General features: G+C 41.8%; 3 protein-coding genes, 2 long non-coding RNA genes and 1 other non-coding gene across 19 annotated transcripts; 3 read left to right on the top strand and 3 right to left on the bottom strand.

Moving 5' to 3' along the window:
* Positions 1 to 45,795: 45,795 nt before the first annotated feature.
* Positions 45,796 to 68,429, bottom strand: LOC133273406 (uncharacterized). 2 transcript variants are annotated; one of them, XR_009744774.1, is made up of 4 exons: positions 68,205 to 68,429; positions 57,838 to 57,994; positions 48,887 to 49,060; positions 45,796 to 46,685 (listed from the first exon to the last, which is right to left on the bottom strand). It is a non-coding gene; the product is annotated as an uncharacterized LOC133273406 (long non-coding RNA). The 2 variants fall into 2 exon arrangements; XR_009744773.1 differs by lacking the exon at positions 45,796 to 46,685 and having other exon boundaries at positions 48,271 to 49,060.
* Positions 68,430 to 79,063: 10,634 nt separating this feature from the next.
* LOC133273405 (uncharacterized) lies at positions 79,064 to 84,796 on the bottom strand. 2 transcript variants are annotated; one of them, XR_009744771.1, is made up of 4 exons: positions 84,686 to 84,796; positions 83,680 to 83,795; positions 81,129 to 81,297; positions 79,064 to 79,268 (listed from the first exon to the last, which is right to left on the bottom strand). It is a non-coding gene; the product is annotated as an uncharacterized LOC133273405 (long non-coding RNA). The 2 variants fall into 2 exon arrangements; XR_009744772.1 differs by having other exon boundaries at positions 79,064 to 79,264.
* Positions 84,797 to 93,214: 8,418 nt separating this feature from the next.
* On the top strand, positions 93,215 to 103,181 carry HEY2 (hes related family bHLH transcription factor with YRPW motif 2). Of its 2 annotated transcripts, none has more exons than XM_061459990.1 (5): positions 93,215 to 93,360; positions 94,463 to 94,541; positions 94,651 to 94,734; positions 97,367 to 97,448; positions 102,359 to 103,181. In XM_061459990.1, exons 1-5 carry the CDS (start codon positions 93,278 to 93,280, stop codon positions 103,036 to 103,038), a joined length of 1,008 nt encoding a protein of 335 aa, XP_061315974.1. In that variant the 5' UTR covers positions 93,215 to 93,277; the 3' UTR covers positions 103,039 to 103,181. The 2 variants fall into 2 exon arrangements, with proteins under 2 accessions (XP_061315974.1, XP_061315975.1); XM_061459991.1 differs by lacking the exon at positions 93,215 to 93,360 and adding an exon at positions 93,510 to 93,754.
* Positions 103,182 to 115,596: 12,415 nt separating this feature from the next.
* On the bottom strand, positions 115,597 to 115,668 carry TRNAE-CUC (transfer RNA glutamic acid (anticodon CUC)). Its single transcript has one exon. It is a non-coding gene; the product is annotated as a tRNA-Glu (tRNA).
* A 7,094-nt stretch (positions 115,669 to 122,762) lies between these two features.
* On the top strand, positions 122,763 to 206,966 carry NCOA7 (nuclear receptor coactivator 7). 8 transcript variants are annotated; one of them, XM_061459983.1, is made up of 17 exons: positions 122,776 to 122,890; positions 123,406 to 123,499; positions 142,077 to 142,207; positions 159,487 to 159,737; positions 180,116 to 180,195; positions 181,038 to 181,145; positions 182,560 to 182,658; positions 183,688 to 183,813; positions 186,127 to 186,311; positions 187,683 to 188,746; positions 190,183 to 190,351; positions 197,357 to 197,504; positions 201,676 to 201,801; positions 202,277 to 202,429; positions 202,976 to 203,071; positions 203,962 to 204,035; positions 204,732 to 206,966. In XM_061459983.1, exons 3-17 carry the CDS (start codon positions 142,158 to 142,160, stop codon positions 204,865 to 204,867), a joined length of 2,865 nt encoding a protein of 954 aa, XP_061315967.1. In that variant the 5' UTR covers positions 122,776 to 122,890; positions 123,406 to 123,499; positions 142,077 to 142,157; the 3' UTR covers positions 204,868 to 206,966. The 8 variants fall into 8 exon arrangements, with proteins under 8 accessions (XP_061315966.1, XP_061315967.1, XP_061315968.1 ...); XM_061459982.1 differs by lacking the exon at positions 123,406 to 123,499 and having other exon boundaries at positions 122,763 to 122,890; XM_061459984.1 differs by lacking the exon at positions 123,406 to 123,499 and having other exon boundaries at positions 122,854 to 122,890; positions 142,024 to 142,207.
* Positions 206,967 to 208,532: 1,566 nt separating this feature from the next.
* On the top strand, positions 208,533 to 250,635 carry LOC133272632 (tRNA (guanine(10)-N2)-methyltransferase homolog). 4 transcript variants are annotated; one of them, XM_061459980.1, is made up of 16 exons: positions 208,533 to 208,745; positions 209,460 to 209,577; positions 210,917 to 210,986; positions 211,760 to 211,886; positions 226,768 to 226,833; positions 227,561 to 227,634; positions 229,841 to 229,922; positions 231,207 to 231,299; positions 232,288 to 232,422; positions 232,519 to 232,675; positions 236,706 to 236,786; positions 237,447 to 237,611; positions 238,960 to 239,032; positions 239,763 to 239,894; positions 242,537 to 242,657; positions 250,054 to 250,635. In XM_061459980.1, the coding sequence occupies exons 1-16, from the start codon at positions 208,596 to 208,598 to the stop codon at positions 250,183 to 250,185; spliced, it is 1,776 nt and encodes a 591-aa protein (XP_061315964.1). In that variant the 5' UTR covers positions 208,533 to 208,595; the 3' UTR covers positions 250,186 to 250,635. The 4 variants fall into 4 exon arrangements, with proteins under 4 accessions (XP_061315964.1, XP_061315960.1, XP_061315962.1 ...); XM_061459976.1 differs by lacking the exons at positions 208,533 to 208,745; positions 209,460 to 209,577; positions 210,917 to 210,986; positions 211,760 to 211,886 and adding an exon at positions 223,584 to 223,718; XM_061459978.1 differs by lacking the exons at positions 208,533 to 208,745; positions 209,460 to 209,577; positions 210,917 to 210,986; positions 211,760 to 211,886 and adding an exon at positions 225,443 to 225,746.
* Positions 250,636 to 288,358: the final 37,723 nt, after the last annotated feature.

Raw genomic sequence — 288,358 nt, 5'->3', positions numbered from 1 at the left:
TGCCTCAGATTCTCCATCTGAATATACAGGTCACACAAGTTCCTTGCACAACCAAGGTTCTCAGGCGCTGGGGCTCTGTGTGTACAGGTGCACCATCCGCTTTCCTCAGTTCAGGCAGGCATGAGGGTGGGTACTCTATGCTTAGATAAGACTGGCTCCTCATCCCCTCAAGCACTTTAGTTCCTGAGCTGAGGACACATGGGCCAGGAGCTGCAGCATGCTTTAACCACTGATTTTCAGTCTGACATGGTTTCTGAATGATGGATTGGCTAGGACTTTGTAGTATGTCATGATGAGCAGGTATGTGAAGCTTACGTTAATGAAAACCGGAAATAGATGATCTCGCATTTCAGTGACTCCATGCTTTTAAACATGACATCTTTATTTTAAAACACAATGTACACAAGCTGAATTCAGAACTATGCAAAGAAAGAAGACCCCCCTCATGCCTCTGCAATAAAATGAAGCAGCAATGTGCTTTTGAATAACTTATGCTACAGGTTTCTGTGAGAGAAACCTATTTTTACACCAACAGATATATTGTTCCACTCATGGTGAAATATATTCACTATTCTGCAAGTGTCCTGATTATAAGATGAAAAAATGGAGAAAAAAAGAGGAAATTCATGAGAATATTGCTAATGACAGGGTTCCTGCAAGAGATACCTTCTGTCTGTGGTCACAGAATTGTACAGAAGAGATGGAATGCATCTATGTTGAAAATAAAAGTATATGCTTGGTGTGTGTGCTCATGGCATGTGTTTGGGAATACACTGCATTTCCGATGTGGGGAAACTGAAAGCAGAAAAAGCAGATACCTGCTGATACTTGAGCCAGCGCTTCCTAAACACGAAGCCAAAGCATGCTTTCAGTTTTTTACTACATCTATCTTTTTGAAGTCTCGTAACCATGTGGGGGAGGATGTTGCTCTAGATTTCAGGGAGGAGGGGATTTGCTTTCCTTTTGCATATAAATCTGTTTTTCGCAGGCTTTCTTCTTTGGCCATGCATTCCAGCATTACAGATGAGTGCTGAAATTACAGGGGTGAGAATGCAGCCAGGAATGAGTAACATGCAGCCATATGCACAGAACAGAAAACATCCTCTTTGACTAGGTGATAATTAGAAAGGCTGCTGCATTGCCGTGTACACAAACAAAGCACGTCCCTTAGAGAATGTATTTTCTTTCCTCTGATGTGAAAACATTAATGTTTTTTTTGCAGAGGACAGATTATTAACTGCTCACTGACTTATTTTTAAACAAAGCCTCTGCCTGCTCCAGCAGCTGCTTCCAGCTACAGGCCCCAAATGACCACTGCCCAAATGGGTCTAGGTGGGATGTTGGAGAACTGAACTAGTGTCTGATTAGAAATGGTTGATAACTTATCAGCTCTCTGTGTTACTTGACTAAAGCCAGTTAAAGGCCTCTTGTAAATAAGCTACTATCCTCTCTTCAGCAGAAACATACAGACTGACAACCCTGTAGCCACAGCTGGCGACTGAGAGGTTTGAGTCAACTATGGTCTGCTGACCTTTTCTTGCATTACAAGGAGCATCTTTTCCTAATACACTTCCCTTGTGCTCAATCCAGAATGCATGGGATTTCCTCTGTATCTGACTTGTTCTCTGCATTTCTTCACCACAGTCTGAGGGGAGGGGAGGGGAGGGAAGGGGAGGGAAGGGAAGGGAAGGGAAGAAGTGCAGAATGGAGGAAAGAGGTAAAAGAAAGAAAGGGAAGAGGAAATAAAGGAGAAATTATTTATTTTATATATACTTCTTGTATGCATTGGCTTCTTGAAGAGCTATAATCACATTCAGAACCAACCCCTCTTGCCAGGCTGCAGCACAGGGAGGCTGATGGAGTTGACCCTCTCCAGCTGACCCTGGTTAATGTTCAGGTGTAAAGGAAGGCAAAATATCACAGTAACACTTAATGTGCCAGGGAAATCATATGAAAATCAGGCTAAGAGGCATGTTAAATAGTTGCAGTTCTTTCTGGTGGATAATTGTTTTAAATTCTGTGTGATCTCCAGGAAAAAGGAACTGTGTGAATTCAAAGCATTACTCATTAATTGGCACACAAAGGTTAATATAACAAGGAGGATGTTAAGGTCAAAGCTGAACGTCGATTTAGGTTTTGTGTCTTTTATTTAGACTTACTAAACATTCTACCTGGCATTCTACAGAGAAAAGAACAGAGTTGAATAAAAATTAACATCTGTATAAGGTTACTATTACTGGCAAAGGAAGAAGAGGCAAGATAGCATTTGCTTCCAAAACTCATCACTTGCAGTATTTGGATTTGATTTTGTGATTTTGTATTCAACCAAAGCAAAAAGAAGAAGAAGAAGGGGGGGGGGGAAGGAGATTATTTGATGAAAAGGTTCAACAGAATTTAAATGCAGATTGTGTAAGCGAACAGTATGTTTTCTACATTTCATATACAATTGTAGCAGCAAGTTAACACTGATGCATTTAGATGTATTCAAAATGTATAATTTGCATTTCCCCTGAAAAAAATGAGATTTAAACTGAGATTTATATAGGATTCACAGAACATGCTTCTAAATGAGCACAGTTGAAGAACTAAAAAATTTTGTGCACAAATTCCCAAATAACCAAAGTTGTGTTCTGTAAGGCACTAAATGCCATTACATTCTAATGCCATTGTATGTAAAATACTCAGGTAGGAAGCAGTTAGCGTCTTGTAAGGTATAACAAGATGCAATAGTGATCAGGTTTGCAACAGGGTCTGTATTTTTTAATGCAGGTATATGCAACAGAATTTAGTGTTTCTGCAGTGGGTTACATCAGGTCCTGATTCAACAAAATGTGTAATATATGGTACCCAAGGTACAATCATAACCAGCACAATCAGGTACCAGCACAATCAGGTCCTGATTCAACAAAATGTATAATATATGGTACCCAAGTGTTATTATAAAATCATAGAATCATAGAACAGTTACGGTTGGAAAAGACCTTAAGATCATCTAGTTCCAACCCCCGTGCTGTGGGCAGGGACACCTCACACTAAACCATCTCACCCAAGACTCCATCCAGCCTGGCCTTCAACACTTCCAGGGATGGAGATTCACAACTTCCTTGGGCAACCCATGCCAGTGCCTCACCACCCTCACAGTAAAGAACTTCCTCCTTATATCTAACCTATACTTTCCCTGTTTAAGTTTTAACCCATTACCCCTTGTCCTGTCACTACAGTCCCCCAGTGGAGAGTCCCTCTCTGGCATCCTTGCAGCCTCCCCTCAGATACTGGAAGGCTGCTATGAGGTCTCCACGCAGCCTTCTCTTCTCCAGGCTGAACAGCCCCAACTTCCTCAGCCTGTCTTCATACAGGAGGTGCTCCAGTCCCCTGATCATCCTTGTGGCCCTCCTCTGGACTTGTTCCAACAGTTCCATGTCCTTTTTATGTTGAGGACACCAGAACTGCACACAATACTCCAGGCGAGGTCTCACAAGAGCAGAGTAGAGGGGCAGGATCACCTTCTTCGACCTGCTGGTCACGCTCCTTTTGATGCAGCCCAGGATACAGTTGGCTTTCTGGGCTGTGAGCAGAACAAGTCAATGCAAGACAGCCTTCAGTCGTATCAAACTCAGTAGGTCTCCACCATCTTTACAGTCAAGCTCAGGCTGAGGTGGTGCATTCAGGATCCAAGCCAACCTTCCTCACCTGATATAGCTAGGATTAGGACTAGCTCCCTTCCTGACTCAGCTCTCCTGGCTGATGTTGGTCCCACAGCAAAAGGCTGGAAGCCCTTTGACCGATTCTCAGTCAGAAGCGCAGAACAGCCCATGCCTTCTGCAGAGCTCCTGTGGCAGCCTGGGGAGTGACTGAGGCCCACATGGACAAGGGCAGGGTGGTTTGGGGGCCAGGGAGACAGCAAGGTGACAGGAAGCTGCCCAGCTACTGTCACAGCTACATTAGCTCAGAGCCAGATCTGATCAGCTTTCCTAGATATACAAAAGTGTGGGGTTTTCCATACATCAAGGAAACAAAGCACATGGTTTAATCTTAATTACAATGTAACGATGTAATAAACAGCTTTTTCATTTTAAGTGTGTAAATAATTCTTGGCTAAATCTTTGTGTGTCCCACAGCAGTAGTTTTAAGCCATAAAAAATCCAAGGGCTTGTTAAAGCTTATTTTTCTAAAAAAGCAGGGGCAAGGTGGTGTCACTGGGCTGAAATTCCTTTGACAGATGTAAAGGTCTCGATGACAGTTATTTTCCAGGTCTGCAGCTCAGCAGTCATGCCTCTGAATGGTTTCCCACGTGAAGTGTTTGAAGAAGTGGTCGATGTGTGACTGATCTCTAAGGCCCGCTGCCTGGTCTTTAAGGATGAGGCAGAGGCAGAAGGAAAGGTGATGCTGATAAGGGAGTCTGAACCAAATGTTGTCACATTCTAGAGATGATTAGATGTCCTTGCTGTGACTTATTACAAAACCTGAGAGTGGAAAAGGAAAACCTGGGATGAAAAGTAACTGCAAGAGGAGCTGCTTTTTGAGCAAAGAGCAAAATCCAAGACAGAAATCGTTGTTGATGCTAAGATCAGGTCGGGCATAAGAGCATTCTCTGTGCTATGGGATAGAGGTGATGCTGCAGTAAATCTCCACTCAGACCAGAACTACTGTGATCCTCATTTATATCTTCACGAGCTGCTGCTTATATGAAGATGCTTGTCTTTATTAAAAAACAGGACCCTGCATTTAAAAGACATTTTTGATCGATCTGGGTAATTTCAGATTTTACCTGTTTTCTTGCATACATTAATGAATGGAAGCTTTGAAGACTAATGTATGTGAGAAAATTACTAGACTTGAATTTTAAACCCCCTCTAAAGTTCAAGAAAATGTTTTTATATTTGCTTATAAGAAAAATGTTATTTCACATATACAATACACAGCTTAAAGAAAGTGCAACCTTGCTCCTAGATTTGCATTTTCATTTTAAAGAAGAAGTAGCCATACTTCTAGTCCTGGCATTACATTTTCTGTGTATCACCCTGCAGTTTTACTGTGATGATGGGGGTATTTAGCTCAACAGAAAAGAGAAGGGAGCTTGGGATTCTGAAGGAGTTCTTTGGCCAAAACACTCCAGTTCACTCAAGAGTTCTTTCTTATCCATAAAACACTCTTGTTAAAAGTAGTAGCAAAAAAAACCCAAATTCTGCTTCTATGTAAAGCACTGATTTATCACATGAAATACAGACATCAATGAACAGCTTATACATGATCTGTCATGAACTGCTGCTGCATGCCTTAATGAAAAAGCGCCTTCTGGACTGTTTTGTTACCACAGAAACTAGTACAAGTTTTTCCACTGATTTCAGGACAGTCAGTGTCACCCCCCACATCCACTTTCCTGCAGATCCAAGGAGAAGCAAGAACAATGCTCCCTACTGCTGTTACTAGCTCTGTAGCTTAGGAAAGGTATGAGTCAGTGCTGTTTGGGGAAAGTAGTGTCATTCTTAATATTAGTCATGGCTTATGAAATAACTAAAATATCCTCAAGTTTTTCAAAAACTTTTTGATCAGGTATGAAGACCCTGAAGCAAGGATTTCAGTATTTAACCATAATCATTATGCGTTTGTAGGCATGTCTTATTTGTAAATATGCATTTTTGTATATGTTGCAAGTACAAGGGAGAGTGCAAATTTTCCTAGTGCAAGAGAAAAACTGACAGTCTCCTTCTTTACCAGGTGCCACACTTCTACCCAGCCTCAATGTCTATCACATACAGCTTGGACTTGTTCCCCCTCTGGATGCCAAGGTAGCTAGCAATTATTCCCCAGCTTACTATCTAATTGTTGAAATCCTGGCTGAGGATGGCAGCTACGATTCCATGCAAAAATACTGGTTACTAACACATACCCCACATGTGCAAGGTATCCTAAGAAGCCTTTCCAAGTATAAAGGAGGATTTGGTCTAAACCAGATTTCAAGCTCTGTTCGATAGCTATCTATCTGCTGTAGTTTCCCATGTTCAGAATGGGTCTGATGCAACATGATCTGACACAAATGGTGAGGCACCTGGCACTCTGCTGCTGCTGAAATGCAATTAACCTGAAGAGCAGCCTGGGGCCAGGCTGACCTGGCTGGGGACAACAACCAAGCAGAGGCAGCAGCTCCACCATGATAGCCTCAGCATCCTGTTGTCCTTTTCTGAGGTGGCTGAATAGCCATTTTGTCAAGTCTGGCCTTTATCTGGCCTGTAATAGCCTAAATAAATCCCTGGGTAATTATAACGAGCACAAGAAGATCCATAGACTGGGAAAGATCAAAGTGTGGCCTCTACCTGTTACCTCACTTTTATAGCTCAAGAGGAACCATGATGAGACTGAGGTTTTACCACAACGTAAATTGTTGGGTTGGGAGTCCTAGAAATGCATGTCTGGAGGCAGTCAGGTGGTTACCACTGCTTTGCAAGCAGCTGAGGTGAGTGCTGTGTGGAGCTGAGATGACTGAGAACAGCAGGAATTTGGGTCAGGAATGTGGCTGTGACAGAGCGATCTATGGCTCAAAATTTCCCATCCCTCTGACACAAGATCATGACTCATTGTGTCAAGGGCAAAAAAGGGACAAAGAGAAAAAGCAAGCCTTCCTTCTTCCCTCCTATCTCCCCTGGTGTTTTTATCTTCTTCTTCAAGCCTGGAGAATTTCAAAGGCTATTCATGTGCTACCTTATTTTACTCTATTATTTCCCTTCATCACAACCACTTGCCTTCACCTAACTCTGGGCATGCTTGTGTTGCAGGCACTGGCAAATGAGGACACCTGCCTCTAGCACATCCTTATTCCACCCTCAGGCTGCCCTTCACCAGCACCTCATCCCCTGCATGACCCCCTTTGCTGGCAGCCTCACAGGGGTCTGAGCAGCTCGTCCTTGATGTTGAGGCCAAAATACATAGAGGCATAGTGAAGGGTGATGCCTTTTGTTTAAATCCTGTTCCATAAGTAAGCAGGAAGCTTTACAACATAGTGCTGCAGTACTTAGTTTGTGAATTCCTGACCCACGTTCATACAATATGTGTCCATCAGGAGGTCCAGTCCATAATAATAACCGTACTGGAACCTGTATGGAGTTGTAACATAAGTATGCTTATAGAATGAGGATACTGAGCTGTAGAAAATGTTATACTGCTTCAAGAGATGAGTTAGGCAGCTTGCATAGCTTCTTGTGTGACGAGTAGAGTACAATCTTTGCCCAGGTATCAGGAGTTTGGATTCAGCAAGGAGAGGCTAAGGATACAGCAACATACGGCAGCAGGGCACTCCAAAAGCACTGCTCATAAATGCATACCAAGTGGGTTTTACCCTCTTTCTCACAGCTGCCAGCTCATGTAGGTGTATGGCTTTATCCTGCTCTATTAAATTAAGGCTTCTTCACTTTTCCTTCTGCCAGGAAAACAAGCCCAGCATTGTTTTTTTCCTCAAGCATGCTATCCAGCTGTCTTTCTGGCTATTTTGCATAGTCTCCTTTCCACAGTCGCTGAATTTAGCAAGGAAGTATCACCCCATTTTACAGAGTTTAGAATTTTACACATTTACACATTGAGAATGTGAGGCACAGAATATGCTGAGAGACATCACCATGAAAAGAGCTTTCTTCTCTTTCACCAGCTCTCTTCAATCTGTTAGACTGCTCTTCCTAAAAGAAGAGTGGATGCTAAACTTCAGAGGCAGTGGGCACAGGAGTGAGAAAAGAGGAGAAGAAAGGAAGCTGTAGCATTGATTGAATGCTGATTGCTTGCCATACTTTGCTGTGTGTTAGCTTTTATTTAGAGGAAGCTGCAGAGGCTGTCAGTCCAGAAAGTGATGGAAAGAAGAGCATGATAATCTACAGGGGAAACCTCAGTCAAAGGTCACTGATAGAATCACTCCAAGCAAACGCACATGGTTCACTCCTCGTCCCACACAATTTATACCATAGACAAGTGGAAGACTCATTTACCCATGCACATCCCTTCCGCAGAGACTGTGGGCAGTGAAAGGAGAGACTTACTCTCCTCTCCCTGACTCTTGCAGCACTTCCTTTTGCATTCCTTCCTTTCCTAGTTTATGCAACGAGGTCCTCCTGTGTCCTCACCTTGCTAAAGGGTTAAAGCCTGTTCTGCCCTTTTGGGTTCTGGTTCAACCTCCACTTTGGAGGGGGGGGGCACATTGTGGTCTTCTCTACAGTCATAGCTAGCCATAGATTTGCCTCCAGTGGAGGAGAGCATTTGAGCTGTTGGGCTTGTGAAAGGCATGAACAGCGAGCATGCCAGCAGCTCCTCTGGTTGCTGCTGAAAGATGAGCTAGCTGGCCTCAGTACATCAGATGCCAAGACTGTGGGGAGGAGCCAGGAGAGATGAAAGAAAGAGATGAAAAAGAGCGAGGGAAGACTTGATGTTTCTGTGGAAACCAAGACTTTAACTCAGATTTTTGTATCCCTGACCCCAAGGTGACCGGCTGACCTCTCCTCCCAGCCTGACTCCAGCCCAGCTGTTTCTCCTGAAGGAAAGAGGACAGACTCACCCCCTGCTCTCTGCTTGACAGCACGTCCACGCAGACTCCTTCCTGCCACAGTAAGTACAATTAAAAGAGCATCATGCACAGGTTTTGGGACACCTAATACCACGGAGGTCAACAGGATAGGTGCCCTAGAAATCCCCAATGCAGCAGTGATTTCTTAACAAGTAAATAACTGCACATGTGCTACTCTTTCAAGTTTGCTGACTGCATAGGTAAGAATTGCTGGATGTTGCTTGTTCTCCACCTATATGTAAAAAACTGCAAAAGAAAGATCTGAAACAAGCCATGAGGTTACAAATCCAGCTTCCAAAAGATGTTTGCTGATCACTTTCCTAGTCAAAAGGCCCTAATAAAAAGGTTGTGGCAGCAGCATGCAGCCTGAAGGCTAAACCAATATGGACTAGCAAAGAAGTGAGAGATGTACAGCAAGTTCCTGACGGGGAAAAATTATTTGAAAGGAAGAAGCAATATATTAAAAACTGTAGAGAAATAATCTAGTCTGCAGCCAGGACAAAGCAACTACAATTATGTGAGCTTGTATTAGGAAGGAACAGTGATTCCATTGCTAAACTCCTTCCTCAGGCAAGAGATCAAAGCAAATTACACCCATAAGAAGAATTTCTACAATGCCTCACTAATTAAATAGCAGTTGGTTCATGTAATATTGAAATCAAAAAACATGTAAACAAGCCTTGAGACAGGGTTGAATATTTTCCGTGCAGACATAAGCCTAAGCAAACTTTGTCTTGCGCTATGCAAAAATTTTGGTGAAGTTTGAATCCAGAGATGGATCCAGTCTGTGCTCCACTTAATATTAACAAAAGTCAAATCCTTAGAGAGGAAAATACAGTAGCTTGAAGGGAAATGCAGAATGCAACTAATGACTGATAAGAAAATGTAAAATGAGTCCAACTTCAGTGACATTTCAGAACTAAAAAAGAGACATACTTAGGTGCAAGTAAGTGAAAGATATTCAGTAATTTTTAGGGTCCTCTAGTTAAGAAAAGGAATCAGCATTGTGATAACAAACCCAATCGCAGTGCTTTCCAGTATGACTGAGAAGGTTCCCAGGCTGATGGCAAGGCAGCAGCAAAGACCAGCAGCACCTTTCTTGCACAGTCACCTCCAAGAAAGTGGGGAAGTGCTGCAATATGTGTGGTGCTGGGCTGGTCAGAAAGGGACAAAAGAATAACTAGACCTTACCACAGCTTTTTAGAGCAGCACTGCTGAAAGTCTATGAGTTTTGACTCTGTGACACCCACAAATCTCTTCCATCTGACAGAAGCAGAGCCTGGGTTTTGAAGAGACTATCCCTGCAGCTGCATGTGTTCACCTAAATAAAAAAATATACATATTAAAACCAGGCAGCTGGGGATTTCTTGGCTCTTTTCCATCAGAAGTCTGTACTGGGAACTTACAGCCTCTCTGCTTTCCATTATCAGTCTCTTCTCACTGATTTAAGGATCACCTGCAATGCCTCTGTCTGTCAGACCCTGCTGGGAAGGGAACACTGGGACTATTTCCCCTCCTTCACAGAAGAGATCTCTTTTCTCCCAAACCAGCTTCTGCTTTGTGCATGGTGGTGTTGCTCTAGCTGTGTCTGCTCCAGTAAATGCAGCAAGGCTAGGGAAAAGGCTTAAGCACTGTCCTACAGCTGCCTCTGCCATTTGACTGTTGGCAGACTGGGAGCAGCGCCAATGGCTGCCTCCTAGCCTGCTTGCATTGCTTGGGCGTGGCTTGCAAATGCCAAGGACCATTTTCTCACAGCAAAAGTAGCCCTGTAACCTCCCATCCTTCCTAGTCACTGCCCCTTCCCCATATTCTAGGACCATCCCACCTCATTCCCAATTCCCTTCCTGCTAACCCTGTACCGCACATATGCACACAGAATATTACCATTGCTATTCTTGTTTTTTCTCTTTGACTCATAATGCTGGAGCCCTGCATCTCCAGAGAGCCAAGTGTCTCTCAGAAAGAAGATTTACAAAATAAGAATTTCATTCTCAAGAACTCATCTGCTAAATCCCCACCTGCACTCCTAATCCTACCAATGACATCAGGGGGAATGGGCAGACATTAGCAATTTTCAGTAAAAGGCAGAAGTCATTTCTCATGTTCATTTCCTACCTACACAGCCATCTGATCCCAAAAGAGCAAAAGAGAACGTTTTGGGTTTTTTTTTTAAGACAAAGAATAAGCAGAAATAATAGCCCAAAACTCTGCACACCCAGAAGTATGTCAGAATCACACTATTTCTGAAGTGACCACTTCTGAGTTTCCTGTAACAGCAAACTGGATACGCAGTTCGAGTACTCTTTGTATGTGGTAACCAGGAACTGGAACATCAGCCATATGTTCAGCATGGACATGGCCTCTCACCAAGGGCAGGGTAAGGGATTCACAGAGGCCATTTTTTTCTCCCTCCAAAGGCAGAGCAGCAGGAAAGCTCATCTCCCAGGGAGCCAGGGCAGCCGCAGAACTGGACCAGCTTCACAGGCAGCCCAAAAAAATTCTTCCATCCTTCAGGTTTCCCCCTTAAAGGACATTCCTTTCACAGCTCACCTGTGCCAAGCGCTTCCCTCTCGGGGCAGCTCAGAGCTCTGCTACCTACCAGAGACTTTTGCAGATGGCTCTACTCCAAACAGCCACTTCAACCAGCTTAACCTGCACAGAATTTTGCTTCACTGCAGAAGGACATCACTCTTAATCACACGTTGGAAAAGCCCTTGCACACACACACACATTCACATGTAGACACAGGCATTCACACGTTCACACACGCAAAGGCCCCCCAGCCATAGCCTGAGGACAAGCATATTCAGCGCTGGCATAAAACATAACTCCAGTGCATCCTCTCATTTTATGAATAAAAACTTAGCAGAAAAATGTCTTGTGAGGAGAAGTCACAGGGCTGTTATAGCTTTAACAGACCCGAGTGCTTATCTCAAGCTGAGAGAGTGATTTCATGGCAATAATTTGTTTAAAGTGTTGCTGATTGCTTCCTATTTCTTCCAGCAAGTGACTTTTACACCTTTCTACTGTTGCTTTTATATGAGCTGCTATGGCAATTACTCTGCAGGAGGCTGTGTAAACATCACACAGACCCTTTTATCTGACTACTAAGGGCCATAGAAGACACTCCTGAGACCTGATAAAAAGTATTTTCATACGTTTTCCCCTTCCTTGAAAAAAATATTGTTACTAAATTGCTACCAGAGTTTTCTCTATTCTTACAGTGCGCATTCAAGTGTACTTCAAACAGAGACTTGTCTGGTCCCTATAAGAAGTCTCTTTGAAGGGAACTCCAATAAAGTAATAAATAAAATTACTGAGAGTTCCTGGGGATGGGGAATCACCCCTTCTCTGGTAAAAGAAGAATTTCTGTGATAAAATTGTTTCAATTCATGTTGACTCCTTCAGAACAAATGGGGCTAATCGGATGAATTTTCTTCTGGTTTACCCTTTTATTCTCAAGTGCCAGCGCTAGGTGTCAGCTATCTCTCTCCTATCCCTGCTAGGAACAGGTTGATGCAATGATGTTCGGTATCTCACCAAGGCAATGTTTGACTGGGGTTCCAGCCCGAGGGTTTGGCTTGGCCAGTGAAAGTTTTCTGCTTTATCCCAATTTCAAAGTGTCAGCATTCTCCATTCTGCATCTCTCAGGGATTTGAGTGCATCATCACACAACCACATCTTGGTCACATTATCCAGAGTCTATGCGAGTTTTAGGCTTTTTTCTTCCAGTTTTATTCCAACTTTAGGAGGACTTAAAATAGCTGAACCAGCACAAAGTTAGAGGAGCACAGGAAGGTAATGCAAGATCTAGTGTAAATCCAGCTGCTATGGTTGTGTTGTCAATGTTTTTAGCACATTTATGCTGGTGGCTGATGATATGAGCTCATTTTTGATCAGTATTTTGTGTTGTGTGACCACAGTGGGCTTTTTTTCTCATCAAGAAAATCATTACATTATGCAATGAAGAGTGAAAAAGGTACTCTGATAGCAATTAGTAGAAAGAGAATGACAGAGCATTAAACCTTACAAGATGATTAACTCAGTGTTTCACTATTGTAGTTAAGATTGTGATGCAGGTTCCATTTTAATCCTTGATCTTCAGTTGTTTGGGGGATTTGATAGTTTAGCTGTAACATATAAAAAAATAATTAAAGTCCTACAGGCTTTACCAGCAGATTATATTCCTTTTTATGAGATAATACAACATTGTCCAATATAAGTAATATATTTATTTCCCCAGTATTCAATATGAATGAGATGTTTCAAATGTCTTATGGATGAAAGTACCAAAACTCAAAAGGAAAAATTGTAAGACTTTTACCTGTAGGCAAAATGGGGAATACATACCTCAGTGGTGTTATCATAGAGTCTTTATCATAGTTCTCTATTTTGTATATAGTCTGTATTATTATCCCATTTCACAATCTCTGAATTCATATTTACTTTGGGATAAGGTAAATTCGAAAGTAAGCACATTGGTTTACTTCTGAAAACTGTAATTTCCAGTCACCCTGTCCCAGGGACAAAAACCATACACACAGTATTGTATGTATGTGGATTCATCCAGTTGTGTTCTTTACCTTTGGTGTAGTCAAGGAAAGTTTCCTGAATTGCAGGCTGTATTAGTCTTCCAGATCATGCCAGTCTCTCTGCTGCCCATCCACCCCTACTGTTACACCTCTAATCATACACAATGACAGCTTCCTATATTAACCCCCTCCCAACAAGTTACGGGTTGGTTTTTTTCAGTCTTTAAAATGTGTTGTCAATACTAGCAGGACTCCGTTAGATACTGGATCAAAGTCATGTTCAATAAAGTGAATAAAGGACATTATGTGTATCCTTACCTACACATACATTTCTCTGATCATTACCTCTTGCATTTCTGGGCAGTGAAATAACTCCCTAGCTGTAAGAAAAGAGCAGGTACTCATCAATGGGCTCTACAACATCTGTTGAAAGACGTGCTGTGTGCAGCATGATGTCAAACAGAGGGAGTGTGAGCTCCTTAAGAAGTTATGAAAGGAGCTTCCTTGTTCCTTGGACTGAAAGCCCATTTCTGGCTCCAGGTGGTAAAAACGTTAAAATAAAACTGATTATGCATTATACTCACTGCTTATTTCACACGAGCACGAACTGGTCTAGTACAAGAACTGTCTGTCAAGTAAGTGAAATGAGATAAGCAGGACTAACAGTATTATGCACTTAGTATAACAGTAACTCCTGTAACATTATCTAGATGGCTACATAAATTGCTCTTAAGTACTCCAAGTGTTGTTACGTGCATTTTTCTTTACTAATAGGCTTGGTAACATTGTTCTTCCCAGCCTTTGCACTGCCACCTACATGCTCCTTCAGCCCTCAGAAAACTAGAACTGTAACTGTACAAAACAAAAGCTGAAATGATTATTCACAGCAGTATTATGTAATCAAAGAAAAAGTCTTCTGAGATCTATTTGCTATGTATGTCCATAGGTATAAGAATATACAATGCAATACTGCCCCCTATTAAATGAACATTTATTTGCCCAATGTAAGACAGATAGTGGAAAATCCTGATTTGATCCCCAAGATCTGTGTAAGAAAACCACTTAGACTAAACAAAGATAAAACTGTTGTACAGTATCTGATGCTCCTTTGCAACCCAGCACAGAGCTAATTCATCACCATGCCTTAATGTTATCAAATTCAATCCTAAAGCCTCACTTGGTGTGAATAGTGGCAATAGTCCACCACAAAAACTTGTTTCAGATTAAAAAAGAATACACAGTGTCTAGTAAAAAGAATACACAGTGTCTAGTCAAAACTGATCCCCAAATACAACCCCCTTCAAAACATTTCATAAAAACAAGACTATTTCTGACCTGTTTAGGTGGAAGAGGAGAAGTACTTAGAAAACTTCTCATCTCCCCAGCTAGCTTTAGCAATTTAACTGTCATCTGGTGTGGTTTTATAGCTCCTAGAGAGAGGTGCAGGGCCCCTAACCTGCCTTTCCCAACCTGGGTTCCCTTCTGTCTTGCCTTCTTTCCAAGGGACCTTAGAAGAAGATCCTCACAAGGGATTCCCCTCAGGTGCCTGCCCATGGACATGGAGAAATGCTGGAGCCCCCCAGGACTTAAGACAGAGTAGAAAGCTGACAGGTAGGACCTGTGCTCTCTGGCACAACAGTGGGGGCACCCTGAGTGGCACTGAACATGGAGGTGGTCATCTGCTAGTCCTGCGGCAGCCTGGGGATAGCACAGGCAGAGACAAGAGGAAACTGCCTCAAGTTGTGCCAGGAGAGGTTTAGATTGGGTATTAGGAAATATTTCTAACCAAAAGAGTTGTCAAGCACTGGAACAGGCTGCCCAGGAAAGTGGTGGAGTCACCATCCCTGGAGGTGTTTCAGGCTTGTACATGTGGTATGTAGGGTTGTTGTTTAGTGGTGGACTAGGCAGTGTTAGGTTAATGGTTGCACTCAATGATCTTAAAGGCCTTTTCCAACCGAAACCATTCTGTGATTCTATGACTCTTCACACACAGCAGTAAGGAAGACTCTGGCTGTACAGACACAAGCTATACCATGCTGCTTAGCTCCCCGGGGTAGAAAACAGACCCTGGTTAATTTTATTTACTGGTATAAGTGTAACCCTCAACTTCAGCTGTGACATTTCTTGAAGAACTGTATGGTCTACTCAAAGGGAGTAAAATAATAGATAACAAACTGTATCTTACTCTAAAACATTCATATTGTCACAGCTTACTATGAAATAAATATCTAAATGTAAATTCTCCAGCCTTCTTCAATCACACCTGAGTAATCACAAACCTATTCTTAAAAAAAAAAAAAACAAAAAAAACAAAAAACAAAACAGTACGCACAGAATTAAGATTTGTCTAACATTTCTGTCTGAACTACTTCTCTCACTTCTTTAAGGTGTTCAGGATTTTCTGTTGCTTGCTTATGCATCTCTCGCTGTCCTGCAGAAGCTCTGGGAATGTATGGGATGATAACCCCTGACAAGTTATTTTCCCTAGGCATCTTCCCACCTCTGCACACAGTCTGCCTCAGCTGCCATTTGCCTCATAGTCTAAACCAATACAAGTTAACAGAGTTGGCTGGGAGTAGCTGAATAGTGGCCGTATCATCTGTCCTGCCATCCCTGAAGGAAGAGAAGCCACTTCTAACCAAAGAGTGGCCACAGGGAATGCTCATTGGACTTGGGCTCCTAAATCACTGCTGTGAAAACTTGACCCCAAATCTGGAGCATGCTGTGTAGCCACTTGCTGCAATGTGACAAGACTTGAATTTCTCTGTTCCTAGTGGTTTGACTTTGGTTCCTTGTTAAAACAAACATTTTAACAAGTTTGTTTCTGAAAAGCTTTGAATTTATTATCTTTACATTTTTTTCTTAAAATGGCCTATTGCAGGAAACAATATTTCACATTCTTTTTGTATCTGTTAACATATAAACTTCATCCCTATAATCCTGTTCTTTGGAGTGATTTTAAATAATTACATCTTCTTTCACTTCCATTTCTCTAGTACTGCTCAGATAGAATGGTTATAACCCACAATTTAGAAGTTATATTGTAAAGTATAGATGACAACCAGCAGAGCCAGCCACATTGCTCCCCAAGTATCCTTCTAGCTCATGCTCCTCTTCCATTTGAAAATAAGGGGATGTTGTTGTTTTGTTTGGTTGTTTTTTTTAATGTGTAGATTATTTTGTCAGGTCTGCTCGGATGACGTAGTGATTGCATACAGTCTCTTCACGAACAATTTCCACTGGGAGTCAGGGATGATACTCTTTCCAAATTAGATACTCTAGGAAATATTTGTGTTATTTTCTACCTCTAAAGAAAAACTATGAACCTTAGAATATAAGGAAATAAAAAATTCTTTCGTTGTTTCCTGTTACATTCAGCGTAACAAAATCTCCAGTCTAAAAGCAGCTGCTGCAACATTTTAAACCAGTTTCTACCAGTGTACTTTTCAATATACTAACTTCGATGTAAGACTTTGTTTTCAGTTTGCTAATAGAAATTTGGCATGTGTTACATTTCCCATTGTGTAAGAATTTTTGTAACTAAAAATTATTGTCATAGAATCATACTCATTTAGGTTGGAAAAGACCTTTAAGTTCATCAAGTCCAACTGTAAACCTAGCACTGCCAAGTCCACCACTGAACAATGATGTCCCTAAGCACCACATGTACATGTCTTTTAAATACCTCCAGGGATGGTGACTCAACCACTTTTCCAGTGCTTGACAACCCTTTCAGTGAAGAATTTTTTCCTAATATGCAACCTAAACCTCCCCTGGCACAACTTGAGGCAGTTTCTTTTTGTCCTTGTTACTTGGGAAAAGAGACTGACAGCTTTAGTGTAGCTATCTTCCTCCTGGAGAGATTTGCGAGGCTACGTTATTTGTGGTCCTGGTAAGCAAAATTATTAGTTCTCTGTCATACTTTTCATCTGATTTCTCACCATATATATGTTTAGTACAAATGTCAAAATAGGAGTATTTTCCATATTTCTATGTTTACTTATATTCTCTTGTCCAGTTTTCTCAGGAATGTAAAATCATTCTATGAAGCTTTATCTACTGAGTATTTCAAAGTCGTTACATGATTTTAGACCAGACCACAGGCAAATGAGAGGTACTTTTTTGCACAAAATGACCAAGTTAGTGGCATACCTTAGAGAAAAGACATTTCATTTTGGTTTAGGAAGTGAAAATATAGCAAATATTCAATCTTCGTATCGAACAAAATGACAATATGATCCTTACCTTTACATAAATGAAGCAGCTCCCTGATTTTATATTCAGGGCTGTTCCTTTTGTGTATCAGAAGTGCTTATCAGTTGAGAAAAATGTTTTCTTTCAAAGGCACAAGCTGTAGAGGACTCAGACAATTTGGCAGTATGTCTGGCATCAGACAACATAATACCTATTCTTCTTAAACCTCTTTGAAATATGAATGAAATCCAGCAGAAAATTATAAACCTGGCTGACTTCACTCGTCATCACTGGTTTCGTATAACCCAGCAACAGTCAAAGTCTAAATGCTGCTCCTGTAAGGAAATAACAGTTATCAGTATATTACCTTGAGGCAATTCCACTCCTAGCAAAATACAAAGCTCCTCCAGTTGCAATGATGCAAGCTCACAGTGAGTGAAGTTATGGGGAACGGACAAACCTCTTAACTAAAAGAAATTAAGTGGGAATAAAGAAATAAAGAGCAAATGAAGATTCCTCTGTTATAAGTTTTGCTTAGTGTTTAGACAGCTTTGGGCAACACTCAACCAACACAATGAGCTTTATGTTATCATTCTAGTAAGCTCAGATTGACTCTTGGGCTGCTCTAAATTACATCGGAAGCTGGAGCCTCTAGGCTTAGGGAAGCACTAAGTTTCTGTAAAGTACCTTGCCTCCATGTTTGTTCTTTACCTCTTCTTCCAGCTCAGTCTATACAAGCCTTTTTGTCTGCTCCTACAGCGCCTCTGACATGCTCAAGCAAGAGGTGACAGCCATCACAGCACCATGTGACATTCTGTGATGGAATCTGTGTTCATAGACCTTGACAATTATATTATAGGCCCTCATCTGTTCAGTGTTCAATTTGCAATACATTGTTCAAATGCAGAGACATATTACATTACTCATACCAAGTGATATAGCAACTCTAGCATCCTACAGTAAGAGGTCCTCTGAGATAGTCCACAACATATTGCTGAGAACATTTACTATGCTGTTTTTCAACACTATCCTGATTTCTGTTGCAGCTTTTTTCTTGTGTCTTATATTTTTGGTAACCCAGGCCAGTAACATACTAATGAACTTTACATTTAGAGAAGCGCTCAGTATCCCATCCCTAAATCTGCATAGGAGCAGAACACAGGATAGGCAATACAGTCTCAGTTACCATGCCTTCCTGTTGTGCAGCTGGGGAAGAACAGGAAAGTTAATCTGTCAGGACAACTCTGAGCCCTCTTTGCTAGAGTTTTCCAGAGATGTCAGTCTTTGAAGTAGACTCTCATAGAAATAGATGCTTTCCAAATTATTTATATGCTAGTATGGCATTTTCAAATAGGTAATAACAAGTTTCTTCTTGCAGGACCTTCACCATAAGCTTTCTCTATGTTTCTGATTACACAGCTCTGTTAATCAATTTTGTGCAACTAATATTCCCAATCTACTACCCGAGTGTGCCCTAGAGAGTTCATATAATCTGTTATAAGCCTGATAGTATAGTTCTTAAATTAGTTTGCCTCACAGGGGAAAAGATTAGGGCCCTGTAGACCCTTGAGTATGCGCTTTTAGGTCTTTGCCAGAAGATGTATCTTTTTTATCTCTCTTGCAGTGGAAATTTCTCTCATTTTGTAACACTGGAGGTAATACTTCAAAGCCATCCACTATAAATTGAAGGACAGAAATTTGAATAGTATTAGTTCATGACAGCCCTGTTATTGGCTCCAGGGTGGAGAACAAATTCTGATATGATCATAGTGCAGCTTTTCGTTGCGCTAAATTGGATCCGCCTCAGAGGATGTACTGATTTAGTTACTTCCACTGTTGGCATAATGTGCAACAGGTTTTATATCCCAGAATGCTTACTGCTTTATCTCTGTGTTGAATTTTAAGTTTGCATGGAGATCCAAATACGAACGGTCACAGATATTTTCTATGGTCAATAAGTTAGAGAGAGCTAGCCACATAACGTGGTGCTTTCTGGAACCGATTTTCTCCTGCAGAATATCTCCAGGTTTTAAAGAAACATTTCACTAAACTTACCTTAGCATAAACAGATGAAAAAGAAAAACAAGTATTTGACTGCATAAAGGTTCTCATTGTCTGGTTCACTTGCAGCCTTATTCCTAAGTCCTCTGCAGAATAGCAAATATTTGTAATGCAATTTATATATTATTCTACTTATTTTTTTTCCAGGGTTTCTCTAAAAATCTCTGTTGCAGTCCTGTTCATGTGAACTTCTATGCAGGCACTTTGAAGAAAACAATGCTCCCCAAACACAACACAACAAAACAAAGCAAAACAAAACAAAACAAAACAAAAGAACTCAGAAGCAGAACTGTCTTCTCTGCCTCCATGAGTCTAAAAGCAAAATTTATCCCAAATACAAAGCAGTCCAAACCACATCTATAGTCTTAATTAAGTAGCTATGCTGTGTTTTTTACAAATTTACCAACTGTAGAAGCTGCAAACATCCACCACGGAAATAAAATGCATGTTAAGCCATATTTATAACTACCATAGAGTAAGCAAACAAATTGCTTTGTGAAGATTGATAACTACTCCTATTAATTTTATCTTCCTGTATATTTAAAATTTTTAAAATGGGAACTTACTGTTTGTGATTGGCATAAAAATTTCATCTCTTTTATCAGAATATCCCTCTAACCCCCATAATTTAACCAACTCAAGTGACAAACTAAAAGTCTGTCATGGCAATGAACAGCCTACTAGGTACACTCATTACATGCCCTCAGATTGTCAAGTGATTAATAATGTGAAAGTGCTTGGCAGTCCTTGCTTCTGGGCTGTCCACAGGGCTAGTTGGGAGGATACAGAAACATTGGTTGTGCATGTAGGGATGGAAAGACAAAACTCAGCCGGAGGTGAAGCTAGCAAGGGGGGATGGAGGACAACAGGAAAGGCTTCCTCTGTAAGTATACTGGCAGCCAGAGGAAGGCTGAGGAGACTGTTGGCCTGTTGCTCTGTGGGGTCAGGAACATAGTAGGGAAAGGTGACCGAAAGGCGCACCTCTATGCCATTGTTGCTCCAGTTTTCACTTGTCACCAGGCCTCACAGATCCCTAAGCCTGCTGGCAGTCTGTGGGAGTGAGGCCGTACTCACTGACAAGAGACAAGTACTTGAATATGCACAGGAAATTGGGACCAGCTGGGATGCATCCAAGGGTGCCAGAGGAGCTGGCTGATGTAATTGTGAGGGAAGTCTACATAATTTTCAAAAGGTCATGGCACCTGGGGAGGCTCCTCAGGGCAGGGAAAAGACAATGTCACACCCATCCACAAGAAAGGCAAGAAGGAGGATGCAAAGAATAGCAGGCTGGTCAGCCTCACCACAGCCCCTGGGAAGGTGATGGAGCAGATCGTTTTAGAAACCATTTCCAAACACAAGAAGGACAAGAAAGAGGTTGGGAGCTGCAAACATGGGTTTGCCAAGGGCAAATGATGCCAGACAAATATCAATGATTTCTGTGATGACACCCTGTGAATAAGAGGAGGGCAGTGAATGTCCTATACCTTGACTTTTAGATAGGTCTTTGACACACATTCTAAGTCCCAGCCACACTTAACAGTTGTTTCTGTGTTATCTAGAGTGTTCCCATGATCTACCAGGTTTCAAGGTGCTGATGCTGCAGCAGGATAGCAGTGTGTTAAAGACTCCTGCTGAGCAAAGAGAAGCTCTTTCTCATTGCTGTCCTCTGTGTCTACAAAGGCAGGTTCAGAGCAGCCTATCTCATTCCTTTGCAAAAGTTGTGCACTGTGGATAGAAACAGGTAAAGGAGGGAAGGTGGAGTGGAAAGGGGGGGAGAAGAGAGGTAAATGGCAAGAGTTAAAACATGGTGAGAGAAGAGCTTTGCAAAACATTTGGATTTGTTGCAGCCAAGTCACACTTTTTTACAGTTCCAAGTTTCCACATCTTGCTGGGCCATTCAGAAAATGCTCCCACAAGAAAGGGATTTTAACTTCTAAAAAATTCATTATTACTATTTATTGTTACATCCTGATAATTACCAGGATGACAGAAATAATTAATTTCTAAAGAAATTAATAAAACAAGAAGTACACATAAGAAATTTAGAAAAGACTTGCTGTTTTGTCTTTTGTTTCCTTTGCTAGGAAACTTTCCAGAGGGACCTTGACACACTTGTGAGGTGGGCTGATGCCAACCTCAGGAGGTTTAACCATGACAAGTGCAAGGTCCTACACCTGGGTCAGAGCAATCCCAGACACAGCTACAGGTTGGGCAAAGAAGAGATTCAGAGCAGCCCTGCGGAGAAGGACTTGGGGGTGCTGGTCGATGAGAAAATGAACATGAGCCGGCTTCAGTGTGCGCTCACAGCCCAGAAAGCCAACCGTATCCTGGGCTGCATCAAAAGGAGCGTGACCAGCAGCTCAAAGGAGGTGATCCTGCCCCTCTACTCTGCTCTTGTGAGACCTCACCTGGAGTATTGTGTGCAGTTCCGGTGTCCTCAACATAAAAAGGACATGGAACTGTTGGAACAAGTCCAGAAGAGGGCCACAAGGATGATCAGGGGACTGGAGCACCTCCTGTATGAAGACAGGCTGAGGAAGCTGGAGCTGTTCAGCCTGGAGAAGAGAAGGCTGCGTGGAGACCTCATAGCAGCCTTCCAGTATCTGAAGGGGGCCTATAGGGATGCTGGAGAGGGACTCTTCATTAGGGACTGTAGTGACAGGACAAGGGATAATGGGTTAAAACTTAAACAGGGAAAGTTTAGATTGGATATAAGAAGGAAATTCTTTCCTGTTAGGGTGGTGAGGCACTGGAATGGGTTGCCCAGGGAGGTTGTGAATGCTCCATCCCTGGCAGTGTTCAAGGTCAGGTTGGACGAGGCCTTGGGTGATATGATTTAGCGTAAGGTGTCCCTGCCCACAGCAGGGGGGTTGGAACTAGATGATCTTAAGGTCCTTTCCAACCCTAACGATTCTATGATTCTATGCTAGAAGAGGTCATAAGCATCTTTCAGCTAAACAGCTTCCACCCAGTTCCTGAGTACAAAAGCACACAGCAGCAGCACCTCCAATGTGAGACTGATGTAATCATCAAAACCCTCAAAGCAGGCACAATGCACAATGGGCTGATACTGCAGATCCCCAAGCCTGCTTAGTGAAAGTTATTTTTCACATCTTGAATGGTAAGCACACATTACAGTGCTGTGCCTATCCTATTTCAATTGGTGAAACACTACGTTAAGACAGACAAGAGTTACAGGTTAAAAATGGCACCTTTAAAACAGCTCTTCAGTGCTTACAATCTGAGGACCTACAGCCTCCAGAAAGCCACTACCATGCAGAAAAAATGCTTTTACCTCAGCACTTCTGTGACACAGCCTTTCAAAATCAACCTCTTGCCCACTCCTTTAGTCCTGTCCTTCCTCTATAACTTTTTTTTGGTTTTGTATAGAAATAAAAACAAAGTCATATTGGATTTTCTTACCTCCCCTCCCTTTTTCTTTTTGATTATGGACTAAAAGACTGAGAAAGTCTGATATTTCTTGATCTCAAGCTTTAAGCTCAAGAAAGTGCAGCTGAAGGGAACAGGAAGCCTCGGTGAGTACAGATCACGTTATGTAGTATGTGTGAAGAAAAAAGCAAAGCTGAAGCACAAGCACAGCATGGCGTGCTCTCCCTGTTTGGTCTATAATATCCCAGAATTACTAACAGCACAAAGACAAAGCAGTACCGTATTATTTATAATGTCATTTCTCAAGAATGTGATGTCCCACCCTCTCCCACTCTCAGCTTTAAACTCATTTGATGAACACCAGTTTTCCAGTAAAGACAACATGGTATTTGGCCAGAGTGGCGGAATAAGAAACATGATTCTTTTCATGTTGGACACTTGCATATTTCTCAACATCCAAAGTTGGGTTTATGCAGTATTACAGCAATTCTCATATGTTTATAGAAGACGACAGCATGTCGTGTGATAATGTTTAGGTTAGTCATCATGCAACCTACAATAGCCTACGTGGAGGGTAATATGAAATTTTAGTTAGCAAAGTGAAACATTTAATTAATTTCATCTGTCCAACAGTTGCTTTTTTTTTTTAATCAAGCAGTAAACATCTCCCAACAGATTCACAGAGCAGAGACTTGTTTTACAGTGACAGCTAAGAAAAAATGCTTATTAATGCTCTGAGCCTGCTATGTATGTCTGACACAGCCAGGTTTGTCACGCTGTTGACCTCAGAGCTGCGTGAGAAAAACAGATTGCACATAAGCCTTCACAGCTTCTCCAGGCCTGTGAAGGCTTGCGTGGTCTAAACTGGAGAACAGTGTGCCCTTCTGGAAGAGGAAAGGAGAAAACTGTGTTCCCTTCTGAAAGAGGAAATGAGACAACCTTCAGCCCATCACCATCATCTCCTCACGTATTGCTGCTACTTTCACTAGGGTGGGAGAGACATCCTTCCAGGGAGAGGCAAGGAAAGAGCAGGGAAAATCACACATGAAGTTTGTTGAGATAAACATTTCCAAAAAGTCTCCAGCTGACCCTCTGGGTGCTATAAATAATGTTAATTGTAGATGATCTTCTAAAGGCAGTGATATGAGGCATAGATGGTTTTTATTGCAGTGCAACCATAAATAAATTACAGTATAATAAATGAGCCTGTCAAAACCAGCTGGCAAAAAGTTAGACCAACTAATCTGATCTGACTGCCAAAATCAGCACTCAAGAAAATCTCCATCTGTGAGCCGACTGCCCAAGGTGCTTGAGGGTGTGTTGTGCATGCCTGTGTCAGCTACCCAGAGCAAAGATGCTGCTTGGAGGTGCCCTGTGATGGCAGATGGATATCCCATAGGACAAAGGAGTGTATAAAGGGCAGTACTTAATTGCTACTGCAAGTGGGTATGTGCCATAAGCACCAGTAAAAGCTCTTTCTTGTAAGCAGATACAGCACTTTTTACCTATGTGAACTGTAGTAATAAAACATCTTTGATAGTGTGAAAATTTACTAAGAGCCAGGAAGTTAAAACTATGCCCATCATTTATAAGATGCGACTTTTATCCTCCTTTCATTAATTTGCAGCTGACCAAAACATGCAAAAAAATTTCATTAAAAAAATGGCATTTTTAAATGATGACTATTGGTGATGCTATTGGATTTTTTCCTTTAAGCCCAGACATTTAATCTAAGTATTATTAACACTTCAATAATTTGCCAATTTTTCCCCTTACTAAGCCTTCTTTTCAAGATGGTTATTGGTTTGTTTCCTTTGAAATTGTGTTTCAAATGTGATTTTTAATGACGTTTTAATAACAATATCTCTTTTAAAATTCAAATACTTTTGGGGGGTAAATGAAAAATGGCTCTGAACAGAGACTTTGTAAACTCAAATTAGCCTCAATATTTCTTATGCCATGTTCTTCTATTTTTGACTGACTCTTCATTTCATTGAAACTAAAAAACCCAAACAATAAAATATGTTTGCAGTGTATGCACACAGACATGTGTAAAACCACACACAGATACATGCAAACATACACATACATACAGTTTGGCTGAGGCCAATTTGGAAAAACAAAAGCATTGCTAATACCTGAAAATGAGGATCTATCTATACTGGGAATAGACGTGCAGCATCAGTGCTACCAGGAGTTTTCTCTCTCCACCTACTTGTGCTAAACTTTCTGGAGGGGTTTAGAGATGTTGTCATTGTAATCTGTTAGACTGAGAAGATTTCTCAATAATCTCTTCCTGCTGTAACAGAAAACACTCACTTTTACAGTATTTATTTGAAGTTGGATGTGTTTTTGACAGAATCCTCAACCCTGCAAGAAGACCAGAGCTGAAACAGTTGACAAGCATTTCAATGTTAAAATTTTTGCTGGCGCTTACACACCTTTGTCTGCCTCTATCTCTTTTACATGAGGACAATAAAGAGAAGGGGATATTATTCTTGCACGTACTAATACAACATAAATATTTTGAACTTTATAATGTAGATAAGGAGAAACAATTCTGTTTCTGCCTCCCTTTTTGCTCCAAATTTTGCCAGCAACAGCTTCACTTAGCTATTCTCAGGCATGCTGTATGAAAAACTGTATACTCTGAGCGTAGTTTATGTCTGAGTGACTTTAAAGTCAGACCAGAAGAGCAACAGAATGGGTGTGGGTACAACTAAGAAAGATGTGGAACCATCTGTCATCTTACGCATTTCAAGGATGTTTTCACTTGCGATTTAATCTTGGTTGCAGGACCTGTGACTCCAGAAAGTCCTCCAGCCTTGACTTTAAAGACATTGGGAAACAGGCCTGAGCACTGCATCTCTTGCTTTTCTCCCCTCTCCACTGGCTGTGGGTGCCTGTGAGCACTGGGCTGTGGTGCGTGCCATGGACAGCATGCCTCCGCACACTTGCCAAGTCTCCCCACATCCCAGGGCTAATAAATACACCAATAAATCTGCTGCCTGCTCACACAGGGCTGCAGGCTGGCACCCACCTCCTCCCCACCCGCGTTACGAGCTCCTAATCAGCCTTCCTGCAGGAGCAACAATACCGGATCAGACGGCGGCACATTTTTGTGCTGGGTACCTGACTTAGCGGAGGCCTTTTCTTTTGAATTACAGCCCCCAGCCAGCTGGACAGTGGCAAAGGGGCTGTCGGCACTCGGTAGGCAAGTCTGGGAGGAAGGCAGCCCCGTGCGGAGAATGGCAGGAAAGCCGCTCCGCTTCCCGGCGGCTCTATCTGCTGGGAGGCAGCACGGCGCCTGGAGCCTGCCTGCCCTTCAGGCGCTTCCCGGGATTTCCGAGTCGCAGCCACGGCTCCTGCTAACAGCCAAATACTTCACTCTTGAGACATACTACACTTCCTGATATAGGATGCACTTGCATGTCTCGCGGTGACCTTAAACACCAATAAAGGAGTCATAATATGACCTAGACAGGCCTTGAGGGCCAGCCGTCGTGTGAGTGATTGAAGGGGAGGTTGAATGGGTGGGTGCACTTGTCTGCTCTTTGTTCGTCAGCTTTTGGGTCATATTCCTTTCCTTTTGTTTATGCAGAGGAAGAGATACTGAAATACATTCCTGTTGCCCTTTTGCCAACAGCAGAAGTTAATCCACTATGCTGGGAGAGAAAAATCTGACAGTCGGGGCTGACCAGCAGCTTCTGCTGCCTTGCTCTTGCTCCCCCAGCAGCATCCTATTAAGGAAAACAGTGACACAGTGCAAACACCAATCTTCCTACACAGTCACTAATTCCCACTCCTTGTACAGGCCAGAAACTATTGTGCATGTGTGTCATGGATGTGTTGAGGCCAGTTTACAGTTGTGAACTCACACAGAAGTATCCAGCTCCTCTCCAAATCACAGACTGAAGAAATCATAGTATTATAGAATCAGCTAGGTTGGAAAAGACCTTTAAGATCATCAAGTCCAATAGTTACCTCAGCACTGCCAAGACCACCACTAAACCATGTCACTGAGGGCCTCATCTACACGTTTTTTGAACACTTACAGTGATAATGGTTCCATCACTTCTCTGGGAAACCTGTTCCAATGCCTGATGGTGGGGTTCTTGATGTTGTTGAACCAGCTTTTCATTTGCTGACAATGGACTTATCTGCATTCAAAAAAAAGCAGAGGACTTAGCCCCTTTGGTGTGAGGAAACAGCAGCTATCGTTTGCTCCTTCCTGCCACACATGGAGTTTTGTACTGCCTTTAAGCAAAAATAAGCAGAAAAAGGCTAATTTTGGATCATGTTGGCAATCCAGCTATCAACCATAAAATGTGCTCAGACTTGCTAAGTAATGAGTGAATGATGACTTTGTTACCAGTAAAACAGTCAGTGCTAGACAGATCAAATGCAAGTGGAGGAGAAACAAGAGACCACCATGAAAAGAGGCAAACTTTCTCATCAGCAGAGAGCTGTTTAAACTGCTTTAATAGCTCTAAAAATAGTTAATTTGACCATGAAGCTATGTTATTTAGATTTGTTTATTTGTAAAAGAAAGGATAACAGTCTGTCTTCAACTCTATGTTACGTAAGATCAGCTGACATTTGCTATGATATCATAGACCAACAAAATGAAATAACTTGCAGAGAAAATATTGACTTTCTTTGTCTGAAATGAAGCCAGCAGCCAGAAGGGAGATGAATATGAAATAAGAGAAAATATTAGAGCAGTCATACCCAGACTAAATTTAGATACAAGTGATACATGACCTAATTCAGGAAAGCTCAAGAAAAAAAGAAAATCTTAGGCATTATTATCATTAATATAAAGGCTTGAAGTTGCAGAAACCAGTCCTTAGCAAATGAACAATGCAGTGAGACAGTTCTCACAAGTGATGAAAACTAAAGTGCACCATGACTTCATCATCCTCCAATACCTTCACATAATTCCCCCTGATTTTGACAGCAGCATGCACACATTTAGGAGGGAGGCCTTTGGTCGTAAAGAGAAACAGAAGGCAGAACCTGTACACATGGCAGTTCTTAACACTCGCTGTCACTGCACAGCCCAGCAACTCAAAACATTATGGATCTGCTCTCAGCTAAGACACTAATCAAATAACTTCACATCTGACATGCCCTTGGAGTATCAGTCTGCCTTCAAGACTCTTTCCCATGAGCTGACTGACAAGGGCAATTAATCAAGGCTGGGTCCACTGTAGCAAACAATGTGACACCAGTGCAAAGCTGGTGAGAAGTCCACACCAGACCTTGTTTTCTGCATCAGCTTTATTCTCGACATAGTGCTGTTGCTCGCCTACTACTTCATTTTTTTAAAATCAATGCACATTTTTTAAACTGTTGGTAGGATACATTTCTCAGTTTGAGTCAACACAGTAGGCTTTAACTGCAATTTCTACAAAATCCTATTCACTCATTCTGCGTCTTTACCAGGAGAACAAAGCCTTGACGACTGTCTTTAAATATTCCTGTCTGTCATGAAAACCTTATAAAAATTTCCTCTGTATATTCAGAACAGTCTCCTGATAACCCTTCTAGGGTCTGATGTGCCCACTTTGTTATTTTCATTCAACAGGAAATGCTTCTCTTGACATGTTCCCAAATTCTTAATTTTTAATCCAGTACCTCTAAATAACTAACAACAAATTATCTGTCCCCAGTCCTAGATTTAGAGGGATGAAATGCTATCATCTCCCACATGCTCTAGGGTTTTAGGATAGCAGAATTTTGAACATTAATCTTTCTTTAATATTGATTCAGTACACTACACTCTCACTACTGAGGTTACACTTGCATTCTGATATCACGCCAGATCAAGAATTGTGGTGAGAACCTGATCCACACAGTGTCTGACCTGTATGTTGTAAAATCAGATTTTGAGGACTTTGGAAGCCTTGCCACTCCTTAGAGAACCCTGGGTATTTGTCCTATTTCTGGGGTTTATGGCATCTTATTAAGTAATACTTCTGCCTCCTGTTACCCCCTTATCAGATCTTTGCAAGAGGGATTGTCCAATGCTCCAGGACTCTCCATCTCTTTCTTTCTCCCCACTGGCCTTTTGTCTGCTGTTCCTGTTGTGTATTTCTGCACAGCATTTCAGTTTCTTTAAATGCACCACTACTGGAGCCTCAGATGATCTCAATTTGTATGTCAGACAGAAAAGAAAGGAAAAAAGCCAGTCTACAATTCTGTTTGCTTTTTACTGTCTAAAATGCTCCATAAGTTTACTTCATGTCAATGAGTGTTTCCATTCTCCTCCACATCAATTTTTCCATGGAAACCTGCAACAGCGTCATATAGGATAGTAACAACCTGTGTCTGGGCTGCCCATGCATGAGCAGTGAAGGGAGTTGATGGGAAGATAAGTGTGACAGACAGACAAACGGCCTGTGGCTCTTTTTGCACGTGTTTCTCAAGCCCCAGTTGTGAGTTGACATGTTTACATTTCAAACCACTCACAGATTGCAGTGGGTGCAAACAGACATCTTCAATTATTCGTGTGGCTTCCTCACAAATAAAATATTAAGAAAGAAAGAAAACTGCCTTCTAGCCTGTTTACTCCTAGGATTTATCCCATCTTGTTGTAGTCAAGCAGAGTAACTGCAAGAAACTCCTTGGCTGTCATGGAAAGGAGAAATTACGACAAATAAGCCCAGACAGTGGTCAGGTAGATGCATTCCCTCTGGGGCCAGAAAAGAGAGCACTGATGAAAGGATGGCTTTGCAGCAAGGGGGAGGGTAAGGGCCCTGGCTGCCATGCAGGGACACATCATTGCAGGCTTGCTGTCACCTCAAAACAGGGAGCTGGTGGCCACATCAGCCCCACTTGCCCTGAGGTGGGGTGGGAACCAGGACAACAGCCCTTTCAGTTTCCACATCAGCTGCCAGCACTCCCACCAGATTTATGTGGCAGTTTCGCCCAAGTGACATCTATGTCACAACCAGTTCCTATGTACCCCACTGAAACTCCAAGCTGTTTCCAAGGGAGCTTCTTTCAGTCCATAACGCACATCTGTTTGTTCAGTCAGATATTTGCTCCTAATGGTAACTTAGCACAAACAAAACCACGTGCAAAGGTTATGTAAAATGATATAGACTTAGAAATAGTTACATCTAGGAAAATTTAAAGTGGGATTTTTTAAAGCATCTACTTGACTTGTCATCTAAACACCTTTTTCCAAAGCAACTGTAGGGCCTACTTCCCTCCAGCTTTCAGTCAGACTTGTCCAAGATGGTAACTACAGCACTTCACATGAGATTGGCCTTCACAAGAGATTGGCCTTCACACTTCTTGATTCACAGATATCGTCCTGTAATGAGCATTCCCATTTGGCATATGGCTATGTAGACAGGAACATGCGGTCACAATCCCCGTGCAGGGCACAACACAACTGCTACATCTTTGCCCATTGTACAGGTGAAAACAAGCATTCAGTTCATGCTGGGCATATTAACAAAGAGTGCAGGGATAGGTTTTGCCCATTCCCTTGAATTTTGAACTTTAATAAACTCATGAAAGAAATATATAGGCAAATCAACTAATGAGAGTAGAGGAAAACCATACATCAGGGAAGACTAGTCTGCAATAAACTGAGTGTGTTTCAGCGGCATTTAATTTTCTTTTTTACTATTCCCTAGGAGATGTATTCATCCTGCCTTTGAGAACTGGTGCCCCTGCTTAATCAGATTTATAGTAAGCCTAATATTTAAGTTCTCAAGAACAATTTGAGATTTCCTTCCAGTGAACATTAGAAAATGATACTGTGATTAGCCATGATATCTCTCTGACTGAGACTGCTAAACCAAACAAGCAGCTGGCACAACTGCTTGATTTTGGAAGAAAGAGAAGCAAGAGTAATGACAGCCAGTTTCCAGGTTTTTATTGGAGGAAATGTTTTTGCTACAGAAGTCCCATCCGAGCTGTATTTAAGTTTACATGCTAAATAACGCAAGATGTTTTTAGAACATGGAAAAGTTCAGAAAAGCTGATTTAAATGATTCCTTATAGCCCTCTGTTCACTTTTCTCTTTATGCAGCCCCCAAGAGTTGCAAGAATTGTAACACAGGGGAAAAACAAAGGATCAATCCTGCCCAAAGATATAGCAGTCAGTTAAGAGCAGAAATTTGCCCAGCTTTGCCTTTGGACCATAAGGACTTCGTTAGCATAAAAAGAGACAACCTTATTTTTCTGAGGAATGTGATGTCAGTAGAGATTTTGAAGAATAAACAGAATCTTTTACTGCATTGTGCCATGGAGTCTTAAAAACACATCAACTGACTTCTCACATTTTTACCACAAGTGATGCACAAGGCAGAAAAAAATTGCTGAGTAGATTCTGAAATTTCAAGCTGCCCTGTCAGAAGTTAGAAAAATCTTGCCTATTTAAGCACTGTGACACTGAAACAAGTGACAACAGAACTATGCAACTCCATGTTTTTGTTTTCCATGGTTAAGTTCAATCTAGCTGAAGAGCAGAAGAATAGACTAGCATTGACTAGATGGGTGTTTCTCTTTTCTTCATTTCACAGAAATTCAGATTTCAAAGTGCTTTTTACTCTGGCCTGAAAGTGGTTTAAAAGTAAACATCTGTCTTTCATCTGCTGGATAGCAATTAAAGAAAATCCATCATTAACCCCCCAGGTACCTCTGCAGATGCTGGGTCCCTGGGAACGAGCAACTGTTGGGGCTCTTGGAGGTCCTTGGGTTTGAAGGAACCCAGTGCTTCTACACTTCAGTGAAAAAGGGAATACAGCATCAAGGGTCCCTTTCTGAAATACAGCTGGAAGATAGGAGAAAAGTCAGAAAAAAGCCCTAAATCATTTTAGTCCCATTCCTACATGTGTTCCCCATAGTGTCCTGAAGACAGACAGTGTATTTAGTCTTAAAAAAATGAAAAGAGCAACATCTATTACAACTGAACAAAACCTGCACTTTATGGTAGCTGTATGTATAAAACCACATTTAGTCCTTCCTGTCACTTGCCTTGTCTCAAGTTTGGCACCCAGGGCTATCTACTGCTCTCTTATGAAACAGCCTTATGAGTTCACCTTTTAGCAAATATTTGAGCACGTTCAAGATGCAGGTACTTGGCACTCTGGGACATGATCCAACCTGTTAAGAAGGAAGAAAATGCATTTCCTCCTTTCTTTGACATGCCACCTAATGTATTTCAGGGAATTTTAAATGTAGGGGAGAGGAGTCAGCCTGAAATCCCATGCCTCACCCAGTGCCTCTGAAGAGGCATTTCCCTGTGCTTGGCATGTGCACTGGATACCTTTTCTTCAGAGAAGAAACTGCGTTTTATCCCATGCCAAACAGGCTACCCCAGGGCACGGAACATACAGACTTGACAGCCTCAGGAAATTTATTACCTGCCAAACGACTGCATAGCCACTAGGGCAGAGCAGTGGTGGTCCATTCTGGCACTTTTCATCCGGGTCAGCAACATCCCTTTGACCAGCAATTAAGCCAAAAAGTGATGGTGTTAGGCTTGGGGGCACCCAGATGCTGCGACCCACTGCTAGGTCACTGTGTGTGTGTTGCATCCAACATTTAACACAACGCATAAGCATTCAAGAGACAAATGCCTAAATATCTTTCAGCCTATTCTGTTTCGTTTTACAGGGATTATTTTGCCATGCACATTGCAAGACATCTGAGAAGTGCATTTCCAGTGATAAACAAAGCAGCCTACACTCAGACCTATCAACAAAAAAAAAAAGGATTTCAGTTCACAAGTCAACTAGATGCTTTTGAAAATGTCAGACTGAGCTCCTCTGGCTTCCCCAGAGAAGCAGCTGGGATGCCTGGGACCTACCAGTACAGAAGCAGTTAATTTCTATGAAGTCTTTGAGAAAGAAAAACAGTCTAAGAACAGCCTTGTGTTGGGAGGAGGGCTAGAAAACGAGGCTGTTGCTGTTGTTTTCATTGTGTGCACTCTAATCAGAGAGAGTAAGAACAATAATGCATGTAATGCTGATTTTGGACCGTTTCCATGCAGCTTTTCCCAGGCTAGGGAGCCTTGGGAACCACTGATAGTGTGGCACACCAGGGGCACAGCCTCAATCACCAAGCACAGGGCAGGGCAGCCTTTTCTGCGGATAAAATATGTGAGGGATGACAAGAATCTTCCCAGCATGGGAAGTGGCAATAACAAAAAAAAATATACAAGGGGCTGAAGCTGAGTGCAACATCCACTGCAGAGCGTGCCTGCAGGCAACGCTCAGATTTGAAAGGTAGACTGCTATTTTTCATTTCCTCCCCCATTTGGGGTTTGTTTGTTTGTTTGTTTGTTTTCCCTTCTTTCATTAAATGCCCCCCTCCCCCTCTCAACACCACTTTGAAGCCAAGATGAAAGAAATGCTGTGGGTGCTGGCAGGGAGCACACACAGGGAGACCGACTGAAGTGTGCTTTAGTTTAAGATGCCACGGCTTTTTTTTTTTTTTTCCCTAAGTAGGGGGGGGACGGGGGGATGGGAGAGGAGGAGAAGAAAGTTATTCAGCTAAAACAATATATTACACTTCATTGAAAAGCATATTGTACAGCTTGGATTGAAACATGGTCCTAATTTTTGAAAGCTTTGCTCTTCAAGGACAGAGGGTTTGGGGTAGCTAAGATGTGGCAGCCTCCCAGACAGCAACTGTCCACATTTTACTCATAAAACCTGTCACATCAGTATATGATGAGAATTGACACAAGAAGCCGTAGCTTTGTGACCTGTTTTGAATAAGTCAGTCAAATCAATGATGTTTGTCCCTTGGTAGCAAAAGTTTATACAGCCACTGTAGGGTGGAAAAAAGTCACTTGCCACCATTTTTGTTCCTAAACCAAAGAGATGCTTTTGAACAGTAACAATAAAAGGATCAACCTCTTTTCTTTCTTTTCTTTTCTTTTCTTTTCTTTTCTTTTCTTTTCTTTTCTTTTCTTTTCTTTTCTTTTCTTTTCTTTTCTTTTTTCTTTTCTTTTCTTTTTTCTTCTCTTTTCTTTCTTTTCTCTTTTCTTTTCTTTTCTTTTTTCTTCTCTTTTCTTTCTTTTCTCTTTTCTTTTTTCTTTTCTTTTCTTTTCTTTTCTTTTCTTTTCTTTTCTTTTCTTTTCTTTTCTTTTCTTTTCTTTTCTTTTCTTTTTTCTTCTCTTTTCTTTCTTTTCTCTTTTCTTTTCTTTTCTTTTCTTTTCTTTTCTTTTCTGTTCTTTTCTTTTCTTTTCTTTTTTCTTCTCTTTTCTTTCTTTTCTCTTTTCTTTTCTTTTCTTTTCTTTTCTTTTCTTTTCTTTTTTCTTTTCTCTTCTTTTCTTTTCGTTTTTCTTTTCTTTTTTCTTTTCTTTTCTTCTTTTCTTTCCTTTTTTTCTTTTTTCCTTTTTCTTTTTTTCTTTTTTCCTTTTTTTCTTTTTCTCTTTCTTTTCCCTAGGCAATTGATTTCTTTTGACATCCACCTTAAAAAATAAAAATCTGTCAGGAGAATGGGTAGAATTCACACACCTCTGCCTTGACACTGTAAATACTGGAAGATGCAATTAACTTTGAGTGGTTGAAGAATTCAGATCTTTGGGGAAATCCTGGTGCCAGTGACATCAGCAAGGGATGTGTCAATGACTTCAATGTATCAAGAAGTTCAAATCCCACCAAATTCATTATGTGCCACCCAAGCCTGCAAGAACAAGGCCCTGCCATCAACCCAGACTTGCCCCGATGCTGGGAAAGTTGTGCAAAGACTCTAAAATCCGGAGGAAAAGGAAGGTCATCATGGATGGTTGCAGTATTTTCTCCTTGCGCAGCTTCCAGCCCTTGCCCCTATAAAAGTGTCATTCACCACTAGAATTTCATGCTTATTTAATATCTGTTAGTCACTGTTAAACTGCCAACAGCTAGCTAAATTCACACTAATGTTCTTTTAAATATGCAGCAGTCCTACCATTTACAATCATTATGGAATTAAACTGTAGAATTAAACTCTCAGGTCAAATACCTTAACATATATCTAAAACAGCATTAATTAGCATGTCCAAGGATTTTTTGGAAGCCCTTGAAGAGAGCAATTACAGCAATTGGTGAATATCCTTTGAAGGGTGGATTGCATGCAGCTTAGCAAGTTAGAACTTCTGACTATTAATTTATTTTGAACTAATTCTGACCCTGCTTCTGTCTGCAAACTGCAAGACAGTTTTCAAAAGCCAAGTACACTGGTGTACAAAGTAAGCCAAGTTTTCTGGAGAATAGAGAGCAGTAAGCCAGCTCTCAAAGGGATGGGACTGGTTCAGTATCAGAGGTTAATGGAGAAACAAAAGAATCACAAAATAGGTGTTATCGTGACCTGTTACACAGAAAAATAATTTTATAGCAATATGTTTTGTGTATGGAACAATCCAGGCTCCATGTTAGGAAACAGCACAGCCTTTGTAAGAGTTTCTTGTCGCACCAGAAACAGAGGATTTGTTACAAACTAAGCAGTTTCTAAGCAAGTAGCAAGCAGGGGAGCAGACCCATTTGCAATTGCGGCATCGCAAGAGTATCATGAGCAGACCTTTAAACGACAGACAGATTATAGGGCTCAAAGAGACTTTCTGGCCTGACTCCAAGGAAAGACCTATACCTAAACTATTCCAGACATGTTCATGAAATCCCCTCTTTAAGGTCTCAAATGATGGACATTCCTCAGTTTCCCCAGGTAACACAATTCAGCCTGTAGCTGGCTGCACATCAAAAATAGGTCTCAAGATTTTCTGCAGTCTTCTTTATTACTGTTTGGTATGCATGCATCGCATTCTTCTGGAAGGCAAAATGCATCATACATTAGCGTTTTCATTTTGTTTGGCTTTATCCTTATCATTAATAGGTCTGGCCAGTCCCATTTTTCCTAATAATGGCTCTGGGATTGTGTGATTTAAGCTTTAATATGCTCCAACTCTTTTATTTGCTGCATTTTGTCTAGCCAAATTCTAATTGTAGGAGTCCCTTTTGTGAGTACCGTGATACGCTTCCTATCGCCATTGTTTTAAAAACACAGGCCCTTTCAGAGCCATAAGTAGGAGGGGATGAGAAGAGGAAATGTCCAACATTTGAATTAATTGCAGTAACTGGGTGCCAAGACACTGAGCAATGAACTTTGCATATCAGACAACCACATGGACCTCACTCAGTCTAAATTGACAGGTGAATAATATTCCAGAACTGAAGTAATTTTAAATGAAAGATAGAAAGAATCAAACAGAACAATTCTGCATAGGGTTAATCTCCTGTCACTGCACAAAATTTGGCTACAAATCAAAAATAGCAGAGTGAGGAGAAAGCTAGAATCTGTGAAGAGTTAGCTTTCTAAGTGACGAGATCAACAGAGTTCTCCAAAATTCTCTCTTCTTAAATCAGTTGGTTCGATGTTTCTTTGGGATAACTGTAAAGAAGTGACAAACGAAAGGCATAGCAAGTTCTAATTCTTGCCTATCATCCAAGAAATACTCCAGTTATTTTAACCCCCAGAAAAAGTCAAGTACCTTCTGGAGGGCCTCAGTAAAAATATCTGTTCAATGTGCCTCTGAGACAGAAAGTTCAAATTGTTAGTGCTTCTGGGACAGTTAACATTTGAAAAAGAAATTGGACAACTACGTGAACAATAACAATACAATGAACTATAAAATATAATGCTGAAAAAATCCACAGGAGGCATTAAACCTGTTGCTTCAGGATTTAGACGGTTCTAAATATTGCTGGTAGGGAGGAAACCTGCTGGGGAGAATCAGGTATTTAGCGCTGACTGGTTCTTATGGTAGTGTATTGAACAGGATGAGCCACATACTGGTCCAATATGAGAATTTTCATGTTCCTAGAAAAAAAGAGATATCTTAGTAATTCTATAATCAACCTCAAGGCAACATCTTTTCCATTTTCATCAATATATCTGGCATAAAAGCATTTATGAGCCCTGATCACTGTTTAGCCTCATTCACTAACATTTTACCTGCTGAGCTCTAAGTGTCAGCACCTGTGTGCTCCCTAAACACAGGAAGTTTTTCCTGGCTGTGTGCCTGACCCCATGAGGCTCTGTGTGTGAAGCCCCATAGAAAATAGCAGTACCCCTGCCTGCAGCATCTTTAGTCTAAGTCCCTGTACCGTCCTACAGATACCACAACCATGATTTGTGTGAATCCTTAAGCTTTGCCTAGTTTATATTGGCCTAAAATGTGTCAGATAATTGAATTCTGTTGATTAACCTTCTTAGTCTTGTCAGTGAACTTTGAGTTTTGTTTAGTATCCAGCCAATTATTATCTCTGTTCAATAACAAAGTCAGGGGACCGATGCAGCCTGGATGCTTGTTCAGCAGCCTCCCCAAGCTCTTTGAGAATCACTGTTATTAATGAATTCATGGTAGAGTGTCAAACAGGAAAGTATCAATTGGAGGGATTTTTTTGTATTAAATTATTAAATATTCCTCATTAAATGCCATTAAGATACTAAAATACTAAGTTGATTTTTCATGCCTTATGAATGCCTTTCACAGGCAGCAAGTCCACATGAGTTACTGACTGTCTGCGGTACAGGGCAGAGGGTTTTTAAAAGGTTAAAGGAGAGTCCTGGTATTGGTTAACAAATCTGTCCTCTCCTATGTGTGACTGGGGAAATCATATTGGCAATATCAATCTTGGCATACCACTTGGCTGCCTTTGACTCCAGTTCATACTGAAGTTCTAGCATGTCCGGTACGGCAGCACTCAATGGTGGTGTGACTTCATTCAGACCACAATAGTCTACTGTTAGTCTCCATTCTCCATTAGACTTTCGCACTGGCCATACGGGGCTGTTAAAGGGTGAGTGGGTCCTGCTGATTACTCCTTGGCTCTCCAGTCTATGGATCAGATGATGGATGGGAATCAGGGAGTCCCAGCTGGTGTGATATTGCCGCTGGTGCGCTGTTGTGTTTGCGATTGGCACTTGTTGCTCCTCAACCTCCAGCAACCCCACAACAGAAAGATCCTCTGAGAGACCAGGCAAGGTGAGCAGCTGCTCAATTTCCTCTGTCTCCAAAGCAGCGATACCAAAAGCCCATCAGTACCCTTTTGGGTCTTTGAAGTACCCTCTCCTGAGGAAGTCTAAGCCAACAATGGGGCCTCTGGACCAGTCACAACGGGGTGCTTTTGCCACTTCCTCCCAGTCAGGCTGATTTCAGCCTCCAGTCTTTTACTCTGGGGTAAATCATGGGGAAATCATGGGGAAATATGTCATGGACTACTTGTAAGAAAGAGAGTAGGTGTGTTTTAAAGCTCAAATAAGTATCCACTTTTGCAGTCTCTCAGCAGATCACAGCAGGCACATAAAAGTTTTCTGTCACTGCTTGTGAGCTGCTCATGACGGGCTCACAAACTTTCCCTCAAAACATTAGTGCAAGCTAAGGCTTATTAGCCAGAGCAAAAACAATTGTGTTGCCATGACCCACAGCTTTTAAGGGAATAAAAAAAAGTAGTTATAAATAACTACTTCTGAAGAGCAGCAAGTCATACATTTCAGTTTTTCCTTTGTGTTCTTCTTTATAAACAAAATATCCCTTAAAATAATTGTGTTAAGAGTAAAGTCATATGAGATATATGACTGCAACAAATAATGGCCTCTTGTAATAATATGGGAGTTTGGGGGGTTTTACATTCTTAGTATAATAAAGAAGATCGTGGGCTTTTTAATAAGTGGAATGACATCTGAGAAGAGAGCATGAATTGCCATTAATATTTGAATCGCTCAGTCAATTATGTGCAGACATAATTCATAGTAACACCTACACTGTCTTCTTCTGACCCTGTCATGAGCAAAGAGGAGCTCACAGAACAGGAAAGTGCAGCCCTCGGCCCCTAAAGTCAGGGATTGTGCCTTCGGCACAGCAGGAACAGCAGCAACCAGGGACAGGGAGCAGCATGGAACCAATAGGATGGGAAATAGGTGGTGACACCAATTTTGTCGAGAGGTCAGATCCTTGCAGTTTTTCCCAACGGAAATCACTCACTGAAAGTTTTTTCTGTTCTTGTACTTTTCTGGTTTTCTAGTTAGACCTTCTACACCAGCTGCAGTGCTCATCTAAATGAAGGCTATTATGCTTTCTGTCATGCTGCTCTCTTTTATCTGAAGCTCCCACCAAAATCACCGTGTTACAGTCTAATACAGAAAATAAATCTCTGAAGGCAATAATGTCATATTGGAATGGATGCTTTCAGCAAAGGAATGCAGATTCAAAACTTAATTAAACTAGCCAGCAGGACCGTGACTGGCTCTCTTGCTGCCTGTCACAACAGGGGTGTCACAGAGGTAGAAGGACAGTACAAGAGATTGGAGCAAGCTCTTTCCTACCAGCAATAAAAGTAAGGATACGGAAAGGATTTCTGAAACTGGAACCAGAGAGCTGCTGACATGCACCACAGCATTACTGAGAAGGGTAGTGAGTAACACCAGGTCACTGGCTGATGGAAAACCCTTTTGGCTCTTTGGACTTGCTGGCTGAGGGAATGTGAGACTCCTAAGCAGGTACCAAATGACTGCCAGGGTACTTTCCACGTGCCCTTGTAAAAAAAACTTTGGGTCTACCTTGGCTGTAGGTGAAACTGCTGCTATGGAAGAGCCCCAACCACAATCCAGATGGGGAATTTCACTTTTTTCACTCTTCACTGACATGCTACAGATGTCAGCATGATGTGAACCAGGGATGCTTTTGTGGGTCCCAAAAGATGATGGGTCCTAAACGCAAGACAAAATGTGTAACATTTCTGGTGTTTGGGAGCCACCAGGACAGAAATTTTAATTTTAAAATCTGTCATAGATGTTACATATTGCTAAACTAAGGATTTGGCTATGAATTCTGTTTTTCAGCTCATAGAAATAATTTAACTATGTAGTCTAGCACTAACCAGCCTACCTCTCCTCCCTTCTGGGTAATGGCATAAAGGGAGTGTAGCCTTGAACATGTCAGCTCTTTAGCTCTGTCAGAGTCTTCTGGTCTGAATTTGAACATGTATCAGAATGACAGGATAGTAAATGTCTGCCCTCCAACCCAAGGCTGATCATGAGTTCAGAGATGAAAATATTTGGCCTCAATGCACTTTGCACAAGTGAGGATCAGGCACCATCAGCACATTCCCCTTGCAAGGCAGGTGCTGAACCCCTTAAAACACAGCTGGCATCCCTGAGAGGATTCATCCAGGCTGGAGCCCTCTCTGTGAGGCTGGAGATGCATGCTGCTTCTGGAGGGGCTATTGGGTTGTCCTTGGGCTGCCGTCAAGCTGGTCACCCCAACATGGATGGCCATGGGGAATAAACCAGTTTGATGGCAGCCCAAGGACACCCTAGCAACATCACAATGCGCTGCTCTGCTTAGACCATGTCTGCTATCCCTCCTATGCTCTCCCTCCACCTCTCACACAGAAGCAGCAAGGGCAGTAAGGACAGTGACAGATCCTGCTCAGCTCACTGTCAGTCTAGGAGCAGACAATGCTTCTCTGCTTTTATTACACTCCTTGCCATAGTGTGTCTTGGACTACAGATGTGGAGTAATTGCTGGAAACATTCATCCTGAATCTATAATGGCTAGTGCCTTGCATAAGAGAGCTGTTATTGCCTTCACACTCAGTATAGATAGTCTCAACAGCAGGGGAGCATCCTCCCATGCTGGTTCATTGGTGTGTGTTTAACTGCCTCTCTGGCATTCTTTTGGCTGTGCTGAGAGCAAGAGAGATGGCACAGAAAAGAGACTGTGGTTCAAAGGAGAAGAGGTTTTCTGATACAGTGCCTCTGTCTTTGCTTTTGTCTTTTGCTATCACACAGTGATCGAGTTACAGCAGTGCAAAGGAGGCTGTGGGAACATCTCTGTCTGTTGGCAACAGACATGGAGAGGCTCCCCCAGCCAGAGCTACAGCAGTGACACAGGGCAGCAAAGGAGCCCTACACCTTTACAAGTCCAGGTAGGCTCTGCAGCAGCTTTTCTACATGAAACACCATTACACACAGACTTCCTGCCTTCATGATGCTACTGCACAACATCAAAGTTTTGTCTTTTCATCCTAAATCTGATCTCATAGATTACATGGCTTGCTAGTGCCTAGGTTAAAATATATAAAAGCATCCTGATTTTCAAGGAGAAGGTTCTTGAAACTCTTGCAATTAGTAATGTTCCATTTGTCCTCAATACAACTGAGGCACTAAAGATCCTAAGATACTATGAAGATCCCACCTCACTCACAGTGCTTCTATGAAGTCAGTGATGTTTTGAACTTTAAAAGCACGAGCTATCTTCAACATGGAAAGAAAAGCAATTCTGTGAGCTGTTCTTTAATTTTTCAGGTATAACTGGCAAGCTAGCAGCAAGCTACAGTTGATGCTAAAAGCTACTGCAGATAGAGGCTACCATACGATTTATTTAGGGCTTACCAGTTGTAGGGTAATGATCTGGAGGAAATCTGATTACCTGTTTTTCCAACACAGCAAAAGGAAGTAGCTGAATTCTGTAATGCTTATTTCAATAAGTTCTTTTTTTCCCATATTTATTCTCACCTCCAGCCAAAATGAAGTCCTGATTTCAATAGATCTTTTGAAAACAGCAGTATAAATGTCAGATAATAAGAACAGGAAGTCGGCTACATATAGTTTTCTCCTGATCATCATTGCTTTAATAGCTGAATATATTACCCTATCAATATATTTATCCTTCAATTATCTGACAGGTATACACTACAAATTAAAGGAGGAATGTTATATCAGCTTAATATGGCTCCTTCAAGCCTTACCTGGCATCTTAATCACAAAACCAAACCTTTCTCTGCAAACTAAATACATGTGTTCTGAGCAAATGTGTTGTAGAGATGATTGCTTCAGTGACTGAGAAGTGATATGTTTCAGTGACACTCCTTTGTGATTCTGCATATATGCCAGTGTGTGCACAGAAATCTGTGTGTGAAAACAGAAAAAAAAACAAGATTCACTTTTTCTATTCTAATCCACCTCTGAATGATTTCACACTTCCTCCCACCTGCTTTCTCTCTGATTTGCTGTGACTCTCCAAGCTGGTGGGAACTTCTGACAATTTCTGAGATGTTGAGCTACATCCTGAGGCAGCAGGATGGAAAAGTGCCATGAAGATTTTCAAAGAGCTGGCTGATGAGAACAGAATGGTGACAGAGCAATTTTAAACACAAAGATGTGAAATTTTTACAGCAGAAAGATCCCAAAATCTTCTCAAAAATCTTTTACCATGTATTTACCGTGAGGGTGGTGAGGCACTGGAATGGGTTGCCCAAGGAAGTTGTGAATGCTCCATCCCTGGCAGTGTTGAAGGCCAGGTTGGATGAAGTCTTGGGTGACATGGTTTAGTGTGAGGTGTCCCTGCCCATGGCATGGGGGTTGGAACTAGATGGTCTTAAGGTACTTTCCAACCCTAGCTATTCTATGATTTGCAGACTAAATACATTAATTGTTTTGACATTTTTACTTGTTATGTCAGGATTGAGTAAAGCCTGGTGACATGGTCTAGTGTGAGGCATCCCTGCCCATTGCAGGGATGTTGAAACTGGAAGATCTTAAGGTTCTTTCCAACACTGACCATTCTATGATTCTATGAAAAAAGCATACTGCAGACTCATAGAACCACTTCAGCAGAGTGTAACCATCCCAGATTCAAATATAATCACAATACGAGAGGCACATCTTCTGTATTTATAATGGCCATGCAGCCAAAACAGAATAGGCGAGCCTAAGGGCTGTCAGTTCAGTGGCGCAATGTCCACCAATGATGAAAGAAGAGAAAGCCTTCTATCTGATCGTTGTGCTTGGTAAACAGTGCATGGTCAATTAATTCTGGGAGGCTGCAAGAATCCTAAAGTTTTGGTATCTGATATTGCTAGGATTAAAACACTATTCACTTGTTTTATGCGACAGTCGTATTACAAAAAACGAACAAACCACTGTGGGTTTTTCTTTTTCTCCAGTTTTCCTGTGATGTAAGGTCTGTTCATCCGCACCCAGGCTGTCATAATTTTCTTGGCAGTACTTATCCCTCTCTCTTAGCTGCTCTGAATTTGTCCTACTCCAATGTATGTGCTCTCCATCAGCTTTCTCATAGCTTCTTCACCATCTGTGTAATGAGAAGGCAAGGGAAGGGAGGGGAGGGGAGGGGAAGGGAGGGGAGGGAAGGGGTCCTTTAAGTACACCCCACAAAACATTTCCTGGGATCTGTTTAGCAGTATCCATATACATTACCAAGGGAAATTTCTCACAATGAATTTCGATATATTGAAAAGGGGGAAAAAGAAAACAAGAAAAAAAGAAAAGAAAAAACCTGTGGCACAGTCACCATGGGAAGACCATGTCCAAGAGTGACATTCTTGAGGCTAATCTTCCCATATGTCCTCTCTAATAAGCACGGTAAGAAATAATTGCAACCATTCCTGCTCAAGTCACATCATATGCTGGCAAAAATTATTTCACCAAAAGAGCATTCTTCTGTGCGAGTCCCCAGACGCCTTTGTGAGGCTGCAAGGCAGCGCTAATGCTTGCTCTCCAACATTCTTGCTCTCAAGAGTGTGGCATTCAAGTACGAAGCGGGCTGTGTTTTCTGGTATAGAGAGTAAAGGTGACTCTCACTGTTACTGTAAATTAACCTGTCAACACTAGCCAGAGAGCCACAGCCAATAAAAATAATGGCCCTGCTAGTGAAGAGCTGTTGACATAGCATTTCAAAAAGACAAGTTTGGCACTTAGGGCTGCAAGGGCACCAAACGTTTTTGTTCTGGGTTTTTTCCAAGTTTGCTTGGAAAATGCAGGAAAGTGGGGAATGTTCAGCATCATTTCCAGCCTCCTAGTGTGTTAGGGAGGGCATGGGTAGCCTGAGGATTTTCAGCCCCAGAGGCCACCTGAGATTGTGGTTTAGCTTGCATATCTATATTGCATGAGAAAATCAGTAGCCAGGGCATTATGTGCATTGCTAAATTATTTTCAGCCATGATGCTCATTAAAATGATCTTTAGAGCTGATGATCAAAAATTGAGCCCCAGTGTTCTCAACCATTACAAAATTATAACATAAATTCATGCTCTCTCTTTTTGTTTCAGGACTCATGTATCTCCATACAGAAAGCACTGTCATCTTCCCTTCCTCTTGAAACTCCCCTTTGCTATAGGATTAGAAATACAGGTAGACTGCAAAGAGGAAAAGCATAAGCTTTGTTCAGAGTGATTTCTGAGTAGACATTGGTCTTTAAAGCTGTTTGTATTCCCACAAGTTGTATTACAAATACTATGAAGTGATTTTATAAGTATTGTTTCCAGTACTCAGGAACAATTCCTGCTGCGCTCCCCACCATCTTCAATTAAGCCAGTACACGCAGAGCTTCTCCCGCCGGCTGGATCAGGGCAGTCCCTTAACCAAAGGGAGCAAATACAAAGGACAAAGGAGCCTGTAAGCAAGCTGTGTGGTGGAGTGGGGGAGGGAAAAAAAGTAATCCCCTCTGCCCTGGTGGCTGGGACAGAAATTGACGATGGAGTGACTGGGACTCAATTCAGTCAGTCTTGCTGCACCGATGTTCCTGTGAGTCTTCCTGACACATGGCCATATGGTCAGAGCGCTGATGTTCAGGTGGTTTAGGCTCAGTCCCTGCATAGATAGAGACTATCTGAAATGCTGGATGAGAGAAGAAATCTTACATTAATAGGATGATTTCTTCTGTTTCCCCACCTGGTATCTGTGGGTTTGAAGGCCCAGGAGTGCCTCTCTCCCTATGTTTATGCAGTGCCTGCCACAGGGACCACCATTGCCACCAATGTCACTGACAGCCTGTATGGTAGTCCCAAAAAATAAGCAGATAGATCGATGTCCACATATGACTTTCCCTTTTTATCTTTTACCAACAGCTGCTAGCAAGCTCAGCTTTATCACTCTACACTGCCATCTTGTCTGGATAACTACCTGCTATGAGGTAGTACTCTCCTGCATATTTCTGATGCCTTAGGTTTCCTTCATCAGAGTTTGTCAGACTCTTCACTACAGACAGAAATACTGATTGGTCCATAGGCCAGAAATCTATTTCACAACTCATTAAATTTTTACAACTATTTGACTGCAAAAGAGTTGCCTGATACTCACACAAAGTTCTACACCAGTGATGTGTCATCTGTCACAGACATAAATGCAGTAACATGATTCCCATCTCAGAGATCCCGCTGTCTAATTAGCTAACTCTTCATAAAAGTGCTAGCCCTTGTCTCTGCTAATTTGCACTACAGTTTCCTAAAATATTATTCAAATTCAGTGTTTTACTCAGAACTATTTTAATTTTTTTTTTTTTCTGAATCATGATCTGATTTTGGAAAACTTTAATTGAAGAAATTTGGAAATTAAAGGCTGAATTTACCAAGAGGTGACTGGAAAAACCTTGAGAATATTGTACCCTCAGCCTGCATTCTTAAAGAAGGTTCATTTGTTGCAGTATTTTCAAAGGGGACACAAATTCAACATTCCTCCTTGTGTCACTACAGCAGAGAACAACACACTTAAATTTGGGTCTTTTGCTTTCCAAGAGCTTGTCTCAACACTCAGAAAGGGTGGTCTGGAATGGGGCTCTCCCAATATTTCTAACTGAAGCTTCATCACAATTTATAGAAAGTAATTAAAGTAATTAATTACCCATTCAGGCAAGTGCTGTAGACGCCAGAATACAAGAATGAGTTGCAGGGAAGGGATGTGCAACCATCTCCTTCTTCTCTGCATTGTGAAAGCCACTAAATCACCTCATGAATCAAGCTTTCCAAAATTCAATGTTTCCTTCTGAAAATGTCGAAATGAAACAGTCAGGAATTTCCAGAACTTTATTTGTTTGTTAGTTTTTGCATCAGCCAATATTAGCTGTCCTGCTTGACCCAGTGTCAAAAGTCTGAACTTCTTTGGGTGAACAATTGATTTATTGGAGAAAACAGAACAATCGCAAAGTCCTGGTCTGTGCCACTTCCTTCTAAGCCAGGTCCAACAGCTAGGGAGCACAGCAGAGCCCATAGTCCATCCCACCTGGACATAACAAGCAGCCTCTGACCGGCAGCAGGAGGTCAGCTACTTGTGTGGCAGCATGTGGCATTTCTTCTTAATAAGAAAAGAAGTCACCAAAGCAAAAACAGATGATAGAGAGTAGCCGTTGCTGAGATACTACGAATACGAAAACAATCCTTGGGCTTTGTGCTGTTGTTATTTTTCTTTAATGAGTACTGTGGGTGGGATGCCCTGGCGCCTCTTCAGTGCATCCAGCCTAGAAAAAGAGCTCTTTTGTACCCTGATCAGCTTGACAAAGGGACAGGAGTGGTACCTCCTGAGCAACCCAGCTCACAGCTGGGGAGTATTCCTCTGCTTTGAAGGTTTCTGTTGCTGACATCAGAATAAAATATGAAAACCCTCTCTTCTCCTGGATCAAATCCTGCAGTTCTGCTCAGACGAGAAGAAGCTTCTGCCAAGGACTTGGCAGGCTTTCCAAAGCTCAGCAGTTGAGTGACAAGGAATAGAGAAGGGCACTGCACTAGGGCTAGCAATGATTTTTTAGTTTATTATAAGGTATTAAAAACTATAGAGAAGATGTCCTCACAGGCACAAATCATCTCAATTGTAAGCTGATGGTAGAGTGCATAAAATCTCATTTTGAGGACAAGCCAAACCATACCACATCAGTCACAGGCTTTTTGGGAACACTTGCAGAATATTTTCCTGCATTCTTCAAACCTCATGTTTGTCCACTATGAGAGATGTTCAACAAAATGTAATGATACCAGTGGGAAGGAGGTACAAAGTTGTCCCTGGAAACATCTTCAGGCTACAACTTCTGTATTCAAGTATTCCCCTACTTCAAGCAGATTCATTCTAATTTTTTGCCAGCTGCAACTGAACTTAGACATGAGTTTAACAGTTCTGCCACCTCTAGACCTCCATGCCTACTTCTTTGCACAAAACTGGCCCTGTTACTGGAAAAGAAAAATGAGATGGTTATTTGAGATTCCAGCTGGACACCGAATGGATTGTTCTTCTCCACGATACAAACCCAGCCTCATGGGAGTCCACAGAAAAGAGAGCAGCATTGTTTTGTCACTCCTCCTGTACGCTGGGGCACTGCTACTTCTTGTGTGTCTTTCTCATATACAGCCCTGATGCCTTATGGATTTTATTTCTTTTTTTAATATGTGATGAAAGGATAGAGTATTTTTGTGCCTAGCTCGGGAGAGGAACTGCACTGCGTAAAGGCTGCTTTCATTGCCAAATATCAGTTTGAATGTGAAGGTCTGTATCTGTTCCTTTGGAGTCCCGCAGCACCTGTGTAGATTGCTTGCTCTTCCTTATAGCTTAGTAAAATCTCTTGCTATTGCTGCCACTTACTCCTTTCCTTACAAGTAAATGTACTAAAAGTACTAACTGCAAACACTAATGAATGTACCTTTATGTCTGAGGGAAAAGCTAGAACAATGCTGCTGACCAGACTAGCCGGCTGCTCACAGTCAGATGCTGCCAAACAAGGTGCAGGGGGGGAAAAATGAAGTGCCCGCCAAATGCGTCACTCTGGGTGCCAGCTCAAAGGGCACGTGGTTTCCCACAGACTTGTGTTTCAAAGCTGGTGTCCAGAAAGGAGTAAAGTTTCTTCCTTGGAAAGCTCTGTCTCCAGTGGATTCTCAGGTGTCTACTAGGACTGTGCTCCCTCAACATTTCTCTCAGCTGGGGTGATACAATAGGCGTTTCTGATTTCATGAAACTTGCAGGAATATCATTACTACCTTGGTGATCCCTACCAACTCTGTTTGACTTTCCAGCCAGTTTGAAAGATACTGAGAGATGCAAATACGAACAAACACATGCATAACATAGAGCAGTATGTTGGGAAACTTATTTCCTAGAAAACCCCACTAGTAAGTAAAACAAAATCACAGGTAATGTCATTGGCAGTAGCGTCAGCAATCCCCTTACCTGTCATGGTGCTGAGGGCACCCACAGGTCTTACTGTCTCCAGAGAGCCTCCTCTGGGGCTACCCCTACCCTGCCCACAGCTCAGGACCCTAGCTCAGTTCAGTCAGTCCCTGCCCTAGAGGCACTGTAGCAATGCTGGTTTCCAGCCCTATCTCTTGGATGGACTGGACCTATGCTATAGATAGACTGTGTCTTGGATGTACACTGCAGCTTGTCTCCAGTGCCACCTCAAACCCTGGATAGACTTCGGACCCATGCTGTTTGCTTGCCTCATCTCCTCTTGCTTCTGACAGAAGCACCTGGGATGGTCTCTGGCCCTGGTTTGACACTTGCCATGTCAGGGTCTGTTGATGGATGCTGTTACTGCTCTCACATCTGCCCACCATGATCAGACGTGTGGGACAGCACCCGTTTCTGAGGGCATGACCTACACTAGGATCCCTCTTGGCTCTGATGTTACCTCCTGAGCAACAAAACACATGATGGGGCTATGAAATTTATTGTAAGAGTTACATTAAAATAGAAGGGTAAAACCATATGAAGTACATTTATGCAACTTTTCAGTAGATAATTTGGGACTCACAGACTTGTGACTAATGTCACAAGCTTGTAAGGGAGTAGGGAGAGGGCAAAAATGAGCAATGCTATCTCTGCTTGTCAAGGATCAAGAAAATGAGAGATTAAAATGACAGAAACAGTCTCTAGGGAGTTAAGAATGGAAGTTGAAGGGTGCTAAAGGGTGGCACGAGGAAGTGTCAAGTGCCACTAAAGGAGTGTTTGTTATCTCAGCCCTGTTCTGGGTAAACATGAAGAGGGACAAGTCAGAGCTCCAGCAGCAGTCTGTCTGGAACTAGAGTAGATACATAAGCTAAGGCTGCTACCACCCCAAGAAGCACAAGGGGTGGTTACACGTGAGGATAGCGTGGTATTCTTTAGATGATCAGAAGCCAAACTGTGTTGGGATCCTGCAGTGCACTCATACGCCAGTACTGAAAGTGATGAACATCATATTTGATTTTGTTGTACTGAAATCACTGAACTATTGTTTGATTTTTCTCAATCATTGTGCAAACATTTAGCTGAATGTCCTCTTTAGTGCATTATCACATTTTGCAGTCTGTTCTTTGATGCTTTATAGGCACATCCTTCAACAGAAGTTGAAGATTTTGTCCTCTGTGTCAAAATCCTCTGTAAGACCTATCAAAGTTACCTGTGGGCCAAGCCTAAAGGGCAATGGCTTCCTGTGACAGGTTCATTCCTGGGGACAATGGAGCTGTCAAGATCCACGAGTCAAAGCCTGGTTCCCTGCCTCAGCAGCCAGCCTTCAGCTGCAGAACATGCTCATCAAAGACAGCAGGAAGACTCAGATATCAACATCCACAGCCTTTGAAATGAAAAGTAGAAACACAGGGTACCATTAATCCTCCATCCACTTAGAGCTCAGAATTAAAAACACACAAGAAAATTTCTTTCAAAAAAGGGAGCTGGAGGAACATGCAGAAATCTTCTGTTCTTGGTCTTTTACAAGTTGATGAGCTATTCAAAAAGTGAAATGATGAGCACGGTAAAAGAAGCCAGAAAATGACTGTCAGGTTATTTTCACAAAATCACAACCAGACCCTGCCTTTCTCTTTGAAAAAGAATTGCTGCTGTCATTACCTATAGATGATGAAGTAAATCTGTTCATTTGTGTTTCTAACTGCAAATGTAGGAAGAAGGGCTAAAAATGTGTCATATTCCTTACTTGACATAATACAGAAAATAATAAAAAGTAATTAATTTTTATCATAAAGGCATTCAGCTTGCACTTACAGACATTTGTATCCTACCAGCCAGGTACTTTTTAGTATACATCTTGATGGATTGAGTCCTTTTCCTTTTGGTAATCTCAAGCTGCAAAAGTTCAAATATCTCCTTCATGCAGCAGGACTATTATAGAGTCCCAATGCTCCAGTGAACGGACAACTGAAACATGTGAGCACCTGTTTGTGCAGAACAGTCAGCTTAAAGCAACTGTGTTTTATGCTAAAAAAGCATGATTACCATTGCTCACCCCAAATCAGTGTTTTACTGTGTAATTTTATTCTCTTTTTCCAGCCAGAGGAAACTAGGAATGGCTTATAGCAGGCTCTCTATCTCTGTTGTGTGTCCTTTCAAACCAGCATGTCAGGAGGATTAATTTTTTTGTGTGTGATCTTCAGTTTCAGTGCTTCTTTAGTTATACGCTTTATGTATGTGTTTGTTTTCTGTGTAACGCATAAGCACCATACCTTGCAGTACTACTTTAAGCAAACCATAGCCTTGAGGCTGGGACTCTGTAAGTACAACTGCAGTTCCCAGTTCAGCACCCAGAGCAGCCAAAAATGAATACTTCAGCTTCTGTGCTTTCACAGGCTTGAAGACCTCTGATCAGGAAAGCATTTATGGATGCATTTAATTAGAAACACATGCTAAAAATATGGACTTCAATTACACTAACTTCAATGCAACTTAATTGAAAATGTGCTTAAATATTTCCTGTTTGAGGCCTAAAAGAACAAGAAGACAATTATTCAAAATATAGGACGTTTCATTGTGTGGAATCTTGAAGGATTTTATGTGCTGCATATGCTGGTATTATTTATCCCTGAAAGGCGGCTGCTTCTAAGGTGGAACATTTTGTGAGCCATGAGAACAAACAGGGACACTGCAACAGCTACAGACAATGAGTATATCATGCCCAAATAAAACCACTGTAGGAAAACAGACGAGAACATAATTCCACAGCTTGAAATTTAGAGGAGACACTAACTGTTACAAAAAGCCCTATTGGAGCTCTGACAATGAGCATGGAGGTCTGAAACCCTTAGCTTCATGCCGGGACATTGATTCATTCCTTACTCCTGGGGAAGATTGACCTCTTTCCTTAACAAACTACGGGGAAAGTGTTATCCTTTGTACAGCACTTAGTCTTCCTGCAAGGTGTCCTGTCGCAAAGCCACGCTTAGCTTACAAGAGTGTCACAGTCTGGCTGTCGTGGACCTAGGGAAAAGGCTGCCTAGCAATTTGGGAACTGTCATACAAAGTTTTGTCACTGCTTTCTTGCTGTTGCTGTTACCTCCCACTTAGGATGCTTAATCCTTTCCATTTATTTCTAAAAACCACTTTGAGCCATCACTTCTTCAATGGTGTTTAAAAATTGATAGCATGATATGCGCTTTGCCTTACACATAGTATCTGTCTCATCTGCTTTCAGCAACATGTGTAGCAGCTGTACAGAAACACAGCCCAATGCATGTGAGAGGTTCATGGGAATGCAAGGGGCACTGAAAGGGCTAAGGGTATATGCCACCCTTCTCACACACACAGGCTGCAATGCTTCAACTGTTGTATAGTAAAGCCTCCAGATACAGATGCATTCACTAGAAAAGTAGTTTTGGCAGTATACCTCTTTCCTCCATGGCCAGGATATAATGATGTCAACCACCTTTATACTGCTTACTTATATTTACAGTAGATCCTGTGCTAGAACATTCATGCTGTTTCTTTAAATTCACTTTTATGACTACCACCATATTACAGTTAAAAAAACCCTATGTCTTAGATCTTCAGCTGAAAACAACCCGATTGCATGATCACCACACAAATTTGTTCTGGAACATATGTGCAAACAGTGTCAGTCTAGAAATATGAAAAAAAAATAAAAATAATTAACACCATTTAGAGTTAAGAAGAACCTCATTTCTTCTCAATATTCTCTGTTTGGTTTTCTTCTATTGCTTGATGCCCTCTTTGAGGAGTGATACAAAAGACTTTTTAAAAGGACATTTGCAGTAGATTAGTCTATGATCTGAATTAATCCCAGTCTGTGTTCTTTAAACATTCAACATGTTAGAATTTACAAGGCAGCTATGAAGTAATCATTCAAAATAGATCTCTACATGGCTGAAATTATAATTCTACAGCATATACATACCAGTAGACATAAAAGGCAACAAAGAAACATATTTTGATTACATTAGTAGTAAGAGGATGGGGAAAGAGCTTGACCACCATGCAGTGTAGAAGGAATGGCACCACCTGAACACACAGGCAAAAGCAAAATATTAAATCTTTGCATACACCATTCTTCAAGACAAAGTTTGCATGCAGTCACACAACACAGCCTACACCACAACTCAGCTCTCAGGCTAAGAGGAAGATAGATAGAGAATATTTAGGACAGTTGTTTGTCAAGTTGTTTTCCAGATCAGCTTCCTGATTAATTCTATCTTAGGGTGTTTAAGAACAAGCTGAAACTACCTTGGAGGTTCACAGGACTCAGGCAGACAAGTGCGGAATGGACATTCATTCCACCCAGTACAGATCATCTGAAAGTCATTCATTATTAATAACCCCCATTGCAGAGTCATTGGAGACAAGTGTCTTCTTTAGAAAGCAATTTTCTCATCCTAAAATGGTTCCTAAAATGACTCTCTTGTGGCACCCATCTCTCACATAATTACAGAGGGAACCTTGATAACTATTTTAAATTGGACATCTAGTGCTCACATCATGTAACCTGAATTGCGCTTGTATCTTCAGGAAAAGGAGAAGTTACGGGATTGTAGGGCAGTCATGTTATCTTTAATGTGGGAAAAATACTAGATTGAAGAATTAAATAAACTCTTCATAAGTCACTGAAAGATAATGAGGAAAGGAGTACATTCAACATGGATTTGTCAAAGCCTCTGTGTCTCAAACACTGTGGCTACTGGCTGCTGTGGGGCAGGTTTTCCTAATCTATCCCAGTATTTCATATCGCACCTATAATAAGACTAAAACCTGTATTACCAAGGAGCGATTTGTGAATGATTCGCAACAGCAGCTGGATGTTCAGGGAGCCGTTTTGGCAGTAGGGGACTCCCTGGTGCCCACTTGGGCAGTCTCCTCTGTCACCGCAGTGCCACAGACGGAGGAGGTTAGGAGCAGAGAGCTGTGCTCAGCTAGGGGGAGGACAGTGTTAATCCTGCTGCTGCAATGCCTCCGCTCAGATAGCCACAGAGATCAGACAGCCAGCTCTATTTCACCCCCACCGTGGGCTTTGGCTACAGAAACTAAACTCACTGTTTGGCTGCCATGAGAAGCAGCTCAGGCACAGCAGTGGATGGGGTGAGGCCGCTGAGAGCTGATACAAAGGGAGAGAAAAGAGTGATACTTCTGCCAGGGAAGGGTGTGAGAGTGGTGTCACAGGAAAAGCTTTTTTATGCAGCAAGCATACTGTCTCTTATTCAGACTTCCCCTGAGTAACAGCTGCCCATAATTGTTTTCTTCTTCTTAGTCCTTTGATATAGTATCTTTTGAAGCCACCTCTGAGCAACTGTTCCCCTGCTCCTGACCCATCACCACATTTTCAGGAAGGCTGGGTGTGTGAGGTGCAGACCACTGTGTGTGTCTGCTGTGGGAATCGCCCACCAGGACCAGCCCTGCAGGGTGTACCAGGTAGCAAGGTCTCACACACTCTCCACACCCAGAGACATAAAGAACTGCAGGCACTCAGAGAATTTTGCTAGTGGGAATGCAGAATTCAGGTTCTTTTGGCTTCCATCAGCCTCTGCATCAGAGTCCTATGCAGCTACCTTACAAGCAGATGTCTTTATTTTTGCGGACACAATAAAAAGCAGGTAACAGGGCCAATGCTTCAAAGCCAAGTATAAAACTACCTATAAGGAGATGTGGATGAAATAAAATATGTATGAACAAATACCTATATTTTAACCTACCATCACATTGCTACTGATCTTACTTAGAATATGTATTACCAAAATAGATTTAAATACAGAGTCACATCCTCCGCTGGTTGCGATCAGCTGGCTGCATGATCCCTGAGGTATTTTCAGCAAAATTGCTGTAACTGACGTTTTGTCAGGCTGCCTGACTTTGATTTCTGTTCCTTTGTGTTCCTGTGCCACCAGCCTCCTTGTGAGGTCTGAGGAACATCTCTGCCGGGTGGCAGAGACACAACACACAAAACCCAGTGCAGTGGCGCACCCACCATGGTGTGCTCTCAAAACAGTAGTGCAATCCCATGCAACCTTCTCTGGATAGATGTGGAAGCAGTAGCTTAAAGAATTGCATGGAACTGAAAATAACTGTTTTCAAATGTGTCTTACTGGTGCTGTATGACCATACAGGCACTGGTTATGGACCTGTCAACTTCCACAGGTCAAGGTCTCTGCACTCAGGGTCTCTGTAACTATAACATTTCACACCTGGCTCTGGCTCAGCTAACCCATCTTTGATGTTCCCATTCCCACAAGATGGATGTTCTCTGAGCCTCTGTATTTGGTAGTGTCGTGGTTTAAACCCAGTCAGGTAACTCGTTCACTCACTCCCCCCCACCCCGTTCTTTCTCTCCCCCTACTCCCGGAGGGACGGAGAGGAGAATCGAAAAGAATGCAACTCCCATGGGTTGAGATAAGAACAGTCCAGTAACTAAGGTATAACACAAATCACTACTGCTACCACCAACAATAATAATGATAAAGGAAATAACAAGGGAAGAGAATACAACATCTCACCACCCGCCGACCGATAACTTGTTCCCCCCAAACCCAACTAAGCACCGACCAATACCTCCTCCAGCCCTGCAGTCCCAGCCCTTCTGGGTAACTCCCAGTTACATCCTGGGCATGACGTGCTGTGGTATGGAATACCTCTTTGGTCAGTTTGGGTCAGGTGTCCTGTCTCTGCTTCCTCCTGGCTTCCCCTCCTCCCTGACAGATCATGAGGCTCAGAAAGTCCTTGGTCAGACTAAAACATCATTGTTACCAGCTCTGTTCCCAGGCCAAAAGTCAAAAGACAACACTGCACCAGCTACTAAGAAGGAGAAAAATGACTGCTACTGCTGAACTCAGGACAGGTAGTGATGAGTGAGAAATTGGGAGCAGAAGAATATGCTGCCTAACATAAATGCAGCATTAGCACAAATAATTCTAGTTCAAATAAGGCAACATCCCTTAGACTCAGCTGTTCTGCAGGCTCACTGCATGGCAGCCTTCAAACACCGGAAGGCAGTTCAAAACTTAGCATGTTCTGAAAATGTTATTGTGCCATACAGCATGGTGGGGTGTTCACAGGCACAGGTGAAGAAAAAAGTAGATCAGTTATCTGAGATGCAGGGTAATGCTGCTGTTTACTGAAGCAAGTAGTGTCATCCTCACTGACCCTGCCTGTCTTCCAGCTCTGCCTGTTTTCCAGAGAGGCAAAATAAAGCTGTTCAGCTGCTCTTTAGGTTGTGCAGGGGTTTGCAACTGCACCCTCCTATACATCTTTTTTTCCTCTTCTAGCTGTCTCAGTAGTAACCATGAAAGCAAAGCTACACCAATAGCAGGAATTATAATGATGGCAACATGCAACATGCAGAACTGTAATTTGTTCTTTAGCCAAGCAATTAAGTTGGATTGGGCTGGACGTTGGACTTGCCCATAGACAAGGTGTGACGGACCAGGTTACTAGGTCTTGCAGTGTACCATCCACAGAGAACAGAACAAGCTTTTCTTGTCTTCATAGCCCTCAGATGGGGCAGAATGCATGAGGGTTATATTTTGGCCAGTCATGGTGCAGTGCAGTTTGCAACCTGTTAAGATTGTAGTTTGAAGTTTGTTAAGATAACACTCAAAGTACAGCAGACGTAACCTGCTTCCAGGATGCTGTGTGTTTTAATTTCATTTTTTAGATTTTTGTAGACCACATAATTTTCCCTCAAGGTAAAACAGATGTAATAAATTTTCAGCACTTGCCTTTGTGAAGGGATTTCACTCTCATAAATTCAGTGCAGTGTCAGGTCAAACATTCCCTGGAGAAAACAGGGCATAGATTACAGTTAATGCCATGAATGGCACATGCAGACCTATGGCTATACCTCCAGCATTTATTTTGAATGTATGACACCTTGAACTTCAAAGAATAGATCATTACAGTAGATACAAGAACGCACAAGGAAGAGGACAGTGAAATACCACATTCACTTCTGTAGTTATTAGATACAGAGCCAGCAGTGTTTTCCCACATGATTATAGAAAAAAGGAAGTTTTTGTAAGCTTAAAGGTGGTGAAGAAACATAGTTACATCTCATTATACACTGAAGAATGGGAAGGATAATTTTTCTACTAGCTGTCAGTTTTTCCTAGCAGAAAATGAGGTTTTCCTTTTCTTTATCAGAAAATAGTTAAGTTAAAAAATTAAAAAATAAATATATGAGAAAATATAGATGTGTGTGTATAATCTTCTATATATCTTCCATGTAGGTTTAAAGAAATTCCACTTTAGCACCTTGCCATCACTGGGGAAGTATTTTTACATTCCAGACAAACCCTCCCAACATCTTCTCCTATACTTTGATGGAAAAAATCCAGTGCTTATAGAAATAATGCATGTTTGTATCCCATGAGCTTCCTGCCCATTTGACTAGTTTCTCCCATTCTTGAAAGTACTACAAAAACTCATCAGTTCAAACAGGGATTAATATTAGCTTTTAAATCTATTTTCTCAGTTCTGATAGGGAGGCAACAGTGCCAGAGGACTTCAGAAAAATGCTGTAAAGATAGCTGAAAAGTGGCAAGTAAAATCAACAGAATGTGATCAGCACCAGGGATACAGGACATTGCACCAGTGAGGCAATAGGGGCTTTAGAAGTGTATTTTAAGCCTCCAGGGTTGATTTAACAGAGAAAAAGTTTACTGTGGCACAGAGAGCACTCTCACTCCACGGAGGCAGCAGAAAGCAGTCAGCAGGTCCTGTATGAGTTGCTGAGGGGGCAGGAAGGGAGAGGAAGTAAGAGAATCAGTGTCTTTTCTGTAATGCTGCCTCTTTCCACTTCTGATCTTTGGTTATTTTGTGAAGTTTCACCCCAACAGAAGACAATGATGTAGAAGGGCAGAAGGCTGTCCTGAGGCCAGCATCACCAGTCCCTGAGATAAGCCCTGGGAATCTGCACTGGGAACACACTGCACTGAGCAGCCTCAGAACAACAAAGACTTCCTAAGCACACCCCAGCTGCACTGCCACCACTCTGCGGCTGGCCACCCTCTGAGTCCCATGTGTCTTTTAGGTGTTAGCATCTCTGGGGTTGTCTTGTGATAAATACCAGGATTGGTTCAAGATGAATACAGAAACATGCAGAAGATCAGTGTTCCTCTCCTAGGACTGTTCCCCACATTATTTCTCTCATTCAAGTACACCAAGACTGTAGAAACAAAGTCTTTAGAACAGGATGGAGAATGCAATCATGAACTTAGGCCAGAAAAAAAAAAGGCTTAGTGAAATACAGTGGATAAGGTAAACAGAGACCCACTCCTCTGACATCTTTCTAATGTCCTTGGTAGAGATCTCTCTTTAGCTCCCTCTTTCTTAGAAGTGGAGACTATCCCATAGACGTACCAGGTCCACCACGTTTCACAGACCACATCAATGCAGGGCAGTAGCCCAGATTTCTCCTGGCAGGTCTGCCTGTTGTTGTTGGGGATCCAGCTTGCTTAGACTACTGTGGGAGCATCACTACTTAACTCAGTGTCCCTGTCTCCTTGAGGACTAGAAGAGGGAATGAAGGTACTGCTGTGCCACCTCTCACTGCAAGCTCCTCCCTATCATCACCCACACTGGCATTCAATCCATTGCAAGACCCCAGAGATGGGGCCTCCTGCAGCAACCTTGCACAGAAAGTCTTGAACTATGGACATCAAGTCTTTGCTACAATATAACACTCATTAAACTCCCAAAGTGCAAATACAACTCTGCTAAGCTACCTCTTAAATTTCTCTTTTGCAGATGAAGTTTTGCCTGACAGTGCTTTACTCTTTTCAATAGAGAGTCAATAGCTTTTCGTCCCTAAAGCTTCTGGCCGCGGGGTTGCAGGTACTTTACTGACAGCAATATTATAGCAATCCCTATCACCACAATATAAGGATAGATGTTACAGTCTCAATCAAACCTGAAAATATTATCTTATATTGTGCATCTTGGCAGTCTTTTCATTCCTGGTTTGGGTGTAAGCCATACCTTTACAATGATCACAAGGATCACAAAGCCAGAACTAAAACCTGTGGAGGGAACTCAGTCTTCATAAAATCAGGTTTGCTCAACCCCTTTACAGCATAGCTTATGGAGCATGACCAAATTCCTCCATTATAGCAGTAGTGATACTTGAAAGCACCTGGTAGCTGTGTTGTCAGCCTGTAGAAAGAAGTACTGCTTTCAATTCCAACAGCTCCTTATGCTTTCAGAGAAAAGAACCTCATCCTTACCTTTTTCCATTAGAAATGTGAGGCATCCTGTATTCAGGCATACTTAAGATGGAGCACTGGAAAACAAGAATGGGAGAAAGAATGAGCCACATGTTGCGACTGTATAGCCACACTTAAGGCATCAGAAGGCACTTGGGTGTTTCTCACCATAAGTGATATGTAAAAATCGATGTCAAACCAATGATGCTGAATCCAGGCAGCCACCAAACACTGCCAGCCGGCAGACCATCAGGAGCCCTTGTCATCAAGTTCTTAATTCAAAACATCGTACTGGTGAAATAGTTTCATAAGCCAGCTCCAGATGACAAGTAGTCCACACTTGGTTTGTAAATCAGTGAGTGGCGTAAGAAAAATGTTAGCTTCCTATTCATAGCTTTTCACATTCTTTATTTCTTAATCACAGAATTTTAAAGACAGACACTCTGTGGGGCTATCCTCATTAAACAAAACTACCAGCAGGTCTCCCTGTGCAGCCAGAAGAGTGGAATTCAAAAGAGATTCCGTCCTTAATTATGGCTGAGTGTTCTGCACACACTTATCTGTGAGACGGAGAAAGAGGTCTGCACTCCTAAAAAACCAAAAAGGGTATTTCAGTACCTTGCTGCTCACATACAAATGCAACTGTAACCTTATGCTTTTATACTTCTTACCTATCATATTTTTTTGAGATTCCTAAACATTGAAAATACAATCCTTAGGTCAAAACCCATTGTCTTTGTTGCAGCTACATACTGTTTGAAATACGAGAGAACTGAAGCTCATCCAGACTTCTACTGACATTGTTTTTCTGAGCATGGACCAAACCTTGTCGTGACTCAAGTGAAGTTTAAGGCATAGTGGTGCTGAACAAAAATAGTTTCATCCAATAGTTTGCACAATGTGACTATACATGAGACAGAGATCAAATCAGACAGTAAAGGGATTGGTAAGGAAGATACCACCATAGCCAAATTTTCAAGCAACTGACAAAGACCATCAGGGTTTTGCAATAGAGAATAACCATGTGTTTTTCAGTGATGTCAAAGATGAAAGAGATTATTATAATTTTCAGCTGTTACTAGTGCAGGACATTTCACAAACTCATTTCAGCCAAGAAAAGAACCTAAATATGTGCCAAACAATTCCATACAGAGCTTCCCATGAACATCTATACACAACTATCAGAAGCACAACATCAGATTATCAAATACAGATGATAACTGCATTTACTGCTGGATATAAGACTCTGTAAATATTCTATGTGTTTGGAACAGCCAATCAAAGATAAGGCTTTATTCTGAAGATTTTTCCATCATAGACAGTAAGAAAATCTGATGACCTGCAGCTTGGAGATGGGTAAAGTCCAACCAAAAGAAAAGTATATATTAAATTTCAGACAGTAAAAAGTAAATCTTTAACTATAGGGAGGGAAATACTAAAGTTACAACATGTCAACTCTTTGCATGCTGATATTGCTGAATCTTATTAATGTGTGTTGTTAATGCTTTCTTTATCTTCGTTAAATATATCTTTGTTTTCACCCATAAAGTCTCAGTAGCACTATTACATATCGGTGGCTGTTATGAAGTTCTCTTTTTTTTGATATTCCCAAGAAGACCCCATCTCTGAAGCAAGCCTCCTTCACTCCACATTATCCACTGTTAACAGCTATCCAAACAGCTCCTAGACTTCAAATATTTCTGAAAAATTGGAAGAGCACCCATGGCTCCATTCTGCAGTGGGAAGAACCGCGGCACACAGAGATAAAATCGTCTGTCCTTGGCAGGAAGCCACTTACAGAATACTTGCTTTTTGTTTGGTTGGGTTTTTTTAATCCTGCTTTTAAATGCCAGATACTTCTTATATATTTTTTCATTCTCTTTCTTGCTGGTATTCTGCTTGATTTTTTTTTTTTAATCTTCGCCTTGTTTATTGAGGTGCCTGTACTTTTAATTACTTCTCCCTACAGGCTATTTCATAGGAGAAAACTTCCCCCAGTTGCATAAAGTCCCTTGTGAGACATCCAGCAGGACCAGGACTAAGCATATCTTGCTCTACTTTTGTCCCACTTTTCTCTGTCCTTCAGATCCGCTTATCCCTAGGTCTATCCATTTTGCACTAAACTTCTAACTTCCCCTACCCCCCTCTTCCCTGCTGCCGCCTTCCTATTTTGTTTCTGTCTCTCTCCTCTTTTCCCACCAGCTGGACATAAAGGGACCAGGATTTGAAATACCAAACAATAGCTTTTCAGATCTTGGTATGTTTCCTTAAGGACTTCACAGGACTGGAGCGTATGGGAGGGGGAGTAGCCTTTAAAAAAATAAGTAGATGCTCCTAATCATTGCCAGGAGATGCACTAAGGGGAGCCTGAAAGGACTCAGTCACAAAAAGGGAGTGGTATTTTACTTGCCATGAGCCGAGTATTGCACTAGCCAGCACTCTGAGTCACTGAGGGGGAGCTTTGCTGGGAGAAGTCATGCAGGATATTCAGTTTGAGAAACCAATCTCAGAACAGCCATTGCCCTGTTTTGGAGAATATTGAGTATCAACAGAGAGTTTCAAGAAAGTTGTTCAAGCTAATCTCACCATGAAAAGCGCCAGTTATGCTTAAGCAGAACAGTCCTCCTTAACAGTTCCTCCCTAATATTCCTTATTACTCTGATGTTAACATGTCACTGTGACCCAGGGTCATCTGCTGAGCACACATTGGTGGCGTATGTTCAAAATGTCCCTATGTTCCTTTAAATAGTTCCATAAATAATCCCCTGATCTCTATGCATTTTGGAGATACCAAGTGGTAGCTTAAGTCAGTCCCTACCCACATATTCCTTTCCCAGCTCCCTGCAGTTGCTCTTACTTGTAACATCCACATTGTTTATCAATTTCCACAAAAATTGCCTAGCAAAGATCAGCAAAACTGAAACACCCCAACACGTCCCTCTGCATCCTACCTGTGATGTAGTTGGAAGCTCAAGGAAAAAAAATAGTGTTCTCAGAATGCTCCTTTCAATTGAGAAAGAAAATAAAGATAACATTATAGAAAATGTTGGGAGGGCTTTTAGCAAACTGGTACAAAAAGTAAAAAAATAAATGAGGGATATGCTCTTGTCTCAGATGTCCATGATGGATTTCAAACCACGCATTAACCATGGTGTGTTTGTATTGGAATTGGTGTCCCACAGATACTTGAGACAGGTCTTTTGTTGCAAGAAAAGCAGAAAACTAGAGTTTTCTAGAGAGCAGAAAACTAGAGACCACTTTGATTTATATTTGTGTGTCTTGCATTGAAAATTGAATAATTTGGTACAGATTCACCATTTGTCATTTTGTCATTTAAAGAGGAATGTGCAAAGAAAGTTAGACAAGAGTGATGTAACCATGAGATGGACCAGCTTGTCATCCATTGCTTTTCATACATAACCTTCATCACTTGCACTGCTGAACATCCCATTAGCTAATCTACATGATGTAATGAGAAACAGCACTGCAACTCAGGGCATCTCATCATATGCCTCTCTGATCCTAGTAGGCCCTTCTGTTTCTGAAATGCATGAGTAGGTTTTTATCTTGTCGTATGCAATGCATATAAATGAAAAGCGAGGAAACAAAATGCTTGGTCATATAAAGGGAAAAATATGCGAAAAATCTCAATATCAAAAATTATGTTGATGAGCTCATTGCTGACCTGACTTTATGTCTGGGTCTGGGGATAAGATTTTCTAAAGTCAGTCACGAGACCCACTACAGCTTTGGGCAAAACAGATGTTTTCTCCATGCTTAAGATGCTCCTCCCTTAAAATGAACTTTACAAACTACCATAAGATGAATTGATACTACTCACAGGTGAGAGCCTAAATAGCACCAGGCTGTGCTGTGGGACCAGCTCCCCAGTCCAGGTCTATGTCTGAGGCATGTTCAAACTTCTCACTCTGTGGGGAAAGTCAGAAAAGACCCAGACATACAGCCTCACTCCCTCCTTCCCTCATGCCCTTGGTCCCAAGGGAAGGAAAGCCAGGTGCATTTGCTGGAGGCAGCTCCAGCATTTTTTCACCAAATCCCAGATCTGATGAGCTAGAGACCAGGATAGTGAGGGGAGGGAGAGGACTCTGTACGCAGGCTTCCCTCTCTTCAATGGTAATGTAAAAGAAACCACAAAACCAGCCCTACAGTCACACGTTAAAAAGGCTCTGTGAAATCTTGAAATTTAGTCTTGAATGTTAGGAGCAATACTTTCCAAGCAATTCATACACATCTGCCCAGGTATGTCTTACACTACAGGTATATAAGATTAGCGCAGCTTTCTCAGAATCTTAATAGGAGAACCAGAAAACAACCACGCTGATTTGACAAAGTGTAGGTGCATCAGCTAGTATGGCCATGGACAGAAAAGATGAAGGCATTTGAAAACCTTCTGTTTAGAGAGTGTTATGTCCCTTTGAAATATCTCAAAGACAGCCTTGTGCAGGCTTTACAATTACCGAGGGAAAGAGAGGACTGTGGGGAAAAAAAAAAAAGAAATGAAGGAAATGGAAGGAGGACACGAAAAGCATTTTAAGAGGTTGGAGGCAAACCCCTCACCATGGAAAGTGGGCAAAAAGGGAGTTAAGAATGGGCAGCATGAGACAGGGCTCTCCGAAAGAGAGTGGGAAGGACACTGTGTTCTGGAAACTGGTGCGACCAACCACAGACAAATGTGCCAAGGCTCTTGTACATTTTGTTGGCAGTTGCTCAAGGCTGGCACATAATTCATACCAGGAAAGGTACCACCAAGTAGGCAGGGCCCTTCACTGGGGCATGCATTGCCAGTACAAACTCCTGAGGGAGAGAGCAAATGGTTCATCAGTCAGTGACAGAAAATGATAAAATGAAGATCTTCCTGGACTCCACCTTATCACCAGAGGAACTGATAGAAGTTTTATGTACTTACCTAATGCCATCAAAAAATGATATATTTTTTTTTTCTACCAGCTTACAGTCAGTTCATAGCCATTTGTTCTTGTGCTTACATTGGCATTTAGTTTCTTTCTAAATTAGCTTTAGTTAGCTTATCTTCTCCCCCCATATGTTCATAAAGAGTAATCACATACCCCCCACCACCACTAAGCTAACACATCAACCTCTGCTATTTTCTTATTGCAAATTAAATCTTTGATTCTGTGATCACTCTCCTTTTCCACTTCTGCATCTGCTCTGGTCCAAACTAGTTTCTCTTGCAGTGCGGTAAACAGAGTGAAAATGAAACTTCAAATATAAGCTTACAAGCACCTTGCAAAATAATACGTCCCTATCTCCACCTAGGATACCAGACCTGACAAAACATCTAAGGATAAGTAACATTTTCACTCTTAAATCACACTGATGTTTCTAAGTCCCTATTACCTCTCACAGAGACCAAGATTATAACAGATGTTTTTAACGCTTTCCAAATGCAATAATTTGCTATTAGTATTAAATTCCATCCTATTTTTGCTGAAGTCATCTTCAAAGTAATCTTTATGCAATGATCTATCTTGACTTGCTTCTCTTATTTCACACTGTCAGTTTTCATAATTTATTCCTGTTTTCTATGCCAAGCTCATGAAGCAAACATTAAGCGGTACCAGTGCCAAGACATGGTATCAGGGCACTTCCTTGCAGCCTGACAGGCTTCTTCTCAGCACAACATGCTGTCGCTTCCCTTCATGTGCAACTCAGGTATCTCATATTAATCTCCATCTTCTCAAATCTGTCAGTTTTTCAGGTGGTACAATATCAGATACTTCAGTAGCAACCAAGAATATTGGACATGCTATGTTTCCTTAAGGTAGAAAATCACTTAGTTTTCTAAAAAAAAAAAAAAAAAAGGTCAATATGGAATGCTTTAAGCAATCAAGGCAATGTTTTGTCCTGTTTTCTATTTACCTCCATTTCCTTAATTATTCTGTGTGTCAGCAGTACGCCGTGCTGAAAATCCTTGCTGCTAGAACTACACTTCTCTGACTGGTCTTACAGGTGAAGATTATCTAGTGCCCTGATTTGAGTACATGGAGAGGACTTGGAGACTACATGTTCCTCACTGTCTCTTCCAATCCAAGAAGAAAATGCATTCAAAGCAAACACAAGGAGGTTGTATCTCAATCAAGCTGCAAGTAACCTCTGGAATTTCTTGTCCTGAAACATTGTGGACAGCTGAAGTTGAAAACAGATGAGGGGCACATGAATGAGTCAACGAAAAAGGAAGAAACTGAAGGTTAATAGCTACAACCTTCCCCACACTTACTGTGGGTATGTAGGTCCCTGGGCCACAAACTGCTGGAGGTTTGAAGACTACTCCTGAACTGGGAAGCATGGCTTGAAGATTTTCAGTCAAGCCCACTGAACTGACTCTTATGTATTTATGTAATCTACCATGTCTTATTTGAGCAGCTTATCTGAGTCTTATTTCCACCACACTCATTCTAATTTACCTATTCCCATTCACCTTCCCACTCTTTACTTCATGGCCAACATCATTATTGAAAGCTGAGACAAAGTGTTTGTTTAGCTTTTACACAATACTTATAATATCTTTAAACCCTGTAATATCCTCATACAACAGATGCAATAATTCTTCCATTTTCTTTTACACATCTTGCTTTACCTGCTGTTACTTGCAGTTATTTCTTTTTTTAAGTGAGGATCATGACATCTGCAAATTGTCCCTACATTTTCTAATATCTAGGAAAAGGTTTATTTCTTGATAAGTCCTTCTTCTATTTGTTGTAGCCTTCAATTTTCACTCATAAGTTCTTGCTTGACACAACAATTCATTAGGCTAAAACTGGACACATTTCTGCAAGTTCTTACTTGCCAAAGATGAAATAGATTTTACACCTTTTACACCAAGAGGTAGGTTTTACAACTTTGATTTGAGGAATTCCAGCCCTCTACTGTCTCTTAGTTCTCATGATCTCTAAGTAATGAAAGTAAGTACAAGAGCTTAGGAAAGAATAAAAAGTAGATTTGAAAGTAGATTCAGATGACTGAAGCCCCTTCCAAGCGTCTAAGGTACTTACCTTCAACAATTGCAGCCATCTAGTGGGCAAATACCAGAAATAGTCACTAGTCAGTAAAAATGTGGTCTGTTACTTGCAATCGTTCACTTTCTGAGTGGACTTATATTTCATGGCTAAACCAGGCAGTATGAAAAAACATGTCCCGAACTATCCTTATCATAAGCTTGTATTACAGCACAGCTGCCCTGGCCACCCCCATAACACCTCAGGAATGGGCATGCTTCACTCCTGTTGAACATGATACCACAAGGAGTCACTTGGGCATACAGATTTATTCCCTTGTCTTTCCAATACCACAAAAAGTTATAACTTTACTAATGCTTCACTGAGAGTAATAATAAACACACAGCCAGAATGGTTTCTACGCTGAGCAACACAACTGACTCACTTGGATGCTTGACAAGTGAGTGTGGAGTCAGATATATGTTCATCAAGGCCATACACTACAGCTGCGATTCCCAGCCTGTGCTACACCTACTTGATTGATGCACTGATCACTCTATCAAGGGGAAAGTCAGCAGCTGCTGATTATACCTGGTGTAAATGCTTGCCATCACAGTAGGTAACTACATAGACAATTTCTACTTTTGCATGCCTAATTAACTCAGACTGCTAGGTAATGGCAATCCAACAGCGACTGTCTTTTGGGTACAGGAAGTAAGGAAGGAAAATAGATCAGCTGGTATGCATTTGGTGGAGGAGAGGTGCAAAGTTGTAAGGAAAAGGAAGAAAGGAATGGCAATATCTCTTGACCTGTCAAGAACCAACTGTGGAGCCAGAAGTTGTTCCTATTGCTGCTGTCAGTGTGGTAATTACCTCTTTTGGCATCAGCTGTGGTGGTATCCATGCACTCTATGACCTCAAACTGTTTTGCTAAAAGTGTTTTTATGCCAATATATCAATCACAATTTCTACATCATATAAAATAAGGTACTTCCTTAAGAATGGCCTTCATTATTTTTTCAAATGAACACATTATCATAGAGTGCATGACACCCAAAATTTATTTCTGTCAAAAAAACATGCACTTAGCAACATCACTATGATGATGTCCTTCTTTCCCTGCCAAAAGTCATCTTTTAAAATGCTGCTACTTGAGAGCAACGCATGGTTATTCTGTTTTCGAAGCTAAGAACCAAAAACAGTTTTGATGCTGTACCACTGATAAATGTTTCTGAATACACTGAAGGAATGGTTTGTTGGAAATACAGTCATTTCAGTTTTGTTTAAGTATTACCACAAAACAAGTGGTTGTTAGCAAGATAAAAGATGTATGCTCATAAAAAGCTCATAAAAAGACATCAATTTGACAGAAAGTGAACCCTGAGAACCTAACTGATATAGAAAGCAGTCACAATGCAAAAACTTAGCTTTTCCACACCCTACCCTCATATTATGGGTGCTTTCAGGTGCATTACCATTGTCTGCATTATTGTGTATGCCTGCATTATTTCTGGCTATTTGGAATGAAAAAAAAATAAATAGCAATTTTCTAGTGAAACTCAGATATTGTGCTTCCTTGAGATCACTTATGAAGCTGGGTATGAAGAGAACAGACACGATAGAAGAGGATCAGGTCAACACAGATGATACAGTAAGTCAGAAACCTTCAGTCACTGAAGCTCTCCCTTCTGTGCCTATAGAATTTTCCCTCCCTTTCCCTTCATTCAGCTTTGATTTTCCCTTGTCCAAGGGTCAGAACTGATGCATAGAATTTTGTCCATTTTCTGCTCCTCCATCTTCCAGCAAAGTATCACTGCCAGATACTCACAAATGCCTCTGCTTTTCCTGGAGCAGCAGGTATTTAACTCCAAAGCATGAAGCATGACTGCTCACAGGGTTATCTCCAGTGTTTCATGAGCAGGGCAATTTCTATCATTTTGGAGCAGCTCTGAACCCCTAGTCCCAAGGGCAAAGCTATGAACATGCAGTAGCGCCCAAAAGTGCCCGGGAGGCAGGGGAGATATGTGCCAGAGGGGATATTATACTTTATGCATACCCCCATTGTGTTCAGCACCGCTTCTGCCGCTCCTGGAGCTGGACACCATTTGGACACTAGTGTAACTACCTGGCTGGTTCAGCATCAGAGCTAAGTAAACTGGTTATAGCCAACAACATAACAAATCCAGCCCTTTTCCCCCCATTCATAAACTATTTTTAAGCTCTCTGCATTTTATCAAATTGTTTTACTTGCAAGAAATCCACTGTAACTCTTTATCAAATTATATGCTCTTTATGTTATACCTAACTCACTATTATTTCTATAGCCAGATCAACTCTCTGAAACCTTTCATAGATAGACAGTGGAACTTCAACAGTCATTTCCAGTTGGATTTTTGAGCAAAGACAGACTTACATACACATGCAAAAAACAGCAGCCAATGTTTACTTGTGTGCATGGCCTGGGGCAGCAGTTTTCAGTGCTAAAACCCAATGGTACACAAGAGGTAGGAAAACATATGTGCTGTGAAGTTCCCAGCATTGGCAGAGCATCCTCAGCTACATATTCTAGTGATCAGTCCACCCCAGGGCAGCTGACATCAAACTGATGCTGGATTTATTTCACATTCCAGAATAGCAGCAATAACCCTAAATTACGTAGATCTGCACTGGACTTTAGTGCCTGGCAGTCGTTTGTCAGCTGCAGTCTTCTTCCACATGTACTCAGTCCCTGCAATATTTTAACATGTTGCCTTTTGGCAGGATTAGTGTACTGGACGTCCCCTGAGAAAGCCATAGGAAATGCATACTGGTCTTGTGGTTAATTTAACAAAGCTCTTGATGTCATTATTATTTAGTGGAAACATAGTCAAACACTTACTGGGCAGCCAAAATTTAAATAAATTCCCATGTTCTTAAGTGGTCATTTTGAATGTTTGACATAAAATGCACATCTCTGTTTAAGACACATGGCATATCCAGACGAACTTACACACCACTGTGGGTTTTAGCATGCTGAAACGATTTGCAACTCTGCTTTAAAGTTGCTGGCTTCCAAAACCAATGGTGATAAGTGAGATCTGGAACAAATTAATATATTTCCCAATAACCTGCGGGTTTCTTGGGAACTGCTCATAATGCTTAATGGGCAGCCAGAGCTTCTCGTAACAGCAACAAAATGCAAAGGAAGAAACCCCCCTATGAATATTGATAAGGTGCAAAGTCAGGCACTTAAAATTTAGGAAGTATAAAAATAAGGTTCCCTGCATGATGTTAATTTAAGACCATCATATACATTTATTCTGATGCAAACCTGATATTCAACTTTTTTCCACAGGATTCTTCTGAAGCTGGGACAGACTGGGAAGCTGGAAGCAGAAGCAAAGTGCTGTTTTCCAAGTAGGACACAGCTGGCCGCAGCAAATGCCATGCCAATGCGAGCTTCTCTGTTACAGAATTAGAAAGGAGCCCGGAGGAGTTATCAGAGGCACGACTGACCAAGGCATGCATGTTTGTTCAGAGATGCTGGGCGTGCAGGAACCAAATTAATTCCTCCATTTCCCACCTTTCCCAGGAGGCCCTTAAGAGCAGATGTAACCCAGCTGGGTTGCCCAGGAGGGGTAGGTTGCTCCTTCCGTTTTTCCTTTTCCCTTTTCCTTTTTACCTTTTCCTTTTTCCCTTTTCCCTTCCCCTTTCCCTTCCCCTTCCCTTCCCTTTCCCCCTCCCCTTCCCTTTTCCCCTCCCCTTCCCTTCACCTTCCTTTCCCCTTCCCCTTCCTTTGCCCTTCCCTTTCCCCTTCCCCTTTCCCTTCCCTTTCCCTTTCCCCTTCCCCTTCCTTTGTCCTTCCCTTCCCCTTCCCCTTCCTTTCCCCTTTCCCTTCCCTTTCCCTTTCCCCTTCCCCTTTCCCTTCCCTTCCCCTTTCCCTTCCCTTTCCCTTCCCTTTCCCCTTCCCTTTCCCTTTCCCCTTCCCTTTCCCCTTCCCCTTCCCTTTCCCCTTCCCCTTCCCTTTCCCCTTCCCCTTCCTTTCCCCTTCCCTTTCCCCTTCCCCTTCCCCTTCCCTTTCCTTCACAACAGCTGGGTTTCTTATCCAAGCTGGTGGACAGACAGACCCACACCTGCCACCAGCAGTCCCTTGCAAAAAGAGGGCAATGAGGAACAGGCAGCCAGAGCTTTTCCATGAGTGCATCCTTGGCCATCACCCGTCTACCACAGGGATCTGTGGGGAAGCACCCTGATCAGCTGGTCTGGCTGTGGTCCCCGCTGCAGAGGTGGGAGAGAAGCTGGGCACCTCCCAGGAGCAGATGTACATCCACAGGAAACACGTATCCCCAGGGCACAGTCCAGGTAACTCCCCACAGAGACCCTCAAACCACTTCTAAATGAGGTACTGCACAAAGGGGAATTAATCCTGTGTTGATGCAGCACTGCAATCACCCTAATGAGCTCTGTTTCTTAAGCTGTAAGGCCACCTTACTATTCCTTTCCCCCTCTGTGTTACTCTCTGTGTGGCTGTTATATATTAGCCGCTTTTATTACATCAATTTAAAATGGAGAGAAAAGACTTTACAATTTGCACCCATTTTATTCTGCTTCTTTTTTATTTCTTCCCAGAGAAAAACAAAACAACAACCAGAAGACCAGCTCTGCCATTCAGCTTGTCTGGTTTTGTACTTGGGCACTACAATGGGTCACATTAACAGCTGTAATATTTTTTATAGGAGGTAACTGGAAGTTCACAGACACTGAGTGACCTCTCCACGCAGGAAGAAACAAAAGCCTTTCTTTCCAGCTTCCTCTTCTAACAGCAAAGCTGCTCTCCCACCCTCCCTACAGTTCACTGAAAATTGTTCCTTCTCTTTAAAATGTTTACTCCAAAATACCACAATTGTGTCTTGGATTCCCACAGAGCTCAGAGTAGCAATACAACAGACCCCAAATCTGTCGACATAGCTTCACCTCAGTGTTGCTGTCACAGCCAAGGTTTGGATCAATGCATCTCAGACTGCTGCGCTGCCTATACTAGTGCCTAGCCACTTGTAAAGCAGGCAACAGTGAGATATGAGTGACAAACCAGCATATAGGTTTACAGAGATACAGGGACTAAGCTTTGAAATTGCAACCTAGGGAGTGAAAAATAAATTAAAAAAAAAAAATTAAAAGAAGCTTTTCAAATCACCCCATAACTAAGATGTCAGAGTATTTCTTTCAAAGTCAGGCAAAGAGCCTCACTCAAATAATACGGTTGCTTATGACTCAAATTTTCCTCAGCCTCCACATTCCTAACTATTCAGCTGACTTCAATATTTTGTAATGTAAAGGCAGCTCAAGGCTTCTCAGCAGTGTACGTGAAATGCAGTTTTGGAAATGGTGGTAGAATGGCTCCAGGATAGGGAGGACAAATAGTATGGGGCTTTGGTATATGGTGAAAAACCAGAACTGCCTTGCTTGTACTAGAAGAAGTGTGGTTCAAGCAATTTGAGTCTGCTCAGAGCCTGATTTCAGGAAAGCATTTTTTCAAATCTTCCAGTTGTTAAAGAGGAGGGAAAAGAAGGTTTCTGCCTCTTGAGTGGGAGTGCTTAGAAAGGGACACGCAGAGTTGCTCCCCACCTAGAAGAGGCTGTTCTAGGTGAATAGCCTAAGAGGGACTGCAGGGCACGGATTTTCATCTCCCGCTGAGTTGAATTTCCTAGACTTCTGCTCAAAGTGGCAGCCAAGTAGCTGTGGCACTCACTGTTCCAGCACACGGGTGATGCTGCTGGTACCTAAGCTTCCTTGAGGTGACAAAAGGGACCACAGTCACTCTAGCTTCTCACAGGGTAGGGAATGGGAGGCTCTGCCTCCTGAGGCAATAACTCACCAGGACCAAATCTACAAATCCACAGAGTGCTCCTGAGCACTGCATTTTGGTCAGATTTTTGGGTTGGGTTTTGTTTTTTTTTTTTGTCTTTTACAACCACAGGAATCTGTTTTGTCCTCTCAATGCACCTACATGAGGGTTTTGAACACCCACCTGTCTACATAGGTATGGTGCTAGATGCTTTCTCCAAAGACTGATTAGCCTACTCCCACCTTTACATGATCCTCAGAGGGACATGAATGCGGCACTCAGCACTCTCATGGGACAGCCCTCTGAGCCCAGATTAATGTCCTGACTTGTTATGGGGATGCTTTGTAAAAGGGTAGTTCATGGCAGTCTGTTTGCAGAGGAGGAGAGATGTAGTGGCTGATCTCCTTCACACAGCCCTTTACTAGTTACCACTTACAGCAATGTGCTCAACAATAGCCCCAGGAAAGCTCGGTGGCTTTGCTGAGGACTGGCATTGTCCATGACATCTGCTGAGCACCTATCTGGAGGCCAAGACCTACTGTGAATGCATGGCATTACAGCTTGGGGGTACTCCCAGTATGAAGGTGTATGTGGCCTCAAAGACAGGAACAACAGCAATGGAAAGTTTCACAATGTGTGGCCTGAACATACAGTACACTCATCTCCTTTTCCATTAAAGACTTTTGAATCTGCCACTCTGGGGACATGGTGACCAAGATGGTGCCATGTTCATGTGCATTTGGTAAACCTGGGGAGATGGAGAGAGGCTCAGATATGAACCAGCGTATCTACTTTCATCCACCGAATCATTGTACATAGGAACTGCCTATTTCAAAGAGGGCTGGTTACTGGTAAGTAATCTGTCTGTTGTCTGTCTTCCTTGCTTCACTGTGTGCAGTGTTCAGATTAAAAATGTGTTAAGAGCTCTGGGTTGAATCTGCAGACTTTATTGTTTTAGCATGTCTCAACTTTCTGCTACAATTTAGGATTAAATGAGTTGACTCACTTCATAAAAACTATAAACTCAACCAACTTTTGGTTGCTGTGGATATGACGTGCCCCAGTGTCCCATCACTCCTGTACTACAAGCTATCACGTGAGAAAGCAGGAAGGAACTTACACTCAAAGGCTGACTGCTAGTCCCTTTCTTGACACGCTGAGGGAGAATGTGATGTCCCCTGGTTGGCAGAAAAAGCAAAGTTAATCCATTTCCTTTGCCAAATATGTTAGTACTCCTGCTGCTGTCCCAGGAAATTCCACGATCACCAGAAATTGCTCAATGAATCATCACAGATCTACAGATCCATAGCTGCTTCTGAATAAAGGTGCCCTTCATGCACCATGTGTACATGGAGAACTTCTCGAGAGGCTTATGCAAGAATACAAGTCCTGTGCTCATGTCAGAGTTTTCATGAGGTTAAAGATTAAGTTTTGCATAGCGCTTATAGGAGTAAATATTTATCATTCTGAGCTGAACTAACATGTAACTGTTCCTACCCCAGTTCAACAACGATTTTAATCTTCTGCCTCCTTTAAACAAGCCATAGGCTTAAGCAGCTTGCTGAATAAAAGCCAAAGGGAAGAGACATTGAAAGAAAAGCTCAGGCAGTCATAAATTACTGCATAGTTTTCAAATAAACCTTAAAACTGTTTTCCCTTTAACTCTGATGCTTTAGTTTTCCTTAACAAGTATTGCTTTCCCAGTAGAATCTCAGTGCAGCTCTCATCTTTAGCATAGAAAGGAAACTGAAACAAACTTATAGTTTTGCATTTAATTGAGTAGAAGTTTTTAATGGGTGGAGTCACGTCCAAACCTAGTTATCAGACAGACTTATAGCTCTTTATTTGCATCTTCCAAAAGCCTTGAGCTGTTCTGCAAATGTTTTATCTTGCATTAATTAAATGAAAATCAATCATTTCAATATAATTTCAAATGATACATGGAGCACACGGGGGTCTTGTAAACATAGCAAAACATTACAACATCTGTTATTATTAATGCTCTTTACTTTATGCCAAGTTTATCCATGGTCTTGTCAAGTGAGGAAATCCCTCCTTGCTGGTGCAGGAATCAGATGATTAGAGCTGGGCTAACCAGGGACAAGGAGGCACAAGGATTCTGATGCATTTCAGGATGGTGTAGAGAATTTTTTCATATACTTCTTACTGAAGGAGGAGTGATGGAGCTGTTGGCTGTTAATAGGACTGAAAGGACTGAGTACCGTAAGAATCTCCTTACCAATGTGTTGTCATCTCCTGGGTGGCCTAAATGTTGGTGGATTTAATGGGATGCAGTGAAGGTTCACTATTCATTTTCAGGAGCTGTCCTGGTTTCGTTTAAACCATGACAGTGGTTTGTAAAGAGAGGCTCCATGTCCTGCATCAACCAGGTTCTGTTTGTCCAGCATGCTGCAACTACATACATTTAACCTACACCTATCATTGCTCAAGTACCCCCTCAGGGAGGATGCTTCAGGCAAGGAAAGTAGTAATATATATATGTATAAGTATAGATACAGATAGCTATAGTCATATTAATAGTGTAAAATTCCATGGGCAAGATGAGATTGGCAAGGTATTCTCATGTCAATATACAGAAAGCTGGGCTGTAGCATGCCATGCTAACATCTGCAGGAGTGAACTGCAGGGTCTAAGCCTCATGTTTGTGAAGGCTCAAAACCTGTTTTTTATGACGTTGATAAAGATTAGAGAGAAAAAGAAAAATGTTCTTACTGAAATCTCCAGAAAAAATACAACACAAAAAAATACTTCCCACAATCTAAATCAGTTCAGACTTATCCCAGAGGGAGCTGCTCATCTTTTCTGCCTATTTCCACCCCATTTGTTTTATGCCACCTCTTTCTAATACAACCAGGGAAACCGATCAAACACATTCTATACATACCACCCAGCCCACAGTCTCAGCATCCCAGCTGTATTCCTAACCTCACAAATTCACAGTGAAACCATCTCCAGGGTTTCAAAAGCATAGCAGCTTTCATGAAGGGGGGCAGTGGGAGCTCTCTTAATTAGCTCAGCTTCTTTGTGCATTTCTAGACACGTCTCCCTCTTTGTTCACCTTCAAGAGTTTAATTCCAGGGTAGAAAGAGAAGATTTCTCCTCCATAAAGTAGCATCACATTCTTTTGGGTCTTCCTTTTTTTTTTTCCTAACAAAGTTTTGGGGCTCAGAAAAACAGCTGGGGCCAAGCATCAGAATGGATAAAGGGGAATATTAACCAGTCTGCACATTTATTGAGCACTAACAGAGGAAAATTTGGAAGCCCAGCCACTTAGGCAAGCATTTCATTACCAAGTCCTTCACACATTGTCAACTCTGCCAGGAAAAATTCAAACACGGATCCATCACTAATGTAATTCAACCCCTTCTAGAAGTAGAACAAATAAAATTCAGTCTTGATAACTTAATCCTTTTAATTTTTCCTCTTGAGACATGTTACTGACCTCACAGTCATTTCTAGAATGCAGGGAAAGCAGCAGGTCTGTGAATTTTCTCACCAGTGCTTTAAAGTACAGATCTATGCAGAGAAGAGAGATGAGGATCAAGTCGTGGCAAGGTGGGTTCCAACTTCACTGTGTTCCTGATTTCATTATTAAAAGCTTGGAACAAGGAAATCACACAATTGCCTAGCACATTCAGCCTGGGCTGGGAGGTTCTGAAGCAGCAAATCACTCAAGGATGTGACTGATCCACACACAGCAAGTTTTTCTAAGGAGAACCCATGCAGACCAAGTTAGAGAATAACTAAAAATGTTACACTTTCTCTCTGTTGACTAATAATAACATTTGAAAACTGAGATTCTCCATTAAAATTTGCATGGATTCCAAAATCTGAAGTAGAATATGGCAGGATAATAGGCAGCAGTCATTTTAAGCTGAGAATCATTTTGTCTTACACGCTGCAACATATCTATTACTGGAGAAGTGAAATAAAAAGGTTAAATCTGAGCATTGTCTAGTTTTTATTCATTATTATAATGGCTTAAAAGAAAGATTAAAATTTTTTAGAAATTTAGAATTTTTAAGCACCCCAGAGGTAGATTTCCTCCTGAAGGCAAGGCAGCTACAAACAGCAATCTAGCTATTTCCTTATTACTATGAAGAGGCTATCTTCCCTACTAAGTAAGGTAGATTTAAAGAATTTAATGCTAAGCCACTACAATATAAAGGAACATAAACTAATTATGGTATCTACCTCAGCTCTACCTTCCCTTGGAACCTCCCTGAAACTGACAGACAACTCTGATCCATCGCACCAATGTCCTCACCAATTTCCCCTTTGAAACCATTACAGATCATTCCTGATGATTTGAAACACACATTTCCTGAAAGAAAGGAGGCAATTATCTAACTAAAACCTACTTACCTTTTCAGTACATGCATATGTGTACATTACTGCTTATGTGTACTCTGCTTTTCAGTATATTTCCTTTCCCAGAAACAGCAAAGTTTAAGGGAGTGGGTGTTACCTAGAAATACATCGGCACTGCTCTAAAAACCTATAGTATTAAACTACTTCAATGTCTGAAACAACTGCGTAACTCTCACTGTAAGGCCTTTTGTACTCAATTGACTATATTGGCCAGCTATTCATCCTTGTTTCTTTTCAGTGTAACATTTAACATGTTGATGCTACGTATTCATTATTGAATTCATTAACACGTTAGTAAATATACTAACATTGTTTGATAATTAACTTTATTTTTCCCAGGCATAAAGTGATCAAACTAAATCTCAGGACATTTTTCTTGTTGCTTTAATTTCTCAGCTGTTTGCTTAACTATCATTTTCTGTAAATAACTGGGTAAAAGGAGATGCTTCTGTATTTATTGTTTCTTTGGATGGTCTCTTTTATGTATTCTTATTAAAGCACATCTGCTGTTTGAAGGGACTGTGGCCATCCCTCCCACTGAAGGGCTATACTCAAAAAAACAATGGAAAACACAATTCTACAACTGCTGTGCATGGACTTCTCTTTATTTTCCTGAATAGGGTTTGGGCTGCAGGATCCTGCAGGGTAATTTTATGACTTTTTGGACATAGACTCACTGTCCTCCCTAAGCACAACAGACCGTGGGGCACAGCTTCGTTACATCTGTGCTAGCAGACAATGGCTCTGCTCCTGCTTCTAATGTAGTCACTGAGAATTTTGCCATGAACTCATATTACTGTAATTCAGATGTGCTACTGAAATAAACGTGATGTATATTTTCCATGATATGATTACTGGATTCAGTTCTGGTAAATTAAAGCAGCCTTCCCGGGGCTATCAACAAGGTAATGATTAATGTCAGTAAGCAACCCTTCCTGGCATCTGCTGTCTGCCTGTAAAAACACACACAAAAAAAAAAAAAGCAGTCACATCAATTTGCTGACTTCAGCTACATTTAAACTAAGAATACACAACTGCATGGAGCTGAAGATGTGTCTTGTACCCAGTGAGAAACTGGCAGAGGGAACACATACTTGCTAGGAATGTTGGACCAGCCATGAATGAGGCCTTGGCTCAAGGTGAACAGTTTAGCTGTGGCACTGGGCACTTCACCTGAAAAGGACCATCCAGTAGCACTCTGCCAGTGCATCACAAGACAACACAACTAGACCCGAGCCTCACAGCACAGCAGAAACAGGCACAGAATGTAACAAAAGTAAAAATAAGAATTCGTGTGTGTGTGTATATGTGAGCTCTTGAACTGGTTGAATCAGCACAATTAAAACAAAGCAGCCATATGCCTGCCAGGGCTTTGGTGGGCTTTGGTGGACAGCCCAAGTGCCAGCCCTGCAAAGGACAGCATGAGAGCAGCCAGCCTGAGACCCTGCCACAGAGGGAGAATTTCAGGACAGAGAAGCTGCAGGTGAGCATCACACAGGCCCCTGTGTGATGCTGCTCTCCTTCCAGCTAGCTCCCCATACAGCCACACTGACCCTCAACATTTCAACAGGCATGAGTCACCTTCTTGTTTTCCATCCTAGCTGGGCCTTCCTAATCATCCAGTGGGTTGCATCTCTGAAACAAAGATGCATGCCCCAGCTCCTCTCCTAGCTCCTTCGCGCATGGTTTTGGTGCCACCCTAAGAGATTGTAGTAAACAGATCCTTGCACAGCGGGAGTGAAGATGGGCATCTCTCTTTCTCCATTGTTTTGAAGCAGGAAATGGCTGCAGAAAAGCCTCTTCTCAGCTCACCCAGGCTGATGACATGGTGGGATCCCTTCTGGTGAGAACCTAACCCTCACTGGAACAATCAGCATTTTGGACATCCAAAAATTATTTTATTGAGCAGCAGTTGTTAATCAGTAGGAGGTTTTTTCCACAGCCATTCTTTAAAGCCCAAACATTTCCATGTTTCCTGTAATACTTGTGCTTAGATACACATTGACAAATACAAGGAAATTTGTAGGACAGATCTGTAGGACAGATTTTTTGAACCGCCAAAATAATCTCTTTGAATTTTGCAGTCATTTGACAGTGGGAGTCCAGGAGGAGAGCGTTGAAAACAAAAGCTTGTATTTATTCACTGGAGTTTTTACTGCATTTCTCTCCCAGAAAATGATACCTATCATATTCTGCTAAAAAAATACATCATCAAATAAACAGATCATAGACCCTATTAAAGACTGAAAGTTGCCAAGTCCACTTTTTGCTACCCAGCTTGTAAGCCTGACAGATAGGGAAGAGATGGACCTTTGCAGATCAGCCAGAGTTTAACACACTCCGGTATGGAGACCAAAGGCTCTGATAGAGGACATCTTCTGCAGAGCATTCTGTCATTTTGTAACTCACACAACTCTCATAAGCAAAGAGACTTCCATTGTGTCTGACCTCTCCTGCTGTAATACGTCATAAGAAAAAAAGATCCCTAGATCAAAATGTCCAAAACTCTAAATACTTGAAAAGTACTGTGTACCATAATGAAGAGTTATTAGTATTACTCACTAAATACTTAAAGAAGAACGGTTGTGCTGGCTGGGCACAAGGCCATGTGTCACTAATCCATGAAATTTCTCTCCTCCATGCCAGGTTGTCGGGAAGCTGGCAGTGGGTCTTGTTCACAGTACTGTCCATGCAAAGAGGAAGTCCTCTCATTCATTTTTTCCTGTGGTCATCCTGAAAGGCCATGACTTCAACAGAAGCAAAGGCAAATATCCACTCCAACATCCATCAGTTTTGAGCCATGGAAGGAACAAGCACTGCATCTCTAAGTAGATTTTGAGAGCAAGAGATAAGCCTGGCTGTTTTTCAAAGGACTGGCTCTAGCACAGTGCTGGGCCTGGGCGTAGGCAGCCGAGGAGGGCCATGGCCTGCTGAGGATAGCAGCCCCGTGGTCTGCTCTGCTGGTGGCACAGGCCTGCAAACCTCAGTTTGCTGCTTGACCTTGCATGACCAGGTCCTGCTGGTGGGATCCTCCCTCCTTTCACCAGGCATGCACACATGAGCAGGAGCAGCAGGCTGGGCTCTCCTACAGCTCTCTGCCTCAGATTTTCCCTTTCCTTCTCTCCCTTCTCTTAGGGCAAGTCCAGTCTCTTCACCACTCACCTCAGATCAGGCTGGCTGTGTTGCTGAGAACCTTGAGCATGGGTTGCTTTGGTGTTCTACATTCAGGCTGTCCCCTCAGCAGCCCTGCAGATCCAGAAAGGCATGGGGCTTGGACATACCCATAGCGTGTTCTGCAAGCATGCTAAGCAACATATAAATGTCATTTATGTCTACTACATATGCCACTACACATCCCAGAGTGTGAGTGCTGCTCAGAGGAACTTCATTCTCTGCTTGACATCCCTGCATGTCATCAGGAGCCCGATTCAAAGACATGGACTTTGCCAGCCAATGGTGAGAGTTAAAACTTCACTATCCTGTTGTGAATCTGCTCCTCGGCCCATCCCATACCCACCTGCATAAGACAGATAATATTTTTCACCAGATAAAACATTTCTGCAGCTTGGAGGAGTACTGTGAATATAAATCACATTAAAGTCTGTGTGGTACTTAATTTGTTGTGTCTTTGAGGCCATTTTGCTATGATTGAGTTACAGGTATTATAGGGAAATAAGCACTCCTGCTTATCAATCACATTCACAGCATACTCTGACATGGCCTTTGTAAATGAAATTAAAAATAAAACTCTCCAACAAACATGGACTGAGAAGTGAGACTTTATAAAATCATAAGCTTTCCCTCAGAGGAAAGACAGTATTTATGTTAAAGACTGGTTTGGATTCATGTTAAAGACTGGTGCAGATTTTGGATGGGTGAATATGGTGCTGGCCATGATGCGATAAAGCCACGGGAAGACATCTCCTGGAGAAGCAAATAACACTAGCTGGATGCGCATGATGAGTGCAGCTGGGCACCACCAAGACTCCATGGTGACCTCAGCAGAATAAGTAAGACCCAGCATTTTCCACGCAGCAGAGAACAAATTTTTGTCACTTTGCAGCTTTCTTCTGAGGCTCCCAAGAGAGCAATTCTTCTTTTTTCCCAGACTGTTTTCAGTTGCTGCAGAGCTTCCCCCCAGATCCCTGTAACTCCTGCCTTATCGATACAAGAAAGGAAGGAAACATAAAATATTCAGGTTCAACTGTTTTTCTTCTGAACTAAAAATGTGGGAAATCTGTGGTGGTAAGAGAAAGAGGAGAAAACACATCAACACTGCAAGGTGAAACGTCTTTGCAAGCCTCCTGCCTTGATCCCCTTTCACATGCACAAGCACCCATGCACGTAGATGCAACAGGAGCAGCTGTTGCAGATCCCCTGCGTTCCCCCATTATGTCTTCTAGCAGTTCTTATCCTCACAGACCTCTTTGATCAGCAATACAGGGAAGATTAGATCTGAGCTGATACAATAGCTTATTGCAGGACAGGGCATGTTTGTGCCCTGCCTGTCAGTGCAACTTGCCATGTCCGTGGGGCTGCATCTGCTAAGAGCAGCCACGCCGAGCCCCCACGATGCACAAAACTCACGTACTGAATTTTCCTTCTTTGCCTCCAGCCATCCCTGTTCTTGCTAAGTCAATTAATATCTACCATACTAGCAGTACAGGCCCCTTGGGAAAAAGGAAACCAGGGAGTAGGCTGGTTGTTCCTGATTTAGGCTTGCCTTGTGCCAATACAGCATATTTTCTAGTGTTTTTTACAATTCAGTTTAAATGACTCAGCTGAGAGGTTTTGTATAACTTCTGACCACAGCCTAACAGTTCTCACAGGAGGTAGTATTTCCTAGTGTTTGGCATGAGCTTTCCCCCTTTTCATCTTAGCACTTGTGCTCCTTCAGTAATCCTTACCCACTTCTTTCTTTTCTTCATGCTTACAGCCTACAACTTTGTAAGTGGTTACTGGATCCCTCAGCTTCCACCAAGCCCTTCACCACTCAGCATAATATATCACATTCATTATTGTTATGCAAGTACCTAGACAGACAGGCTTTATCAAGCTGTTTTCATCCTTCCCATAAACCAGTTCTTAAAGTCCAAAAGCGGTTTGAGTTACTTTATGTGATTTCCCTCCAGTTTGTCAACATCAATCTACAATGCTCTGATCTTTGAATAACTGGGTTGTCACAGCGCTGACAAGGTGTGACCATTTTCTTTCTGGTACGTAATCAGCTACTCATTTATTGCATTTAACTAATTGCACTTAATTCTACCTCTATTTTTTCAAGTTCCATTACACTATCTATATTACGCTTTTTGTGGTAAGCAGCACCAGACACAATCGGATTCTTTAGTCTGTCAGCAGCAAAAACAATTGCTATAAATATTTAAAACCCAGCCAACTCTGATATATGTAACAATTAAAACCCTTTCAAAAGCATCCTCTCTCTAAATCCATCTCCTGGTAAACTGAATTTAAGTGGTAGCAAAGAAATCAAGCCAAATCATTGCATTTCATTTCTGCTGATGTGAAATATTCCCTTTCTCTGCTCTATGTTCTTGCTCCTCACAGAGTGAGTAGATATTTGATTAGGTACAGATTTAAACACAAAAAGATTTTCCAAGCCTCGATTCCAAGTTCCAAGCAATTATCCATTTGCTGGGTGTAACTCACTGCAGGGTCACCCAACTAGAGAGCAGAACAGAAAAGGCTCTTTACAAAGAATCAAAAAAAAAAGAATATTCAGACTGTTTCACCTCACAAGGAATTCTTGAAAAATGTGCTTTTCCCCAGAGACCTGCAGTTGTTTGTCTCATTCAAGGGCTGAGTATTTTCCTCTCGCTAGCAGACTGGTAAAGAGGTGGAGGGCTCATGCTGCGGAGTGTGAGAAGAGCTGTCCTGGGCTGACACCAGATTTGCGTGGGAGCTCCTGCAGGCTCCACCTGTGTCACCTAATAGCGCTGTCTGCTGCACACCAGACCCTTCCACTTGATCTCAGGCATAGCAGCAGGATGCGCTCACATTGTCTGCTCTCCAGCAGCACTGGTAGCAGGATACCTTTGCAATCAGGGAAAAAAGTCTTAGCCACACTCCTAGGTGTGTTTCATAAGCAGCCTTCCTGAGACTGAATACAGTCATTAAGGCTGGTGGCCTTCTGGTGACCCAGCAACGCTGTCTCTGAGGAGCTCACCTGGGGAAAATAAGAGCTAGTGTTGGTCCCCTAGTTCTCAGATAATCAAGATTAAATGTGACTTTTTTAAACACCAACACCAAGTCTAAAACAAGAAGCTAACTAACTAGCTCTGACTAGATGACACCAAGTGGTCATAGCAAAATTTACATTTATTATTACTGGAACACTTTGCAAAACTTTCACCCTTTGAACTGGAGTTTTGCAGCTTTGCCATTTGAACAATTTTGTATTTTTTTTTATGTGGGAGCCACTAAGTCTGGGTATTCTGAGTCTAGGAAGAGCACTCAATCTGTTAAAAATACAAGGGAAATATTTCAAAATGAATTGCTCCCATACTCAAAAGCTGACTTACTGTATATTAACAAGATACAGATTTTTAAGCACTAGTTATTAATTTAGCTAATTCATAGTAAATGAAGTGATTAATAACTAGGCTATGCAATAGTGCTAATATAGAAGTCAGCAGAAAAGCTCCTATTACTAAAACATCAGAGGTCTCTCTATAAGGCATTGTGTGGACTTCTCAAACCTGCTGAAGTGTAAAATAGCAGCAGATCAGTTACACCATATTTTAGAACAAGTGTTTATCTCTCCCTTCTGATCTTAGTGTTGTAATATATCTCACAAGAGAGATCTGAACATGTCTTTACTGGACAAGATACTTACTGTGTAGGAAAAAAATATGTCAGTGGTGCATTTTCTCATCCGTTAAAATTTTGTGTGTGATGTAGAGTTATATGAGCAAATATCAGAAAGCATTTTTAAAAGTTAGTCATCTCCTGGAATGTGTTCTATTAAGGTATTTTCTTTTCACCCTTAGATGACTCTGTGAAACACTTCCCTAGGCATTTTGCCAGCAACCATGGAACCCCAGCAAAACATTAAAAGTCCAGCCAACCCAACACTGCAAAACTGGCTACACTGAAAATTAATTCAACAGGTTCTTCCACTGTTTGAAGGACTTACATTCTCCCTCACTAAAGAGTCTGTACCTGCACAGGCACACATGAAAAAGGAGAGGGGTGGTGATGTAAAAGCAAATGCTCTCTGTGTCCACAGAGAAGGGGAGGGTTAGAAGTAGGTGTATGAACAAAGTGTGTGGACATATGCACTTTGTACTACTTCTGGCCCTAGCAATGGAATTCTGTTCTCTTCCTACACAGGTATCAGCCTCTCTAAATATTTCTCATTTTTACTCTGGTCCCTGTACAAGGCATGTTCTAGACCAAAAAGATTTAACTTGAACAAGAAGGCAAGAACAGCATGAAACACTCAGTGGAAGGCATCCCAAGCTTCCAGAGAGGGATAAATGGCCTGCTTCTGTCACTGACAGGACAGCGACTCACTGTATCATGAGGATTTACTCCCCTGGTACCTGTGTGAGCCTGCCCCACAAGTGCACAGCTTTTTGACCAGCTGAACCACTTTATAAACTTGTTATATTATAAATACTCTGTGCCACTCCATGCTGGAATGCACCCCCATTCATTCACCTTGCACCTTGGACTGTGTTTTTTGAGCTCTCCAGGTTGCTTTCTGTCATAGAATCATAGAATCGTTAGGGTTGGAAAGGACCTTAAGATCATCTAGTTCCAACCCCACTGCCATGGGCAGGGACACCTCACACTAAACCGTATCACCCAAGGCCTTGTCCAACCTGGTCTTGAACACTGCCAGGGATGGAGCATTCATGTCTGTGTCCTCACTGCTATTACCAGGTCTTCTAAATTTTAAATAATTTTATATGCTGTCTTTAACATTGCTCCAGTATCTGCTCGATTCCTGTTATAAGATCAATACAGAAAAAAAATCAATGGACCAAAACCCAATTCCCTCAGACACTTCCCTCTAGCTCATGAGGCATTGCTGACATGTTCTTTTTGCATCTGGTCTGTTAGCTGTCCTTCTTTATATCATTGGTTTTATCTGAGAGAACTTCAATAAGCAGAAAACAAATGCTCCTGGAGAAACTGCTTTTAAGAGTAGTCCTAAATACATATTACTTGCGCTAATTTATGTTTTGCTGAATGGAACAAATGAAATGGTATTTCATTAATAATGTAAGTGATGGACTTCAGGTGAGCCCATGGACTCATTGAGCACAAGGACAAGAAACCAAGCCCTGCAGGTTACCTGGCTTTGGAAGCAGAGCATATGAGTGACATGTACCCATCGCACAGGCAGGTACCTGCCAAATGCCTGCATCAGGACACTTGCTCTGTAGGACAATCCCCTCTCCCACCACAATTTTCCCTTGTTCTCCTTACTGTCAGACTCTCTCTCAGAGCAGGAAGGTTTGCCCAGCACATTTCCTCAGCACAAGTTCTGCCTCAGGAAATGTCCTACCTCCCTTCACCTTCCCCAGCCCCATGTACCCACCAGGACCCCTTTGCAGCTGAGGAAGGACAGCAGCAGGGAGGTTTCAGGAGCTCATCCCTCTTGCCTCCCTCCTCCTTGACAGAGCCAGCAGGCTGCAACTCTGGCTTGGAATTCCCCTATCAGGGAAGAAAAATCCCACTGATTGTGGGAAACCAAGTCTCCCACAGAGGTGGATGGGTGATAGGGTCCAAGTGCTGCTGCTCTGACATGTCACCTCACAAAATAAGTCACACTTAAGCAGCTCAGTGTGCAGCTCCCAGACCACAAGAGCTCCAGGGCTGAGGGGAACATTTTGGTATCTTAAGGACATGGACATACCTAGTAGCTCTGAGGGCACCCAGGGTTTACAGTGCTTATGCCCAGAAACAATATAAAGGAGATACAATAACACTACTAGTCTAATGTAACTTGTAAATACTGGAGCTAGTCTGCACTGGGGAGCATCTGCTGAGCCTGTAAAATCAGTATGGAGAGTGTGGGCAGATGTCACAGACAGCTGTCACAGCCCTCATGCTTGGGAGCTCCGTGGAACCACCGCTAACCCTGAGCATGTCTGGAAAATCCACCAAAATATTTTGATGACTCTGTATGCACAGGAACAGGGAAGGCAGCTAAGAGTAACTTGACTGGACTAGTAGAAGGAGGGAGGAGAGAATATGGTAAAAGAGAAAAGCCAGGTGTGAGGAAAGGTTGGGGAAAGGCCAAGGTGGTGAACGCAGGTTATTTAAGGCAGAATAGGAATGAGTGAGCCAGAGGAAATGACAGGAGCAATATGGCCAGAGATATTCTCCAGAAGAGTGAACTGAACAGCTTTTCTAACAGACCAGAAGCAGAGGGAGATGTGCTTATGAAATCAGGCAGAAGCCTGAACAAAGTTTAGTCTATCTAGCAGAAAAAGATTATTCTCTGCTTTTGTAAGAAGACCTGATAGCTGTGCTTGAAGACAACCTTCACATCTAAGCAATCAAGCGGGCAGACAAAGTACCAGCGTTATAGCCTTTCTCACCAACTGATGCCCTCAGTCTTGTGCAAGGAAGCATAGATGAGAACTTTAGGAAGAAAGAAGTTCCACATTGGCTGTGTAAAGACCAAAGTTGGAAGAGGGACAAAAGAAGAGAAGGCTGCATAGAGACCTCATAGCAGCCTTCCAGTGTCTGAAGGGGGCCTATAGGGATGCTGGGGAGGGACTCTTCATTAGGGACTGTAGTGACAGAACAAGGGGTAATGGGTTAAAACGGGGGAAGTTTAAATTGGATATAAGGAAGAAATTCTTCCCTGTTAGGGTCGTGAGGCACTGGAATATGTTGCCCAGGGAGGTTGTGAATGCTCCAGCCCTGGCAGCGTTCAAGGCCAGGTTGGACAAAGCCTTGGGTGAGATGGTTTAGTGTGAGGTGTCCCTGCCCACGGCAGGGGTTTGGAACTAGATGATCTTAAGGTCCTTTCCAACCCTAACTATTCTATGATTCTATGAAGTGGGAGAGCCTGACAAAAAAACACACCATATTAAGAGCCTATCCTGTGACTGGCAATAAGTCATTGCTAGAAACTGATTTCTGTGAGCTGTGGTCCATATGAACAACATCCTTAGGCTGGCCCTAGAGGTGGAGCTGGCAAACAGGGAGAAAAAGCTGAGACCTGAGCATGTCTTATAAAGGGCAGTAGAAAATAGAAGGACAATCAAAAGCAGGAAAAGAAGCTGAGGAGCACAGCTTGAAGAAGGCCAGGGAGGGCAGCTTCCCAAGCAGGAGTGATGGCCTGAAAGAAGAGAAAGTTTCAGAGACCTGAGATTGGCTGAGAAAATGAAGCTAAAATCTTCAGTTGAAAAAAAAACCCCAAACATTCCATGGTCAAAAACAATGCAACAGCAACTAAAGTGGGGTCTGGAGGGATGAAACATAAAATAACAGCATTTGTTTTATTCTCAACACCAGGAGGAAAACACCCAGGGATCTCATGGTGTTTTGACAGGAGGAACATGCATTTGCTGCAGCTCCAGAAGGGTCAGAGGCTTGAGAAGTGGTGCTGGCCACCTCACCTCACATCCTGCGATGGAATCCAAAGTAGAAATAGCATGGGTCCTAAAATGAAACCTCTGCTCCTTACAAATGTAATCACCAACAGCTACACAGAACAGGCAAGCACCAAATGCAAAGCACTCTCTCACAGTAATATAAAACACAAGAAAACAACTTACCAAGCAAAAGAAAGCATTTAGCATTTTGGAAAGCCTTCAGTCTGCACGGAGTTTTTCATCTCTTGCAGCACAAAGAACAGTGAACACTTTTTAAGTCACTCACAATTAGTCTGACATGTCCTCAGAGCTGTAGAGGTTTTTTTCTCAAAGTCTGATCTTTTTGCTGTAATATGACTTTTTTTTTCAGTTGTGTATAAACAAAAAAAGGTACACAGAATAAAATTAATCAGAAAGATGTTAAACTAAAATACCTACCAAAGCAATGTGACATTTTGAAAGAGAGAAAAATGTTTATCACCATAAATCAAAAATACCTTGATAGTATCCTTTCCTTTTAGAAGCTGGAAGAACATTGAAATTAGGCCTAGTTCCTACAGAGAGCTCTTCAATTCCTTTCTTGAAGCAAAAGTCATATTCATTCAACACAGGTTTTCCTGATTAAGCTCAGCAGGATCAAATGCAATATTAACTAAAGAATCACAAAAATACTTGCTTAAGCACAGACAGCTGTAGGACACAAGACTGAGCACAACCAAGACACAAACAGTTTCTCTCCCTTGGAAAACGAGAGTGATTGACAAGAGGGAACTTTCTGCAATTTACAATAACAGTTCTCTGCATGGACACGTATTCGTGGCAGTCTTTAAAGCTTTCAGTTTGGTGAAAACCAGTTTCTTTCTTTGGCTTAAGATCTTGATCCAAACTGTTCTGTGGCAGAACACTCTGGCTCTTGTCTGGATTTATGCCTGCTTAATTTGGGTGCAAATTTTACCAGTTGAGTTTTCATTTTGACCCTACATGGTTTATTGCAGAGATTTGGAAGAAGTTTTCATATTTTTTTTTTATCCCCCCCCCCCCGAGATTGTAGCTTCTACTGACAAGCAGATGTTTAGAGTGTCCTTTTACTTACCTGCTTTATGGGATCTGTAGTTTCATCTTCACCTCCAGGTGCCAGCAATGACTACTGTTATTGAGGAAGTTCATTAAAGTACCATGGATCTAGACAGAATATCTGGGGTTGCTTATTTTTGTTGTATGCATAGTCTATGTGCAGGAGTATTTTTAGACCATTAGGTGATACGCTTTATTATTAACAGCTAGGCTTGAAGCCTGAAGATGATAGGCCATTTTCTTCTCTTGTAAACTCAGCTAATGTCACTGCTGTTTCCTTAGCAGTCCCTGAAAATTGGTTCCTTTCTAACTGTCTGGGAAGCATCTTGGGTTTTATTTTAAAAGAACAACCAATAACAAAACTCGAATAATTATAATTCTCCAGTTTTTGGCAAACGAAAAGCACAAAAGGAGTCCCATTTGGAGTGAAGACATTCAAGAGAGAAAAATACTGAAGAAAGTGGACTAGGAAAGAACTAAAAAAGTCAGAATTCCTTTAGCCCAAAACCCACCAAATTTGGACTTAAAAAATCAAGGTCCCCATTTTCAAAACAGGATATGTTTATGCAGCCTTAACGTAGTCACTAGTGAGTCAAGCCATGCTTCACCACTTCGAAAATTTAAGCAGAAACGAGTTTCAATGAGAAAGCCATGCTTGTGTGTTCATTTCTACAAGTAAGTACACTATTTTCATTCTAATAGGTTAATTTTATTCTTGCAATAGCTGTATTGATTTTAATAGAACTACTTCTAAAATATTAATATTAATTTGTGTTGTGGAGAAAAGCATGTATATTTTTGTGAGGTAATTAAGTGGCCTGACTTCCATTAATAAAGTGCCCTAGTTCCATTAACACCGATGAAGCTGTTCATTAACATAACTGAAGTTAAAGAGTTCTTAAATCTTGGCCCATAGTCTTTGAAGAAAACAGAGCCAAAGCTAGGGAGATGTTCAGTGAAAGTTTAAAATGCATGATGAGGCCTTAATTCTCCACTGCTTTGTGACTCCTGTGGGTATATACAATTGGGTACACTCCTTGTAAAATACTACCAAGCAAGAACTTTGCACATGTGTAGAAAATCAAGACCTGACTTTTGCTGAACATATACACTCAGTAGCAAGCAAGACGCCGCAGTTACTAAGACCCTTCGATGCAATGACTTTAAACAGTTAGCAGGCAATTGCTATTTACATTTTACTGATAGGCAACTAAAATAGACAAAGCAAGCTAGGCTAGATGGAAATGTCCAGGAAAATTAACACTTAATTTTTTAAGTGGATTAGTTAAACCACAAACAATCCTATGTAGACATCCATTCAAAACTAAAGCTGCTTTTATTCTATTCAGGGTTATTTTATTCTGAAAGGGAATTAATTTAAATCAAATTGCAGCCGGTTCTGTTGTGAATAAGAGCATGTAAATTGAGGTTCAATACAGTTCACAGGCACTTTTAATTTACACCTTTTGTTACTTTAATTAATTGTCCTGAGGGCCTGAGCTCACACAGGAAGCGTGCCAAGGTGCAAGGAGTTAAGGATCAACAACTCCAGCAGCCCTTCCCTGCTGCTCAAGCATCCTCCTTATCGCCGGACGGCACAGTTCTGGGGGAGTCACAGGAGGTATTCCTGCCTTTCCCTGTCACCTACCATGTAGTGACAGCTCTCAGGGAGAGCATTTCATGCATTGAATGGGAGGACAGGACAAACATGCAGCACCTATTGACTAGGGGCCAGGAGGAAGCACTCGACCCAAGAGAGTGCATTCATTGACCTCTGTAGGCACTGAAAGCAGAGAAGTAGTGTGATACATCACAGAGAACACAGAGCTGTGCGTTCAGTGGTCAGCTTGAAAACCTCATAGTCAGCTTCACTACACCATGATCAGATTTGCGGAGGTGTAACTCAATGATAAACATTGAAAGATGCCACTGAGAAAGATCTATAAATACGCAGTGCATCTTTCTTCCTTCCTACTTATTTTAAAATCATACTCAGCTTGAAATTGTAGTTTCTTACAGAAAGTCTCTGTGCAATTTTCATAATTCCCAAAACTGAAGTAAATTGTAGTGACCTTGTGGAATTATAACATCCACCTCAGGGCAGCACAATTATACCAGTACCTATGCAGTTACTGTAATACCACGGCAACCACCAATGGATTGGTCCCTGCTTTGACCCATTGACAAGAGTCCTACACCCCAGCTAATAGTCAAATGCTCCTTCACGATGTAAAAAAACAAACAAACAAACAAACAAAACAACCAACCAAAAAAAAAACCAAAAAACCAAAAAAGGGTGAAACGCCACACATCCATTTCCACCCGCGTGCAGCCACTGTCTATACAAAGCCACACATTTTAAGGTCTCTCCACCTCTTTTGAGCATTATTTTCTTCCGCTTCATAACATGACTTCTTCAGTTCTCTGTTCTTTCTTCAGTCTGTCAATCCCACGTCGGTATGAATTTAGCCAGAAATCATCTTAACCTTTTAGTTACATCAGAGAGAAGAATCAAGAAGGGGCTTGCTCTCTTTTTACAGATTTTCCTGGCAGTTAGTGCAGAGCTCCTCCAGAAAATAATACAGCATCGTTGTTCGCAGTCCATGGGTGCGGGTCGTCTTTCTCTACTGTTCTTAGAGCTTCCTAATAGGACAAACTGAAAAGTAATAGAACAGTTATCCCTAAGAGGCTGCTTACTGGACGAAGGAAATGAGATGCAAACGTTTATTAAGAGGGAGAGGGTGAAGTATAGAAGAAAACATCTCTAAAACACTGTGTGCCTTCTGTGTCCTGGAAAGAAAGTCGGGTCAACCTTGAGTCCCCTTGAAGAGAACTGCTGGGTAAAACCAGAGCTCCTTCAGAAGGCCACGCTCAATTTTAAAATGTTCTTTAAAACTCTTTAATCTTAAACGTCTCGCAGCTAGGTAAAAGGGGCGACCCTGAAATCCTATGGAAATGGCAGCCTCATTTTCGAGAGCGGGAAGGTGGGAGGAGGGACGACGAGCCGGCTCTGTAGACATAGCCAGAAACGTCCCGCTTTCCTTTTCTCGAAAGCCAGTTCTCGAAACGCCCCCAGCGTTCAGCCACTCTCAGGGGACAGCGGGGGAGCACCGGCCCCAGCGGCCTGACCCCTTACCGCACCCCTCAGCCGGCCGCGGCGGCGGGACAAGGGGTCTACGGAGCCAGGAAGCCGCTGCGCGCTGGCCGGGGCTGCCTCTCCCGGGGCAAAGCTATTCAGGGGGTTCCCGGGAGCAAGGCTGGAGAAGGGGGGCTGCCCCGGGTCCCCCAGTTTCCAGGCGGGAGGTAGGGAGCGCCGGCGGGGCGCGGCGGGATAGGATGGCTTTTTCCCTTCGGAGGGAAAAGCACTGGGGGGAAGAGGAAAGATGCATCTCTCTGGGCTTCAAATGCATGCGTGTCAACGCTGCTTGCTGCTAGTAGAACGGGTAACCTCGCTGCAGCAAGTGCTCCGCGGACCACTGGAGAAAGAGACACTTGAGTCATGGTAAACACTTCCACCCGGGACCTAAGCAAACCAAGAGGCTTCGCCCCGCGACGGTGCGTCCCCGAGTGCAGGCGGCCCGCCGCATTCCGGGCCCTGCCCGCGGGTCGCGGTACTGCCCGCGCCCTGCCCGGGGGGGTCGTGGAGAGCCTGTAGAGTCCCTGACTGCCGCAGCGGGCGAGCCCGGGACCTGGCTACGCCCTGGGAAAGTCCGTAATTCTTCCCCCCAAGGAGCAGGTAGATCTAATAAATGAAATAATAATAGCAATAGTAATATAATAATAATAATATGGGCAAGATGAAACTCTAGTTGCCTGCTAATATGAGCAGCTTCCCGGAGGAGGGACTTCGGTAAGGCTGCCAGGAGGATTTGGTAGCCGGTTCCGCGACAAACAACGCTGACATGAGCCCTGCTCTGGGAGGTAAACACAGGGCAGCTCAGATTTCCGTAGGAGAACAGCGCGGGAGACTTGTGCCCTAGGGAAAAAAAAAAAATTATCATAAGGCAGCAGGAACTATTGCCGGAGTGAGCAGAAATTACAAATCCAGTGGCATCGACGCGTGACATTGAAGATTTCTGTGCAAATCTCCGAGACGGCTCGGAAACGCACCGATAATCCCGGGTGGTTGGCGTGGTATAGCGGGATCTAGCCTCCGCCTCCCGACTCCATGGCCCCGTTTCGGCAGCGCCCGCAGGCGCACCCGGAGCCACAGCAGCCCGGGCGAGGAGACACGGGCTTTCTTTTACTCGCACCTACCGAATCTCTGCGATCTCTGATGCGGGGCTGCCGGTCCCGGGGAGCCTCGGCCCAAAGGTACCAGTAGAGGGCCCGTCGCTCGCTTCACCCCCCGTGTAGTTACGCAGAGAACAGAGAGAAGTTTGAAGTTTTGCTGTTTTTTATTATTGCATCTAGAATCCCCCGCGCCCAGCAGTAAACCTAACGAGTCTGCTCCCAGGTTTCTAAAGCGCTTTGTGCTTCTAATCGCAGCCGGGCGCCGGATACTGCTCCTGCTATTCCACTTCTCCCGAAAGATCCCTTTGGGTACTTTTGGGGCGAATATTTTTTTTATTATTATTATGGCAGATCCCATCAAAGCGCACATTGCGGGGAATACAAGTCCCAAGTTCCCAGGGACTGCTTTTTCCTCTCCCGCGGATGCTGCTTCTGTGGTGTCCAAGCAGCCGCAGAGCTCCTCAAATACGGGCGTGAAAGGCATGTCCCGGGAGGGCAATGAGGCATGAAATCTCGCTGTTCCTTTACATAATAGCAACATCCACATGAAAGGGGAAACACCCGACGTGCCACCAAATATAACTGCATTAGATGGAGGGTATGGGAGGAAAAAAAAAAGCTGCTGCTGGTTTCTCTTTCGCCGAGGCCCTTTCTCGCGCGCATACCACTAAGGGAGCTACACCACCTGTACCTTCAGCAGAATTTAACGGAGTGGAAAACCGAGTTACCGGCAGCACAGTCGCTAAACTGCAGGCAGCCGGGGAAGAAGCAGCCCCGTCACTACGGAGCGGAGCTGTGCCGGGAAGGTGCTCGCTTCCCCACACAGGGCCGACCGAGCTCGTAGCCTGCCCAAAACAGCAGCCGGAACCATTCCCACTCCAGACCTTCTCTCCACGATCCTGACCCGTCGTTCACCCCCGCCTCGGGCCGGCGCAGCATCGTGCTGTCGCCGCCCGGAGACCCAAAGAGGCGAGAGCGGGGCGCCCGCGGCGCCACGATGAGGGTCGCGGGACCATGCCGCGCCGACGGCGAGACGCCTCGCCACCTGATCGTTTTGCGGCGATCCCGGTAATTGCTTCCCGCGTCTCTCTCCGGCAGGTGCCCAGAACCCGGCGGGGGGACTGCCCGTGCCGAACGGTACCACAGGGCAGTATCGAGGGACCGCCTCCCCGCACGGCTGCAAGCCTATCCCTGACCCTATGTGCTCCCGAGGAGCCAGAAAAACCGGTGATGTCCAGGCCGATTTCGTGGCCGCAGCGCGCCGACCGCCGCCGGCCCCTCCCGGGCAGCATTCCGACAGCAGGAGCTGGAGAAAAGCGTTCCCAGGAACGTGGGAAAGTGGACGGAAACGAGGGACAAGCAGAGGGGCACAGTCACCCAGGGTGAAAGATTACATTTCTGCGGAGATCGTACCACTCCGAATGTGTATTGTCAGGAAGCCGGAACTGGAAAACACAAGACAGAAGAACTGGGAGGGGGGAATCCCAGACAAAAGCAAACTAAAACCCGCCTGCTACAGATCCGGTAACCAAGCCACTAAACTTCCTCCGAGTCTTTTCCAGCCGGGATTATCGCCGCGCTTGTTTCCCGTCCCTGCAAGTGCCGGTACCCTTCGGGAGCCCGTGAGTGCCCTCCGGGACGGGGCGGCTTGCCTGGCTGGGCCGGGATTTATACTTTTCCCGGGATACACACAAGCCTCACACCCACGTTCCTGCATCCTACAAGTCACTCCGCGGCACCCAAGAAACGGCGGTTAGGGCTGCCCGCCGGCGCTTTGCGGGACGGGGAGGGGGGCTGGTTCGGCTCGGATTTTACAGGCCAGGGTGGGATGGCGGGGCTTCTTCCCTTCTCCCTTCGGCAGCATAGGAGGGCTAGGGACCAGATGTCATTCCCCCGAAGGGGAGCACCGGCGATGCTCGCGAACCCTGTTCACCCCCCAGCCCCGTGCTGGGGGCAAATGCCCCGCTCCGCTCCGCTCCCCGCCTGGCGCGGGTCGAGGGCGGCCAGGCCCCCTGTGGGGTCGGCGGCTGCCCGCCCGCGCCTCCACGGTGGGCGGCCCCCCCTCCCCGCCCGTCACCCCCGGCGGGGCGGGTCTTGCCGGGGGCGGGCCGTCGGGCTTGAGGCTGTGCCGCGGCGTGGGAAAGCACTTCAGAGAAGGTTTTCTCTGTTGGCGTTGCAGAGCTGAGCTGTGCCCTGCCGCACCGGAGCCCCCCCACCCCCCGGATTTATTTATCACTGCCCCCAGCCCGGTTATAAGCTGTGCTGCATCCTGTGCCCACGATGAAACGACCGTGCGAGGAAACTACCTCAGACAGCGACATGGACGAGACTATAGATGTGGGGAGCGAGAACAACTACTCAGGGTAAGTGGAACGCACACACACCGTCCCTCCGGGGCCGCCGTCTCCGTGAGGACCGGGGTAAAGCGCGGAGGAAACCTGGCCGCCCCGGCGGGGTAGCGAAAGGGGATGGGGCTGTAGTGTCTTCCTCCAGGTCAGCCAGCAGATTGATAACCAGGAGTTTGCCCCGCGGTATAGCTGCCCGAGCCTCGAAATAATCCGGAGCACTCAAGTAGCTTGGGAGACATCAGGCTGCAGTTCATTAGCTCCGCTTAATTTGCCGTTTTCAATCAGATCTTTTCCAAAATAGCTCCTGAGCAGGCCGGACAACCTAAGGGAATGTGCGCCAGCGGGCAGTGAGCTGTGGAAAGTAATCAGGGAGCCACGGCAGCTGAATGGTAACTTCGGCAAGCCGAGGGTGAGCCGTGGTATTCGCGAAAGGGGGATGGCTGGGAGCTCGGCGGGACCCTGCTGGCCTTCACAGCTGGTCTTGCCAACTTAGGGGCACATGCTCTGGAGCCCTGTCTCGTCCAGATCAGTATTAAAAGCTACCGGATTTTTTTGCTTACACATGATGAAATAAAAGCCTTTTCGTGCTCGTGGGTGGTGTAGGTTTAAAAGTGGATTTTGAATTCTGCTCCTGATGTGGGACAATGCAGCATATTGGGGTGGGCAACTGACTTGAGCATCTACTGACTCGAGTAGCAATGGTCAGGATGTCAAAACCTAGCAGGTGAGGTAGAGGTTGTGGTTTCGGAAACCTGTACTTTCCACCACTGTTAGCGTATAGAGGTGGTTCGCGTGGGTTTGCACTCGGTTCTTCAGCCTGTGTTTGGTAGGCAAGGCTTTGTATGCAATGGAAACGAAATCTGCTACGCAGGAGAGTGACCCTTCTCCAGAAAGGGAGCTTATTGCTGGCAGGGTGTTCTGTCCGTTTAAAATATATTCTGGGACTGTCAAAAATTAAATGTCTTTCTTTAAAAATACTGTGCAGTGCAAAGCACATCTTCTAAGCGCTGAAAAGAGCAGGTGAAGGACTATGCATAACTAATAACAGTGACCTAAGGTGTCTTCAAAGATCAGTGCCAACTTGTGCAACACCTGACATCCTTTTATTGTTTCACAGGCAAAGTAATAGTTCTGTCATTCGATCAAATTCCCCAACAACAACATCTCAGATTATGGCTAGAAAGAAAAGAAGAGGGGTACGTTGCATTTAATTATTTTCGCGTGTGACAGTTTGCATGTGTGCTTTGATTTTGCCCTTCAACATTTTTTCTAAACTTAATATGTTTTGGTTTTCTTTGGGAATAGATTATAGAGAAAAGGCGCCGTGATCGTATAAATAACAGTTTATCAGAACTGAGGCGGCTTGTGCCAACTGCTTTTGAAAAACAAGTAAGCCCTTTTTTTTTCGTATTTTCAAATTCTGTGTCTCATCTGGCAATGTTAGTTCTCTTGTAAAAGTCATTAAAATAATGCTGTATGTGTCCTGATCTGGCACAAAGCAGGCATTTCAATAAAATGCTTTGTTGTGGCAAAACTATTAGAAATATAATTCATTATAAGGCTGAAAAACATTTCCATTCTTTGGCTTGTTTTTCCCTTAAGGGTAACTGTGTTCATGTTGCCTCTGTTCTTTCAGTGAATTCCAGTAGTGGTTTGTTAAAAACGTGCTTTATTCCATATAAAAAAAAAAAAACAAACAAAACAACTAGCAAACCCAACACAGTTCCCCCAAACTTGGGTGTCAGTTTGCCTTCTGTCTAAACCTTTAAATATAATCTGCTTCACACCTACTTTAAGAATCCTTTATTTTTTAACCTATCATTTCAGTTGCAAACTAATCAACTCAGTTTCCTGAAAAGGGAGCAAGCAACCTGTATTATTCACATTTTAGAGTGACTGTGTAGAAACAGCGCATTAGGAAGGGGAATAGGACCATGAAGTCAGTGATACGTTCAAAGACATTCAGTGAGAAAGTATTTCAGTACAAAGGATCCAGGTAGCTTTGGTTCAGCTCCTTGGTCAGGCCAAAAGCTTAGAATAAAATTTGTCCTTTAAAAAAAGAGCATTTTGTTTCTGCCATTCAAATTTTTATTTATTTTTCCACACCTTGATTTTTATTTTTTTTTTAGGGTTTTGGTTCAGTATGTGGTTTTATTCCTGTTTTGTTAGATGTATGTATCTGAAGATCTGTGGATATGCACAGTTGACACTACATTGCAATAAAAAGACCCAACTGAAAATAAAGAACCTGACTTCCTTGTAATAGAAAAATAAAACAACAGAAAGCAGAATTTGAGAGCAGGATTGTTAGGCGCTAAATGTCGGTGTTAATTATGGGGCAAGTACTGCACCATATTAGGTCTGTTACATCCTTGGTCTGAACAAAACTTGGTTATAGATAAATTTGAAGTATTGTAATTGTGATGACAGCATCACCTGTCACCTGCAATATTGTTTTGGTAACTAGTAGTTGTAACCATGCCCTGGTGGGGGTTCTGGCAAAACAGTGACAGAGGTGTCTTCAGCTAGATAAACATGGTCAAGAGACAACGGTTGTTTGTCCCATTTTATTGTTTACTTCTTGAAAACCACAAACATTATAAAGCAAGTCCTACAGAGCCTTTGGAAATTACCCAGCACCATGCAGTTTTTAGCTATTAGTCACTCTTACTGAGACAGCTTGTACTGTGTCTATGGAAAAGATGAAGTCTGAGAAAACTACAGGATGTAATTGCATGTAAAATGGGGAATTCTGACGAAAAATTCACACACTAACCTTTGCACAAGGAAAGCGCCAAAAGCAATAAGCAGATAAAAAAGAATTTAGTGTAAAAACGAGTGCATGCTGTATTTTGCTCAGAAAGCCCCACCATTTTTATGCAGTATGCCAAAGGCAAAGTCATCAGCCCTTTTCCAGCTCCTTGACATTCAGCTCACTGGAGTTTCCAAGTTGGAGGTTTAGTTTCGCTTCTGCCTCGCTCTCTCCCTTCTTCCTTCCCCAAATCAAATCACAGCTCTGTGCTCCAGAATCCTTCTCGGAGATTAGAAACTCTTGATGAAGCGGGGCTGCAGAGGGGGAGGGTGTAAACCTTGTCTAACCTGCACGTGTGAGGCTGCAGAGTAGATAAATAAGAGAAAAATTTGGCTTGTGGGATGTGATCCACTGGTGACTGCAGCTTGTGCAGCCCTGGTGTTGGCTGATGCCAAGGGACAGTCTCTTGCACTGGAATAATATTTGCATGGTAAACTCGGTCATCTGGGTGTTCTCCAGATATTGAAGGAAATGCTACCATTCAAAATAGTTTTATTTATAGATTAATATGTTAATACTACCTTTTGAGTTGTATTTGGTGATTTTCCAGCACCTATTGTAGCTCTGTGGGCCATCCTCACTAACAAAAGATTTTTACTGGCAGAGGAGCTGAACTCTTTCACAGTATTTAGCTTCATGTCCCAGAAAACTAGGCCTTTTGCTAACTTAAAATACCGTGGGGTTGTTTTTTCAGTCGAGAATGAGTATAGAATAGTCAGCAGCCGAATGATACCTCGAAAATTAACAAGCTGTTAAGGAAGAGGGATACTTTTGGGTGTATGTGTCCGCAGGGACACCTGCTGGTAAAAGCACAAAAAAGTATGTTGCTCCAAAGTCTTCATCGATAACTGTGCAGACCTGGCCTGCCAGCCCTCCATTTCTGTCTGTTGTTAAAAAGAAAGCCCAGGAAATTATCTGTTTATCTCATTTCATGAAGATGTCATCTCTACACTATCTTCAGGGCCACAGCTACCCTGAGCTATAGCCTTAATAAAGCAAAATCGTGCTGCTGCTTGTATAGCTAGAGAGGAGACAGCATTAGTCCTTAGACAAGATCTGGGCGGCAGATGCTCACGAAAGAATTAAGCTGAGAATGTCCTAATGATAGGGGAAATTGAAACCATAAGGCTGAGCTCAGTGGAAAGTATATCAAATTAAAGTTTCTAGTACTTGTAAGCCTTTATTTATATGAGTCTCTTTATCTCAAAGGGATCTGCCAAATTAGAAAAAGCGGAAATACTGCAAATGACAGTGGATCATCTGAAGATGCTGCAGGCGACTGGAGGTAAAGGTAAGGAGCCCATGGTTTCTTCTCTAATATTGGGGGAAATCTCAGCAAAAAAAAGTGCTTTGATGAGCTGCGTTTCCAGATTAAAGGAGTGGAAATCAATGCTAATGGCAGGATTGAACTCGTGGGAAAGAACTACTGGGACAAAAGAAGCACTTGACCCTGGGCTTGTGTTTGCTTTCATAACACTGTGGGAGTAAAGGCTTCATTCACAGGCAGCCCAGTCAGAGATTTGTTTGGGGTTTCCAAAGAGCACTGAAATCTGCACAGGGAGACAAAACAAATACACAAACACCAAACATAAACAGGAGGTTTGTGGCAACAATTGTGTAGCACAAAACCGATGCTAAAGCTCATTATCCAGCAGCTATACCGAAGGAAGTGGATGGAGAGGAACTTTCATTGTTTATGTATTTTCTTTGTTCTGGAAAGACTTTTAAATGCCAGGTTAGACTGTCTTGTTCCCCAGAACAAAACCCAGACTTGCTCTCTGCAGCTCCAGGTACCTGATAAAGCAGACTCTGAGCTCACATTTGCATGATGTATTTGTATGTCAGAGGTCTGGGCAGTTCCCTCGGCGCTGGCATGATGCAGGGGCTGCACTGGCTGACCCGCTGGATCAGCCGACTGCTGGGAGCCAAGCACACCTCGCTTGTGCAAGCTGACAGTCCTGAGGCTGGAGGCCAAGTGATTTCAGCCACCCACGAGGTATTCTGTGTAGTCATGGGTTTGGAACTAACTTGGACTGAAAAACTTGCTGGCCTCCTGTAGGCACAGTCTCATGTCCTGTGCCATCGACCGTGATTATGGTTCAAATTGCTGTAATGGAAACCAGCCGATTTTTCACAAACCCACTGGCTATATAGGTAAAGGCTAGAAAAGAAGCTGCTGTTGCTTTCTGTCTTCCTTTTTTGATTAAAGTTTTTAGTCTGTGATTGAATTACTGCTCCTCTCTGTACCTTGCAGTGATTATAGAACTCAGAATTGGTGCATGCTTAGCAACAGATGGTTATGGGAAAGCATGCTGAAGGCTGGTATTCTGTTGTTTGTGAAAATTGACACCAGGCTGACATACCTTTTTTCTTGGTGTTAAGAGGCTTTTGTTGGGAGTCCAGTTAAGCTTAAAATTCATAGGTAACTTGTTCTATAAGCGGTGAAAGGAATTTTCTTGCCCTTCATATAACAGACGTGCGTCTTGATTCCTCAGAAAATGTGCAAAATTAAAAGAAGTTCATATTTATATCTTAAAAGTGTCTTTTAAAAAGCACTATTTAGTTGGTAAAGCTGCACTCTTGAAAGTTATGAAACACCGGAATTGATTGCGCTTGTGTAATTTAAATTCAGATCCTCTGTGTGTGTGATAGTGCCGTGTTCAATTGCATGGTGGCATGCTGGCTTTCCACAAGCTGTGTCGCCTGGTGCACAGAGTGAACAGTGTTCGGCTGCTGGGGGAACCGATGGTTGTTCTGCTTTGTCCTCCCCATGCAATGTGCAGCTCAGCTAACCCACCCAACCTGACCCTGCTTTGCACTCCTCTGAAAAGCTGAAGCAGCTCCCACCCCTCCAATGTCTGTGCTGATAGTGGGAGGCCAGGAGGTGGCCCTTAATTTAGTATGAAGCCCCCTTTACCTGCCTCCCTACCCCAAAAAAACTTGTGGGGGATTATTTTATAATTGGGTCAGGTGAGGTGGCCCAGCCAATGGGGCAGGGAACAAAGTGCCTGGGATGGGACCTGCTGGGTGGAAAGAGGTGTCAGCAGAGCCCCGGCATCTGGCTGCTGCAGGACAAGCTGGATTTTGTGACCAGTCTCAGGTCAATGCGGTCTCTTCCTTGGTCTGCCACCACAGCCATGCCTCTCCCTGCCCTGGCTAACACCAGCGTGCCTGTGGCTACTGAAGGCCAGTGTGGGGAAGGATGACGCATTGAGGTGCTGGGAGAGGTGATTCTGGCTTATACCCAGAGCTGCCTTCCATCCACCCCATGGCCCATAGTGGGTGGCATATCCATATAATAGCCAGTCACTTCACAAATACTACAGCTTTATCTTCTCCTTCTGGCCCAGAGATAAGAGTAATCTCTCACTGCGTGGATTTAGAAACTTGAAGAGGTTTGCCAGGTAGTACTGGGCAAAGTTTAAGCCTGCATTTCCTGCTTGCTTAATGTTTTACTTTGCAGCCTAAGTAACAGCTTTAAATATAATTTCTTAGCGTGTTTTTAAGGCAGAAGTTTGTTTTATTTGCAAGTGTAGTTATTTCTACTTTGTAACTCATCGTCTGAGTCAGAAACATTTTTGGATCAGGAGAAAAATGAGTTCCAGCAGTTTTCCTATGGACAAAAGCTGTTACTGCAGCAGGGCGAAATGTGTTCTGATGCCCTCATGGTCCCCTGCATTGAGGAACTGGGGAAAGTTCTTCCTCCTCGTGCAGAAATGGAGGACACCCACGATGGGGAATGCCTGGGGCTAGGCAAACGGGGCTGACTGAGTCAGCCACTGCTCAGCACGCTGAGCCTGAGGTGGGCTTGGCAGAAAACCCAAAGTGGCTCCTGTCTCTGCTCTGCTTTGCAGAGCACTCCAGGCAGGCTTGCTGCTGCCTTTGAGGTCCTGCATGGATCCATGTTTCTGCTGCCCTAATGCAGGTGTGGGCAATGGTCTCCTGCTCATGTTGAGTTAAGTTTTGGCCCGAGTCCAGGGATTTTCGCTGACCCTGCAAGCAAGCGCAGGGGAGGAATAATTTGTCAACAGTGAGTCGCTTGCTGAAACCTTGGTGTGGTTTTATTGCAGCTTCACTGCAAATTTAGTTTGGGTGACTGACACCTGAGTCAGGAACATGGGTTAATATAGCTGAACGACTCAGCCTGTGTCCGGTGTGCAGAGCAGGTAGCTTACCAGGATAGCCCAAGTAAAGCTGGTGTACGCCGTTCAGTACATAATGCTGGCATGTCCACGTTTTAGGTGGTGGTGGAAGATGTTCTTGGATTTTGGAAACAAACAAGAAAAAATATTTTTCAGTCCCTCTGAGAAGAGGGAAGACTGCAAAGGGGAAACCTGGAAAAGATAACCATCAAAATCAAAACATAATGGAGCCTGGCAGTCCCAGCTCTCATCTCCCCTCTGTTTTCACATCTCGGCCACCATTGGAGACTGAGAGGGAGCCAGGATCACCAGGGCTTTGGGGCGGCTCATCACAGAGCCAGCAGCTGAGACTCCAGAGAAGCTGGTGGCAACCACATCCCCCATGTCTCCTCTGGTCTGGAGGGAGGCTGGGAAGCCCTGGCTTGAGCCACGGCTCTCAAGACTCCCAGGCTGGCTGACTTGTGGCCAGAGCTGGGAGGTGGGTTTGGCTGCATGTCAGCCCCTCTGAAGCTGCCGGAGGTCCTGGAGCCTCCGGCATGGAGTCAGTCCCCACGCCAGGCTGGCTGGCACCCGAGCAGGTACCCTGCTAGCTTGCCACCTCTGCACTGCCTGGCATTTATTTCTCAGGAGTGCACTCAGCCATGGTGTTGCCACAGATCCCTTGGTCACAGTGGGCATAGCAGGAAAAAAGCTGGGAGGAATCAGTGCTTGCTGACACAAGACCTCAGGCCCTCATGCTCACCGATCACCAATCTGGTGGTCAAACTGGTGCTTCTCCTAGGTCTCACACAGCCTCAGCTGAGCAAGGTGGATTGAAGCAAAAGCACTGCCGAAATTTGGCAAGAAGGGGTGTACAGTTAGTAGGGAATTTGGAGGGACATCTATAAATGTGTCCAGGTTAATTCTATAATGCAGGAGTGCAGCGATGGAAACGCTCCTTTCTAGCTTAAAAGTTGATACCAGTGGGAAAAAAAATACCTAGGATGCTAGCATTTTTCAAAAAGAGATGATTCATGCCAGAGAGCACAAGGCCTAATGCAGGTATTGCTGCCACTTTACTCCATAGTAAGGGCACTCAATCTTCATATACTAGCACACATCATAGTCATGCATATCTAAAAGTTTTCACTGATCGAGGGGAAAAAAAACCCATGCCAGCTTGGGAATGGAATGGACATTATTCCCCCAAGGAGAGTACTTTTAAACTGAAGTAGGAAAATTCCAAAAACAGGAATAGGTTTTTGTGGTTGAAGAGCTGCAGCTTGCAGACTAGATTTGATGCTAGACCCTTTTAGAAAGGGAATATCTTTTCATGTGCATTTAATAAGGATTTTTTTTTTTTTTTTCCCCCCAAAGCTTTTTTGTCCCAAGCCTGTGGAGCTCCAGTTGCTGTTTGTTGAAATACCTCATGGGCCATATGACTGTCAGTCTTCCATCTCCAAATTAGCAATGGCATTACATAAAACGTTTTCTCAGTAAAGCTTTTTATTGTGTGTGTGCAGAGTCATGACAAGATGTTTTTAGTTTGCAGTTAAGTAACACCGTATGTCATATTGTCTTAATGACTCTGTGAAGTAGATGGGACCTCAGCAGCAGTTACAACAACTATCTCACCATGTCGAGAATTAGTTTGAGAGCGTTAGGATGAATGCCAGCACAGGGAAGACAAGGCAGGGTAGTACATGCAAGCTCTCTGATCCTCAGCCTGTTTCTTTGTGTGAGTAAACGTTTCTTTCACACACATGTGCAGAATCAATACAGCACTGCAGCAGCTTGCTGAGAGGAATTTCAGGAGAGGCATCATGTATCTTTTTAAGTATTATGAGTACTCATGGACTTAATTCTTTTAATTTGTATATTGTCTGCAAAAACAACTGCAACCTATTGCATTACAGGGATGGCCACACAAATCATTTGCAGATCAGAGAACAAACCTTTTGTGTTGCAAATCTTAACCCGTAAGTGGGAGACCCGGCAGCTGCGCAAGGACCAGGTTAGCTGTGTCAGCCAGGAAGCTGCCTCAACATTCAATGCATCTTTTGTCCTCCTCCTCGCGCAGGTTATTTTGACGCCCATTCCCTGGCCATGGATTTCATGAGCATTGGCTTCCGGGAGTGCCTGACAGAAGTTGCGAGGTACCTGAGTTCGGTGGAAGGCCTCGACACGTCAGACCCACTGCGCGTTCGACTCGTGTCTCACCTGAGCACCTGTGCCTCTCAGAGGGAAGCTGCCGCCATGACCTCCTCCATGGCCCACCACCACCACCCTTTGCACCCTCACCACTGGGCAGCTGCCTTCCACCACCTCCCTGCCGCTTTGCTGCAGCCCAACGGACTCCACGCCTCTGATGCCGCCCCGTGCAGACTCTCCTCGGATGTGCCCCCCCACGGCTCTGCCCTGCTCACGGCCACCTTTGCCCACGCCGACGCTGCACTCCGAGTCCCCTCCACTGCCAGCATCGCTCCCTGCGTCCCTCCTCTCTCTACTTCCCTCTTATCCCTCTCGGCCACCGTTCATGCCGCAGCAGCGGCAGCTACAGCTGCTGCCCAGAGCTTCCCCCTCTCCTTCACTGGCACCTTCCCCATGCTCCCCCCCAGCGCAGCTGCCGCCGCTGTGGCTGCAGCAACAGCCATCACCCCGCCGTTGGCCGTATCAGCCACCGCCAGCCCTCAGCAGGCTGGCAGCGCGGGCAACACCAAACCATACCGACCCTGGGGGACTGAAGTTGGAGCCTTTTAAGTGCCCCGTCTCCTTCCCAGTCCAGCTCCCTCCTCTCCATCAGCACACGTGCACACACAGCCCCATGTGCCCACACGCTCCCAGACGCGAGCCTTCAGGACTCAGCGTGTCCTTCTGCTCACCCAAAAGGCCTGGGAGGTGCTGGCAAGGAATGGCACAGCTATCCTCATTTCAGGCATCATCCTACGGAGAGGGCATGTAGTGATACCTTCTTCTTCTCATTCTGGTTTGCTGGAGCCATTTTGAGGGAGCAGCAGTGGCTTTCATAACAGCGTGATCATGTCAGCATGTATAGCTTTCCTGGGAATACACAGAAATACGTAGACATTAGAACTAATAATTCTCCAGCTATGCATCCTTCTTTGGCAAAGCAGTGAGGGACAGCACCTACCAGGCTTCCCCAGGCTAGAAAAAGACTTTGACCTCAATAAGTGCCTGATGTTGAAAAAAAAAATAATAAATAAAAAATTACATATATATGTGTGTGTTCTGCTAAAACAAGTAACATTGCATAGGTATGGAAATGGTATGGGAGAGAAGTGAAATTCTGCATGCAACTTCAGAACTGGGACACCTTTCCAGGAAAGAGTGTGCTTTTGAAGGGGACAGGGGTTTTTAGCCAAAATATTACCGAGGAAGAATGTTCGACAGGCCTAGTTCTCACTTCCTTAGTTCACTTTCTTTGTACAGACTTGCCAGATTGTGACATCTAGCATAGCATTGGTAAAAGCAATTATCAGTGCTGGGATTAATGAATGTTTCAGCACTGCCTGTGAGCCTTGAAGCACCCTTTTTATGGCTTAAATATGGTGCTAGCTCCTATCTGCACAGTGAATTTGTCATGCACCCAGAAGTAAACACCTATTTAAATTGTGCACACTTGGATGCAGTTGATTCATGCCAATACAAGAGACTCAGTGTTTTAAGAGTTCAAATTCACTTATTTAGCTGTATTTGGACATTTAGCTGATTCCGTGCAAGTTTCCTCTTCACTATCAACTTCTGGGAGAACGGTCGCTCTGGGTATGAATGAAGTTATGGTAGGGACAGTTTTAAAATTGGCTGTTAAGACGCCAACATTGTAACATGGGTTTGATTCCAAACCAAAATGAATGTATTAAGGGGGGTGTGAGTAAATTATTTTGTCAATACCCAGACAACTAGTGCTGCATAAAATGGTTTGCTTTCGTTTTTTATTACAGTGACTTAAAATAACCTATGTATTTTAATACATCCAGTCAAGAACTAGAGATTTTATGTAAAAAAATTAAAAAATAATAAAACACAGCATGTATTATTATGCACTTGATTTCTCTGCTGTGTGGAGAAAGCAATAAGCATTGAGAATGTTAAACATTATGCAAAATATACTTTAAAATATTTGTTTTAAAAATACTGTACCTAGTTGGTCTTATGCATTACTTTGTTAACCTTTTTCTATGCAAAAGCCTTTACATATCACTAATTAAACGAAGTCCTTTTTGACTGCGTTTTATGGATGATTTGTTGCAGTTTTTGTTTGCTCTTGAGGAATACTCACGCACTCAAAGTTAGTTTCTGCCACTGATAAAAAGCCTGTCGGCTGCTCTGTCCTCTGCTGCTCCCCTTGCTCAGGCACTTAGCCTGTCTTATACAGTGTGCTCTGAAATAGACAGAAAAAAAGCAGCTGGTAAAGCAACATTGGTTTTCAGGCTTGTCAACTGGTTCTGCACTGACAGTATGCTTAATGATGCAAACACATCTGCACATCCTGGGGAGCCCCCAAAATGGTGGGAGTTTCTAGGTTCAGCTTTCCTTCAGATCCTGACTATGAGCCTGTGTTCAGAAGGGGAAGAGTGTAAGCCAATGACATCATTAAATATCTGGATTGAGAGAGGGTAGTTTTTACTTCCAATTCTGGTCTTCTAATTTACTGGTTCTTACTGAGGCAAGGGTTTGTTACTGTTCCATCTGAATCTGCAAATCCCATCTGTAGAAGGCCTATAAAGCTCTCTTCTTAAGGATAAGCACAAAGTCTTACATGCCCCGAAGACAATAAAAGATTATTATGCCCAAGGAGCAGCTGACAAGACTGAGCCACAGAAACAGGGTGATCATCCTACAGCCAGAGAGACTTCATCTGTCATCAATATGCAGCCTCAGCTCAGTGGCTCACACCCCATCAGCCCTTTTTCCCAAATGTTAAACATGTAAGCCACCCCCACCTGCACCAACTGGTCTCCAGCACCCAGGTGAGGAGGGAGTGATTTGCTTGAATAGCAGGCGGTCCCATGGAGAAAATGGACAAAGGAGAGGGAAGAAGGCTTGCTACCCCTGCACTGTAAATCATCGTTGATATTCTTTGAAGTTTTGTTGTTTGAGGGAAATTTGACGTTTTCTGACTCAGGACACAAATGCTGTACTACTGTTCAGGTGTGTTTAGCTGCATTCAGTTCTGGTGCCATTCACTTTCTGCAGTTTCAAGAATAAAAAAGGACATTAGCCAACTTGCAAGTAGATGAAAAGTGGGCTTTATTTACATAAAAAAGAGCAGGATGCAGTCCTACTTGACTTTAGGCTGTTAACTATTAACCTGCCCTCTAAAAGCCTGGTAGGAGGTTTCACAGGCATCTTACTGTGTTAAAAATGGGCAGCCACTAACTTGGTTTCACCTAAATGAACCTAACTTGGCTTCGCTCTAAGTGATGTGCCCCCAAACATAACCATTTGTTGCTGCGAATGCAAATTTTGCCTAGTTCTAAATATAAAAGGAGTTTGAAAAAAGAGAGACCTCTCAGAGTTTCTGAGAGACCAATTAGACAAAAGTATAGTTATTTTAGTATCCTGGAACAACACCATGGATGGATTTGTGCATCCAGTGTGTTTAGGCTTATCCCATTTTCACTGTCACAAAATAGGCCAAATTCATGGACACTGGGTTGCAGATGTCTCTATTTCTTTTTTTGTTGTCTTTTAGATTGTTTTGTCTTTTAACCTGAGTCACCTAAATGGACCAGGAAATGAGATGGGGGTTCAGTCTTCATGCCTGTTTATCCCTAGCTTCTGTTGGCAATGTTACCTCCCTCGAGTGGCTGAAGATTTCCCAAGCGAAAAACTAGTGGAGAAGCAGCCTATTTCACATGTGCTGTTGGAAAAATATCAGAGAGTAATAGCCTCTAATGGCTTTGGCTGTAGCTATAGGAGTCTATGCAATGTTTAGAACAGAGCAAGGGTAAGCTGTTTCCTTGGCATAACCAAGATCCGAAAGGCAGGACTTGTGGCTGTGCACATGCAACCTTTCCTCAGCCCTTTTCTATCTTTATTCTGCATTCAACGATGAATGGACCTGGAGAAAGAAGAAAGTCTGTGATTTATATAATTTAGGGTTAGATCATAGCACATAGCACAAGAGGACAGACCAGGCTGCTTGCTGAATAGTAAGCAGTTGGCTTTGACTAACTTTTCAATGGGTGGGTTTGCAACCTTAAATTCCAGTTACCAAGAGGATCGAAGAAGGTTATGCATTTTCCTAGAATGTTTTTCTTAAAAGGAAAAACCTACAAACCAATTCTGTCACTCAGCATTAACAGGCTTGAAACCTTAGCCCTCAGCAGTGCAAATAAGAAGCACTTAGGCTGCTGAGAGAAGATTATTACCCTAGAGAGGAGATGGGCAACAGAGGGGTGGTGCTGCCTGTCCTCCCAGGGCTCTGATTGCAACTGGAGGAAATCCGGCACTAGGTATTGCCCCAGAAGAAAAACCGGCTACTGCGGCTGAGGGCTGAATGCATATATTCAAAACAGAATAGTCTGGCAGTTGTTCAGGCAGATGTAGTCATAGCCAGGAGGTGTCAGTTCACGCTGCTGCCTCCTTACTGTGAGCCTTTAAAATGTTTGTTTGCAGCTACTCTGAAAAATGATACTTCAATCAGGATGCCATGAGATAGGTAAAGGGCATTTAGCGAGGCCTGGGACTTGAATATTAGCAAGTTCTTACAGGCATTGTAAAGGAGGTGTTTGTTCTTAATAGGAAAGGTCACAAGCACCTTTTCATCAGAAGATACGACATCAGAAAATACTGCTGAAGAGTGAAGTGGACTGTTAGCGGCTCTTTAGTAACCAGTCTCATTAGTCATCTGCTTTTATAGGCACAGATAGCCTTGAGATCACACAAATGAGGACCTGAGTCATTTAACAGTCACGGATAGTTTTGTTCAACTTCGAAAAAAGATAAAGGAATTGGTATGGCTTTGTTTGCAAGCTTCGTGTGCCCAGCCTCATTTGTGTGAGGTTGTTACCCGAAACTGAGTATTATTTTACTCAACCCTGGAATTTTTACTTGTGCTCTGTTCCTCTGCTTCAGCATTTTGCACAGCACAGATCTGTGTTTTTGGAAGCTGGTGCATAAAGGTCTCAAAACAGATGACCACAAGCAATACATCTGACCATGACCAGAAATTATAAGCAAGGGAGCACCAGGCAGGTGCTAGAAATGCTGGGATCTCAACTTGAGGGTGAACTGACTCTTTCCTGATTTGCAAATAGAACAAAATTTTGACAGATAATTACCTGCAAAAAGGTGGTTTGGTTTGGTTTTGGTGGGGTTTCTTTTGATTGGTTGGTTCCTCACGATCCAGTAATTGCTACTGCTGGAAGATGTAAAATGCTATTAAGAAATAAGTATAATCACTTAGTCAGTATTCAGATGCCTAAATATTTGCCATGTCCTAAGCTAGGCTCCTGCTATCACTCTGGAAGGTGCAGGTCTCCCTTGTGTCCTGTGTCACTTCTGCCAGCCCTGTGCAAACTCAAGGTTGCTTAAGTGGCGCTTAAATGTATATGGTCAGGCAACTGAATTTCTCCTTCTCCATCTTGTATCATCCCTGGATAGGATTTGAAGCTTAATAATATTTTCACACTTGATCTAATGTTTTCAAAAAATCAGCTTCCTTCTCACCTGAAAGAAACCAACAGAACAGCATCAAAATTATTTGATAATGTGTTGTTATAATCTATCAAGCTTGTAAAACTAAGACCAGTCAACACCTCATTCATTCAACACTAACTTCAGAGTTTCTTTTAATGGTCTGGCTGCAGTAGTGGCAGTGATTATAAGATGATGTCGATATAATTTCTTTTTAAAGGGACGTTTTTCTGCGTTCATGGTGCTAGTGCAAGCTGAGGTGTGTGAATTAGTGTTGTACCCTAGAAACTAAAAACTCAGAAGCAAAAGGAAATTAATGTGGGAAGTAAAAGGAAGTGTGTGGGGTTGAATTACTTTCATGGTCCAGAGAGGAGGACTCCTTTTTTACAGCTACAACTGCTGATACTGAATTCAAGCAAAGGTAAACATTTTAGACAATGTTTATCTGAACAGTGCTATTACTTATTCTACAAGAAAGTCCTGAGGTATTGACTTAATTTTGTTTTTTGTACAGTCCATATTCACCATTTTTCTCTTCTACAAATGAAAGTCTTCAGGATGAAAAAAAATTACCTTGACGCAACACTGAAGTTGTGATTGCAATCGCCTAGCAGCTGGCAAACTTCTAACTTTGCCCGCATCTTCATGGAATTTATGCTTCAAGACCTCCTTCTATGGACCTCCTCACTGCTCCAGAAAACAATGTCTTACTGAAAGATGAAAAGTGGTTTACCTGTAAACAATACGCATGGATAGTATTCTGTATTATTGTGTGCTAGAAGAAAATCTAATTGAATGACTACAAGGCTATCCATAAATCTAAGCAGACAAAATTACAATTACCTAAAGGCCTACACTTTTTTTTTCCCCTCTTAGTTTTGATTTGACTCTGAGTGCTGCATCTATTTATTTATTTTTCATATATGAGAAAGACAAGGAACTTTATTTTTCTTTAGGAGAAGGACTCTCCCTCAAGGAGTTTAAAACAAAATATTAATGCATTCAAGGTACAATTTTGCAACTAGTTTAACAAGATGAGGTTTGCTGCGTGTGGATAGCACAAATACATTTTAATGACATTTCCCAGCACAGCCCTCAGCTGGGTTACAAAGCTTATACAGCTTATACAAGCCTTAAAATAATGTTGTTTCTCTCCCCACCCCTTCTCCCTCTGTTGCTTTCTAAATGTATTTTGGTGGAAGAAAAGGGAGTTTATTTTGCTTGGGTTTTCTTGGGTTTGTTTTTCTGGAGAGGACTGGGGTAGCAAGGAGGAGCCTTGGCAGGGTACACTGACTCCTTCAGTGCAAGGAGCATCTCCTTCCCCCTGGGTAGGCAAAGCCACTTCCTTGCCTTTTCCCTCCCCTGCCCTCTTTCTGGGCAGCCATCCCAGCAGGCAACCCTCTCCCTCCTTCCCTGAGAGAAAGGGGATGCAACCATAGCAAAAGGTCCCTGCCAGGCAGCTGACTCAGCAGGGACTGGTGGCAAGGACTAGCTGCCAGCCTGTGGTTTCGTCAGGCTGTCATGGTCTCTCTCGACGCATTGATCATAAAGGCCAAAGTGTGTGGGTTTTGATCTCAGATATTCAGCAACAATCTGCCAGTCACTGGTGTCTGCTTCCTTTCCTTCTAGTGTCATCATCGTGAGTCTAATACCTGCCCAGCTACAATGACTTTGTCCCTTCAACTTATTTTTGCAGTTAGTGCAGAAAAATGCTACAAACAGGATCCTCAAAACAAATGAAAACATTTCTCAGTACTGCTGAAAACTGACCTTCATGTGCCTCTCTGTCCTCCTCCACGGCCTGCTAAACCCACAAGAAAGATTCCCATTAGTAAATCACTATTGGATCATTAAACCTTTTTAAGGCAGTATGTGCCTCACCAAGAGAATGAGGATTACGACACAGCACTGGCTGCTGCCCACTGACAATCATGGGAACTGACCTCAGTAATAAATCCATTAATTATCTGGCTCACTTTGACCGGTTCTCACACCAGAGCAGCTCCTTTGATGTGACCGTCAAAACCCAAGGATTCCCAGTAGTAGTAGCCACCAACAAAACAATAGACAAGTAATAATTCAATATAAATATGTAAAATCTGCCTGCCTGTATGCCCAGCTTTTGCAGTGGGGCATTTCTGTGCCTGTGGTGGAAATCTGAGAAAAAAAAAAGGGAAATAAAGCCTTTTTTTTTCCTGTATATAACTTTTTGAGAGGAGAAAAGTGTTGGAGAGATATTCTTTAGCTATCATTGATGTGCATGACATTTTTAGCCAAGAGGGGGGGATTCCCTGTTGCTTTTCAAAATCAATCTGACAGCTCATCACCAACATGCACTTAAGGACTGATCCTTCAGAGTGACTAAAGAAGTCTCTCTGAGGGACACAGAGGAACTATTCTTCCTCAGTGGGACTATTAATATGAATAGTTACTAACGGTTTTAAGCCCCTACAGGACCAAAACTTTGGAGGATTGTTTCTCACTTGTCTGTTTTGTAAAAATATATAGCTGTCAAACTCTTTTTGAGTGCTTAAATACATCAGAAATACAAGTGTTTGTTAGTCCACTTCTTGGCTGTCCACCTGTAAAGTGGGAATACTGTTACTATGTTCTTGTCCTTGATCTTGTCTAGTTAGACCTCAAACTCCAGGAAAGATTGTCTCCAAACTAATGATCATCTTGTGAGCACCCTTAACTAGAGTTTCTGTCTCTTACCATAAGGCTCCAGTTAGAAGATAGTAACTCTCCTGGAATCCAGTTGATAGTGAGGCAAATTTCTGATGGCATAAGGGATCACATCTGGCAGAGGGGAGGGAAAAATCTCCTTTAAATGGTATGATCAAAGGAGAAGCAAAATTTATTCAATTACATTTAACCATTTTTTTACACTTAAAGCAGGATCGGCAAACAGTAATAAAAACTAGGTACAGAAGAACTTAAGATACCTGCTTTTCAAAAGCACTGAAGCACCTGCAAGTATAGCAACATGATGGGGATGAATAAGCAGAGGATACTACTTCTGGGTATTGCTGTGCTGAACTGTCACGGTGGAATCGCTTCCCATGCTTAGGTGAGGTGAATCAGGCCTGCCTGCTCCTGCTGCCCTGAGTTAACCACTCCAAACTGGCCAGCAATGATGGGGGGTGATGGGCACCCCTTCTAAACTTCTGTGTTCTTGAAGAAACATGGCAATATGGCATGTGGCAGTGAGCTGTTGTATATTGCCTGCATTTACAGGAAGGGCCACCAGCAACTGACATTACTCCTTCCTCCTCAAACACAGACTTGGGGAGGTCATGATGGGCAGCCCAAAGGTAAGCACTGTAGAATAGGGTTTGGCATGCACACAAGGCATCCTTGTGAGCCTCACAGCCGGTAGGAGAGTCACAGTGATAGAACACACTTGCTTTTCACACTCAGCTTCAGACTCAAGGGGAGATGGGTGCCGCATGGTTGGAGGGATGAAAGCCACCTAGCAAGCTACAGCAAGATGCTCCATTTTGATTAACCCATGGCCACAGTCCAAACAGATCTGAAGTTGAAACTTTGTACCCAGCTTGGGACAGAGAATGAACAAACTAAAGATTATACACTGCAAAACTTCATCCTGATAGGATTAGACAGGCAGTCTTTTATCTGAACAGAGGGAAAGATCATTCCTGTTTCTTTCATTTATTTTGCTGGATTTCTTGTGCAGAATTGCAGTTTACACAATACCAATTAAGCCATTTAAGGAATACAGAGGTGTCATTTATGCCAAAAAATCCCTTGCAAAGGATGTAGGGTCAGTTTGGGTGCATAGCTGCTTGGTGGCAGAGCAGCAGAAGGCACCCTGCTGTGGCCACACTCCATCAGTCACCTTGGCCTCGCCTGGGTCACTGCTATTCTCTGTTACACGCAGCAGGCAGCAACACCAGCCAGAGCATGTGTTGTAATATCAATTTATAGTCAGTTATTATTTTCCCTGCTTCTGGGGGAAGCTGGCATCTCCCAGCTCCTTTTTCCTGACAGCAAGACAAAGAGGCACAGCATAATAACATTGTCAATATAGTTTACTAAAATGTGATTAATCAAAAGAGCACATGGGAAACAAAGCATGGAAAAGCAGAAGGTAATGATTGACTGTAGCCACAAGGCAGTAATGAAAGGGGTCTAGAAAGAAGATTTTAAGCCTGTAAGTGAAAAGGTTCAGGCTTTTAAAAGGATCAGAGCTTTCATAATTTCATGATCAGAACACTTCTTAATAGGATACGACAACTGCTCCTGTAAAAGGACTTTCTGGAAAATGGTCCTCAGATAGTATTACCTAGCAATACGTGTGGTAATTAATTCTGCATTGGACTTTCATTACCATCACCTTAAATAAAATGCCTTGGTTTGGATAAAATAATATGTCTTAAAACATGATTCAGAGTACATTTTTCAACTGTAGTTCTGAAGGGACAGTCCTAGCAGGATTTGAAATGATGTTGTTATATTTTTTCAGTTTATCTTACTATCCAGGAGGTGTTCCATATTGGATCTGTACTTAGGAAAGAGATTTATAGTTATGTTTTAAGATAGCAATATTTTACAGTAAGGATTTGGGGGAGAGATAATAGGAGGCAGGGGAAAAAAATACCTGGAGAAGGGATTGTGTGTCTGAAAGCATCTTCATTTATTTATTTATTTTATTTCCATCTCCAGCAATTTAATAAACACTTTGCCATGTTTGTGCCCTTTGACTGTGTCCTATGACACTAACATCATAGCACAGACTGTTCCTGTGGTTCACCAGTCTTGCGCATGTGTGCAGAAGGGAACAAAATCACACCCATCTTGTCTCCTTGGGCAGCTGAATTCCTTGGATCCTGACCTGAGATGCAGAAATTCTGGTTCCCTCCTTTGCCCTGGCACAGACTTTCTGCATGATCTTCAACATTTACACATGAAAAGCAGAGATGCTGCTAGCCAGTGACAGGCCACTGATGGCCATGTGATGGTGCATCTCTCTGGTAATGGCATATATCATCAATATATAAATGCCACAGACAGACTGAGGTGTTAAAGATTCCGTTGTAACTTCTCTTTTTTTAAATGCTACATTAAGACTGTTTAAAAGATTGTAAAGCTTCCATGTACAGCTTTAGACTCAAGGAAACATGTTGCACATAATTTGAATTAATAGCAGCTTCATCTGTACAAAAAGTTAGCTTTATCAGTAAATACAAAGTGTTCATTACTCTATAGCTCACTGGAATTAAATGGGCGCAATATTAACTTATGGAATTAAATCTGAAATCTTCAGAGCAGTTACCATTCTGGGAGGTGAGGGTGAGTGGTTGCAGACACATGACCGGGGTGCCACCTCGTGGCATGATCAAATGATGCTTATAGCAACAAGCAGAGGCTCATCCTACAAAAGATGGCATGAAATTTTACTTGTTTATGTCCACAGTCCTGGGAACAGAATAAATCCAATAACTGCATGCCTGTACGTGCTCCAGATATAAGTGAAATAAGAGCGCATGTAGAAAATAACCCTATAGGGAGAAAAAACAAAAAACAAATCAAAACCAAAAGGAGCTTTCATTTTCTAAAAAGTCTACTGGTTGTGAAAGTAATGCAGAATTTTATCTTCACTCTCAAGCAAGATATTTCATGTAAGACTGTAAACAACTTAAGTGGAATTAATGTGTAACTTAAAGGGGGTAACTAGAAATAAAAGTAAACGCCAGAAATAAAAGATCAAGTTGGGATATGAAAGCTTCTGTTCACAAATTTTTCAATAAAGTATATAAAGAGCTAAGAGTTAAGAGCTAACAGAAACTCAGTTGCTGGTATAAATTGATCTGTAGTTAAGGTATTGTCTTCCTTGCTTTCCTTATTTCTACTGCAGTGCTTTCCCACCAACTGTTGCTGTGAGATGGAAGGCAATTGGTCAAGCTCTTGAGAAAGAGCAGAAATTAATGTAAAAATATTTGTGATCCAGTATCTCAGAATATACCACAGTTAGAAGCAAATTCAGCTACATTTTGAGAATGTGGTGGTGATGATGATGATGATGACAGTGATAGTAGTAACATATTGATCTTATATTTGACTGAAATACCTCTGTTCTAGCCTGTGCAGCCATGTGCCATGTATTTTTTGTAATGTGCTTTTGACTGTACTGTCAGTTCTCTGAAAAGCAGCTTTTTTTTTCCTTGGCCATCAGCATGGCAGTGTCACAAGTTATATATTATTTTAAACAAAAATATCAACAAAGACTTTAGGAAAGAGGCTTCTTCCACCTGTTGAAAAACAAACACATATGCTGTTCCTTCCCTCCATCACACTAAATCTAAGGCCCAGGAAACAGGGAGTCAGAAAGTGCCATAACTGTTCAAGCCGTGCTGAAGGTGAGGACTGATCCTGGCATATTTTCACCCCAAACCAGGACGCTTTTAATCACAGTGGGACCTGAAGTGGCAGAGGACTGCAAGAGGACAAATGCTCTCTCTTTATGGGGTGGATATTTGTTCTCTGTGCGAGGGTCAGTTTCAGGTCTGGCATCAGACTGAAAAGGGATTGGGAAGGCCATTAGGTACTCTCTTCAGAGACTATGCTTCCATTCCCAGCAAAATACTGGAAACTGTACTCTTCCTTTGTGTGCATGAACTATTATGGTGATATTTTTCCCCAGGTTTCTAAAATCTTACATATGATTACCCTTTCTTAAATGACTCTAAAGCTGGACTCATGGTGCCAACAGCATCCAAACATACTACTATAAAAACAAACAAAAAAACCCAACAAAAACAACAAACAAAAACAAACAACAACAACAACAACAACAAAAACAAAACCAAAACCACCAAAACAAAGGAAATGCTTTCATTCCTATTCTGTAAAACCATTATCTATACCTTTTCTGAGAAACACCTGAAATTCACTTTAGCTGCTTCTAAAATGACCCACCATTTTCTGAGGTAGAAAACCAGCAACTACTTCTACCAATTTGGTAAGGCATTTCACCATAAATATACTGCAAAGAGCCAGTCTGTCTGTTCCTTGGGTGAGTAAACACCATGGAGAATTGCAGCCCTGCTCCTGCCAGAACAGAGATGCTGGGAACAAACCCTTTCCATCTTCTCTGAGAGAAACAGCACTCGGCCAGAGGGACACATGTGCACCATGACAGCTAAGGGGGTCCCCCCTCCCATTGCTCAAGGATCCATGACAGCACCGAGTGACCATTCATTTGTGGTGCAGAAGGTGTGGAAACACCCTTACCTATCAGAGCAGCCAAAAATAAAGGGTGATACTGTTTTTCTAAGTGCTACCTGTGCCTCTCTAGGCAGACACTGATCAGCAGCCCTAGGAAGCCTTTAGGTGGGCATGGAGGGTCCATAGACAGTTTTGTGAAGGGAAGACTTCCAGAGAGATGCTGCATCTGGATGGGCTTCTCCTGACTGCACCTGCACAGGGCTCTAAGCCTTTGCATGCTCCCCCTAAGCACGACTCCTCCCAGCTGCCAAATATGTCTTAAAACTTGCTCCTGGGCAGCAACGCTGACACCTCGAGCTCTCACAGCAGCCGGCCGGATGCTCCCTAAAAAAATAACATCAGGAGAAGATCGATCGAAAAGAATCTTGAAAAGTGAAAGAATTGGGGCAAGTGTGGAGAAAAGACATCTTCCCTGACCGGGAATCGAACCCGGGCCGCGGCGGTGAGAGCGCCGAATCCTAACCACTAGACCACCAGGGATCTTCCATGAAACGTTCTACCAGCCTCCTCAAAAATTCACATAGAGGCCCCCTTTACCACTCTGCTAATTTTTTTCATGTTCCCCTCTTCCGGGCAGTACCAAGTCCCGGAGGCAGCTGTACGTATGAGGGACGTTCCATTCCATCCTACGGAAGGGGGGTGAGCAGAGAGGGAGCATCCCAGACGGGGTGAGATACGGGATGGCGGTCAGAGACCGGGCGCTACATAGCCCAGGCCCTGCGGTCTTTCTGGCGCTGCAGGAGAGGGGCCAGCTATGCCCCGCACAACGCGGTGGCCAGCGCTGCGCAGCCGGCACAAAGGGTGGGTCGGTCGGAGGAGGGAGCTGAGCGCGACCTGGCGGTCCTTCTGTTACCGCGCTGGGCTCTGGGCGGTCCCTGTCAGGAGCAGCGCTGTGCGGGGTGGCTGTTTTTCATTTCGAGTTGCCTGTTCACGCCGTCCCTCAGAAGACAGTCTCACTACGGGATACTGCTACAACTGCTTGTGCGCTGCGAATCCCGGCCGGCAGCTCCTAGGAGGCGGGAGCGAGCGTGCTGGTGGGGCTGGCCTCCCCTCGCCTGGGTTCCTCTTCAGGCAGCTGTGGACGCAAAAGCCCGCAGCTACACCGCTTTTCGGTGTTTGGTCTGCAGGGGAGAGCCGATCAAAGGCCTGCCTCAAGCGGAAGCCCGTGTCTCCACAGGGAAAACGAGATTGGTGGGGGTTCTGCCTCGCGCTGCGAGGGCCTTCTTACACAACAGTTATGAATCCGTGACGTCGTATTTTATTGGTAAGGTTTCTAAGAGAGGAGTTGAAAGCTCTGCTATCAATGCAAATGACATACGTGTAAGTGCTTTTTCCTCTGGTGTGTTGATTTCGTGAGCAAAGCGGATCTGAGAGCTGTACTAGCAGAAGTGATCTTTTCCTATTGTAAGTAGTGTCCATAATGTAAGAGGGTTTGCAGTACACGAGCAAATTTCGCTAGTTCTCACACACCACACACACGCCTCTGAAATGCACTATAAAAGTAACCTTTTTCATGTGAAGATAGATAAGCTTCAGCCTATGTATTTGTGGACTCTGCAAATATGCATTAGCTTATCTTTAAAAGCTTTAGAGTCTGAAAACAAACTTAGGGAGACCACTTTCCTCAGGGATGTACTCGGGAGGTTTGGGTGTTTGGTTTCCCTCTCACTTGAGTCCCTGTACAGCCAATGGTTCATTTCATCCCATAGCCTTCATAGGAGCAGGCTTGAGCAAAATGTCTTGATTGCGATGGAGCTTTCTTTTGTCCAAACTGAGCAACATTACTGTGCAGTGAAGTAGGTAACTTACAAAATGGGAGGTTACAATCAGGCCCAATTAAATACACATAGTCTTAGATACTGCAGGAACTGCATTTCATGTGTCTATCTACAGCTGCTTTGTTAAGGCCTTAGAGGAGACAAAGCTGTGGAGCCCTGAAGGCAGAGCACAGCTCAGACAGAGGCACCACTGCAGCCTAAAGCCATTGCAAAAAGGGGGATATGGTTAGGTGAAAGGTTGCCTGGTCCCAGCAGCTAATCTGTGCCCTGTCTTGAGAAGAAAGGCAAAGTTTCTGGTTTCCTACAAACTCAGAAGAAAGGCAAAGGGATCTGGTTTCCTGCAACTCAGAACCCGCAAAGGGCACCAACCAAATACAACAATGGTGCTACACTGCAGAAACTGAGCTAGCTTTAAAGGAGTTTGTATGCTTCTCACCACAGAGTTGTGGTTAAAACCACATGTTTCCCCACCCTGAGTGCTTCTCAGGTGGGTTTTGGAAGGTATTGATTTCTGTGCTTCCATGGCTGTGATGCTAGCAGCACTTGAGACAGCCAGGTTAAAAGTAGGGTAGGTCCATATCAGCTGCATTGAAGACGTGGTAGAGAAAGGTCGTTGCCACTGCTTGTTCTTAAGAGCACCTCTGTTGTGCAACACCTCAGAGGAAGGCAGGGGTGACCCCCTCCCCCCGATTTTTAAGTTGCCTGTGGGACAGAGGCAAAATACTACCCTGTCAATTTCAGAAAAGTTGCTTAGCCTATGAAAGGTGGGATCTCATGCCAAATGTCAGGGCAGGGGAATGCGTTTTGTGTATGCCTTAGGAAACCTAAGATGTAGAAACAAATACTTCTCACTTTCTTATGCTTGACAATTAGCAAGTTATTTTTGAGATGTGCAATATATCATACTGAATTTCTCTTGAGTAGTGAAAGGGTTGTTGATTAAGAGTGGTGAAAACTCTGTATGTATGTACTAGCGAAATTTTAATGAAATAAGAAATCTCCCCCAGGTTTTGGGAGGCAGGAGTCTGACCACTTGACCACCAAGGAAGTAGAACTCAAAATAATATGTGCTCTAGTTATTATTAGAAGTAGCTTTCTTTTCTGTACAAGACATGTGCACTGACAAAAAATTACACCTCTTCTCTGACTTCCTATACTCGATAGAAAAATGCATCAGTGAAGCTGTCAGCGATTCAGCCTCCTGCCAGCACAGCAGCAGCTACTGCCTGTGCCTGAATCCCTGTGATGCTAGCTGGAGAAGAACAATCTTCCCAAAAGCACCAGGGAAGGAATGTCGGAGGCCAGTGTTTCTTCCCACTTAATGGAACAGTGGTGTGTTGGTAAAACCAAAAGAGTAACATCCAGTGTTCAAGGTACTGTATCCCAGCTCTCAGAGTTCAGTGTGCAAAGCTTAAATGAATTTGCAGTCTGATAAATAAGAGCAATTACTTTAAATGCAAGCTGTAAAGCAGCGTGCAATTAACTTGTCTGTTCCATATGAATATATTGCATATTATTATTACTTTAATTTGCCATGTGAGTTATGTGTGACAGTAGGCTTACTATATAAGCATGAGTAAGAATAGCATCAAAGTAATGTCCTGATTTACTGAAAGTATATTATTTGAGTATGCTTCCGCTATATAATCACAGAATCACAGAATCATTAGGGTTGGAAGGGACCTCTAGAGATCCTCTAGTCCATGCCCCTGCCAAGGCAGGGCCATATAATGGTAAGTGCAGATCGTCTTGACTACCTGGAGTACATGCTTCAGCAGTAGTGAAAATCCTTATTTGTACAAAAGCTGTATATGGTAGTTATAACTATATGTAATGTGTGTATTTATCACTCCTCTCCTTCTTCAAGTGAATATTTGATATGGAAAGTCTTGACATCAGCTTTTCTGCTTTAAGTTAGCCTGATTTAAAATGTACATCATCCCAGTTTTAGGGAAGCAAAGTTACAAATTACGCCCAGTCTTTTGTGGTTTTATGTTTAATTTCCATGTGTGGTCAGAATGGTTACTTAACTATTAGATTATAATGATTTTCTGGGGGGAAATACTATTGTAGTTTACATTCCTGATATCTGTTTTCACCCTAATTGCATTTTATGGAAATAATCTAAGGAAAATCTCAAAAAGTGGTTGTCCAAATGTTACAGCAGTTCTGGTACTCTTAGCTCCAAAATCATCTTCCAAGCTGTACAGTGACTTGCTCTATCTTCTTGTAGTTTAACTAAACCAGAGCTAGGGGGCAGCATGTGAGAATTTGCAGTGTCACGTCTTAACGCTCTGCAGACTGGTCACTATTTACAGCAAATTATTTTAAAATCCCGAAACAAAATGGCGGCATAACTCACCAACAATATTTTTATAAATACTTTTACAAGTTCTTGTACTGTTTTCCTTGGTCTTTCGTTCTTCCCCTGACACTGGATTTGATCCAGGAAAACCTGTGTCAGCTTTTTTCCTTTTACCCTGTGGTAAAATGCACGTGATTCTGGGGTTCAGGGATAACTATGGCAAAGGGGTGCTTCCTCCAGTGCCACTGAGGTCAACAAAATACCTTAGTTGGAACAAATATGATTTTTTTAATCATCATCTCACATATCTCAGCAAATTCCTTTTCTTTTACAGTCTTTTTTTCTGCAGAACATTTTGGAAGCAACTTCTGTTTTGCTCTGCTAAACAGCAGAAACGGATGCACAGAGGAGAACTTCTGATTAAGTTTCAAGTTCTGGCCTCTTTCTCTTTCATTTTTGTGAAACTTGCAGAAATTTTCAATACCTCTGTCAAATTGAGTTACATCTAGACAATCAATTCAAAGTTACAGGGTTAGTTGGGGACAGTCAGAAAATTCATCATTACATAAACCAAAGAAACCAGGATAAAAATAGCCGTGTATTGTTACAGAAGTCAACCCCCAGTGCATGGTAGGATCAAGCAGAGCCTCAATTATGTATGCTAAGAGTCTGCCTGTATGAGACCTATTTTGTGACTACTTCATGGTGAACAATTGTCAGAATAATCGAGAAAACCAGGATGACTGCTAAGGGGGAAAAGACTGGTGTCACCTTTATTTTTATTCGTTTTGGAAACTTCCTTTTGAAAACAGTAAGACTGTTATGGTGTTCAAGCTCAGCAGTGTAATTCTTTATGGCAGGTTGTCTTCCTTAAATAAACAAGCTATAAGCTAACAGTTGCAGATGTTAAAAAAAATAAATTACACAAATCACACCCTATAAAAATAGTACAATGAGTGAAAAACAAATCTGCCCCATCCTGAAATGAATGACATGAATTTTAGAGTCTAAGCATTGATGTCACAAAGACAATGAATTAAAATGATGTTAGGTCATTTGTACTCAAATGAATCGCCATGGAACACATTGCCTGGGGAAAGAGCTACCCATTCAGACTGTCTTCTACCCTCTGTGCTGTATAGAGACCCAAACTAAATTACAGTGCTGTAATCATGACTTGTACAATGATTCTGTGCCAGTCACAGCCTGCTTATTCTGCTAGTCTGACAGGAGTCTGAGTGATTTCTTCACCATGCCAGTAGGCTAGAATATGTATGTGAAATGCTTGGGGCAGTGTAAATACTGGAGTAACTTAATTTCTTTGCCTGTGTCCTGGGTTCAGCAGTAGCAGTCATTTTTCTCATTCTTAGTAGCTGGTGCCATGCTGTGGTTTTGACTTTCAGCCTGGAACAGTGCTGATGACACTGATGTTTTTAGTTGCTGCTCAGTAATGTTTACTCTGACCAAGGACTTTCTGAGTCTCATGCTCTGCAAGGGAGGAGGGGAAGCCGGGAGGAACCAGATACAGGATACCTGACCCAAACTAGCCAAAGAGGCATTCCGTACCACAGCACATCATGCCCACTATATAAACTGGGGGCAGGTACCCAGAAGGGCTGGATCACTGCTCTGGTCAGGCTGGGTATTGGTCAGCGGGTGGTGAGCGGTTGTATTCTTGTCCCTTGTTATTTCCCTTATCATTATTATCATTGGTGGTAGCAGTAGTGGTTTGTGTTATACCTTAGTTACTGGACTGTTCTTATCTCAACCCGTGGGAGTTACATTCTTTTGATTCTCCTCCTCATCCCTCCAGGAGTGGGGGGGAGGAAGAGGGGGGGAGTGGGAGTGCAAGCTGTGTGGCTGGGTTTAAACAACAACGGCCTGCTATATGGAACCTATGCACTGTCCTCAGAGCTTTCTACACAATACAGCAGGGCTGACCATGCTTAGAATGATGATGGGCAGTGAACTGGTACGTAAGAACAGAGACAACTTTTCTGGAGCTAAAATAAGGTCTTGGTCACTGTCATTGTTGTGTCAGTTCAGCTAACAGGTAAGTAGGGTTTCCACCACTTTGATGGATAGGGCTGCATACCTTCTGCAACTTGGCCAGAGATGCTGGGTAAATGGTATTGGTTTCAGTCTGCAGTTTTCTGCCTTTTTTCCCCCAGTTCTGTAATCTAAGTGGAGATGGAGGAGTAACAGAGAGCAGGGCCCCATTCTTCTGTGCTGTAGTAGAGAAGCCTTGTGCCAGTGAGATCGGAGATTTTAACCAATTTAACTTTGGATTTGCCTAACTTTTGCCTGGGTAGTAATATAGATATAAGATATTGTAACTACAGTATGCTATCAAAACATAACCTCTAAGCAGGAAAACTCTGTTTTAAAGGAATCTATGTCTTGCAAAATAAACTGTTTCGGGGATAAAAAAAAGAATAGATGTAAACTTCAATTTTAGCTGGAAGTACAGCAGCAAATTTAGTGGAGGAATTGAGACAGTTACTGTCCCAGTACTGCCACTGAGTGGTAGAAAGCACATGATATGAGTAGGGTGATCGTAGTGTTGGTAGGAGGTGGCTGTGTGTCCATACCGGAGTTGTATTTGGCCCTGAAAACGACATGTATGGTTTTGAAATAGACCTTTAAGCAGCTGTTAGATTGAAAAATAGGCCTCTGACAAATATCTGCCTTACTTAAAATTAAAAATTGTTGGATTTATAACTACTAAAAAATTCTTGCCTTGAGACACTGGCACACTGTCTTAGCCTCTGTATGCATATGCATACAATTCATGTTACTTTTTTATTTATGCAAGTTTCTGCCTATCTTCATGGTTTTGTCTTGCAGCATTTGAGATTTATTGATGCTACAAAACATTTGTAAGCCTTTCCTTAAGCTTTGCAGTCTTTCAGGGCTGGTTACTGGCCAAAGGAGGAAATAGGAATTTAGACATTGTTTAGGCTAGCTGTCAACACCCAGAAGGGCTACCTGGAGTTAGCTCGGCTAAGGGAACGGAGTTCTTGTAACTGTGTCAAGTTTTAGTTTTGGGGTTGGGTGAAGTCTGCATGCTGACAGCGTGGGAACAGCAGATAAAAGTTTACAGGCTTTTCAGTTTCCCATGGATCTAAAGGCTTTGGTTAACCTCAATTCCCTGGATCGGTTGTTTTGTTTTAGTACTGCCCTTGAGAAAACTCCTCTCCAGAGGCACAGCCCGGCGTTTGGCCCGTGTGAAGCAATACGCCCCGCTCGGATTACTCTGGCCCCAAAGCAGACAGACCCCTTGCCCCAGGACGGGGCTCGCCGGCGGGGGGGGCGGGACTGAGGCCCGTGGGGCAGCTCGGGGGAAAGCACGCTCATGTCGTCCAGCCCGCAGCGACAAGCCCATCCACAGCCCGCCGAGCCCCGGCCCCGCGGGGGCCGGGCGGTAGGCGGGACCGGCAGGACAGGGCGGAGCGGAGCGGCGGGGCTGGAGCTGGCGCTGGCGCTGCTCTGGCCGAGCGGAGAGGACAGCAGCCGCCGCTCCCGCAGCGAATTTTGGCCGCCGCCCGGCAGGGGGGCCCGTGCGCCGGGGGGCCCGTGCGCCGAGAGGCCGCCATGCCGCTCGCCCCCCGCCCTGCAGGTGCGCGCCGCGGGCAGGCCCCCTCCTTTTCCTGTTTACGCCGTGCCGGGGGGCGGGGCGGGGGTAGGCAGGCAAGAGGCGGGCGGGGCTGCTCGGACATTGAGTGAGGGGGGGTGGTGGGGCTGGACCGGAGCGGGCTGGACCGGAGCGGGCGGGGCGGGGCCGGGCCGGGCGTGGAGCCCTGGGGGGCGGCTGGTTGAGGCTAGCGCTGTCGGTACTGCGGTGCGGGAGGGGTAGCTTGTTTGCCCGTTTATTTACCGAGCCGGCCTGGCGGGGCATCGCGGGAGGTGGGGGGGGGGGGGCTGTGACCGGCCCGGCTACGGTGACCGGCCCGGCTACGGTGACCGGCCCGGCTACGGTGACCGGCCCGGCTACGGTGACCGGCCCGGTCGTGGTGCCTGCGGTGCAGGTCTGGGTTTTGCCTCTGCTGCTGCCTTTAACCAGCCGGTACAGCCGAGGGGGTTGCTTTGTTGGCTTTCACGGCTCCAAACCTCATTTATTTCCTCCCTCCCCAGATCTTGGATGATTCACTGGAATGTTCCAGGCTCGCTATATATTAATTTATAGTCTCAGGTTGTCATGATTAAGAAGTGCTGCCGGGTGCCGAAGGTGTGTTGGTAACTCTTTTGTGGTTTTTTTTTTTTTTATTTTTGTCTTTTTAATCTGTGCAACTGACTGTATCTCATCATACCCTGCTTCGGAGTTGTTTTTTGGCTGGAGTGGCTTACCTGTGCGTTGGTGATATGTGTGCAATGTTATGGTGCTAAAGGATGCAGTAACTGCTTGTCCTCTAGGTGATGAAATAAGGTGATGAACACTTGGACTCAGTAACAGGCTTTTACTGTGTTTACTTTACGTGCCACAATTATTGTTCTCCCACTAAGTAGTCATGCATTTCTTGTATTAATGCATAGTGATGGATTTTTAAGATAGGTAGGTGCCCATTAGTCGATTATGGTTTGCCTCAAATGCTGTGACCCAGAATAAGGGCCTGTGTTTGGATGATAGTTAAAATGCATATTGGTGAACTCTCCCAGCATATTGTATCAGCAAGTGTTTATATAGCATGGAAGTCGTATTTTGCTCATAGTGTTCTTCTGGATGTGTATGTATGCCCATGCAGACATAAGAAAATTAATGGAGTAGGCGATAGAAAATGCTAAGAGACGTATGCATGTATACTTTCTGAATGAAAATTATCAGGAATATAGGTCTTTATATGTAATTCATTGTTAAAAATTTATCAGTCCTGGTGCATTTTGTGCTGCTTTCTGTTTTATGCTTTTATTGGAAAATGTTCATAAACATACATGAAGTATCCTAAGGCTCTAAACAGGCAAGTAATGTTGGCTCTGAGAAGAGTTATATTGAAACTGATGGGACTGCATGTAGACAAAATCCTGTCTGATGGCTTTCCATGTTTTTTTCCTTAATTTTTTTCCAGAATGGATCAAGATCTTGGGTCTCAAAGGGAATTCTGTGCTTCAGTTAAATTCAGTACCTTTTTTTGTTGTTGTGTGTTACGCTTTGAAGAAAGAAATGCTTCTAGAAAACCTGATTCAGACAAAATCAGTTGTGAGGCCCAGTCTCTGCATCTTGATCCTCACATTTGCCCACAGGTGGCCACACTCCCATTTGGTCACATGGCAAAATGATAAGTCATTCCCTTTGGAGTCGAAGTGACTTAGAATTGATTGGAAGAGTCCTTGTCTGGTTGTGTAAGAACGTGGCTTTGTTGCTTTGTGTATCCGTGCTTCTGGAAGAAAAGATTAAAACCAGCTGAGGGTTGGCTTTAGCAAATACATGACTAGCTTATGGTCTCAAATGAAGTGGGCAACTTGCAAATCTCTTGCAGGGTTAGGGAAAAAGCCTCTCTAGTCAAATAGAGGTGAATTCATTGGAATGTGATTTAGGTTGGAGAAGACATTTCTTCAGGAAGGTTGTTAATGAAACTGAGAGTCCTATGGATGGGTACTGCAGCCAGAGTGGCTCCCTGCAGTCCCCCAGCTCTGTGCGTGTTTCAGAGGTGGAAAGTTTGTGTCAGATCATGCTGCAGAAGCTTGCACAAAGAAGTTGCTGCTCCAGGCAGCTGGTGATGTTCGTTAATTATAATTATGATGGAAATGAGGGACAAAGGGACTTACTTTCTCTTTGCTTTCCAGTAGGCATTGAAAAAAAAGCTGTAACATAACCAGTGTTAAGAAAAATTCCTGTGTGGCACTTGGCTTGTGCCCTCTATCTCGGCAGGTGCCCTATACAGCAGCTGGAAGTTGTGGTCTTCAGCTCTGCTGGTGGGGTGAATCTAGTGTTATCACCCAAGAACCAGCAGATTGACAAATCTCTTCCTCCTCAGTAAGTGATCAATAAACCAAAAAGGTCTAAAGCTTTATGGGAGCAGCTGTTGTTTTAGTGAGGTGTCTGCTCGGTAGTACAGATATTGACAGTGAGGATGGCCACCTGCCATGGAGTTGGTGGTTTCTCAGTCCCTGCTGTGAAGGAGCTGGGCCTTGGGATTTGTGCCCTTGTGGAGGAAAATGAGCAATTCACGCTGCGCTGTGAGTTTGTCCTGGGGGGTTGAGATTGCTTTCCCAAAAAGAGGAAACATAATGTGCTGCAGTTGAGGAGGGAGGTCAGCATTAAGAGTGCTCGCTTTTGTCCAGGAAGAAAAGCAGGGTAGGAGATAAAAGTTTTCAGATTTATTTTTTTTATTTTTAAATGTGTCTGTTTTTCTTATTACCATGTTATTTATCCCTTGCTGGTGTGCTGGACTCATGTAACAGGGAGGTAGTGACAAAATTCACAGCAAAATAGAGGGATTATATTCCCACCACAAACATAGTGTTTCTAATTGCTGCATTAAATACATATACAGGAGTATTTTTCTTCTCCCTTTTCTTTGCACACCCTTTTGATTGTAGGTGGAAAGCTGTCCTTTGTTCTTGATCAAAATGTCAGGTGGGTGTGAGTGGTTCTGCTGCTGCTGGAAGGTGTTTGGTATGAGCTGTTTGTTCAGTTTTGGGGTACGTAGCATGTTGCAGCAGGGCAGGGGGCTGTGGTTATGTATCTCCAGTTTCTTCTCTGCTTGCCTACAAGGACAGGGTGCAGGCAGGCTTTGTGGGGTCTGCTGGTATTTTCCAGTGGGTAGCAGTGCAGAAGGGCGAGTTCCTCCAGGTGCACCTGTGCTGCTCCCAGGCTCTGACCAATCGTGGAGAAATAGTACCAGTATTTCAGCTTGGTACCCTATCACATCTTAATGACTTACTGTACTTACCTGAGACTTAATGACTTGTCATGGAATCACAGTTTGTCCTTTAGGGAGACTTCTGACTTAGATGTGAAGGTCTCAATGGATAGAGTACTCATCATAATCTTAACAAGCCTTTCTCATTGTTTATCTTGTTTTCAAGATACGAGCTGTGCTTTTAGTTGCATGGCTCAAATGCCATGTGTAATGTGGCCTTGTCAGCTAGATGAAGCTCTTCCCTGCTTACTTGGTCCCCTGTAGAGCTCATTTGTTGTAATTAAGCAGTAGGTCACCTCTTTGATATGTTACCTGTAGATCCCACTGAAGTGTCACTTTTTTCCTTTGTTGTGGTTACTCTGCATGTTTTACAGGTTTGGGTTTTTTGTGGGTTTTTTTTTTCAACGTTCTTTTTGAAATGCATGTTCTATGACTACCCTTCGTATTTAAGTAATGGTAATATCAACCTGGATTACAGAAACAGAAAGCATCCAAGCTGAGCAGGGAAGTTCTACAGGCAAGATTTGCATTTACTTTTTTGTTACAGTGTCAGATTAGGATTGTTTTGTTTCATTCTGTGTTCAGTTAGCAGCACTTAGAAGCCTTTTATTAATAGCTACCAATTTTTAGAAAGGAAATTTTCTTACAGTAGTCTAACCCATTAGTGACTGATTTTGGGATATTCTCATAGTGCTTCTATAGAGATGAGAGCTATTTTCTGGAAACCTAAGACTCCTGGGCAGACAAAGAGCTGTCCCATTGCACCAGTTAGAGGAAATCGCAGCTTTTGTTTTTTACACAAGTCATGGTGAGAGCTACTGCTTTCATGAACTGGGCCTTATCTGAAGAAAAGGTAATTTATTCTCTGACTCATTTTTCAAGTAAATGTAACCTTTTCTTACAGTGATCTCTCTTATCTGCTGCTACTCCTGTCTGTGTTTTTCTGCTTTCTGCCCCACATGCCATCTGTCTTACTTTTCTTTTTTCTTTTTAAATACTCTAAGCTAATGGAGCATGTAGAAAAGAAGTATGAATGTTTATGAAACATCACCACCACCTTTCGTTCTAAGAGGAAGAGGTATCAATGACTTCCTGCCAGGTCAGGTGATGCTGTGATTGCAGAAACTAATTGGGATCTGCTTAGATTGCTGCTTCGAGGGATGCTACAAGGAACAACTCTGTATCACCAGTGGCTCAGCAGTGCTTGCATGCTGTGTCAGTAGTCACTGTGCACAAATAACACAGTAGTAGGTAGCACTAGTCTGTTGCTGCAGTTAACTGTCCTGTGATTGGGTAATGCCCCATTCTAGTGGCAAGGGCTTTATTTTACCATCAGCTTAAGAAATAGTATTTCTAGCATGCTTTTTAAGTAGCTGTAATGATGCCAAAGACCAGGGCATTTCTGATAAAGCTGGGTATAAGACTGTATGCAGGTTCTGTTAGCTGTAACAAGCCCAGCAAAGCTATGTTGGTCAGAGAATGGTTTGAGTTTTTCCTTCATACTTTCTCACAAAGGTTCCAATAATTCAGAGAAGCATTAGAGTATAATAATTTTACACATTAAGATTATTTAGATTATGATATTTAGAATAACTATTAAACCCAAAATTTTCACTTGTAATATATAAGCAGCACTTTACTTACGTACTCTTTTTTTTTTTTTCCTCTTTTTTTTTTTTTCCCCCCATCCTGGCTGTTTATCACACAGTGAAGTTACTGAAGACTGATGGCTAAAGGTCAGAAGTGTAATAGCCCATGGCATAAAATCCAATTAGTTATATCAGTCCCAAAAGCTGAAATACAGGTGTTACACAGTAGATCAGTACTGTGGTGACATCCTGGTGACAATGAGTGGAGACTGAAGGAGATAAAACTTTGACTCTTTCTTTCTTAGGGCACAGTATGCTGAAGTGTCCAGGTATGTGGTGAAAGATTGACTTTGCCTCCTATAAGCCAGTCACTTGTGCAGATATGGCTGAAATGATTAACAGCTATTCAACAGCTGATGAGCATGATAGTCCTCTTGCCACTCAGGTATGTGGGGTTAAGTAGCAAGCAGTCCAAGTAGTCATCAGAGCGGTTAGGAGATGAAATGAGAACTACAAAGGAATGACAGGGGTGGCTTTCAGACAGCGGTGAGTTGTTCTCCAGTCCTCATGCTGAAGTATCAGCTAAAGAAACTTAATTTGATTTTCAGCTAATTTGTTTCATGGTTTGGGGTTGGTTTGTAGTTTGTGTTTGGTGGTGTTTGTTTTTTTTCAGTGTATGCTGATGAGCTGTGTTGGGTAGGTATGCCTTGCTAGTTGTGAGTAGATGGTGGGAGATGGCTGGCAACAGCACATCACTGGACAGAGGCTAGGCACACGCTTGCCATGACAACTACATTTGTGTCCTGCTACAGTCATTCTTACAGGATAGCAGGTAAAATCTCCTGTGTTGGGCTAGTGCCATGTGGTTACTCACTGGTGCACACTGGTTTTCTTATATACGGGAATTCTGGATTTCTTAAAATTGAGCCCTGCTGCTGATTGCTCAGTGGATACATTTTTAGGTGGTTTATTTGTTTTGAAAATTGGATTTCCCTTTGTAATGCATCATTTCTGTTAGTACAAGTAACTTGTTGGTTGTCATGAAAAGAGATTGAGCTGGAGATTAGTTTTTCTTTTCTCCTCCACTGTTGACACTGTACACTTGGTCCTATTGTGTGAGTAGTAAATGTCAGTGTTTTGTAAACTAGTTGTGTCCTTTTCTGATCCCTGCTCTGGTAGTTCCCAGTCCCAGGCTGAGCCTGGCAGGTAACAGGCTGGTTTTATGGGACTAGAGACTGATCTTGAGACCAAAATGGTACAGCAAGTATGAGAAGTCTAGAATCTTCTACAGGAAGGGTGGGAAGAGCAAGTAACATGAACTCCAGGAAACAGTCAGACCTTATGCAGTGTTGTGTGTTGGTGCATTCTCCTGGACTCTACAGATGGCAAGCTGTGGAAAAAACACTGCACCCAGAAGAGTGGTTCCCAACCCTTCTGGTCAAACGAGTGTGCTTCAGATTAAGCTTGTGAGAAAAGCAAGGAAGGTGCATTCCCTTCCTTGTTTTCCTTCTGGGAAGGAAGTGCAGACTCGGGCCTGGTAGGGCATGGGCATGCTGCCCCTTGTGGAATGGGGTCCCACTCTGCTAGGAGTGGGCCATGACTGAAGAATGCCATGGGCAGGCTGTGCAAGTGCCAGCAGAAAGCTGAGGATGTTTGCAAAAGAAGAGCTGAAGGGGCCACTCCAAACCTGATTTTAGGTGCTTTTAAAGAAATGTGCATTTCTTAGTACTTGGTAACTGTAATGTGTTCATTTTGCCACATGGGCCAGTGTAAGATTTTGGATGTAGGGGCTTCAAGTTACAAAATGTATTTCTTGGGCAAAATTATTGTCGTATCTCAGTAACTGATAACAGGTCTTTAAAAGCCTCTCTTTTGGCTGTATTTTTTGTTCGGTTTTGTTCTTTTAGTATTTAGAAACTTCATAAACAATCAAACTTCCGTGGATGTCACTGAAATCAGGACTTCAGTACTGAGTACAGTTTTCAACTCTCAACTGCTTTCCTGTCAGCATTATATTGCCTTTAAAATAAAAGTTTTACCTTGTACTGTGTTTTAAGTTTTGATTTCTTCTTCATACTGCATACTATTTTTTGTGAATTCTGTGATGAAAAAGCTGCGGATGATTATTTTCTCACTGAAAGGGTCTGGGATGACAGCGTACTTGGTTATAAACTGGTATTTATGGCCTTGGAACATATCTTTCTTCTTGCTTCTCTTCCCTTTTTTAACTCTACCAAGTCCATCAAGCAGATAGCTCAGAAAAGCAACTTTGACCTGTGGAAGCTAGTGCCAGGTATTACCTGTTAAATTAGGTTAGCCCAGCCATGTGTTTGAGATTGAAAGTGTGCATTTTAACCCACATCTTGTAATATGCTTTCCACGGGTAATGCATCAGTCCTTTTAAACTACAAATCACTAATGCACCCAGATGGGGTAGGTGTAAGCTACTTTTCCTGTTTTCTTAAAGGTGTAGGTCTCTATTCAGTTTGGACAGATTTCCAGAGCAACTGTGAAAAGGTCGCAATTGCTTTCTACCAAATTTTAACACCAAAAGTGGAAACACTACAGCCCCTCGAAAAAAAGGAGACTTCAACATGGACTAGAAAAAAAAACCCAAACTTGGCTGGTTTCAACTTGAGGAAGGACAAAGCAATTACTGTGATGTAGCTGTAAAGAAATGAAGACATGGTTTTGTTTGAAACATGTTGGGCGATCTGAAACACTTGCCATTACCCGTGATGACAGGCGTTAACTTGTGGTGAATGGAAAGTTAGCAGCTTTCATCTTTGGACCCCAGTTCTGCCAATGTGTGCTTAGGTGTTACAAGCATAACAAGTGTAAGTGTATTGTCCCTCTGAATGTACTTGGTACATGAGTAGAGAGCTCACTGATGTTGCAGTACCTGGTGATGTGGCTGAGATGGCTTCCATGAGAATACAGCACTAGAGGAATGTAAGCTATTTGTAAAATTAGGTCAAATTTTGTGAGCGGATTTTTGTTGTGTTTTTGCTTGTTTCTTGGGGTTGCTCCCTCCCTGGGGAAAAAAAGAAGAATCTACCTTTGGAAATGCTGAGTTACTGTATCAGTACTGTCAAGTGTAAGACGTCTGAATTTCAGCTTCAAGATCTGCCTATTTTGTTCAACACTAGCAATTCGGTTCAGTAATAATGTTTAAAAAACTTGTGTAATCTGAAAATAAAATATACACTGCTATTGTTTTACCAGAAAATTTCTGCACTTTTTTTAATGCAGCAGCACTGAACCTTAATTCAAGAATATATATTTATTTTTGTTCTTTTTTTTTGAAACCAAGTTAAGCAAATAAAGTTCAGATCAAATATGCTGAAAAAAGGAGAGCATATAGCTGTTTTGTGTGAATCATTCCATCATTCCGTCTTTTCTGCATACACAGAAATAGATTGCTGACTTTATTTACCTGAATAACTTGGAGCAGACACTTAGCTGTGCACAAATGGTTAGAACACAGAAAAATAGAGAACTTATTTTTCTGTTTCTGGAAAGAAGCAAGCAGCTATTCAGAGAGACTAATTAGGTAGGTAAATGTAGATGGTATATAGCAAAGGGAATTCTGTTTGAGAGGGGAGGTTTTGATTTGTATATAGTGCAGGGTAACTCAGTACAAGGGCACAAACTTCATGTAGTGTTGTACAGCAATCTGGAGATGGAGGAAGAGAAAATAGTAAGGTAATAAAGATTTTGATGATGTTCTAGGGAGCAAGTGAACTAAATCATTCTGTGAATTAAATCATTCTCAGTTACACAATACCTAAAGGAATTTTGCAAGGAAGAAGGAAATAATTAGAAACATCGCTTCTCTTGGACAGTCTGAAGCCTGTTTTAGTGGGTAGAGGATACAATTTTCAGTCATTGTAATTTTAATGTCACAAATGCTGAGCACCTGTGAAACCGTCTGTGCTGGTATAATAATACGAGGTGACACTTAACAGACTGTACATTCAATAAATGTTGCAGGTTAAGGAACTGACAAACAGTGGAGGTTTCCAGCATTGATTTTTGTACCTTACAAACTTGCAGTATTTTCTGTTGCAATTAAACTGTTCAGTATGTTACCTAATGTACAGTGTATGCAATGTGACACAGTGATAGTTGCTATGGTAACCTGGCATTTTGGTTCTGTTAACAGTATTACAGCTAGGAAAACATTTGCATTGCATTACTGTGAGACTCCTTTCTACCCCCAGTCCTTGGCTGCTTTGCTTCTCAGTTGGGAAGTAGGTGACAGAGAAAATGGCCTGGAATTTGCATGACTCAGGGTCGATTGAAAAGGGGATGTTGAGCTGAAACTCAAAAATCATAATTTTACCTTCAAGAAGCTCTTGAGTTGCTTTGTGAAGTGAGGAAGTATTTAAATGTTAATCTCTCACACTGTAGTGCCAGTGGGCTGTTAATTTGAGGGGCTTTTTGAAAAAAACTGAAAACAATGGGTATATGCTAAAGAAAAATTTCCAGTAATTTTCACAGCATGGTTATGAATACTGTTGGAAATGTCCTTGACCTGTGACCAGTGACTAGAACTTCCTATTAGATTTATGGGATTATTTATATTTTATCACTTTCTTGCTGCCTGGTCTTTGTCTATAAAGCATTGAGAACATGTTAACCAAGTCTCACGAAGTACAGTGAGGATATTTACAAATATAAACCTAACTTTATGCTGAAGCATTCTGGGACCTGAACTAATTTTAAGTAGGAGGTGATTTAGGGTACCTGTGATTTATGGTACAAGTACTTGTGCCGGGTATCAAGCTGTGTCTTTGTGATTTAAGTGACTTCAAATATCTAACTCTTTCTGCTCTACCTCTATTTACCATTGGTATTAATGCCTTTATTGGGTTGGTGAGAAAAGAGCTGAGAGGTGAGAGAGCAAGTTTGCTGGGAAACTGAGAACATGCATTTGTGTTTTGTGGTCTGTTTCTCATCTCATGAACACTGGCTGTAGGTCTCAGCAGCACTCATGTTTCAAAGTGTGTGGTTGCTGAGGCCCACTGGACAAAGTTGCTGCTCAAGGAGTTGAATCAGTGGTTGTCTGCGCAAGCCTTCTGCTGCAGGTCTGCCTTTGGGGGTGGAATAGGGTGTGCTTGAAGTTCAGCTGTGTGCAGCAGAGCCTGCTGGAAGTGGATTTGAGCTGGCATGACAGCATATAAACTGAACCACAGATACAGAGCAGTTTCTGCTGACTCTCATGCAGGTAATTTATATCGTAATTTTGGGTTCAGGAGTGGTAGCAAACTGCTGAAGCAGGTGAAAGGGAGAAAGGCAAAAGGCAGCTTACAACTGGCAGTTTCTTGTTGCATGGACCTATTTTAACAGTCAGAGATTGGTGAGCAAAAGCCCAGTTTCTTTGGCTTTGCACTTTGGCTGGCCAAAGGACATTGCTGTGCATCTGTTTGCAGTGGTGCTGCTGTTTCACCAGTGCAAATCCTGCTTGAGCCCTGTGTAAGCTAATTCATAGAAGTAACTCTTATGTATAGCCAGGCCTGGGATATGTGACACGATCCAATGGCCCTTAACATCATGCTGCGTATGGAACATAAGACAGTTCTTTTGGTTGCTCACCTGGCATGGAGGTGGCATGAGGCAGTAAGCCAATTTTGTTTGTTACTTGACTTGCTGCATAGGAGTGGTGAGGATGGAGTGACTTTTAATTCAATGCTTCTGTCCCTTTGATTGGTTCAGAGAGGGGAACCTGAGGAGGTCTTGGTCATGTCCTTTAGAAACCTGAGAGAGAGCCCGTATCTCATTGGCTCTGGGGGTGATGTGTTTATCTGTATGCATATGTTTTGACCTTGTCAAACCAGATGTGCAGGCTTTCTTTTAAATGTTTTTAAACAGATCATGAAACTAGCAGTTGTTAATGAGCAAGAGACATGCTGGTGTTAATTGCCAGATCATCAAGGTAGGCAAAGGGGATTGTCTAAATGGTAGTTCATTTGTTGAATGTTCATCAGTTTTTGTTTTTAGAAAAAGGGCAAGTACTTGGTGTTTCAGTTGAACACTGTTAAGCACCCATACAAAAGTCCTTTGTGTGTCTGCCTGCCTGCTCCAGTGAGAAGTAAGAGAACAGTGACATCTATCTTACCCTTTCTGGGGTATGGTAAACTGCATCCTCATCTTGTTCTGTGGTGGTAGAACTGCAGTGCTGTACATTAATTTAGGATCTGACTCAGAAATGCAACGTAAACTGTGATCAAAATGCCTTAGTATGTGGTGTAAGCGCAGACTTGATTTTATTCACCAGGTGTCCGCCACGGGCAGGGACGCCTCACCCTAGACCATGTCAGCCAAGGCTCTGTCCAGCCTGGCCTTGAACACTGCCAAGAATGAAGCATTTACCGCTTCTTTGTGCAACCTGTTCCAGTGCCTCACCACTCTCACAGTAAAGAACTTCTTCCTTATATCTAACCTGAGCTACATCTGTTGAAGTTTGAACCCATTACCCCTTGTCCTATCACTACAGTCCCTGATGAAGAGTCCCCCTCCACATCCTTGTAGGCCCCCTTTAGATACTGGGAGGCTTCTACAAGGTCTCCACGCAGCCTTCTCCAGGCTGAACAGCCCCAACTTTCTCAGCCTGTCTTCATATGGGAGGTGCTCCAGCCTCCTTGTCATTCTCTTGGCCCTCCTCTGGACTTGCTTCAACAGCTTCATGTCCTTTTTGTATTGAGGACACCAGAACTGCACGCAGTACTTCAAGTGGGATCTCACGAAAATACCAATGAACTGGAACCAGCACCCTGCAAATTCTTAGGTGTACCTCTTATTTACATGTATGAGGTTTTCATATTTCAGTGGCTACAAAATTAATTCTGTTTATCTAAATGCTTATGTTTTTCTGCTGCCTTGTACCTACTGCTACAGTATTTGGTTGGCAAAAGCCAGAGTTTCCTGTCAAGAGTCCATGAATATGCAGGGTTTGGTATTCAAACTCTTCATGTTATGCACAATGTGAGCATTGAAAGTCTGGGGGGTTCAGAAGAATTGGGCTTGACGCTTAATTGAACTGGGGTGGACTGAAGCAGGGATACAAGAAAATGAAGGTATTAATCACTTTAAAGCTTCTGCAGCAATGTTCTTGTTGACTTAAAAATGAAAATCTTTCTGAGTGGCCTGATTTCAAACAGCACCGCACTTCTACATTTGCTATGGCATAGCTCTCTACCTGTTAATGCACACACTGTGTTCCAAAACCAGCGTCTGTCTAGCAACTGCAGCTGAGTTACGCAGTAAAATACGTTTTTCCTTATGGAAAATGCATCTGATGATGTTTAGCTGCCAGCGAGGGAAGTTTAAATCTGGATGTTTTTTCTTTCTCTTGACAACCCTCACTGGTGGTGTGGGATTTCTGGTAACAGTGTTGCTTCCACTTAGGCTGTGGCAGCCTGTGTTAGTGCATAAAAGTCTTGTCCAAAGAAAGGTAGAAATAATTTGTCTGGGGAGTCCATTGGAGTTGAATCAAGTTTTATTATTGTTGTTCTGTTTCTGAATCAGGAATGTTTCTGTTACATTGGTACACATTTATTTTATTTAAACTTTGTTCTTGTTAACAGGCTGTTGCAGATGCAGTTGGTGAATGAAAGGTGATCTAAGCTTGGCCTGTTCTTGCTGCATTAGTAGGGAGCGAAAATGCTTGGACTGTTAGCTTACTTCACCTCTGCAGTGGGGATGATAACTTCCTAAAGATTGCACCCAGTTCCTCAAGAGCAGTGGTGTTTGTTTCCTTTGCCTGTCTTACCTCTAGATCTTATCTTCAGTGCCCTTGAGAGTCCACAGGGTACAGTAGCCACATCGAATCTCCCCTTCTTTCCATTTGGAGATAGAGAAATTGTGATACTGTTCTGTGCTTAATCTGAGCAAATACAAATTTATTTTCAGTCTCTTAATTCTTGCATTTAATTAACTGGGGATTTTAAGAGTGTGTCCTTGTTACAGGAAACACAACAGGCTTAATACTTTAAAGGTCAGTGGAGTTGTGTGCATAAATAAGGGTCATTTACCTAAGCAAGGCTCGAGTCATCAGCCTCAACTTCACCAAGGTGGAGAAGCAATTCTAGGTTAGTTTAGCACTCTTCAGTCATGTATAATGGACTGGAACCTCTTTATAGAGCTTCTTAGAGTTTTAGAATTAACATTGCACTTTATGTGCTCATTGTAATGTAGCTATGTGATTGTATAAAAATAATTCCATACTTATATTAAAATAATTTTAGAATAAACAGGTTTTTTGTCCATTCTAATTAAACTAACAATGTAATTAGTCTATGCTGTGTTTTATTGGCTTGTGCTAGTGCTTTCCTGAAAGCTTCCAGTCTAAAAGCTTTAAGTATCACTTTTAGCTAGGTTACTCTGAAGAAAAGGCTAAAACTATTGTAACTTAATCTCCTCTTTGCTGGATGTGCATTTCCGTTACCTTTCATCTTGAGATGCTGTAGTGTTTATTCTGAAACTTACCTTTACTATTACACTGTATGGAATACACTAATAGCATATAAAAAAACGTAAAACCCAGCCTAGTGAGTGCCTCAGTCAGCGAGGCAGTAATGAAATGCCACAAAGTTTAGCATTTCTCGTGAGGTGTTCATGTGCTTTGCTCTTCCTGTTTTTAAAAATGGTGTGTCTGTTGAAATGAATGCAAGAGTTGATATTAGTTTTTTGGTTTGTGAAGCTTAATCATATGCATTTGTATGCCCCAGTAGCCAGTTATAACACGTCTCCTCTTACATGTTAACCTGTTTCTCTTGCCTTGTGCTTAAAGCTGTTGTGTGTGACCTCGCGCTGCAACCTTGTGTTTTTATCTATTTGCATCTCTGTAGTGCCCTGGAAACTGCTTTGGGCTCACCAGAGGCACTGACAGAAACCCTCAAGGGTTCAGTTTCAGATCTAATACACTGAAAATGCTTCCCGTCTATCTGTGATTTATTCTACAATTTTATTCTGCCAGCTTGATAGACATTTTTAGTATTGCTCATGAAGTACTACATACATATATTTCATTTTTTGGTCCTAATATTGACTTCGTGTAATCCTTGTCATCTCTCATTGTGCATTCTTTTTAGGGGTCAGAATTGGCCCATGTACCCAGAAGGCTTTTTATCCATAAGAAGACCCTGTTGCGGAGTTGCAGATTCAAGTAGAATCATTAGTAATGCTTCATGTCTGAGAATGACCGTTAGCAACATTTGAATGTTCCTATTACAGCAGGTGATAGTAAGGAAGCATGCAGTACTATGAGCAGATGCATGCAGTGTTTGACTGTAGTCTCCAGGGCAGAGGTTAAAGAGAGAGGCAAAAATAAAAATCCTAATGTATGTGATACTGCACCAGAGAGCTGTGTGGTGTGCCTGAGCAGCATGCTGTTCCCCCAGCACAGTGGGATGTCTCCCTGTTACATCCTTAGTGTGACCATGTCCGCTTGGTTGTCTCACTGGGAGTCTTCTGCCTTAATCTGCTCTCTCTTCCTAACTGTGGAAGATTAGTGCTTAGGCCTCTCTTGCCTTCCTTAACTGTTCTTCACAGTATGATCGCTGCCACCTTTGCTTACCTTGTAGATCCCCTGCTAAGGTACAGGATGCTTACTCTTGACTTGGTTTGCCTAAAGTCAGTTCATTGCTTTTTTACGTACTTGCTGAAGGAGTTGAGAGAGCCATTTAAACCTAGACCCTCAGAGGAGTTACGCTTTTTATTATCATTTGTGGCTCTGAGCTTTAATTTTTATGCATATGCCTGCAAAGCCAGACAGAGGTGAGATTGTGCTACTGGTCCCCAAAGTTTCATTTTGAATTTTGTACAGAAAACAGTCAAAAGTTTCCTCTTTTTTCTCATTGCTGCTGAGATTAAAGCTAGTGGGAGGATACTTTCACGTGTTGCTCTTCTGTTCTCATTTGAGTGTGTGGGGATACTTCATATAGTTCAGTTGCAGGGCATTACAGCATCTTCCTGCCTCATGAAAGGTTGAGAGATACTGACTCTACAGGGCTGTGAAAATATATTTGGAGAATTGCATGATCTTGTTGGTTTTTTTTTGGTTTTTTTTTTGTTTTGTTTTTTTCTGTATATCTTTCCAGGACTTGAGTGGGTACAGATGGCCAGAGACAAGCTATCAAGTCCACTGAATGTTCTAAAAATAATCATACTTCATTAGCTTCTGTGTTGCTAGTGCTGTTGTTCATGTGCATGGTTTTGGAAAGTAATGCTCACAATTGGAGGATTGGTAGTTGATGCTTTATTTTGCTGGGTGCTTAGCCCTAAGCGTGGCAAGCAGGTCCTTTTGTTGTCTCATGAAAATGTAAATTGCCTTGTTACTTGCAGTTAAAGTATATTATTCTTCATGCCTGAGAAGGGAGGAAAAAGAGAGAAAGTATAATAAAAATACAATAAATTTATCAAAGTCTTCAGAGGATTTAGGCTGTTCTGTTCACATATTTATTTATTTTTAATGTTCCCCTTAAAAGTCCTGTTCCCTTCCCCTTTGTTTATCCTCACACATAAAGCATCTTCCTCTTCTGCTGCTTTGAATATACCATGACAGGAGGCTGCTGTCCTGCAGAGTTGGCTGAAAGCAGCATTTCTGGAGGTCTTGGGAGAGTGGTGGGACTTGCAGTGCACTTGCCATAGTCAGGAGTTCAGTCTGTTCCTTTTTTTTGCTTGTTCATTACAAATTCCCAGTAACATCCCCAAAACTCCCTGGCAGCTAAACCTAACTAGACAAAGCAGGTATCCAAAAATATGCTAGTATAAATGAAAAAATCCAGAGTGGTAGGACTCACAACAAAAAAACACAGTGTATTTTTATGTATTTTATTCTTCATAAAATTTTTGGGTGCTGACATAGGCTATATTTGGAGAGTGGCAAATTTTTAACAGGCTCCTTAAATGCCTTGTTTGTCTATCAGGAATATCTTTCCTCTTGAAATTGCTGAATAAAAGAATTGGTACTACTGTTGACACGTAATTTAAGCTTTTCACTGTTTGTTTCTGTTTTGGGGTAGAAAGGGTAAAACTGAGCCTGAAAATCAGCTTTGTCTAAACCATGACATCATCATTTGAGTTTGGACTATACTCATATGAGTAAGATGTCTGTCTCTCAGCATATAAATATCCCCCAAATATGTGCATTTTTAATAGTCTGCCTGATTCAGTCTTTGTCTCTACCAGAAAGGAGCTACCAGGAAACCAAGATTCATTTTAATGATGTATGCTTAATAACATTATAAGGAGTTAATAAAGAATACCTGGGATTTCTTTCTTGGGAGATATCAAAGGACAGGTAGGGGGAAGGTGTGGAGTAGGTTTGCTTTTTTTGATGTAACTTTAAAACATCAGTGACAACCTGTAAAGAAAATGTGGGGTTTGTACTGTTACTTGTTACAGCTTAAAGAACTAAAAATTGACAGTGACCTTTCAGAAATACTAGGTTTCAGTAGCAGTTCCTGCATGTTATGCTGTGATCCTCCTAGCTCTCAGGCTTTATTTTGGTTTTCCTCCTCAAAGCCAACTGGTACATGCAAAATGCCCAACAACAGAAGTGAACTCAGAGGTTATGAAGTCGGCACTCCTAATCAGTTTGCTTTTCCTAGTACTGTATTTTCAAAGTATGATTTTCAGACTTAAATATGGCTTCCAAGAGTGCCACCTTTGTTTCTTCTATGAAGGGGAGCTACATAAGTTTTTTAAGTTAGCAGAGTGGGACCTGATGTTAAATTATTTTATTATGAAAATTTTCATTAATTGGTGACTGGATATGAGATCCCTGTGCTTTTTTTTTTGTGGGCAAAAGGAAAAAATCCAAGCCACCTGAATGCCTTTGTTACTCCTGATCCATGGATAACATTCCAATATTCTGAATGCCCACCTGTTCTGAATATACATTTTTTTTTCTTTAGAGTTCTTGATTTATTCCCTCTCACTATGTGAAAGGACTTGGAATGGCTTTTAGTCGGTGTAGGAAGAGCAGGCTCCATACCCCACATTGTCATTGCTAGCTTTGTTTATCACTGATGAAAGCAAACAGAAAACCTGAGTAGGGCCCTCCTGGTTTGGCACTGGCACCTCCTGCAGCATCTGTGTTTAGGTCTAGGGTTAAGCCCTATCTCCTCTCTCTTCATGGCCCTCTTTGCAGAAGCAGGGAGCAGCTGCTCTGGCACTGGGCAGGACAGGGCTATGGGCAGGCACGTTTTTGTTCTCCTGGCTCCCTGCTAATAGTACTTCCTTTATCTGCCCCCTCCATGCTGGAGCAGGGGTGTTTTTCCCCTGGGTGGGATTGATAGATCATGGAAGAGGATGAATGGAATAACTATTCTGCTGACTCTTGCATGGGGTGAGGCCTTGAGGACACATCTCACTTCCCTCCATTCATCCTAGCTGATCATATTTCAGTGAAGTGAGAGGGGCTCTCCCCACTTCCCTCTTCTTGTTTCCATAGGTCCTGCTGTTCTGGTGATCATGGGTTTAATACTATCTTGATGCTGTGTGGTTATTTAATAGTTCTTAGAGTCAGTGTGAGGCCCAGCTCTGACCTGTTTGTGCCTGTGCGCACCCACCAGTAAGTGTCATGAAGGCAAAGGGGAAAGACTGGTTCCTCTTTCACTGAACCTTTTGTACTTTGCTGTAGAAGTTTTAGTTGTCTGCTTTGAAAGTTTTCTTGTAACACTAAATCCAGTGCTCACAAAGCCGCTAGTTTTGATTCTCCGAAGATGTAGCGATATGTCCCGGCAGGGAAGATAAGAATGCACTGAAATTATCAGGAAATACGCGATCTCTTCATGCAGACCAGCCATCTGGGCAGGACAGTTCATTTTGATGTTGCTTTTACATTGCTGTTATGTAGTTTTTTGTGTCTGGCTGAAGACTGCCACATGTGTTAGCTTGAAGAGATAAAACAGTGTTCCCTTTATAAAGCCAAAGAAGTCATAGGCAAATTTGCCATATAAAGTGACCATTACTGTAAGACTCTACCTGATGCCTAAGGATCAGAGAGATTAGATTCTTTTTGATGTGCTGGATCTATTAAAAATTAATGAGTAATAAAAAGTGCATTTTGAAGCAATGGACTTTAATTGCTGTGGACCAGTGCTTTCTAAGTATGGAGAGAAAGTTATGGCAGGTATTTCTTACAGAATCTTGGTAATTGTACCTTGGGCTTTTCAAGTAGATAAGTCTGATTTTGCTACATTCTCTCTTTTGTTGACATATAACAGTTTGTAGCTTACAGTCTTTTAATGCGAGGGGAAAATAATGGGAACTGATTAGGTCCCAGAGGAATTTTTCTTCTTTAGCTATGAATCATAATTTATGTGGCTTCTATTTGTTTGTATACAGCCCATTAAGCTGAAATGTTTAGTAGTAACTTTGATTTGATCTTTAATCTGAAATACTGATAAAGAATTCTTAAGAAGTTAACTTATTTTCTGCATGTGCACAAGCTGTCATGGTAACTTGAATGTGTGTTGGAGAAGGGGAAGAGGATAAAACAGCTTGGCAGGAATTTGGGAGAGCAACTGATGTGACATGTCATTAGTTGCTGTAACTACCAGGCAGTTCTGAAATTCCCAACTCTTGGTTTCTAGGTGCCTCAGTATGGCATTCTGCAAAGAGCTGGTGATTTCCATGTCAAAAGCCAGTGGTACCAATCTCCTTTTTAATTTCTTATTAACACACCCCCCCCCCACCCCCCCCAGCCTTCTCGGAAAACCTTCCCTAGTTGTGCATATCTCGAGGTGACTGCAGTTTGTATGGAGAGAAGGAGGTCCATTGTGTTTCTCCCTGTATACTTGTTTATATGTTCACAACATACAAACTTATGTATAAGTTCACAATGATACAACCTGTGTAAAGAACATAAATTGCTCTTTTTTTTCCTCTATATTGTTTTTTAAAACTTCCTTCTTCCTCACATTTTTACAGAATTTTTGTAAAGTGAACATTATGTGTCTTTCTGGTTATACTGTTTGTACTGGATATTTCCAAAGCTTCTCTTGATCTTCCTGTTTCTAAAACATATGAAACCAGGAAGATGTTTTGGTATAAACTATTTAACAGCTTGGAAAATACTTTCATCTTTCCAGGCAGCTTGCTACTACCTTTTGGCTTACCTGCTTTGCTGTCTCTCTCTTCCTCTGCTGGAGAAACTGGCCTAAGTGAATTTATTGGGGTTTATCTCTTTGTATACTAAATGGATATCACATGGCAAGCACTGACTGGTTAAAGTTTTACTTTGCTTTGTCACTGTGTCAATTGCATTTCCACAACCCTGTTGTTTTTTGTAGGTGTTGTTGACATGTTGATTTATGAACTTCCTGTTTTTGAATGTTATATATAGAGGACTCTGCCTGGATATGAGGTACTGAGGGGAAAAAGAGCATCACGCTTGGCTGCTCACCGTGCCCATTGACTGAACATAATGGAGACCAAGGAAGAGAAGAAGGAACGAAGACAAGGCTATTTTGCTCGGTAAGGTTACAGGGCTTATTTCAATCTTGTTTAAAATACGGAACTCCTCATTCTGCCTGTTTCAAAAGGCTTTATAATTTTTCAAGTATGTAAAAAATGAAACACATGCTTCATTGTGTATCCAGAAAGTTCTTTCCTTGTTGTATACCTTATTTGTTTTTTTGTGGTTTTGGTTTTTTTTTTTTTCCTTTTGGGTACTGGAGATAAACTCAAATTTTTTATTGTTACTTGTAACACAAAACTGTTCTTGCTTACACAATTGCAGGTAACACTGCATTTGAGCTTACTCCAGTTCCTGAAGACTGTTTATAAAAACAAGCACATCTAAAACATAAATATGTCTAAACCTAAAGTTTGTCTGATTTCAAATAAACTGCATACTAAATAATATCATCTCATAGGATAAGATAAGCTAAAAAAGGGTAAGCTCCCTAAATCTATCATCTTTATAAATAAAAGCACTGTTTTTTCAGTCAATCATTTTTATCATTTGGAATACATGATTAGTGTATTTTTAAGAAATAAGTGATGTTGATTTCCTAATAACTTGTCTTTGTTAGTTTATCGAATCTGTAATCATCTCTGAGCTCTGATGAGGAACCAGAGCTTGCTTACCCTCAGAAGGGTAGGAGGGGGAGGAAATCAGTGTAAAAAGCATCTTTTGACTCAAAGTTACATTCTGCATTATTGAGGAGGAAAAGCATATGCCCTCTCCACTCTGTACTAAGTAACTGTTACTGAAACTGCACTGGAACACTAGCCTTAGTGCATTACAAACATACCTGTTGCACCATCAAAGTGCAGGGAAAAGTTGCAGCACTTCTTTATTTTTGCTCGGGTGGTATGTAGTGGTGGCTAAAGACCTGTCATGGTGAAGGACATCTGTTAATGCCAGGTAACTTGCTTTCTTTTTGGAGAAATGCAAGTATGTTGATGATGACAGGAAGGAATGTTGCAGTTTTGGATTTTGAGAAGGAAATAAAAATAATGGCAACTATAGCAGAGAAGGCATCAAGGAAAAGAAAGCAGAAGTAGCTAAAGAGATTGTGCTAAGGAACAAGTAATTTCTTGTTAAAGAAGACTGAGGCCTTGAGAGACATGTCCGTGTAAGATGCTTCAGTTTTGAAAACTGCTTTGAGTCCTTTCTAAATGCTGTCTGCTAAACAGATAGCCTCAAGAGGCTTTCAGCAAAGTCCTTGATGTGCATTTCATTTGTTTTGCAGCTTTTCTGTGTCCTCTATGGCTGTTCCCTTTCAAAAATTCACAGGGGCAGTGTGTCTTGTATGGGTGTAGGACATCAGGCAAGGGTTAGAACGACCTGAAATAAATTCTTAGTTCTAGCACTGTGTAACTCTGGGGAAGACATCTGTCTCTTTCCCTGTTGGCTTGCAGCTTTTTTCTTCAGGTAGGTTGCAGGCCCTTAAATGTAATTCCCACTCTAAGCAAACCCATATGATTTCCACAAGAATGTTCTTGCAGATCCTCAAGGCATGTTTTAATGGAAGCTAAAATAGGTCAGAAGGGGTATATGCCCAGTTTACCTTCCTGTACATTGGTTTCATGTACAGTCAGGACAGAAGCACAACTGAATAGACATGTCCTTGATTTTAGTCTAACAGCTGAAGTCCATCATGCTTCCTCTAGCAAACAGGTGTCCCAGCACCTTGCCGATGAATGGTGAAAATGCCTTACATGATGACCCATGTAAATGTCATATGAGTACCTGGTAATAATAGGTTGCTTATATACTGCTTTTAGTATTAAGGCAGTTCTAACAATTTAGCTTTTGACTTGATGTAGACTGGAGTTCCCAGCTTAGGTGCCTGATACTGAGACACAGAGATAATTTCATCAGGTGCATGTTTTGCTGTTGCTGACAGTTTTGTTGTTTTGTATTTTATAATCTGTAGACACCTCTTCTATCCTTGAATTAAAACACCCAAGTTTAGTAAGTTTTTGCCTTCCTACTGTTTTGTGTGCTATTTCAGACACCCTGAATTTCCTGATAGCTTGAGCTCATACTTACTAAGGTAGGGGCAACCTCAGCTGGTTCCCCAACACCTCTACTTCCATTACTGTTTTCTTCTTTCCCTTCTTATTGCTGCTGTGTTTTGTGAGCCTAAGATAATAATATTTATGAAATCTGAATTTATGTATAGTAAACATTCTTATAAGTACTCTCCCCCTTACCCTGTTGTCTGAACGTTGTTATTTTTGTCTATGATCAGATGTTTATGGGAGAAGACTATTGCCTACCTAGGAAGAGAATGGGAAATGAGGTAGACTTTTTGCCAGGAGGAGGGAAAACTGTCATGTCAGGAGGGTGGGGGAGAGGGGTCTGCTTTCCCCTCTCCCTATGGCAAGTTAAGCCATAAGTATGTAAGTAAACCCTCACCATTCTTTTTTTGCTTCCTACCAAATGCTGCTTTACTCACTGTGTTTTGTGGTGAAGGGCTTATTTTTTCCTTCGTTGGCAAGAAATTAAGCAAGTAACTTTTCTAACAAAATAGAAATCTCTACATAACTTTTTTAAAGACTGATTTAGATTCCTCATGCAGCTAAGATGTTACAGCTTGTGGGAGTTTAACAGGCAAGAAGGAAAAGTATGAGAGTAACATGCAAGCATAAATTTCTCTTATGCAATAAGTCCTTATTTAAGACTGCTACTCCTACTTAAAGACTATTCTGTGTAGTTAAGTTTTTCTTACTTAATTCTTCAAACCTTGTTTTTAGGCTCTTCTGTTGACTTCTGTGTCATTAGCTCCCAAACAGACCAGTATTATCCCAGCTCTTGCAAGGAACAGTCTCCTCTGGCTGTGAAGTCTGTCCTGGTGTCCAACAAGTTCAAAAATAAATGTACAGTATAGTATAGTTGTACAGTGACACAATTGTGTGTACTGGGTCCCTGACTTCACTGTGATATTTGGTGCTTTTTACTATGATCACGTGCCCTTGAACTCTGGTACAATTTGACATTTCCCTATGCCTGTTCTTTCATCTTCCCTCTCTCCCTACAGAATGGAGAACCTCTCAGTTTTCCCCTGCCCATTGAGCAGGGACAAGTTCAGAGGTATTAAACCTTGTGAAATGAACAGCTATTAAGATTATAACTTAATTTAAAAAGAAATTACCAAAATGAGTGACATACGTCACATGGAAAGAATTGCCTTGGATATAAATTGGTAGCCTGGAACACTGAATGTAGAGCTTGAAACTGGAATTGCTTTGTGTGTGCTATTGTTTCAGACTGGATATATTTAGACAAGAAGTTCTAGGAGATGAGAACTTGTAAGAGAAGAGTTTTAACAGCTTTCTAAGTAAAACAGACCATACAAGAAATGGTATACAGCATTCCAATCACATTAGGTGTTTGCGACCTAACCTTATTTCTCCTTTGAAACATTCACAACCCACAAAGATAGGCTTCATTAATACGTAGCTGCAGAGCTGCAAACAGCTGGAGTATGGAAAACTTAGCTGTAGAAGGAATCTTATACATACTTGTCATATTGTTATGGTCTTTCCCTGGTCCTTGCTCTTGGCTGGTGTTGGAGTCAGGATGCACAGACCCTTGGTCTGATGCACTGTGGTAACTCCTTTGGTCAGCCTTCTACATATTGCAAACTAACAGGTTTATAAACATCTAATTTGGAATTTTCCTGGCTTTGCTCTGGTTTATTACTATATTCAGTGTTTGTATGCTTCATATTTTTTATTTCTGTAGGTATTAAGACACAGATGATGAAATAAGAAAAATGCAGCAAGCACAGAGGGAATGTATTGAGAGAGTATTGATGATGGTTAGGAAGGAGGAAAACCCAGATAAGGAATATATGCACAAACATACTTTTCTGAGGGCGTCTCCTGTACGTGAGACTTTGTCATAGGTTTTTCTGTTAGGTACTTTCCTTGCTGGCCAGTCTTACTGTATCCATGTAACAGGGTTTTTGCTGCATGCTCCTCAGATCATTGTTTCTCTAGCAATAATCTCCTTGCAATTGTTCTTGCTCTGCTGAGCCAAAGTGTTGATGTTTATTCAGGTTTCCTGTAGCACCCACAATTTATTTCTTGCTTTTAGAAGGAAAAGTTTCCACACATTGTTTTTAAAACAAGCTGTTGTGGAGGTTTATCTTGGGTGTGAAGAATAGTCAAGCCAAGATCCTGGAGATGCTTAATTTTTTTTAAATGGCTCTAGGAAATAATACATCATTTCAGCTCATCTGTATAATGGAAATTTCTTAGCTCTGGTTCCAGACATATAAACATTACTTCACAATCCTGTTATTGAAACTAAAACACAGTATTGCATTTTATTCACATTGTTTTGGCCAATAACATGTATGCCTGATGCATTTTATTTTCTAAGAAAAGGCTACAGATACCACTATTTCAGATTTATGGGGTGCAATTGATATTATTTGATCTGTTTTTTAGGGGTGGGTGTGCAGGATAACTGATTTGCTATGTTGGATGCTGAGAGAACCCATTAAATACTTTCTGAAACATACACAGTATTGTGATTTGCCTTACAGTTACTTAAAATTAAGAGGTTTTGATGTTTTTAGCAGACTTGCAGCCTGCTGCTGTGTAGGTTAGCATTTCAGCTGTCCTTTGCAATCACTGTAGTTTTCAGACATTGAAGAATGTTTAGAATTTCACAGACAGCACCATGAGGAACTTTTGAGTAGAGCTTTGGGAGGTTGGTTAAGGCCTTCAGAAGCTTGAGATACACTTGCTGTTCATTGCTCACAAACTTACTGGTGTGTGTGTGTATATATATATATATATATATATATATAAGAATTTCTTTTTATGATTGGTGTAAACCTGGAGAATGAGAGTTGGGGGGGAAGTTGAACCTGCTTTCTCCAGCAGGTACTGCAGTGCAGGGGAAGAGTTATGTTGAACAGCTACTTGTCTTGGGAACTTGTGTCGTCATCTCACATTCCTGTAGCTCTCTGGACTGTGAGGTTTTGAGATGAGTGGTCTTGTAATTCTGTGGTACAGGATGAGAGTCAGCAGAAGAGCATGAATTACTGTCCTCTACTTAGTCTGCGAATCACTGAATTATTCTCAGTGTAAGTGCTTCCTCTGGGAAGTGTAAACCAGGCAGTGGTTTCTGCAGCCTCTGTTCTTTCCAGTGCTTTTATCTTCCAGAGTATGGAGTCATTTAGGATTGAAGAAGAATTTTGTTATTGGATAACAGAGTTAGTGGAAGTATTTAATGGGGCCCTGAGGCTTTCTTCAGGGTTTTACAAAATTTTCCAGTACCAGAAATGCTATTTATGGAGATAGAAAGCTTGCATAAGACGGGAAGCATGGTTAATCTCCTCACCCGTTCACTTCCCTCTGCATGTGAAGTGAGACTGGGTAACAGTGTGGGCTCTGTATATAAAGAGACTTTTTTTAGGAAAGAGAAGAAAGGCAGAGTTTTATGATGTTCTTGATTTCTTTGAGGACTACATCACAGAATATACAGAGAAAAGAATTTCTGTTTATTTACTCTTCAAACATGCAGTGTCACACCAGCAATTACAGAATTTTCACTGATGACCTTGCAAGATATGTGTAAGTTGGCTTGTTAGGCAGCAAGCATACAATGACCTTATATTTGCCTGTCCCAAAGGGATATCTGGGTGTCTCTTATCAGCCTTTATAAAGAAACTGCAAAAAAAGGAACTTACTTAGCCTCCATTTAGAACATAGTTACATGATAGGCCTTTTGGTGTAGGAGTCTGTGCGGTTTTGATAAGAGTTGCTATTAATGTATTTTGTCAGCTGTGTATGCCAGGCATGAGGGGTGTGCTGGAGGCTGCTGGTGGGCCATGCCATCTACCTTTTTGCTCTTGGAAAGATTTTAAGATGTTGTATCCTAAAGACTATAAAATTTGGGGCCTTCGTAAGATGGTTTTCTGGATAGGTGAGATACAGACTTTTTACTGTTGTCTGTAGGAAACTAATATAATTAACATTATAAATTAGGCTGTGTTTCTGTAGTGTGTGGTGTTCTCCCTTCAGCCTCCCAAATGTATCTTCTGTTCTGCTCTTAGGACCTACTGCATAAAATTCTGCTTAATCCCAGTGAACTGTTTAAAAATTAAGCCTAGCTTAAACACTGGTGGAACTTAAGCATTAGTAACTGGTGGTGAATGTGTGGTTCCACAGTCAGTTTTAAAGAGATGCTGTCAAAGATGCTGCTGAAAGAGGTGGTCCCACTCAATCTTCTGGTTTTGCCACATCCCTTACGGATGGCAGAGCTGACATGAAGGAGCTGCTGTGGCATGAAGGCCCATTCCAGAAGCAGCCAGAGTTTTGTATAAGTGACAGGGAGGCGCACGCCTGAAGAGATGCCTGATGGTATTGACTTTTTGGTGGTGCTGTTAATTTTCTTGCTTCTGCTCTGAGAAATCCAGCTGTTTTACCATCTTGTGGCAGCAGTCTTGGTCAGCTTTCCGGACCTTTGTAACATAAGGTGTACATATTAGGGCATGTGGTGTACAGTATTTTGAGAAGAATCTGCATTGTGAGATAGGCCAGAGTTTGCTGGACTGAAGAAAGCCTAGGTTGATAAGAAGCTAGATAAGCCCCTTAAGGGAAGGTTTCTGGTGTTTCTGGCCCACAGCCAAAGTTGCTTGCCTTGTGTCTGCTGCTGTGATTCCACACTTTCACCCTTCTGTTTCTGCATGTGCCATGCTACATTGGGTTGTTGGTTTGGCTGGTGGGATGGTCTATTTCTGGTAACAGTACTGCATGTTTAAAGGGAAAGGTATGAATTATACCTGCAGGAATGTGCATTTGGAAAGAGGCAGGTTTTTCCCACTCTGTCCAAGCGATTGGAAAGCCTTATATAGCTAACTAAGGGAATTCTCTTGGTAAAAGGAGAAGTGCTGTAGATCCTGCGTGGGTACACTTCATGCTTGTGCTGAGTTGGAGCTGTTAGTAGCATGTTCTGCAGTTTCTGCTGTGTGCCTGTGGACACTAGGCTCCCCAGTCCTGCCTCCTCCAGGAAATAAAGCTTTTCCCCTTTTCCCTAGGGCCTTGAGCAGGGTAGGAGGCTGTGTGGACATTTCCAATGGCATTAGATTACCCCTGGTGCCAGGCTGGTAAACTTTCATGTCCTCAGCATTAATCCATCTTCCAGGCTGGGTTTTGACAGGATTTCTCCAAACCCTGCCCCTACCAATCTGATCATGGAGAGGTGTGTTCTAAGTGTAGGTTTGCAGTGGGGTTTTTTGGTCCTGTTCTGTAGTCTGGGCAGGGAGTGTTGCTTAGGATCATCTGAAATTTAAGCATCTATGTTAGCTAAACTCTTAAGTTTCCAGTGCTGTTCCACTGAGGTCTGTGGGGTTTGTCGTGTTGATTTATGTGAGAGAATATCCCAAGGAGAGCAGAGAACTGGTTAGGAATCTGGGGAGGAGGGAGAGAATTGTCCTTGTGCTGTAAAACCTTTGTAATGTAAATGAGCCATAAATCAGCTCTTTGGTTGTCTAAATGCACTATTTTCCTGTCAGACGGCAGTCTGGCACAGAGAACTTGTCTTGTGTAGCATTTAATATACTATAATAACTCTCTACCCCTGTTTTTTCTGGTGTGGCTGTTTTTATTTCAGTTGGTGTAAACATCTAGCCAGTCACAGGTGAATTTAAATTGTATTTTATGGTTTTGACATAACAGTGCATTTCTGTCAGCAGCTGGATTTTTGCTTTCAGTAATGCTTCTATAAATACATGGCTTCAAGGTGTTAATCACATGTTTCAATCAGCCTTTAAAAATCACGTCTCCTTAAGCAGAAGATTTAGCTGTATGTTCAGTATCTGTGGTAAAAAGATGGTGCTTCTCTATCCACCTGGAGCACAGCAGGTGCTGCATGTACCAGTTCTGATTGCCTAAGGCTGGGAAGGTTTTTTTTTTTGCATTATAGAAGTATTTTGTGTTACAAATGCTGTCACCGCCTTCTCTCTCTCTCTCCCCTCCCCTCCCCCCCCCCCGTTTTTTTTTTCCCTGCAATCTGAGAGTCCATTAAAACTACAGCATATGACTCTGGTCCCGTGAACAATTTGAGCATTTCAGCAATTTGATTCATATGAGGAATCATACTGTTAGGTTCAACAGCTGTGAAAGCTGCTTGTGGGAACAGAGCTGTAGCAACGGTGGTGGGACCAGGTCCAGGGTGCTGCTGCTGCAGGTGAAATGCCAGGGCACTGGGAGAGGAAAGGAGACCAACAGCTCGCCACCCACCTGCCGCAGCGGGAACAGAACCCGGACGCAGCGTGCCAGGAGATTTCCTTCCCAGCCCCGAAGGGAACGGGCACGGTGGGGTAGTGGAAGGCAGCAGGACGGCGTGTCGCACAGCACCCGCCTTATCTGGCTCCAGCCGGCAGCATCTGCTAGGAGGCCGATGTGCTTGAGCGCAGCAGGGGACTGAAGATAGCTGGCCTGCGTCCTCCTGACGCCCTCCTGCTCCGCAGCTTCGGGGGAGGAGGAGGCACTCAGCCCTGCCGCAGCCTCGGCGCATGTCGTTGCTGCCGGGAGTGAGGACGCTTGGTGTTAAGCAGACGGGTTGACTTAAAAGATCAGATCCCAACTTTCTGTCTTCCTCAGCTGCTTATTCTAATTCAGTGCCTGCCTGAAGTGTGGTGGGACCTTCTGGGCTTACAGAGTCCAGAGAACATAGAAATGGAGCAGAACCTCTTGTATTCTCCTCTTGCCCCTTCTTCTATTGTGTTGGTGAAGGCAACGTTTACTTTTTGCCTTTTGTTTTTCCCCTGCAGTAGTTGCTACTTCCCTTCCAATAATACGCATTTTGATCACGTTTGAAGTTTTAGCTGAAGAGTAAATGAAAAAATCCAAACATTGTTTTAGTCAAAAATAAAAGCATAAATATTACAATATTTGATGTAAAAAATAGAGAAATTTTAAGACACTGTAATTAACAAGTGTAAATATAATGGAGGACCTACTACACTGTTATAATGCTTTGGCTACTGGAAAATACCAGACCATGCAAATACTCAGAACATGGTATATACGTATGAGAAGTTTTCTTGGTACAAGCCTGCCATGTGACTGACCGATGTAGGCAAGCCCTACCCTGTTGTGTTATCTTGATACTTATCGTTAATGGCCTTTTGACCTTGGTATTAAAAAGGTGGTGCCCTATTTATTTTGTATAGAAGCATTGATGCAAACACCTCCTGTAGGTGGAGGGGAATTATCTTTCCCATTTATGAAATATCCATTGTATGAGACAATATCAATCATTATTCCAGATACTGAAGCTACAATTCCTTTTTTTCCTACCTATTAGCACCATTGCTGGGTGTTTCTTAGAACTATAACCCATGTAACAGGATCTTTAGTGCACTTGGGCATTTCCTCTCCTGTGAGCGTCAGTTAATGGGAACTCCATTCAGAAAGCCCATTAAACTGCTCAGTGTGCAAGCTAGTTTGCGAGTTTTTTTTTGAGACAGTGAATTCAAACATGGAACAGTGAATTCAAACATAGAACTGAGACACAGCGGTAAGTTGGTTTTGGTTTTGGCAATTATTGTGAAATACTTGAAATACAACCTCTTCCACTTGTGTCAATATGCTTCTTGCTGTAAATTTGTTCCTGAACAGATGAGTTTGCAAACTTTTTGTAAGCACATGCACAGCTTTCTCATGCTATGAACTCCAGCTGTGATTAACAGACTTCCTGAGAAATATGTGGTGATATTTGGATGTATCTGGCATGATTACGAAAGTTAGCATTTAAAAACATAAGTTTGACTTTCTTTTTAGTGCTGCTTCTCCCCCCTACCTGTCTTCTCTATTAATAATAAGAAAAGAAGTTGTATGTTTTTTTCTGTGTTTTTCTTTTTTAAACCACTTTTGTTCATAGAGTGGTGCAATGATGCAGAGAGCCTTGACATTTAAGTGTTAATTTTTAAGGTTACTTCTTAAGTAAAAGCAGAAGTTAATTCAGAGAGACAGGTGCTTTAAATCTCGGTCCCCCTCTTTTAACACTTAAATAGTCATTTAAATAAAGAAGTAATTGCATTTTTTACTTCAATTTGATCACTGACTTCTTGACCATGGTTACTTCTGGATCCCCCCAACCTTGCCAGTCAGCAGTCATACAGGTGACTTCACTTAGAGTCAACTTATTTAACATTAAGATCCTTTTTATGAAGAAAGCAACAATTTCCACTTCCCTGTTGCTGCTGGAGAAGCAGCTACCGTTTCCTTGTGCTTCGCAGCACTGGAAGCTGCTCTTCTCCCAGCCCTCGCAGTGCAAACCTTTTTCTTACCACTTCAAGCCAGCTGATGTCAAGGGGAGTAGTGGCTCAGGGAGCTGGCACTGAGCGTGGGACAGCAGCTGGAGGGAACCCAGCACTGTCTGGAGGTGACCGGGCAAAGCCGTTTCTCCCTTGGCAGGGCTTCGGTGTAGGGAGAGTGTCTTGCTAACCTGCTTTATGAAGAATCCGTTGCATGTGTAGGAGTGGTTTGGGGTGATTAATGAACACCACAGTAGGAGAGAGTATCTGGCATCGTTAGCAGAGAAAAGGAGAAGCAAGATGGGAGTGTGGTAAGAGTCAGATTGGTATTATTGACAAGATAGAGAGCTGTGGTGCAGATTTAATTGAGCAAGCCTGTTAACATCAGGCACACTTAAAGGAGTTGGCCAAAGGGAAGGATTTCTTCATTTTGCCTTCTGCCTAATGCTGTTTTGTGGGAGCCTGCAGTAAAGTGAAGTTATAAGAGAAGGAACTGAACAAAACAGGTTTCCAAAATCCTTTCCCTAGGGAAAAGATTTTATTAAATTGTTTTCATGGTAATGGCATGCTGAATACATCATTAACTCTTTTGTTAAGTAAACAGAAAATATGGGGATACCTTTTGCCTTTAAAAATAGAAAATTTATTAAGCTGGATGATAGCATTATATTCCTAAATTTAAGAAAGTAAAAACTTTCTGACAGCTCAAAACTCCCTTGAATTTTATCCTGGGAAATTTCGATTATTTCTGCCCTCCCCCCTAACATATGTAAGAGAGCTTAAGTGGGTATTTAAAATTTCCTGATATCGATCAGAAAACTGGGAGGAAAATTAGCATACTTTTTCCTGTCAGAAGGTACAATGTCTTTACTTTTCCAGAACAGCTTTACCAGAAATACTTCCCTCAACATTACAGATGATGAAACAGAGGTAGAGTGACTTATTTTTGTAAGCTAAGGGCAGTATCAGGAAGAAGATGGACATAACCCTGATTGTCAGTACAGCACTTTACTCTTTGGAGCATGCCAACTTTCTTGACTGTTGCTGATGACTGACCATGTGTGAAACCTGGTGCTGGCATTTGTTATAAATTAGTAACAGGAGTTCTGGTAAAAGTTGAAATTTCCTGTTTTGACCTGTGCTGCTGTGACATTAATCAGAGCTTTATTTAGTTCCTATATGTCATTTGGAATGAAGATCAGGTTATGGATTATTTAGTGTCTGAAACTACATTGTTGTCCTTGGTAACTATTTCAGAGTTACTTCTCTTGTAATCTTTTTCCCCTCTGCAGTTAGCTGTTTAAATCTCTCTTAAGAAATGTGTTCCGTCCCTTATGTTTGCCTTGATAGTCTGTTTTAATAGTAAACATCCTTGTGGCTTGCTCATTTCCAAAGCAGGATGCATACCAGCCTGAAATGACTGGTGTTTTATGGAGCATGCCTTTTTGCAGGGTGGAAGCCCTTTAGTTTTAGGAAGATTTCTCACTGAGGGGGAACAGCTTTGTGTTCATTCCTGTTGAGAAGTGAAAGTAGCCACACTGAGGAAGTCCAGAGCTAAGCGTTACAGTCTGACAAGCAGTCTGACTTCTTTTGGCTTTGCAAACAGTAATGCTTTATTTTGTCTGAGATTGCATATATGTGAGGTTGCATTAGATGGGATGAGAGCACAGCAGTGCCCAGAGCTGGCTGGGTTGTGCTGGAACCAATCTGGTGAAGGGGAGATGTATGATCTGTGTGGGCTGGAATATAGCTGACTGGGATCTGACCAGTGGGTGCCTAATGGAAGTTTTTACTGTAAGGTTTCTGTATATAATTTTTTTTTTTTAATGTCATGAGCTTGATTTATTTAGCTGTTCTGGATGGGTGAAGAAACGCATGTAGGGTACAAAGGAATTACTACATACCGAGTGCAGAGGTTTGAATTAAGATGAAAATGTTTAATTCTGAATATAATAATTGGGGTATATGTAATTTTGTATGCAAAGTAAATGAACAGGAATCTTGCTAGGAACAAACCAGATTAAGATGCTTTAAGTATTTTAAAGCTCTTTTTTACAAGTTCAGTTAATCTGACTGCATAAATGCATTAAGTGGATTTAAAAAAACACCACACCAGCATTTGCAGAATATGATCTGTTTGTGCTGTGCAGGACGTCAAGCTGATTGTATGCCAGATATCAAGGCATATTTTAGAGGATGCACATTGTGGAAAATTCCCCAAAGGAAAACTGTGTCAGCTTCAAGATAAAATGAAGATTTCTTCTTCCTTCCCTCTTTTTTTTTTTTTAATTATCATTTTTGGAGGGCCACTTTGTTTGATGCTTTTGTTTCTAAGGCAAGAAGTTGTCTGTGATGTATGATTTTTTTTTTTCTTAGTACACCATAAAAATCGTGCTTTAGGAGTTTTAGAATATTCTACGTAGTGCTCTTTGTCTAATTATTATATATCAACTGAGCTCCTATTCAGTTGTTTGTTAGGCATCTCTGCTGAATACTGTTAACCAAAACCAAATTCAATTTCTAGGAAAAAAGAAATATTGTCAGATTTCCATTTCTCTATTGTGTCAGTGCCAAAAGTTGCAGAGCTTTACTGGTTGCTTGTAGTCTTCTAGTGAAAGTTGTGCAGATGAGATAACACCTTTTTTCTCTCATCAGTTTTCTTTTTGCACCAACCATGTACATTCTTAGTGTAATGGCAGTTCAGGCTCTTTTATTTTAAAAATGTATTTGTTTTTTGTAGGCAGTCAAACAGACTTGGGTCTGGAAGATGAAGCAGGATGTTTCTTGAACTCTTCCCTAGCTCTTTTCCTGTAAGTCAGTGCCTGAGCTATTAAGCGGTCAGTTGCAAACTGATTTCAGTGAGCACTGCTAACCTTGTATTTTTACCTGCCTGCTGTGATATTATGTCAGTTTCAGTTCATTAGTCTTCATTAAATGGTATGGGGATGTTCCTTGTGTTCTAGAAATCTTCTGCTCCCTGCTCCTTCTGTAAGATAGATGTCTGAAAGATCTTTGCAGCCATCTCACAGTGCTCATTAAGAACCTCTTCCTCTGATTCTCATGGAACTTGCTGGAAAAGCCCCCATGCCATCCACTGTATACAGTAATAGACTGAAAACTTTCACTGGGAAACTCTGTTTGGACGGACTTAGGAAACAGCTTATCGGTTGTTCTCAGAAAACACTTTGAGGAGCTGCCTCTGTATAAATTCAGAAGAAATGTTTTGCCTGTCAGAACCAATTAGCTTGAGAAATGTTATCTGGTGTCTAAATGAAATTACAGATGTGTAAGACTCTTCAGAAACCAGAGTGGTTTTGCAGATAAACTGTTTGTTTCTCCCACCCTCCCTTTTTCTCTCTCCCTCTTCCTTCCCCTAGCAACTTTCCTGGTAAAACACAACATACTCATTGACTTCGATACTGAAAAACAAACATCTTCTGCAATAACACCTTATCTGTTCACTGGAAAAGATGCGTATTGTTTTGTCCAGATGGCTGATTTAATTACAAAACCTGACACTGAGGGGTTTATTTATTTATTTATTTGGCCTTCATCTCCCCTTTGCTCTCATAACCGTTAGGCTGAATGTTGGTTTTGTTCAGAGAAATCACCTTAAAAACTGAACAAAGCCATTTGAAATCTTCTAAAGTATTTGAAAAAGGAAGTAATTTGACAAATGGTGTTCTTGAATCAGTGCTCATGGCAGCTTTTGCCGTGAAGGTGGGTGATACCCAAGAGCTGGGAGAAGAGCAGATGAAGCCTTCAGCCTCCAACTTCTTCAGGAGGTGATGGGTTTGAAATCTGAGCAGCAGAGGGGGGCTGTCAGTGTGTGTGGGTGCCCAACCTGCCTTGCTGGGATGCGCAAGTCAGTGTGAGAGAATGGTGAGTGGAGGCTGTAGGGGATACCTCAAGGGGATGGAGTTTTGTTTAAGCAGTAAACCCTCCACATGTGCTCTTCACAGCCCAAACTGCTGCACCATACCTGTGTGTGTTACTAATTAATTGCCTTGTGTATGGAGGACTTTGTACTGTACTAAGAGGGTGCATATAATGTCAAAAAGCATAGTAAATTTCAGGCTGCTGTTATAGCTTAAAATGCTATTGAAAGCTTGTTTTGGTTCCTTGGCATACTACAGTGGAGTAAGTCAAGTGGAGGGTTTGAGGTAATTTTGGCCAGGCTTTACAAGACCCCTAAAAGCAGCATCTTCCTAGCAGAGTACATAACCCTAGGCAGAGTTGCAGTAAGTCTGAGTCCTGTGAGGAATGTTGTGGATACTTGGCCCTCATCTAGTATTTTTTCTAGTGCCAAGGTTGCTGCTTTGAGAGTTGCATGGTCATTGCCTTAGAGCAGTGGGCAGGAAGGAGGAGTAGGCTTGGCAACATCTCAGAATCTGCTGCCTGCCCTGAGGATGGAATAGGAATTATGGAGTGCACAGATTCTTGATCAGTTTTACCTGAAAAAGTGCCTGTGGCACTACCCATTTGCAGCAGCAGCTGCTTGCCTGGGGATGCTATAGGTTGTGTAGTGAGCTCTTGGTGGGCTGTAGTGTATGGGAACTGGGCAAGATTAAACACTATGGGGCAAAGCATTGGTCAGGTGTGTTGCATTGAGTCAGTTCAGGGAGTCATCTCTGTTTTCTTTTTTTTTTATCACTAGTGGACCAGTTCTGTTTCAGCTCTTTATTCTCAAGGCTGCCTGGGGCAACTTTGAAAACTAGTTCGAAGAGTATGTTTTAAGGAGAGTACCGACAGAAGCTGTTAGTATTGTCGTGAGGACTGTTGACCTGTAAGAGAGGTTTTTCCTCTTTATTCTTCCTTTCCCTCAAAAAAAAAAAAAAAGGTAAAGAGGTTCAGTGTTTCCATTAGCAGCCTTTTTTGTTGTTTTGACATACTACATTTATACTACGGAAAGCTTACTTAATAGAGTTTGTGATCAAAATAAATAGACTATGAATCTGGGGACAGAAGTCTTTGGTTCAGTGTGAGTAGAAACGGGGCTGCTAGTGGGTGCTTGCTAGTTCACATCTGCTGGAGCAGATGATTTGGGTACTCTGTAATAGGCACACATACAGGAAGGTTGCTGAGTCACTAGAGTAAAAAGTCAGGGATGTGTTTCATTTACAAGTCTAGAGTCAAGTACAGCCATGGTAAGGACTTGCCATTTCAGCATAGAGGGCTGCTTTGAAAAGATTTCTGCCAGGCTAAATATAGACATTGTGTATGCAATGTGACTGTAATGTTTTGCGGTTGCCACAGCAGCCTTTGTTCAGGACTGTGGTGTGAGTCAAAAATAAGCTTCCTCTGCATACACAAATTTTCATTAGTCTAAACAAAGCACTTCATTTATTGTATAGATGTATTCACTTTTATCTTTTCTAAATCCCTGTAGGTTGTTTTCACATGTAGTCAGAACTTGATGGGTAAAGTTTCACACACAATAAATCTCTTTTTCTGTGCAAAGCCTGAACTACTACTACTACTTGTCTCACAAATCAGTGGGTCTGAATGAATGGGGAACCACAGCATCTTCACCGAGTTGGCTACAGAATGTGAATCTTCTGCTGTCGTATTTTGGGAAGCATTTAAGAAACACGTATACGTGTGTGTGTGTGATAGACACAGCTTTTGAAATGTTTCACTGGAGTGTGTTGGTCACATGTGGTCTCATAAACTGACCCTTCTCAGGGGTCTCAAGCTGGATACATAAATTTAGGAATTGGTTTTATTTAAAACAAGAAAGGTGTATAGCCTGAAATGTCTTACTGTAATTTTCAAATGCTCTGTGCATTTATTTTTATGTTGTAGCTTGTAAAAAGTATATGAAGAGCATATAAATATGAAGGTGAGGTGGAAGAATTTCTGAAGTTCCTGCATTATGTTAGTAACTGAAGATATTAGGTTTTTCCTATGTAAACTACTGCTGTGAGATCATGTAATCTTTTACCATTTGTGGTGACCCATTGTATCTTCTATGCATAAATCTTCCTGTGCTTGTAACAGTTTTACCATCAACAACATAAATATTCTACTCCCTCTCTTAGGTACCTTGTAACTTAGAAGCTAAGTAAGGTACTAGAGAGAAGGTCCATTAGATAGATTAGTTTTTCATTTTGTGTGGTACGTGTCAGAGATTTTTAACTGAGGACTGTGTTATTGATGCTGACCCTCTAAGTCAGCCTTTGCTCTCGCTAAGCAGAGTCAGTGCTAAAGATGGTGATTTAGCAGAAAATTCAGTGTTAGGAATCCTGAGGCATCTTTCTCACTTGAGCTGTGCTTTAAGGAGTCTTCTAAAAAGAAAATACTCTTGTTGCTATAGTGATAATTTGGAAGATTTATCGGCAGCTTGCTAAGAGTTCTCTCAGAAGCGCTACAGCAGCTGGAAAATGTTCCTGCACAAGCACTTTGCAGCCACATTGGTCACATTGCTGAAGGGTCTGCTGAGTGACACTTGGAGTACAAGTTGGCATGAGTTGTGCAAGAATAGATTTGGAGAAGCATGGGTGGTGGCTGGGAGATAACCTTGGACAAAATGGAAAGAAATAACAAGTTTGTATCAAAACAAACGGCTTTATAAAGCAGGAGCAGTTGGCTGTGAAATTGTTATGTTAGCTGTTGCATTATAATACATTATGATCTGAGGTTTTGTTTTATCGTAACCTCGATCTTGAAAACATGACTGCAGGTATCTTGTTTCTGCATTTGGATGTATGGTGGTTTAAAAGAAAACAACTTCTTAATGTTGTTTCTTTTTCCCTGTCCCTCTTCCTCAGTAAACAATAGTAAAAACTTTATCACCTTTTTTTGTTATTCTTGAGAAGATAGCCTTGAGATGATGACATGATTGTAGAGCGTGCTGTTGGATAATCTTAGTTTCCAAGTTACTGATGCAAAATGTGTGGGTTTTACTGAATTCTGAGAAATCCTGATATTAAGTTAAAAACCCTCAAGTTAGCAAGTGACTTGACTTGTCTGTAGAGGTTGGTATCATGTTAATGTTGTGGATTTTTTCTTTATGCATAGTTTGAAAAAGAAAAGGCAAGCCAAACAAAACACTGAGACTGTCTCTGCCAGTTCCCCTGGATCTCCTGTTTCCAAAACACCTGAGAAAGATGATGAAAGTAAAGTTATTTTGGAGCAAATCAGTTCCTCTGAAGACAACTGTAAAGTTGCTGGTGAAAAGGAAACTGCTCCAGACAAAGAAAAGAAAAAGAAAAAGTACAATCAACTGAAAGACATCAGACGCACAGAACTTAAAAGATACTATAGTACTGGTGAGTTGTGTTTCAAAATACTATAGCATTAACATGCTTGTTTTGATAGCTTGTAATGTACTTTTCACATATTATGTAGGCTTTCCTTAAAAAAATAATTGACTTTAGATATCTTTCCTGTAAAACCAAACAAAATTATGTAGTTTTGAATATCATCTGCTTCTAACTTTTACCTTGCAGTTCTCAAAAAAATACGTATTTCTTCGTTCTCACATCTAAGTCTCAGTGTTGTTTTAGGCAACAGTTAAGTTTATTACTGTATTTAATTTTTTTTTAAGATTTGTCTTCAATATTTTATGGGATTTTGGTTCAGGCTTGGTTTTTTTTGGGGGGGGTGTTTCATAAATTGATGTATACTGTTTAAGACTTAAGTCTTAATTCATTTTCATTCTGTCTGTTGAAGTATGAGCAGGTAAGTAAATTAACTCTATTTTTAAATAAGATATGAAAGGCTTATGTGCTGGAAAACTTGTTTCCCTTTTGCCCCTGCTAACAGTATCAGTGCCTCTGATTATTAGTTAATCATAAACACCTTCTTTAGATTTATTCTTGCAATTAATTCCAGAAAAAAAAAAGTTTGTGCATAAATATGTGAGTCACACATCTGTTTGCAGTTCTGGATTGTAAATTTTTAGATACTCTAAGTAATTTTAGATATAATTTATGAACTACTTTGAATTTTGTCTTGGTATGTTGCAGGAGTGAACTCTTAGGTTAAGGGAACCCTGGTTCTGTTATGTAAGGAATCCTGTGAAGAGAAGGAAAGGAACAGAAAATTGTAGCTATCCCAAAGCAGACTTCTTTCCTGCTCACACAGTATGTGTGTGAATGGCCAGTTCCTAAGTAAGAGAAATAAATGAGTCCGCGGTAAAAATGTTGTTATTGTCTTTTGTGAGGCAACACAGGCCTTACAAAAAAGAAGATAAAGCTTGGTGTGGTGTTTCCTGCCAAGCTGAAGAGCTTACAGTGATTTATTGATCAGTCCGGAATTTTTGGCAGGCCTGAATCTAGCAAGATCAGTAGTTTGGAAGTTAAGAGAAAACGTGCCTGTTTGTCTCAGGTCTTGCCGACACTGTTGCTGAAACAAAATCTGTGGAGGAAAACTGGAGAATTGTTAATGAATGAACCTGTGAATGCTTTCTGTTTTGGTAGAATGGTTATTTTTAAAAAAGGCAAATACAACAAAATACAAACTTCTGTTGCATTCCTATTAAAGTGCTTCTGCTAAAAGACTGATTTATTGTTTGCTTGTACCTAGGGGAATTTAGGGTTTTGTGAGGTAGTGGCATTGTGTTTCTCTAGTGTTTCAGTAGGTTTGTATACAAAGCTCTGAGTTGGTAGTTGCAGCAGCGAGAAGGAAGATGATGGCATCCCTCTTTTCATGGAAGAGTGCGGCAGGGCTGGTGAGGGAGAATGTAAAGCTCTTCAGGTTGTCTTTGGCTTGTGATCCAACAGTTAATACAAACTCAGGTTGTACTAATGTTTGTTTTGTAAGTGTTCCCATGTTTTGTGTGCACTGGCATCATTGCGGGGGTAGTTTGAACCATCATGCCATGGTTCTGCAAAGCCTCTGGGTTCTGCAGAATTACAGAATTTCTGTTGAGAGCTACAGTAATTTAATGCTGCTATTGGGCTGAGCGCAGACCCAACTGACAAAAGCTGTAGAGAGAGAGACTCCCTTATTGTTTAAATGCCTGCTTTTGGCTGTTCCTAAGTAAAGGCTTTAACCCAGCTAGAGCATCAGAATTGTGGAAGTGAAAGTTTAAAGAGAGATGGAAAAAAGTTGGTTGTGAAACAAGTGCAATAGCTCCATGTTCCCTGTTCAGCTCTCAAATGAAGTAATTTCAGTGGAATCCTTATTTGCCATAGTATTTATTAGTCTGCATGCCTTACAGCAGCCTCTGCCCACTGCAGCTATACCGGGTGGTGGTTACCTGCTTAGCTGTTTGTTAGTGCCACTCTCCTGAAAGCTGTTACCTTTGTGAGCATCCTGGGCAGTGTCTGAGTGCTCTCCCTACGCCCCTAGCAGCCTGTAAGAACTGGACTTGTTTAAATACTCGGCCTTTACCTGCTTGTGGCAGAGGACAAAACCATCTGTCTCACAGAGCCAAGTTCTGCCAGAAGGGGCGCAGTCAGCATTTTCCTGCTGGAAGCTGTGTTAGCTGCAGTGGTGGGAAGGTACTGCCGCCACTGTAAGGACTTTTATTTTCTTAATTGCTGTTCTGCTTTCACATGCATTGGCTGTGAGGGATTATCCGTGTGTATACACCTGTCTTCATACCTAACATTATGGAATGCATCTCCTGCAGGTTTTTTTCTTCCACACGAGTTTCTGAGTTGTCCCTTTACTGATGTTTGTGAAGCGCTCTGACTAAAATAGTCCCTCTCTCTTTCTTATGGTTAACCGTTTTTCTAGGTATGTTTGCACAAGGGCTTGGGGTTTTGCTTGATGGTTGTTTCTTCCCAATTACCCAGCTTTGACTTAGTGCCTAGAACATTAAGAAAATGGGATTCAGAAATTACTAATTTTTTTTTTTAAATGCTTTCTGCTCTTCTTTGCCAAAATGCTTAGTTTTCCTAGTCACAAGAAGAATACATTAGATGTAGCAACAGTCTTGGATATTGTTATGTGTACTGATAGGATGATTGCATACATACTTTATTTTGTGGCTTGATGGAGGTCTTGTCATAAGATGCTTTGAGACTACAAGGGTTGTGTCTGTCACTGTAACAGAATGAAGACCCTTGTCCTCTGAATAATCTCCTTTTCATACTTCACAGGACTATAAATCCTTCTTTATTTATTGTTCTACAAGATTGGGCTAGGAACTTCGTATCTCACTATAGTTTGTTCCTTGCACACCATGTCCCTTCATTAAAAATTTGTGAATGTGTTTGCTTTATGAATTTGTAAATGTTGTGACATCCTTGCACTCAGTTTGAATGTCATGCATTTTAATGGACTTCTTAAGGGCTGATACTGTGTCAGAAAGACGTTCTTGGCTTGGTAAATCCCTCTTTTCCGGTGGAAAGATTTATAAGGCAGTTTGTAAAAGCTGCAGAGAACTGGAGGTGGCAGTGCTCCCTGCCACCCTTTCCAGGAAAGGGAGTGTTTAAAAGATTTCTCTGATGTGGACAAGGTGGAAGGGCAGTGGGGGAGCCAGGAGCTCTTCGTCTGGTCTCCCGGGGCCGGGCTGCGTTAATGCCGGCAGCCGGCGGGTGGCACCGCCGAGCCGAGGAGGAGTTGCTGTAAAGAGATCCTCCAGCGTCCCTTTTCCCAGCCATCACTGTGCTGTACAGCGTATCTGCTGGCACTGTGGTGGCGTCGTTAGAAACAACCTAATGGTATGAGATGCTGAGCATTTCTTTTGCTAAATGGCAGAACAGGTCCTGCTGCCAGAAGGTTTCTCCAGTATAGCCTCATGTTTTCTTCTCTCTTAGCACTAATATTGTTCTTCAGTGGCTCTCTAGTTCTGGAATAATTTTTATCATTCAGTCTCCAAATCTCAGCCTAGAAGACATTGCTTTGCAGGTATAGCCCTTGTTCTCTTGCCTTAAAACAAGAGGGGTGCTGATACAGCTTGTTCTTTCCTGAGGACTAGTGGAAATAACATTCCCCTTGTTTTTGCTTCATCTCTTCGTTTATGTGATAGTTGGCTTCTTAGCTTGGTCTTACCCTTTCTGCTGTTGTTACTGCACTAATCTGCTGTCAAGCTTGCAAGGATGTCTGGCACTGTGCAGTGGTTGCATAGGCACCATGCCCGCTATACTCAGTGCCCAGGGTTCCCTCCCCGTCTTCTTGGGATAACCAAGTTGACCTAATTCTGCAGCTTGGCTGCTTGATTCAGACACACTCTGTGGGAAGCCTGTTTTTGTTGGAAGATACTGATTTGCTAAGCTTTGAATTTATTTTTCTTCTTTCTTTTTTTTTTTCTCATTGTTTTGGTTGTTCCCCCCCCCCCATGTGTCATGGGCTCTAAAACACTTTCACAAACATGAGGTGAGTTGTGGGAACCCAGCAGTGGAATTGTAACAGCTTGGAAGCACCAGTTTATTTGCTCTGGGGCAGGATGCGCATCTCTAGGATAGACCTGTTAGATGGACTCCTGAGAGATTAGGAAATCAGGATTCCTGTCAGGAATTGCTAAAATGAACAAAGGTGATTGTGGTTTGGCACTGAAGGGACTAAGACAGGAAAAAAAAGTGACCTTCTGAAAGCAGCCAGTGTGCTTTGATGTAAATTAGGGTTGAGCACAACACTGAATTTCATCTGTATATTTATTCCAACATGATCTAATTTGTCTTTCTACCAGATGCGCAGAATATGCCTAGATTCCACTGATTCTGCTTGCAGACACGAGCCATCGGCACTGTGTGAGGAATTGGTCTTCATTAAAGAATGCATCATAAATAAAAGTTTGGTTTAGGTGACCTGTGCCACGTTACATGCTACTTTTGTCTTATCAGCAAAACAAAATTCAGTTGGTCCTTCTCTCTAATCATAAAGCCATCCTTTCTCATTCACTGTATGGTGTTCAATTTCTGAGCGAGTGGGAGGTGAGACTAACAAAACCTCCTCTTATTGTAGCTCTGATTTCTGTCCAAAACAAACGAGAGTCCTAAACACCATGGGAGGGAAAATGGTGTATGCCCATTTAATGAGATAGACCATTGCATGTTGAACGGGAGGAGCCACAGTATCTCCCCAGAATCCAGAGGCAGAAAACTGATGCCTTTTTGACTTGTCTTCCCTGCCACCACTTGGGCAGGGGGTGATACAGGAGTAGTGTTGCATGCATGCAGTTACCAAACCTCTGAATGTTCTGGGTAGCTGGCCAAGAACAAATATTAGTGAATAAAACAGAGAGAGCATAGTAGTTTTCATCTCTTATAATGTGGTGAGGTTTGCCCCAGCTGGCACAGAACCAGTGAAGGCTGCTCCCATGATACCAGCCGTGCTTACTGTGTTTCAAAATTGAAAGTTGCTTGCAATACAGAAAATCTATAGGTAATTTAAATTTAACAGAAAGATGGGGCACCTACTGAATCCACGTTGCATAATAGTTTCTAATAAGCAGGTCATTTGCTAGATAGGCTTAACCTGAAGTAGACTTTTCAGTATATATTGAGTTGAAAAATTGAAACTTCCTTCTACTAACGAGTCCTAGTTTTGTCTTTTGTACTACCTGGTGTGGTTGTTCAGCAGTAGGATGCAGCTGAGAACTTAAGGTGCTAGCCATAAAAAGGTAGAGTGCATTTAAAAAAGAATAAGAAAATTCATGTAAATTCTCGCTGGTAATTAGCTGACTATAATCAGCCCTAATCTCTGGGGACTTGATTTTGAAACCCTATTCCTGGAGCAAAGTATTTTGTATTCTAGAGTAATCCAAGTGATTTACAAACTGGGCTTCTCAGTGTTGTGTTAAGTTGCTTAATACAATGTAAGAGGAGCAGGATCTGAATTTTCCCAAGTTCTGAGACCTTGCTTTAGCCGTTGTGTTTCAGGTTGGCTTCAGACGGCAAAAATGAGATAAAAGGTGAAAAGAGAAATAATTTGTTTCTTCCAGAATAAAGATCTCAAAATTAAATCAGGATAGGGAGGAGTTTTGATTGTAGTTGCCTGTGTAGAATAACAAGGGGTTTGGAATAATTTACATATGAGTGTAAACTGACTGTAGTAGGCAGCAGCTGGTTGGGAAGCTTCAGGCAGTTGGTGTATTGGCATTGGCTGCTGAAGACGTGGAAAGAATGAGGTGGAGAAATGACTGAAAAGCAGCTATTTTCAGATCACTTTGTTCTGGAATAAGAACTAATGATCTCAAATCCTGATGGGTCAGGGTTAAGGCTACCAGTATCACACAGTACCACAGTATGCTAGAGATTGGAAGGGACCTCGAAAGATCATCTAGTCCAATCCCCCTGCCAGAGCAGGAACACCTAGATAATGTTACACAGGAATGTGTCCCGGCGCGTTTTGAATGTCTCCAGGGAAGGAGACTCCACAACCTCCCTGGGCAGCCTGTTCCAGTGTTCCGTCACCCTCACTGAGAAGAAGTTTCTTCTCAAGTTTAAGTGGAACCTCTTGTGTTCCAGTTTGTACCCATTACCCCTTGTCCTATCATTGTTTGCCACTGAGTAGAGCCTGGCTCCATCCTCGTGACACTCCCCCTTTATATATTTATATACACTTATAAGGTCACCCCTCAGTCTCCTCCAAACTATAGAGACCCAGCTCCCTCAGTCTTTCCTCACAAGGGAGATGCTCCACTCCCTTAATCATCTTTGTTGCCCTTCGCTGGACTCTCTCCAGCAGCTCCCTGTCCTTCTGCTGCTCCAGCAGCTCCCTGGGCCCTGAACTGAGGGGCCCAGAACCGGACACAATATTCCAGATGCGGTCTCACCAGGGCAGAGTAGAGGGGAAGGAGGACCTCTCTCGACCTACTAACCACCCCCCTTCTAATGCACCCAGGATGCCATTGGCCTTCTTGGCCACAAGAGCACAGTGTTGGCTCATGGTCATCCTGTCGTCCACTAGGACCCCCAGGTCCCTCTCCCCTACACTGCACTCTAACAGGTCGTTTCCCAACCTATACTGGAACCTGGGGTTGTTCCTGCCCAGATGCAGGACTCTACACTTTCCCTTGTTATATTTCATCAAGTTATTCCCTGCCCAACTCTCCAGCCTGTCCAGGTCTCGCTGGATGGCAGCACAGCCTTCTGTGGTTATATTCAAGGTTCTATTCAAGCTGAGTTGTTAATTGGTGTTTACTAAAAACTGTCTCAAGCAGAAGGGTTGCCTTGTCCACAGGCAGGAGAATTTGATCTGAACAGTAAGTACCAGAAGTAATGTTGTTGGCACTTCCCAACATTTGAATGGAAATGTCTTAACGTTGCTTGTGGAATCCTCTTCTAATTCTTGTCATGATGGATAAGCTCTCATTTGTTGTGAAACTAAGTAAAAGATAAGTTAAACTTGGTGTTTTGTATGTAATACATAGGTACTGCTTGTCAACACACAAGTTGCCTCAAAACCCATAGTTAAGACAGAAGGCTGAGCTGTTTTGAAGTCTCATGTTGGATGGAAGTGAAGCTATATGGATACATAAAACCAAATTGTAGACTGGCCACTGATAGGAAACTAATGTATGTTTCAACTGGAAAGATAGAAGAAGTTGAACAGTCAGTACCTAGTCACCACCTCCAGGCCTCCTAAGGTTCTTTCTTTTCCTTTTTTTTTTTTTTTTTTATACTCCTCTCTCTATAAAATACCCCTCTTCCATCATTTCCAGACTGAGGAGCATTGGTATTCCTTACCTGTAAGCTGTTTCATTGCTTTACTTGTCACTGTTATCCTTCTCTGAACCTCCACAACCCAGGGTGCTGGGACGGGGAATGTTTCTGCTCTTGACTCAGAATCTCTGACTTGATTTACTGCAAGCTCTGTTCAGCACAGCTTGGGGAGGAAGCAAATTTTGGGGGAGTAGAGAAAGCTGTGAGAGACTCCTTCAGTTAGAATTGTTCTTGGGGAAAAAAGACCCAGAGCTTTACCCTAAATTACTTGTGTAAGTAATTAAAATACCATAGCAAAGAGTTTTAGCAGGGTGAGCAGGCTTAGGAGACAGAGAGAAACAAGCAAGGATTAGAAATCAGGGACACCTTTTTAACAGTAGCAGTAATTATTGAGGCAGAAAACTCGAAAGTGGAATTTCTGTCACTGGGAAAAATACTGGGGTTCAGTGTTTTTTAAAAGTTATATTCTACTATAGCAGTTACTAAAGTAAAATTTAAGATGGTGATGTCCTGTGACCTATTCTGCTGAGGTCAGACTAGGGTGATAACATGACTGGTGTTTGATAAGCTAAAACTGATCTTGCTGCTGAAAGAACCAGATGCATTTCCAAGGGCTGTCTCTTTTCCCAGAGCCTGAATCTTCAGGAAGAGTGAGCATTTATGTTCTTAATTATATATAAACGCAGATGCACTTAACATCTCTGAAAAGTGGCCCTTGAGGGAAGGGAGGAAAGCTGTGGAGCAGTTGGTCACATAGCACACTGCCAGGATGTGGCAGGTGTTTGTGTGCAGGAGGGGAAAGGGAAGTGTGTCAAGAGAATTAATGAAGAGAATTGTCGTATTTTTGCCAGGGGTAATGAAGGCAAACATGTCTGTGCAGTTAGCGAGTGCTTCACTTCCAGTATTCCCTGGCTCAGCATGTTTGGGGTAGTCTGAATTTTCCCAGCTGCCTGTTGGGTCTTGCGCTCTTACTCTGGATAGCTGCAGGGGATGTGCAGCGCATTGGAGATGATTTTGGTAGTGTGTCTTGTCCTGGGAGAAAGGGTTGGACTCGCACAGGCTTTTCTCATCATCATTTCCTGGGAGGGCTGTTGACCTTTGCCTCTTCCCTCACCCAGGTCTCCAGGACTCATGCCTTGGGTACCTGAAGCAGTTCTTTGCAGCACCCTGGTATGTCAGTGCTGAAGTCTCTCCCCCTGCCTCGTGACTCCCTGTAGCTCTCTGGGGGATCTCTGCCCACAGAGAAGAGGCAGAATATTCTCTTTGCAGTTGCAGAATGAGGATTACATTTGTAAGATTTCTAAGACAGGAATATTCTTAAGTCAAGTACATAAGGAGCATGAGATAGTGCATTTGAAGTCATATTGCAGATCTTCTGGTCTCCAAGCAGAGGCATGAGGAGTCATTCTCAGGGAGTCTATGTAACTCAAGCCCGGTATCTTCAAGGCAGGCTTTTAATTTCTCTTCTTTAACAAATTCCCATGTTGTGCATGAAATACACTGTTAGAAGTTCACCCAAATGTTCTGAAAAGCAGAACTCCTTTCACATGCGTTTAAATAATAATACGAAGTTAAGTCGCACCTTTTTCAGTTTGTAACACTGGCTCCTAGCTTTCTACACTGACTTTTCCTCACATCTCATCAGTCTGTCACAATGTCTGTGATGCGACTCAGCAAGTCACACTTGGGATCAGTAGCATGTATAAACTGAATTGCTCTTTTCTGTGGCAGCTGAGGAGCTATATGATGAAGTGCTGGTGGTCAGCAACACATCAGATGCTGATGTCATCTCTGCACACAAAAGTAGGGCATGTCCCATATCTCTAGAGTCTTTGTGATTTTCATCTATATTTTTAAGCTATGACTTTGTAATCACCAGCCCAATAGACAAGCGGTACATGCAGCGTGTGATTTGAAGAGATGTCATGCTTGACTTGCATAGCAGAGCCTTCCCAGTCAAGGTGCTGTGTGTTCAAGCAGCAAAATGAATGAAGGAAAACAGCATGTGTAGTGTTAACAGTTTTCTAAAACATGCATGTCTTTTTCTGTAATGCCTAAGTATTCCTTCTCGCAGCCCTGCTTTGTTGCTAGACTGGTTTTCCTCACTCTGTACTGTGTCTGAGTCCCTGATACAGTGGACAGTGAGAAATTTTATGGTGGTGCTTTTGTGGTAGGTGAATTTAGGCACTGACATCTGAGCAAGGTTCACAGGTAATGTCATCTGCCACACCACTGAAAATGGGATGTAGAGTTTGCACAAGAATTGGGCTCTTGACCACACAGATACCAAATGTCTAAAGTGCTTATCTGGGCAAGTGACAGAAAATAAGAACAACCTTGTCTCTCTGATCTAGGGATATGTGTGCCTTGCTTCTTGCAGTTCCCAGTAACACAGCATATTTCTGTAGAGCATTCAAAGATTGACATACTTCAGCTGTGCTGTGCAGTTTGATCTTGATTATGAGTTGGTAGCACCAACACCTGCATGGAGTAGACACCTGCAGGTGATGGGTGATGTACACTGCACTCTACTGAATAATGGTGGGAAAAGCTATTCAAGGGAGCACTTATCAGGTACTTTATTACTGTCTTTATTAAACTGAAAATTTCTCCCAGATTTTTAAAGAAGTCCAGGGAAAGTAGTTCATTCATGTAATTCACCTTCCTAACTTTTGGGGTGTATATGACTTCTCTTTGAAGTCCGTGGTCTCTGTTGTGAGATGGTATGGCAGCTAAGGCCCCGCTGGATGATAAGTCTGGTGAAGCACAAAATGCATTTTGTCCTGTAGCTCCACTTTATCAGTGCACCCAAGAGGACCTTCTTCCTACAGAAACACACAAGCATAGCAGGATATTTTGCAGGTGGACTGTCAAACACAGGGATCTTGGGGTTGATTGAATTGTCCTGAGCTAGAAACTGGAAGAAGTGACAGTAGATGGTGTGAATCTTTGAATTTCTTTTATGTGAGTAAAGCTGAACTCTGGATGGGGTCTGAATTGTCATATGCAAGTTGGTATTTCTGTGGAAGGTTGACTTAACATTGTGTACTTCTATAATGCTAATCATGCTAGTGGGGAGCTAGACCATACTGTTGCCAGGCAGTCTGGAGGATATAATAATGCACTTCTGGGGTTCTTGTTGTATGCGTACCCCCCACAGCAGTAGCAGCCCATGCTGAAGTTCCTATTGCTGCATCTTTGCTTTGGCTGGTGTTTGCACTTCTAAGGTTGAAAACAGCCATGTGTACCCACATGCTGTGTAATTATATCCCTAATAGCTGTAGAACTCATGGCTGGTAGCTGTTTAAGCTGCCTTTAAGTAGTAGACACCCATTGCTGCAGGCCATCTTTTGTGTGGGGAGAGACAATTATTAGTGATAAATGAAAAGTAGATCAGGAGGAGTCATAGAATCATAGAATAATTAGGGTTGGAAAGGACCTTAAGATCATCTAGTTCCAACCCCCCTGCTGTGGGCAGGGACACCTTACGCTAAATCATATCCATATTTTTCATGATACCGTAATGTAGTTATCCAGAGCGTGTGAGAACAAGCTCCTATCACAGAAACGGCCATCACTTTGTATTGTTACAGGCATGTCAGAGTTTCACTGTGACTATCCAGGGCCAGAATAAATACATGGTTACAAGTACTTCCACAGTAAGTATAGTTAGATTGTATATGCAAAATGCAGGAGAGCACTTGCAGATGTTTTCCCATTTGAAATTTTCTGTGGATTTCCTTTTGAATGTTGTGCTTAAAGCTTTATGTAACGAGATCTCCTTTTGTTACACCACTGCTTTGTCTATACGCAGCGGTGTGCAGAAGGACACCTGGCTGTGGAATGCAAGTTAAAATTACCATGTCTCTGTATCCAGGCAGCATCAGTAGGAACTAAAGGCAGCCTTCAGAAAAAGAATTATGCTAACATATAACAGACATGGGATTGACCATGAAGAGAGAAAACAATTGTCCTTTTTCTAAAGGGCGGAATAGAGTTAGGACCTGGATCTGCCACCCCACTGCTTTAGCTGTGATGGGGCTGGTTATTCCAGTCACTCCTACCCTTCTTTATTTTCATCCCCTTTTTCTCCCCCAACCTCATTCGCTCTTTTCCTCTCTTTTCCTCAGTGCTGGCACCAGCTTGGTGAAGTGCTGCCTCACTCTGGGAGGATTAGGCAGGTTGGGATGGGGTGAGAGTTTATACATTAATGCAGGATGTGCAGAAACAAAAGCTGGGAAACTGTCTACTGTTTTAAAGCATAATCCAAAAACTTAAACTCCCCAGAAATGAGGAACTGAAAACTTGTTTTTATACCATAATATGAATAAATCCAAATTGTATACTGTTGCATTTTGAAATAGTGTTGGTTAGGCTGAAACCTTACATATGAACGTGATTAATGGTGAATAGCACTCTAGAAAATGTATGAAATAGTAATAGAAGCAAGATTAACTCTGCTGTTAGTATGTATAACTTGTAATTCCATGATGCTTATATTACCAATCTGTTCCTGGTACTAGAGGAGCTGCTTGTATCTTGTATCTTGTTCTTTGCTGTAGTAACAGTTGTGTAATTCCTAGAGATAGTAATTGTATAATTCCTTACAAATACTAAACTGGTCAAGCTCTATTTCAAAACTAATGGGTGCTTTCTTCCCTCTTAAATCTGTTAATCCTCCTTACTGTTGTCTTGTCAACCAACTTGTTGCTAAAACCTATTGACTTTATGCCATCTGAATCTTTCTGATTGTCCCTCACAAGTCAAAAATAGGTTTCATATGCCTAAAAAGGCTTTTTTTTCAAAAATTATTTCTTGAAGCATCCCAAGCTAGATTTAGGCGATGTCGGTATGTCTGCTGACTATAGTTTTCTTAGGCAATAGTTTCAGGCTACTGCTGAGTGCCACAAAGAGCTTGATGTTCCCAGTGTGAACAGTTAGGTCTCTTGCTTCCTCCCTCTGCTAGGAACTACATTTTTGCTCTCCCTCTGAACTGGCACTGACATTTATCTGACCACAAGTTAAAATGGGTCAATTCACTAGACCAGCAAAGAAAAAGGTTGAGATAATTATTTTTAACCAGTTGGGATATCTCTCTGTGAGATCAAATGAGAGCCAGAGTCCAAGGTAGAAAGAGATGTGAGGAGAGAACAGCTACTCTCCTTTTAGGAGCTATTCATTTGGCTCTTGAAACCATACTCCTGTGCCTGCCCTGAAGTAGAATTTGGTGTCACTGTCATTGTTGAATAATGAGGAATACAGAGCACAAAAGCTGTATACTTACTTCTTTATGGTCTAACTTCTTAAGTCTTTGAAACTTCAGTCCTGGGTTCTGCCTTAAGTAAAATATGCTTAAAAGTAAGCTATGTTTAAAAGCTACCAAACTGATTTTCTAGGCCACTGCACCTTTGCTGAAGTCAAGTCAGCAGCTGTGTGGGTTTTCTTCTTATTGCATCACTTACACTGAAATCAAATGACTCTTGACATGTGATTCTTTAGTTTTCTTTCAAGTATTTGCATATGGAGGAGTTTGGTTCATCCTGTAAATGCTTTCCTCTACATAAGCAGTACTGATTTTGCTTTTGAGCTCAAGGTCTTGTATGGCTACTTTCAGTTTTTTAGTATGCTCTAAATACACTCTAATTTAAGAGCTGTTCACATTTTTTCCCCCTGTTCTCCGAAGTATTCTCCTTTTGTGTGTTTTAATTCCTGTATCGCTTAGATTTCTGTCTTTCATTTGTACAGCTGCCTTGAACAAATACAAATTGGGAATTATGTATTTTGTACAAGTTGAAAAACGCCTGATTTATAACGTAAAGTTAGACTGCCTCTGCAGTGAAGTTTCTTGCTCAGCTCCAGTTGTACAGTCTTGGCCAAGTCACAAAGGTCTACAGATGTACAGGTTGTGTTCAGCTTAAGGCATCTGAGCAGGCGCTACCCTTTACCTGCATTTGGTGATTAAACAAACATTTTCTAGTGTTACGGCATGGCAGTGTGAATTGTCAATTGCAATAAACTAAGGAGTGAAAATTTCAGATTGCTCTAGTGTAAAATCTCCATGAGTGGTGGTGCAGTTACTTCAGACCCCTACATTGCTCAGGAAAACTTGATCCAAGTACTTACGCAAATCCTACCCAAAATGAAGGAGCAATTGGTATCTCAGCATCAGTTACATCTCTTCCAAAAGCAAAGCCACGTACGGTTTAATAATACAATTAACAATTATTAGATTTTTGCTTAGTCTCAGTGTGTGTTTCACCCTTGTGTAAAGAGGTGTTCAGTTGTGTCTGCAAGAACTTTGCTTACAGAAGTATTCCAGATGCATCATGGGGACTTGGTTTTAAAATCATATCAACTGTTCCCCAACAATGTGACTAACAGAAATGAGTTTGCTTTCTCTTACCTGTTTTCCGTTCACATTTTGAAACACCGAACCACTCTCTCTCCTTTGGAGAGATGTTCAAGATAATTACATTTCTGTGCATTACATTCCCTAAGGACACACAAAATTATGTATTGAAATCTTACCAGCTGTTTAAAAACAGTCTCAGTGTGTGTTACAATTCTGCCTGAAACTCAAAAGGGAATGTGATCTTTGTTTTGATCCGCAGGCGGCTGGAGATGATGTTTGCTCACGCACCCAGTCGGTCTCAGGGAGGCTTAGGACACAAAGCATCTGCTCCATGTAGGACATGTTCCCCAGCACAAAAGAAAAGCATGTGTAACCGGTTTACTTAAGGGTAAAGAAAGACAGATACGATAATTCCAGCTGGGAGCTATTCTCCTGTCCAGCTGATACATATCTTAACTTATTCCTAATGTGTATTTAGCAGCAAAGCCTGATCCTTGTCAAATGTGAAGAGTATATTTGGGGTCCTGAAGAATTCTCTGGATTTTCTTTTTTTTTCTTTTTTTTCCCCACCTATATTTGCTGCTCTATGAGAAAACTGTTTACCTCTCACAATAGCCCTGTCTTGCCTATTTTTGGCTACAAGGACCCTTCAGCCCATGTATTTGTGTTCTCCCCTTTCTTCTTTCCCATGACTCCAAACTTCACATTGAAGATATGCTGCTTTGCATCTGGACAAAGGTGGGAGAGAGCTCTCTGGGAGCCACTCATCTCCTTTTTCCCAGGATAAGTTTCAGTGGAGCTGGAGCAGAGGCAGTCTCATCAACAAGGCGCATGCATCTCATGGCATGACTTTCCCTACAGGCTTGCTGTGCTTTGGCAAACGTCACCATGACCTGTTTCTTAAGTACTGGTCTCTACCTGGAGAAGTATGTCTGTTTTCTGTCTGATACAAGGTTATTGGTTGACATGAATCTTTCCTGTGTCTTCAGACAGCACCTAGAGCAAATGTCAGGAACCCTCTGGCTTCACTGCCTATCCTCTGCATGCCCTGCTTCTCACAGCACTGTGCATGCTTTCCTTAAAACTTCCCTTCTGACCCTAGTATTCAATATAAAGAGTCATCTGATTACCCCTCTTCAGTGCTGCGTTCTTGGTGCCTGGAGACACGCAGCGTCAGTAATACTCTAATTTCACTATATTTCAACTTTTGTCACAGTGTTTTCCAGCTGAGATTTAGAGCTAAAGCCCTGGGTTGTTGGCTGCCTCTCACTGTTTCTTTACAGAAATATGTCCATTTTTCCTCTTGGCAGTTGAAGGGCATGAACTACATCCTTCCGAAATTGAGTGGTGGGGGTTTTATGATATTTGTATTTTTTCATGTAGAGGCCGCAGTATATGAATATTGCATGAATGTCAGTAGCCAGATTCTTATTTAAACGTGCCTTAAAATACCTGACCTATGTATAGCAGAAGGTACTACCTTTTTTTATATCAGTTCCTTGAACTCCTTGTCATTTTAGTTTGGGCCCTGTGTTTTCTGGTGATCTCCTTATCCTAGTGGAGAATCACCACGATCAATTTTTATTGAGAACAATGAAAAGCTGTTTAAGGCATAGATAATTAAGAATCATGTGCCTGGATTTGCATTGATCGAGGAATTGCTATTCTCTTATGGCAGGAGAATTTTCACTAGTGAAGGAGCGCAAGTGTGGTGTGATAGATGACAGCAGCCTTTTTGTTTTAAGTGACTTCAGCAGTAGAGAATGAGGAAGCCAAATGGTAATATAATTCAGTAGAGGAAAAATATGCAGAAGCAAGGTGAGGGCTTGGCAGAAGGCTGTGGGGAAAATGGGGAAGCAGGGTAGAAAGCCAGACAACCAAGATGGTGGTGGTGGGGGTTGTTTGTTTTGGGTTTTTTTCTCTTCTCTAACATGGTAGCAATCCACTACCCAAATCTGAGCAGAAAATGTCTAACTTGCTGCCTCAGGGAGATAGCTCTGATCAGGTGGCCACATTTTTATTGATGTGCACCCCAGCTGCTGCAGCTGGCTAAAAGAGGGGTAATATCTCTTCTTAGAAAGCTGCTGTGGCACCTGGGAAGTGCTGGAATGTCAGAGGGTCTCAAAACAGGGATTTGGCCCTTGTAGTGGTGGTGAGCTGAGAGAAAGACTTTCTATTAAAAATTAATATTTTTAGTGTGTATGCTGTTCAGTTCACTTCAAGGGCCATGAGAAGAGCCAGAAAGGTGCTTGTGGAGACACAATTATATCATCCTCTATACGACCTTGTACGTAACAGCATTGCTTAAAGTTATGAAAATGTCAGTTTCGAAAGCAGAAATGGAAAAGAGTTGTTCGGATAAACTGATTTGTATTCCTTCTCTACCAGCCCAAGCAGGACTTTCTTTCATATTCTTTAGGTCTCTGTGTCTCTCTAGAATGACTTAAGTGATACTTATTCTACTCCTTCTCTGTCAAGATAGTTGGTATCAGGCCTCATTTACTGATAAGGTAACTACCCCAGGAGGCCTTATTTGCTTAATTTCTTATCAGTACTCTGATTAGGTTATTCCAAGTGATAGCCCTTCTGCCCTGAATTTATTGAATTTTAGATTCTTTTAAGCTACCTTCAGGTTTTCACTCCTTGATCCTGGTGCTTTGCTAGACTGTGATAATATAGTTCTATTTTGTCTTAACAAATCTGTCATAGAGACTGGAATGTCCTAAATCAGCAGTGACGTACTCGGCAGCGTTGAAAAATATGACTAATATCTTACAGTTTTAAGGAAATTCTATGTCATTACACAAATTAATGTTTTTCTTTTTCATTTTAAAATCTGCATTTGGTTTTCCTTCATCTCAGAAAAGATGGGGTAGGAGAAGAAAAGCTAACTAGAAGGACAGCCTGTGTGATGAGAGAAAGTCTAAAGTACGCTAGTATTAGTTAAACTGAAAAAGTGAAATAGAGAAAATACTGGAGATCTGTGACACTGTGAGTGGCATGCAGAATGTGAATAAGGACTGTCTACTTATTCACCCTGAAAATAACATCAGTTAGGATGCTCAGTGAAATTAATCAAGTACAAAGTACAAGAAAGTAAGCACTGGTTATGCAGTGTGGTTGCAGTGCTGCTGTGGGGCTCCTTGGCATAGGACCAGTGTGGAGGTATTGAAGGGACTGTGCAGTTTAGTGCCCCATTGCTCCTTTGCTGTGGGGAAGCCATGATTTCTCGAAGACAAGGGAGCTAGTGAGGGGAAGAAAATTCTGTATTTACATGATGCTGAAGTCTTTGGCAAGACAGAGATTAATGAGTAAAATGGACTTCAGGTCCAAGTATGCCATTGCCTCTGTTTTCTCGGGCTAGAGACTTTGTTTACCTGGTGTGGGAAGTGGTCAGTCCTTTGGCCCCTTGTTTTACTTCAGCATTCCTGTTAGCATTGCCAGACATCAGCCTACCTGATGGCTCAGAAACTGTCAGGCAGGTTCAGGTGTCCCTGCCAGCACTGCAAAACCTCACACTGATGGTGGCCAGCAACAGGTTAGTCTGTAATGTTGCTGTACCGTCTTGCAGTGGCGCGTTGCATGTCACTGTGGGCAGCCTGGGGTTCTTTTGATGCTTCTTGACCTATTCTGTCTACTTACACAGCTATTTACATAGTTGAAGAGGTGTAATTCTCCTATCGTGTGTCAAGGTCTTTTGGATGATAACTGATTGACCTCTTTGTTGTAATCCTTCAGTAGTTGCTTTCCAAATTATTCCTAGATATTTTTTTCTTTTTTCCCTAAGGTTTTCCATAGCATTGCAAAATGAAATATGAGCAGTCTGCTCGGAAACTAAGTTAAGTATAAATATATCAATAATAAAGGCAGAAAAAGATCCTGTTCTAGACATGTATTTTCAATAGGCCTGAATTTTCCTGCCTGTTCTCTCTTGGCTTTGTGCTTCTAATTGATTTTACTGCTTATGCATAATTCTGATTTTACATGTTTCCTGGAATCATGGAGAGGTTCAGTACACCCACTCTGCCCCTTCCCTAAAAAATGCAGTGTGACCGAATTTGCATTAGCACCTAGTCAGTTCTCATGGTTGTGCAGTCCCATCTTCAGTATATGTGTAGGGAAACTTGGGAGGCAGAACTGTGAGTCACTTCACCACTATATGTCCAAGTTCAAGAAGTAGCCATTTATTTATTCAAGAAGTGGCATTTATTTTAAAGCTTGCAGAGATGTGGGTCTCTTAATTAAAGTTATGTCTGAAAGAAATGTGGTTACTGAAGTCTCCGTGTGCTCTGAGTGCCTTTGGGACTACTACTAGAGCTAGTTGTCTTCACATCATGTCAGAAAACATTTGACTTCCTAGAGGAGAACTGAGAGAGTATAATGGAACTGGAGAAATAGTGTATTGTGGTGTTTTGCTTGCTTAGCCAGGCTTCCTACCCTTCTGATGTGTCCACTCATGTAGAACATAATTTGTGACCTTGTCCTCTCCATATACAGTAAGTGGGCTTACAAAATCTGTCCCCCCACCTCCCTCTCTAGGCTACTTTATCCCCCACCTCAAGGTCTTGCTGATGTCTGTCTAGTTAGTATGAAATAATTGCTCTTGTTTCCTACCTTGTGTGCTCTTTCAGAACTAAGCAAGGGTTAACATATCTGAAAACTTGTGTACTTTTTCCAGCTAGACTAAATAGTTTACTAGAAGATGAAGTCTACCTATAAACCCTCCTTGTCAGTCTCCAGTGATAGGTCACAGGCAGCTTGGGTAGTTTGCCTGCATGGGTGTGATATGTAGTTCTCGTTAACCTGGAGTAATTGAAGTGGTATCTCTTTTGTAGCACAAAATAGCATGAATGCACACATGGATAGATGAGGGAGTTTGTTCAGGCAGAATTGTGTCCATATTGCCAGTTGTATGTAAAAATTTGCTGCATCTTTGTTATGTTAGCATTGTGTTTCTGGTGGCTTGATGCTGTGCCCTGCTGATGTTGTCATTAATGTTGTCATTACCCGTTTTTCCATCCTTCACCACAGACTGCTTTGACTTTGATCAGAGGAGGATGGTTTGACAATGTTGGAAATATTTAAAAGTTTTACTGTGGGTCTCCGTTCTCAGAGGTGAAAAGTTTGAGATCATTGAGTGATGCTCTGTTCCAAAATGCTATCAGGGAAAGGCAAGCCAGCATCGTCCTCATCTCCCTCATCCTACCTCTGTCCTTCACGCCACGTGTACTATCCACATGTACTTAAATTGTGTGTGTTTAGTCTCTACATGCTTTCCGCCTCTTACATTGTGGGAAAAACATCTTTGCTGTCTCTTGTATTGCTAACCATGGTGCTTCTCCTGCCCACATCCCTGGCAGGTAGTATGTGTGTGGGATGTACACCTGCAGTAATGCTTTGATGTGTGTTCATCTCTCGTGAGTCTCTGGTAACTGAAGGAGACCGCCCCTGACCATGTAGCTTCTGGAAGATGCTGAGGCAGCCCCCAGCATTAACCTTGCTGTGGAAATGGGCCGGCAGAAGGGTCAGGTGCAGCTCGATTCCAGGCCCCTCCTTTCTTCTTGTGTACATTACAGTGCACCAGGTGAGTCCTCGCCCTTCTTTTTACTATCTGCCTCTCGGTGTCTGGAAATAGCAAAGGTTGCCGCAAAGCCTGAATGCGAGGCAGAAGCCCTGTGCTGCCATTTCCCATCCTTTCCTCCCTGATCTCCTCCTGGAGCTGCCAGCTTGGAGAGCAGGAGCAGTCTTCCCAGGATCACATCATCTCTCTGCTCCTGGCCCTGGGTGCTGGTATTGCCGGGCCGAGCCCTGCCTTGCCTTGTCTCTTTTCCCTGTCTTGGCCGGGCTGTAGCCCCGTGCCGTTGGCAGCAGGACCTTTCCGAGGGGCCAGGAGCAAGCAAGCTGGACAAGCAGAGCGGCCATGCACAGCCTCACTGCACCCCAGCCCCATTCCTGGAGCTGGGGCTGTGTGCCGCCCTCACCACCCCCAGGTACGTGGGTCTGGGCTCTGGGTGGGCAGGGGGAGCCTTGTGGGGCTGGGGCTAGCTGGGCAGTGGGCATTGGCCCTCGTCCTCTGCTTTGCTTGCCCTCTGCTCCAGTAAGAACTGGAAATAGCTGCCCTGCTCATACTGCTGAGAGCTCATGAGTGCCTTTTGAGTCTTGCAAGTGCAGGGAGTTTTGTGTATTGCAGCTGATGGAAAATGTCTTCTAAATAAGCTTTATACCTTCTGATTCTTGACTCTGTACTGCACGCAAGCCTGTTATGCGGGACTCTTGGCATACATTTACCTTCAGAGTTTAAAGTAGTACTTAAATATGATGTATTGGTGGTGAAGTGGTGATTAACCATGATTTGTTGTGGTTGTACTGATGCAGTGTCTGTGCATACGTTCATCTGGTGGTTTCTACCTCAGCCTTCATAGCAGCTCATCACACAAAGTACCTGTATCTAACAGGTGAATTGTGTAGGAATCATGGAGAAAACCATGGGAGCATGTATTATGTATACATTATTCTTGCAGAGATCCTGCAAGAATACTAAGCCTGCTGTACTTGATGAAATTTTGCTTGCCTTGCAGTGCAATTTTAAGGTCTAATAGATATTTTCTGTGTGTCCTCTTGTTCCTGTTCACAGCTGAAATTTGAAAATTCTGTAATGTTTTTCAAAACACGTTGACAGGCAAACACCATGAAAGTCAATTACTTGAATACTTGAATCTTTTTTTTTCCTCTTCAGATGACAATCAAAACAAAACCAATGAAAAGAAAGAGAAAAAAATGGTTTCTCAGAAACCCCATGGTACCATAGAATACACTGTAAGTATCAGTGTGTGATTTGTTCATGTCTGCTTTCTGAAAATGGAGTTGTTGAGATCGAGAGGGGGCCAATAGCACAAAACTGAAAGCACTAAATGAATACTGGCTACAGCTTGTACCGGTCTTAGTAGGGATTGCTCCAAATATCATTGCATGGGAGGGGCTAGGCTCACATCCTGAACTACTGTTCAACCCAGGTTCTCTGCCTCTTCTCGCAACTGCCAGTCCTATTTTTACTCCTGCACCGTGGCTCTTTACTAGAGCAATTGATTTGTTATCCTGAAAAATACTTCCATTCCACAGTGCTGCTTGGGTCATCAGCTGCCTGGTCTGTGCTTGGTCCTGAGGTGATATGAGACCTCTTTCTCTAAGCTGAAGCAGGGTGGCAGTGTGCTGCGGCAGTGGCTCAGAAGGCCTGCTCTGCCCAGAAAGTCTGTATGAGTGGCCAGGTTCCTTAGTGGGAGCTGCACCTCACTCTCCATCATGCAGAGCATCTGTCCCAGCCTAGAACAGCACAAATGCCTGAACGCTGTGACTGCTGAAGGTTTAATGAACTTTGCAGTGTTTGTCCTTTTCCCACTTGCCAAACCAGTTCTAAATAAGGTGGTTCTGCTTTAAAGTTTTATGAGAAAGGAGGGACATCTGTAACACTTCTCCATTATATCTGCTGTATAGTTCAGTGTATTTTTTTTTCTTTTATTGATGCTCGCTTACCATGTAACCTGTTAAACAGAGGTTGTGTTAAGATCATCAAACTACTGCAACCAGTTTGTTATATGCTTTTAGTTCTGCTGTGCTGAATGTGTTAAGTATGGTATACTAAGCTTCAACTCTTTCTTCAGGCTGGGAATCAGGACACCATAAACAGCATAGCATTAAAGTTTAACATCACACCAAACAAGCTTGTGGAGCTCAATAAACTTTTCACACAGACAATTGTGCCAGGCCAGGTAAATCTTTTATGTTGTTTTTCTTTTTTGTTTGTTTGGTTTTGGTTGTTTTCTTTTAAGGACCTGAAACCTAATTATTTGCTGTGTATTTAAAAGCTTTTTACTGCTTTCACGTATCTTTTAAGTAGCTGGATACCAGCGTAATGGACAGTAATGTAAATCCCTCAAAGGGGAGATTGTTACCTGGAGTTGGGGGGGGAGCTTTGTAGTTGCTGTATCTGACCCCTGTTATTTATTTGCTGTCACTAAAGCTTACAAAGGACTCTGAAGCTCAAGAGGGTAATGTAGCTGTTGCAAGAGGGTAGAATTCTTGGGAAGCTTAGATAAATGCTATGTATAATACATTAAAGAATTAGAGAGTTAGATACAGTAATTGAAATGGCTCTTTGCTGTTATGTTGGGGATGAGTCATTCTCCTGTGAGATGAGAAATAAATGGAGATAGACTGTTTTGGGGAGAGTTAGGTAATGGAAAAGCAAATGTGAAGGCTAACACCTGGTTCAGGAAGAGCAGATCTTTACTTCTGCTTCACAAAGAAATTGGAGTGTCCCAGTTGGTAAAACTGAGGCAGGCACAAAGAGATGGCATGACTTGCCTAAGAACACCCAGCAGACAAAAATTGGCATAAAGAAAATGGGTTTATTTTTCTGAACAGTTTTTGTCTAAAACAAAACTGTGAACATTTTTTTAATTTTAGAAGTGTCTTTCTTGACTTTGGCACTTGCAACATCTGACTGTGGTTTTATTTGGGGTGGAGGTCCAAAGCAGTACTGCAGTTTTAGTACTGCTGTACTAAAAATCTGTGATGTTCACTGTGAGGGAATGTGAAAATTAAAGCATTATATTTTTATATACAGTTGCATAATATGGTTTATTTTATTTGCTTGGTGTTTATTTTAAATGTAGTACATGATGCCAAAGTGCTGGTTCGTATAAAGAAATTTTTTTACATTTAGAAATGCAAATATTTTTTTGGAAAAAACCAACCTATAGTGAGGTGTTACAAACTTCTAGCACTAAAAATCCCCCATCTTCAGCAATGGCCTTTTCTTTGGACCAGAATTTGCTGTTACAAATTAATGATTAGTAATAGTAATTTTGCAGTTACTTGTTTTGTAGTTGCGATAGTTGCAAGACGACCAGAGACTGTAAATTTGGCAGGGAAAAGGAGCTTCTCAGTCTGTGGAAAATGTTTTATTTTCTTGCCTGTCCTGCTAAACAAAGTGTAGAGCTAGATCTTGTAATTAATTAGATCTGCATATGCCCCACCATCACCTCCTATGAAGAGAGACTCTAGAATAAGGAGTGCATTGCAATTGTGAATGATCAGTACTGGGTTGCCTTTCTAGTATTTATAGTGAATAACTTTTTAAAGCTTGTGTCTTACTGTTTTGACATGTGCATTTGTATTTAGGTTCTCTTTGTGCCAGAAACAAGCGCTGCGAGGCTCTCTTTCAATGCTGGTGCTCCCGTTTCTCCTTCATCATCAGATGCTGAATATGATAAACTCCCTGTAAGTCAAACATTGCTTCACTGGTCTTCAACTCAGAAATTAATTTCTGATTCTGAAGCTGAGATTCAAAGCTGTGTAAATAGCAAATATTTGAGGTTACAGTTCACGCCTTGTAAGTGTATTCAGTAACGTTAATTTTAATTTCCTGTACAACAAAATTTACAATCTCTTTAAAATATTCCAAATTAAGGGAATTCTGTCTAAGCATAGACACGCAGCACAAATTCAGTTGGGCCCAGAGCATGTCAAAGCAATTGAAAATAGTGTAGTGTATAGTTTTTAAATAATAAAAAATTAAATATGAGAAATTATTTGTTGTTTCACCCTGGAGATTTTTATGCTGCTCTGCAGTCCAGAGCCTTTATCCTGCACTGGCAACCTTGAACTCAGAGGCTGTTAGTTTAGTCTGAGCAGTCAGGTTTTTTTCTAGTTGAGCATATTATGGTGGTACTTCTGTATAGAATTTAATCTTTGTGAAAGCCTTGGCGTAGCTGATCATTCATTTTCCTTAGAAGGGTGATTGGCCATGATTACTTTAGATAGTTGTTTTAGGGAGTTTAGCTGTCCGCCTGATAATGTTAAAGCAGTTACGACATTTCAAATCCATAACTAATGAAAAGGAAAGTGGAGAGAAATCTGGAGTGAATAACTGTTTTACGTTAGTCTTGCAGTGTGCCTCCTGCATGGGGAATCCCACCAGTGCACTCACTGTGTGCAGAGGTCTTCAATGTAGATAAGGTGGCAGGACTGGCCCTCTCATAAAATAAGAGTGCCTCACTGAATTTTGGTGAGCTGACTTGCTGTGGCATTTTGTAATTTCTTGCCCGTTACTTATACGGAGGTTTTTTGCCATGCTATGAGGTTTTTCTTCCACACATGCTATTGTGGGGAGTGTGCATATGTGACCACTGTTTTTCTTCCTTAAGCGAAAGGAAAATGGTTGGTTGAACCTGGCCTTTTGTTGCCCAGAACCTAAAAGTATACGATTCTGGTCTTGCCGCTCTGCACTGAGCCTTTTATTTTTTTAAGGATGCTGATTTGGCAAGAAAGGCCTTCAAACCAGTTGAGAGAGTCCTGTCCTCTACTTCAGAAGAGGATGAGCCTGTGGTGGTCAAATTTTTAAAAATGAACTGTCGTTACTTCACAGATGGTAAGGTAGGTGGAACCAGGCTTTTGAGCATTGTTTGGGAGTCTTTAGAAGCGAAATCTGTTTGGATAAGTGAGAGATGAATACTGGGGGAGTAAAACATGCTCCACTTTGTAAAGAGTGTAAATGTTACAGTAGCTTTATCTGTCACTGCTGTGTTCATTGGTACTGTAGTAATATGCTGTATCATTTTGTTCTTTCAGCTGCCTAATCTGTAATAATTGCTGTATGAAAGAATACCTCTTCTATGTCTTCATTCCCTTACCATATCTTACTTTACGAGAATTATCTGTTTAAGAGTGTGTTGCTAGATACACAGAGAAGCTGCTCTTTAGAGCTATGTCACATCAGGATTAGTTGTTCACTTCCATCCCATTGAGCAACAGCTTCAGAAAATGAGCACATACTTACCTATTTCATTTATGACTTCAAGGTAAATTTTAACTGCTTCCAGAGCAGTATTTTCAAATACATCTATGTTGCTTCTGTACTCACTAATGAATATCAGTCATGCAAATCCTAATAAAAAGATAAATATTGCATGATATAACCTTTTTTTTTTTCTTACAAGCTTTCTTGTAACATGCATGTTCCCACTAGGACTGCAACCCTAAATCTTACAGCAGTCGTTTTAGAAACAATGACACAAAGCTTGGGCAGTATTTTTACCCTCTTCTCAAGGCTGCAAGACAGTGTCTTCTTGAACTGTCTACTTTGATATATCTACTGTTGTTGACTCTAATTTCAGTTAGACATCTGGATTTTCAAATTCTCTGGAATTTGTAATACTGGAGATGCTAACCATTGTAGTTTAAACATACTTTTCCCTTAGTCCTGACTATTGTAAGATGGATGTGTTTACACCTGCAGTTTCTCGCTTCTTTTCGCATCGAGTGGATGTAGACTGTACTAAACCACTCTGCAATTTTTCAATCTGCTGTTTTGTGGAAAGTAACAGAGGCCTACTTGATGCCTTGCATGTAAATTAGGGCAGTACTTTTGCTTTGTTATGTGATGCATGCTAGGTGCAGAGGATACAGCTTGCCAGTTTTATGGCTGCAGGACTGAAAAAATAATTTGCGGTCAGAACAATCTGATGGCTCTTTTGCCAGTGTAGCTAAAATCCCTTGTTTCCTTGCTTCCTGCAGTGGCTGGGTAGGAGGTACAGCCTACTGATGTATTGTTCTTCTGGCTAATACAGACCTGTGGGAGAAACCTCTGCACTTGATTTTGATTCTTTCATCCAAACATAAACTAGGCATGTGTATGCGAGTCATACAGGAGAAGCAAATGGGAAATACATATACACTTTGCTTTATAAAGGAGCAGGCATGCATGTACCCACTTGCCAGTGCCAAGCCATCAGCTTGACAAGGTTAAAAAAAGACAACAAACCAAGCTTGTGGTCCTTTACCTGCCTATTTGTTAGTCTTCCTTGACTTGTCTTGTGGAAGACTTTGGATAATTAATAATATCTACAGTAGGTCAGTCTTGTTGCTCTGCAGCTCCTATTTGTTAGACATCATGATTTACATAGAGCTTCTGAGTTGGTCTGGTGAATTTTGTAGCTTGTCTGGATGACAGGGTACAGAAGCAAGACATTGCTCCATCCTCTGTAAACCTTGAAAAATGGTCAGTTGTCATGGTTGGAGGCTGAATAATGGCTGATGTAGCCTCTTATCAAGTCCATGGCCAGTGTATGTTTTGAAGACTTTTTGTCTTCTACAGCCATGCAAAATATGCTTGAATCAGTGGTAGAAGCTGCTTCTAAATTAGGGAGAAACTGTTTCATATCAGGTCCTTATATATAGAAGTGCTTTTCATGTAGGGAGAGCACATCAAGGAGGCCTATAAGATAGCTTGGCATAGGAAGTAGTAACCTTGACTTTTCCATGAGTAAAACTGCCTTCAAGTGTGCTGATTGCATCTAAATTCATATATCAAATGAAGGTGGCTGTATCTAGAATAAAATGGTACTTTTTTATTATTAATATTCTATTTTATTTTATTTAATCCACTAATCTGTTTTGTCTGAGATTGATTACAGTCTGCAGCTTCAGCCTGTAGAAGCCAGTACTGGAAGTTGAACAGTTCAGGTGTTCTTTCTTATCAGCCAGGAATTGGCATGTTACTAAGCAATTATTTCCTTGTTCTCCATACGATGTCTAGTTTGATTTAAAATGTTTTGGTAGCAAACACTGCATGATGGTATATGAAGAGGTAGGAGAGAGGTTTTTCTTTTTAGGATAGTAATGAACATCCAATACCAAATGATAAGTGAAGTACATGTAATGTGCTAACTCTTCTTTCTCCTATTTTAGGGTGTAGTCGGAGGAGTCATGATAGTAACTCCAAACAATATCATGTTTGACCCACATAAGTCTGATCCTCTGGTAATTGAGAATGGCTGTGAAGAATATGGGCTCATCTGCCCCATGGAGGAGGTTGTCTCAATTGCTCTCTACAATGACATCTCTCACATGAAGATTAAAGATGCATTGCCATCGTAAGGAGTGTTCTTCCCTGAACTTAAGTTTACAGATTTTCAGTAAGGGTCATGCATAAAGAGGGGGTACAGGGAGTAACAGAAGGAAAGTGTTTTGATGCAGCAGAATAAAATAAATCAGGGGAGGAAAGTGCCAGCAAAGGAATGATTCACTTGTGTTGTTCTTAGACTTGCCTTTTAGAACACTTCAGTGGCATTAAAGAAAAATGGGTCGTGAATGTGACAACCAGTGTGCAAAGGAGATGAGTAAAATGCAATAATTAAAAGCATTGATGGCTTGCCATCATTGGGCTCTTGGACCATCTCAGTTTGGACCATTTGTTGTGTTACCAGGGCTGTTCCGAGAGGAATATTTAAAACTTTTGAAGATAATAGCCACCTTACCTCCATCTTCAGGACTTTGAGAAATACCGGTCTGTGGAATATTTCCACTTCAGAACCAGAAACGCATTGATAGTTACCATTTATAATACATAATAGACTTTCTGGGGTGGACTGCTTTTATTATGCATAGCCTAGGCACTGCTTGTGTATTTGTTGTAAGCAAGGTTTGTCACTGTAGGCAACACTTGTTTGATCAGTGAAATTCATCTACTTCTGTCCATTTTCTCATTTCAAGAAAAACATTCCAGATATTTGTTACACGCATTACTAGAGTGTTTAGTACCCTCTTAGTAACCTTTAAGTGATGAGAATCTTGTATTCTCATTCACCTCAGACTTCTTAGTGGCAATGAAGAGTTCAAGTTGTATGCTGTTAAGTTTTTAAGAATTTTTCATTCTGAAATGTTTTATGGTTGTCCTGCTTTAAAAACAGGTCTTTGGGGAAGTCTGCATTCAAACACTACATTTGAGTGCTAGAGAAAAAATAAAAGGAAGAAACTCCAACTCCTTTGCCTGTTACTCTTTTGCACTAAACATGTTCAAATGGTATACAGCTCATCTGTGATTTGCTTTCTTCTAAAAAATATATTTGTGCTGACTAGGGAAGCATGGGTGGTGTGGGAAATAACTATATTAATATTGTTATGAGTTAAATCCCAGCAGCTGAATACATGTCCTGTGATTTTTCAGTTACTGAAGTTCTGATGACTTGCACATTGTTATTACATGTGTACCATTTCTTCACCCATGTGGCATATTCTGCCAAATGGCTTACTCCTTTTATTTTGGTATTATCCTTTTTGCATTTTTCTCCATTTTCTTTCAAGTCACTTATTTTCCCTGATGTATATTTATTTTGGAGAAATTTTTTATTGCGTTTCAGAGCTTCAGTTAAGTTGGTATATTATTTAGTTTTTCTTTTCCGATTTTTTTTCTGTTTCCATTTTACTTTTAACATCATATGTACATCCGTCATTTTCCCTGACAGTGACATACCAAAGGATCTTTGTCCTCTGTACAGGCCAGGAGAATGGGAAGACCTATCTTCTGAGAAAGACATCAATCCTTTCAGCAAATTCAAATCCCTTAGCAAGGAAAAGAGGCAGCAGAATGGGGATCCATCCATTGCTTTGGGTGCCAAACAGATAAAGCCTTCAGATAAGAAGTCTGCTGATTTTGAAGTTCTTCAGTCATCTGAGAGTACAAGCTCAATCAAGTCGAAGTCACTGAATTTTTCCAACAACATCACTGCCACTGAACGTTTGGAAAGGTTTGCTTTGGATCCATGTGCAAAGGAACCTTCTGGGGAAAAAAATGCTTCAGATATCAAAACCAAAGAAAAATCCCTTTTGGGAGAAGGAGAGGATGACTTCATTGAGCTGGAAAAGACGTCATCTCATGTGGATAGAGGGTTGGACAAGAAAGTCTCAGTAATGGAAAGCTTGCTGGCTGACCCCAGGGACTTGGGGAGAACTAAGCAGCAGGTAACCATACACACTACAGAAGGCCAGGAGCAATTGACAGTTGATTCCTTGGAAAAAAAGGACAGTGTTGAACCTAAAGCTGACTTAGACTTAGAGCTGTGTGAAAAGCAAGATGTTATTCCAGAAGTAAACAAATGTGTCAGTTCCCCAACAGGTAAGGTGGAGACTGCATTGGACACTAAGAAAGAGCTAGAGAAAGATAAACTTATTGAATTTTACCTCAATAAGGATGGGAATGGGTCTCAGTCATCTGAAGACTTACACAAGGCTGAAATCCAGAAAGGTGAAAACAATAAAGCAGTTGGCATAGACCTTACACTTAGCTGTTCAAAGTCCCAAGCTAATGAAGTCCATACAGTTAAAAGTATGGAGCTTGATTCCTGCTGTGTTGAAAGGAAAGCACCTTCATTAGAAAGCAGCTCAGCAGCAGCAGAGCAAAAGGATCTGAAAGAGTCTGTGGACTCTTCGTTAGTACCAGCTATAGACAAGACCTGTCAAGAAACACAGTTAGACAATCAATCAGAAATCAGACTGTGGCTGCTGCAGAAAATTCAAGTGCCAATTGAAGGTAGGTCTCTGGTTATCATTGTTTCCTCTGAGACTTGGACAGCATTCTGACGGTAACTTTTGAACTGATAGCCTTCTGCTCTGAAGTTCCTGTTTCTGTAATACCTGCTTCTTTTTTCTTTGACTCTTGCATATTTTATTTTTAATTATCTGCTATTTAGAGGGAAAACAACCCTTTTGAATACTCTAAAGTTCTAGTTTGAGAAGTAGCTTGTGAGTATTTTCCATATTCAGTGATCTGTGTTTATATAATTTACCTCTGTTTACTGGCTTTAAGGAGAAAATGTCATTCAGTTACATTACTGGCAGGGACATTTCATAGCCTAGGAATTGTCACTCTGTATTGGTAAGTTTTATTGCTTCAGTGAATTCTGTCAGTTAATATCTGATAGTATCTGAAGTAGCAGTGTGTTGCTGTTATGGGGGGTACCAAAGTATTCTTGACACTAATTGCATCTGTGTAGTGTCTTTCATGCTATGGAAACCCTTAAAGAAGTGATAAATAGGAATATATGTAGAGTCTTACTGCCTGATCATTTTGTCCTAATTGGTTTTTGGATTATAATAAAAAAAATTCAGGCTGTTACTGGAAAGCATAAACAAAATAAGGTCTTGGTTTAGGTAATGTGTACACATATTGCTATTTCTGCTGCAGCCTGGTGCCTCTAAACACTAGTCCATCCTGGAGCACTGATGCTCCTCTCCTGGTAGTTTAATGAACCAGTGGACATAACCCTCGATTCGTATCAGCTGATGTGGGATAATTAGAATGGAAGTCTTAATTTTAAAATCAGTTGTTCTTAAAATTACTTTCCTGTTTTTTGGAAGAGTGTATATCTTGCTAAGTTGTGTTTGGTGATAGTTCCCGGGGGGGGGGGGGGGAAGGCTGTGCGTGTACACTTAAAATGAAGGAGGCAACTTCAGTATAATTGAGGCTATTGTTTAAGAAGCAACTGTTTGTTGCACTAGCTGTCTAAGGAACTTAGACTGCTCTTTTGCTTGGCCCTGCATTGTGCAGACAAAAGGTGTTAGTGTAGCTGGCTAACTGTCGGAGTTAAGGAGCTGATCGGCTTTGTGTGCATGTGTGCCGGGTTACCCTTCAAGTTGAAGGGTTTCCTGAGCCCAGTCAAACACTTGCTTGCTTTGTGTGCCATTTGCACTCAGCCTGGTCGTTTTACTGTTATGATTTATCATATGCTATTCTGTACATAGCTGCACAGCTGAGAAGAATACAGGCTGTGAAGAAATTGGGATGGGCACAGTTTAGGATGAACAAGGATTTGCTTTTGCTACTGAATGATGTATCAGGTGTAATTCTGTGTATGGTGCCTCTGAGTATTCCTTTGTGCAAGATTATTAATCTTTGTGATAATGTTTTATCATCTGCAGTATTTGTACTTGCCTGTAAACAGCCCATTTCTTCTGTCTCTTATTTAGATATGCTTCCTTCAAAAGAGGAGAAGAGCAAGACTCCTCCAATGTTTCTGTGCATTAAAGTAGGCAAGCCTATGAGAAAGTCCTTTGCATCTCAGAGCACTGCTATGTCTCAACAGTACAGCAAAAAGATAAAGCAACCAGAGTACTGGTTTGCTGTTCCTCGGGAAAGGTAAGCTGGAGTGCCTAGCACAAGACTGTGTTTGTCTCTTAGTTTTGTTTTTTTTTTTAAATGTGTAGTGCTTCCTAGAATTGAATCTGACTTTTCCTACATGGTCCAAGGTGTGAAATGAAGCAAGGATGCTAAGATGAGGGGAGGGCTACCCTCATTTCATTGTATACCGGCGATAAAGCAGTATTTGTTGCTGGTTTAATATGGCTCCCAGTGGGGAGGAAGAAAGGATCAGGTGCCACTTGGAAGATGAAAAGAGGGGTATACGTGCAGCTAGCATACAATAAAAGCACCGAGGGGTAATCTGGGTTTTGGCTGTAGTCTGAGAAGGGAGGGAAAGGGAAAAAGGGAAGTAGTGGCAAGAGAGGCAAGGAATCCATTAGGGTGCCAGTCCTAAAACAATTGTTATTTCGTATGAGCAAAGGGCATCATCTGGAAAAGGGAAACACTCCCAGCTGAATGGGTGTGGCTGTGTCTGCCTTCAGGCCCATAAAAAAAAGGCACCTTCTTTCACAATAAAATCCATTAACATTTTATGTGCCTGTAGGTGTTTATAAATGCCTAAATAGTACTATAACAACAGCAACAACAAAGAGATTTATGTGATTTTTACACATAAATCACATGAGAATTTTCACTGGCAGTGAGGAATCAAATCCTTGGTCCCTCTGTTCCTAAAAGGCAGCTAAAGCAATTTTCTAGTGTTGATGAACCAAAACAGGGAAATCAGTGATCACACTTCTGGTAAATTAAATTCCAGGAAGGAAGAATCTGAACTGGAGATCCAGCTCAGAGGTGTCTCTTTTAAGATTCAGTAACTTTTTTTAATAGTTTTCCAGAATATTTAATTTTATTTTCAAATTTGTAGCATGTGTGTTGATTTAAGTGTTTATTTCCTGTATTTTAGAAATTAGTGTTTTGAACAGACCAGCAGGGAGGAGGACACAGGGAGGAGGAGGAGAAATTAAATCCAGCTGGAATGCGGCCATTGGGAGTGTAGCTGAAGATAGCTTTTGTTTTGCTTGCTATCTGCTGAACCAGTCCTTGGCTCCTTGGGGATTGCAAAAGGGCAGGTTCAGAAAATTCTAGGTTGAAGTGTGAGTAAATACTTAAAGGAGTTGGAGTGATGCTGTAACATAACACAAGGTCAGTTTATTGCTTTGGGGTAGTGTATCTAATGTTGAATAAAGCTGCTGAGCTGAAGAGAGATTGTCTCTGATCATTGCTCTATCTGTTAAGCATCTTACCACAAACTTGGAAAGAGACTTCTCAACTTGTTTTTACACGGGCAGAAATTTTCTGAATAGTGAGGGGACCCAACCCATATATAAACTGCGATATTGATTGGTTTTCAGTTTTTAGAATGTGGAAAAAGTAATTTCTGCAGTGGGATGTTTCAGCAGTGCTTGGCCATGCTGACTGAGAGGCCAGATCTTTGATGTCCTGGCTGCTGTTCAGATCATGATCAAAATTAATGGTGAATGTAGCATGGGGTTGGGTCATTTTGGTGCTATTCATGCACACCTGTCTTAACACCACAGAGGTGCATAAAAAATCATGTAGAACTTGGGACAAAAATTAAAAGCGAGACTCACTCCTTCATATTAATGCAAGACATGTCTTTGCTTAACAAGTCAGTGTCTTCACCAAACACTCTGATGCCTTCTCAAATCAAAATGCATCGATTCCTACCTGCCTGTGATGTTCTTGCACTGGTATTGCATAGTACAAAATTATCAGTGTTGCATCTTGACTGTGCCATGGACAGTAGAGCATTTGGGATTGATTTGCAATGTATTTTTGATACAATTTATCAGAATAATTTACTAAGTTTAAAAAAATCTGTAATGCAATTTATATTTATGTATGAAAATAACAAGATTACTATTCTTGTCTCATTGCCTGTAAAGCAGCATAAATGAAACACATTTTGTCCAGTGCAGTCATGGTATCTTGTGAAGCTTCTTAACCTTTCATTATAATTAGAAGAAACCCCTAAACCACACACAAATCCCCCAAAAACAAAACCCAAAACCAACCAAAAAACCAAAACCAAACCTGGACTGTGATTGTGAAGAAATTGGTGTGCATGTCTGTAACCACTGTGTAAGTTAAATCTTCCTTTGTTTCATATTTAATTACAGTTACATTTTTCCATGATCTCTTAGTGTTTCTGTCATTAGTTGTGAAAATGGCCCTATTTTGAGCCTGGGCTCTGTAGCCCACTGCTCCCAGCAGAGCAGTTCTTGCAGACTGCTACTGCTTCCCGGGCCTCGGCAGGCTGCAGGATGGCTGCACTTGGGTGGAGATGTACTTGCATGGAAGCCTCTGGAAACATTATTAATACTGAGATTAGGGTGATAATCTAGAAAAGCTGCCAGTAAGTCTTATCTGCCTTTTGCGACTGTTGTAGGTCATCTCTCTTCCTACATGCCTTCCCGGGTGCTGAGTGTCCAGGCATGCATGGCCCCATGACTTGCACAGCACGGCTGAGTTAATCAGTGACTAATGAGCTGCTTTGTGCTGCCTGCTTGATCACAGTGGTGCTCACCTTAGCACGTAATGGGGGTGGTGGGCATCTGGAGCTGCCTTATATACAGATTACTGTGTGTAGGGCAGCTTCGTGTCAGGTTCAGCGAAGCAGAGAGGACACTAATAGGTTGATTCTTTTGCTGAGAAGTTTTGCAATGGGAATAGCTTATAGTATTAGAAGGTAAGTCTGTGTGTGCTCTTACTGTGTGGATTTACATTTAAATGGTCTGTAGATTTTCCACCCTAGTGTATTTTGAGTGGTAGTAGATCAGTAATTATGTCACAGATGTGTCCTCAAGGTCTTGCAGAAGTAAATGCCTTACACTAGGGACAGAGATAATAATGTAGAATTTCTTTGTTTATAAGGGTATGTCCTAACAAATAATTTCCTCATTTTAGCATTGACTAGTTCTCAGTCAAGAAGTAAATCTCATTGATTATCTATAGTACAAATTTGGCAGATGGGTTTGGTTTATGAATATATAATTTGCATCAATGTTGATATAAAAGATACTGCACCAAGTTCATGCTGCTGAGAGGGCATCTGCTTTTTAGGAAGTTTATTTTTTGAGAGAAGGCAGATTTTCAATGAGGAAAAGTAGCAGGGGTTGCTTCTCTTTTTCAGTCTTTGCTTCCTGCCCCAGTGATACTTTGGGGGTTTTGGTTTGTTGGTGGTTTGGGGTACTGGGTGAGTTTTGGTTTATTTTTGTTACTGTTCCTGTGGGTTTCCTTTTGTAGAGCAAGTTGTTGTTTGGTTGTGACTCCTGTTAGTATCTAGTGTGTAACACCCTGTAGTTGATAGGGTTGAAGCTGAGATCTGGAACAACTTGGAGCACAGCTAGCTGGAGTGAATACCTGTGTGATGCTTCCATGCACTTCGGTAGGACTTTGCATAAAGGGACAATAACGAAGATTGTCCTGGGGCAGAAGCATCAGTCTTCCATACTTCTGTTAATGGAATGGAATAGGTAGCAAAAAGCTTAGACTCCTTTTGAATTAGCCTTTTACAAACAGAGTACTTGTGGAATCCTGATAAATAAGGTATCTAACTATAGAGGTGAAAACTTTGAAAACCCGTTTGTATCTATAGCTTAATATATTACAGCTCATACAAGTTTGGTTAAGCTCATATAAGCATATGAGGGCTTATGATACCTTAACCTTCTTAAGATTCATGAATGATCATCATCTAGTCAGGCATGTTTGTAACAAAGTCGTAGGACTCCTGATTTAATTCCTGTTTCTAGGCCAGGAGCTGTGTTTGGACATTGAGCCTTTGTATATTTATCACAGGACGCACACAACCCCACTCCCCACCCCCCCGACACAAATGTAAAGTAGCACACCCCCACCCCCCTGACTTGTGACTGACCTGGAGATGAAAACTGGTTTGCCTCTTCCCTCAAAGAAGTCAGATATTGTTGCTCATCAACAGAAATGGTTGTGGTGATGATGTCAGTTTGGGACCTCCTAAATTAAAGTCTTTTAGAAGAATAAGAATTTACTATTTCCCCTCAAGAATCAACTGTAACTTGACAAAAGTTGTCTCGTGTACTTTATCAATAATTGTTTTTGCTCTTTTCAATGCACTATATACCTACTTTAATTTTCCTGGCTTCCAGTCCCTGGTTTTGGTTGTATCTGTATTATTTCCTGTTACTGTAGGCTATTACAGGGTATTGCTTCTGTAAGCTATTACAGGGTATTGCTCCTGTAAGCTAAACAATTCTTTTTGCCTCTTGCTGTATGCCAGTTGGGTTTGCATCTCTAAGCTGAAGATGATGAGATGACTTGGGAATGGTGCACCAGAGATGGGCAGAGTGTTCCAGCACACCAAAGTGTCAGCTACCAAACTGAACACAATCTCATTCCTTCCCCTGAATGTTACCTTCTTGGTACATTCAGGAATTGCACTAAGTATTGTCATCAGCATGCTGGTGCAGAGCTCCTGCTCCAAAATTCAGAGCTGTTATCCCATGCCTTGAGGGTCTTCCTGCCAAGGGTAGAGTCCCATCCTGCAAGAACAGCCTCTGCTCAGTGTTCTTCAGTGTGTGCTCCTCTGTTTGGATATGTTCACACACACGACTGATTGTGCCCAGTTTACTAAGCAATGCAGTGGAATAAATACTCCTCAAAATCAGTGTTACACTGATTTTATCACTTTCTTGTCATGATATTTATGTCATGTTTTTTACTCTCCAGAATTAGTTTTCTACTGAATGTATATCATTCACTATAAACCTTTTTTTTTTTTTTCTCTATTTGTTTTGTGGCATCTGTGTGTGTGATAACTGTGAACATTTTTGTGAGCATATTCACTTTCCTTTTAATTTGGCTACAGCTGGAGGGGGAATCTCTCTTGAATCAGTTCTCCATTTTTCGATTTGTATCTCCTAGGTTGCTTTTTGTGTTTTCTTTTTATTTTAAAAAGTTTTCTATTACCATCTTTTCATCTTGACTGCTTTATTTCTGGAGTGATTAACTGTAAGTGTCTGAAGTTGTTCCTTTCCAAGTACTTTCTGTTTTACTGATGTTCCTCTGTTAGTGCACGACACACTAATAAACCTGATCACCAAAACAACTATTGAGTTCTAGGTTAAGTTTCCTCACAGCTGTCAAGTTGACTGTAAGAGAGTTCCTCAAGCAGTGGGCTTTCAATTTAAAAATTGTCTCCAATTTTTTCCATTTCGTAGCTTGAAAACACCACCATAGCATAATGTTACAATTTTATTAACAGAGCAGGGATGCTCTGCATCCCCTTTGAGAATGACCTCACTTCTACAGTCACCTATTTCTCATTTTATGCTGCTGCTTTGTAAAGCTGGAGGGTCTGGATTTATTTAGCATCTGTCTGTTGTAGAGGAAAACTTAGTTATGGACTGCTTAAATAAACTGAGCATATGCAGGTCAGTGGGGCCTGCCAGGAAATATTCTGAGTGTACAGAGGAAGTTGGTTGATGTTATTGCAAGGCTGCTTTCTATCACCTTTTGAAAGGTTATGATCACTGGGAGATGTCCTTAATAATTGGAGAGACAAATGCTGCAACCATCTTCAGAAAAATTGAGGAGGCTCTGGGGGCACAGGGCAGTCAGCTTCACCTCAGTCCTTGGAAGATCATGAAGCAAGTCCTTTTCCAAGCACATGGAGGGCAAGAAGTGATCCGGAACAGCTAGAGAAGATTTACCAAAGGAAAATCATTTTCCTATGAGCCAAATAAGTTTTCTATTTAAGATGGCCAGTTCTGTGAACAAGGAGAGAGTAGAGGATTGGTGTTTTACTATGACCTTAGTAAGGCTTTCAACACAATCGCTCATAATATCCTTAGAGCCAAATTGGAAAGATTTGACTTAGACAGGTAGACTGCCAAGTGGATGAAAAACTGACTGGACCACTGGGCTCAAAGGTTGATAGCTAGTCTGAGTGGCAGCCAGGTGCAAGTGGTATTCCTTGAGGACTGATACTTTTTAATGCCTTCATCGGTGACATGGACATAGTGACAAGACTGCACCGTTGTCATTTTGGGGGATGCCAGCAAATATGGGGAGTGTTCATACATTGGAGGGCAGGGCTGCTGTTCTGGGGGACATCAGCAAGGTGGAATGGGCTGACAGAAGCATCAGGAAGTTCAGAAAAGGCAAATGCCAGCTTGTGCACCTGGAATGGAGCAGAGCATCTGGTGAATAATGAGAAAAATCCAGTGTCACACATACTTACTGTCTTTCTATCTGCCCTCTTTAGTTGGGGTTTGATTTTTTTTTTTTTTTCTGGCATTTCAACTTCTTGTGCAGTAGATTGTATTCCTATTTGAAATTGCATGTGTTCTTTTTAATTTTAATATACTACATAAATTCCTTCTGCAGAGATTGTTTCACTGTTATGGATGCTGTCAAAGAACATCTCATGAAAGACAATTATAGAGAGCTGACTACATTTACGGAAGTGCATACACTGCTGGTACTATATCATTAGCAAAGCTGTCAGTAACTGCTCTTTTTCATAATGCTAACAGAATGAAGAATTGTTTTGTGGTTAGTCTGTCTAACTTTTAGAGATGTGGTGTAGGCTACTGGTGATATGGCTTATTTTATGCAGGAGGTCAAACTAAATAAGTGAAGTGAGTTTTAATGGACTTGGCTTTTGTGAGTATGACCTAATACCAATCAGTTTGACTTCTTAATACAAATTGTATGGGGCTGGACAGGCCACTCGGTTTTACCATGATGCTTTGGCTGTGTGTATAGCAAAGGGGGAAGAAAAATACATTGTGGAGTGAAAGCAGAGAAACCTTGAAGTGCTTTAGGCTGCCAGGTGGAAGGAGCTGTTGCATTTTGTGGTGTATGAGGGTGGAAGTCCACAGGTATCCCGTTTGTATAGTTGTCCCTTCTTTTGTCATTGGGCAAAACTTCTGTACTACATGATAGTGCTGTGTTCATGGACCACTGAACAACAGTTGTCTCCTCTTTTCTTTATAGGGTGGATCACCTGTACACATTTTTTGTTCAGTGGTCACCAGAAATATATGGGAAAGATGCCAAAGAGCAAGGTTTTGTTGTGGTAGAAAAGGAGGAGCTTGATATGATAGACAATTTCTTCAGTGAACCCACTACTAAAAGCTGGGAGGTGAGTGCTTTCTGCCTTTACATGAAGCATGTGCATATCAAGTGTGCATCCTCTAAGAATCTAGGCAATTGTTCTTTTGATGATGTTTATGGCATTTATAATGCTTGCTGCTTCATCTAGAAGTCTCCTCAATGCTTCTGTCTCACAAATGTACTTGTATTCCTTCAGACTTCCTTTCTTCTCTCCTGAGAAATAGCAGGCAAATAACTGGGAGCTCTCTGGGGTCAAACCAGCTGAAATTGTGTAAATGTTTTGGTTGTGTGATGTTCGCCTTCTGCAAAACTATACAGGTGTTATGTTGTCAGTGTTGCTGAATTCATGCTTACATGTGCTACAAGCAAAATCTCAAAAATGTATATGTACACATAAACACCAACGCAGAGATCTATGTGCTGGTTGGAATGGATTGGTATGTGGCGATGTGCCAGACCCTTGCTTCTCAGGTGCACACAGCAATACCATTTGAATGTTGGTTGTAGGATGGATAAATTTTATCCTCGGACTTCGGCTTTTTCGTATGGGGGCTTTTGCAATCTGTTTTAACTAGTTGGCAGGCCTATGTTTATCTGTCTGTCTCTTGAGCATACAAAGCCTAGTTTCTAAGGCAAATAAGCTTGCACACATTTTTTTAATGATTGCTTCTGAATGCTGAAGCACTAGCTGTGCTAAGGATTATGGGATAAATTTAAAAAAGAAAAGGTAAATCCCAAAGTGGGAATTCTCTTGATGATGAATTAAAAAAAAGTCTTAAACATAAACTTCTTTTTAAGGTTCTACTACCTTTTTTTTTTTTTTTTTAAGAATTTCTATCTTCAAGGTGTGTTGTCCCATTCAAAATCAGAGCTTGGGCTTGTCATTTAAAATGTAGCAGCATCACCTCTAATCCTAAGTAGCTGTTATTTTGTTATTTTACAGTTCTGTATTTTCTTAATGCTGGTGTTTTGTGAACTGCAAGATGGAAAAAATGAGTCTTCCTTGTTGGGCACAGAGCTGAGTGTAGTCATATACTGCACTTCCTTGTTTTGCTCAGAGCTGCATGCAGTCATATACTGCACTAGATTTCACTGTTCGGTCTTAATTTCATTCCACTTTCTTAAAGCCAAAATGAAAGCTAGTGTTCAAAAGAACAGAGCTGGGAGAATTCTGGGCACCCTGGGAGCTTGTCTCTCATTGTTTTATTCAAATATGTACTGGGAGAAGTATTTTATGGAAACTGCTTCTAAAGGCGTGTCTCTTTTATTTGTGAGATATTCAAGCTTTACAAATTTAAAGTAGGTCCTGCTAGGAAATCCTTATCAAAGTCCAAATTTGGGCATGCTTACTGTGGAAGTTTCATTCTTCCTTGCGGGGAAACAGAAAGTGTGATTGTAGACAAGCATATAAGCAATTTTATCACAGTGTGCCATTGGCAGTAGCCATCTGTCATGCTTGTGGGCAAGAGCTCTTACCATTAGAGCAGGGAAGTGTAGTGGATACTGCAAAATAACCTGTTAGATGATTAAACGGAAACAAATGCCTTTGAATATTCAAATTTTTTACTATGCCAGACCTGACCAGGAGGAACCTTTTGTGGAGGTATGTTGAACTGTGTCCCTCTTTGAACAGCCTGGATCTGTTATAGCACTTCTGCCCTAGTAAAAAGTGTGTTTTGTACTGAGATGAATTTTAACAGGGTATTCCCACCCCAGGTAGCTTGCTTTCTCAGTCCCATAAAATCTTTAAGGGATTTTGTAGATCCAGTTTCTGTAGTAGTTGATTTTTTTTTTTTTTTATTTTTTTAATCTGTCTCTCATTTTGTGTAGCCTGTAAATACCTGATCTTGCAGGTACCTCTTTTTGCAGTTTTTGACTCTGAACTTCATTCAAATGTGTGTTTCGGTTACGGACTGAGCCAGGTACCCGTGCAGTGAAGAGGGGGACTTGACTGTCTTTGGAGTCAATTTCTATTCACAGCTCCCTTAATACATTTCCTGTGGTTGCCTGTGGCTGTAAGTTTCGTTGCATTTTGCTACAGATGCCTATTGCTGGTTCATTTACTGTAATACTTCACCACTACCACTGTTCCCCCTGGGGTAAACTATTCCTAGAAAATAAACTTTGAAAGCTGGATACTTTTAATTTAAGAAGAAAAAAGGTGATCATTAACAAAAAAAAAAAAAAGTAAAATAAAATAATGGCCTGGGAGATGAGGTGGGAAGGCAGGCCATTCAGGAGGCAGAAAAAGAACAAGGATAAAACCAGAAAGACCATTTTCCTTTAACAGTTTGTTGCTTTTAAAAAAAAAAAAAAAAAATTAATTTTGCCGTGCAAACTTTCCTGAAATTGGCCATGGGAAAATTTTCCAGCACAGGATTTTCTGCAGTCCTGAGAAGACCCAGGACTAGATCCCGCTGAGCCTGGGCTGGAGGAGCAGGATGCAGCTATACAGCTCTTGCAGTATCACTGGCAGGAATACCTGTCCTGCCTTGGGTGTACAGGGGCACCTAACAACATCGCTTTTGCAGGCTGGAGTTTGTCCTGTGGTCCTGCCCTCTTCTCTTTTCCTAACCTCACAGTGTGTGTTGGGGTGCCAGTGCGTGGGTCCTGCTTGGGGCAGCTGCAGACACATCTTGAGGTTCCTGCTCCAAGATAAGACCTGTGGTGGTATGCTCATGGAAGGATGGCAGTTTAAGGTTTCCCATTTGGTTTGTGTTTAGGCCTCCTTGTTTCACCTTTTCTTTCTCCTCAGCCCCATCTCTGAGCTCTTGCTGTTGCTTCTTGCTTGTTTGGTGACACCAAGCCCCAGGTAAAGACCTGCTGTTGAGCACAGTGGGCCTCATTTCACCTCCCACTGCTGTGCAGAGCTGAGGCTCCTATCACTCACTAAGCACCCCGAGCTGCTGCACTGGAGCAGCTTTCCAGCTGTGCCAGGTGATTCTGTCTGCCAGCCAGGAGGCTGAGTACCCCAGCAGCAGCTTGTTGGAAGCCACAAAACCCAGACTGCTGCCATTGAAGGGTGAGGCAGCTCCCTCCCCTCTGCAGTCAGCTCTGGGCATCGTGGATGCTTCCAGCCTGGGATCTCCTGCCCCATGCCATGTTTGGGCTCCTGAATGCTGCCTGTGCCACACATGGTTCAGAGTTTGACCCCTGTCTCTCTCGGCACCTTATAGGCTGCCAAATTCTTTTATAGACGATCTTTAAATGTATGGACTTGCATCATCATTTTGTACGCAGCTTTATGGGAAAAGGTAGTGTGGCTTACCTGTAGTTGCTGGAGAGAAGGCTGTGCTTTGTTTTAAAGTATTAAATGTAAACCTGATGTTGGAAATACTTATATGGACTCACCTTTTAAAATACTACAATGAAGTATGAAGTCTTTATGACGTCTTAGGCAAAGGAATAAACAGAAGTTCCCTGAGAGCTGTTTGAGCATTCTCAACTAAGAATGTATTTTATAAAGACCCTGACTCTCAGAATGAGTATTTTCAAGAACTTATGTAAAGCGGATGCTCAAAATCATCTTACTTGGTACATTTCCTACAAGAAAGAACTCAAAATACCTGTTCGAGTTGATTTACATTTTTACTTCTTTGCTATATTAATTTTGTTTAAATTTGTGAACACAAAACCATGTCTGAGTCAGTAAAGAAAACCAGGAAAAAGCTGCTGTTTAAATAAAAAAGTGAAATTTTAAATCTTCTTATGTTCTCATGAATTAGCACCTGAGAAAATAATTGATGTACTTAACTAGCTGCATGAGAGAAATCAAAGAAGCTTCTGTGTCCTCCTCATTTAGACTACCATAAGACATCGAGTTCAGATGTGTGTATTGTGTCTTGGAAGAAGTAGGTGCACTTGATAGCCTTCTGACTGGTACCAGTTATGTCTGAGGCTGAACACATGATGTCACCTTGTTACTACAATGTTTATTAAACCCAAAGAACTCTACAGCTCTGGGAGGTCACCAGGGTGTGAAGAAATCCTGTCCGTGCTGTCTTGAAGACGCCTTGCCAATTAAGATTTTCCCCATTTGGTTAACACTGCCTGCTCTTGATATAATCATTCCATACAGTGGTTTTGCTCCACACAGTGTGACAGCTGAGGAGTATGTTGCTTAAAGTTAACTTGCTTCAACAGAGGATTGACAGTGTAAGAGCTATGCTTTAGGTTGGACACTTGTTCTTTTGCTTCAGATCATTACTGTAGAAGAAGCCAAACGACGAAAAAGCATTTGCAGTAACTATGAAGAAGAAGATGATGATACTTTGCCTGTCTTAAAGCATCACAGTGCTCTTCTGGAGAATATGCACATAGAGCAGGTATGGCTAGAAACACTTCAAAGTGTCCTTGTTAGCTATGGTGCTGTCCCTGCTAAGTGTGGGACATTCTGCCTCCCGGAGGCAATACCAGTGCTTTTTAAGAGTTCGTAAAGTGCTTAGTATGTTGGAGTGCCATTGTGCAAGGTCCTGTTTGCTGCAGCACTGGCTTACCTGGAAAGCTCAGTATTATGTTTTGCAGCTCTGGAGTTTGATTTGCGTTATTGAGGACTGGCAAGTGTTTCAGTGCTCAGAGAGGGGGTGCTAGTTTTCAAGGCTGTCAAAGGCTATGTGAATGCAGGCAGCTGGGCTCGGAGTGCAAGGCCGTATACATGTGGTAGCGTGAAGCTGCTGGCATCAGCTGTCCCCTTGACAGCTGTATTTTGGTTCAGAGCTCCTGCAGAAAGGGATTAGTTTGGGTACCTCCTGTGACCCAGCCTCTTGAATATGTAACCGTTTCTCCCCATTCATTGTCCAGCTTGCCCGAAGCCTGCCTGCGCGAGTGCAGGGATATCCGTGGCGGCTTGTGTACAGTACACTGGAACACGGGACTAGCCTGAAGACTCTGTACCGTAAATCGTCATCTCTGGATAGTCCAGTTCTCCTTGTCATCAAGGATATGGACAACCAGGTAAGGAGTGCTTGTTCTAAGGGATTTGGGCTGAAATGGCAACATTATGAAAAGTGATCAATATGAAGTGCTAGTCATACTGTGAAATGACATCATACATCATACATCAAACATCAAAATAAGGCATTGGTGTTTTTTGTTTTCCACTGCTCAAACTAAACGTACAGGCAGGAAAGTATATGAATACAGTAATAGACATACACATCCCACCAGCTTCATAATTGCTGTGAGTGCTTATTTTAATAGTGCCTATGGCAGTATCTTCTTTAGGTATCTCAGGTAACAAGCTGTAACAAATAATGCCTCTGTGGAGGTCTAGTACTTCAGTAGGTCCTAGAGTTGGCATTCCTGTTGCTGTTGTTGTCATCTGGCTTTTAACTTGCAGGATACAGAAGATTTGCTCCTCTGATGTACTTTACTAGTTGGTTCTCTTAACAGGAAACACCAGCTCAGTTGTTCTTTAGAAAGTAGTTTGAAATGTTTGGCGATTGTTCTCTCGAATTTTGCACTGTCCTCAAAAGTAGTTTAACCATTTTATTCTGACAGATATTTGGAGCGTATGCTACGCAACCCTTCAGGTTTAGTGACCATTACTATGGTACTGGTGAAACATTCCTCTACACATTCAGTCCACATTTCAAGGTAAGTGGGTGTTCACTTTCCTGAGGAAGATTTTTGGAATCCAGTTCTGAAGCACTTAGGAGATTTTTATGAAGACGGCATATTTGAGCTTAGAAGATGTGCCAGCTGTTAATGGCTGCAGTTGATGACTCATTGCTTCAATGCAGCGCTTTATGCAGAAGCAGCTGTAATTATCTGAAGTGCCAAGAGGACAGTCTGGATGGAAGGGCGAGGAGAGGATTTTAAGTGGATTGAAGGGGGAAGCAGGGAGGAGTGAAGAGTGGACTGCCAAAGACTCACCTTACAGAATCATAGATCTGGTTGGGTTGGAAGGGACCTTCGAGGGTCATCTACTCCACCCCCCCTGCAATGAGCAGGATCATCTTCAACCAGATCAGGTTGCCCAGAACCACATCCAGCTTGACCTTGGAAGGCAGTGATATCAAGTATAGGGTATAATTTTCACACATGCTTAAGATCACAGTGATGACAAAACAGAGATCAGAGTGCTGCTGAAATACCTCTTAATTTTTCAATAATTAAGAAATTATTGAACAGCTTATGCATTTTTCAGTACTGAACACATTGTTCCTTTTTAACAGAATACATGTTGATTTAGAGATGCAAGCAGAATTTCAAAAAGGATTAGGGTGCCTTGTTTATAGTTTTAAATATGTGTAGCAAGGGGCATTGGAACTAGATGATCTTAGGGTCCTTTCCAACCCTAACTGTTCTATGATTGTTCCTTTACTTTCTACCTATTACCTCTTCCTCTCCCTTTAAGTACAAATAAAATAAAATATGACCACACCAAAAAATACATGTTAAGAGTTGGTCCCCAGGAGTTCTAGAGTACAAGAACCCTCACAGTCCAAACATACATTTATTCCCTCTTCTCTCCCCCGCCTTAGGTATTCAGATGGAGTGGGGAGAACACCTACTTCATCAATGGAGACACCAGCTCTCTGGAGCTCGGAGGTGGAGGGTGAGCAAATGGTTTTCCAATTCTGTACCTAACTTTTTTAATGAGAATAGGGACAGTGGTAGTTGCAAGAAAAACTAATCGGTAAAATGGTTGAACTTAACTTTTAGTACACTGTTTAGAGCAGATATCTCACCAGTCTGATTTCTGTTACAAAACCAAAGGAATTTCCATTGCTTAAAGAAAGTGACTGATGTTAGTGAGTAGAGTTTGTTGTGTTTTGGGGTTTTGTTAGAAGAAAAAAAACCAGATGTTTTGGTAAGATACATGTCTCATTGCTGAAGAGGTTTGTCACCACAGGACATCTGGGCATTGTTTGCATCGGGAGTGTATAAACACCCCTCCTCCTTCTCCTAAAGCAGATGGGGCTGAAGAGCTGGGGAAGGGATCCTTGTGTCCACATCCCAGTCTTGGCCATAGCTACAGCTGGTGGATTCGAATAGCTGAATGGTACGAGGGGCTGTAGGCATAGACTCAGTCCTGCCCTCTGCACTGCTCATTGGTGCAAACAAGAGAGGGGCTGCTCTATGAGCTTCTTGACAAGTGTTTTGCTAAGACTCAGGTCTTCACAATCGGTCTAAGAGCTCTTCAGAATTACATAGATTTTTCCATATCGCTTCTCTGGTGGTTTCTACAGCTTCTGGTATTTTTACTATCATATATATATAACCCCAGAATTACTGCGTATTTCCTTTTTAGTGGCCGGTTTGGCTTATGGTTAGATGCAGATTTGTATCATGGGCGAAGCAACTCCTGCAGCACCTTCAATAATGACATCTTATCCAAGAAAGAAGATTTCATAATACAAGACATCGAAGTATGGACATTTGAGTGAAATACTGACTGCCTTAAGGACTGGATCTGTTAGGCACTTAAAAGCTAACTAGAAGGTGCAGGCTGCCTCACAATGTTACACGCTTTTTCCTCAAGTTTGTACCAGAGCATGACTACGCAAAAAAACCCCAACGAACCCAAGAACAAACAGCTGGTTTTGAGAGGCAGTAAGAGACAGAACAGTAAGACATCATTCTGAAGTGTTTTTTACTTCCTCCTCCAATACTTCTCCATTGAAGATATGATGCTTATGAAAACATTCATGGTGTATAAGTTGAAAACTTTTTCTGTAACTGTGAAGAAGATCCTGTGGGAAAACTATAACTATATAGTACATTCCATGTGTATTTATGTTCAGTGTACAAATGCTAACCAAAAATAAAAGGTTACTTTACCAAAATCTACAGCATACTGTTTGCCATGGAAAAGAATCAAATAGGTGTACACAGCACTTAAGGGAACATGTTTTTAAGGTCTTTTTATTTATTGTTATTGTATAGCAGATTTATTTTTTTTTTGTAAAAGCTATGAATTTTTTCTTTTAATGTTCCAAATCTCAATTTGATAAATACTATTCAGGTAGGTTTCTTATGCATTGGCATTTATTCTGAATCAATTTATTTGATTTCTGAAGTTGATTTTTCTATTTTTATTTTGTAAATGAGATTGCATTTTCGTTTTACCCTAATTAGAGGGTTTGTTTTCTGGCAGAAACACTTGAGTGCATAATTCTGTTCCGTTTTTTTTTTCCTAATATGAGAGAAAAGGGGAATAGTGCTTCCTAGTAACTCGGCTGCCACATTCATGTTAATAGATGATTATTTTGGCAGTTTATGGAGACACTGGGCAGACTGCCACCTGGTGTAGACTGTGTCAGCTCTGTTGCAGTCAGCAGGATTGGGACAGCATGCTCTGAGCATCTGCCCTAGTATTATTTGACTGTTTATGAAGGACATTTTGAAGAGGATTGTTTCTTTATATCACCACCAAATGATTCAAAATAAGCTACCCACTGTGCTTTTATGAGCATTTATCTACAAATTGAAGAATTCGTTAAGGAGAAAATACAACTGAGATTTAGAGAAGAATGCTATTTTCCTAACAGGCCAGGACATGTCAGTGTAATACTTCTTTTCTTAGTAATTACATATATGATTTCCTTCCCAAAAAAGACTTAAAGCAACAGGCTGGTTTAAGGTTTGTCAGGCAACTAAATACTGTTCTTTGCTTTTCATGAACTAAACTGATACTTCCCCTTCTTCCCCCCCCAACACTGAAGAGAAAAGACTCCCGTGTTAGGAAATGAAAATTTTGGTTAATAGGGAGAGTGTGACAGAGGACTAGCTATCTTCACTGTTTGCTAAGGAATTCTCTTTCCCATTAAGAGGTGGCTCTGCTTACGCAATCCAGGCCTGACTAGCGTTAGGATGCTGTCCTGCCTTAGACTCAAATGTGTCACTGTCCTGAGAAAAGCAGGTTTTAGAAATGTTAGTGTGCTTCCATGCATTAAAGCAGTACAGTCTAATTTTGGAGTATTATTAACTGACGAATACAACTCAGTTTAAGTTACTGCTCTTCCCTTTTTGAAGAGATTAAAAAAAAACCCAGCAAGTGGTTTTCTTTCAAAAGTGTTACTAAATCTTAATCCTGCACAGAAATTTCACAGTCTAAAAGCCAATGCTATCTTAGAGTCAGCCTGTAGCACTCTGCACGTGAGCTTTTCACACTTCCCTTCTGCGTGGTCTACTACAGCCATAAATAAAGTTTTTATTGGTAACGTAAAATATTTTGGAAGTCGCTTACAGAGTAACACTTTGAAGATACCAGGAATACCCAATACTGTTTGCTCTTTTAAATGGTGGCAGACCACTTAATAGTTAAAAAAAACAATCCAACCTGACCAAGTTCAACATTTTACATACATTTCACTAGTGCTGCCTACAACTTACTCCATTATATTATCCTTGTCAGAGCATATCTATATATTCCAAACAGTGTTGTTCAATCAAAATTCTGTGACCCTTGAAACTATGAATATTGAATATATGTAATGCAGTGCTATCACAATATTTTCAATAAAGCAATTTATGCATTCAGAAACTTGTTACAGTTTTTTTTACTCACAAACTTCAGTAAATGTTGAAGATGAAAGGATACAGCTTAAATTACAAGTTATGCTGACAAATACCTGTGCCTCCCCTTGAAAAGAGAATTCCAGCAATATCCCATTTTAGAAACACAGGTAAAGAGATGGGAGGTTTGGGTTTTTTTGCTTGGGTTTTTTGTGTGTGGTATAGCATCTCGTAAAAGAGCTGTGGTTTGGGTTTACTCAAAGGCTGTTACAAAGTAGTTCTTGTTTCTCTTATCTGTAGTGAATTTCCTGTGTTCCCTCATCTTTTTTGACCAACATTTCCCAGAAGTCAAAAGTCCATGTACATAATTTTTGTATGCACCATTTTTATGTTGCTGAAGTGTCTGTGTATTTTTATTTCTGCCCAAGCACAACAAAGGCATACATACCTTAAAACTGCTTTGCTCTTGGGTGTTACTGGTTTTATGATATACAGAGGTGGCATTAAGAAAAAACAAACTGTGATTACACATGAAACAGGACAAGTGTGCTGTCTGTGAACCTGGCTTTGAAGTCGCAGTAAGAGTTTTCTTGAAGTAAGAAGAAGATTACGGGCCTCTGCCCCCTCTTCCGTCTTGTCTGCAGCCCTGCTGTTAAGTGAACCCGTAGAAGAGTCCAGCGCAGAGCTACAAAGATGATTAAGGGGATGGAACATCTCTCTTAGAGGAGAGGCTGAGGAGCTGTGACTTTAGCTTGGAGGAGACTGAGGGGTGACCTCATCAGTGTTTACAAATACGTAAAGGGTGAGTGTCAGGATGATGGAGCTAGGGTTTTTTCAGTGATGTCCAGTGATAGGACAAGGGGCAATGGGTGTAAACTGGAGCACAGGGGGTTCCATGTGAACATCAGGAAAAATTTCTTTACTGTGAGAATGACAGAGCACTGGAACAGGTTGCCCAGGGGGGTTGTGGAGTCTCCTACGTTGGAGATACTCAAGGCCCGCCTGGACAAGTTCCTGTGTGATGTACTCTAGGCTACCCTGGTCTTGCAGGAGGGTTGGACTAGATGATCTTTTGAGGTCCCTTCCAACCCTTGGGATTCTGTGATTATGATCACTAGAGAAACCACTGATTTTTTTTTTTTTTTTTTTTTTTTCCTCTCGGAGGGAGAGCAAAAGCTTGTTCTTGCAATATGAAGCACATATACTTGGATAAAGTTTTTTGACTCAGGGCAGTGATAAGATGCTCATTCACAGTAAGGCTTTTAAGTACTGTGCTTGTACTGGTGGTTAGGGGGTGTAATTCAGCGTGTGCCCGGCTGTGGCAATCCAGAGGACCTCTGTTTTACCTGTTCAGAAGAGGCTGCCTTGCGGCAGTGAGTCTGAGCACTGGGGGCTCCTCGTTCAGCTGTGGAAGGCTTCACTAAGGTAACCGGGGCTGCTAGGCGTTCACCTATCGGCGCGGCTGCAGACAAGACGGAAGTGGGGGCAAAGGCCACTTTCCCGCGCCTCGAGCGCGCCCCCTGGCAGTGCAGGAGGCGGGCAGGTGGGCGGGGCGCTGACGCAGCCGCCCGGCGCCCCGCCTTTAGACCTCTCTGGCACCGCGTGAGGACGCCGCCCCGCCTCTGCCGCCAGGGGGCGCATCTGCGGGGCGGCGGCAATGGCGGGCGGGGAGGGTGTTGCGGCTGCGGCTGCTAGTGCCGCCGCTGAGGGGAGCGAAGCCGGGAAGGGCGGCAGCTACGACGGCAAGTGCGTGTTCTGCAGGATCGCCCGCAGCGAGGAGCCGGGCACGGCGCTGCTCTCCTCCGAGGTGGGTCGGGGGCGTCCCGCGGGCGGAGCTCTGGGAGCCGCCGCCCCCGTCCTGTCCCGTGGGTGCCGGGCCTCCGCTGGAAGGGGTGGGGGTCTTGTCGGCCTGTGCGGGTGGCTGGTGTTCGTTGCCAGTTCTTACCGGAGAGCCGAGCGCTGGCTGCCGCCATGTTGGTGCTGGGACAGCCCCTGCGTCGATCGCGGTGCTGCTGGGCACCGCGGCCCGCGGGGAGTGTGGTGCTCCGGGGAGAGGGAGAGGGCTGAGGGAGCAGTTTGGCAACGAGAGGTCGAAGCCTGAGGTTGGGCCTTGAGGCGTCCGCCTGGTGCCGGCCCTCCCTCCCTTTCACCCTCTCGGCCCGGCATGCCAGGTCGGGAAGGGCCTGGCTTCGGAAGGCTTGGAGGGTCTGGGGCAGTGCTGAGAGACCTCGGCTCTTCTGTGGAGATCAGAGTGAAATGTGGGTCAGAAGGAAAACACTGTCATCCTTAAAGGTCGGCACAACAGCTAGAAACTCGACACTGAGGTATCCTGGCTGCAGGTCAGCTGAGGACATATCACCCTCCCAGGTTTTTCTGGAGGCTAGCTCCAAAAAATGTGAAGGTTTTTGCTAGCTACTTCAAATACTCTGTGTACTATAGTATTGATGTGGGGAATGTGGACTTTGCTATCTACTCTTTGCTGATATCCTAATCAATTTAATATGTTTGCATCTTTTTTTAGTATGAAGACATCACTTGCTTTAGAGATTGCAGACCTGGAGCTCCCCACCACTATCTGGTGGTGCCGGTGGAACACATGGGAAACTGCAAAACACTGAAGAAAGAACACATACCTTTAGGTAAGAGTGCAAGTGTCTGTTCAAAGGAAAATAATTTCACACAGCCTTAAATAGTGTGTTGTCAAGTAAATTATGCCTCTGAGCATCATTTGGTTGAGGATGTAAACACGGAAATAGATGGTACGAGTCAGTGCAGGCAGACACTTGCACTTGCTGGGAGCTTCATGTACTGTTCTAGAGGAGCACATTTTTTGTGCCATGTTAGAAAAACATTGCACTACTGTATGAAGTCTCTTTTGTTTGCATGGAGTAGAGATGCCTCTGCACTTTCCTGTAACTGCAGCTTTAGTTTTAAAGCATTTATGTGAGACTTTATTGTGTTTTCTTAGGCATATGTGCAATTTCGTGTTATATTTAAAATACAGCAGAATTTTATTAAATGTATGTTTCAAAACAAGTGTTACGTTATTTTTCACGGAAAAAGGGAGTGAGAGAAAAAAGAGGGATACGTTTTTCCAAGAAACATCAGTAATTTTTGAAAAAATAAGGTTATAAAACTCTGAAGCTGACGTATTGTTAATAGGCTTCTTTTTCCTTTTTTTTTCTTAAGAAAACATTGTCCTGTGATTTGTTTCACAAGAAATGCCTATCTAAGTGTGTTGAGTAACAGGAAAAACTACAACCCATATGTGCCCGAAGAGATTCCACCTCAGGGAAACTTATAGGTGGTGCAAGAAAAAAAAGAGTTATAGTTGCGTGTTGCAAATCTTGCATTACTGTATTTTCCTTTTAACCATAGGGTAGCTTTCTCCAGAAAAGAACTTCTATATGCATTTGGCTTCAAGACAATTCCTTAGACTTGCCTTAGTGTTGCTTCTTTTCTCAGTGATACCCTGATGAAATGTTGTCCTAGTAATAAATAGTACTTACAGTTTTGCTTCAATTTAAATTCATGTACCATCTCTGAAACTTCCCAACTTCCCCAGGCTGCCCACGATCAAAGTCCTGTAGCTGTGTAGAGATATAACACTGGAATTAGTGTAAATGTCATTAATTCTAATCAGTCAATATTTGTTACTTTTTTTCATGAGGGTGTGGTGATGGCATGGCTTTTGTACAAGGTTCTTAGGATAATATCACACTTAAGAGCATCAGTAGTGTGGGAATTGGTTACAGTAGCAGTTTTCATGTCAATCATTGCACATTGCACCACACTGTCTTGGAAGTCTTTGATTGTGAGTAGTTGCCATATTTGTATCTTGAAAAACACATTTGTGATCTTAGTGTAATCAGTTTATTGAAGTTAATATTGTGAAGAGTAGCATTTTAAAAAATCACTTGACATATGATGTCCAAAATACTACTTAAACGTTAATTGAAATTTATTTGTGTTTAATAGTGAAGAGAATGATGGAAGTTGGAAAAGCTGTCCTCCAGAGAAATTACTTTAGTGACTTGCATGATGTAAGGTATGTAATGGAAACCTTCTATGTTTATTGAGTATGGTTTTTTTGCTTTTCAGAATGCTATTTTAGAGGTGGGGGCAACAAGTACAGTGTGATTTATTGAAGAAATCTGGTCTGCACTCACTTATTGCATGGTTTCTCAAGTAGAATATGCTGGTATTCAATTTTTTTTTTTTTTTCTGATGAATTTCCAGCTCAGATTATGTTCCAGCTCAGATCCTTTCCTGACCACATCTTGGGGTAGGGAGGGCACTTCAAACAGCTTACCTAAAAGGCTGCTCTTTAAGTACAAGCTAAAAATATGCTCTAAATCCTAGATTCCGGAAGAGAAGTAAACTTTGTCCTGTTCAAGCAGGGCACTGTGTTGTGTTTCAATTGTATCTGCATTCATTTGATTGCAGTGCTGCACCCTTTAGCTTAAATTGAACGGTGTAGGGGGCTGGGCCTTCATGATAAAAATAGGTAAAAACTACATTAATCTAGTGACACTTGGCTTTCCAGCTGAAAACTAGATATAATACATTTAAGATACATTTTATTTTTAAACCCTCCTTTCATCAAAACATGTCTTAAATACAGAGGTGCGAAGGAGAAGGTCAGTGGGCTCTTGAAAAGGTTCCCTGAAAGCATAATGAAAGGTGTATTATTGTTCCTACCATTATGTACAAGGAAAGTGCCATGAGTTGTTAATTGCTGATGTTAAAGAACTTGCAATGTTCCACTTCTTCCTGAATTAACATTACCAGTATTTCTTTACTTGTTTTCCTTTTCTGAAGAATGGGTTTTCACTGGCCTCCATTCTGCTCAATCTCCCACTTGCATCTTCACGTCCTGGCCCCAGCCAGCCAGCTAGGATTCTTATCCAGACTCTTTTACAGAATCAATTCCTACTGGTTTATCACGGTAAGTGTAATGCAGGTGAGCTTTTCGATAGGTTTTCAATTGTAAGCTGAAAATATGATGTCTTTCTAACATTTTAACTACGTCCAGAGTTTCTTAGAATAGTTTTTTTGCGTTACTGTAATTGTTATGTATATTTTGCAGTAACTATTTGAAAAAATCTAATGGTAAAACCTGTAGTGTTTATGCTTGTTAAGGGGAATGGAGTGCCTGTACCATTAGCAGCAAGCAGTACAGTAGTTCTGGATCTAACATATATCTGAGGTTAATGTGATGTGCTTCTGAGAACATTTTGTAAATATTTGCTCTTTAATTTAAAAGGATATGTACAAATGTGATGGACTGTTGTGCATACACCCTGGTTCATCCAATTCAGGTGAAAACATCCACCAAATGATCACTTTTATCAGGTCACATGGGTTTTGTCCTCTTGACATCTTTAGATTAAAACAAGTGCCTGCTTTACAAAAACATGGTTTGTAGTGATTTTTGTCAGTACAGAAAAGCAATAAGACTGAACTGGCACTAACTACTACATCACTTTGAAAATACCTCTCTCAAGGACTAAAGCCTACTCTCACTGCTTTGATACAGCAAAGAACTTGTCCTTGTGATGTAGCTACAGCATCCCTGTGTATTGTAAAATTCAGTTTTACTTGTGTTTGAAATGTGTTCTGCTTTCCCTTTAGTCAAAGCATTACAGGTGTAGTTACTGAACAGATCCGGCTATTAAAAACATAAAGCATTATGCAGCCATGGGAACTCTCTGGAGTGTCACCCGTCCTCACTCAGCACTGTGAATTGTCTGGCATTGTGAACTTGGACACTTCAGGATACGTTTTCCAGAACAGTCAAATGCTTTATGCCAAATGAGATGTATAATTTATTTGTCCTTGCACAGCAAGGTAGAAAATGCAGAGTTTGAGGATACCTGGAGAATCAGCGTTGCTTTCTGTCCTCACATTTCATCCACTCAGGGGGCAGTTACAGTAGCTTCCCTTTTTAAGAGATGTAACTCGCAAAGTTCTGTTGCAAGCAGGGTGACGCTTTTGCTTCTTGCCATGGAAGGTCTGATCTAGGGATGAGGTGGAGAACTAGATGGCAGGGGGATTGGAACTACATGATCTTAAGGTCGCTTCCAACCCAAGCCATTCTATGATTCTTGCCATGGAAGGTCATTGCACAGCCCCAAAAGAAAGATGCTGAAAAAGGTCATCTGAAGAATATAGATAGCCTCTTAATGAGAAAAAACTTGGCTTCTTCACAGTAGTACCTTGCTGGAGATCTCACCTAGCATGAAAAAAGCAGATGTCTCTGCTGTACTGTAGAGCATCACACAGATATTTGGCCGTCATAATAAGTATAGCTGTGTAGTTTAATTGCTTACTTTCTTGGATTAGACAGGGAGATCAGTACCAAGTTTGGTTATCCAATATGGATATACTTCCACAGAAATACTTGTTTCAGAAGTGCGCATGTTAGTTTCCATGTGCCCAGTTTGGCTTGCTAGAACAACATTGGCAGGCCAGTGTTGTCTTTCTGCCCCGAGCCTTTCTGCAGGCTCTGTGGGCTGTTGCTGTTAAATATACAAGATACAGCTGTGCCAGTTATGTGCTACATGCATAAATAACTACATGGTGAGAAAAGTATGTGTGAGCATAGTTACATAACCAGAGAATGGATGTGTATCTCGTGACATGAACCACATGTGAATGCACTCCATCCCTCAGCAACATATGTGGCTAGTGTACAGCTTGTTGGGTGATGAGAGGCCACAACACCCTGTCTCCCAAAGAATTCCAGTTCTCAGAGCTTGGTTGTTCTGAGCGCTGCTGTCTTTTGAGGTCTTTAAAACCACACAGCTTTATATGCTATTTATTTGCTTAAGCATCCTCTGACTTTAATAGGTTCTGTTTTCTCTTCTGTGGGCCTAATGGGAGTTTGATGGAAACTGAAAGAGTCTGCTGTTTAAAACAGTCATTGTATTCTGCTTGTTTTATGCTTGTCTGCAAAAATGAAAAGTAAGTGCTCTGTCAGTGTCACTATTTTTAAAATTGAATTTTCAGTAAACTGAAGGTCCACGGTGTAGTTAATACATTGCTTTCTCTGTTTCATAGGCTGAACAACTGATTGAGCGACTGCAAGCTGAAAATGCTACCAGCTGAAAGCACTCTTAGTCTTGTGTCGCTAGCCAGTTTGTTCTTCAGTTTTGGCCTCTGCTTTAAGGTTGCACAGTTTGATGTTGCCAATAATAAACCAGGATAAAAAAAACAAGAGCTTTAGTTCCTTATGAGGAAATACACACCAAATGTGTAGCTGCCAACCTAAGTTTCCCATTTGGATATTTAGTCTATGTACTTCTCTGACAATAAGGCAATATATTTTAATTATAATTTTGTATTTGTGTATATGCATACATAATACATACATACACATAGTCACACATGCAGAGAACTTTCCTCAGTAAAAGGCAGATATAGCAACAGAATGTATTGCAACTAAGGCACAAGTTAACTACTAACAGCATGTACATGATAACAAAGGGAATATTTGTTGCGGGATCAAGCTTTTATTTTGAAGCGGCGTTGTTCTAGGATTGCAACTAACATTTAAGTTTCCATCTGTATTTGTATAATATGCTAGTTATGCCTAGTGATTAGTAAGTACATGCTGAAAGAACACTACTAATTTTCTGATGCTAAACCACTTTAATATATTACCTGTCTTTCATGACAGTGGCAATGTTAGTACAATAGGTGCCCAAGATATCATAATGCTATATAACATAGACCATAGTTTAAGTGTCTGTGTAAGTGGTTGTATGTTGAACTTAAAGGTTGTTTCCCTCTTACTTACACAATATTTGAAATTAATTGTTTACAAAAAATGTGAAGAGTTCAAGAGGAGTTGATTTATTATACTGTTCTTCTGTGTGATAACAGAAAAAATAATCCAAATTTTTAGATGGTTCTGATATTGTTCCTACTGGAAGTTCCTTGGAGATTACTCATGCCTTGGCTAAGTTTGCATTCTAAATGAAGTCCTAAGAGACATGTGTTTTGAGTGAGTATGTGGCAGGCTTGCTAATAGCAATGTGATTTGAATTCGGGATAGCGGGGACTGAGCCCAAAATTAGAACAAGTTGGGTTGGTTAAGGAATCTGCTGAACATTTTGCCTTTGCTGTATGACTCTAATGAGTAACACTAGTGCTCTGCTTTTCAATACCATATTAAGGCAGACTGGAAAGTCAGACCTCCAGAATACATGGGGTGGATTTTCCTTCACAGAGCGTATCTCTCAATGCCCAGTTAGTCAAGTGCCCTTGGCTGATGCATTTGATGCAGTTGAGGTGTTAGTGGTCTGTTGTATCTGTGAGCTTCCCTGAACAGTATCTGCTCAGTGTTTTTCATTGATCCAGCACCTGTTGCCTTAGTTGTACAATGTATTGTAATATTCTTACGGTGAACTAGATGTAATACTTGAGAAAGTTCACATCCTTCCGCATATCAACACCTTCTATTTGGAAGAGTTTACACCTCTTTTCTGTAAGACCTTCTTCCTAATGTCTTGTTATTCTTACTAGTGGGCACTCATATGTCATTTGCACCCCTTTAGGGTTTAAATTTGTAACATCAGGTAGGAAGAGTGTGAATTAAAGCCACTGAACTTTGACTACTTCTGTGCAATAGATGAGGAGGTTTGAGCTGGCTCCTAGTTTTGTGAAATATCTGAACATTAAGATCTTTCAAGAGCTATGTGTATGTGTTCTGACCTGTTATTAATTTATGTGACTGTACTTAACTGTGACTTGATATTTAAAGTACCGACATGAACTGCTGTCAAAAAGGATTAATAAACAGAATAAATGCTAATCTTGGAATGATCTTCCAGTGCAGTGGAAGACTTGACTGTGGGGTTGGCCATGGATAGCCCTTTGCTTAGTATTCACACCCAGTATGTCTCCCAGAATAGGAAAAGCAGAAGTGAAAAAACTCGTGGGTTGAGATAAATACAGTTTAATAAGTGAAGGAAAGAGGAATGAAAAAAACAAGCTATATGATGCAAAGGTAATCCCTTATGACCTCCCACAAGCAGGCCAGTAGCAGTGGCTGCCTCCCCCCCCCAAAAAGCCTCTCGTATGGTATGGAATATTCCTGCTGGTCAGTTTGTGTCAGGTGTGCAGGGTCTTTGCCCACTGGAGGGGCAGAGCGGGAAAACAAGAAGGCCTTGATGCTGCAAGCACTGCTCAGCAATAACCACACTGGTGTGTTAGGCAACACCGTTTCCGTCACCAACCCAAAACATAATACCTTACAGGCTGCTCTGAAGAAAACTTTGCATCCCAGACAGACCCAGTATGTTCTCACACGTACACACAAGCACAAAGGTCAACTTCTATGTCTTCCATTTGAGAAGAGTCCCAGTAATGACAGTAAGACTGAAAAGGTACTACAAATCAGGATACAACCTAGCTTCCAAACTTTTACTGATGAGCAAGATAGGGAATTCAGTTTGTCTCTGACAGCAGCAGACAGGCCTCAAATTGGCTAAAACAACAAAGCATTAAACAGACACATTAATTACTGAGATGAATGTTCAGTATCTCATTAGTGTTTCTGAGCATAGAACCGTGTTATGTTTTCTTTCTGTATTGACAACCATTCTTGCACTCAGCAGATAATTTAATTAGGCAAAGAAATACTTTATGAAAAGCCTAATGCTTTGAATATCACTCAGAATTCCTGGCTAGCCCCTGGAAGAGGTGGTGGGCAGATGCCGTTAACTGTCACTTTCTTCTACAGCAGCATTATTAACATCATTTTGAAACTTCCAAAATAACCTGTATCACAAAGAGCAATAGAACTCTCTTGGAGCATGAACTTGGCAGCTCTTACTCTTTGGGAGCCTGGAGAAGCAAAGTGAAGTTTAGCCACTGCTGCTGGCTCTGTTGTTCTTTGATCCAGTATTAGCTGTCCTGAGAAAAGCTGCTTTTTTGACTACAAGTTTAAGAAAGACAAAGGTTTATTTGTGATTTTTTGTTCAACTGTTTTGCATAAATTCCCAACCTAATTCGAACCCAGAGAATAAAGCTTTTAGACTGAAGTACTAACTGCCCCTCTGAAAGGATAAAATGGATACACAGCACTGTTAAATGCAAAATAAGAAACAAGTTTGTGTTTTGACTAAGGACAGCATTTACCATGTGATCAAACTAGTAACTAGTCCTCAAGGTAATGTAAAGTCATCTTAAGTGTGAGTGGTAAACAAAAGCATAAAAATGGGAGCAAACCAGTGAAAATCGCATTTGAAATCTGACAAACTTGGAAACATAAAAATTCATTTGCTGTCATTGCAGTCTGATGTGCAACATTTATTGAAGTGCTGAAAGTGCCTTCAGTGCTTGACAAAATACATATAATCCCCATACGGCGTACAGTCTAAACCAGCTGCAGAATTCACAGGCTTCAAGTGGCAGAAGAGGAAAAGACCACTGAGGGAGCTTGCCACAAAGAAATTTAGGAGAGATTTGAAGAGCTGGAAGTTACTCAGTGGAGCAAGAACACCTTTTAGAAGGTCAGAGTTTACTTACTACTCCAGATAAGCTATAATACTAGAAAACTTCTAATACTAGAAATAATTTACTAAATTCTGTTCCACTTACTCTAATGGGAGCTCATTACAAAAAAAAAATTGCCTCTTGAAAAGTTTAAATTCCTGTTTCGTCTGTAGATGCTTGTCTGATCTCCACATCACAGATGAGGAAGAAAAATTGTGTTAAACTTGTGACCTGGTAGCTAAATTGAGTCATGTGCATTCAATATGATGCATTTGTGAGAAAAGGCTTCAAGAGTAGTTTCTTATTCTGGAGTGTACTAGTGGACAAGCTGACCAATTGTATTACCTACCTTCTAGACTTCTTTTGAAATACTGGCTATTGCTGGAAGCAGGAGTTGTCAACCTGCATGCTGCCCCAGTCCGTCAGCTTGGTGTTCATAAGCATTGGATGGGCACCTAGTAAGATCTCAGTCGCTCTATAGAGAATATTCATCTAAAGCTGGCAGGAAATTTGGCCCTGTAATTCTTAAAATCCCCCCATTCCTCTATAAATAATGTTTTTTATAATAAGCCTTGTTTTTATTCAAAATACCATGATAGGGCAAGCTGGTTTTAGTCGCTTATGAAGTGGGCAAGACCACTTCATTAGGGCTCATCCTGCTTCTTTGTTTTGATCAGAGATGTGCCTAAAGCTCTAGCTGTACTCAAGTGATATTTAAACCATCTGGCAGCAGGAGAGTGCAGCAGAGGCCACACAAGAATCAAACGCTAACTACTTACATGGCACTGGAAGCCTAGATTCCTGACATTTAACCATTTGAGCCAGCCTTAATTAAGAACTAGTGAGTATACATGAGCTGGACTTCCATCTTATGGTGCTCAGGCTACACAGTGCCTGCCTCAAGTGTGTGTCTTTTAATGTATCATTTGTACAGTGTCTAGTATTGTTTTTCCTGCTACCGCCATCCTGTTAGTGAGCTGGTGTCATCTGAACCACCTGATACTGCTTCCTGCAAGCTATGAGCTAATACTATGGCAGAACTGACTGGATTTCAAAATGGTTAGTATTAAATGACCTGCATTCCATAGTTGTATTGTAAAAAGTTTGATTCATTTTGAAATCAAAATGAGAGCCAAAATCCACTGCGGTGCACTTGTGTCATTTGAGCAAGAAATGCTGTTCCAGCAACAACACATTTCAAATGTGTTAAGTTCACAAAATCTATGTCTCGTTTTCAGCTGCAAGACAAGGATTTGTTCAGGAAGAAGGAGTGGATTGGAAAACTAAGGGAACACATGCCAGCAATGCCTAGTGCAGTACATCTTCCCATTTCCAACATGATAAAACTGGTAAAATTATGTGGCAATTCAGACCCATCCTTTGTTTCCCCATGCATGCTCTACCTGCATCTGATTCCCCTGTCCACTTACTTCAGCACATGAATTTCTTCCTTTTTTTTTCTACTTTCATTGTCTTTTCACTACAAGAAGGAGGCAGAGGGATAATCTGTATTTTTATTTGTTTAGTCAAAGGCTTATTTTAATACAAACCTCCATTGGATGAAAATGTCAATACAAAAAAAACACTCTTTTAGGCTTTTTGCAAGAAAATTATTCTTTTGTATAAATAGCATCAAATAATCTACCACTTTTATCAAGTTCATAATTTATATTAAATTTCAATATCGTTTTGAGGCAAGAGAATATCTTACTTTAAAGATCCATCAAGTAGTGTAGTTAACACCACATTTTTGTGGCACCCTACCTTCAATGAAGAGATATAGCTGAATTCACCAAAAAAGCCTGCAGAACTTTCTGATTTTCTACAGTCTGACACAGCATTAGAAGAACAGAATAGGTAAAAAAAGGTGTGAGATACAGAGGACAAAGAAGAGGAGACATGGAAGGTTTGGAGAAGATATGACGATAAGAACAGACTATTAAATACCAGGAGCAGTGCATGTCTCCAAAACACATGCGAGATGCAACTCATTTAGGAACCATCAAATACCCTTGCTGTGATATTTCTGAAAATTTGGGAATTTTCATATACTTCATGAAAAGCACTTCCATATTCAGTATCACCATGCAAAAATAACCTAAATTTTGCTATGTACCGGGCTGTTTTTTTAAAGAAGTATACGAGCTCCCATGAAGGTTTCAACTCCATGTTTTACAAATCAAAGTCCCACACACAGTATTTCCCAGCCCACAAGAATCAGTGTTGTATGGTAGCAAGTTCGTAATTTATACTTTCTGTAACCTACAGCAGTAAGCCAGTGGAGTTATATGAAGAACTGTGGTATATTTGGTAGTGGATGATAATAATGAAAGGACAATCCAATGGCAGGGTGATGGGTTAGTTCATCATTTATGGTTTCTGTCCAAATCTCTACCATTTTTACAAAAATATCTTTATCTTTTTCACCTACTTTCTCTCCTGCTCATGTCACAGTAAGTAGCTGAGCTGTAATTCTGTAATGAAAACCTCTTTAAAGATATTATCTAGATACATTTTTACAATGGAATCATGCAGCAGAATTCATTAGATGACAAAGCCTTACTCTAGTAAAGTGATGATCACACCATCGTCTTTTCCTTGCCAAAGCATTTCACCTTCAAAATGAACCAGACCGTGTTTTCTGGCTCTTAACAAGATTCCTACTACTTTATTGGAAATAGTCACGTATGTCTCAAACAGCTGCCCGAATGTTACACTCACACGTCCATCTTCTCCCACCTCTCCAGTGCTTTTGATGATCAAGCACAGCTCTTCCAGTTCCTTACCCACGTGTGACTGAGCATCTTTCCCTCTCTGCTCTGTCTGAGACCCTTCAGGGGGTCTCCCGTAGGTAGGATCTCCTCTGTGAGTATGCACAGGTTTAGATGCAAGCCTGTCCTCACTGCTGAATGGGTTCTTTCTCTGATACTCAATGTGATCCTCTGCCCAGGTCTGCCAACTTTTCCTCAAGTCACCCACCACACTGGTAGCTTTAGCACTCTGCCCTTTATCTTCTTCCATTTCTTGAAAACGTTTTATGGCACTCAAGCAGGAAAAAAATCAATGGCTGGTTGTAACTGTGGTTCCTGGGTACGCTGTCAGCTGTGAAGCAAAAACAACAGATCAGCCTGATAATTTTTGGAAGAGTTTTGCCGAAGTGAGAGGCAAGGCTGCTGAAAAACTTGTTAAACATCTGAAGATTTTATTAAGTCCACCCATAATTTTACAGCAATGAAGAAAGTAGAAGTGATTCAGCTGAAATTCAGAGTAATTTTGTAATACAGGGCAGTAAGTTACAGGTTATAGGGTGTACCACCAGTCCCACACCCCCATGCAACATGAACATAGTGCAGTACTTACTCTTCATGCAACGATGCCTTTTAAAGAACTTTATCCTTACCCCCGGCAGCCCTGTAGACTTCTAAAACAACCTGACACTGTGCTGGCTGACCTGTTCAGCACAGGCTTATTGACAGGCAAGAGAGCAAACCATTCTGCAAGAGGCACCAACCCATAGGCAGGACTGGGCAGCCTTTCTCCTGCCTGCACACTGATTAAAGGTGGACAAACCCACACTGTGCTGATGAGGTTCCCACACACGACAGAAATTATTATCTGCAGAAAATAATATCTGGAGCTGTAACGCCAATATATGATGGGACCAGGAAGATTTTCCTCATCAGACACTGAAGAGAGAAGTAAAAATCCAGTTAGTTAGCTTAGCACCGTCTGCAATGCCCTATGTAGTGAAGAAAACCAAATCAGAACAGATAGTTCTCCCTTAAAAGGCTGTGCTGCACAGCCATGTCTGACTACTAAAACCTACAGGCAGGCTGCTAGCAAGGGAGCTGCTGCGCATGGGATTATGAGTACTTCAACTATCTGTACAGTATGTAATTATTCCCATGAATTAGGGACAGACTTTCATATGTACCTATAGAGATCCAAATGTGTTATAACCATGTATTTGATGGATCGTATCCTTCACCTGTTGGAATAGACACATTGGAGTTTCCCTACAGCATATTAGTAGAGTTGCTAATTTTCTTACAGATATTCAGAAATAAAATAGAGGAGTAGTGCTGGCTTTTCTATGGGGAAATAGAAATACAATTTCTGAACAATTTAATAACTGAATTATAGATCAGGTATGTCTATTTTAAAAGCATTGTGGTTTTTTTTGGTAAGGTTTCTTATTTGCCTATATACATATGTAGCTGCTGTTGCATATGAACCCCATGAACAGCTAGAGAGATCTCCCAGAGTTCCCTAGCAGAACATGCAAGTTTCAGTCAAACAACACTCATGTTGCCTTTGAGTCTAGAGAAGTGCATGGGGTGAGCTGGAGATGGCAACACAATGGCTGCGGAAGACAACAAAGAACAACAAGCAGCAGCACACATGAAATAACAGCTTTTCATAGTCCTCCCCTTTTAAATTGAAACTCATGGCTGCCATATGATCCTGTTATATTTTTTGTGAGAGGAGGGTGGTTAATTCTAGCTTCCTGGATAAATCTGAATTTGAGTAATTACATTTTACATCCTTAAAATTCCCTTGAAGGCTAAAAAGAGTAATTTTTTTCTTCCTTTCCCTCCCTAAAACAGCTATGTAATGTTGTCAACATGACTCCCCAAACCCACACTAACAAACTACATGATTCTCCTCAGTGGCAGTACAAGTCTATGTTAAGTTTACAAACACAGCATCTAAAAAGCACTTTGTTTTTATGTCAGAATCAAATACTCTTCAAGTCTTACTTATTAACATACATATACTTTCAAATTGTCCTGAGCAGCACATAAAGACTGCCAGTGATTTTGCATGGATCCTCAAGACAAAAGCAGGAAAAAACAGGACTTCACTTAAATTCTCTGGAAAACAGGCATTCACCTTCTGAGAGCAGACAGTGTTTATCTAGTGTTCTCTAGATAAAGTAAGCAAGTCTCAAAGAGATTCAGCTTAACCAGTACCAAATACTCCCTTCTAAGGGGTTTCTAAAATGGGAGCTATACAGCTAAGACATTTAAAGGGAGACAGACTGGAAAAATAAAAGCAGACTTCTTCCACTACATGCCTTTCAGCAATCTCAGGGTTTTGGAAGCAACCTCAGACACATGGGGTTTGTCAGCAGTTCAGTGTTTATTGCTGGGTCTCCACACTCAGCTGCTGAGGTGAACAGTTCTGATCCATATCTACCTCTTTCTCGTCTAGGGAAGTTCACATTTAGATTGTTTTCTTGTCAATGGTCACAGCTAAAGCTTCACAGCAAGCCTGAGTTTTGATTACTGCAGGAAAACAGAACAGGAGAAGCTGCAAAATGAGATTATGGAGGGCCATAGAGAACACTGCCCATGCAGGGCTCACAGGTCATGAGCAAAATCTTAGCCATAGGAAAAAAAAAAAGGCTGTCTAAAAATCAGCACAGAAAATACAGAACATGAATTCAGCACTGAGCTGGCCTCATCCTAATAAAAAGCTTAGTGAAATCTGGATAAACCAAACTTTTCAGCTCAGCTAACACGGAGAGCAGTATGGGATTATAGCTAGCAAGTCCAAATGTTAATAAAATAGATGCAATATGAAGACCTGTTTGGTTATTTTGAGCCCCTGTTGGACAGTCACATCTCTCTCTGCCCCTTTACCGGGAATCTGTCTCTATCTGCTCTTACCCCCACGCCGCCGGAGCTGACCTCCCTCCCCTGGAAAAACGGACGTGACCCCTCTGGCGCCTGTTAATTCTTGGTGTTATTAACGACCTGCTCTACCGAGGGAGGGCTCTGCCCGGGGCAGGCGAGGCCGCAGTTGCGCGGACAAGGGTGCGCGGCCCGAAACGGCAGCCTTCCCCCGTGACTAGTACACATGTATTTATTTACTTCTTTATATACCGGTACCGCTGCACTGACAGGTGACGTAAGTTAAAGAGTGAGAAGGAGGTGAAATAAGCAGTAATTAATTAAGACCGAGAGCCGTACTTTATCCTGTCCCCGCGTCGCGGCTATTGCCTCCGCACCCGGCGGAGCCGCACAGCGGAGTCTATTGGTCCCATGCCCCTTACCGGTAGCTGTGGTGGGGTTGGTAACACCACCTTCCCCCAGAGGCGGGCAAGCTCCTCCCGTCGCTCCCGCCTCTCCGGCTCCCGCCGCGGCGCTGGGCCCGCCCGGCAGCGCATGCGGCGTGGGGAGGCGGGGAATGGCTGGACATGGCGGTGCGAGCGGTATCGCTCCGGCGGTACTTGCTGCTGCTGGCGCAGGAGCACCTCGACTTCCGCCTGCCGGTGAGCACCTCGGTGGGTCGGGGCTGGGGACTGGGCCCGGAGGAGTCGGCCTGTTGTGGTGGGGGACGAGTGAGTCTTTGCCCTCGGGAGCAGCTCCGGGCGTGCCCGGTCCCGGTGGAGCCTCGCCTCTCCTCCTGCTAGAGCCGCCTGGCTTGGGAGCGCGTGCGGCTGCCGGGCGAAGGGCGCCAGGGGTCCTTCGCTTTCCGCGTCCTGTGTCAGGTGGTCCTGGGCGCGGGGCTACCCCTTCTGCCTTCGGCCTTAGCGGGAGGTGGCTTCCTCCTCCTGGTTCAGCCTCCATGGAGTGCCTCTTCATGGTCCCTTTAAGGCAGGACTTTCCTTGCCGCTTTTAAAAGCCTTTGGAGCTAGAAGAGGTTGCCAGCAAGTACCAGGGGCTTCGGATCAGAAATGGGAACTGGTAAGGGAAAACTTTGTTTACAGAAGTGTTTTTAAAGTCTTGTGGTGACTTTTTTTGTTTTTAAACTATGTATCTGCTGTCACTGGCATAGTGTGGGTACATAAATGGTTGGTGCTGCCCTGGCAACAGGTAAGATCCTCTCTGACCCAGTCACTGATGGAGCTGTGTGGGGCAGGAGGGGCCAGATGTCTTTATTGGGGTGCAGCTAGGATGGGGCTTCCCTGAAATGTCTGCCTCGCAGGCCGGGAGCTAATGGAGGTCTCCAGTGCCTTGGCTGGAGTCCTGGTCACAAGCCACCCTCCTCAGAGTCTTACTGACGGCACCGAAGGCTGCTCGCTTCTGGCTTTCGATCCTGAGTATTGGTTTCCGTGTGGTCAGAAGGGTTTGTGCCACTCTGGCTGACACAGGACCAGTGAGCCGACCCTGTGTGGTAGGATGGCAGCGCACAGGGTGCGGAAGCCAGCAGGTCCTGCTGCCTCGAGTTCTGCAGTCTGCTTGCCATGGACGTGTTTATGCCTCTTGGCTGCAAATTTTGTGGTGCAGAGTTTGTTTGCCGTCACCAAATTGGTTTCATCTTACTGAGCGGTATTCGCAGAAATCACGTAAAACAAAAAAAAAGTAACATCTGAAGCTCCCTGCTATTCTTTGTGAGGTCCCAATGTTTTTTTCTGCACCCTTGGTGAATGTTTGGTTTAACATAACACTCAATTTATGGGTTTATAAGAAAATCCTCTGATTTGGAAATTTAGCTTATGATTTGTTTTTTTCCCAGGATGACTTAGTGTTACTACACTAAGAAAATTTTGGTACACTAAGAAAATTTTGGTACCCTAAGCGCTCCACTGGGCACCGTCTTGAAGAGCTAGTAACAAGATATCCAGGGTAGTGTGCTGTTGTTTAAAGTAGTGCTGAAATGCAGTTATTTTGTTAGAATTGGTGGGTCATCCTGACACGTTTTTAAATGCTTAATGTGTGTTGCATAATTTGTTTTCATTATTTTTCATGCTTTTGTGCATACTTTTTTTTTTGCTGTCTGCTTTGTGGGACTGGAACACGAATTTGTTTATGATCAAACCAATTTTTCTTTAGGCAAAGTCTTTAAGTAAAAAAAAGATGATCCATATGTTTTGGGGGTTTTTTCTTTTTTTTTTTTTTTTTTTTTTTTTTCCCATGAAGGTTGTAGTTCTATTTGGTTGTTCCAGGAGCTCCATTTCCCTTTTCTTGTACTCTGGTGACTGCTCAGCCACACGTTTGGCTTTGTAATGATCAGCATTAGGGACCTGATTTGTCTGAAACATAATGAAACAAGCAAGGACAGACTTTCTTAGCAAGATCCAGCTGCCTGATCTCCAGCTGTAGCACACCTGCATATGGGATACAAGAGGCCTGCTTTTCTTCTGGTGATGGTGCTGGATCACAACAGCACAAGGTGGTGGTTGAAGCCAACATTTGTGGTTAAGTGTCTGTAGGATGAAGTTCCATGTTTCTTATTTCTTAGTCGATAGGAAACTGTGCTCCATAGTCAGGGATTTCTCTTTGGTTGGGTCAGATACTGGGGGCTGACATTGGGCATCCTGATTCCTTTTCCAGCACACAGTGTCTCTGATGGACAGGTGGGTGCATGTCAGATGTTCACTTACCAGCATTTTCTGGCAGATCTGTTCCGGTGCTTCACTGTCCTTACTTTTGTAAGGATCTTCCCAACCTCTCATCTGCAGCACTGCTGTCATCCGAAGCCAGTGCTCTCATCTCCTCTTCGTAAATGTCAAAAATATTACCTTCTTTTATCAGCAACCTTTATGTGTGTAGAGGTCATGTTTGCATTTCTTTCCAAGCCTTTTCTCACAGGTCGTGATTTTTATGCTTCTCTTTCTTGTTACTTTGCTGTAGATAATATTACTAGTAGTGTGTGGAGATGCCGGTGATACCGTATGTAAAATCTCAGGTGCTTTTTCTATCCCAGTACCATACAACGAAATAGCTGCGCATAAACTTCTATTCTCTTAGAGCAGACCTTCCAGTGTTTTCTTATGTCCTTTCTATGCAAATGGAAACAAATAAGGCAATGTCAGTTTCATTCGCAAATTTACAAATGCTCAATTTCATTTACTTTGGAAAATTAATGACTTAATTTACTTGGGGAAAGACACCTATGGAAGAAAACTGCTGAGATACCCATAAAGCCAAGAAGTAACAGAAAAGGAATTGATGCTCAGTGCTGGGCCTGGCCCTGGGTCAGTGTTACTGGTGAGACATGGCTTTTACATGAAAGTCTAAAAAATATTTGAAGAATAGAATAATTTTGTAAGAGAAATGTTGTGAGAGACTGTTTTTCCAGGAGAGTCTAATTTTTTTTCAGTTCATGAACAGTACATAAGAGCTGAATTTAATTGTAAATCTCTGTTCTGTCCACACATCTATGTTGAATGTTTCACTGTCAGTTCCCACAGTTAGTTGGTAATAAAAACTGTTCATTCTTCTGTTGCTATCTCTAATGTTTTGCTTGTAATTCCTATGGAGGTCACCATCTGCATTAGAATTTATGGCATGCTGATTTTTTTTTTTTTTTCCCTTTCCTTTCTTTGAAACATTAATTAATGCTTCTAAAAACTGACCTTTGTATTTTCACTTTAGGAAATAAAATCTTTGCTCTCACTTCACGGTGGACAGTTCAGCGGTGAGCAGGAAATTCGTGTAAATGTAAGTGAGAACTTAATATTTTACTTGAGTGCAGGTATGGTTTGCAAGTATGATTTTTGTAGTATTTTTATTAAATGCGGGTAGCTGAATAAATTTGGAATTTTCTGAGGGAAATAAGGAATCTTCCAAAACCAGTCAATTCTAAAATTCAGTAAAGACTCGGGACTGAGTAAAAGATGCATGACATGCACCTCAGAATGGCTTAAATTCACGGTGTGAAAGGAGGCAGTGCCACCTGCTGGGAGGCTCTCCTGCCTTCTCGGAATATCCGAGCCACGAAATCAGTCAGCAGCGGCTTGAATTTAGTGTTTTGACTAAGTCAGTGATGCAGCGTATCTGGAAGAGTGAAGCTAGGAAGAGCTATGATTGTGGTCTTGGTCCTTACTCAGAGAACATTACTAAGTTTTACTTACTGCTTGTGCATAATGAGGTATTTTGAGTCTTTAGAGGATGAATAATCTAGAGAAGCATAAATAATAGTATTTTACCAAGTCAAAGATGCAGTGGGAAAATGGAATACCTACTCATTTCTCAGACACTGAAGCCAAGTATACATGTTTGTCTCAAATTAAAAGTTTTATGTTCTCTGCACAGTTCACCTGTTTATCTATTTTTAAAATCTTCAGCATGCATGTTCTGTTTTTATAGCACAGAATCATGTAGTTTTGTAACTCATGTGACATCCTCCAGCTCGGTGTTTGCCTCAGTTATCGTCTCTTTATTTCAGTCTCCATTTTGGATTCTCAGTATTCCTTCAGAAGAGATGGCAAGGGGACTGATGAAACGGACAGTATGTGCAAAGTAAGAGGTGAAAAATCTTGTAAATGGTAATGTAGGTGGTGGAAAATTGTTCATATATATATGTATATAAAATTAGTACTAATTTTGTATAGAGTCTTAAGCAGTCTCTGATTACTTCTAGAATTGAGAAGGCATTACTGGAGCCTATGGGACTGATTGTGTAGCATGCCCGCTCTCTACTTAGTGTACAATCAGTGCAGGATCTTGAAAGGGTGTCCTTCAATTCAGAGCCAGTACTTGACCTGTAGTGTCACAGTGTTTTAGTTGCCTTGAGTACTGTTTAGTTACTGGCTTGTTTTAAAATATGTCTGGAATCAAAAGTTAAAGCTAGTGATATGTAAAAAAAATGAAAATCCTGTTTGGAAGGGAAAGGTTGTGGACCTTCCTAGTGCTGGTAGGGCTCAGAGCCCTCAGCCCAGGCTGCTGCAGCAGAGGTCTTTCTAGAAAATTCAAGACCACAGGAATGTGCCACAGTGTGATTGCTCCAGCTGCTTTTGGTCCTTTTTAGAGATGTCTGAATAACATGCTTTCTGTTGAGGCTTGAGAGATACCTCAGAGGTATGGTTCAGAATGAGAAACATGACTGTAGTATGGCTCTGTGACCATACTAAGTCTGTGCTGTCTTGTTCAGAGTTAGTTTGGTTGCCTCTGTGCAGTGTCACATGGTCCCTGTTGAGTGTTGTTTGTGTCAGATGTTCAGTTCTACCTACAATGATGTGGGCTGTCCACTCTTGCCTAAAGAAACCCCATGTATACAAAATTGTCTTTATGACAGTATATTTCCAATGGAGAAAAGCTGTAGTGTACTTCAAAAAGCAGCCATAGATGTCTAAAGAAGTTTGCAGATGCTCCATATGCCATGCTCTCTCAGCTAATGTATGCTTATCTGATGTAGAAAGCGTAACAGGTCCAGATTTTTCTTACTGACCTATTACTGGCTGTGGGGAGATATGTTCATTTTAGAGTAAGATTGCTGAAGCATCTCCATTTCATCGCTAATAAAAATTAGAAGTTCTGAAGCATACATTTATCTAAGCAAAATCTTCCCAACATTTTGTGTTGTTTTTTTTCCTCCCCCTGGCTACACATGTAAATGTAGAAGTAAGAAGCAGGCCTGATAGAAGAGTTTCTCCAAAAGTTGAATAAAATTAAAAGATTCAGTTCTCTGATAGCCTATGCTGTCAGCATTTTCATTGCTTTGTCTATAAATATAGCTTAAATTCTCACAGTGGATGAATCAGATGCTTTCATTAAAAAAAGACACTGCAAAAAAGTACTCTCTTTTTCAGGGTAGGGTGCAGGTTGGAAATATAGCCTTAATTTACTCAGGAAAGGATTACTTTAACAAAATTATCACTGGGCTTTGGTATCTGTTGTTGTCACTTAGTAAAATGTAGTTCTGTTTTTGTTTGAGTGAGCTAAATCTTTGAACATCCTTTGAAAAGGTGCTCCATAGCATTCTAGACCTTAAAGACTGTGTTTATAGCGTGTTGCAAATGTGCATATGAGTGTCTAACAACAAATGTCATGACATTAGGATTCCTGCACTAAAAGGTGGTTTTTTTTCTTTGATATGGAAAGGCCACTTGGTTGGGATATTTGAATGCTGGGGGAGAGGTCTGTGATGTAGTGTTAGCCTTCATTACAGTAGCATCAGTTCTCTTATCTTCAAGGCAATACTTAAAGCTGACATTAAGAAAACGGACAAAATAAGATGACAGTATTTCAACATCTCAAAATGTCAAACATCATAACCACATCTTGAAATGGGACAGAACCTCTGAGATGTGAAACTATGTCTTGCATATAATGACCATTTGTGTTACTCCAGGGAAGCGTAACACTGCTCTTGACCTTTTTCAGCCTTTGCTTACCTCATCAAATTGGTAGGTGCAAATGGATTTTGTCTCATTTGCTGATATCACTGTGTGCTAGAAAAAGGTCTGGTGGTAGCCAAGGGTACTAAGACTGAAATTTACGTTTTAGTACATGTTACCAAACAAAAAAGCATAGTTGAAATACCACCTTGGGAATAAAATTAAGTGTGTCCTGTTACAAATAAAACCTAAGCATGTGCTAAGAGTGAATTTCAGCAATCCATGAAGCAAAGCCTAAGTACATTGTCCAAGAAGATTAAAAGGAAGAAGTAACTGTAAGGTATTTTTGTCCCTCCACATTACTGCACTCTTAAACTTTGTAATTTCAGATCTATATTTGAACTGTGGGGTCATGGAAGATCTGCAGGAGAGCTCTATGCATCTTTGAAGAACTATCCAGTGGACAAGATGGTATGCTTATAAAGCATGTGGATAAAATGGTTCCTTACTCATAGCATGTTTTGGGTTGGAAGGGACCTCAAAGATCATCTAGTTCTACCCCCTGCCACAGGCAGGGACACCTTCCACTAGATCAGGTTGCTCAAAGCCCTGTTCAATCTGGCCTTGGGCACTTCCAGGGATGAGGCAGCCATAACTTCTCTGGGCAACCTGTGCCAGTGCCTTGGCGCCCTCACAGAAATTAAAGAATTTCTTCCTAATATCTAAATCAATCCTCTGTCAGTTTAAAGCCATTCCCCCTTGCCCTGTCACTACATGCCCTTGTGAAAAGTCTCTCTCTAGCTCTCCTATTGGCCTGCTTTAAGCACTGGAAGCTGCTCTGAGGCCTCCCTGGAGCCTTCTCCAGGCTAAACAAGGCCAGCTGTCTCAGCCTGTCTTCATAGGAGAGGTGCTCCAGCTCTCTGATCATCCTCTTGGACCTCCTCTGTACTTGCTCCAACAGGTTCATCTCCTTATGTTGGGGGGCCCCAGAGCTGAACCCTGAGGTGGAGTCTCACGAGAGCAGAGGGGCAGAATCACTGCCCTTGACCTGCTGGCCACAGTCTTTTTGATGCAGCCCAGGATACGGTTGATTTCTGGGCTGCGAGCAGACACTGAAGCTGGCTCATGCAGAGTTTCTCATCAGCCAACACTCCCAAGCCCTTCTCAGGGCTGTTCTCAATCTGTTCTCTGCCCAGCCTGTAACTGTGCCTAGAATTGTCCTGACCCAGGTGCAGGACCTTGCATTTGGCCTTATTGAGCTTCATGAGGTTTGCAATGGCCCATCTCTCAAGCATGTCAGGGTCCCTCTGGATGGCATCCCTACCCTCCAGGATATCAGCCAAACCACACAGCTTGGTGTCATCAGCAAACTTGCTGAGGGTGCACTCAATCCCACTGTCACCAGCGAAGATGCTGAACAGCACCAGTCCCAATACTGACCCCTGAGGAACACCACTTACCACCATCTCCGCTTGGACTTTGAGCTGTTGACCACAACTCTTTGAGTGTGGCTGTCCAGCCAGTTTGTTTTCCACCATGTGTCCATCCATCAAATCTATGCCTCTCCAGTTTAGAAACAAGGATTTTGTGCAGGACGGTGTCAAACACTTTGCACATGGTCAGATAGGTGACATCAATTGCCCTGTTCCTATCCACCAATGCCATAGCTCCATTGTAGAATTGTAGAATGACCAGATTTGTCATTAAAAATGCACTGAAGCTGTACAAATGAAAGTCTCTTTGCTTCTTTTTCAGCTTCCATATCTGCAGTCAGACTCTACTTACAAAATACATATTCATACATTTAACAAAACACTGACTCAAGCACAGAAAATAAAAAAGATAGATGTAAGTAGATGTTTAATAAATCTTTGACATTTAATTTCATCTGTTCATGTTGTTCTTAACTCCATGCTATCTGTATATTTAGTTTTTGTTTTCCTGAAGGTCTTAATGCAGTTTATGGCTTATGTCTAATAAGCTCTGAATGAGATCTTTGTGTCTGAATTAACATTCCCTCAAAATTCACTACTTTGTTTTTTGTTGTTTTTTTTTTCTCTGAACAGACCACATAAGGCATATGTAAAGACAAATACCACTGCTGATTTCAGCCCAGTGTCCTGGGAAACTAAAGCTTATTGCCCAGAGCTATAGGATTCAAGTGGTTATAGTGTTAGGTGCTAGGTGTTTAGAAAATCTGTTACTTGATCTCCATCTTAGGTGTTTATTGTTGTAGAATGTGGAACAAGTGACTTAAGTTGCAAGCTGTGGGCTCATTTTCTGTTCTGTGCTTGTGCTCCTGTCTACACTTGTGCTCTCCTAACTATATCAGTATTTTAATTAGACTGTTTTTCTAAATTACTGTTAGTTTTTGCTCTCCCACATTTTATTTTAGCACCTATTTAGTCTATGTACTTAATTTACTGAGACTGAAATTATCTGTATTCATAGTAGCTGCCCTTTCCTGTTTGTTCAGTTTTTGTGTGCATGAAGTAATGCTGACTGTGTAAATTGGTGTAGCTGCACATTACTGAAATTTTAAATTCCATTCTTCATCATCACTGCAACTTGAAAATTGTATAATATATACAGCTCATTTATTCTAAAGTTGGATTCTCTTCAGTTAATAAAAACCATAGTTCCTGATATCTAATCCTTAATCATTTGAGCTATCTTTAGTTACAAGAGAAAAGATTTTGTAAATCCAGAGAAAATTGAGAATGTATCATATTCACAACTGTGGTTTATTTTTTTCCGTTTTATTTTTTTTTGGGGGGTGCATCTTGAAAAGGTTTGACCCTGTTACTTTTTAATTCTGTTTTACTTTGTTGTACAGGCCCTTGAATTTCTGCCGTTCAAAGGAAAAGTAAATTTAAAGAAACCAGAACACATCTTTTGGATTTTAGAAGATTATGGAATGGACCCTAATAATGTTCCAGAGGAGCCTTTTCACCTGTATTTTGGTAGATGGGTGCGTGAGTATGCTTGCTTCACTTCTTGCCAGCCATTAGATGTCTGCTTATATATGTATCTAAGACCTGACAGTGATTTTTAAATGCTTCAACAGATTGCAGATGGCCAAAGAGAACTTATTGAGCCCTACAGTGTGAAAAAGAGACACTTCATTGGAAACACGAGCATGGATGCCTGCCTGTCTTTCATTATGGCAAACCATGGGAGAGTAAAACCCAATGATGTTGTATATGATCCATTTGTGGGAACAGGTATATATTTGGTTTTTTTCTACTGGTGGGAAAAACTGGGGATTGTGTTACTGTTTGCACCACACTTTTCCTGGTGCAGTGGCTTCTGGTGCTCGACTAGTAATTGAGATGATACAAAAGCAAAATGGTGATTCTAAAATTAATGTTTTGTTAACTTGAAAGGGATTTTTGGGGAAGGAGACCAACTTCAGAAAATGTAAGCAGTTTATTTTACACTTCTGATAAGTCTGTCTTCACTGTATTACTTTATGTAACATGTCTTAAAACACCACTTTGTGGTTGTCATGGACTGCTTAAGGCAACCAAGTGACCAAAAACTGGTATTTGGCTAGAGTGCTCCCTGCAGCTGCTTTCAGAATGTTACAAGGAGCAGCATTTGTGGAGGTGGCTTTTTAGAGGAGTGCTGAGGGCATTTCTGAGCATATAACACAATATGGCAATAGTTAGGTTATAGCATTCAAGATAGCGATCACTTCCCTGTACCATCATGTCTGGTCTTCAGGATAATGCTCACGCAAGTTATTCGCCCCCAGCTGAACTTTTCCTAGTTGAGCCGGGAGGGGGAGCTCTTATTCCACATATTACTCTCTGTGTGGCATAGGCGCGCTTTTTGCCTAAGGGAAACTCAGCTATTTGTAGGTGAAATAGAAGATCTATTGTGTCAGCTCCTGCCGTATAATCATACAACTGCATATTATCTTAAGCTACTGATAGCCTTTGTTATGCTTTTGGAGATACTACTATGTTTCTGACCTGGATTTGCTAAACTTTGATCAAGAAGGTGACATGTGAGACACGTACAATGAAAAATACTTACATTAATAGGAGGATGAAGAGAATTTGCTGTGGAAATCACTGCAAGAGAAGTTAGGGGGAGGGAACACAACACTACAGTGTCACTAGTAGGACAAATTTATATTAGTATGTGGCTTCTTTGTACCGTAGAAAACCGACCAGGGATATAATATTTTCAGAAACATGAGGCTTCTGTGAACTGTATGTTTTTCTCTTAAATTCTTGTTCATTTATGACCTGTTTTTCTGCATGCACCATAATGTCTTACAAAATTTCCTCCTCTTTGTTCTTGTGTTCCTTGTAGATGGGTAGTACTCTTTGAAAGGTTGACGAAAGTCCTCTGCCTCTTTTCTAAGCAGATTGTTTCATTTTGGTATCTATGGTTTTGTATCTTTTTACAAAAATCTGCTAAACTTAAAACACAAAATTCTCTGAGAGTGTTTATTTCCTTGGAAGTGAAAATTGAGGAAAAGAAAGGAAGCGTAAATCACATTGAAGTGGTGAAGCTATAGAAATGCAAGATAAATGTTAAGAGGTGTTTCAGTTCCGAAGGTAGCATATGCAAAATTCTCCTCAGATTGCCTAATGATTTCAGTTGCAGTTTTGTGGGTTTATTGTATGAGACATCTGGACTATATTGGCTTGATATTTAAGTGTACTTTGGGAAGTTGGAGATACTGGGTAGTACACCATTTGTCAGTAAAGTGTATTTATAACTAAACAAGTAAACAGTAGCCTTTGCCACCTACTTTTGGTGGGTAAACCCCAGGAATTTCAGTTGTCTCTTGAGGTCCTTTAGAGGATTTTCCAGATTGTCAGTGCAACACTGCCCTGGCACTGTAATTCTGTGAGATAGTTAAGAGTTGAGAGCGATGCAGTGAGTTTGAGCAGATGGGTTTGGAAAGAACATACATTCAGGATTTGAGGAGCATTTTGAAGATTTCTTTATGGTGCAACTTTTAATACCTGGCTTGGCTTCTTCCTGGCTTTTATGCTGAAAAGGTTAATAGTACCAAATTAGAATGGCCTAGCAAGATGGTGCTTGCTTGTTGGAAATAAACTGTTTTTGCTGTCTGAGCCAACACAAATCTTCCACATTTGTGTAAGAGTGGGCAATTGGAATTTGTCCTTGGAATAAAAGGTGCTTTTGGCCAGGCTGGTTTAGGAGACTTGAGTCCCCTTTTTTGTAAAACAGAATTGGGCTGGCTAGGATTGGTTTTGAGTTGTAAAACAGAATTTCTATAAACTGTTTAGATATCCTTTCGTCAGTGTTGGGCAGAAGAAAACCTGGAGGTTTCTGGAAGAATAAATGATGTGTTTTACCTGAATGCTTTGTACTTTCTCCTAGACAATCTATTCAGGGTAGCTCAGTAAGCTTGTTGTTTATACCTTTGAAAGATATTTGTCCCTACTTTGCCGATTCGTGATACTGCATAATTGCAAATGACAGAAATGTTTTCTTTGACATCCTGGAGGATAGTGGTATGACCAGGGCCCCACCTGTGCTGAAGAGATGAGGGAAATAGAGTAGGATAGAAAGGTGTGAAGTTCTGTGCCACCATTATTCTGCTGATAATTTCTTTTGTCCATAGTAGGGCAAAGGGCTGGCCATGTTAGAGTTTTAAGTATTCATGTACCTTCTGTGTGAGCACAATTGAGCTAGTACCACCTGAAATTTATTAAAAGCTGTAAATTCATGTTTTCGTAACTAAAACCCTTTTTTCCTCTGTGATTAAAAACATTCTTAGATGGGCAAAGTACTTTCTTCTTACTTTTTTTATAGGACTGGGTGGTATGACATACTTGAGGTCAGGGCTAGCTAAATTTGTCTTGACCCTCTGGAGGTACTGCCCATCTGTTCTGAGGGATTGCAGCCAAGAAGGGAAATGGGTGACTCCTCTGGGGTGAGTAACCTTGCTTTTCCCTGATCCATTTCACAACAAAAAGCAGAGGAATTCTTTTTGGTTTTCTCCCTCACCTTCACTTTTGGTAAAGTTCATTAGCACCCTGTGTAGGAATTTTCTAGTGCCCGGGACAGGGATTTTAGCCTGTGCATGCAGGGCATGTTAGGGATTTGTCAGTGCTCAGTGGGTGGCATGGAGCAATGCTGCCATTTGAGATGCCACTCCACGCTGCAGTGAAAGGGAGTCACCTGCACAGCAAGCTTGCTTGCTCAGCCCTTCGTCCTGTAGCAGTCATCCCTTTTATTTTAGCAGGATTGTTTGTATCCATAAGCAGCTGACATCAGTAGTGTGGGGTTCACAGCCTTGTTCTCATTAATTCATCATGTGAACTGCATACCTCCTTATTAACAACTTGACAGCACAGCTCTTTGATAGTCTCCTGCTGTCCGTCCATTTTTTCATTTGAACGCTGTTAAAGAGACAAAATAATTTGCTCTTTACTGTGGGCTGTTCAATCATTGCCAAATTTCAAGGGGAAATCACACGTACTCTTCTGGCTTTTTGTTTTGTTTTTAATTAGGAAAGCAGATCACTATAGTAATGTTTAATAAAATAGTTTAGTTCCAGGGTGAGCATGCTGATAAATATACTGACAAAATAGGCAGCATACTCACAGAAAAATGCATCTCAATATTGTTTTCGCACAGCAAAACAATCAGAGAAAACTTTTTGATGTTGCTGTTTACGCTGGAAATATTTAGAAGATTCTTGACCATTGCTTCTTACTCAGGGAGTGGCCAAAATCAACAACAGGATTGATTTTAAACAGAACTAAGGAGATGGACTTTGAGAACAGATGTGGTAGAATTGCCATTTGTTTTGTAATGATTTTTCTGACAATTTGAATTTTCTAACAATTTGAAATTTTGCTCCTTGCCAGGTAGAATTAAAAGTTTCAGTTCATGTAACGATTAAAGGATCTTACTGTCTCAAAATACAGAAAACCGTAAGCGAGCTCCTAAGAACAGTCTCCAGCAATAAGGAGTGACATAGGGCATAGCAAGATAAGGAAGATAGGTATAGCAGACAAGGGACTTAGTGTTATTAAGTGCTATTAGCTCTGGTTATAGTTGCATTGTGATTCTAAGTGGTTGGTAGTTTTAGTTTGATATTTTTTTTCCTTTTTCTTTTTTTTTTTTTTCTTGGGTCTAGCGTTGGGTGTAGTGTGCTGCTACTGGTGTAAACTCCTGAAGTTCCCGAGAAAAAAAGTCCTAGCACAGGTAACATTTATGGCAGCAGTTTATATTTTTCCCCTATTCTCCTCTTTATAGGTGGCCTTCTAATCTCCTCAGCACACTTTGGAGCATATGTTTGTGGTACCGATATAGATTACAATACAATCCATGGATTAGGTATGTTGCATATTTCTAAGCCACAGAAATCTTACTCTCTGGAATTTAAGAATACTGATGGTAGCGGATAATACTTAGTGGATTTTAAAGCAACATCAATTTCACAGGATTTATTTGGTCATGGTTATTTTTATTAACTAATTTATATGTATCCTAGTTAAGGTGTTCTCTTACTTAATCAGGAAAGATTTAATAAAAGGAATAATAAAAACCAAAACAAGGTTCCAAGTAGTAGTTACAACAGCTGTGTGCTTTCTTTGTCTGTGATGGGGGAAACTTCTATTCTAACCCAGGAAGATTAATCCCATCTTACTTCTCTGAAAGACTCCAGTGCGAATTATATCTGAGTCATTGGACACAATTATGACTGATGTATAGTGAGAACATCATACAAACTAGCATTATTATAAATACATTTTTAGATACCCTGTGCAGATGGTGCTGTACAATTTGTCATGTATTTTCATTATTCCTTGTTACTTGTGAAGTTTATCACAAGTATTTGTGACAGTGAGTAGAATAAGTCAGGAGATAAACCCTGGTTTTGAATGTTACAGTTACTTTCCTTTAAATTGAATCAGAGTTTCTGAAAGCGTTTCCTATAAAATAGTTTGTTGTTGAGTATGGGTTTTTTTCAGTTCCATGTGCTTCTCCCCTCAGGCAAAGCAACCAGAAAGAACCAGAAATGGAGAGGGCCAGATGAAAATATCAGAGCTAATCTCCGACAGTATGGTTTAGAGAAGTATTACCTTGATGCACTAGTTTCTGATTCTTCAAGACCAATATGGCGAAAAGGGATGCTGTTCGATGCGATCATTACAGATCGTAAGCTTGTACTTACTGCTTTTTGTTGCCTGATAACAGTGACTAAAAGATTATTGCCTATGTACTTTGAATTAATGTGTTGATGAGTGCTCAGGCCTCAGTTTTCATATTGTGAAAGTTGACTGTTGAGAGCAGCACTGTGGAAATCTGCATTTGACATCTCTGCATTTATTTTAAGGATAGTTACAGATGTGTAACAAAGTTGGCTATAATACTTTCTTCTATGGACAGCATATTATATTTGCCACTAGAAATCAATATGATTGAAAATCATCCTTCAAGGAAGTCTCATTCAGTAAAGGCATAACTTTACTGATGCACAGAGACTTGTTAACAGGATGATCCATGTTGCTGTTAAGATTTGAATTGCAGCACACTGGAATCGGCCATGCGGCTCTGATGGACTTCTGGAGACTTAAGTGCTTATTGGAATGTTTCCAAGAAGAAAGTTTTAGTGCATGTCTGATACACGTAACTACTAGGCACACTAGCAGTTTGAAAGGATCCTTCACTCTTTTAGAAATCTTTTGTACTTAACTCCATTTGTTATGTGTGAGAGGGAGTAGAGGCTAAGAGAATAAATAAAAGACCTTGATACATCAATTCTGATCTCTGGTGCTGGCTGTTATGATGACACATTCATATTAATGAGAATATAGGGAGTGCAGCTTTGTGGGTTGCCTGCTAATTTTTATTTGGCAATAAGGCAATGTAGCATATTAATACGACTTAGAACTAAGTTTGTGAATTGTGTCACAACTTCTTCATTTGCAAAATGGTTATATTGGTGCTTCCATGATGCTGACAAAAGACTCGCACAACCAGATGTGTTCAACATGAAGTATATTATGCTATTGGAAATGTGTAAAAATGCAAAAGAAAAAGCCATCTCTGGCTTTTATTACCTGTCTTACCATTTCTGTAATGTGTTGGAAAGAAATTCCAATATATATCATTTCATTTTGAAAAATATATAGCTAAGTGCTACAGGGGAGATGTTTGTGTCTGTCAAAAAAAAGATGAGATTGTTAGTCACATATTGGAAAAGTAAGGAATATCTTTTAATGAACAAAACAGGAAAGCATTGTCCTTTGTAGAGCAGTAAACACCTAGGCTGCTAGAAGTGCCTTACAGCTGAAGGGCTTTCTTTGAAACAGTTTTAAAGTAACCTTTTTGAGCAAGGAACTTCTAATAGATCTTGAGGAAATTACCATGACCGACTTCTACTTTGTAAGAGCTTTTGTATAAGCCACAGTTTGTGCACTGTTGTGTATGTCTAATGTAACTGTATGTTATTTGAACAAAGAGTGAGGTTCTCATCTCTGCATTGTGTGTTTGCTTTGTATAGCACCATATGGTATCAGAGAAGCTACTCGCAGAACGGGTTCACAAAAGGAAACAGTTAAGACAGCTGAAAGAAGGTAGGTGAGCTGTCTTGTCTGTTGTAGAATATAAATGTCTTCATGGAAAGGCAGTCACAATTTTAGAATCTTTATTATTTCTTGCTTGCCCATCAGCAGTTAAAAAAAAAAAAAGGTAGTAATAATAAATAAAGAACAAAAGCTCATTCTGCTGTTTGCAAAATTAGCATGTCACTTCCTGAAATCCTCTTGGTTTTGTTCTCCCTGCTTATCATTTGCTTGTGTTCAGATTCCAAATCCTGTTTCTCTTTGAGCCATAATTGCCTTGTGTTTCCTAAAGTTCTCTTCAGTCTATGCACAATGCAAAATCAGGCTAAAATAGAGTAACTCCATTTTTTTATTTTTTATTTTACCTTAGCCTTCTTTCTTGGATTTCCACAGCTCCTTTCTCTTCAGAGATAACGTATGGCTTCTCCGCTGCCTGGCCTTCCTTGTCTACTGTCTTTTACTCTAAATTGCCCTTAAGAAAGGGACTGTACAAAATAACTATTCCCAGTGTGCTTATGAGTCTTTGATTTCCATGAGCACTAAAGACGATAGTCTAAAGACCCAGTAGGGAATTTGGGAAGTCATATTCCTCATATTAGAAGCTGTATAGAAGTTGTACTCCTATAGTTTTGCAAATCACAGTGCTATTCTGTGTAGTTTTTTGGGGTTTGGTTTTTTTCAATTAAAAATGTAGGTTTTACCTGAGCTTTTATGTTTACACTTGTAAAATTTTTTTGTTTAGCACAGAAAATCACCTCTTCGTTTCATCCAGTTATCATCTGAGTGACATCTTTTTTGACCTATTGAAGTTTGCGGCAGAGTATTTGGTGATGGGAGGAAGATTAGTTTACTGGCTGCCGATATACAGGCCTGAGTATGTATTCTTATTTCTGGTATGTAGAACCATAGAATTATAGAATGGTTTTGGTTGGAAGAGATCTTAAAGCTCATCTAGTTACAATGACCCTGCCATGGGCAGGGACACCTTCCACTAGACGGTTGCTACAAGCCTGTCCAACATGGCCTTGAACACTGCCAGGGATGGAGCAGCCACAGCTCCTCTGGGCAACCTGTTCCAGTATCTCACCACCCTCACAGTGAAGAATTTCTTCCTAATATCCAATCTAAATCTCTTCTCTTTCAGTTTAAAGCCATTGCCCCTTATCCTATCTTCACATGGCCTTGTAAAAAGCCTCTTTCCAGCTTTCTTGTAGGCCCCTTTAAGTCTTCTCACTGTGCTTTCTTTTGGGGCATAGTGCAGCTGGAACTTCCACAGTACTAGCACTTAAAAGAAGTGCTCAGACTTCATATTTTACAATTTCATATAAGGGAAAGCAGATTTTTAAATAAGGTTTTTAAATGGAGATAATTCCTTACTATTACCAAAAAGAAAAAGCCTTCACCTGTCCTTGCAAATGCACGTCTAATGGGTTGAGGTTTAAACTTCAAAAATTAGTTTCAAGGTGCAGATAGATTTCTAAGATAGTAGCAAGGCTGTTATTAATATGTGTTTCTAGTAGAGTAGTTGATAGAGATGCATGACAAGGTCCTTTAAGACAACATTCTTGGCTCTGGGGCTTGTCAGTAATAATTTGTCTTTCTTCTGAGAAATCAAAAGCCAAGTGACCAAGAGAATGGCAGTGAGAGGCAAGAAGCACAGGGGAGCAGCCCTGTTAAGGATGAGAGAGGCCAGCAGATGCTGTCCGCTCAGTAGTGCGGCCTGAAATTAAAACTGGGTTTAAAAAGGGATACATCTGTTTGCATACTTCAGCATCTCTTATCTAAGGTTTGGGGGAGGGGGGGGGATTGTGGTTTTATTTTTTCCAAAAACTGTTTCACAGTGAAGTGACAGTAGCTGTTTCTAAGGTGTAGATGTGCTCTGAAGGTAGCTTATGTGATGTCATGTGTTTTTATGTGCAGTCATACTATACTTACAAGGTGGTTGTTGTCCCTGGTTTCACCATGGAAATGTCTTGTGACAGCCCTACATGTAATTATCACATGCAGTTTTGAAAATTTGGAAGTCAAAAGTATATGCTTCCCTAACAGAAGAATGCAGTAGCTTGCATTTTTTTTAGTGATAGAATTGGTATCATAAGCTTTTTATCTTGTAAGAATATTCACAAACAAAATAGTGAATGCCATTAACAGTATTATAGCTAATTGTTTCAAATGTCTGGCTGTATCTGCTTAACTCTGACTGAACATGTGTGGTTGTGAGTTCTTAGATTGCCATGTCAATAACCTTTGTTCAGAATTACTGAGTTTATTCTCAAAATAGCAGAGTTTGTCAAAATACCGGAGCTTTTTGTCTGCTCATTGAACATGGGTAAGAGGATGCTTCCTCAGTACAGCAGTATAAAGGTTTAACTTTCGAGAACTAGGAACTGCATGTTCTGGTTCTACTTTAGTTGCTGTTTTGGGGAGGTCAGCTCTCTGAAGCTCTAGTTGGGTTGCCTCTTAAAAAGTGAAATTGTACATACAACTGAAATACTGAAGTCCCTATATTTGCACAGAATGTTAGTATAGTCACTTTAATTTCAGCTGTCATGATGAACATGGGAACAAACATCAGGTACTTGGGGGGGAAGGCAAGATACTGTCTACTAATATGTAGCATTATCAGATATTATTTGGCAACACCTGCCATCAGATTCATGTGTTATTTGAGATCTTGTATATTACCTTAAATTAAAAACAAAGTTACTATATTTCTTACTTGACAATGTTCTGAGTTTTACCTGAAAGAATGTAGAAATATATGCATTGATGCTAACAGACAAGGCCTTTTAACAAAGTGATAATGATCTCTCCCTCTGTAAGATAGCATCTCACTCCAAAGTTTACTCTTTCAATCTGACATTGAAATCATTGTTGAGTCTAAATTCTTTTAATTCCTTTGCAGTCAGGCTTTTATGTGGTCATGAAGAGAAACTTTTTACGATGTTGTGGCAGTTGCCTGCCTTTGTAAGAGAAAGAGGCAGTTTGGTGGGTAATAGATGCATCAAAAGTCTTGTCTAACAGAAAAAAACAAGTTGAGAATTAATTTGATTCTCCTTTGTCAAAAGCATGTTCTGACTTACCTAGCAGAAGTAGTGACTTGATTACATACATGAGAAGTAACTGAAAGGTTGTTTTGAGATATGCAAATTTGGGAACAAAGCAAAGAAGTAGTACTGCTTGGGGTTTTTCCTAATTTCAAGTCTGTATTTGGTATTGTCTCTCTTGTTCAACACCTCACTGTTATCCTTAAGAAATGCCAGAAATGTAGAATATGTGGGGGGGAATTCTCTGTACTGCGAGGTTTTAATTTTTTCTACGCATTTGTCACAAAATGATTGGGATTTATGATGTAAAAACTCTCAATCACCAATACCTGAGTTTCTTTAATCAGATTAAAATGTATATCAACTTTCTAGTGTAAGCCATTTTGTGAAGAACCTGTATGAATTTTGTTTCACATGCAAGACTTCCAGCTCATGAGCTTACAGCTCTATGAATGTTTATTTCTTCCAGATATACAGAAGAGATCATTCCTCGCCACCCATGCCTGAAACTTATTAGCAACTGTGAGCAGATGCTTTCCAGCCATACATCAAGGCGCCTGATAACTATGGAAAAGGTGAAAGAATTTAAGGTAAGTTTGAATTCTTGATTATATCGTATAAAATAGGAGCTATTGCATTCAGGAAAAGGTCATACTGTTCAGCATTTGATCCTTATTTCTATCATACTTGAGTGTTTGATGATGAGAGCGCATTTATAAAATTGCCACACATTTCTTGGGTAGTGATTTAAGGGACTGTTTTAGTTTTGGTCTTTTCCTTTTTCTCCTCATTTTTTTATAAACTTTTCATCCTGAGCAGGCTGCTTTATAATATAAAAGAAATTTCCAAACTTAGTTACTTGTGAAAGTTGCATATGCTTTGCTTGGAAAACTGAGGTCTGTGAACCCCATTCACAGAGTGACATAAGTACAGAAAGACATGGGCTTTTTTTTGTTTGTCTGTTTTGGGACACACTAAGTACCTCTCCTAAGGTGCTTGTTCCTTGAGGATTAGGGAATATTTCATTCAGGTCTTCTTCCATTCTTGCTGCTTCTGTCGCCTCATACTGTTAAAAGAGATACTAAACAAAGGTGAAGCAAATTCCTAATGAAAACACATGCAGGCAGCGAACAAGTGTTTTTAGTATATTCCTTGTCAGTTGGAAGAGCTATTTTTAATGACAGGAAATGGTCAGGCTGTTGTGTCTGCATGGTGCTTGCACTACTAACACAGCAGGGTTTCAGTGCTGCATTCATATTGTTAATGGTGACTGAGATTCTCAAGCAGCACCTGTTTTTTTTAAATGCTGTGTGGAGTTCAGAGCCAGAGCTGCCAACTTCACCAGTAGCAAACCAAGAGGGTAAGTTATGAAAGTTTTTGACATGTGTGTCTCAGGGTGTTTGTAGGAATTTTCTGCAGGAGTTTTATTACTGCCAGGGCTGTAGGATAACATGTTCTGATATAAAAAATATATCCACCCTTCTGCAAATAGACTTTCATCATTTGTTATTCTTGTTTTGTGCATCACCTGTTCTCCAGTACATGCTTTGACAGGTTTATGTCTGGAAGTGTTTAGCTCTGAACACCTGAGTCTTGTTGGCAGGCTTACTGCTTAGATAAAGCTGTGCAGGTGCTTACACTCGGGACTCCAGATGTCTTTTAAATAATTTAAAGATACCAGGACCCATGTGCAGTTTCTGATGATGCAGAACTTGTCTAAATAACAATATACATATTGACTCCTTAGCTAGCGTGGGTTGGTTTAGGGTCTTCTTGTTTAACTATCCAGGATTTCCCTGCTGAGTGTCCCTTATCTGGAATATTTTTTCCTGTCTTAATAACCTGAGCAATCTTTGAATTGTATACTTCTGACTCCCCAGATATGACTGTAAAATTCAGTAGTTGGGTCTTTATTTGGTTTTCTTTTTCCCCCCAGTCAAAAAGTGAATATTTATGAATATACAAGCATTTGCATTTCCAGACAGTTCCTGTCTGCTTTACTAGAGTGGTTTGTAACAGGCACTCTCAAATGCCTCTTAATTCAGCTTAATGTAGTACTTGCAAGTGGCTAAGAAGTTCTACAAATTGTGTAGTCTCATTATGCAGTCCTTTGGTTTCCCCAGTGATGCCACCAATAATGAATTGCAGATTTCACAGCAAATTCAATTCCACTATTAACACCCTAAACTCTTAACTAGAGATGAATTTAATTAGTTACTAAATGTGAAATTGGTGGTGCAATTTGCTTGTGCTTGCAATATAAAGGAGACCAGAGTGTATGTAAAAAGTGAGTATGTCTAGTTGAAGTGTTGATCTATCCTAATTCATCATAAGCATGAAGATCATAAAAGTTGGATTAAAAACCTTGCAAAAGGTGGTATATAAGTCACTGTCTTGTGAGCATCCAGTCTCTTCTCCTTAAGTTTACGATGAAATCACACCAACTGAAAGGAGATTTCTTACTGAACACAGTGTTGATATGAATAGACTTTTCCAAAGTGGACAGTCTGAGCAGAAGAGTTGTTTGTTTTTTAACATTTAAGGCTCTTCTTTGGATAGCCAAGGCTCTTCTTTGGATAGCCATGGTGGTCATTAGTAACTCCCCTCCTCACCAGTCTTAAATTATAGTCATAATAATAGAAGTGAATGCAGTACCTAGCTAGTAACTTTTAGTATTCTAAAACTCAGAAGGCAGAAGACTTAGAGAAGTGAAGACCTGGAGTGTGGAGCAGGAGAGGAGCAAAACAGAAGTGATACGAGGTGAGAGCTTACTAGCCTAATGTATTACTTCTTTCTGTGGATATTATTGTCCCTTCTGGTATTAAATGGGTATGGATTGCCCCAGTATTCCTCTAAACCTGAAATTAAACTTTCTAATTGATACTATAGCTGGCAAGACTGTGTGTGAGGCTGCCGTCATTGAACTGTGAAGGGAGGCTTTTTTTAAGCAGGAAAAACACCCGTTCAGCTCTCCAAAGACTGTAGGCATTCCTATGTAAGAACTGAAATAAAGTGGTAGCAGAAGTTTGGGAAGCTGTTGGCTGAGTAGATACTGCTTCAGGTCAGAGGAGGTTTGAACCAGTACTTACAGCCCGAATCAAATAAAAGCATACCTTCCATTGTGCCAGTTTATTTTTCAAAAGCCTTAAAAATACAGTTGTGTAAGGCTGAAAGGTTTCAGTCTGTGCCACCTAGATCTGAACTGGCATGATTATTTTTTATTTAAATGTCAAATTTAAGTAAGTGGTGTATCAGTGGGAAAAGTGGATTATAGAAACCTACAGCACTACTTACCATGAGGGTTCTTGGGAATCTGTCAGCCAGCTGTTTTCAGAAGGGGTGAACTTATTAACAATGTTTACCTGTAGGGTTGTTTGGTGTTTCCTTTAATTTCCATCCGTCTGTCTGCCTTTGTTTTCTGAGGCTTGTTGATTTCCCCATGTTGAATTATTACAGCTATTGCTGAATTATTTGTTTCATTCCTTTGCTGGCTGTCTTACAGAAATACATGGAATCTATGTGGCTGGTGAATGCAACCTGGTTCTGAAGTTTCTAATCTGGACTTCAAAAAAAAAAAGGCAGGAGAGGTCGTTAATTGACAAGGACTAAGAGGGACACCTAGAAATTATGCAGCAAGGTGAAACAGAATTTGACTGATGGATGAGCTCTGAGCATATGAAAGCCTATGAAAGGACTCTAGAGCATCAGACATAGAAATCCACCATACTGAATGGGTCCAACATTTCCCGTCACATGGTCACTTGTTAATGGCGTAGAATTTTTCCTGCTGAATTTAGCAGTGTCTGTTCCTGGGTATGACCCTGTTGTCCCTGATTTGGAAACTGCTCTGTACTGTTTATAGCTGTATAACATTAGTACAAGTGGTTTCTATAGCTACTGTCCAGCACCAGATGTAGGGTGGTAGGAAGCTGTCATAAGGCTAAGGAGATTTCTAGGTTTTTTAAAACAAAATCTGAATTTGGGTAATTGCCCTGTGGCTGAACTGTGTCATGCTAGATTCATACAAACCTTTACAGTATCACTTAATATCTGCCAAGATCTAAGGAGGAATAAAGCTTGCTTGTTATCTTTAAGCTTCCTCCTCTTTCTTCCAACTCCTTTATTATTTATTGGAAATATGTCACACCTTTTTTAGTGTTGCCGTTAGAGCAAGTAAGTGTTGAGTTGAAAACTCATATTAGCTAGAAGCAGTTTGGTAGCATGCACTTTGACAAGAGCCTTGTTGGTTTTCAGTTGTCACAGAAGTCGTCATAAAACATTTCAGAGCAAAAGTTTAACATGATAACTGTTGTTAGCAATTAGCCTGCTGTTTTGAGAACTTAAATTATTCAAAGTGAGAACCAAAGATGACAATAAAGAATCACCAGCAGTTAACAAATTACTTCAGTTCTTCTGACTTTTGCAAAGGAAGAAGTCTTTGTCATCTTGGTAGTGCTGTCAGACTAGGGAAGGAGCTGCCCTAGTGTCAAGCAGGCTGATCATTGCTGATCAGACTTGGAAATGAATTCTTGGGAAGTTTCACTGTTTTCTGTTGAATAACCAATTGGAAACTTCATGCTTTGAAAACTATGTACAGTTATTTCAAAGGAAATAAGTGGAAAAAGATGCTACTCGTCTCTACATTCAGCTGTGTATCACAAGCAGTACTGACACTGCCACCCTCCGTAAGAGATCTTCTCTTACTATAAAATGTTCCTGTCAGATATTTAGAATGCATATTCTACCAACTTACACTATGCAAACTAAGGATGTTTGACTGGCTTCCCTATTGAAATGACATGGTGCCTGATGGCCGGGCAAATTATAGTGTAAATAGTCACAACAAATTGTTTCATGAAGTTTTATTTTTTGACAAGTTCTTATCTATGTAGAGTTAAATCCATCTTATCCCTGGTGTTCAAATTGTAACCATTCAGCTTCCTGTGTAGGTATCAAATACCCTAAGTTAGATTTTATAGAATCACAGAATAGTTAGGGTTGGAAAGGACCTTAAGATCATCTAGTTCCAACCCCCCTGCCATGGGCAGGGACACCTCACACTAAACCATATCACCCAAGGCCTCCTCCAGCCTGGTCTTGAACACTGCCAGGGATGGAGCATTCACAGCCTCCCTGGGCAACCTATTCCAGTGCCTCACCACCCTAGCAGGAAAGAATTTCCTCTTTATATCCAGTCTAAACTTCCCCTGTTTAAGTTTTAACCCGTTACCCCTTGTCGTATCACTACAGTCCCTAATGAAGAGTCCCTCCCCAGCATCCCTATAGGCCCCCTTCAGATACTGGAAGGCTGCTATGAGGTCTCCACCCAGCTTCCTCAGCCTGGAACAATTCCAAAATTGTTAGTCTCTGAAATCCAAGAATTCCTTTTACTTTGATCAGTTCTCTATGGGCAATGAATATTGCCCATAAGACTGTTTTGACTAGTAAATGTCAACAGTGAGTGGCATCTCCAGGTAGTTTGGGATTTCTTACTTTGTTTTCTCTTTTTTTGAGAAGTAATTCCCAATCTGTTATTTTTCTTTAAAGCAATGCCATCTTTTTGTTGGGCAATCAAGTCTGTACAGGGGAGAGGTAGGGAAAAGGAGCTCTCACAGTGGAATTGCTGTGATGTGGGCCAGGAGCTTCCTTTGTAAGCTCTTCCATGAAATCCATGCCTGACTGCAGATCTCTTCTCATCTAGTGAACAGTGATTTGCATAGCTTTGATGAGGCCTGGATTTACAAAATGGATTTTGCTGTATAGTGATGCACCAAACCTGCTTCCATTTGATGAATGCAGATGCTCCTCTTACAGCTGTGTTTAGCTTAAAGTTTGTTCTCTCACATACTATATCCTCTTTTTGCCCTAACCAGCCTGGGGGCAGAGGGGATGATTCCTTTCTTCCTTACTCCCTTCACCTTGAATCATCATTTTATTACTTAAGGAATCAAGATGAATGGTGTACAGATGTGTGACCTCTTAGATGTTGTGGGATTAATTTTTATGTTAAAATACTGTTGACCCATACATATATCATTATCCTTCAGAGTGAAATATCCCATCCATTTCTCAAAACAAATTATGTAGAATTATTGTTAAAAGACATCCCAAAGGTATAAAGTTATGTGTTTAGGTCAAAGAAGGATTTCTGACCTGCAGATTTAGGGGAATAAGAAGTGCTCTTTTCCTCCAAGTGGTCCTGTATAAGAGACTTGGAGAAGTGGGTGCTGGCTCTGAAAGGAGTGTGTCTTAAATCCTCCTTGTTTCCTGTCTGTCTGTAGTATTCTTCCTCCCAGGCTCCCCATGGACATGTTAAAAGTATGTCTTGGAGATGGCAGTCTCTCAGAGGTGACCAAAAGACCTCAGATAGTGCTGTGCCTGCAGTGGGTTTACTGAGGTAATTTTCCAACAGTGCAGTATTTAAATAGAACTAATTTGCTGCTACAGGTGTACATGCTTTGCATGTTACGTATCCAATGGCATTTAAAATTTAGCAGGTTAATTTAAGTCGGTGGCATGCTTAAATTATCTGCTAGGGTGGTAGATGAGAACTGCTTCAGAGGAATATATCATTGTGTCCAGAAGAGGGCACTTTTGTACATGCACACAGACGTCTTGCTGTGTTGAAAAACCTTTTGTTTCACTCCTTTAGAATGTGAGTTAGTATATCCAGAGCAAGATGAGATGTTGATCTTGCTAGGTGGAAGACTGGAAAGGCTACAAAAGAGCTAAAGGGAAAGATGAGGATTTAGTTCATCCATGCATAGTAATACTTTTGTAGTATGAAAATATTGACTTAAATGTACTACCACGTTCCTACTACTTATGCTAAAGCATTCCACAGTAACCTTGTTTTCAGACATGAACAAATAACTCTGAAACATTTAGTGGAATGGAGGTTTAATTTTCTCGTACGCTTGTTTTTACTTTCTCTTTGCACAGCTCAGTTGTCCTGTGTGAGGCTGCTTATCTCAGTTCCATCTTGCTATTGAACATAATAAACTGACATCAACCATAAGTGTAAAACTGTTTTTAAAAGTTGCCATTGGTTTTCATTAGCACTCAGATTAAAGTATGATGTGTTGTTTATCTTACAGTATTGATAACATTAGTTGGCAAGTATCTTAATCGTATAAAGCCACTACATGAACTAGATTTTTGTATATATAACATTCCTGGCTGATGTCAAATAGATATTATGGGTATTATGTGTACGGATTTAGTGTGTCAACTTTAACTTTCCAAAGTACATGAATACTGAACAAGAAAAAATTTTCTGGTTGTGCTTCAGTAACTGTAGGAACTCCTTTTAGTCACCTGTGTTCCGTTTGTTTCTGCCTTCCACATACCTTTGAGTGATTGAATTATCCAGATGGTATGTTTTTCTGGAAACTTATCCCTATATTTTTCTTCATAAAAAGTCTGCATGGCAGAGTACCTCTGCTCTCATTCATTCATCCAAAGAGTGGGTCCTGGTGATGTCAGATGAGATATTTCCAGTGATGCAGCGCTGTTAAAACTTCAGCTGCTTGGTATAGAACACTTGCATCATTTTGCTGTGCAGGGTAGAATAATGAAAATTTGAATGAGTACATAGAGTCCCAAAATAACCAGTAAAAAATCCCTTATCTGCTTACAGCTTGTATTTGAGCAGTGTCAAATGAGTATTCATTGCATACGGATTTTCACTTCTGTTAGATTTTAAGACTTTGCAGGAGAATGTATGTGTTCTTGTTAATCCTAGTAGAAGTCTTAGCGTTGTAACATTTTTAATCAATCGAGTGACTTAAACGTTTGCCATTGAATTGTTAAAAAAAAACAAACAAAACCCACAAAAACCCCAAACCAAAACAAATGAAAAAAACAACCCAAAACCAGCTTTGTTCTTGATTGTATTTGGTTGACGAAGACTGGAGGAAAACCAATGGCAATACATGTTGAACGTACTACCTTAAAATGTAATGCTTGTGTTTTGATACCATGCAGGATCAAGATCAGAATTCTTACGTGTTGGATGGACAATATATGCCATACAGGGGACACAATTCTTTCCGTGAGAAGTATTTCAGTGGTGTGACAAAGAGGATTGCCAAGGAAGAAAAAGACAATCAGAAGTAAAATATAATATAAACAGATTAAAAAATGAGGAAAGAATGAAGGTCGTGTTTCTTGGTAAGGACATCTGGATATGAACATTCATTTGGATACTTCAGAAAAATAAACATTTTAAAACAAGATGAAACCCACAACACAGGTTGAGAGCAGTTCTTTTTAATTAGCTTTGTTTATAGCAGATTTTATTGTACAAGTTTTTTGAGTCTTATTTAATTTATATTTGTACTTTCAAGTACTAATGATGATTGACTAAAACCATTATTACTGTTCTTTCACCATTAACGTTTACAAAAAGTAGTAGTATTATTTGGCTTCTTAAACTGTAAACATCTGGCTGTTTCAGCCACACGTGGTGGTGATTAACGATTGCTTATTAAGATGATCATTTTCATTTGTTTTGCTTTTTTGTACATGGTATACAATAAACCAAAAGATTGTTGTGAGTTTTTCTTAGTTGTTGCATGCCGTAACTGCTCGTATGAATTCCAGTTGCCCTGGCTGAGGCCAGAAGTGTTTAAAACAAACAAAAACCACAAAGAAACAAATGTGTGCACATGTGCCCACACACCTCCCCCCCCCCCCCCCCCCCAAAAAAAGCCTCTGTGACCTGACAAACTTTGGAGGGCCTGTTAAACCCTGTGAAGGCTGTCCACATCTGAAGCTCATCTGTACCTTGGATTTGCTTTTGCATTCCTAAACCTTGACTCTTGGTCAAGCCCACTGTCTGCAATTTTTGGTTCAGAAATTGATAGTTAAAGCAGTAACAACAACAGCATAAAATCAGTAATGCTTCCCTAATGGTATTAAGCCTAATCAAAGCTTTGAAATTGGAACTGTATTTGTTAAAGGGCAAACTTTGCTGAATCCACACCATGTCCATCATGAAAATATCTCATTTGAAAATCACTAAGCCCATTAATTCAGGATGTTAATGGCTCTTCTTATTTTGGTGGTCAGGTATGGTCAAATATTCTTCAGCAGGGCGTTGGTGAATGTATCTACATGCTCCAGCCAGAGGAAGCCTTGCTTCTCAACTTGCTGCAAGTCACTAACTATGGTCATGTTACAGTCTTGGTACATTATAATCTTTAAGTGCCTCTCAAGCACGAGTCATTCTGTGTATCTGATTGAGTTCATTAACTCAATTTGCTCTTCTGTGTGTTGTCCTCAGCTGCAGCAGGGAGAGCTCACATGCTCAATGACAACTTTGACCCTCTGGATCTAATATGTGGTGTGTTGGGAAGTTCTGAAATAGTGATTTATTTTCTGTGTTTCCATTATAAATCACTTTTTTTTTTGAGACTTTTAATGTCAGCTGTATGATAGTTATTCTGGGCTAAACTTGGAGCAGGATCAAAGCTCAGAACATTTTTCAAAAGCAGAATTTGAATTGATCACTTTCAAATATTACATCAAAAAATTACTGCTTCTGAAAACCTGTCTTCGTACAACTTCTGACTTCAATTTTAGCATTACAATTTGGCATTCAGCTTTTATTACTTTACAAATTAAAATTACATTCTGTTCTCATAGGTAAGGAATTTTTCTAGATGGATTTATGCATTTATAACTTCATTTTCATAAAAGTTACCTTACATAGACATGGTCTAAATGGTTATACAAGATGTAGGGTAGTGGCAAATCTGGCTCTGTCTATTCAAAGAGAATGATTTAGTTTATTCCTCCTCTGCCTTGTCCAACTTTCAGTCCGTTGAGCAGCAGTGGTGTGGCCTCTGTTTAGCAGTTCATACATAACAGCTCTATCATTACTGAAGGATACCATTTTGAACAGAAACTGTAACTGCATTTGAGATACTGCATCAACATCCGCTAATAAAAAAATAGTTTAGAATTGAAATTGAACGTTCAGGCCCTGCTGATCCCCACCTTTAAAGCTGTAAGTTGGAAATATTTCTCATCTTTAAATTTCTCCTCACTTCATATGCATGCTCTCCAGGCTATTGTATGTGCAGACATGCAAGGCGGAGGCGTTTATAGCTGTAGAGCCGTGACACGGTCGTTGTGCTCACTGTAGTGAAGGGCTGACAGGCAGGTGAGTTATCCTTTCGGCAGGATTTGGCCATCGATGGCCGTGGTTTCTGGCGCTTTGTTCGATCTGGTTCCATTCAGTCTCTTTCTGTGAGGTTCCAGTTTCCTGTCCCTGGCAGGGAATGTCCGTTCATGAGCCCGCGCTGAACTCATGCCGTTGTCATTCTCTCCTGTGGGGCGGTTTGTGCCATTTTCCAGTTTTGAAAAATAAATGTTATTTTTGGAGTGCTTTGTTGCGCTGCAGCAAATTAGATGAAGGGAGGAAGGAGCTGGAAGCGGCTGCGAGGTCGTATGGGCAGAGGCTGTCTCTTGCTGTGGGGAGCAATTTGTGGAAGCAAGAAAGGGAAAGAGCCCCTTCTTTTCACTGGATCCCTTTGCTTGGTGGTGGTGGCATTCATGGCTGCCAATCCTCTCGTGTATCTGTGGGAAGAAGAAGGAGAAAAGTAGCAGGAATAGATTTTTATCTGCATTAATTGTGTGCTCTTGCTCTAATACTTTTTGTAATTAGTGACCAATTTGAACAAATTTGACAGAAGGTCATGGTTTGATGAGGTCTTACAGATAACAGGGAGTGACATATTCTGTTGAAATAGGCAAAGGAGTTGAAGAAAAAGACCTAGATAATGTCTTTGAAGGAAAAGTTTATAGTACGAGTTCAGCTCTTGGAGAATATTGGAGAATCCACATGGAAACAAGACCTGGAGACAAAAAACTCATAACCAATGCTTTCTGTTGCTGCTGTGACAACCAGTGCTGTTTGCATTGATGCTTCATGTCTTTAAAACAAAAAAAAACCAAATAAAAACATACAGAGAGCATGAGAGAAGGGTGCCACAGTGATGATTACCCTGTGACTTCACACTGTCCTCTGGCCACAGGTTTTCCAGAGACAGAAATGTCCAGTTGACATGGGCAAGACTGGAGCAGATAACACACAGTTGTTACGGGTTTTCCTGTTTGACAACAAGCAGTTCTGGAGTTAGCTGACAGGAGGATGATGAGCCCTCCAAAAGGCAAAGGTTGTTCTCTGCTGGCACAGCTCCCATACCGCCATGTTTCTCTTTCTTGACTCCTTTTCACCCCTTTACAGAAGCTGGGAATAAACATCAAATGTGTTCTTTCTTTGCTGCTTAGCTTCATCAGCTGTTTAAACTGAGGTCCAGAGTTGGACAAGGCTATCATTTCAGTCTGGAAACTTCTTCCCTGCCCCTGAAAAGAGCTGTGGGTGCCCAGGAGAACGAAGAGGCTGGTATCGCTCTCTGCCTTTTTCTTCTGCTTGCTACTTGGAAAAAATGTGGTTTTTTAACCTTCTTTTATGTTGTTAATTTTGGTGATCACATACCTTAAACCAGCACAATATATCTTACCTGTCTCCATGCTACCCTTTTAAATGTATTTCTCTGGTGTTCTCGTACTGGCTTATTAGGCTGTAAAAATCTCTGCTTATGTATGTATCCTGGCAACTGTTCTCATTGCAGTATTCTGTCGTGGCTGCTGTTATTTTGTACAGTGCTTCTAACCAGTTACAGCTTTCCTGAGCCTATGGGTGGGGAAGACACCACTCAAAAGAGACATCAGCTCTCTGGTAGCCAAAAGGCTTCATCAGCCCTGAGGTCCCAGAGAAAGGACAATCTGTCTGGCTGCTCTAAGGGCATTGAACCTCAAAGCAGGTTTGCCAAGGAAGTTCTTAATTCTTGTAGGTTGCTGAAATGAGGTGGACAGCTAAAAGGTAGAATCCATTGGTAGGAGGAAGATCTTAACATCTTTTCTGCCACTGTTACAATCTTGTGCATCTATACATTCAGTAAGGTGCCCAGGATTATAGACTGCTGGCAACCCACAGCAGACCTTAGCACAGGAAGCTGCAACCCTGCATGTTGGGTTTGACAAGGAGTATTTGGAGTACAACAGGGTAGGGAAAGGATGTTTTGCTTAATTTAAAATTCCCCCCAAATTAATTCAGATTCCATTTTTGAGTGCTGAAAAGAGACTTTTGTATAAAGATACAATGATTGTCAATGATCATCTGAGATTCTAATCCAGAATTTCTGTTGCTTTACATAAAAATGGTTTAAATTAAAAAAAAAAAAAATCTTACCTTCTAAAGCTGTCAAACCAGCACTGTTATTATGGAGGCCACAGTATTTATTTAGTGAAAATGCCATTTGCTGTATAAAATTCTAATTTAAAACTTTTTCTTCACAGATTCTTTTAAACAAATTTTTCGCTAATAAAGTGCAAAATAACAGTTCTTGTTACTGTACATGATGGGATAAGTGATTAATTCTAATCAAATATATAAGTCCTAACTAAACAATCTTATCTCTGTAAGGAGATACCACTGGCAAAATAGTCACATAGCAGTTAATGATAATACTTCCTTCTATAAGAGTCTGTCCCAAGAGATGGGATGCCTCTTGAGTGGTGACTAAGGATGGATGTTCAGTGCCATGGCTGGACAGCCCAAAGTGTCTTTGCTTTGTCCTGAGACTGGTAGCGGAGATTTCCACTGAACACTGGGCATTATGCTGGTGACTGCATTTTGGAGGCAAGACTAAACCTTCATCTATCTTTCTTCCTGTTGAATGCAGCAGGAGAAATGCAAGTGGGCAATTTCAGTCCAGGATAAGTTTAGCTATGAAAGTTCTTAATAAGTAATAGGGAAGGTTCATAAAATACTATGATTATTGCCTAAAGATGAAGCGTAGGTATGTGGAGAAAATCCTGTGAGTAGTTTGATCTGTTCAGTTAGAATAGGTCCTTACACACAGGCAGTCTTCTCCACTGAGCTGTGGTCCTGTTCTTTGTGTGAATGCATGTGAGGGGTGTAATGATGCCTTTCTGTCCATAGTCCATGCCTTTATAAATTGTTCTTCTTTATGGTGGCTGCGTGCATAAAGCTGTTACACCTTGAGATTAGAAGTGCTAGCAAGTGCAGTGTGTTTATTGCAGTAACAGTTGTGGCAAAGACTAGGATAACCAGAATCTGAGCAGCATTGTAGGACATATGCTTCTGTCTTGGAGAGAACCTTGTGTGTCATTAATGTACATCCCCTTACCAATTTAGGAATATTTTGGGAAGTTTCTCTTCAAAATGTGTATGTGGCAGAGAACACTTGTATGCCTTTGCTTGTACCTCATTCCTTAACACAACAGTCCCTGGAAAAAAGGTAATGAAAGTACATGAGAAAAGGGGTTGGTTTGCTATAATCAGTAATTAGTAGTCAAAGTTGGTCTTTGTAAAATGTCATATTTTAGTCTCTATGGCTTGCACAGGAGCTGTCACAAAGGTGATGTGCTATGGGGTGGTTCTTTGATAGTGGTTACTGGAAAGCAGCTTCTTCAGCAGCATGATGCCTCTGCTCAGTCCTGGCAGTGCAAAGCAGCTGGGGTGGACAGTGGTGAATACGCTTGTTTATACTGGGAGAAAGTGCACAAGTGCCCAAGCACTGCCTGCGTTTGCTCTGCCTCCCTGTCCGGCTGTTGTCTGGAGCGACCTGACAAACTGTAAGGCTGAACTTGATAAACTACCGCTGTTTGCTAGGGGAATGACCGACCAAAACCCCACACAGGGACGCCCTCCCCTCTCACCCACAGCCGCCTTGCCTCTTTATAAAGCAGAGAAGATGTCTACCTCAGTAATGAATTAGTTTTATAATAACCACAGAATAGCATTTTTAGTCTTATGTAAAAATGGCAAAGAAGAAAAAGATAAGGGCTATTTTTTAATTAAATATAGATTTTCTTTTTTGTTTTTACTCTAAAAGCAAACCAAAACATGTTTGTGCCAAAGAACTGTTATATCCCACCCCTCTTTCTCTTTTTTTTGTTAATTTGTATTTTTATATGCCTGGCAGAGTTAATGGTGGAAATCTCCCCAGCTGTGACTTTGCCAGAATCCCTTTCTGAAGCTCCTACTAATTTGGATTAAAACTGGATGGATGAAAGCCTCAAACAGCAAGTCCTGGCAGTAGATCTGCTGAGGCCCCACAGCATATACTTCTCCAACAGTTCTTATCTTCTGAGGCAAAAAAAAAGGGAAAAATAAGCAAATGTAATTGTGTAATGACACAGTTGTTAGTGCTCTCCCTGCCCTTCCCCTGCCTGGGTTGGGGTAGCAGCCTCCTGCATGCAGGGCATGGAGCAGGTAAATGGTGCTTAGTTGCCTGTGGGGTCTCCCCTTTGCAGGACAGACCCCTGGATTTTGCAGGGTGAGGTTTTGACAGCAGGGTTGGGAGGGGGCGGGGTGTTAAGTCCTATCTCATGCCAGCTACTCTACGTGTAAATAGCCAGCATGGATTTTAGAGCAAGTTGCCATGCTGTGAAGTAGCTGTTCACAATGACAAAGCTGCGTGTGCAAGCCTGTCATTGCAGGGACGTGAAGCCACTGCACTTCCCTAGTCGCAGCTGCTGGGTGCTCACCTCTCTTGCTTAATTCTAGCAGTGTTGGCGCTGTGTTTTCTCGCTGTCCAGGCTTCCTGGAGCCAGCAGCTGCAAGCTCTCCCACTGCCACAAACAATTACATTAATTTCTTTAAATTGGATGGATCAATCTCTAGCAAGTGGCCGATGTTCCTTCCCCTCCTCCCTCTTGCCAGGAGAGCCTTCTGGAAGCTTGTGAGCTTGCTAAGACCTTGCTCGGTTCATTCCTCTCTTCACAACCACGCTGAGGCAGTTTCAGATAGCAGGCTTTCAGGAATCGCTACAAGTTTGAGGAAGCTGCTCCAGATGCCCGTTCTGAGTGATATTGATTGTTTTAATTTCCTTTCTATTTTCTTTCATTGATTTGGTATCATATCAAGATCGGTACAGCAGACCAAGTTGGCAGGGCAGTACTTTGTCTTTTACAAAACTGGCACAACAGTCTCTTTATTCCAGATACCTTCAGTTTCTGCAGCACACCGACAATCAAAATCTAGGCTGAGGTTTGACTTGCCTAATCTTTCATGTCAAGATCTGTATCTAAAACAGTCATGTTAGTCTTATTCTAGGAAATGGAGAGGAATAAGTCTAGAGCGCTTGTCAGTCTGCTCTTCAAGAGCTCTTGGATATGCACCGTTCAGACTTGTTCATTTAAGACTTACTCTTGTTGGTGATGTCTACTGTTATACTGAAACTCTTTGTTTACAGTGCAGCCAGTTAATTCACAATCATTTCATATATGTGCATCAGCTGCTGCTTCTATAATGCTGGATAAAAATATTTATTAAATAGTTCTGCATCTTCATTTTAACCTATTTTGTCCATCCAAAAGCGAAGCAATTTACTTTTGATATACAGCAACACCCAAGAATTCAACAAACACACAGGACAGCAAACGCCCAAACATCAAATCTCAGTGTCTTTTGGTGGTCACAGAATTTATTTCCTTTGGCTGCCTTATCAGTTTTCTGGCTTATGAGTTCTGAGAGTTGCTGCCTACTTGTACATTTTTCATAGGTTATGTAAATATTTGTACAGCTAATTTTACTCCCCCTTTCACTAGATTGTTACTTTATATGTATGGTGCTTTGGGGAGCTGATGGGCGAGATATGAATCCTGCTTCGGAGTACCAGAGTAATTCTCATGAAAGGTTCTGCAGATGAGTAATAGCTCTGCAGCAAGTCCTCAGCCTGCGGTTTCACAAGCAGGGAAGCTAATGTGACAATGCAGTGCTGCTGAAAGGAGAGGGTGTTTGTGCCTTTTCCTTTCCCTAATCCTGGCTTTTCTCACACTGTGCTCGGCAGAGTTGCCCTCTCTTGCACTGACTCTGGTTCTTACTGGAGCCTTCTTGTGCCAGTTCAACTTCTTATGCCAGCAGAATCCTATTCTTTTTGCTGAAAAAGAGTACTGCAAGGCAAGGAGTTTTCTTCCATTGGAGGTGAGCTGCTGGATCGGCTCACTGTGATCATGAAACTGTGGTCTCTGTCACATCACTCCTACACCTCAGGCTGACTGTGGAGACTGCAGCTCCTGAATGAATTGCCAAAGAACCTCCTGGCAGGAGACAGCAAGCAGCTGATGGTCTTTTGTGTCACAGTGGGCATTGTTAAACTGGAATTGTGGAAGGTTGAAGAAGAAAAATAATTAGCTGCTTTTTTCAGCACAGATTGGTAATGTCTTTGAGGGAAGGAAGATAAAATAAAACTAGAAGTATTGCCTGTGGGGGCTATATACTCACAACTTGTGCTTTATTGTGCTTTTCTTTTAAATTAAGAACTATGTTTTGGCTGCTGAAAGCTTTCTTTTCTTGTGATCCAGGGACAGGATGTGTCAAAGTTAACCCAGAGAAACCATGAGGATCAGGAGTGGAGCTGCAACTGGGCTTTTGGTCCATGTTTGGTCCATGGGATTTAGCACCTCCAAGGGGGGTGAAGAAATTTGCTGCCTTGGGCACTTGCAGCCTCTTCAGGTTAGAAGAGTTTAAGGTATAGAGAAGTCCAGCCATGCTGTGTGTCACAGCAGCAAAGATTTTCTTTTGTGTGTGTGTGTGTGTGTGTGTGTGTGTGTGTGTGATTTTAGATCTTTAGGTGCTCTCTTTTTTAATGCCTAATTATTACTTCTGTTTTCCTTTCAAAAATTCTCTTTCCGAACTGATTTGGGTCATAAAAGTTTCCAACCCTGTGAAACTGGCCCTGTTGAAGCATAATGTGTTTCTGATTTAGGCTTTGTCCTGTTTGGATTTGAATCCCAGTGGTTACTTATTTTTACTGAGAAATTTGTTCTTTCCTCCTAGTCTGTGAACCCTGGGATTCCTTTAATTTGGATACTGAAACTTTCTGACTGGTGTTTCAAAGAGCATGCCTGGGTACCTGGTGTGATGATGTGCTGGGTTTTTTTCTCTCTGAGTGTGGTTTGGTGAGACAGCCCTTGCCTCTGTGGGTAAGGTGTAAGTAGCAGCACATAAATTGGACTCAATGTGTGAAAACACTGCCTAGAAAATCCCACCCTGAGTAGTGTGTGAGATGAGCAGTGTTCTGTAGCAGGTTAAGTCAGTTACCCAGCAAAGAGCAGCAAGCAGAGGAGTTTTGGAAGGTGTTTGGAATTAGGTGCTATGTAGGGGTATTTGTACTTGATATGCTGAGATAATGAAGTGGTACAAGAGTGACACTGCAGACACAAGATTTTGACTTCAGTGGGTATACCAGATTTATATCCTGCCTGAAGCCTGAAGGCATTTTTTGTATGTGAAATGCAAGTAGGCATTCATCTCTGAGGCTTCCCATCATCTTCCCATGTGGAATATCTATCTTCAGGAATGAAGGGTAAAGATTCCTTTTATATAGTGCTGTGGCCATTCTTCCTACAAATTATCCTGCTAAGCTTCCAGCCTCAGAGCTTGCATAGTTATTTTATGTATTTATGTTGTCAGCTCTGGGTCCCCCAACATAAGAGATGGACCTGCTCGAGCGAGTCCAGAGCAGGGCCATGAAGATGATCAGGGGGCTGGAGCACCTCTCCTGTGAAGACAGGCTGAGAGAATTGGGCTTGTTCAGCCTGGAGAAGAGAAAGCTTCGGATACACCTTCCAGTGCCTAAAGGGGCCTACAAGAAATCTGGAGAGGAACTTCTTACAAGGGGAACAGGACAGGGGGGAATGGCTTTAAACTGAAAGAGGGGAGATTAAATTAGATATAAGGAAGAAATTCTTTACTGTGAGGGTGGTGAGGCACCGGCACAGGTTGCCCAGTGGCTGCCCCATCCCTGGCAGGGTTCCAGGCCAGGTTAGATAGGGCTTTGAGCAACCTGGTCTAGTGGAAGGTGTCCCTGCTTATGGCAGGAGGGGTAGAACTAGATGAGTTTTAAGGTCCCTTCCAACCCAAATCATTCTATGATTTGAGTGTATTGTATTCTTGAATGAATTTGTCCTCATAAGATCCTAATGCAACTTATGTTATTCCCATCTTAGACTTATGACTTGCCCAAGATCATATGTGAGTGTCATAGTGGAGCAGTAAAATTAACATCTCCCAAATCTCAGGCTAGCTCCCAAACTACACTACCATCTTTTTTCCCAGGGTCGATCACAGCCAGCTCACTATGCTCACAATTTCTGTGCTAGATCAGGTAAGAAAAATGTTCTGGATGTGTAAATCTAAATCTGGATGTATCTGTGAAACTACTAATCTTGTAGAGTTCTGTTGTAGCATTTAATATTTTAGTGCTTGCGGGCACCATTTATATTAATTTGTTTTCAAGTGGAAAGAACCAATGACCCTTAGGAGTGCACTGAAAAAGCATTGACAAGCACTGAAAAAGTGGTGAAAGAAAGACTGATTTTAAAGTCGGTGGGGAAAATCGTGGTGCACTATAAAGTAATTGTCCACAGTACACTTCTCATTCTCTTGAACAAAATGCAGGTTTTGTGAACTGCCTGGTACCATGAGCAATAATGCAGGAGGACTTGTCAATGGTTGTTAATTTTTTTCTGGACAATTAATATGATCTTCAATAGAACTTCAAAGGTTGTAATCTGCACAATTGGTTTCATTCGCTGTTATCTGTCATTTTTAAGGAAGGTTCTCTTTATTTTATACCATGCTACAGCAAACAGATCCAGGATCAGGAAACTAGGAAAATTAATCCTTCATTGTAGCAGTTATCTTCAAAGCTTGTCTGAAAGATTTTTTCCACAAAAGACCCGACTGTGTTAGGGCTTCCAAAGAAAAATGTTTGTGAGTGCTTATGTCAAGGAAGACTAATTTATCTATGGAGCACTGCTGGCCTGTGAGCACCAATGGTGCTGGGACTAAAACCTACTTAGAGAATTTCATTAAAAGAAATAAATAATTGGTGCTTATTGCTCCACATCTGAAATAAGCGCTTGCCTTGTTTAACTCAGTGTTGTGCTGACATACTCAGTATGAGAGACCCAGGAATAACATCTGATTTTTAAGAAAGCTTTATGTTATTAATGGCAGACTTTCACAAGAGTCATATGAGAACAGAGATGTCATTTAAAACTTACTGTTCTTCCACGTCACCTTCAGGCACGTTTTGCCAGATCTGAAATCTAGAGCAGCGCTGACACTATTCTCTCACTCCAGAGAGAATAGACCATTCAGATCCTTCTCCATCACTCAGCAGAGCTGTGACAAGGTGAAGAGAAAAACATCACAAGATTTCAGAGAGTCTATCTTAGCCTTCTCCGCAGGATGCAACACATCACCACAAAGACAGAGGACAGGGTGGTGCGATGCCTCCAGCACAGGCCTAGAAGATTATTTTCAAAGTTTTCTGTTTGTTCTTCTAGAAATGAATTCCCACTCTATGGTGATGGATATTTTCAGTCTTAAAGGCAAAAGGCTAGACTATCCGATTACTGGCTACCAGATATGGACAACTGATCGTGTTGGCTGCTCCAGCAGCCTGTGTTTTAATGTCTATGCTTAACTCTACCTTTCTAAGCCTTCACTGCTACAAATGGATACTGGGCTGCTATTCCAAGATGAAATTAGGATAATAGACGCTAGAGATGGAAAAATACCTTATGGTCCATTCTCCTATATCTGCCAAATAAACTTGCTAAAAAAGTGCAGGCAAGTATCTTCCATGGCAATCTTTTACCATGAAATATTACATCCTCTTTATAGTCTGTGCAGAAGGCAGGAAACCTAACCACTTCTTGGCTTAAGGTTTTGCCAGTCTGTAAGTTTGGTACCCAAAGACTGTATTTTGGTACCAGTTGCCTTTTGCTTTGTAGATTTGGAGCATCTGGAAAGTTGGATAGGGCAGTTTTTAAAGTGTCCAACTAATCTGTTGCATCAATACCTAAGTTCTGAAAAAAGGGAGTAAAGAATACCTGTTGAATCACAAGCATTAAGCATCCAGTCCCACAGGTTGCTTTATTTATAACTCAAAGCACAAGTGCTGTAAGTTTTCAGTAGTCCCTGCTGCAACGGTATGATGCCTTTGTAGCTACAATGGATGAATGTACTTCACTTTGACTTATTGTCAAAAATACAGCTGTTCCGAGTGGGGCAAAAGGTGTGCCTTTCTTCAAAATGATCCCTCTCTGCTGGCTGTCCTGTTAGATACATAACTTCATTGTTGCTTCAGAGTTTCCTCAGAACTGATTTTATAAACCAGGGTTTTCAGCATTCAAAGGCATATGTGTGTGTGTGCCTGGTGGTGTGTGTGTTTCTGTAAATCTGGACTCTGTAGAAGTAACTAAAATGCCTCATTTAGATTATTGAACCTGTAATGGAAAAAAAGCCCTGCAGACACTGTAACGGTTTAATTGGTATTCAATTGCTTGTACTTTTTCTGGCTTTTGAAGAGAAATATCAAAGAATGAACTATAAAACCAGATGTGTATCTCCAGGGAATTAAATTGTCCAGTTTCCAGTGACATGCTTTAATCTCCTCCCACTTAGTAATTTTACATTGGCGCAAGTCCTTTGGATAAGAAAGGGCAACTGACCCCTCCAAAATTGTTGTTCTTGCATTAAGTTTGAAATAATGGGATCTCACAAAATCTGTAATCTCATTAATTATTATTGTATATGCATTAATGTCTTGGAGGTGATCCAGAGGAAGACTTCAGGCTGTGCAGTTTTGCACATGCTTAGGTGCTTAGCCAGTTTCGGAAGTTATTATAGGTAAATTACTGAAGACCAAGCTTTTCCACTCCTTTCCCTGTTCCTTCCCCACATGGTTACTTAGATTTCAGTTAGTTCAGGTGTTCCCTGTTACATAAATGTATGCCTGAAAAAAAACCCCAAAACAACAAAACCCAGCATCCCGCCCAAACCACCAAAGCTTGGGTTTGTGCTCTGAAGGTCCCAGGTCTTTCTTTCACCTGGTTCTTGTGAGAAAGGGGTCTGGATGCAGCCAGCTTCATAGTGACGGGTCCCCTCTTAGCAACTGCCTACATGGGTGGTTACAGAGGAAAGGGATCTGTGCCTGGGTGCCAGAGGCTAAGACAGACACTCACTCTCCTCCTCACCATGGTGGCAAGCCAGCAGTAGTGCACTGAGCTGCTTTATTTTGTGCTGTCAATACTTTACTGTTGAACACTGTGTCCTGAGGTGCTTGGAAGGACCAAAACGTGCCATGTGCTTGGCTCCAAACATGTCTGCTTCATGCCAGTAACCATGCCCACCCCTTTGCAGGTGTAGAGCAGCACATGTTTTGGACGGGACACTGATGACCTGAGTTCTCCTAGTGATAGCAGTTTGTCTGGAAACATACTGTGGAAATCTAGTCAGGTAAATGACTGGGACCTCTACTTATAACGTGCAACAGAGCAATAAGGTGGGGTAGGGGTTTAAACCCTAAGGAAGTAGCCTCTATTTATATGAATTGGAAGAGTATTTGAAATCCCAAGGTCTCATCTTGTTCTGTTGTTTTTTGTGGGTTCACCTACCACTTTCCTTCTCATTACTTATGGCAGAATGACCTTTCATTTTCCTGACTCTTGCCGCAGAAGCAGAAACTCAGGATGAGGTAGGATCTATGCCAGCCTCGGTTTCTTTTCTATTCTCTGTTGGCTGTCATCTGAGTATTAGCTACATCAATACCATAAAATATATAAAATATATATTGGAGAAACAGACACTAAGTATGGTTTCTACTAAAAATGATCACTTTATTTATTATGGAAACCCTTGTCTTGCCTGTTATCATTGGTTTAAAATATGAGTAATTGTTTGGACAGACCAGCAGTTTAGTTGGATGGTTGGCTGAATAGTGTGAGTTGTTTAAGAGTGAAGTAGTTGATTTTGATGATAAAATATGCTCAAATATTATTACAGTTGTGTGTTTGCCTGAAAATGGAGGGGAAAAATGCTTTTTTTGTTTTTTTTTCTTTTTTTGGCTGAATTCTTGGTTTTCTTGGCCAAGGAAATTGCTCTGTGTCAATCTGATTTGCAAAGAAATTGTTCAGTAGAGATCCGTAACTATTTAGTAGAGCAGTTGGAATAATACTGAGATTGGGGACCCTTTGTTAGAAATGGAGGGCAGAAATTGCTTTTGTTAAAGAGTCTGAGGAATAGAATGAGCCTAAACTTATTATGAATTCTACTGGCAGGAGAAGAAATTGGAAAACTGCAATATAAATGGTCATTTTCATACTACCAGCTAATAGGTCCTGACAACCCATAAGAACCTGTTGTCTGAATGACTGGCTCCTACTGTTTTCTCCAACAGGCAGTGATGCTTCCCAGCAAAGCCCCTTGAAGCAAGGGGTAGTCATTTCAGGAGCCACCTCCTGATGTTATAGAAAACCTTGAGGTCAGTGGACCTCAAGATGAGTAACAGAGATGAGAGAGAGCAGAGCTGTGGCTCCTCCTTTTCCTTGATTTCCCTCTTTTAAAGAATTTCTGCTTTTTAGCTTCAGCTGAACAAAGTGGGGATGCATTAGAGTTGCTTCTTTACCAGGAATTGGGAAGCAGATCCAGTGTTTCCCAAAGGAAGGAAGTAGAGCAGTTCTACAGCGGGAGAACAGTCTCTTTTCCTCTATTTTGCCTGGTAAGGTGATATGCTTGAGCCTGGGACAAGAAGGTGGATAATCCTTCTGTGGTTACATCTTGAAGAGTGTGGAAAAGCACTTAGCGTGCTGCTGTCCTTAGGCCCTGGTAGCCTAATGGGGCTGGCTGCAGGGTGTACATTATAAATCAGAAGAAACTGAAGCAATGCAGATTAACTTCTTCTACAAACTGAAGATTTTCAGGTTGATTATTATAGAAATCCAAGGCATTTTTTTCAGCTAACTGCGGCTGAAAAATTAGCATAGCCTCTAGCATAAACTCTGGGAAATCAAGAGTTTATAGAGCTGTATTCAGAGGTGATGTGTCAATTATACCTTCTTCCACAGACACAGATTTTATCCGGCCTTCAGCTGCCTTGGATGAGATGAGGTAGTTTCCGTGACTTTTCCTGTTGTAAAATGAACTCTAGGTTGTCTCTAATGCTCTGTAGGCCTAGAAATAAAATTGGAGCTTTGAATGTGCATTTCTACCTACGTCCTGAATGTGAAGAGATCCAAGTCCTGGCAAGGAAGTGTACTGCTGTCTAAGTGACTTGAGTGGGGTTAAAAAGGAGGCATTACAGTAACCTACTATTTGGAGTCTGGCACTCTGAGTATACTCATCATTTCTTAATCTGTCCCTGGGTCTGGTTATAATTTGCATCTTGAGCAATCGTATTGCATTCTGCATTTGCATTTGTGTTTTCTTTTTCTATTGTTAAACCTGTTTTCATCTTACACATTTTTTCATTCTTCTGTAGCCTGTAGCCAGTGATAGATGACAAGGCTTAAATGTGGAAGGTCAATTAGATCATCCTGTGTCCATCTCTGCCAGCACAGGATTATTGCTTTCATGGTCTATTTGTTATTGTTTTGTCCAGCCGATTGCTAAATAGGTCCTGTTTATTCGACAGAGTTTTGCCACCAATAATACCCCACATAACCTTAATTATAACAAGGGGGTAGTCTGGGGTATTGTTGAGAGTTGGGAGATGGTCTTGTATGGTTAGAAAAATCATCTGTTTTTTGACTCTTCTTTCTCAGATTAGATTCGGTAAGGTTTTCTGAAGCACATTTCACTAACTGGTCAAATCAAACATCTACAGCAACAACACTGTTTGAGTCCTGCTTATCTCAGTCTTTTCAGCCTAGAATATTCTCTTAGCAGAAAACAAGATGGCTATTGGCATGTGCATCATTAACTGAAAGGTTCTTTTGTTTATTGAGAGCATGTTTCCTTGGATGGTCATTACGGGCAAAGAGGTCTGCATTTTGCTTTTCCATGGTTTCAAGCTGCAGTGCTTTATCTAGTAGGGAAGCCTGTCTTAAGCAGCTAGATAAGACACGACTGAAAATCACTTGCCTACAGGATTTTCCCTGGGATCCACAGAGACAAATACACTGAATCTGAGGCTGGGAGAAATGATGCATTGGAAATGCATTAGTGCACATTTGTCTTAAATTTCAAGGGTTCTGTAATATGAGTCTAAAGCGTATATAATTAAAGGCAATTTCAAAGTGATTTTCTAAGGTTAGACTTTCAAGAATATTCTAAATTTGGCAATGAGAAGTATATTTTAAATCATTTTAAAGCAGGTTCCTTCAGTGCCCTAGGGTCTGCATGCCAACCAGAATCAGAGGAGAGGTTGCCTGCAAGCAATATGCAGAAATAATATTACATAAATAGATTCTGTTCATGCAGAAGCATTTTGCTATTAGCTGGATAAAATCACATAAATATTCTTTGGGATAGTTGTTTTTTGGATGTAGCTCTCACTTGGTTTCACATAAATACTACTCTTGTATGCTTAACAAAGGAGCACAAGGAGAAGGAGAATTTCTGGCAGAGTTCAACAGATATTGCGTCTAATAGAGAAGAAATACACAGCTTCCTTCTCTTCCTCTGGGAGAGCACAGCCTTCTTTATCAAGGTAGCAAACGCAAGGGAAGATAACAAGAGTCTGTCTATCAGTTTTCCATGCCTAATACTGACGAAGAACTGGCTGTGAAACTCTTTCACATTAAGCTTTTGCAAAGTTTATCTGCACCTTCACCTTACTGTGAGTAACAGAGGCAGGTATGGCATTGTTGTGTTAGTATCAGATGTGTAGATTTCTCAGGGCACCTAAATCCTGATTTGTAAGGACAGTTGAAAGGCCATGCTGTCCACCTAAACCTCTGTCTGTTGTCACACTTACTGCAGCTTCAGCTTTGGTGTGGCCGCTCTTCTCAGAGCCCCACTTACCCCCAAGTTCTTGCAGAGCAACTTCTTAAATAGCACATCTTCCCCCATCGCAGCTGGGGGAGGTTGGCCTTCACATTCATCATCAGACTGAGTCTTGCTTTTTGCAAGCAGCAAAAATGAGGCTTTTCAGGATGTACTGACAGATGTTACCCAGTAGACAGAAGGCTGGCCTGGGAAGTGGGGCATTTTTGCAAAGTCGTACTCCCTAGCTGGTTTAGAACAAAAATTGGAACGTCATTCCCTGGCATCCGCCATCAGTATTCAGCTTACTGCTTTGCCTGGTATTTTAAGGTGAGCCTTTCTCAGTTTCTCCTGTTGAAGGCATTTCAGTTTGCATAGTCACTGCAGAGGGAGAGGGTGCAGGTGGACGTGATATAATGTGGGTGGTCATATGTGATGTGCAGCAGTCATGACTAAATGCTTGCCACAGATCAGGCAGCATGGAGGTTTGAAGCAGGTTTTCATACTCTGTGGAGAGTGATCTAGCCCCTGAGATACTCAGTGCAGTGCGAGGTGAAGAAAACAGAAAAGTATGGTTTTGTGACAAAGTTAACTGGGCTTGAACACCTACCTCCAGGAGGAGATTCAAGACTGAGCAGAGAGAGAGGTTTTTGCTGTCTCTGACTGTGGTCCTGTTCTGTCCTGTGTTTTCTCCAGGCCAGTGTAAGTAACTTCATGCTCAGTGTGCTGGTTACTAGGACTACTAAGGCACCTAATTCTCCCTGGGAATGGTATCTTGACTGTCTAATTCATGGCTGAGGAGTCTGCTAGGCAACAGGAAATCTGCAAATTAAAACATTGCAACATCCAAGTCCCTGGCTGTACCCCAGCTTTGCTGGAGGACCAGTTTTCGTCTCTGCCTATGAAAAATATACTCAGATGTATATCGTTTCTCTTGCATCATTTAAATGATTCCGCATGTTTCCCACCGGCTATTATTTTTATGACCCACATGCAGTCACTTTGCTTCTCATTTTGTTCATTGTAATGCAGCCAGTAGCAGTCTTGTTTCTTGATCCCTCAAAATGTGTGGTTTAAGGTCCCACATTAACAAAAGTTGGTTAAAGTTAAGTGGGCTTAGCCCTCCAGCTTCTGCTATTTTGTGGTGGGAGCTGGCCTAGCTTATTTACCCACTGCAGGGATGGACATCCATCACTGGGCTGGATGGCTTCTCTTCCCCAGCCTAAGTCTTTTGTCCTTCCTTATAAAGAAGTTGCAAGGGACTGTGCTCTGAGTAGCTTGCTGACAGCAATCACTATGACACTAGTCAACTTCACTTCATCTCCCATTTACTGACCCCTCCGGGTTCCTCTCTTTATGAATCCAGGAAGTATTTCTTCTTCCTTCTCCCACAGCATGAGGCCATAGCTCATGGCCAGCAACACTAACCTGGTGTTAGGAGGGAGCTATGCTCCTAGCAGCATCCTCTTTGGGAAGACAGAGTAATCCATGGTCCCATGGCCAAAACACTCAGAAGCACATAGGTGGAAGTGTTAAGTAATCCAGTAACCCAGCATGCCTGGTGCTCAGGGAGCCTACAAATTGGTTTTGGAAATCAAAGTAAACCTAGTCAACATTTTTACTCCACTGAAGAACAACACAAAATATTCAAGCAAATTTGTGAGCATCAGTGCTTTGAGGATCCTGAAGCTCTTGGAGAGTCCCAGATTTAATTTTCAGGTAGACTGTGTCTACTCCCCTCCAAGCCTTTTTTGGGAAAGAAGTTTCTCTTTTTTATGTCCATAAGGAGAGGAAGGTGTCTTGCCTGTCAGTATTGACTCACAAAATTGCCTCACAATTGCAGTATTTATTTCTATTTTTTAGCATAGCCTGAAGCGTGTGCTTCTATTATTTGATTTCTCTGTCCTTTCACAACAGTATGGTGCTCAGCACTAAACAAGCTTTTCTTTCAGAAGGCATGCCTGAAGAAATATGAGAGTGAGCCCCTAATATTCTCTCTGGATTTCTGAGGACATTGTAACACACACTGCTCTGGGGACCTTTCATCAGTCTTCTAGACCTGCACTTTTAAAACCAATGAAAATCTTACCAGAAAATCAGTGTTAATATTCAGGATTTCTTGGTAATAGACTATTGAAACCCTGGAGGAGGCACCTCTGCCTAATGGTATTCAGTCATCTGTTGCACAGAGACTCGGTATTCAAAGACTGGCTGGCTCACTGCCTACCGCTGATGGTAAAATAAGGCAGACCCCTTCTTTGAAACACCAAATCTTTCAGAGGCAGATACCCACTTCTCACCCTTCCAAGTGACTGTCACAAATACTTCAGTTCATATAAACCAGAAGAGCTTGTATGTGAGGGAATGCACTGCAGAATGGAGGGAAGACCCTGTTTCAGAGAGGTAGGATGTGGGAAGGGGAGGAGAAAATGAACTGAGAGGCTCAGTATCTTGCAAGAGGACAGGGAATCATACCTATTTATGCTAAAAAATGTATGCAATCAATGCAGTGCTCAGTGTTGCAGTGTTTCAGTTCTGCCTGCAAAGCTGGACCACTGGTCTGTGTAGCTGGGAGACAGATAAATTCTAGGTTTTGAAAGGACTTGTCCTGAGCTACAGGAATAAAAACTTGTTTACAGCAAACGAGGGAAGATTTACTGAGCCCTGTCTCTGTTAATAGTATGAACCTATGTAATGACTTACTCCTTTGTAGCTGACTGTTCCCTGGCCCAAATTGAGAGTCCTGAACTATTATCAAGGACGTTGTTGTGCATAACCTACTAACAGCATTTCTTCAGATGATTTCTGATTACAGCTCTCTATTTGTTCCTTTCCAGTTTCTTTTTCCCAAGTCTGCTCATTCCCACTCTGCTTTTTCCCCATCTCTTCTGGCTGCCAAATTTCTGTTCCGTTTGTGTGCTGCCCTGCAATCACTGCACCTGGAGACAGCCAATCATCCCAAAGAAAAGTGAGCATCGGGTCCCACTTGGCTGGCAACACAAGCATTCCCAAGAGGAATGGGAGCCAGGAGCCACTGTCTGTCCAGGCCAAGGGATGAGACTCTGGCCCAATATTCATATGTCAGAGCTCCTGGCTGTTAGATTCTCTGAATTAGCATGGAAACAACTAGTGGAGCTTTGTAAGATGCATTAGCTGAGCATCTGCTTCAGAAAATGTGTCAGATTTAAGGGTATGGAAATTCCTTCACCACTGGAATTCCTCAAACTTTAGCAGTCAACAGATTTCATATGCTAATAATATTTGTGACAACAAGGAGCCTATGTGGGGATTAAAATAAGGCTGGAGGTAGAATTAACCCAAATTCCTGGCTTTTGCCAGTTACAAATAGCAATGCGCTATTGAAATTTTCACTGTTGTTTTTTTGGGGGGAGGGGATTTTTTTTTGAGAGTCACTGCACTAGAGCCAAAGGTGCTGGAAGCAGTCTTGCATTGCCCTGCATGGACGAGGAGGCCTAGCTGGATAATTAGATTTAATCTAACCTATTATCCACATAGTGGTGTGTAAACTGCATTAGAAAAAATAGATTTATTTCAGATGTCGTCTAAAGCAACTGATTTAATAATTGGACAAGAGCTGAGCCAAAGGCCTAGATTTTTTGTTTATCAGTAACATTTGCTGCTTCGTAGGCAAATATGACAATATAATGAGTGTTGGGGCCTCGTTTGTCCTTGAGCGTACGTGCAGAGCTGGCTGACCCCAAGGACAGAAACAGGATACATGCCTCCAAAGGCATAAGGGGGCCTCTTCATTTGCTCTATATAAATCTCAGTCTTTAAGGATTTGAGAGAGAATGCTCAGGTATTTAAATGAACGTTATTCTTGAGCACAAAGTTTTAATAGTGTGCATTTTTTCATCAACCTGTATAAATTTACAGCAGATGAGAGTCTGCGCAATGCGTTACCTGCTTTGAAGTGAAAGCCTGTTGCATGTGACTGAGCAATCCAACCTCTGTGCACTAGAACTGGAAGAAATTAACTCCCCAGCCTACATCTTGCTGGGAGAAACTAATGATCAGCAGAATGGGTAAAAAGATTTCTATTATAACTATCTGTATGCATTTCAGAAGCAGCAGATGCAGCTTCCATGGTAATTTTGCTTTTAGTTTTGTGTCAGTGTGATGAGGAAAGAGAAGCTAGAGGACTGTTTCTTAATCACAACATTAATTTTTCAGGCTAGATCTTATTTGCATGTCAAAACTGAAATGTTTGGAGGTGGAAGTGATATATTTACTGGACACATTTGAAAGCCTTAGAATTCAAAACAATATCAAAATAGTTTAAATATGTATTTAGTCAAGTATGCTTTCAATAGCATGAAATGCGTAATAGGGCCCCTTCAGTTTTGTTTTCAAACAGCTAGCTTTTTTTTTCTGTCTGAAACCGCACACCGTTGTAGTTGGGTAACTTTCTGCAGGGCGGGATGGAAAGGAGCCATGGAAGTGTAAAAAAACCCCTTGCAATCTCCTGTGAAAAAGCCAATAAAGGAAACCCAACCCCAGAAAATTTTAGGTGGCCAGAGTGACACCTGCGGGGCCAGCCGAGCCTGGGAGCCAGGGGTGCATCCCTGGAAGCGCCTGCCTCTGAGTCACTGCAGCAGCTGAGCTGGGGCTAAATTGGAAACAGAAATAACGATTGTCATGTCACCCGAATGCTCTGCCTCCAGCCAAATGGTAGATGGAAAAAAAACGCTACCAGATGTTCTTATGTTATTAATATTGTTATTATTGTTATTATAAATAATACTCCGTATTGGCTGGCTTTCACTCCTGGCACATCTGGAGCGCACATGCTTGGGAGGAGAGCCCCAGCAGGCCATTGCTCCCCTGTTTCCCTGCACACCTGTAAAAGAGGCAGGGCAGACCCTGCTCCCTATGCTGCCCTGCAGTGTGGTGCCCCCCACCCTGCTCCCTTCCTGCTGCTGCTAGTGCTAGCCTGAGGACTGCCAGTGACCCAGTGATGCTGGCCAAGCACAGGCCTTCATTCCATTTTTCCAGCAGGGCAAGATCCTTTCACCCACAGCCCTGTTTTGAAGCTTTGCATCCGTATGCAGCCCTGGGTTTATACAACGAGATAATAATAATAATAATGGGATATTTACTCACTGTACATTTTGCAGTCAAATATGCTGATTCCCGTGGTCTGAAGCACCCCTGGCCAAGGAAGCAGGATGGTAGGTGCCACTTTGGAGGAAGTTCATTGGCTAAACCTCCCCATCTAACGTCAGACCAGAAATTCTCAAACAATATTTCTGTGCAATTGCTCCCACTTCACGTCGCCAAAAAAAATTGATTGGTTTTGGAGATGAAAATGGAGAATATGGCATCACTCCAGTGTGAGTCTCACCATAAACTTTGGTAAACTTTGAGTCTTAAGGATGCGCCAGCTACCAGGAACTGTTTAATGTAAGTGACAAACCATTGTTGGAGTGGAAATTATCCCATTATACCCATTTAGGTCAACTGTCTAGGAATACAGGAACGGGGAAAAGAAATACTGGAGGAAGCGATGACAGTGGTTCATTAAAAATAATTAAATGCTAGGATATTATGAAGCATGTCATACCAATATTTGTATATCTCTAAGCTGAGGAAACACAGTTCCAGTATAAACAGATGGAGCTTTATAAATGGACTTTTGTGGTCACACCAACTGTGCAGAAAGACAGTGTATTTTTTAATTATGTTGCGGTGACATACAGAATGGGTAAAGCACTTTCCATGGACACGGGAAGATGCTGTGCTTGCTACTAAAAGTTCATAACCAACAACAATTTAAGTACAGCCCTCTGAAGGTCAGGTTTGCCTGGGATTACTGTACACAGCACATCTCCCTCCACATAGCTCCATGCCAAGGAGAGCACTGCTACCCAGGCAACGAAGGGCCTGGTGAGGGTCTCAGTCCCCCGCCATGGGTCACAATTCCCAGCAAGGGGGGTACAGACCCACTTGAGGTCCTTGCAGCCCTGGCTAGAAACAGGAGAGGTGCCTGGTGCTGATGCTGAAAAAGGGCAATGCGCAGTGTCTGGAGAGCCTTTTCCCAAAGGCAAACTGGGCAAAGAGCACCCTGGCCAAAACAGCCAGCTGCATTCTGAGTGAAATCTGAGCTGTGCTGTGCCAAGGAGCTAGTTATCATGACAAATCACAACAAAACCAGTCACCACATCTGACTTCAGTTGTGGATCTGTGTTGGAGGAATTCCCTTGCTAGTGGTATCTCTTTTTATCTACACTTTAAGCAAGGCTCATCCTATGCAGTGAGAGGTCCATGTAATCTAGTTTTCTGGAAATGTTTCCTTTTCTGGCTGAAAGGGTTGTCCAGGCAGAATAAAAGGACTTCACGCCCTGGCCAGGGGTTTCCAGTCCGTGACTATGTGAAGGTGTTTGGGCTTTTGGAGATGCAGAAGCCATAGGGAAAAGGCTTGAGTCATGCACAGCCCCTTCATGTACACTGGGATCTTCCCAGGTGGATCATGCTGGCACTGCCAGCCAGAAGGCCTCCTTCTGCCTCAGAAGGGAGCAGCAGGGGACCTTGTGGGTCTAGGACTTCAGACTGAGCCCTTTGTTCCTCTGTGGGCTAGCTTGGTATTTATTCTTCCCTCCTTTCTCCCCTCCTTTTCCTTTGCACCTCTGGAGAACAGAATCAACCAAGTATATACTGGTGGAAGTGGCTTTTTCAGACATCTCACATTCCCCCAACATGCTGGTGCTAGTATGAAGCCATAAGGAAAGAGTAGGAAGCTTTTTCTCTATTAAAGCAACAAGGTATTGCCGTTGATGTGAATAAGTCACAGGCTTCATGCTTGCCACCCGAGAGACATCCACTCATCCTTCCCTTGGAAAAGAGAGAAGCAATTAAGCTAAATTGTGGGCAAATGAAGAGATACGGGTGTTTGTTCCTCTATTGCTTTCCCTGCTATTTTAGAACCGAGTAGTTTTCCGCTCCAAGTGGAAAATAAAGATCATTACTTTATTCAGACTTGGTTTTTGTTAGATGCTTATAAATCTTGCTAATTAGCTGTAGAAATCATAAGAGCTCAGCATCATGTTTTAATCATAAGCTCCTCAGGCCACTGATGTTCATGTTGTTCCCTGGATCCTCATTTCCATGTACAAATTACTGAGCCTGTAACACTTTGGCAGCTCATCTCTCATGCCAGGGATGTTTCCAGCAGAATTGTTATTTCAGTAACTAAGCCGCAAGCCTACACCTGCAAAAAATAAAAATAAGAGAATAACACAGCAGTGGAAGGTCCCCCCTCCTTGTACTGGTGGAATATTAAAGCTTCTTCAAAGTAATTAAACACTGCTTTCAAGTATAAAGCCTGGCTGACACACCAGTGAAACCGTTTTCTCCTTCCCAAGCAGCTAAAGTTCCCCCAGTGGAAGCACCGCAGTTACACACCAGTGCTAAGATGCTGGGAATTTCTGGGGCAGAACAACAGGTCCAAGGCATCATGAACACAGCTGTGAAATCAAACCTCGGCTGAATTGTCATCCAAATCACCATAAAGGAGGTCAGCATCTGCTAAGACACTGGATAATAATAGCTTGCTTAATTATACATTTTGCCTGTAATTTAGTCCAGACCAGCTTTCATAGTGGCAGTAGAGGAGGGTATTTTCCAGTTCTTTTATGTTCCTGTGATTAGTGGATAATGCCCTCGGTGTATGCGCATGCATGCATCTAATTTTCACTTTCAACCTTAATGCAATTTAATGTTGTCAAAATAAATATTATTCTTCACTTTTCCAAATTTTGTTTCAGTGCTTGTAAAGTAAATATTTTGCTTAGGAATGTGGAAAGCCTGCGTCTGCTTACTGACACTGTCTGAGCCGGAGAAGGAGCCTGTCCCTTTATCTCTGAAGCCCAGAATTGCCTGGCAGCTGATGGTGCTTCTTTCAGGGAGGAAAGGCCTTCCTAACCTGCGGCAAAGGAGCAGGGTGGATGGCCAGGGATACCAGCTTTGGCTATTTCTGTCAAGTTTGCCTTAGCTACGGCCCAAATTATAAAGGAGTGGGATAATGGAATGAAAGCTTCTTTATTTGTTGTGTCTTGATGTGAACCACCATTCTAAGCTCATATTTGGACTGTCAGACATCGGTCATGTTCATTCACTGTCAGCAGGACAATGGTGTCAGTCAAATTTCTGAGCAGCTCAGAGCCCCTGTGCTGGGCATGGCTGCAAGAACTGCAGAAATTGACCTGAGCCAAGCTTGACCATTCATATCTCCTCACCTTTGCAGTGGCATGGCTGAGGTGTCAAAGGCCTCTGGTGGTTATTCCTTATGCACCTAAACCGGGTTACTTGCAGCAGAGATCACCATTGAGAAGAGTATCTTGGTTTGCAGCTGCAGAAGAAAAACATACAGGACCTGGCCTGCCCTGATTGTGCATCCCCTCCTGGGAGAGGCTTAGGTGAGTAACAGGAAGCTCTCTGTAACTGTTCCCTTGGTCAAACAAAAGCACCCCTCAGGATAGGTGAGTTACATTTACAAAAATATTGGATTAAGAAGTCACTGATCATGAATTTTTGGTAAAGTCTTATTTTCTGAGCTATTTCAAGCAAAAGTGAAAATTGAAAACTGGCAATCTTACAAGATCAATAGGATTTACTTAAATGACTCACCAATTAGCATGTCTGTGGCTTTTAGTAACACTGTATTTTTGCCAATCACATGGATTTAAACTTTCCCTCATATATAAATTACACACCCAGATTCACGTCTCTTTCTCTTTTCTCTTCTCTCTTCTCTCCTCTCCTCTCCTCTCCTCTTCTCTTCTCTTCTCTTCTCTTCTCTTCTCTTCTCTTCTCTTCTCTTCTCTTCTCTTCTCTTCTCTTCTCTTCTCTTTCTCTTCTTTCTCCTCTCCTCTCCTCTCCTCTCCTCTCCTCTCCTCTCCTCTCCTCTCCTCTCCTCTCCTCTCCTCTCCTCTCCTCTCCTTTCTCTTTCTCTTCTCTTCTCTTCTCTTCTCTTCTCTTCTCTTCTCTTCTCTTCTCTTCTCTTCTCTTTTCTCTTCTCCTCTTCTCTTCTCTTCTCTTCTCTTCTCTTCTCTTCTCTTCTCTTCTCTTCTCTTCTCTTCTCTTCTCTTCTCTTCTCTCTCCTCTCCTCTCCTCTCCTCTCCTCTCCTCTTCTCTCTCTCTTTCCTCTTCTCTTCTCTCCTTCCCTTCCCTTCCCTTCCCTCCCCTCCCCCCCCCTCCCCTCCCCATTGTTTCTTTATCTCTGCCCTTTTGACAATATATCTATTGCAGAAGGATGTGGGGACAGATTTGCAGGAGAGAAGCATGACTTGGGCAGATGCCCCATGGCATCAGTAGCATGAGGACTGAAGCAGAGATTGAGAAGTCGCCAGGCTCCCTATGAAATGTGTAACCAATACTCCCTTATTTCAAATTTGAAGGGGGTAGAGCATCTTAATAGAGGATTTTTTAAAGCATGTTTTAGAGGATCAAGTGAGAGCTGTAGTCAGCACTGCTCTTCCCTGTGCAAGTCTGGCCAGCAGATCATGGCTGTTACCCTTTTGGAAGCAGCCATAGCTACTGCCACCTACTCCTCGTCCGCTTGTGCATGGATTCCTCTCCGTAGGCCTGAAAGGGGAAGGCACCCAGTGCAGCTCCCCTTGCCATGGTAGTGGTGGGGATAGGACCTGCAGGACAGACTTATCTTGCATGGAGACTCAAATTGAGTATAAATTCTCAGTTTTAGCTAAAACATCTCCAAATAGCTAAGAGCTTGCATGCTTGAGAGGCCCATACCTGTTCTTCTATTTGGTTTGACTTCATTATGCAGGACAAAGAGCAGTGAGCCCAGTGTCCTTCATGAAGCTGTCTTTGCTTTGACATTTGCATGCAATTCACGCAGCTCTGTTACCCCAGCTTAGCAAGCAGGGAAGCGGCCACTGAGCTGCGCTGACCCGCCATACACATCATCTCAGCCCTCGGGCAAGCAAGGCAGAAGCCCGGGGACAGGAACCTTGGTGAGGCTGGCTGAAGCTGTGCTGTTTCACCTTGCACTCACCATGTGTGAACTGTGCTCATGCAGATGCTCGCTGCATGGCAGCTCATTAAGCAAGGGGAACCCGATCTTGTGTCTGAACCCTTGTTCAGCCTGAAACAGGCCAGATTTGTTGACTTTAAAGGCAAACTGCAAACCACATTATTCCTCATAGGCATTCACAGAGGTTATGAGCCTGGGGAACATGTGGTTAAAAGGGAAGTAGGCCATGTATTTACATGGTTTCATTTTATTTTTTTCCTTTCCCAGTGCAGCATGTTATTTTATTTGCTATGAAAATGCCTACAGCTATTGGACAGGCACCTTTCTGCATGCAAGAAATCTAAAGAAATTAAAAGTCTTTGAGGGGCTTAAACATCATCTTGTGTTTAGCCAAAATGAAACTTAACAACAACCTGTACTAAGATGAGTTTATACACAGGCACATAAAGCTCCAGGGTGGTCTTAGTGGGTCTGCTGGATCTGCCCTTCATCTGCAGCGCTCCAGCCATGTTTCCTGAAGTGAGTTTGCACAGGTGTCTGTACAATTTGGCTTCCATTGTACTCACTGCTTGTGATGAGACACCAGACCGAACAAAATCACATCACACCAGCTTAGCCTGAGCTCAGTTTGCTGGACTACCAGGCAGGGGAGAACCTCTGGTGAACTGTGCACATCTGACACGAAGAGTAGAGACACCGTCAGGCTCTGCACCCCTCAAAACCATTTTTAGAGATGTGCTTTCCAAGGCTGACCTGCCCTGAGCATGACATAAGGGAGCCCACACAGTGAGTCAGTGCTGGAACTGAGTTCCTGGCGCTCAATCCTCTGCTCACTCTGCTAAACCACACCGAGATTAAACCAACAGAGGCAAAGAGGGAGCCTGGATATGAGGGAATTTAGCAGGGAACCTGCCTTGACTTATTAATGGAAACTTTTGAAAACAGGCAGCAGCAGTAATTTTATTATATTTTTTCCCCATGCTGAAACAATTTGTCTGCAGTAGAGTCATTCCCTGGAAAAACATTTCTTTAATTTATCTTCTTTAATTATCACTCATCTTTAGCAGCATCTGGTTCCGATATTTTATTAGAAAGTTTGCATGCTTGAACCAGGCCTGGGTGGTATTTCATTTTTTCTTGTTTCCATTTTCTACTGTGATGGTACTTCCGTGGTGGGAAAAGATTGGCTTTGCTTTATTTCACAAGGCATAATAAATCATACGCCTGTTCTACTTTAACACCATTATTACCATGCAAGCATACTCAAAGACATATCCTGCAGATTACTTTATGTATTTACTTGAGGTTAGAATGCCAAGCATTACAAACAGCAGACTCTGTTCCTATTGTGAAGATGTGCCTGCTGCTATAGGAAGAGGCGCTTTCTATCCAAGATCTTAGCATCTGACTGGTGATACTTATGATGTTCAAAAGAAAGCCTGATTTTTGAGAGGAGTCCTTTAAAATTGGGCCCCTGTAATATTTCTCAAGTTGTTCATCCAAACTGTGAGGTACTCCGCATCCAGCTCCCTGCTGAGATTTTGAGCTGTAGTTTCTATGAGCAGCTGTGGACAGAAGGGAAAAAGACTTCTGCTCTTATGGGACAGTTCTTCCCTTGTATTGTGGTTTAAACCCAGTCAGCCACACAGTTTCTACTACCCCCCCTCTTTCTTTACTAACACCCCCCCCCCCCCCCCCCCCCGGCTCCTGGAGGGATGGGGAGGAGAATTGAAAGAATGTAATTCCCATGGGTTGAGATAAGAACAGTCCAGTAACTAAGGTATAACACAAATCACTACTGCAATAATAATAATGATAAGGGAAATAACAGGGGAAGAGAGTACGATACCACCTGCTGAAACAAGCCCAACCGAGAAGAGAGTGCCCTTCCAGGTAACTCCCAATTACCCCCCCAGGCATGACGTGCTGTGGTATGGAATACTTCTTTGGCTAGCTTGGGTCAGGTGTCCTGTCTCTGCTTCCTCCCAGCTTCCCCTCCTCCCTGGCAGAGCACCAGACTCACAAAGTCCTATGGCCAGTCTAAACATTTGAGCAGTAACTAAAAACATCATTGTTATCAGCTCTGTTCCCAGGCCGAAAGTCAAAACACAGCGCTGCACCAGCTACTAAGAAGGAGAAAAAATGACTGCTACTGCTGAACCCAGGACACCTTGTTAGCATTGCTTTTCAAGATTAGGGTCCCACTAAGGGACAAGGTGCTGCTCAGGCTATGTGAGGTTGACAAACATTTGTTTTTGCTGCTGATTCTTTCTTCAGACAAATGTTGCTTTCTTTATGATCATATATGACCTTCCCTAAAGTAACACATCAGTTTTGGTCAGAAACTGTCCTTCAGAAGAATATTAATTCACTTGTAGCAAGAAAATACCTTATTTTCTGAGCAAGAAGGAAAATGTCTTTCAGAGAATTGCAGATACAGGCTACCAACATTTTACATCTGAAAGAACGAAAATAAGATCATGAAGCCAGCTTTAAGATAGAAATAAAGGAATGCAGATGTTGGTTGAAGGTTTTTAGTACCTACAGTATTGTACTTTCCTTCCAGTGGCATCTGCTTACTCAACATGCAGTACTGGATTTTGTGGTGTACACTTAGTTTGTGGTGTGCCTGTTTTCCCTATCATGCAATATTTTCTTCTCTTCAGACAGAATTATGGTCAGTGTGGTAAGGGTAAATTAAATATGACCTAGCAGTCACTTGTCCTCATACGTATAAGCCAGTGAGTGTTTGCTGTTGTTCAGCAAGGGCTATGTCCTTCCTTGGGGATACACATCTATAATGCCCACAGAAATCTCAATGAAATTTCACCTAAATGAGCAGTTTGGTTTTGGAAGAGAAGAGCTAGTACTGAAATGCAGCTTGGTAAAGCAATGCTGAGACGGTGCGCTGCAAGGCAGGAATTGAGCAGGCTTGGTACATATTCCACTGCAAATGTAATGCAAAATCAGTAATAGGCTAACAGATTCAACATCATTTTAGCTGTCTTAAACCAGCCTAGCTTACTTATTTGCAGTATAGCAAAGAATACTACATCCTAGTAAGACGTTACCCTCCTCAGCACCAGCAGGCAATGTTTTCTCCAGATGGTATAAGCTTGCTCTGTGCATCTGTTCAGGCACTCTCTGCCACTCTGACTGACTACGTGACTAGCAACACTTCTGCCGCTCTGGTGTTGGGAGTCTGATGGACTGCAAAGCCCACAAGAGGAGAAGAAAACAGTTGGGCTCAGACGTCAGGCACTATCTGATGCGCTTCTTGGCAGGAGAGATGTGGAGGAGCCAACTGCCAGTGTCTGACCAGGGTGATCCAGGACCACCTGGGCTGTGGGGCTCACAGGGTGGCCCCGGTATCCATAGTCCCGCCAGAGTTTGTTACGACAAGCAGCTGGGTCTTGATCTCATCTTGGGCACTGAGCCTTGGCCAGCTGAGGGAGAATTCAAGAGTTTGGGTCTCATCTCTCCTTGAGTTGCCAGGCATTGCAGTACAGGGAGGAAAGATTTCACGAAGTGTCCAGCCATGTTTGGTTGCCTGTGGACTTTCCCTGAAGGATAGGATGACAAATAATGCCCACAAAATGTCAGTCACTTTCTCAAAACTACAGTGTTGCTTTTCCAAAAAGCACTTATAAAATGAGCAGTTCTTCCCCATCCTCCAAATTATCCAAAGCTCTGCCCCTTTGGCAACTGAGGCAGGGTCTTGCTTCACTCGCAGACACTACAGCAAGTGCCTGAGTCTTGGTCTGGTGCCCCTCAACAGCTCCCCAAGATCTCCCTGGCTCTGAAAAGAGTCCTGCTGTTGCAGCCAGAGTTCATTTGTGCTTCTTGGTTGTCAGACTTTTGGCTTTGTTTTTCCCAACCAGTTCAGTAGGCCCTGCAGGAAGCTGAACCAGACTCCTGTGAGCCCATGACTTCCCCATTGTCCTGTGTTAACTGCAGGGCTGGCTGAGTTCAAGCCATTTTTCTTCCTTTCTGATTGTTTTCCTTACAGTCTACTATTAAACTTAACCAATATATTTGTGAAATAAACAGTTATTAGGCCAATGCACACTGTTAAAATTACTGTGGAGTAGCTCTGTGTCCACCACACACACAGACAAAAATGCACTAGGCTGCTCCTTGTTCATGACATATACAGATGTCCCTAGGACATCAGCTTGAGAGTCACACAGTGTAATGAATGTAGGGAGATGCCTGTCCTGATGCTTGTGCTCTTCAGATCAGACTAGGCAACCTACAGGTTTGAGGATGCTTCCAAAAAGGTTTTGTTAAGACGATTTGAAATGGGGCTATGTGGCAATGTCGAGGTTTGGTCTTGGATGGTCTTAATCTTGTTTCACTGATTTTGGAACAGCAGTGAAGAGATCACTTGGCTCAGAGGTGAAGAACAAGTAGGCAGCAGCTTAATTCAATCAAGAATAAAACATCAAGATAGTGGAAGGTTGTTATCATTTGTTCAATGGACTGCATTAAACACATGACATCAGAGTGTCATTACAGAGGCCTTAAGCTTTTCATCCAGGTAGAAGAAAAACATATCTGTAGAGTCCTTGCTGTAATTTAACAGGTAACCTGAAAAGAAAGTAAGCATGTATACTAATGTTCTCTTTCATCTCTAGTTGAGTCCCATCCTGGCTTCTCTCTAGGAGAGAAGTATGTTTTCGGTAGAAGTAATTTTATGGGGAGTGTGAAAGGAGGAAGGCATTGTGGAGAGACTCACACTGAAAACAGTCTGTCCTCCCACCTAGAGGGGACAGAAACTGCTCCAGGACACTCCTCCTGTCCAGACTACCGCATCTTGGGGAACAAGAAGAGACTTCATCTTCCTGGGGTATGAAACAAATTACCTTTTGCCCTGACAAGGCCCCAGAAATAGAAGGAAACAAAAGCCTCCTGTTGTAAATGGTCATGTAATTAGCAAGCTGGATCTCTTTTTTTCTGTGCTGTGTTTTTCAGCTGTCATGGATGTAAACTTGGCCTTGTGGTTGAAATTGCAACAGCTGTAAACTTCAAAGAATAAATTCCTCCACGCTTTTTTAATAAGCTTCTAACCTCATCAGCAGACAATCTGCATGGTTCAGCTGAGTTTCTAATTGTCCAGTACTTTCATGCACGAAGTACAAGCTATGGTTTCTCAGTCTTGTTTTAGGACACAGCACTCACCCATTAGAGGGAAATTTTTCCATATTGCTCACTGACAGGATATAGAAGGAGTGAATATTTTGCTGGAAAGACCTGGGGTTATTCCTTAACAAATTGAGTGTGGTATCTGTGGCTTGGCATGAATATCAGCACCAATTTGTCTCACTGTAGACCAGAAACACCGTGAGATATCTGATGGCCTCAGCAGGCATGTAGGCAAGTTAGTGCACTCCCTCCAGGTATTTTTTCTCTTGCTTTCTATTGATACACTCGGGGGCATCCTAGAACTGGCGCTTGGTAAAGCACACAGTCCCCTCTTGCTCTGTCTTTCTTTTTGAGCCACTTTCAACTTTCTTATGCTTGAAATTAACTGGAGAAAGGAGTAAGTACACTGAAAGGAGTAAGTACACTATGATATTCAGGCAAGGGGTCCCTGGCTTTTTTATGACTTATTTAGTAAGCACCTATTTTTACTGTTAGCCTCCCCTCCCCTGCCCTTCCCTCCCCTACTCTCTCCTCCCCTCATGTGGACTGCTCTTCAGCTTATGTTGCTTCTTTTATGCCTACTGTACATTTGTCTTCTAGTTGTTTTGTCTCTTTTTGGATGTCCTCTTGTGCATTTCTGTTTAAGGGACCAGCTTCTTATTTGCTTGGTTCCTTTTTTGGTAGCTTCAAGACCTCTTGTATTCAGATTATGCTAACAAGAAAAATGACAAGCTTTCAGGCAGGGCACCTTCGCTTCTCTGAACATAATCTATTCTGGCGATCCAGATCTGCCATTTTAGGCACTAATAATGGGCAGGTTTTTCAAAAATCCTATTTTTTATGGTAGCAGATCATTGGGAACCTGTAGTAATGCAGTGAGGCTTCACAATGCCATGGATAATTACCATGTTTATTGACCTGAATTTCCATATGGGATCAAGTAAAAGTCTGGGTGGCTGGTTTGGACCTCTTCTATGGACCAAGATAAATAACTAAGGGATGGCTTCCCATACTGACTTCCCATACCTCCCCCCATCTCTTTTATTTTTAATCCCAGTTAGGTGGATGATCCCAGGAAGTAGGCATTTTTTAAAGGCCTTTTCAGGGACAGGTATTCCTAAACAGAAACAGCTCTTGCCTAGGTCAGCCAGTTGGTGTACTTCAGGGGACACACTAGGACACTGCAGCATCAGTGATGTTTCATTTACTGAAATGTTAGAATTATCTCCAAGATATATAAAAAATAAGTTTCATTTTGTCTCAAATGAAATCTATTCAGCTGCCTGATTGGGTCACAGAGCTCTAGTTTTGAATGCCTTTATTTTGTGGGGAGCTGTTGTTTTGTAGAGATGCTTCTACTTATGTTGAATAAATGTTATTGCTATTTGGTACAGAAGCCAGACACCACTGTCTGCATAAGAAAATGCTACATTTTTGGTACACTAGGATGCCAAGTAGACATGTTAATATACGGCTACATATATACATTCCCTAAAGTCTCTTCTGGTATCAATAGTGGATGAAAAACATACAGATCTATTTGCTGGAATATCTGTAGGTAACTAGAACACTTGTACCTGTGAAAAAACCCAGGTCTTATTTTGCATTCTTGATCAATCAGAAATACAGTCCAGATACTCCGGAAAAAAAAACCCAAACAACAACAGAAAACCAACTCTAAGAGCAGTGAATTATCAAGCTGTAGTCTATGGGTTTCCTGTTTTGTTGTTTCTTTTTTCTTAGGGGAACAGTGAACGAGGTTTTGATGAATGCCATTTCCTGGTCTGCTTGAGCCACAAATAGAAGGGTATGGGGTAAGTTAGCTCCAGGCACATACTCTCTGCCCAGATCAGGGGAAGAGCAGGGGCACTTTGCAGTTACCTCCCAGGCTATAAGTTGCTATTTCCTCTCCATGGGATGGAGGGGACCAGTCTCTAGCTGGGTCTGCTCCCAACACATCATTGGATGTAGCTGACGTGAATTCCTAGGCAGAGGAGCTAGGAAGTACTCCCAGGTCCTGCCAGACAGACATGGGCAAAATGCCCAGTGCTTGTAAAGTGTTTTGGAGTGGGGATAGATGATAGATAGCAAATCTTGCATGCTTAATACTTACAAATTACCTTTCCAAAGACACACTTCCTTCCTTTCAGCCAGCTGTTCCGCCTCAACACACTTCGCTGGTAGTCTTCCAGAGCTGCAATGTGAGTTTAAATTAATTTCTTGAAAAATCTTCTTCCTTGCTGCAGTTTTCTTACCCCTCTTTCCTGAAGCTCTGTCAACTTAATCTGCTGTGCTATGTAAGAAATAGTTAGTTGAACCAAGGTTATTTTCAGCAATTCTTGTACTGTTTCATAAAATACTTGATGAGGAAAAGACTGGTCAGTCAAATATCTTCACTGACCTTTTCTGCCCATTGTTTGCTGTCAAAGCAAAATGTTTTAGAGCATTTTCATTCGTATTACATGGGTTTAGGCAAGGGCTCAATCTAATACTTAACAAAGGCAATGGAGTCCTTTTGTCTATTGGCTTGCGTGGGCATTGGATCAGCCCCTAACTGCTTGTGTCTATTTTTTGCTATGGAAGTTGAAATCTTGGAGGCCTAGACTAGAGTCCTTACACAGGAGAAATAACCAAGGAAAATCCAGTGAATAGAAATGGGAAATCTACTTGAACTGCACCTTCACCCTTTTTCTATTTCTCGAAGTCTGGAAGATCAGTGACAGATTTTGAGTGTTTGCTGATGACCACAGCGATGTAGGTACTTTCACTGCTCCTGCTTATCCTGACAGTTATATTTATTCCTGTGTACTAGGGTCATTGGCTGTGTATGGAGAACTAGCATGGTAGAGGGGGAGGACACTCCTCAATCTGACATGTAGTTTCTAAAAGGTGATTGAAGATTTTTTTTTCTATTCCATCCCTTTAGCAGTCAAAGAGACATTAAGTTATCTCCTGAACTGTCATAATTCACAGCCTGGCATATTAACTTAAGTCTTATTCTCACTTTACCTTAGTGCCCTGGTCTGTGATCTGTAACAGATGTGTGCTCTGATTCATAATTTCTGCTGCCCGGTGACTGATGGCCCGTGGGGACAGTAACCTCTTTGGCCACCACCACTGGCAAGGATTGTGAATCAGAGCCCTAAAATTAGGGGAAGTGAATCTCTCTGTGCATCCAGCTGTGATTACACGTCACATCTGTGCACAGGCTTCATACACAACCTCCCCTTCTGGATTATTTACACGAAGTAATCATCCCTGTGTGTTTTGGAAATGTTTAACCTTTCCTTAAAACCAGTCTGATAATTTTATTCTTATTTAAAGACAGTGGCTATGAAGTATCAAGAGTGAATTTATTACTAAAAATGCCCTCTCCAACTGTGCAATGCATCTATTTCAAAGTCTAATGGTCTTCCTTTCCTTTCTCATTCTGCAATCTTTATTAGGGTCTTCTGTGATTAATGGAACACAAAAGGGACAGCTCTCCAAGAATGGCATTGTCTGCATTCTCTCTCAGATGGAATATTTTTTTTATTTATTTATTTGTTAAAAGATATTTTATTCAGAGAATCCCCACTGAGCTTTTTATCGCAGAAAATTAGGGATCATAAATCGTCTCCCAGAAAACTATAAATCCAGTACTATTGAAACATTCCATGGGCAGAGCTTGGCTCTTTGATGAAATCACTCCTTTTTCTTGTATAATTTATGAGCTTTTTTTCAGCATGGGGGGATTTATGCTTTTAAATTGCTCACCAGGGTTTTATTGAATATAATTTGCTAGCAAATTTATATGAGCCAAATATATTGCATTTTATCCACAATTATGAGCAATAAAATTGATGGGGCTTTACTTTTCATTTTATTCTGGCAAGCAGAGGAAACATGAGTTTATCCTGAACTTGGAGTGAGGTTTCTCAGGGATACATGTGTACAATTAAAAAAGAAAAGCGTGTAGTCAGCAAGGCTGAGGTGCCATTTTGGAAGTTTTATTTGGTGTATAGGAGGAGGCCAGCTAGATTTCTCTTGCTCTAAAGGGACTGTAAAACACTGAGGAGCTGAGTTAAAGCCACTGAAGCCTATGACACAAATTGACTTCTGCAGGGCTGAAATCACACTGTTGGGAAGGAAGGTGTAGATAAGCTGTCTAAGAGCTGCTTGTTTTTCAAAGTCCCCTTTGGTCCCATTTTCCTGTGATATTCTGGTTTTCGTTTGGCTCATCCTGGTATATTCAAAAGCAAATACAAAACCCCCCGTATAACAGTACCTTATATGATTTATTCTATTTACTATATCTAAACTGTCTTCATTTCTACATGCCTGTTTTCCTTGAGAATTTTTCTGATAACAGAATATAAGAATAGAATTCTGTGTATCATTAATCTCTACAAGGCATAACGAGCCATGAAAGTGCTCCGTCTCCTGATTCCTAACACGCTGTTATTTCCAAATACTGTTTCTTTAAAATGAGACTTCTAAACCCAAAGTTACCTTCATAACACAGTCAGATGCAAATATTGCAGTTTGTTTCTGAGTCAATGTGTGACGTTTGGGGTGCACCAGACCACTCAGGTGACAGGGTATGTGACCGGAAGAAAAAAATAAGGACTACACCTGGGTGAAACAAGCCCTCTTAAGTCAAGGCTTTACTTTTCCTTGAGCTTTGTGCTGTGGACTCTCACCTGCTTTGAGAAGCATGTCTGCTGCAGCCCTGCTTGCCTGTTAGTCTGTCCATCCCTCTCTCTGTTGGCTTCATATGTTCTGAACCATGCCACTCCATAGGAATACCAAACCCTTACAACATAGACTTGTATTCTAGGAGAAGAAATGCTTAAGCTGATTTAGCTAAACTGGGACAGGCTGGTTTGTAGACACACATTACAGAGGAGTCTGGAGTAAGGCTAAACTTAGCTGTTCTGAAATGGAAATAAGATGGTGGGAGTTTCAAAACCAGGAGGGCACCAGCCCCTGCCCTGGACCCTGTGGCTATCTGTGGGATGGGGGACTGACCTACCTCTGCAACCTTAAACCTTCCCTGTGTGAAGGGAGGGAAACCACGTTCTATCCTGAGGGAAGCATTCAGAGGAGACATCTTAAGGAAGGTTGTCATAACTTTTCCCTTCCTTTTTGGCCTTCTTCTTCACGTCTTAGAGCAGAAGGGCTTAATTTAGCTCAGAGCAGGTACCTTGAGGTTTTCTTTGCACTGAAGGAAATTAAGGCTGCAAGTTGAAATGGGCAAATCAAAGGAAATTCAAAGTTTAAGATCCATGTACTCTTTCAGCTATTTGTCTCATAACAGCCCAGCCTGTTGGTATGGCCAGTGTGTTAACGCTGAATATCTTGTCTGGCTCATGTCCATTTTTTGCCATAGCTGTATTATTATTTAAACAATCTATAGGTTTTGTACTTAATGTATACAGAGTGATGATTGCTGGGGCCGTAATAATGAAATATGACTTTCTTAATGAAATTTCAGTCCCAGCTGATTTTACTGCTGACATTGAGGTGCCTGCAAATAAACACTTTCCAGAAGAGTCAGTTAAATGGCTGCATAAGCAATTTATCGAATACTGTAACATTTAAATAAATAAAAAAGAAGGATTCAAGTGTGGTATATTACTGCCTGTAGCTTTGTTCCAAATAACCTCACTCCTTGTCTGTCTAATAGTTAGATTCCCACTGTCAGAAAACAAATCTCTTTCCAACTTGGAGAGTTTTATCAGATTTATCTGAATGTCAGATCAATGTGTAGGAAACAAATGGAGTCAGCAACATGATTTAAATTAGAAGTCTAACAATTTACAGTCTCCACTGGTTTCTCATAAACCTTATTAGCGTTTGGCATTGGGTACCAAGGAACTATAAATAACATTCCAAAAGAACATTTATATCTGCTTAGACTCTCGTTATATGTCTTCAACACAGTTTAAGTAATGTCAGTAATACCTTCATCATGAACAGGAAATGAAAAAGTTACCCCATACATGTTTTGTCTTTTAATCAAATACTATTTTCTCCTTAGAACTGCAGAACTGTTTTGGGATTTATTTTTTAATATTTATTTTATTTATTCAAAACTTATGGCTACAGTTTCCACTTGTTTTTCTAGATCTCAGCAGGGTATAAACCACTCCCTCTGGACAGACCTGAATAGTTTCTTCACATCTCTCTCTGCAGTCCTTCTCTCCTACCCCTTCACCTTGGCTGCTGTTAGAGGGAAGGCTCTCTCCTCAGGGACGTGGGTAGGGGCAACACCATGAGCTGCTTGCAGGAAGAAACAGCATGAGGAAGGAGGGTACCATCAGGCGTTTCTAACA

This window comes from Pezoporus flaviventris, unplaced genomic scaffold (assembly GCF_033815535.1).
Source record: "Pezoporus flaviventris isolate CSIRO_AGI_PZ_B2104156 unplaced genomic scaffold, CSIRO_AGI_Pfla_v1 ptg000031l, whole genome shotgun sequence".
Classification (NCBI taxonomy): domain Eukaryota; kingdom Metazoa; phylum Chordata; class Aves; order Psittaciformes; family Psittacidae; genus Pezoporus; species Pezoporus flaviventris.
This window is presented reverse-complemented; position numbering and strand designations above follow the sequence as displayed.

Excerpts from the sequence above, each read along its gene's own strand:
- LOC133272632 (XM_061459980.1), top strand. The coding sequence starts at position 208,596 with ATGGCGGGCGGGGAGGGTGTTGCGGCTGCGGCTGCTAGTGCCGCCGCT. Across the intron at positions 209,578-210,916 it reads GAAAGAACACATACCTTTAG|TGAAGAGAATGATGGAAGTT; the intron begins GTAAGAGTGCAA and ends TGTGTTTAATAG. Across the intron at positions 226,834-227,560 it reads AGCAGGAAATTCGTGTAAAT|TCTCCATTTTGGATTCTCAG; the intron begins GTAAGTGAGAAC and ends TCTTTATTTCAG.
- NCOA7 (XM_061459982.1), top strand. The coding sequence starts at position 142,158 with ATGGAGACCAAGGAAGAGAAGAAGGAACGAAGACAAGGCTATTTTGCT. Across the intron at positions 180,196-181,037 it reads ATGGTACCATAGAATACACT|GCTGGGAATCAGGACACCAT; the intron begins GTAAGTATCAGT and ends CTCTTTCTTCAG. Across the intron at positions 188,747-190,182 it reads AATTCAAGTGCCAATTGAAG|ATATGCTTCCTTCAAAAGAG; the intron begins GTAGGTCTCTGG and ends TCTCTTATTTAG.
- HEY2 (XM_061459990.1), top strand. The coding sequence starts at position 93,278 with ATGAAACGACCGTGCGAGGAAACTACCTCAGACAGCGACATGGACGAG. Across the intron at positions 93,361-94,462 it reads AGCGAGAACAACTACTCAGG|GCAAAGTAATAGTTCTGTCA; the intron begins GTAAGTGGAACG and ends ATTGTTTCACAG. Across the intron at positions 97,449-102,358 it reads GCAGGCGACTGGAGGTAAAG|GTTATTTTGACGCCCATTCC; the intron begins GTAAGGAGCCCA and ends CTCCTCGCGCAG.